At 38.0% G+C, this 288,358-nt stretch overlaps 3 protein-coding genes across 3 annotated transcripts; 1 reads left to right on the top strand and 2 right to left on the bottom strand.

Moving 5' to 3' along the window:
* Positions 1–87,528: 87,528 nt before the first annotated feature.
* Positions 87,529–189,318, bottom strand: CEP128 (centrosomal protein 128). Its single transcript, XM_054400582.1, has 23 exons — positions 189,166–189,318; positions 187,670–187,756; positions 184,187–184,313; positions 183,139–183,260; positions 180,699–180,790; positions 179,893–179,965; positions 176,418–176,534; positions 166,891–166,977; positions 165,354–165,428; positions 163,755–163,887; positions 161,813–161,973; positions 155,616–155,966; positions 152,187–152,837; positions 147,863–148,027; positions 144,257–144,433; positions 142,943–143,002; positions 141,108–141,300; positions 117,149–117,198; positions 110,707–110,730; positions 97,474–97,551; positions 95,347–95,460; positions 91,840–91,948; positions 87,529–87,635 (listed from the first exon to the last, which is right to left on the bottom strand). Exons 1-23 carry the CDS (start codon positions 189,310–189,312, stop codon positions 87,529–87,531), a joined length of 3,300 nt encoding a protein of 1,099 aa, XP_054256557.1. The 5' UTR covers positions 189,313–189,318.
* Positions 189,319–199,202: 9,884 nt separating this feature from the next.
* On the top strand, positions 199,203–252,921 carry TSHR (thyroid stimulating hormone receptor). Its single transcript, XM_054400244.1, has 10 exons — positions 199,203–199,372; positions 217,071–217,142; positions 225,615–225,689; positions 230,159–230,233; positions 231,452–231,526; positions 235,857–235,934; positions 236,962–237,030; positions 241,136–241,213; positions 249,837–250,025; positions 251,511–252,921. The coding sequence occupies exons 1-10, from the start codon at positions 199,203–199,205 to the stop codon at positions 252,919–252,921; spliced, it is 2,292 nt and encodes a 763-aa protein (XP_054256219.1).
* A 10,475-nt stretch (positions 252,922–263,396) lies between these two features.
* Positions 263,397–284,044, bottom strand: GTF2A1 (general transcription factor IIA subunit 1). Its single transcript, XM_054400080.1, has 9 exons — positions 284,015–284,044; positions 275,672–275,773; positions 273,772–273,976; positions 271,412–271,476; positions 270,053–270,128; positions 268,449–268,582; positions 267,288–267,605; positions 265,915–266,004; positions 263,397–264,014 (listed from the first exon to the last, which is right to left on the bottom strand). Exons 1-9 carry the CDS (start codon positions 284,042–284,044, stop codon positions 263,907–263,909), a joined length of 1,128 nt encoding a protein of 375 aa, XP_054256055.1. The 3' UTR covers positions 263,397–263,906.
* Between the last annotated feature and the right edge of the window lie 4,314 nt (positions 284,045–288,358).

The raw sequence follows: 288,358 nt of genomic DNA, 5'->3' as shown, positions 1-288,358 counted from the left end.
AAATAGGTCAAATTGACTTTATCTGTTGTCTAAGACCAATTCACCTCTATTAAAGATGAAAGAACTTGAATTTGCAAAACCTGGCTACTTTTCGCACCTGCCTCTTCCATTAACTCTACTGAAATAGCGAATTATTACATTTACTAAAATGGAATCAAAATGTGGTGTGAAACTCATCAAATGCAAATCTGAGAAAATGGTATTGTTCTTCATAAACAGCTGGAAACTAATTCCACAAATAATGGCTAATTAATTACTTCTGTACTAATGCTGTGAAGCAGTACTCTCCTAAAACAGAAGGTAAAGATTGACACAGAAGAATTGAAGGTCAAAGCTTTAAAGCAATGCAGGAGTCTATTAAGTCACATTTGGTTCTTCCTCACTTCTAGCTCCTGCCCTTAAATTTGTGACCAAAACAGATGATATTGCTTTCCTCACTCATATCAATTATTTTGTTTTATCTTTGCTGTTAAGAAAGCTATACCCATAATTTTCAGAGGCAAGAGATCAAATCTGTATAAATTGTGTTCTGCTTCTTTTATTTTAAATCCACATTGTGTTATCTAAGGAATCCACGTACAAAAGAAAGCACAAGTCTGCCCAGGGAGATAACCACACAACATTCAAAAAGCTAAATAGTGCAGTTGCCAACATACACTTATGCTGTGTTCACAGATTCTGATGCAAAGAGTTAAATTTTACAGTATGCATTGACTAAGGCCTTGTACACAGCAAAAGCAAAATACAGAAGAGTCATCACTTCCCATACTTTAGTATAGCAGCAGATGAAAAAAGGATGAGAGAAATGCACAAACAGGTCAGGCAGAGGTGACACCATGGCATTACAATTAGGTGCAAAGAGTAGATGGTTTGCAGTGCTAGCCTTTGAGCTCTGCAGCCATCTTCCTAGGTAGAAGCTACAGCTATCCTCCACCATAGGAGAGTTAAACCAGGAAATGTCTTGAGGGCAAAGACAAGAATCTTGGGTTTTAAGAAGTTTTGAAAAAAAGAAAAAATCCCAAGTGGTGATATGGTCCAAAAGCAACAGGAGAGAAAGACACAAATAGCAATGTTCTGGCCCCTATGCAAGGTTGGTTTTGTGAGTACAGTGGCAGAGAGAAGAAAGATAACTGGTTAATCTGGTAGACCCAATTGATAAGTTTTATTGGTGTAGCCAAATCTTTCAAAACCTATAAGAGCAAAGCAGTTAAGGAGCCACTGGACTCTGAATTGACATAAACCCATCACTGTTTTGGCAAAGACATTAGTTGTATCGGTTGCCATCTATGCTCAGGCAAAAAGACCTCAGCAGTGTTATGGCAGCTGCACATCCAGCAGAGAAGAATGAAATGCAGTGAAATGCAGGCAGGACAAATTGGCAGCCCTCAAGGGGCTGATTATAATCCACAGTGTGCAGGTTTGCAATATAAGCAGTACAGGACAGACCTTTTCAGTCTATTCTTGATGTAGTGTGCTCTCAAAGCTCTTGGGGTTTCCTGGAAACACTGCCTACATTTGTTCTCCATATAGGTAGCCTTTATATACATAGCTCCAGTTCTCAGCAGTAATGACTCCTTTCCCAAGAAGCATCTATGGAATCACATGTCAGCTTGACATCAGCTGAATTATTCATGCGTCAGCAGAATCATGTTTGCAAGTGCTGAGCCCAAGCAAGCGTCTCTGTGTAAACAGCTCTGCTTGCAGCTCTCCTATTTCTCTGTTTCTGTTATAAGACACACACTTCTCAGCAAGTACCAGTGTCCTCTTTATCTGGCCAAAGTCAAAGCTCTCCTATACATTTTATTATGAAAGCAAGCATGGCTGTTTTGTGGAAGGAAGATGTTTTTTCACATTTTACCTGTAGGAAACTGGAAAACATTTGAGATTTGTTTCCTCAAAGGCATGATTTTCACAGAAGGTACTAGTGTCTTTTCCTATCTCTCAAAAAAAAAAAACAAAAAACAACCAAATTTTCTTATTGCTACAACTCTCCATTCCACTCCAAAACGGCTTTTTAAACACATGCTTTTTCAGTTCTGTGCATTTTGATGTATTTTAGTACACCTGCAAAAACTGTGCACATATGAAAAAGTAAAAACCAACAAAATTTACAGGGCCAAGCATATTTGAATGCCCATCCTCTCATTAACTTACCAGGGAATTCTACTATCTGGCAAGTCAAAAGCTGTTTATATGCTTCTCTATTGGGCTGCCTCCTTTAGGATGCAAAAAAGGAACAACCTTAAAGCTAGAAATGAAAGCAAGCACATAAGAAATATGTCTACTTGACTGCATCAGCTCTTTCAGCCTTTCTCCGCAGGTGAATGTGGAAAAAGTGACAGAAGCAATGAAAAGATGCCCTTTGCTTGACATGATATAATAATGCCAAATCCAGGACAAGACAAAATAAACTCAGGACATCTATTTCTAGCCTCAGAAATAAAAAAATCCCAGTTCCAGATGTGTCCTTGTACCTTGCATGTTCGTTTATCACATGAGAGTAATGTATTCAATATATCAACAATGCTGTTCATTTGCATATTGGGACTTCATGGAACAGATCCTTCTAGAAGCACTCATAAAGCACATGGGGGACAGAAAGGTGATTGGAGACCTCAGCTGGAACACTGTGTCCAGCTGTGGAGCCATCAACACAAAGAAGGGCATGGGCCTCAGAGAGGGGGTCCAGAGGAGAGCCACAAAAATGAGGAGAGACTGTTTACAAGGACAAGTGGCACCAGGACAAGCTGCAGTGGTTTGAAACAAGAGAAAAGTAGACTTAGAGTGGACATTAGGAAGAAGTTCTTCACTGTGAGTGTGGTGGAACACTGGAACAGGTTACCCAGGGAGGTGGTGTAGGCTGCATCCCTGGACACACTCAAGGTCAGGCTTGATGGAGCTCGGAGTAACCTGATCTAGTTGGGGACGTCCCTGCCTGCTGCAGCGGGGTTTGGACTAGATGACCTCTAGAGGTCCCTTCCAAACCTGTGCATTCTACAATTCTATGATTCCATGATTTTGTGGTTACTACCCCTACTCCCTACTATCTCCCTGTTCTCCACACTCACATCAACTTCCAAAATGCACTTTGCTCCATTCTAAAGCATATCCTGCTTCAGCTGTACCCTTCATTCTCCTAAAGAGCTACTGTTGATCATGCTTCATCTACTGAGAGGTAATTTTGTGGACACACCAGGGAGCTTTCTCACTCTGGCTGATTTATTCACAGCCTTCCTCAGAACACTACAAAATAGCTGACAAAGTTCAACTATTTCCTGTTCTTGCACTTGCTCAGTCATATCCCATTGTGCCAAAATCAACATTATGGATAGACACAAATTTTGCTTATAGTTCTGTTGGCTCTCTCCAAGTCTGCTGTAGTCACTTCAGAGATTAACTACTGAGTTAATAATTTCCTTCACAAAATCATTGCACAATACTAGATTTGATTCTCACCACAGTAAAATCCTACTTCAATCTTGGTGATTCTATTTTCAGTGTCAACATTAGCACAAATAGGAGCTTTTGCATTTAAGATGGATGACCAAGAAGAAAAAGAAGAAAACTGCTTTCCATGAATTTTGTCATGCTTGGCACATTGCACGGCTGTGACTCCCCACATTTATGGGTTATGTTCTATTGCCTTTAAAAATATTTGAAAAATCACATCTAATTTTTGTGCACATTTATCTTAGGTCATAATACATTTAACTATTACCAGATTCTGTAGAAAAATAAATCCTCAGAAGAAACTCTGATGCTTGGTCATAAGAAAGAGAGAGAGAGGAAAAGAAATATGGCTAGCATTTTCTATGATGTTGAAGTTTTAAGTTCAGTTTTCTCAGTGGAATTAGGCAGACAGCTCTGCACACTGGGCTATCGTCTGCTGTGTAACTGCATTTCACCTTCACTCCATTCTGGATCTACAATACCTTCCTAACAAAATTATAGCCGAAAGCAGCAAAAGTCTGAAAAAGGCTTTGAATATAGCAAATCAATTTATCATAGATCACTGATTGCATTGGGTTGAAAGGAACCTGTAAAGGTCATCTAATCCAACCCCCCTGCAGTAAGCAGGGACATTGCCAAATAGATCAGGTTGCTCAAAGCCCCATCACACTCTCAAGTCATTTCTTCATCAGGGAACATTTGTTAACTTTAACAAAACGTATATATTATTTATAGATAATGCATCAAAATGAAGTGACTCCATCATTAATATTTATATTTGGGTATTCCAAATTCCAAAAATCATAACACACAAGGACATACATCATAACTCACATCTTCATCTTTTTGGTATGCCAAAAGGCTGTGTTGACAGACCTGGCTTTAATTCAACACATTTAGGTCTGCCATGCCTGTTAATTTTTATCTGCATTATTATTGACCATGAGACAAAGTTCACCATTCAGCCTTTTTAGAAACAAACTTTCAAAAGTACAAGATATTTTGAGAAGCAGAGGAAATAAATGAAGTGGCATAAAAGGTGCAGAAGCGTTTCACAGGTGCTCCAGATGGAAGAGAAGAAACTATAGTTCTGGCATACAAGGACTATGATGACCACAAAACAACTAGCTACTGAAGTGCTTCAGGCCCTTCTGAAGCTCTAGATATGTTCAAGGTAGATAACCTCTTTAAGCTCTCTCACTTCACATTTTCTGCAAAGTCATCACTGACAACTTCTTTGGATCCTTCCCTCAAGCCATTCTCTAACTTTCCTAAAGGCTATCCTCACCTGAGGATTGTCAAAGTTTTCTGATATCCCAAAAGCACTTCATATTGTCTTTTCCTTGAAAACTTCCATTTTCTACACAATTCACAAATACAAATTCCCATCATTATTTTCATACTATGCCCTCATTGTGTAGCACATCCATCTCACTTGCATGTTTTGCCTACTTTGCAAACCTTTTGCTTTTAGGTTAGGGAAAGTGTGTTGTTTTGGATCTTGGACAGTTTCAAAGTTAGAGTTGATATTTAGCAAGATAGAAATAACAGTCTGCATTTTTAGGATATTATTATGGCAAGAATGCACACAAAAGGTTAGAGCCTATTGCCCTGCATCTTAGCTCAAGTCTTCAGCTGCCATAGGTTTGCAGAAGCCAGAATCAGTCTCACCCAAGAACGTGGTAGAGTGGTTCACACTGAATTCCAGACAGGACTCCATCCTGGGGCAGAGAAGTGCCTTTCTCTGAGTGTTTCAGCAACTTCCTCTTCTGTCTGGAACTTCTGAAGCATCATAAAGAAGGAATGTAGAAGTGGCTGTGAAAACTGACTGAAGTTTTAACCTAAAACTGACTTTGTATGTCAATGCTAGCTATATTTGGTACTTTTCTTACAGCCTGGGTTATTTGAAGATGTGGCTACATGACACTTCAAGAACTGGAAACTCATTTTTATTTTAAATCTTCTGGGAATAAAGGTTAAAGTATGTTCCCTAAATGAGTGTCTAAGACTCAGAACACAATGAAAATCTCCCTCCTCTTTTTTTTTTTTTTTTTTTTTGGTATTGGAGTCAAGTGCTTTTTCAGGTGACCACAGTTTTTGCAGGTTGGATAGTTTGAGCTTTCAATAGTATACTCCACAGGCAATAAGTAAAACTTTTACATATGCTTTGATGAATAGTAGGCCTCCACACTGGAATGGTCCAAGTAGTCCAAAAATGCATTTTAGCATTGGCATGGGAAGCATGTACATATGTATTAAAACGCTGACAACAACTAACTACGTGTGTGTACATATTTATCTGGATATACTGATTTTTCTATAAGAAAGATGCCCATATACTGAGTAATTGATACTTAACTGATATATTTCTAATGGAGAAATATTACTGTTGCATCAAAAAATCCTAGAATTTTGGGAAAGCACAGTTTAGAAATATCTGTACATTGGCACTGTCATGAAATTATTGTTGCAGTCATAACTGGCCAGTTTTAGAAGCATGTTGCTAAGGTAGATAGATCTTTGATTTTACCAAATATTTTCACTGTTATGTCCCTAAATAAAATTATATTTTTCTGTAGAAGAAAAGGAATTATTAATTCTCAGGAATTAATCACACTGCAACACTTCAGTCATACAGTGAGCATTCAAACTGATCCAGTCTTTATAGGAGATGCTTTTAGGATGCTCAATGTAAAAGTATCGATGGTTGTACATGGCTATAACAGTACAGTAAAATACCAGCAGGACTTGGACACACAGTTAAGGAATGTTGTCATGGCATATCTATACACCATCATATATAGGAGGGTGAATGGCTCCCTTTACTCCACTTTGATATAGTGCAGACTATATGTTGCAGTTTAGTTCACATTTTGACTATAGTTATGGCTGTGTCCAATTTTGATTTTCTTAGAGTGTTAAAAGAAAAACAAAACAAGGTTATAACATGAGGAGGGCTATCAGTTATTTTCAATTCCCTGAGGCATTTATGACTTATTTCACAAGACAGAGAAACAACTTTCTGTATTGTATCTCAGAAAATTATTAATTCACCTAAGGATTCCAGTTGTCCAGCTGAAATTAATTTGAGTCACTAGTTACCATGGTCATTTTTCTCTGTAAAAGTGGAGATTATTGGACCATCTCACATGCTGGATTTTGATCTGCTGGCACTTCCTAGTCTATTTGTATAACAGTATTGAGCTTAGCTTCCTGACCTTTCTTTGAATAATATTTGCAAAAATACATAAATAACACCAAAAGGCTTGTGATAATGATAATTGTGGCAAATGCTACATGGAAAAGCAGCAGGAAATACTCGTTTCACCCGTCTGTTGCGTATCCCTCTAGCAGCCAGCTCAAGTGAGGTCATGCAATCTGCTGACCAGCTGGCATTCCTACATCAAGTTTCTTTTGAGAAGTACCATTTAGACTCATGCCAGCTGCTGCTGCTGTCGTTACTTTTTTTACAGTCATTGCAATTCTGCTTCCAAAGCAAGACTGTTTATTCAAAAATGCTTGACTTTGATCAAAATATAGAATTGTTCAACAAATACATTCATAAATTCAGAGTAGCATTGAAGAACTTCAAACTCCGAGAAATATCTAAGAACTTTTAAATACCATTACCAACACCACTGTTACCTGCTTGCCAAATTACATTGTTAAAGAACATGCCTGTTACTGGGATTATGTGAAAATGTATTTAATGTCTTAATGTAAACACATATTCATCTACACTGGCTCCAGTTTTAAATACACTCTTAAAAAACAGATTCCCTCTTGCAAATGGAACTGTTCTGTTTTACGTATAACCTTTATATTCTTCACTCACAGAATTATCCTAGTAGTGTGAAACTGAAAATACATTCCAATACACAAGGAGGGGAGAGCTTGCATATGGCTCACCTCGTCAGTGATACTTAAAAACATTCAGATAACTATATAAAAAAAAAAATTCTTTAGTCATCAAGACTCCAGGGCATTTCCCAGTATAATTCCATGTTACTATCAAAACCAGGCATACTTATTCTGCATATAAAAGAAATCGTTTTTTAATGATTATCGAATCTCAAAGAGAAAAGTTGGAAATGATGGCTCTCATTAGGACAACAAAAGCACTTCCACAAATCACTGAATGAGACTAATGTGATATTTGTAAGGAGTCTACCACTTTTATTACGTAAAACTCTGTGGAACGCACAAAGCTATGGCACTTAATAGCGATATTCATAGTAGTACAGCGCAAAGTAAGAAATTATCTTCATTACTGTTTTCATTAGCCAGCTGCCAAAGATTTCACTTTGATGCAATTATGCTGTATTCTGGTGGTGTATTCGTTTTATACATTCCTATCAAGTCAGTGATTCGTCAGTGATTAGTGAAACAGTATTTGTGTATTGTATCCATGTAGTAGGGGCAGGAGAAAAGGAAGTGAAATGCACTAAAGAGGCAGAATTCAAACCTGAATTAACATTCAGCTTTCAGACTGAAACAAAAGTTCTGGTTTGTGCTGGAAGCTAATCTCTGAGTAGGGTGTAATATCTTACCCAGGACTACCAAAGATCTCACTGACTATATCTTAACAAATTTTCAGCTCACAACTGCAAAAACCTTACAAACTCCTGATATTTTCACTCCCTTGATCTATCACACTTCTAATTCATAAAAACCAGCATCCTTCTAAGGTTTGGATTCAGTCAGAAAAAAACATCAAAGTGGGTTAGACCTGAACTGATTAAATAGAACTGAAATTCCATTCTTCCTCATTTTCCTGATTTGGAAATGCCTTCTTCCATATTCTGCTTGACCACCCTGCTCTTAACAAAGTCCCTGAGATATAAGAGCTGAGGTTACAACATCCTGTTTTGCATCCTAGAACATCCTTCAAAAGCTGCCATTGCTTTTCTACTTTCAGATGAAAATGCAGGCGTTTTCCTTCTCTCTCTCTTCCTCTGGAATATTTGAATTCTGTAGCTATCATATTGAAATTAGTAAAGTGTTTGTTTGGGGTAGTATGCAGAATGAAAGGCATTATAGAACATAACCTTCTATACTATTGCCTCATACTTCTCTGAACAGATAATACCATTGACACAAACGGCTGAACAAAAATATGTCATGAGAACTGAACATGTGTGGGTGCTGAAATATTTCAAGAATTGAATAATGCTTGCATTTCTGTTTAGTTTGACACATGACAATATGCCTTGATCACTTCAGGACTGATGGAGAAGATGAAAAAGCCATTTTAGAAGTAGATTTCTTATTCCAATTACTTCATCTTTTGTTTGAAGAGTGTGATCAAGTTCGGTATGATTTTTTTTCACTTATGGCAATGTATAATCCACAGAAATAGTACTCACAATTCAGTCCCATCCTTCTTCTCTTGTGGTCAAAGGTTAAGACTGGACTAGCCACTAATCAGCTGACAGATAGTATCAACCCTTCTCCATTTCCAGAAGAGGAAGAGAAAGAGAATAAGGGAAAGAGAGTTATGGACTGGAAAAGAAAATAAAACAGCTTTGAGGAAACAATAACAATAAAATTAAATATATAAGAATATATATAAAATCAATAATGAACCAAACCCCCAACTATTACCATCAATATGTACACTGTGAGCAGGCACTGGGAAAGTACCAGACTGGACTTAGTGGCACATGGGAACTGGATTTGGGAGCTATGGAACTGGATTCAGGAACAAACAGGTTGGATTGAAGGCAGAAAAACTGACAGAGTCCTCTTTGGACACCAGCTGCTGAAGAAAAGGTCTTGGCCCTCATCTTTATAATGAATATAATGTATACAGAATGGAACACCTTGTTGTTCAGTTTTGGCTCTTCTGTCCTGTCTGTTCCTCCTCACAGGTGCGATCTCTTGCTTTATGGCATTCCAATATGGTACACAAGATTTAGCAGTGACCTTGGGTTTTATAAGAGCAGGTATACCAGTTCAGCATACCAGTTCTTAGTAGCAACTACAAACGTCAAGCATTATCACTTCTAGAAGTAGACACTGTCTGAGAGAACATGTCATTAATTACTGAAAGTGCAGTTAATTAGAAGAGACTGAGCTGAAAAGTAAAATCACTGAACAGAAGCAGTTCTGTTCTAACTCAAACCAGGAAACCTGGAAATCCCAGCCTAAGCCATTCTATGAAATAATGACAGCAAATTTAAGCCTCTCTTTGGGAACAGCAATCTTCAAGAAATATTATTTTATTGTAACTTCTAATTGTGAATTTCAATTATATTTGTAATTGGAGAAGCCTGTGGGTTTTCTTAGGATGGGGAAATCTCTTGTGTTTCTAGTAGCCAAAAATCTTCAGACCTCTAGGAAATGTCCAGAATTCTTTTACTGTGCAGACTAGGGCCGGAATACGAAACTCCTCTGTGACTGAAGCCAGCAAGACTCGGCTCAGAACAGAGAACAGTTTACCAGTGTAAGTTGCACAGAGCTAGTCTCTCAATTTCAAAAAACTCCAGACAGAAGAAGATAAATATTTTGCTTGTGTTTATTTACGGCAGCTCTTGTCCATTCTGGTACAGACCATGGCCTTATGTGAGATGTGCATGGCTCCCTCTGCGCTCATGGCCTGGGAATTTTGGCTGCCTGCTGTCCTCCTCAGATAGCCTAAAAGGTGAGCCAAGGGCAGAAGATGTGGCTCTTATTCCCACTCATTGAAGACACTGAGCAGCTGCCAAAAGGGAACAGAAAAACAGCAGTTTACCTGCTGAAAGTGCAGCAATAATGTCTAGAGAACAATTGCTTGTGCATGTATTAGATTAAGGTCTCCATCCTCTCTACCCAAATAACAACCTGTTTTGTGGGATTTTTTTTTTTTTGCATTACTGTTCTACCTAAAGCTAACACACCACACTGTAACAATGACTTGTGCAAATTCACAATGATCTACCCAGAATGAAGGACTTCAGTGAAAATCTGGTATTTTTTCAAATATAATATTTATCTGAGCCACACTGACACCAATGTTGCCCTAGGTTTCTCGCAAACTCAAGAGTCCAAACAGTTGATATTCACAGAATCACAGAATGTTAGGGGTTCGAAGGGACCTCAAGAGATCACCTAGTCCAACCCCCCTGCCAGAGCAGGATCACCTATACCAGATCACACAGGAATGCATCCAGGCAGATATTCTAAGCAGTGTCATCAGCTGGCATCGTCTGAATCAGAGGGATGCATTGCTCTGAAGTCTAATTGTCCAGATACCTTTCAGGGATGTCCCATGAGAGGGAATATGGAAGTCATGGGAAACCTACTAGACACAGTAGTCCCAAGGTCCCCTGGATATCTGAAATTAAGGACTTTGACACTATTATGTTCAATTTTAATGACAATTCCCTGCAGTACAGGCAAATTTTAAGATTAAGGGAAATGTCTGGAAAATTATGTGAATTTCAGTTTCAGACCAAATATGTTTTGTCCTCGATAGGTAATTTGCTATAGTCTTAGCAGATTTTCCATATCTAAACATTACAAAAGCCATAAATGCTACAAGTATCTAAGAATCCACCTTCAGTTTGTCTGAGACTTTCATTTCCTAACACCTACAATACATCTGAAGGCTTTTTAATAAAAGTGGCAGCACTCTCTTTGTAGAAGTTACAGGAAAAGGCATATCACCTTGCTTGAGATATGTCCTGTAAAACCAGATGTTTTCTTCTTTGCAATGAAGCATGTAACAGAGACCAGGCAAGACAAGTTATAGAAATTTTCCTTTCTTATACAATTGAAGCTTGACATGGAGAATTATTACATGAACAAATAAGAGTTTAGAGCTTAGTAGAGAGATTTCAAAGAACTCAGGGAAATTGTCTATTCCATTCCTGAAGACAAGTGACTAAAACAAAATAACACATAATTCTTATGATCCAATTGGTAATGATTTTAAATTGCTTAAAAATGCATGGGTAAATCCCATTTTTAAACAAAGGTAACATTGTTTTTACAAAGTGTACTATGTCTTAATATGTCCATGCCCATTGCTGACGCCTTAAAAGCACTGATTACAATCCTTATATCTGACATTTCAGTAGATTTAACAAAATCTGTAAGAAAAATGTTTCTACTTAAGGGAAAATTTATCTCCAAGGAGATTTTGTTCATTAAGGCAGGGCATTATAAAATAGCAAATCTAACATCTTTTTTTTTCCTTCCATAGCCCTGGCTGTACAACAAGAATCCACAAAGGGACTCTGCCATGGGACAGAGGTGGTGGTAATACAAGCCTGCACTGCAGATCCTAAAAGGCTTTTTCAAAATTTCAAGGGGTGTTTTGGCCCCACAGTAGGGGCCCAAAAACCCTTTCAGCAAGGTGGCGAAGTTCAGGAGGGCTGCAGACCTGGAACACACAGCCCTACCCTGGAAAGGCTCCTGCAGCTACTAACCCAGAGCTCCAGACACTTCCTGGCAGCACTACATCTGGCCTCGTTCAGAATCCAGGTCAGGTTCAAATTCTCTGAAAGTTTGTTAAATCTGAGACATTTTGGACGAGGCATTTGAGACTCAACAAAAAAGGCATTTTTAAATTAAATTCTTTCACTGTGCAATTCACAACAAATACAACTTCAGAGCTAGCTCATTATGCAAACAGCCAAATGTTGAATTTTGGCTGCTTTCCGTACCTCAAGTCTATTGCCCTTTCTAAGCCGAGTATCAGTCTCTAGTGTACTAATTAAGCTTCTTTCTCTTAATACTTCTGTGAGTGTTATCATGTTATCTGATTTTTTTCAGTCATTAATAGATACTATTCGCCACAAAAGTCTCTAACACAAGAAATAATTACACTCATTTTGACAACAAAGGATAAAACACTAGCTGTAACTTAGACAGTTGGTACAGGACATCTGCAGATGCACCAAAACAGTCATCTGATTTCTGGAGTCCCCATTCCTATCAGCTATGCTGACTTAGAACCTCTGTTTCCATCTTTTCCCCCTTTCTGCATCGGTGCAGTCTCAACACAACATTTTTGTCTTTCAGCTGCATGTATTTAAATATGAGTCACTATCCCAAAAGAAGAACAAAGTGATTATACTTCCATGTGATTTGCAGAATGTTTATCTGCTTATAGATACATTAATGAAAATAATGTAGGAGCATACAAATAGAAAATAAAAGCTTTATTGTGGCTTCTTTGAAAGTCTGGAATGCATCTCAGAAGATGAAAAGGAAGCCAAGAAAAGTCTTTTCCCAGCTGATAAATGTTTGTTCTCTCAAGTTTTAAACCCAGAGCAGAGAAAGATAATGAAACAAGCCCACCACTAGTGTCTAAATCAGTTAGTTCCATTTTTATTTTACACATAAGAATACTCAAAAGACAATAATCCAAACAACTAAGTGTAAAGGTGCTTGCTTAATCAGCATATAAGTAAAAATAGCTAAGATTTATGAATGGTAAATGCTAAATTATTATTATTATGCCATAAATAGAATGTTTTGGGTTTTTTTTAATTTATTTTATCTGAATGTAGATTTTGATGCAGGATCACTTCCCTTAGAGCTGCTTTTGGGGATCAGAAAAATACAAACTACATTCTCAGACCATATTCTCTTTCCTTGCATTATACAATGTTTCCCCAGTACTTTCCAGACTCATTTCTTTGTGATCATGGCTTCAGTAATCCCATATGCCAGATAAGCAATATCTCCAAAACCTGGAGTAGGGGTCAAAAAAAAAAAAAAAAAAAAAAAAGCCAGTCCTGAGACAGTCCTAGAGTATTTCCTAGTAAGACAGAGATGGGGTGCCTAACATGGCTTTATAGGTACTTGCACTTCAGTAGTTTCAATACATCATTGTCATTTATGTAGAGTGGGGGATTGTAGGAAGCTTCAGTACCATCTCTCCTAGGTGGCCTTCATTTCTCTGCTTGCCTGTACTAGAGAGAGGACATTCAGAAGCAGAACCTTTTGTTCTAGGAGAGGAAGGTCTACAGCATGCCCTAATCATTTGTTTGTGGCATCACAACAGTATCCACAGCAACTAAATGTGATGTGATACAGAAAGGAATGTGACTTCAAGTGGCAGCAGCTGATGAAAGACTGAGGAGCGAAAATCCTGTTGTCCTGTAGATACCTTCAGTAATAGCGAATGTAGAAGGCAAACAAAATACACAGGTCTGAAATATGCACAGAAAGGGGTTGTTTTCTGGCAAGTGTCACTTCTGCCTCAGGTTACGCTTTAGTCACCACAACAAAACACTTTGAGGGATGAAGCAAGCCAAGATGGCAATAGAGCCTCCAAAACACCACTGTCAATCACTGTTTGACTATTTTAAAAGGCAGTGAGAACTCTAAGTAATAACACTGATTGTCTGCATTTTTCATTGTGTTTTCAGACTTCACTAATTATCTGTGTTGAATAAACAATACAGATGAGAAAACTAAGAATAAACCCAAAGTCTGGAGTGCAGTAAACAGCTTAGAAGTTGGCCCTAAGACTTTGGATTTGGGAAAGTTCTTTTCCCAAACCCACCACAGATTTGCCTTAAGAGTATGACAAAGACCTTTTTGTTGTGTCTCTACAATACCTAGCACAATGGAGCCCTGATCCATGACTGGAGCCTCTAGGCATTGCCACAGTACAAACAAATAACAATAGCTAGCAGCCAAAGATATTGCTGAGAATTGCTTAGCAGGCAAGCAAGCTTCTTATAGAAGTGTGTGTTCTGAGCATTTATTCAGTTCACGCAGCTCTGGGTTTCAGAACATGCTTTGTTGAAAAAAAAAGCAACAGTTGGAAACATCCCCTTGACCCTGAATCAGGGCCAGGAAGGTTGAAGATATTAGAGCCACTTCTCCTTGCATATTACAGCACTGAAGTGGTCTTCAAGGAAGTGAGTTTACTGTGTTTGACCAAGGAATGCTCTAAGAACGTCACAGCAGTTATGTAAAGCAACCATGCTTTGAGCAAACACATAGCACGAAAACTCTACAGGACACGTCTACCTATTGCTATGGTGCACAAATAGATACCACTGAAAATCTGCTGGGTTTAGGCATTGGGCTGTTACACTGGAAACTTGCACTTGATTCCTGGCTTTGACACAGATATTTGCATGCCTTTAGGCAATTCACTTCATATCTTTGTTTTCCTCCTCAAAACAAAAGGAAAACAAGAATACCTTTCCTGCAGCACAGGCATTGTTAAGACCCCCAAGCACTGTTAGACGGTTCAGATGCTGCTGAGATGAGGCCAAAATGATAGGTAGATACATAGACAAATCCTGCCCTGAACTTTGGGTTGAGAACTCACATTGAGGTTACACAGAAAATAATTCTCAGATTGCATTGCTTCTGCTGCATTTTTTTCTCCAAAATATGGATGAGTCTGGCTTTAAAAGTATTACATGATTTTGGTAATTCCCCAGCTCCATTGATTTTTACTATTCCTCAATAGTTAGGAAACAGTGTCCTTTTTAATGAATACAGATTGTGTGAAAGCTGAGCTACAGTCTTGACTTTTGAAAAATACAGCTGTCTTTCTGTGTCCAGGTCCATGCCCACAGGGAGAATATCCAACTGACTCTTTCCAGATCATTAGATATATTACACACCAAGACTAACACAAGGGGTTTTTTGTTAAATTGCATCAGCAGAGCCCCTTTCTGGAGTGCCTTTGATGCTGGGTGTAAGCCAGCACAGACAGGGTAGGGCTACACTCTGGTTCTCTCACTTCAGTTTTGCCAGTGTTTTTCATATGAAAAAAAAAATATTTCTCCTTGACATTTGATTTTACACCACAACTCTTGTTTATTTCTATCTAGAACTAAGTCTGCAGACAAAGTCAATATATTTTATCAGCTTTCAGGCACATAAGTCATTCTTTAAACCTCTTCTTTCACACTCTCACATTCATCTAACTCAGTGTTTTCTTACAGGCAAAAAAGACATTTTAGGAAAGTCATTCCCTGTTGCTGCAGTTGGCATCCACTGGGCCAAAAAAAGGTTGAAAATGTGGCAAACATCATTCTAGAACTGGAGAAACATAGAGGCACAAATAGGTCAAGCTGCCTAATGCTGCACAAACTCAGCTGTAGAATGAGGTAACAGAATCCATGCCCTAAGCACTATCTTTTACTATCTTGAGCAAGAAACTCCTCATGTGAAATTTATGAGCCTTGCTCATCATGTTTTCTCATACACCAAGAATTTCTTCGAAGCGCAGATTCATAGAATGGTTTAGGTTGGAAGGGACTTTAAAGATCATCTAGTTCCAGCTCCACTGCTGCGTAACTCAAGGCCTTGAATGCCTTCAGGGAGGGGGCATTGACAGCCTCCTTAGGCAACCTGTTCCAGTCTCTCACCACCCTCACTGTAAAGAATTTCTTCCTAATACCCACCCAGTCTAAATTTACCTTCCTCAAGCTTAAAGCTGTTCCTTCTTATAATACTACAAGATCTTATAAAAAGTCCCTTCCCAGCTTTCTTGTCAGTCCCCTTTGGGTATTGGAAAGCCTCTCTAAGGTCTCCCCAGAGCCTTCTTTTCTCCAGGCTGAACAGCCCCAGCTCTCTCAGCCTCTCCCCACAGTGGAGGTTCTCCAGGCCTGTGATCATCTTCATGGCCCACCTCTGGACCCCCTCCAGAAGCTTGATGTCCCTCTTATGCTGGGAGCACCACAACTGGAAGCAGCACTCCAGGCGATGTTTTACAGGAACAGAGTAAGGGGGCAGAATCCCTTCTCTCATCGTGCTGGTAGCACTTCCTTTGACGCAGCCCAGGACACGGTTGGCCTCCTGGGATGCATGCGCTTATTGCCATGAGTTGCAATGTTATAAATTGGGAGCTGCCCCTCTGGGTAGTAGAAATCTTTGACACTTATGCCTTTTGATAGCATTTCAGCCTCTCATACAAGATGGAGGATACAAAAAAAAAAAAAAAAAGGGGGGGGGAGGGGAAAGAAAGTAAGGATCCAACCAGTCTCTTCACCATGGAGTTGTGTTCCATATAGACACAGGGGTAACAACAGGGACACAGTGCAGACATTAATGATTTTTTTCCAAAGTCAGACCCAATTACAACTGTTTACAGAGTCCTTTCTCTTTCCCTCAGAGACTTTGGATGAATTCCCATCATTTCCGGGACCGGACCCAATTATGCCGCTGACCACAGCATTCTGACTGCTTAATGCAATTCCATGGCAAGGACAGGGAACTCCCAGAAACAAGAAATGGCTTGCTTTGCCCCACACTGTACTTGGAAACAGCACCCAGACCAATGTGTTATGCCAAATAACAATGCTTCAGAGTAGCCAAATAATTTGTGCAATTCTCCATTAAAACAGAGACTATTCCTTATATTTTCTTTCTGAAAAGCATTCTTTTTTTTCCAGGTAAAAATGTTGACAGTTTCCTCTTTGCTGAAATTTCAGAGCTCTGTAATCTTTGTTCTAGTATTTCCATGAACACAGTGTTAGAAGGCAATTAAAAGGTGGTGAGATGGGGGAAATGGGTGGTAAGGTTGAAGGGGGATATAGCAGGTTAAAAATTACAAAGTACTTGTACATAGCAGGGAAACCTTAAGTTTTTAGAAAAATCCCATGCTTTCCCAGATCTGACCTGTCTCTGCAAGTGTGCTTACTCATGGTGGCAAACAACAGTGTTCAAAATGCACTGCAGGATGATTTATTGATTTATTTCATACCATAACTTCAGGTTATATCAACACTCCAAGAAGTGCTATTTTACTTTTTTCCTTGGCTGATCTCCTCCTCAAAATTGTTACAAGCTATCCTGTCAGTTAGAAAGTACCACAAGTTATTAACAGCCAAGGAAAAAGACACAGGGCAGAATAAAAACTCTCCCTTGGGAAAAAAAAAAAAAAAAAAAAAAAAAAAAGGCATGTGTGAGTATGATGCAGTTCAGTAAGTACAGAGCAAACAGAGCATCATGTGACAGCTGCAGCCAGAATGCTCTGTAGAACAGATAGTATTTTAGGAGGGCTTAGTGAGAACAAAATGAAGTGATATTTGTAAGAAATAGCATTTCTTTCTTTTACAAACTCTGAAAAGAAGATACTTTGAGGGACTAGGGTTATGAAAAATCCAATCACTGGCTAAAATTACCCAAAGTATTTGCAAACTGTCAGGAGAGTAATTCTATATTCTGTGCAAATTATAAGAAGAAAAAGGCCTATAAGGACATAGAGAAGGAAGAAGCAGACAATATCTTTTCTTCTATGACTACATGCCAAAAAAGCTTTAAACTGCAACTGTAACATGCTTTATCTTCCGTTATTTCTTTTGGATTCCAAATCCTATTTTACTGACTCAGTACTCATCTCCTCCTGTTTTCACCCTCTCTCTAGCACTCAGAAACCAATATTCTTCACAGTTCTAGGTCTAGGCACCATAAAAGGATTCAATCAGCCCAGTCCAGGATTCAGAGATTAATTTCTTGGGAGACTAGGCCTTGAAATCCTAATGCTTAAATGAATAATATTTTTTTTCCCTCTAGAGATTAGGAAATCCTCTGAAGGACCCTGTTCCAACTAAACACTTAAGTAGGTGCTGTACTTTAAATATATGAATTTCCTCTGGTGAGTGGAACAAAGCAAATAGGCCTGAAAGTATACCTTCAGGCCACACAAGAAAACTGAAAGATGAGGCAGGAATAAGGTCCAATATTCTGATTCCTAACTGCATGTTAGAAATATTAATTCACTAACAATTTCTCAAATTACTTACCTAATAAGCAATGCTGAAAAGATTATATATACATGATAATCTTCTCTTGGCTCTTGAATGTAAATGGACTACACCTCACAGAAATCTGTAGTTTATATTAGAGAATAGAGATTTCATTTTCTCTGTCCTTGAAGGTTTCCAGTAGGCACAAGGTGATGCTCGTTTTTGTAATCAACACCGACAGCAGCACATCAAGGGTAATATTACTGTGATACTGAGTTGCTGTAGCCTAACACACAGTATTGCTCATCTGGGTACCACATGGGCTTGTGTACTCCAACATTACTCATCATGGGTCCATGTAATCTGTCACATGGAAACTGCTGGACATGGGAAAATATAGATGCCCCTTCTAGCAGCTGTAGGGAAACCGAACATTTCTCCACTGTACGCTTGTTCCTAGACTAGAATCGAGTTCTTTGTGTTGTAATGCTGCTCCTGAGGGACTGCCTGGGAGTGGTAAGTCTTATTTGTTTCTGCTTTCTCTACATCTTTATGCCTTTAATTTTCTTTTCTGCTTCTCTCTCTCTGTGCACCATTTCCTTCTTTTTCAATTCTTCTATTCCTTCACTCCTTTTTGCTTCAGTTAAAAGCAAAGAAACACACATCTCCTTTCTTTCAGTTGAGCCCTTGCATGCTTCTGTTGTGATTATCACTGTGTCTTTACAATTCTCTGTGACCAGAGGCTCTTATGGCTAAAACAACATCCATGTGTCTCCACAGCTGCAGGGCCAAGTACTTCAAGGAAATTTGACAGGGAATAACTAGCAAAGAGGAGATTCATATTTCTAACTCAAGGGCAACGGTCATTAGCTTATAGACTGATACTATCAGTGTAAACTCCTTTATATATCCTCTGGGTTTAGACAGTGTCATAAAATTACAGATTTAGTGTCATAAAATTACAGATACTTCTATTATTTATGCCTGTGTTTAAAGTTTCATATATGTATATATATACACATACATATATATACACACATATATGTAGTTTGGCCTAGGTCATTGCATTTAGGGATATTTACTGCTATCTTTATCTCCTGTTTATTCCTCTAGTGCTATTTTATCTGGTCTCTTTTCAGAAGAAACACTTTCCTATACTATGCTACTGCTTGTCTGCCTGCCTTCCCTCTCCTTGTAAATTTTGTAATCTATTTACAAATTCTGTAATCTATTTATTTTTTACAGCCAAACCCAACCACAGATTAGAGCTCTCTGAAGCAGATCTCCATGCATTTTGTGAAAACTCAATGGCTAGAGAGACTGAAGACTCTAATTAAGGGATATCTGAAGGAAACGTTACCCTGTATGCATCACAGCTTTCAGTTCTTGATGTGCCAGGGTGGTGCATCAAGGAACATAGTTTGCTGTCCCACATGTGAGGACCAAAGGCTAAAAAGACCCTGACATCTAATTTAGGTGCCTAAAATTATGCAGGGTAAGATCATATGTGATATTCATTGCATAATCTGTTTTGAAAACATTTATGGTGTGTTTTGACTTTCTTGGAATTTCATTCCTCTGGCTGCCATGGAGTTCAGCCATGAGTTTGCACTGTGTACATTGCACACACACAGAGCACAGAGTATTTGTAACTAAGCTTCAGGTGGTTATATCCCTTTCTATTTGTATTTCTGCTTTTCAGAAGCTTTCATGAATCTGTCAGGGGGCAATTTATGGGGCCAATAAAAGCCAAACTTTAGACTTTTAATGGCATTTCAGGTCACAGATATGACAATTTATTTAAATTACCAGTTCTCACGTTAATTCACTTTCATAAATGAAACCTTGAGGCAATGAAAGACCACAAAACCCAAATAGTGATACAATATGAGATAATGGCTCACCTCGTGTTCAAGTGAATATTAAGATACTCCATTTATTCCTCAAACTCTCATATACATGGTGGAACTTGTTTTTCATCTACACTGGAATTCGTCTTGTGTACGTTCTTCCTGGTAATGGGGAATCTGTGTTATTTGCACATTGCAAAACTTGTTCCACAGGTATGTTGTGAAATTTTATTGGGCATTTTACAGTTTGTGATTCATGTCATGTAAATGTTGTTCAGTTCAGCTTTGTGTTTCACTGATTTACGAGACCAGTATGAATGCGATTTGTTGCTTGATTTTCCTGGGATCCAAGAATATTACTGCTAAAAAAAAGTCAACTTCCTGTATACTTTCTGAGCCTGCAATAGATTTTAAGACACAAACAGCATCTCTGGGTCTTCCTTAGCATATAGTACAATAGCACTTAAGCCTGCTTGTCTTAATTTTAAGTGTTTATGCAATAGTTACTGCAAAAAGAGTTCTGACTTGGTTTTGTCATAAATTTGTATTTATTTATTTATCTGGGGGCACTGTCAATGAAGTCACTATCCTGTGTTTTTAATGAATAGTGACCACTGTATATGAGTTTAGCACAGCAAACTGACATGCACCATATCAGGCCAAGTGTATAGCCCAAAAATATGTATGGATCAAGATACTATCAAATTCAATTCATTAAGTGCTGTCAAAGATCCTCGATGAAAGGGAAAGCATCTGTTCACCTTCATGAATGTTTAAGCCCTGTGTCCATTTTCCCTCACCAGCCATCCCCAGGCCTCCCCTGCTCCCTTTCTGTTCTGTATTAGGTTTAGATGAGCTGGAGTTAATTCTCCTCAGATCATCTTTCTAGTGCTGTGTTTTGCAGTGCTGTAGCCCGGTGTTGATAACAACCCAGTGTTTTAGCTACTGCTGAACCATCACCCAGGCTATGCTTTTCCAACATTTCCCTGCTCCAAGAGCACACTGAGGGGTGGGCAGGATCTTGGGAGGGGACACAGCCAAACCAGCTGACCCAAACTGACCAAAGGGGTATTCCATGCCATATGACATCAGCTCTGATATATAAACTAAGTAAAAGAAGGAAGCGGGGTGATACTTGTCCATGGCATCTGTCCTCCAGAACCCTGCTTGCCGTGAGTAACCCACTACCAGCTGCTGATGGGAAGTAGAGAATAACATCTATGCTTGCTTTGGCTTCCACACGTGGCCTTTGCTTGTGCTTTGCATTATTAAAATCGCTTATATCTTATTACAGGCCCTTTGTTATACTTTCCCCTATCCCCTGTCAATCTAAGAAGAGGAGTGACAGAGTGGCTTTGGTGGGCATTTGGCCACCAGCCAGGGCCAAACCACCAGATATTCATAAGTGAAAAAAGTGGACATGTTTACTTACTAAAGAAAATTTAGATAATTTTGTAATTGAGGGTGAAATATCTCAGTAGGAGTTGTTAAACTGTCAGGAGTCACTACATGAGTTAATGGAACCTGTCTAAATCCTTTACTTGTCTTTGACAGGTTTCCCTCTCTGGAGATATTCAAAACCCATCTGGATGCACTCCTGTGTGATCTGGTATAGGTGATCCTGCTCTGGCAGGGGGTTGGACTAAATGATCTTTCAAGGTCCCTTGCAGCCCCTAACATTCTGTGATTCTGTGGTTCTGTGAGAGGTCTCTATCTCTGCATGTAAACCACGATGATATAAGATAAGACATGATGCCCTCTTCTCTCCTGCAGTCTCAAGAAATTCTTGGCTCTAGGTAAACTCTCTTAGCTTTATTTCAAAAATGCCACACCTCCATTATTTTATGCTACATTATTTCAGTATTGAATTATCACCCTTTTCAGTTTCATAAGCAACTAGACCACATAATTAATGTCATTACTTCTTTTCTCTACTTCATTTGAAGCACTGTGCTTGCAACAGCCATTTTACCATGCTCACTCCAATCACAGCCCACTATCGTTACTATCTAGACCACTTTGCAAATGCAAACCATTGCAAGTATTCTTCAGGTCTATAATGGCTTTTGCATTTGTTCAACCTAGCTGGAGCCAAACAAGAGCACCAAAATACTGCAGGAAATGCTTTCTTCATCATATATTTGGGCATATACCAAAACCCTAATTTTAGGAGCACCAAGCTGTTGGGAAAACCATGTAAGCTATTATGGTCTGCTTCATCAAAAACGAGCTTGTATTTCTTTGAGGATCACCTACTGCTGTGCTACTTGCAAAAAGTTAATCTACACGGGTTAAAAAAAAAAAATTAAGGTGTGTCTAAATTTTCTTCCTTTCCAAAAAACAAAATGTATTGGCATCACTGTAGGGGTGATCTTTGCCCAGCATTTAGAGAAGCACTGAGATCTGGACCTCAAATTAGGAAAGTGATCCCCACTCACCTGTGGAAGGGAGGGAAGAACAACCACTACCTGAAAGCACCAATTGGAAGGCATGTGCCTACCTATTCAACTACTTCAGAAAGCTAACTCTGAATGCAGAATTTTCTTTCCTTTCATCACCAGACTTTGGGTTTCCACTTCTAGGGAAGCAGTGGCTGTTAGCCATGCACTGTCTTAGGCTATGCCAGGTCACAGCAGGCAGAAAGCCATGCCTGGCGCTCTGAACCATGACTACTTCAAGTCAGTAGGTATTTGACTTGCACATACCTGAAATAATGTGTGCAGCTTTATAATCACCCTGCTCCAATAAGACTCAAGTGTGTTTATTCCTCCACATGCATACATTCCCACAGAAACCAACCTTTTTCTCAGTATGTAAATAAGATCTGCTGCCAATACCAAGAGATGCTCAGCAAGTCACTGGCAGAAAATCCTATTTATATACCACGTACTCACAGGATGAAGAGAAATCTAAGCAGATGAATTGCCACATTTTGTCAGGATCCCTTTACCAGATGCAAAAAAAAAATCATAGTCAGTACAAAAACTTCATATTTCTGTTTAAAATGATCCCTTGCATTTCAGTCATATTTGTAATTTGTGTTGTGCCTCCATTGTGAGGGCTTTCACTGGATAATATGGCTTACATATGCTAAGATGCAAGATTAAGCTGAAATTCAGATGGTTGAAGTATGAATACATCTAATTCTGTGTAGATTTTGGCCCAAGATGCACCAATTTTTCTCTTTTTTATTTTTCATTAATGACAATATAAAGGAAGGAGAACAAATCCTACTTTCAAAAACCAGTTCTTTAAGCAAGTTTACTTTTCATAGAATTATAGAATCATAGTATGGCTTATGTTGGAAGGGACCTGAGAGATCATCTATTTCAACCTCCTTGCCATGAGCCTCACAACTAGACTCAGCTGCTCAAGGCCCCATTCAGCCTGCCCAGAGAGAAAGCAACACTCCAGATAAGCAGTGTTTCATCTTAAAAACACCTACATGCTAAAACTCCTTAAAAGTAGAACAGTATCCACAAAAGCTTCCATCTAGGATGGAAACTGAAATCAAAACAAAATAAACCCCAAACAGCTACCTAGCTGATGGGAAGTGCTTTTGGGCAGCATAAGTAAGATCTGGATTCAGTCAATTTTCTGTCTGACTTCAGTCACTTGAATCTCAGCCTCACACACCCGCTTGTTTGTTCTAGTTGCAGAGATACTATTTTGTGGGTATTGTCTTGTTTTCACTGAAATGGACCATATTTTTCTGATATTAGCAAGAAATAAATATATTCAATGGCAATTATTCTGTCATTTCTTTGAATCGGATCATGTTTAAAGCAGAGACCTCAACAGAAAAGACTATTGTTTAGTTTCAACAGAAGAAACTATTGTTTAGTCAGCAAATGGATAATCATCTTCTAATTAATCAATTTGATCTTTAATCCAAAGAAGGTTTACTTTAGAATGGAAAAGTGTTGGGAAATAAAGTCCACTTCCTCCCTCTCTGAAGTTCTCTGTTTTTCTCAGACTGAACCAGAAATAATTAATTTTGGAAGTTCAGAAATGGTTGGTGAACCCTTGTGTCTTCCAGGGTTGTGTCTTCTGTTTTGTGTCTGCACTTCTGAGTTCCAGATAAATCTGGAAGAAAATGTGAATAATTGTTTCATAGCATTTTGGCAGGGACCTCTGGAAACCTCACAAAGAGCTTTCTCCAGTATCAAAGCTGATTTTAAAACAGCGCTGACTTCAGATATTTAATACATTCCTCTTCTCAGAAAGCCTAATGTTTCATGTGCAACAGGCAGGGTTAAAAAGCATCCTCATTAAAAAAATCATGACAAAGATACAAGAATCACAAAAAATCTGGGGAGATAACTCTGAGGCAACAATGTTACGTATGAATTGAGTTCAATATTGAGGACATTTAGATACAGAAATCAAACTTATGATGTGGTATTATTTCTGGTGTGAATAAACTAAACCACCTCTAAAACTATATACACACCCCCGCCCCACGCCCCCTCATGACCCCTGCCCCGTTAATGTATTGATCTAGCTGTCTCTAACATATATTTTCACACTCATAAGCTTTAATTGCTGTCACTCTAGGAATAAAGTCTCAGGAGGAATTCATGCTTTCACGTGTAAAAAGAGCTTTAAAAAAAGAAAAAAGAAAGAAAAAACCCAAGAAACTGTATCAAGGAGGTTATCTCCCAAGGTAAGATAGCATTTTTAGGTGAAAATAAGGGGGCTACACCTTCAAAGTGTGAGACAGTTATGTAGCAGTAAAAGTCATATATATTGGTGAGGCAGGAGGGATTCATGTCCTGCTATCTGCCTGCTGCCTACAGTGGCTATTCCTGGTTCCCTGGGATAAGGAATAAAGGCAGATTGATTCTAGCTCACTTTGCTCATTAATTTTCTAGCTGATGTAAGCAAATCGTTTACGGTCTCTGTGCCTCAGATTCCTGTGTGTATATTCAATATAATGATGTAAATTTTTCTATTTTTATAGATCTGAGAGCTTCCACATTGACATAAATGCTGGCATTCCACATGTTTTAAAAATCCATAAGCATGTGGGTTTTTACTGACCCCCATTATTCATTTTGGCAAATGAAGATCTAAATCTGCAAACTATATTTTGATATGTAGAGTGTCTTGAATTTGTCTTGATTTTAATATTCATTGCCTATCTGTTGTCACTGCTTCAGAACTAAAACAGCTGGTAAAATCATGGATCTGTTAGAAGACAGGGGGAGTTTGGTCTGGCCCAATGATTCGCAAACATCATGTTCTGGTAAGATCTGATTAGTTTTTCTCAAAATTTTTCCACTGCCTTCTTTCTGAGTATTTAAACACACATAGATTGATTTGACCCAGCTTCTTACAGGGTCCTAGATATTATGCAACAATGACACCAATCATTATCTAAGTCATGTCCTGTGCCACTGACCACTAATTCTTTCACTATATTTACACAAAAAAAAAAAAATTATCACAGAAAGCTTGAGCAGGAGAAAAGCATTTGCATATCCCTGGCAAAGGATACTACATGGCACTCCTTTGGTACAGTACCTCAATTCATTTCACATGGTCACTTCAAAGCAAGACTTTCCAAATGAAAATCACTGCAATGCTGCAAGATTTGACATACTGATCTCTAACCTTAGGTAATGCTGGGGAACAGAACTCCTATGGTTTTCTCACAAGGGTATGTACAAAAGTAAGAGCCCTCCTGAGCTGTACCTTAGAAAATTAGAAAACTTAAATCAGAATCACCTTTCATTGAAAACTAAGTGGATTCAAATTTTAAAGCTGTGCAAAGCAAAATTGTAAGGCATGTTTTCGGGAATGCAAGTGTCACCTAAGATTTCTGAGTTTCACATAGAAATGTTTGATCTGATGTTGTTTTCAGGAGAAGTATTAGAGAACCATGTTCACTTGATGAAATGTTAAAACGAATAAGCCTCTTGCTCTGAAGATGAGCAAACACAAAGCCATCTATGCCTTTTATAGCCCTTGGTAGAGCTATATGTACGTAACAAAATGCAGATGACTGACTTAAAAGCTTATCTCTTTATACCTATAACATGCCAAGGGTATATATGCCAATAAACAGACACTAAGGATCATGGAGGACATATCCTAAAATGCACCATGGAGGGGCTGCAGAGAGACCTTTAGGACCCTTATAATAATTAATCCACTAAGTGGATGCTATTACTAGAGCTTGCTGAAGAAAGCTACTGAAATTATTACTCATGCTGGAGGTTCACCTAACAATAATCTACTATGCACAGTGTTTGCAGAAAAGTCAGAGGTGCCTAGATAAAAAGAGGCAATTTAAAAACTCTCTACAAGTATTTAACTTTTTAATGTCTGCAGCAAAATGCCAAACATGCTATATAAACACAAAATCACACGTTTACAGATGTGAGCATACAAACAAACATCCCATCCAAGAACAAGCTATGCTGATTCACCCTTCTACTAGGGGAATGAGCATGCATGTGCTTTAGCCTTTTGCTGTGGGGAGGAAAAGAGAACTGCTCATCAAGAGTGGCCAGCAGGGCTTGAAAGAGGGCAGCCTGGTGTCCTAGGGCAGCCACAGAAAGCAGCTCTGCTCTCCCCTTCTGCAATCATATTGGCCAAGGGTCACTGTCCCTCTCAGACCAGTATGGTCTTTTCCTAAAGAGATGTAAGGGCAAAGGCCACTCTTCCAGTCCATTATCCTCTTTTCACTGGGACCGTTCTTATCTTTTTTCCTCATCCCAAAATGACTTACTGTCATTTCCCCTTTCCCAACAAAGGTCAAGTCAGGCTCTTCCCATAGGTGAGCCCTTAAGTGATGTAACAAGTCTCTGACAAGAAGCAACACACACTTCTGGTGAATCCTTCTATTTTGTTTTGCCTTAAACCCATATGGGACACCAGTGACAACACAGTGTAACGATCACTTTGACTATCTCAACTCTTTACAGTGAATTGCTGCCAAGACTTCCTTCACCTACTAGAAGAGATTAAATAAAGATAACATATACTAAAAATAAAAATAAATTTTAAAAAAGCATCTTGGATTCAGCTGCTTCGAAACTGTTGGCTGCAATCTGGCTGCAATTACTTTCAGTCACAGGCCAAGGCTCTAAAACTCAGGTGTGGAAGGAGGGTTACTGCAAGGGATTTCTGCAGGCTGCCTAATTGCCTGGGACAAGCAGTGGTAGCTGCCAAGTGCCTGCCTGACCTTCAGGTGTACAAAGCATGATCAGGAGGCACACTTGGTCAGAAGTAATATTGTGGGTACTTCTTGTGTCCACCGAACAGAATGGAGCTTGAGGGCTTCGTTCCCTGACCTCTATGCCAATATGCATGGGTGGCCTGAGCTGAAGCATCTCAGCTAAGTTGTATTTAATTTTTAATTTGTTTGAGTGGGTGGAGTATATGTGCATGCAAAACACTTTAGAACACTTTAAAGATGAAGAGGGTTGTTTCAGTGACTTAGTCAATAAACCTGGACTTGATTTTGGATTAAAATACAGATCTGCTTTCAAACACTACTTCCTCTGTCATTACACAAAGTATTGTTAAAGTATTACACACACACCCCCAAACAAAAGATAGAAAGCTTGAATTTTGTGATAATCATATGACTCCAGCAGCTTAGTGCCCTTGGCCCTGGTGTTTGTGAGTTGACCACCTCTGCATACTGATTTTTATGGGAGCTGTCTTCATGGCCAGCACTTGTTCCTTAATAAAATGGAATGTTTTCTCATTAGAGCATATTCTTTCAGAAAAACTGTGGGAGGAAAGATATTAACAGAGATTGTGCAAGCAATTGTCAGTAATATGCTAAATTAGTGAAATCATAGACCTCTTTGCCATTAATATGAATGGAGCTGGGATACCAGTCCAACTTTTTACTACATTTTTCCTTTTCCATCCTCTTAAAGCAAGAATCCATGTCAGAATATTCTTCTAGAGGCGTGCTAGACTTTATCATGGTGAAAGAGATCTAGAGAGCTATACAGACTGTATAAGCTGTGGCCATAACATAGTTCTGAGGTTCTTCACATTCACACTGTGGTTTTTATATGTATCCTGTTGACATGTGCTTGCTTGGTAAGCACCTAACAAATGTAAATAACAGAAGTCCCTACTTTTACTCACCATGAAGGTGGAACTTTGCAGCTGTTTAGTTGCACACAGCATAAGATAAGGGTTTCTGATCCAGCAGACACGCTGGAGGGAAGGGATGCCATCCAGAGGGACCTTGACAGGTTGGAGAAGTAGGCACAAGCCAACCTCATGAGGTTCAACAAGACCAAGCGCAGGATCCTGCATCTGGGTTGAGGCAATCCCAAGCACAAATGCAGGCTGGGCAGTGACTGGCTGGAGAGCAGCCCTGAGGAGAGGGACTTGGGGGTGCTGGTGGACGAGAAGCTCCACATGAGCTGTCAATGTGCACTTGCAGCCCAGAAAGCCAACCAGATCCTGGGCTGCATCAAGAGAAGTGCGGCCAGCAGGTCAAGGGAGGTGATTCTCCCCCTCTACTCAGCTCTGGTGAGACCCCACCTGGAGTACTGTGTCCAGTTCTGGAGCCCCTATTACAAGAGGGATATGGACATGCTGGAACGTGTCCAGAGAAGAGCCACCAGGATGATCAGAGGGCTGGAACATCTCTCCTATGAGGACAGACTGAAAGAGTTGGGGCTGTTCAGTCTGGAGAAGAGAAGGCTCCAAGGTGACCTTCTTGTGGCCTTCCAGTATCTGAAGGGGGCCTACAAGAAAGCTGGGGAGGGACTTTTTAGGATATCAGGTAGTGACAGGGCTAGGGGGAATGGAATAAAGCTGGAAGTGGGGAGATTCAGACTGGACGTGAGGAAGAAGTTCTTCACCATGAGAGTGGTGAGAGCCTGGAATGGGTTGTCCAGGGAGGTGGTTGAGGCCCCATCCCTGGAGGTGTTTAAGGCCAGGCTGGATGAGGCTCTGGGCAGCCTGATCCAGTGTGAGGTGTCCCTGCCCATGGCAGGGGGGTTGTAACTGGATGATCCTTGTGGTCCCTTCCAACCCTGACTGATTCTATGATTCTATGATCTATGAGCATATTGCATAGAATTAAAACAGCACTGAGTCTTTTCAGGTTAGCAGAACATACTGACCCCACCCCTTCCTGGTGCCTAAACTCCTACTAACACAGTAAGTGACACGAAAATGTTGGTAACCACAAGTGTCCAGGACTCTAAGCTTTGTATTTCATTTCAAGTTCACCAGAATCTCAGAGTTTCTTAGGTCTCAGAAATTCCTACATAGCAACTTTTTCTGTTGGTGGTGAAAGCAGAAAATGTGGTGTTTGCCCCATCTGCTGATTGTTTACAAGGTTATAAAAAAAAAGGAAGACAGAAAAATGACAGCAGACATGTCTGCCTTTCAGACCTCACCATCCAAGACTATTTTGGACCATTTGAGCTGTTCTTCCTATGCTGAGAATAGTTTTGAAGTTAGGACTTCTCCTAAACTATCCTGTTTGTGTTCTACACTAGAACTGTGATGTCTCAAGTAATTAGTACTCTTCCATTATGCAACTACAGCTGTGACTTTCTTGAATTATAAACTCTGTAAATAGTTTTGACGTTTTCTTCATAAACATATTTTCCTACCAGGTATGTGCTTTAGTAAATAATCAGTATTTTTATCTTCAAGATCTGCTGTGGCATACATCACTTTCTGTTCTGCTACTCAGTCACAAGCCAGAATTTGCATTAGAGCTCTTATGCTATAATTCTCTTCTGTACTAATTTATGTAATCACTTAATTATTTCCTTTTTTAACATATGCACTGGTTTGTTATAACAGAAATTGCCCCCCCCCCCAAAAACTATAGTGGGAAGCATTGTCATGAGACCCCATCTGGAGTACTCTGTCCACCTCTGGAGCACTCAACACAGGAAGGACATGGAATTGTTAGAGCAGGTCCAGAGGGGGGCCACAAAGATGATCACAGGGCTGGAGTACCTCTCCAGGCTGAGAGTTTGGGTTGTTCAGCCTGGAGAATAAAAGGCTCTGGGAAGACCTGACAGCAGCCTTCCAGCATTTGAAGGGGTCCTACAGGATAGTTGGAGAAGGACTTTTTACAAAGGCATGTAGTGATAGGATGAGGAGTAATGAAGAGTACAAACTCAAAGAAGCCAGATTTAGATTAGACATTAGGAATAAATTCTTAACCATGAGGGTGGTAAGGCACTGGAACACGTTGCCTAGAGTTGTGGAGGCTCCAGCCCTGGAAGTGTTCAAAGGCAGGTTGGCTGGGGCCTTGAGCAATCTGGTCTAGTAGGTGGTGAAACTAAATGATCTTTAAAACCCTTTCCAACCAAAACCACACTGTGATATGTACCATATTTGCTGTTCTTTTTACATGTGTCTGCATTCCAGCAGTATAAATGGTAAGAGAGTGCTGCTGTACCTACATTCAAGGAAAAGGCACAGGGGCTGCAGAAGACAGGTGCTGAAATAAGCACGTTCCTGTTTTTACAGGCAGCAGTCTGTGGTTAGAAAACAGGTCCAAGAGAGAAGGCAGAGTGGTTGCTCTCTCTCTCTTTCTGTCAGTGTCTGGGACACTATGCCAAGGAGCTTGGGTTCCTTCCAGGAGCAGGTTTTCCCCTCCATGCTCTCTGCTTGGAGATTGATCAGAAGTGGTCCAGAGTAGACCTGCAAAATGCTGCAGAGCAGGCAGCACCCAATTAACTTAAAATTGAACCTAACATAACTGCAGTAGACAACTGAATTCACTTATTTCACTGATTTCAACCCAAGAACGGTGAGTGAGTCCCACCAGTGCTTTTGCCAGGGTTGGACCCTTGAACTGCTCAAGGAAGACCTGGATACAGGGCTTGGGAAGAGTGGTATAGACAGTGGCTTTCAATTTTGCTAAACCTCTCTGGACTTACAGATGGATTTTAAGAGCCTCAGGGTTCCTCTGTGACAGTTTCCAGCTTCATTTCAGATAGTTGCAGCTGGGAACTCTGAAGCTGGCTAAATTTCCAGTGAAACCATTTCCTAATTTCCAGTGAAACCATTTCCTAGTTTTCAGCATAATTCACAGACAATGCACACAGTTATCAGGTTTCTTGTGGGCTTTTGTTTTCCTCCCCAATCTAAGAAAGTACTCTATCATTTCATGTTCCAAAAGATGCCTGAATGTTTGCAAGAAGAGAAAAGTATTCATCAGAACATGATGTAAGAACTTAAGCTTTTATTTCTTTGACTCAGAAAACAAGAATATAGCTCTGGCTTGTGCTCAAACCATAAATGTTTTTCTAAAGTTCTTATAGGACTTGAACCCAACACTTTCTTTGCAGCTGCTGACACCTACAGAAAACTACTCATAGCTCTGTAGGATATATTATTTGATCATATTTTATGATTTCTGGGTTGGCATACTGCCTTTTGGCTATTTTATGTTTTAAATAAATGGAAGTATAGGGAGCAAGGGAAGCAACACCAGGGATGTGAAATTTTTAAGAACTGGGGAACAGAGATACCAGGGTCCCAGTCTGGGTGGGCAGAGTGTGACAGATGAAGTTCCACCTTCCCAGAGACTATAAGACTGATATAGCACTTGGGCAATGTGGCAGGAAGCAGAACACCAAGACAGTCCTGGAAAACAGAGCGGTAAAAATAAAGACTGCATGGGAGACTGGGTTATGCTAAAGCCTTTAGGAACTGGCTACAGTCTAAATAGCTCAACACAATCAAACTGAACTGGTTCAAACACAGATCACAGAGCACAAAGCCACAAACAACAGTGCTTGATGCTGTGCAAATAGATGCAACTTGGGAACCAACAGAAATTAAGATAGAAAACAGTTCAGGCTTACCCAGTAGCTGTTGACAATTTCAACTATGAGTACATGGAGTTGTGTACATTATTTACATGCATGAGGTTTCTGCTCCGGTTTTATCTCAGTTGTAACCCACGCTAAGAGAGCACATGCCTTATATAACTGTTTGCCCTCACATTCCTAGCAAATTCCAAACCCCTGTTCAAGTCAAGGGCAATCTAGGCACAGGAGAAACACAGGCCTGGACCTATGTTTGTAAAATACGCAGGGATGCGTTGCTATCAAGTGCATTAATTCACCAAGTGGTAAGAGAGCAAGTAATGCAGAACATAGACTTCAATAATTTTCCTTTGTTCCTCTCAAAATCAAGTTTGCTATATTATATTGGCTTGCAATATACAGCAATAAAGGAGACCTCTGAGCCATTTCACACCAATACATTCTTTCTTCCCAGCTAAATCAGTCATTATGAGAATTTGTCTGTAGGATGGGTACTGATGTAGAAAGAGTCAAAAGTAATATCAAAGGAAGGGGAAAAACTGTCAGCTGTAGCATAGCTGATAAAGTTACATTCAGGAAACCTTTTCAGGTGCTTAGAAGAGCCAAGGATGTGCACTGACACATCTTAATACATAGCAGAGACCTAATTTATAGCCTAATCGAATCCAATGGAGTTATTCAGCTTAGTTTGGTCTAGGCACAATAGTATACCTCATGGAAAGCAGCATCTGGCTTCCTATGATAGGACTCCCACCATAACAAATAATTTAGTGAATGCCCACTGCTCCCAGAGGTGTTTAAATTACATAAGCGGATTAAAGCATATTTAAACCTGTTAGTGTGCCAGTCTTGAAACACTATTACAAACTGACAAAAAAAAATTCTACAAAAGTACAGTTTCTCTGATACCAGACTTCTGACTGCACCATTTCTTATTTTAGCACCCCATTTGTTACTTGGAGCACTGGCTACATCTAACAGGGAGAGTTTATGCTGGAAGGACTGAGCCAATGGCCAACAATAAGACAGCCAGAGGTCTTAAATGTTACTTTTCAACCCATTTATGTAATAGTCTTCATAAAGAGTGGGTAAGATTCTCAGATGATGCATAGATTGGCACTGACAACAGCTGAAGAGTTTCCAGTTCACACCATGTGAGAACATGTGGTCCATTTCTACTGCTAGTTTGAAGATACTTTGTTCTTCACTGAAGTTCAACAAATCTCTATTAAAATTATCACTAGGAATTGTTGCCTCACCACTGTAAATTTCAAAGCATTTATAAAGTAAAAAAAACATAAACCACGACGTCCTTCACAGAAAAGTGGCCCAAGGCATAAGCAGATCAGATGGCTTGATCTAGCAGAAATGAACCTCACATCTGAGGACAGACCTTGTGATAAAATTGTAATGACAATAATGACAATGCAACTATGCTTTTGTTACACTAGATTATTATCTCTAGCTAGATCCAAGATGTTTTTTTGTGTGTACCCCTCACAGGGGCTACAGGCTATATTATATCCAAGATTCTTTTGCCACAACCAGCAACTGTTGCATACTTCCCTCCTGCCCTAAATATGACTGGATTTAGAAGCTCATAAATGCTCTCCTAGGCTTCCAGTTTAGGCTTCTGTGACCAGATTCCCAGTCACCCTTTCTGCCTTGCTGACTTGTATTTCTTCATTATGTTGCTTAAATAACAAACTTCTTCCAAGTCTGAACCTTACCTCCAAAAGTGCTTTACAGCCTATGAGGGTTAATCCTGTCTCTGGCCAGACACATAAAGGAGATGCCAACAAAGAATGTCTGATACGAACAGCTTCCCTAAATGCATTTAATAAAAGGATTGGAAGAGAGAAAACTTTTCTGCAACGGAAAGTGGTGTTCTGGGATAGGACAATGTGAAGAAAAGTACAAATATGACAAAGGAAAACACAGTGAGGAAGGATGTAGTAGTTTCATAAAACATGCTATTGCCATTGGTTCTACTATAAAATAGGTAGAACAGCTCTTTTATTAGCACCTTCTCACTGACTTGGTTTTCTCCCATGGTGCTTTCCTGGAATCAACACAGAATCAGGAGAATCACAGACAGTGCTCAAAATGCTGATTCAGTTAGGGGTATTGCTGCACATTTCTAAATGTGTATTGACACCACTTATCCAGAGTTCAAGTTAACAACTCTTTCTGAGTCATATGGCCAAATAAAAATCCCGAAGAAAAACTGTATTGTTTCCAATCACTCTTTTTATGTTGTGGCCAGGTTTGGCAAGCTGGCAGAGAGCAAAAGTATCTGTGGGGAAGAAATTTCCAGGAAACTTTTTGAATATGTAACTCTAGTACCCTCAAGTTCACTACGGATAAAGATTAAGCGTATTGGTTTTCACTTCTGCACAGTTTTGCATCAAAAAAAAAAAAAAAGTTGTATTAAGAGAAGAGAATGCAAGAAATTTAACACAGTGAAGAAAATACTTTCCTCACCAGCATGTTCTTGGAATGTGCAATTTCATGTCTCACAGAGTAGGAAAATAATTTTGTGAGAACTAACATTAATAGAGCTCAGGGCTGTAAACATATCATGAGATTTCTAGAATTTAGAACAGGGTAAAATTTACATATGACTAAGGATGAAATCCTGATTTATATAAAATAGGAACAAGTATACTAAAGAAGGGGCATAAAACTGTAAGATGTGAAAGAGTAACCGGTTAAGAGGTCTACTGGACCTCCTAAGGCAGCTAATCAGGTCACAAGGTTGGCCCTCAGAGAGGATCCCTGACGGAACAAGTCCCCAAAGCAAGTATTCAAATGGAGAGAACTGAAGATCCTGTCTCTCACCCACACATCTTACCAGGCATTGCAACCATTGGTGTTTGCAAAGCCTTGTTACAGCCCATCTTTGCCTCCTATGGACACAAGCGGTAGTACTGCATTAGGACCAGGAGTTTTGCAAATTGTGTATCAAGAAATCCAAGTGATAGTGGCTTTCACCTCACAGCATTGCTTAGTCCTTTCTCTGTGAAACAATTTCTAAACTTCCTTACTGAAAAGCATATGTAAAATACTGAGAAGGAACAAAGGAGAAACTTTTCCTGATAGGTAACAACATGTCATTTGATATGTTGTTTCAGGCACACAGTGGAAAGTACTGTGAGAGCAGGAAGAAAACACTCATGCCACCAGCCTCTATAATTCTACACATTAAGAGGGAGTTAATAATATCGCATGCATTGTTGTTTCAGCAGATCACCAAAGATCAAGGATGAAATCCAGTTCTGTGTTCCAAAGAAGCCACAATACTGAACTGTGGACCAAAGGCACGGAGATGTGACATGGGTTCTGCCTTTCTCTGAAACCTCAGACATTCAGAACAAACTTGAAAGATCATTGTTTGAAATTTCACAATCGGTGGTATTGAGTAAGATGTAAAACTGCACAGAGTGGGGTGGGAGAAGACAGACAGCAATAACTCTTTATTCGTGCCTTTGTCACAGACCAGTGGACATACAAGGAAGAAAAGATGGGAAGATAATACTGAGCTGACAAGAAAGGTAAACATGTACCATGTAAAACTCTGAATCACTGATCATTCCAAGCAGAAAGGATTAAGGCAGAAGAGTTCATTTTTCTAATTCCACAGAAAGTAGCTACATTAGCAACAACCAAATATATCCATCAGCAGAAGTCTGGTGCCTTGAACTTCACATATTTCATCACCCTAACAATTCATCATGAACTCTGATATAATCTTATACTAGAGAGACTGAGAAATTAAGACATTTACTTCCTAATCCTTCTAGAAACTCAATTTTTGGGCTCTCACCTAGGCCTAGTTTAAAAAGATAAGATGCAAACTACAGATTTTTCCAGTTCCTCTTTAGATGTGAATTTTCATTCTGATACACTTTTGTTTGCTTGCTAAATGGAAATCCATCTATATATTCCCCAACAGCACACAGTTGAGTCTAATTTGTACAACTCTTCAACAGACGTTTTGTGAATGCTTTCAAGCATGAAATCTGCAGTGTGATTAAAATCTCTTGCTGCTGTTTAAAACAAACTTAAACCATAAAAACATACACCCACACAGACATGTTAGGATCCCCTCCAAAAGGCACCTGCAAGCTGCTTTTAAATGCAGTGTCATCCCCACCAAAATTCTGTGCGTACATATTAATTGAAGCACACCTAAGGTTGCCAGCACTGCTACTTACACATTGAGAAGCTTTCCTCTTACAACCCTTTTGAACACAAGATTTGGCATTTCTGCCTTTGTGAGAATAAAGCTGCATCATGCTAAGACTGCTACCACTTTGCATCTGTTCAACCACAGGTACTCATATGTGGTTAACAGCATATTCTGGGATAAAAAACAATCAAATGAAAAGTAGCTTACAAAACATTAACATCACTGTTCACCTGGATAGACACAGTCCTGGAAATGGGTATGAAAAAGGGCAAAATAGATCTTCTTATTTGGGCTTCCTGGTAACTACATATCTTGAAACAAATGTGTCCCCTATTAGAGCTCTGTGCTCAGCTCTTCTCACTGCACATGAGCCTGTTGCTCAACTACAGGAAAGATGTAAGAGGATGAAACCAGTCTGTATCACGCCTCTCCTCTTCTGTCAATGTACTACCCTATAACCCTTACACCCATTTATGCTTTCTGCCACACAGTCTTGGAAGTGAGCAAATATTTCCACAGACAAAGCCACTTTTATAGACCTTAATTTCTAAAATTGTTTGAAACAATCCTTGCAGCATCAGGAAGAGCTGATCTGTAGACTACCAGAAGCCACTGGTTACTGCATTTGCCTTACATACAGAGCACACTTGCAGTGGCAGTTTTGCAGCGCTATTCAGGTTTTCCCTTCCACGCCTGCAGCAGGATCCTGTTACCCATATACTTGTTTCCTGTAAATCTCATCATCCCAGGAGCATTGCATATGCTCTTGGCTATCATCAGACAACCCAGGGGACCCTTACCAGACATAAATTTCCTGACTCAAAGAATCATGAAAGCTTTTTTCTTTTTTTTTTTTTACTTCTATGTTATCTATATGTTATATCTGTCTATATACTTCAGTGTTTCTCAGGTTTATTTCTGACCTTAGGAAACCATTTTCCTAGATACTAACTTCAGTTTCACATAGCTTACTTGGGATTCACACACCTTTTGATCTAGTGAAATGTTCTTATGTTCTTGTTTGGATGTCATGCTTCAGGGCTGAATTCAGCTTAGAGTCTGCAGTATATATAAACCTGAGACTGGAGTGACCTATTTTGCTACATCTGTTTATCTTACTACCAAGGCTGAGTCATCCATGGCAGATTTACTATTAACCACACATCTTATGTTAGTGCCAAACAGCGTCTCTCAGAATTTGGGCTTTACTGTGCTGTGTGCTATGTAAGCAGATGGACAGCCCTTCTCCAGGAAGGATAACAAAGCAGTAATCAGTGTGCTCAAGTACTGTCCTTGTCTGTCTTCTGCCACTAACAGTGAAAAGCATTTCTGGTTCAGATAAGGAATCTCTTCTGTTTTCCCAGAAGCAAGTTCAGAAATTAGTCATGCCTGGAGGGCAGATTTTAGAACTGTTGTTGGTAAGGCAGTTTGATACAGGCCTCCACATAACAAGTACAAAAGGACCTCATGTGCAAGAAAAAGGTAAGAAAAAAACAAACTAACACCTACACTGAAAGCAGCTTTGCAGATAAAGAAGAGACATATGTGGTAAAGGTCCTTATACTCTTAAAATCCTTCTTTACAGATGTAGCTTTTAGGACATTACAAAGGATAAGTGACAATGATATTGCCATTAAGCTTAGGTTTCAGTATTTGCCTTGAGTTGTGTCTTTAAGACTTTGTTTCAAACTATACATGCTGTGCTTGTACTCTGCACAGTATGTTTAACTTTGAGGATTTTATACCAGAGAAATAATAGCTGAAATCAGAGCTCCTAAAACAAAGAAAGCCTTTGCAAACGTGATGTTTTCCAAGGGAAACAGCTACTGGAAAGAAGAATTAACTAAAGAACTAAATTAAGAGAGAGAATTCAGAGAAAAGATCAAATTTCTGTCCTGAATTTGGCATGCTACTTTATACTAAAAGTTTATTCATTCTTAACGAAGACTTCATGTTTTCCTAACCAATATTCTTACCAACTGCATCTAAAAAAATCCTTCCCTGACCCGTTCATACCAGGAACACATGTAAAGCTATGCTTTTTGTGCCAACATTGAAATTCATTTAATTTGGAGTCCATTAAAATACTTGTAGTCTGGCAAAATCATTGCAGATGTCCCTTCCAGAGAGCCAATGGTATCCTGGGATGCATCAAGAATGGTGTGTCCAGCAGCTCTAGGGAAGTTCTTCTACCTCTCTACTCTGCCCTGGTGAGACCACACCTGGAATACTGTGTCCAGTTTTGGGCTCCCCCGTTTGACAGAGACCTGCTGGAGAGAATCCAACGGAGAGCCACGAGGATGATTAGGGGACTTGAGCATCTCCCCTGTGAAGAGCGAGTGAGATCCCTGAGGCTATTTAGTCTGGAGAAGAGAAGACTGAGAGGGGATCTCATCAATGTGTATAAATATCTGAGGGGTGGGTGTCAAGTGGATGAGACCAGGCTCTTTTCGCTGGTGCGCAGTAATAAGACAAGGAGCAATGGGTTCAAACTTGAACACAGATGATTTCACCTCAACATGAGGAGAAACTTCTTTACAGTGAGGGTGACAGAGCACTGGAACAGGCTGCCCAGGGGGGTTGTGGAGTCTCCTTCTCTGGAGACTTTCAAAACCCACCTGGATGCATTCCTGTGTGGACTACCTTAAGTGATCCTGCTTTGGCAGGGGGGTTGGACCTGATGATCTCTTGAGATCCCTTCCAACCTCTAATATGCTGTGATACTGTGATTATGAAACTGGGAAAACCCAAAAGTAAGTGTCCTCATTCCTCTCTTGTGCATACAGCTTCCTTCTCACTGTCACACTACTGAGTGAGAGTAGGACAAATGAGGTGTGATTAAAAACAAAACAAAAAATATTAAGAAACAGCAAAAAAAATATGAGAGAGAAAGATAAAGTTTGTAACACGGAAGGACACATGTGGGAAACAGACACAGTAGAACCAGATGTTGATATATAACATCGTCTCATCATGATGCAACTCGCTAAACTTCACCAGAGGTTATGCAGCGTAGGAAGAGTTCTCATTTTCATTTGGAGAAAGATAAAGGTCATCACTCAAACTAGCTGCAGGAAACTTTCCTGTCTGTGTTTCTTTTGCCAAATCATCTTTAATATGGGGCCTGGCTCTGCTAGTGAGACCTGGATCTCGCTTAGGAGTGGGAACTGAAACTCTTGTCTTCTTTTTGGCTGTTTGGGATTTTTTGTTTTCACGCTAAGCCTTTCCCCATGTTTGTTAAAGTTCTTCAGGCACATAACGCTGCTGAGGAAACTGAGTAGACCCTATGCATGCAAGAAGATCAAAAAGGCTAAACTGAGGGCTAGACCAGCCTTATCCAGGACTAGTGGGAAATGTACTGGTGGGACAGGGCTCCCTCTGGATAGACAAAAAACCAGGGCAGACCAGATGCTTTAACAAGCGAGAACTTTCCCAGCTTTAACTTACTCCAGAGATTTTCACTGATTGTTCAAGGCAAACCTTCCTGTGACATAGTCCTCGCTACAGCAAACTTATTCACCTCCTCATAAGGTGTATCCTGAAAAGGTAATGGCAGCTCTATTTGCTATAGGATGCCTCGGTGCATTGATGCTTACATCTTCTTCAGCACATAAAGAAGAGAGGATCACATTGCATGTATTTTTAAAAGATGTTTCCAGTAGAATTTTACTTGAGGGTAGAAAGTTTCATAATGTTAATTGTGGAAAAGCAAAATTATTAAACAATTCTGCAGTGTGACTTTGGACAAATAATGAATTTAAAAGCATTAGACTGCATTAAACACCCAGTGATTCTGAACTCCAGAGTTTACCCTAGTCTGAAAAAGGCCAAGTATAAAGAGCTACAAAAATACCATCTTTGCTCTTTGTTTTCAACCTTTGGTCTTTTGTAAACACTTTAGAACAAGTTTTATTTTCTGTATCACACTGCAAAAAAAAAAAAAAAAGGAAAAAAAAAAGTGCTAGATGCAAACGCAATGAGTGAGCCACAGAGAACACAATTTAAAGAATTATGATGTTTCACAATTAAAATAATTTCCTGCCACTGTTTGGTAGATAAGTAGACCCACTCTCAGAACATTTTCAAATAAGAACCCAGATTTCTCGAGCCTATTCTTGCAAGCCTAGTGCAGGTGGCTTCAGTGGATGCTGGAAAACTAAATTTACCTTTACATATTTAGTGTAACGGCTCAGGTCCAGAAGTATTTCTAAGCAAGGCTAGGGAGATGTAAATTGAGGTACATTTTAACTTGTTCCCTGCAGTGTATCTAGAACATTCATCCCCTAAATAGGTGCATATTTCTGACCTAGCATTTCCAAACCAAACTAAGCCCCAACTGAAGACTTGAGTTCAGTGACACAGTAACATAGCACCTGCATGCCTAGGAGTATCAACAGGCTAACCTCTTATCTACCCTTGTGATCTTCTATTGATATATGAAGTGCAATCCTCTTACTGACACCCTTGTAGCATTAAAAGAATCCAAAGAAGAGGTCAGAAGACTTTAGAGAGCATTACTTAAATGACCTGTTCAACTTCATACATCCTCCTAGCACACTTCCAGATAAACTGTTAATTTAGATTCTGTTATCAGTTGTTCATAATATTTGTTATGAAGTACAGCAAGGACATCAAACTACACACAGGTAACCTTTGCCTACCTTAGGTTATATCAGACCTTCTTTAAAAGTCTTTAAAGACTTTTTTCTTTCAAACAGTGAAAAGCACCACTGCAAAATGAAAGGAAAGAGAAGGAAAAACTACTATGTAACTGCAGGGCTATTACCACCTGCATGATTAGGATCAGAAGCAGCTGAGGTCTCTCCCAGCTGATTACAGAAAGAATTCTTCCATTGGAGGAAGGTTGAAAATGCATTGATATCTCAGGAAGAAGACTTTTGCTCTCCTGTAGTGCAAGACAAGTCTCAAGGAAAATCTCTAGTCTTGAAGGGTGTGCTGTGTATTTGCTGACGATGTTGGGAATGGAAACTACACAGAAACAGGCTAACCAAGGTGTATCAAATAGATAACCAGGTGGTGTTTTTTCTAAGCTGTTAAACTTTCCATTCACTCTCAGTGTAAAAAAGAATTTATTTATTTTTTTAAAATCAGGTCAATGACAAAAGAAAAGTAAATAGTTTCTTTGAGAAAGTAGTATGTGTAAATCCTGCAGCCATTAGCAGCAAAACATGAGAAAAATGACATAATTCCTTGGAATTTCCAAGTGTATTTCATGACAAACTGCAGTAACATCGTCAGATTAGACAATGTGAAAGACTGCTGGAATGATAACATATTTAATGTATTTGTTTCTTCAACAGGGTTCTTGTATAACATTAAAAAGTAAAGTCTACCCTGATAAAACAAGTGTTGTCACTATCTGTCAAAATTACTTTTCTTCAAAACTTATGGTAACAACTAAGAAAAGCAGAGCCATCCTAATGAGGAACAAATTTGGGAGAGGCATCTCTTTCTTCTTTGGTGGCTCTATCAGTCAGAGGATTTTCTTTAAAAAGAAAGGAATTGCCTTGCTGGAGTCCAAGAAAGTGTGCTACTCCTCTACAATATTTTTATTTTCTTTCTTTCAGGTTAAAAATTAATAGATTACTACACAGAAGAGAAATCCTAACTTGAATACTCACACTACAGTAGCTATTTCTTGTTCAGGTATTAGCAATTAAAGCATTAATATTATTATTTTTTTTTTATTGTGGAGGAGTCACTGCATAGATAAGAAGAAAGATTATAAAGTTAACAAGCCCTGACAAAAGCCACAAGATTAAAGGCAGATTTCTTACTGAGCTTTCTAAATGGAAAGTGTCTGGGGTTATACAGCTATAGAGATTGGGGGTTTAGAGTTTTGATATTACATGTAACAATTTTCAAAATTATTCCACAATTAAGTATGAGTTACTACATAACAGATCTACTACATAACAGATCTAGTGACAAAAGTCATCATAATTACCAAGTACATTTTTTTCTGAATTAAGTCCATGAGAAACAGAAACAAAAGCAGTTCTGAGAGGGTAACTGGAGCTTAGTTGTAACAATAGAACAATAAAGTGTGTCCAAGAATAAACCCCAACCAGGAAAAAAAAAAAAAAGACGGAGAAACCAGATTAAAAATCCACATAACAATAATTGCCTATAGTATCATGAGCCAAATTAATCTCTGCAGTTTCATAAGCATTGAATTTGGTGTTAAGCAGGATTCTTATTTATGGGGAATTCAGACTATTGAAAAGAATAACAACACAGTACCACTTTCAATGAAAGCTAACATTATTCAAAAATCAAAGTGGGAGTTCAGAATGTTATCTGAATCATACAAGCTGTCTTCATCCAAATGTTCATTTTTGCTGGATTCAGACAGTAATCTGCTTCTTTTCATCATGGTGCACATGTACACATACTTGACTACTTGGCTGTTTACTATAGGAGCAACCACTCACCTAGAGGAGATTTTTATACTCAAGAATCCACATGCTTCTTAGACACAGTGATGCATGCAGAACAGAAATGTTTTCTGCATTATTTGGTGCTGTTTCACTGCTAAACTTCCAAAGTATTAGTCTATAAAGGTACATGGATATTTATCTCCATATATCTATGTGCACATATGCTTTTCTCTCTCTTCCACTTCTCAAAAAAGGTATAAGAGGATCACAGAATCACAGAATGTTACAAGCTGGAAGGGACCTCCAGAGATCCAAACCCCCTGCAAAATCACCTAGAGCAGGCTGCACAGGAATGCATCCAGGAAGGTTTTGAAAGTCTCCAGAAAAGGAGACTCCACAACCTCTGAGCAGCCTGTTCCAGTGCTCCATCACCCTCGCCATAAAGAATCATCTCCTCATTTTGAGGTGGAACCTCCTGTGTTCTAGCTTGTACCCATTTTTCCTTATCCTATCACTGAGCACCACTGTCACCTTCATCTTGACATCCACCTCTCAGGTATTTATAGGCATTGATAAGATCCCTTCTCAGCCTTCTCAGGAATAAACAGCCCCAGTTCTCTCAGTCTTTCTTCATAGGATAATGCTTCTGTTTTAATATGAAGTTCATCTGGATCTCAGAATACAGGAAGAACTACAAACATATAGATAGTTACAGGGCTTGGAAATGTGCAGGCACTCAGACTTTGTCTCTCTTGTGTTGGTACAATACCTCAGATAAGACCTGGCACTACTAGGCATTAAGTACTACTGCATATACACAAACACACAAATTTATCTGATAATCTACAGTTTTCAGTTTGAGTTACTTTTTTTTTTTTCACCTGTAGGGAGGGAAAAAAACAACAGTGCTAGAAATCCAGACATTACTGTATAATCACTGTTGGTTACAGAGGATATACAGTGGATAAAGCTGAAGACTAGAGACTTTTGCATTTAATGACATTGTTTCACAACAGCTTTTAAATTACCCTAGCCTTCTACGCAAAGCAACTTCACTCAGCATTTAGTCAAGGGCAGCTTTTAGATTAATGAAAGCAGGATCCATCCACACCAGGACTTCATCACTCTTGGTTAAAATCTTTGTCTTTAATTCCTCCCCTGCGCTAAGTGCAGATGGTGCACACACTAGCACCAACCTCCATATAACAGCAATCACAGTGTGCTGGGAGAGGAAGAACATAGCACCCACACTGTAGGGAGCTTTCAGTGGGGAACCCCATCATCTAAAAAGAATTATAGCCACTTTCACATGCACATAGGTCCATCTACATAGGTCAAAGAATTGGAAGACTAGCAAAGAGAAAACACAATGGCAAAAAAAGCCCTCACTCCCTTAGAGGAGATTCCCTGTTTGGATGTGCACAGGAAAATTACAGACAGGCCCTTTCAGCAGCAGCTTGTGTGCCCTGACTCAAACTCCCAATAAGCTGAATCCTCATGTCTTGCCTGGAAGCTTTCCCAGTCTGGAGACAGACATCCCTGTATCATGTGGTCCCTTTATTCCCACTAGTAAGTATGTTTCAGTCTCGGTGGAGTCAGTTTTTTCCTCAGAATTTCCACTCAGAGGAGCGAGAATGAGCTTCACAACCACCACAATACTCAACAATCATTTGTCCTGGCCAGCTGCAGTAAATCCTGCCCTATTCAGTCAGCTTACTGCTGGAATAAAACATCAGCTTCATTCTATCTCTTTCTTTGCTCCTCAAGTGTATAATTACAAGTCAACCACAGGTCATACTGTTACCATAACACTGAAGAACGGAAAGCTTGATAAGAGCCAGCAGAGTAACTCATGCTGATTTTAATGGCATTTGCCTCTAAACTTAACAACTATCACACTAGAAAAGTAGACACAGGCCACAAGGTTAAATCACAGGAGGAGGAAAGAGGAGAGTATCTGCTTCTCAAACATCATTTAGGAAGCTGTTTGCTTCCTAGCATTTCAGTCTCCATCAAAAGTGTGGAAGCAGCAGTACTGGTTACTTTAGAGAGCTGTGGAAATGCTTTATTCATTTATACTGATGATGCATTTGTGAGGCTCAGAAGGATAGCACTGATGAGTATTAAGTTCAGCAAGAGAATAAGGATTCATGCAGGATTTCCCCTTTCAGCTTTTCACTCAGGTGTGACATTAGCTGCTAAACCAGCAAAACAGTTACACTTAGTCTTTATTAAAAGCCTCAGTGTGGGTACTAGAATGTCTTTTTGGTGATCAGCAACTTCAAGACAGCTTTGACAGCCATAAGCAATGTTAAAATTATCAGGGAGAGGCTGCCATCTCTGCCATGTCATTGAAAAACACAAGAGAGGGACCCCTCAACCATCCAAAAACCAGTCAGGCAACTAGTATGTCAGCAAGAGAATGAATCACAGCCTATATGAGTTATTTGTGGCTATATGGGATTAATTCTTACCATGTGTACAAGAATTTTAAACCACAGTGGTGACTGAATTTTCCCAGCAACAGCTTTAAAAGCAGATAACAGCAAACTTCAGAAGTAAATTAGGGTCTAAAATGAATTGCTTCACTCAAGTTCATGCTTGGTGCTAGTGCATATGCACATGTTTGCAAATGAACAACCTAATCCTTTTTTATTGTCTGGGACTCCCTAGTGGCTCCTGAAACCAGTCTTTCATTTACACATTATATTCTTGGTATCCAGTATGGTTTTCAAGTTCTTGAGAAAAGTTTTCTACTTCAGTTCTCCACATTACATCACCTTCCAAACATTTAAAAATAATAATTTTAAAACTGGAAGTTGAAGGTGCAATATTTTTTTCTGGCCACAAGTAAAAATGGGAAAGCATTGGAAAATCATGCTTTTCACCAAGTCATGGAAAACAGATGAAGGTCAAATCAGAGCTATCATAGCTGGAAATTTTCAGATGTCCTGCAAAGGAATTACATGATCAAATGCTGTGGGGCTTGGCTGTTTTTTCACTCTGGAAAGAGATGTGACTAAACCTGAGCATACACATGAGCAGGAAAAGGAAATCTAGCTCTGCATTGATATTCAGTCATCTGTGGTGTGTTCAAATACTCTTGAGACTTCACTAGATATTTAAGCAGATCTAATGGAGCCCTGAAAGGATCCTACTTTCTAACTCCCTACTTCCACCTGCATAGTGTCATCCTATTCCTGTCTCTCCTCTGGAGCTTTGCCTATGTTTTATGTATTTCAGTCTATGGATTTCAAAAATTAATTAATGTGTGTGTGTTTTCACTTTCTCCTTTTGCTTAGGGTCCTTCTCATAAAGCCTCACCCTTTTTGTTCCTCTTCTTTTTACATACTGTGATTATTTCTTTTTTTAACACCTTCTGTGCTATAACCCTACTGCTGGTTACAAGAAACTCTTGTGTGCCAGTTTGACAGAGGGAAAACTAACACATAAATCTGAATTTCTGATGCTTAACCTCCCTACATATTTTATAACCCAATCTCTGTCTTCCTCTTCCCCCCTCTTGTTTATTAACACCTTTTATTGCACTAGAATAACCTTCACGACTACAAAAGACAGAGTTTGACATTATTTGTGTTTAGTAAACTTTCAGAACATTGTGCATCTTCTCTGGAGATAAGTATTTGATCTCTCCTAAGATTGGAGGCATGCAATTCCATACTATGCTTACTAAAAAAAAAAAAAATTACTTCATTTGTGTTGTCATACCAGCCGGCAAAGTAATTCTAAACAGACAGATAAAATTAACAGATGAACACCAAATGAATGTATCATGAACAAATTCTTGCTGATGCTGAAAAAAAACAAAATAAAACAAAACAACCACCAACTATCAAAACCTGTTAAGCCTGAACAAGGTGTGATACTCAAGTAATAACATTTGTCAGTGTCATTTCAATACTGCACAATTGGTTCAACCAGCTCAGGAAAACTGTGGGAAACAGGTCTGAGCAGCTGCAGTTATTGTGGACAATACATGGCACACAGCTGGTAATCTCCTGAAGGCAGGCTCCGTGAAGCACTAACTTAGCTCTGGTTGCCAAATTCCTATTAATCCAACAAATACAAAATAATAAAAAGAAAATCTCAACTTCAGTGCATACATTCATTCCAGACAGTTGTCACTTGACTGGAAGAACCACATCTAAATGTGCTCAGATACCATAAGGGTATCTGTTACAAGGCCCTCTAAAATGAGCAGTGCCTCTGGGGTACCACCACACAGGGAAATCAAATTCATTTCACAGCGTCAGAAACATCCCAGCTGCAGGACTGGGTTTATTTGTTTATTTTCACAACTCTCTCAAAAGAAAACCATGAAATTCTGTTTTGGAGGGAAATCTTTCTCAAGATCTAGTGACAAAAAGAAACCCTTCAGACTGTGTGTGGCCTCATTCTCAGCTGTGCCATTGTTCATTTGATGTAACTAAGGAGGAGGCTGAGGCTGAGGACCAGAGAAAGCCAATGCATTTCTCTCATCCTGGGGCTAGTTCTTTGCCAGCCCAGCCCTTCCATAGATGAAAGCACTCCAAGAACCATTCTAATCTATACCAGCTGTTTCACTGAAGCCTGATGGTCAGCAATGGTTGCAGCACAACCAAGCCAGGTTCCCTTCTCACTCTCCCCCACCATAATCTCCAAGCATAAGGTTATGAGAACTCATGATGTAAGAAGATGACAGGGGAGCTGAGTACAGAAACCATCACTCTACCAGGGAAACCTGACCACATCCCACCCTGCTATTCTCACAGTTGCAGTGAAAGGGAGTGAAAGGGAGGCCAGTCCCGAGTCTCTGTACATATCTGATGTATTTATTGCTACCTACAGCTCCAGCTCACACTGTTCTTCCTCAGAAGTCCAGAACTGGAACCCTCTGGGTTAACAAGAACATGTCTCATGAAAAGTTATCATAAATCATAGGACACCACTGTCCTCTAGGGATTTTAGTTGCTGAGGATTTCAGGATTTATGAGAGTCATGAGTTCACAGTATGACTTAAAATTTTAAACATCTGTGTGTTAGCTTAGCACAACTTAACCAATGTAAATGGTTGAATTTCTTTCTGCAAATATCAGGTACTCTGATTCTGCAAACCAGAGATCACTCTGGAAGTGAAGGACAGGGAGCAATGGGCAAAGCCATTCTCTGCTAGCCAGGTGCCAAGCTTTTATAAACCCAGTGACAGTAAAGCCATTGTTGCCTACTTACAGATCAGAGCATGAAAATCCACATAGTGTTCAGGATTTGTATCTCACTGTCCCTGCAAGCTACATCAAGTCAGCAGGGAAATGCCACCAAGGGCACTGAACTTTTAGTCAGAAAGAAATATTTCTGGGCAGAAAGTTTCTGAAGATGAAAGACACCATGACTCAGAGCAAAGCACAGTAGACCCTTGCATGCCAGTAAGCAATATATCATCAGAGGGTCACAACTGTTTCTTCTAAGAAGTGATCAAAAGTTGTGGACATTTTTTGCTGCCTGCTGCTGTACTGGCTATGCTGTTGGTCTTCAGCACAGCCTGACATCATTTTACTGACCTATGCAATAAAAGAACTTTGCTTTTTTAAAAAGCAGGGAAGTCCCAAACAACATAAGCTACAAGAAAATAGCACTTGTTCCTATTTGATAGTTTATATCTGTGGAAAAAAAACCTCACCTGTCTGAAATAGATAATTTGTGCTTACAGGAAACAAGAATTAAAACAGAAATTTTTGCTGCTGAAATAAAATTTTCACATGAAGCAGTATTTTGTGTCAGCATTTTCTGTGTTTTGCTCAAAAAAACCCCAAACCAACCCAAATGAAAACAACAAACAAACAAAAAAAACCCCTAAAACACACAAACCTAAAAATTTTCATAAAGCTTTCTGGTGAAAAATTTTTCATTATCAAACCTTCAGAAACCTGGCAAAATGCATACAAAATTCAAGCTTTTATTTTTCAACTCGTCTATTTTTGTTGTTAAAAAACACTTTCACAGAAAATGAAAAAATAACATCTCTTAAAATGACTGTTATTATGGAATTGGTCTGTTTATAAACTCCCTTAAGTGTAGTCTTCCCTACTCCTCTTCCTTTACAAAGTGAGAAAAGGATAAAGACAGAAATTTAAGAACAGGCAGCATTGCCATGTGTTAATTTTTTGGCAGAGTTAGGTTTGGAACCCCTATGCCCAGTATTGCTTCCCATATCACTCCTGCTCGTTCAGGGTGGTGCATGGGGAAGGAATTATTTGGTCCTTACGCACCAGTTCTGCACCTTAAGTACATGTTTTCATGAATATCTTACAGTCCAGCCTCTTTAGCTCAATTTTTCTTCTGCAACTCTTACTTTGCAACAGAAGTGGCACTTAAGAAAAGCCTCTGTTTTCACACATATTCACAAACCATTCCACTGTTTCCTAGCCAAACAATGTGTCAACGAGCTTTGTTCGTTGAATGATGTGAGAAAACATGCTGGCAAACACTGGGGAACAGCATAAGAACCTCCCTGGGCCCACTCCCAGGTCAGAATCCTGCAGCAGCAGCATGCAGCAGCTGCCCAGCATCCCATGGCATTTCCATTACCATATTTCTGGAGTGTTTAATATAAAGCTATAAGATGTATTTTGCTTTGTTATTATGATCATTGCCGGTGTAAACTCATCCAAATACTTGTCAGTGTATGTTATTCCCAGTGCCTTGCCTACAAGGTGCAGCAGCATTCCTGGAATTACATCTGCACAATCTCCACCAGATGGTTTTGAATCAGAGAAGGACTTTAAGCTCCATTACACGCAGGATAAAATGCGAGACTGCAGCTGAAAAACTACTGCTCTGCTTTCTCTAAACACCCTGAAAAAAAACTTGCACAAAACTTGAAAACTCTGACCGGGTTTCATACATGGTTTTGATTTTTAAGATGAGAAATGTAAGGTAACGTCACCCAGCAACTATTTTGGGTGTTTTCTGGATTTAGACACAAAGGAATGCATCCACTACTACTCTGTGTATGCAGGTGCTCCTTAGAGCAGCAAGATTCTGAACAGATTCCTAGGCTTCTATTTAGAAACCCTATGGGGGTGAGAGTTTCTGGCACCATTCATCTCATGCCCCGCCTCAAAGGTTAGGCTACGCTGCAACATTTCTTCTGACAGGTTCAGTTTACAAGTAGGAGAGGCAAGCCCAGATTTTCATATTTAAACATTGTTCATTCTGACGGAAGAATTACTGTCAGAGTCCAAAAATAAGTCAAACACCATATGATGGAGTATAAGACATCCCTCTGTAACTCTACGAGAAACAAAAAACGCTGGATGGCCAGATAGAGGAACTCAGTTTTTATTATCCATGGTCAGAGTGTAGAATCAAGTAGGAAGGTATGACAGTATGATGAAATACACTAACACTTGGATTGTTTCTTTCAGTAGCTGTGTATTAACTAATCAAAACCATACAGGTTGATTAGAAATGTATTGAAGATGGGATAGGTAATTTTTTAAATTTGTTTGTTTGGGGTTTGGTTGGTTGGTTTGTTTGCTTTGAGTAGTTTTAAAGAACAGTAGTTAAAGAAGAAAAAGAAACCATTCCTCATCAGCAATACCCTGAAGCAAATGAAGACCATAACTTCTGGCCAAGATCCCTACCTGTTAACACAAACTCTATTCATACATTTAAACCACCAAACTTTCTGCTTTAATTATTCTGATTTGTACCTTGGGCTGTGGCCAACCAGCATGTTGTACTGCTCAGAACCAGGAACTGGAGTGATTGCACACATATGTCTTTAAAATCCCAGCTTGCCCCTAGAGTGCATCAGAGCCAAAGATTCTTCTAATTAACACCTGTTACTAATGGTTGCAAAGGGTCATTCTGACATCTGAGGATGCCAGAGCGTTTTTTCTGCTTTAGTAGTTGCAAACTAAGGGGATTTTCCTATGTCATTCTTGCTGTGAGGTGGGGAGAGATCTTCCAATATATGGAAGAACTTAGGTAAAGGAAGCTTTAAGACAGAATGTCACAAAATACGTTTTGCAGTACTAGAAAAGTCAGGCTTATGATATAGTTTGCTCCACATAATGAACATAATTGTAAAACCTTTCAAATGATCCTGTCTTTGGCATGGGGAGACAGCAGAAGAACTTTTTCCCAAAGGTTATTCTTAGCAGAAAAAGATGAAAGGCTTTACTTTCCATTTAATTTAAATTAAATAGATAAGCCCACTTGATAAATAGATAAGCCCACTAGAATTGTGTTGTTTTCAGAAGAAGAGTGGAGTACCCTTTTCCCAAGCAACTCAGGTCTCCCAGTTGGCCCAGAACAAGCTTTTCACTTGCCTATGCTATGACACAACCAAGATGTGGACAAGAGTATTTTCACTTAACACTCTCAATGGCTCAAGTCCTCTTCTCATAGCATTCTTTCTGTGGGCTTTTAGTCTCCCATATCCCACCACTCAGAGCTTGGCAATATATCCTGAGTGATGGGCAAGGGAAGAGCAGGACCATCAGATGTCAACAGTCCATGGTATTCTCCAGGCTCCTAACGATTAATGGGTTTCAGGGACGCACCCATCTACCGACCTCCCTTCACCTTTGGCAATACTATTTAGAGTATCTCTAGGAGTTTTGAGCACTTCTTTCTTCTTAAGAAAAAAAAGAGTCTAGAAAATTAAACGAAAAAAATAAAGTGAAAACACTGCTATGTTCCTGTAGATTTATCTAATGAGTAACATTATCCATGTATATACAAAGTCATTCTGAGGCATAAATGTTTCAAAATCTGATCCAAGTCTGGTAAACCACTTTCAAAATCAGGAAATTCCAATGGAAAGGTTAGTTACATTTGCATCTGTATTATTTTCTGCTCTTGCTTCCATTTTTGGTAAAAATTTTAATATGATTTTATATAATCCTAGTCTCTTAGTCTATACTTCAAAATAAATAAAGGGTTTAAGCTTTCATTGGGTCTAAGACTAATTATGCCACTCAAGCAAGTAAAAGACCATGGAGAAAAACTCTGTTTGTTCAAGTTTAGAGTCTCTTTAAAAAGCTAAAGGGATACAAAAATGGTTTGTTGTACAAGGAAATCAAACACAAGTTTTGCAAAATGGCTGTGGTAAAGACCTCAGGTCTGGGAAGCTTCTGACTAAGAGCCTTTCATCTTAAAAGTCCATTTATAACATCGACATGTCTGCTCTTTTGAGCCAACCTCAGCACAGATGAACTTGAGCACAACAAAGAAAACAAACAAAACATTTTGAGGAAAATCAGAATGTAATGAACTACAAAAAGTAACTAGTCCTTATAGTACATCCAGAAACCTGTCAGAGCGGAACACCATCAGCTTACATCTTGCATCAGCAGGATGCATTTACAGTCTACAGACATAATTCTTAACATATTATCAACACTGATATGTATCAGAGTACTTACTGAACTTTAGATTTGACTCAAATACTATACAACATAAGAAAAAGGGAAAGAACAAGAAGTCAAAGGTGAGTGAGAAGAACAAAATTGCTGTACTTCAGTACATCTACTCCATGCTTACTGTTCAGAGCCATTTCCCTGCTACAGATGTATATGTGCCTGCACGCAAGAGGGCACATGACTGGTTTCTCCTGCTGCTATATATGTATCAACAGCCAAACCCTAAAGGAGACATATTCTTAAAACCACTAATAATGATTAAAACAATTTAAAAAAAAAAAAAGCTCCTAATGCTTTTCAAAGGATTACTAAAGCAGAAAAAAATAATAATTTGAACAAGTTTCTTGCATTTCATACCTCAGCTGGTAGGTGAATCAGCGTAGTGACAACTTCCATGTTTTTCTCCAGTATCAATTCTCACAGCTGCAAAAAGAAAACCACTCTTTCCTTCCACTAGTGAGATACTCCATTTTCTAATAAAAGGCATGCAAAGCTAAAGAATGAGGGTGATAAAATAAATACAACTTGAAAGATTAACAGCATTCAGCGGTTCTGCCAGAAGGGTGATTATCTGCTTAGTGCCACACCCCAGTGGAATGAGAATAAGGTGGGAAAGATCAAGCTCTACAAGATGAGCCCAGGTTCTTTCTCATAAGGCTTTCCTCCAAAAGATTTTAAACAACCCCCTTCACATACTAGGAGCAGTCTCAAATGAATTCACTCAGCAACAATTGTCAGCCTAAAGGAGCGAAGTCTTATTTATTCACAGAACACGTACAGCGTGGGAAGCTGAACTGAAAGTTTCCTCCACATCCTCTTGCTAGCAGACCTGCACCCTGCCCTGGAAGAATGCTGGATATTTTGAGAAACAAGAACAACCACATTTAGAAATATAAGGGATATATAGGCTTTCAGCATATTTCTTCACCACCAATTCTCAAAACTGAGCCGGAATGATCAACACGTGGCCTGGGTTGGTGCTTGCATCTTCTTTTCAGGGTCCTGGTGCTCTTTTCCCCTCCTTAAGGCAAGACACTGCATTAGATAGAAAAGGAGTCTGGTCCTTCTGCCTTTTCAGTCTGCTGACTCAGCTGTAGCTGTACTGTGAGCTTGAAAGACAGATTGCTACCAACCAGGAATCCACTATACTCACAGCTTGTTTCCCAACAATGTCAGATGATGGCTGAACTTGTGGCCACTGACAACCAGCATGCAGAACAGAATGACTTGTTAACAAGTTCACAGTTACTTATTTGGTATGTAGCTCCAAGCTACTCTTTCATTTGGAATAACTTTGATGGATTATGCATACAGCAGCTCGATACAATTTACTAGAATCTGATCACAAAACTATCTTTCCTTTGTGCTCTTTTTTCTAGTTATTGCATTAATTTTGCCATTTTCTTCCAAATTGTATTGTAAATCCTTCAGAGAAATGTCAGTAGAGTACTTGCAGTTTGTCCTATAATTTTTTCCCAGCATTTAATCAAATTGTCTTATTTGTATAATAAATGAACAACAACAAAAAAACCAAAATACACTGATGAGGGAAATGAGGAAGGAAATAACAAGACTTTTTGTGTCATAAAAGAGTAAAACTGAAAGGAATGGAATGGAATAAAATCAAATGCAAACTATTCACAAATGTGCACAGGTATTTTAAAGACCTCATAGCATGTTGTTTCCCTGCTGAAATTTGCTAGGCTATGAACTTCAGTGCAGCTGGGATTTTGGTGCCTATATGCCCTCTGGGGTCTTTTGGTAGTACAACAGCTTTATCTAACCAGCAATCAAGTGCACCAGGTGAGATAAAGTTTTCCATTCAGAAATAGCAAAGCTTGAGACGTTCCCAACTCCATCACCCATTTCTAGCCAGTGGTGTAGTATCCCCTCACTACTATTGACACAATTATTTGTGGTATCACGTTTTAAATTGAAATAGGGAACTGATTCTGCTTCAAAATAGCCCAACAAAAAAGAAGGGTGTTTTTAAGCACTTGATCCAGTTTGCCACATGGTCCCACACAGACTTGTGCCAGCAAAACAGAAAAGGAAGTGCCAGTGATAGTGAAAAAGTAGGGCACCGGGTGCTTTGGTTCCTGTCCCATAGGGCATAGCCTTCTAGAATGAACTGAGCTTTTTAGAAACTTATTTTAACATTTGGACAGTATTCAAGTTTCAGTGGGAGCAACCACTGAGCTTTTTTAAGCACCTGGAAGCAGCAGACGAATGATGCAACACATTTTCCTGATAGGTAGCCACAGACAAGACTAAATATTAGGGTTTTTTCTGCAGGGAGCTCGTCCAAAAAGACAGCAGCAAAACCCCTTTTGACTCATAGTCATTATACTAGATGCTTTATTCTTTATTTATTGTCTTCATTTGTTTCGGCAGCACCCCTTTTCCTCCGTTTAAGAGTTTCTATATTATAATAGGTCCACATGTATCTAATCAAAGATACGCTGTGTCAGAAGCTTTGGGGGTAAAATAACACCCTAGGGTCTTCTGCTTGTGAGAAGCAGTAGGTACTCTGTCCCTGAGTTTTAAGGCTGCACAACTGTCCTTTCTCTGCCTCTAACTCCTACATTATCAATGACCTTCTGTCTGCAGAACAGCAGGGTACATTAGTGTGGCACGTGAAATGAGGATAGTAAAAGAGATCACTCCATTTCATTCAGAACATTGTTTCAGTTCCTAATCTTTTCACTGGAAATTCGTGACACAGGAAAGCTTTTGCAAAGGTGAAAGGATTTCACACACAGGAAGCTTATCTTATCTCCACTGCTCTTCCAAACTTTGTACTTTATTCCATGAAGTATTGATTTTTTATTTATTTTTACATTACTGGAATAGATTCAAGAGACTCAAATTCTGAACACTAAAAGAGGTGAAGGTCTTATATTTTATCTGGGGAAATCTGGAACGTCCCAACATTTCACAGTACTCGCTTATCACTTTCATGAGGCCAGGGCCGTATTTAACAAACACAGAGCCTGCTATGAAATCATCATAGAGCAGATGATTACTTGCAAAGTTCAGGGCAAGGAAATTTGGAAATTAAACTGCATACATAATGTTCCATTGCTGTGTATTGTCAATTATTTTCTGTGTTTCCAATGGCTTGAAGATGGACAACTATATAAGCTTACAATATCAGGAGTAAACTAGAAACAGACAAACAAACTGACCAACCAAAACAATATCCCACCAAAAAAAAAAATACCAACTACAACCCATGAAAGTGCTTCTGAGATCTGAATTCAAATTGGGGAAAAAAAAAAAAAAAGAAAAAAGCAGAACTAGCTCACTGGCTTCATTACAAAATAAAAGGTATTTCACAACTGGCTAATAATTTTACTGTATCAATTAAAAATCCATATTCAAAAATGGATTCAATTATTCAATATTTAATTTTCATTCTAAAATTGAAAATAACAATTAAATCTTCAATATCCTCCATTCTACCTAAAGTACCTTTGTTTTAACTTCCATCTTCATTTCTCCACTACCCAGCATTGTGCAGAGGCAAAGATGGCCCAAGCAGCAAGGATTTAAAGATAATTCTGTGTATCAGAGACCTGTATCAAAGCTTCCTATTCATTCCTATACTGTAGTCTGTGCTCCCTAATCTTCATCAGGGCTCACAGCAAAGATCTTAACTTCACAATATTTACAATAGCACACAACCCCTCCTTGAAAGACATAAGAAACTAATAATAAGCAATCAGCAATTTCTATGCACCCCAAAGTTCTAAGAGCACTCAAAATAAAACAGGGAAGCACTAATCATGGTAAACTGTTTCTTGCCTAAAATTGCTTTGCTTTGATACTGGAAGATGGCAAACATGGCATCAAACTGTTTTCTGAATTTCCAGAAAGACCCAAGGAAGCCCTATGAGACCAATGAGGCAAACAACCCTATAGGCACATTAGAGGAAGTTATTCTATGTGATAACATCAATGGACATATGGATAAATGTAAACAGGGAAGAGTCAACAGGATTTGTTTCTCATTTGTTTTTAATGAAAATTTGTGCCTCATAAATTTATTTAAGTCACCTTAAGAAGCAATTGAGAACATGGACAAGGAGTATGCTTTTGATGTGGTCTACTGTATTTCCAAAAGGCTTTCAGTAATGTTCCTCATCCAAAGATTATTTTAAATAATCTGAACAACATGGGAACATCCTTGGGCAGATAAAGACCTGTTTAGAAAAGCAGAAACAGAGCCTAAGAATAAAAGGCCACTGGAGTGCCATAGCATTTTGTGTTGGAACCTGAGGTCCTCAATGTATTCATTGAATTAAAGGGGTGACAAAGAATGGCAGTGACACTATTGAAGACAATAAAGAGAGACAGTTTCAGTAAAGCTGCACGATAATGAGTTACTTGGCAAAAAATGGGAGATGAAATTCAGCTTAGATTAATATATATCGGGGAAAAAACTTGAACTTCATATGTAAAGTTTTGTTCTGGGCTGACTGTTACAAGGCAGGATTAAAATATTGAGGTTTCAGTAAATAGTTTGATGAAAACATAATCTCAATAATTTGTATTAGCCAAAGAGAGATCATACAATATTAGGAATCATGAGGACAGGATTATTCCACTGTATAACTCCCTGACACATTTGTATCATGAAAATTGCAGATGGGTCTTCCCCCAAAGAAATAAGGTAGAATTGAGAGAGATACCAAAAAAAGGACAAGTAGTATTAGCAGAGGTAGGGAGCACAAAACAGGAAAACTAACAAGCTAAGATCCTTCGGTCTGGAACAGGGACCACTTAATTTGAAAGATATTAGAGGCTGAAAGACAGAGCGGAACATAAAAGATTGTTCAGTCTCTCACCAACTAAAGAACAGGAAGCAAGATAATCAGGGCTAGATTCAAAACTAACAGAAGGAAATGCTTCTTGACTACCATGCTGTTCAATCTATGGAACTCCTGGTCATAGAAAGTTGTGGGTGCTAAAGGTCATGCAGATTCAGAAAGTGAATGAACAAAATTACAGGAAGAAAATCTATTAATGCGTTAAAGGGACGTGTGCTACATGATGCAAGCACTAAAACAAAAAGAGTTCAGGAAATAGACTAATGGAAAGTAGGTCTATTATGATAGCTGAAAGTGCTTTGGATGCAGTTTCTAAACCACCAGTGAAGGGAAACAACACAGAGTTCATTTGATACATTCCTCTCTGCGAGTCTTCTGCTGGACAGTTTTAACAGGCAGGCTGGTAAGCTGCATGGATCACTGGTCCAACAAGGAATGGCTGCTCACATGTTCTATAATTTCTGTAATTGATGTCTTTAACTCTTTGTCAGCTGAGAAAGCAGATGAAGCATGAATTGGCTAGTAAAGCAACCTTTGGTAGAACACCGTTTGAAATTTTTGGATGCCGTTATAAATGTCAGTCATTAATATTTTATTAGGCTGGGCACTCCTAGCACACAGAACAGTTAAGCTGAAAGGTTCGTATTGAATCTAATAATATCCACGAGGTAAAGGTGAAAGCACAGAAGCTAAGATTACTTTAGCAACCTAGCTGACTGCATTAGTAAGGAAAGCTGTTCCCTTGCTAAAAGACCTAAAAGTTCCAAATGTGGATGCATGATGGATACTTTTTCTCCTATTGCTAATAAAGACACTAACCTTTATTTTTACCTTTGGATAAAAGAATTAATATTTGGAAAAAGAATTAATAACTTTGCAAAGGCAGTACTGCACTGGAAAGGTTATGGCCTAGAAAGGCAGGTAGTTTACAGAGGCATGCTGAAGATTTTTGTCAGCATCCAAAGATGGTTGTTCATTAGGGAAGCCAAAAGAAACCCAGAAAAAAAGAACTCAAAGGAAATTGGCATCTTGCCTTTTAGATGGAAGGCATTCAAAAAGAAACTTCAGACAATGGCTCTAACACTTCCCCAATGATTTTTACCAGCCAAGTAACAATTTGCAGTCACAGCTCAAAACTGTGCCTGCAGCTCTAAAATGTAATTATGGAGCACTGGCTAACACTAAAGCAAAGATGACAACTGTATTTGCCTCTGCAGGACTGAATTCTGCAACAATGGAAGCAGACATTGCGGTCCAGATTCCAGGATCTTATGGACTCCTTTCCATGACAGGGTGCAAAACAATGAAAATTAAACACAATGTTCATAAGCAGGATGTGTTCTACCAACTACACAGTAAAAGCTATTTTCAGCTTCAGAGTTTTGTTTCAACTGTTATTTCAGCAGTGAGCTTAGGTAGTATATAAGGTAATGGACGTTGGCCTACAAATCACAGAAACCAACTGTAATTTCCCCACACAAAGAAAAGGAAGAGTGAAGACAGGTCTCCTGGCGCTTGCAGCTTAAAAACACTACAGCAGGAGAGCAAAAGGTGTAATACCATTGTTTTTTCCTGTAGAATACAAACAAATGCATCCACATTCTGCCACACTAATATTAGTCTCCTTAAATTTCTGATTTTTCAGTTTTGCTGTTACAAAGTTACTGAGAAAAAAAAAAAGCTTTATTTCTTTCTGCTGTTCAGCCTACAGTCTTGATTGTGAGAGAGTCAGCAAAATCTCAGATCCATTAGTAGCTCTATTGATACAAACTTGGTGTCTTTAAACATAACTTGCTCAGAAAAGGCCATTGGGCATGATGACAGCTTTAGTTCCCAAATTTGTGCTGAAAATTACATATGAACAGAGGAAGCATACCTTTAACCAGAGCTTATTAGGAACTATAACAGTTCCATAAACTTTTGGTGGATTTCCAGTAAAGAAAGAAAATGTAATTAAGCAAAAAGCTACAAATACAAGAAGTGAAACATACCTTATTTGCATATTTTAACCAATAAAAATTATGATAGTGAGAAAGGAATGATGCTTGCTTCTTAACTTATAACCTTTTCTTTAAATTCAGCATTGTTTTGGTAATGTTCATAAAGCAACCTGATTTCAACAGCAGTCTATAGCAATTATTTTAATAGCAAAGCTGGTAGAGTACTTGAATTTACAAAGCTGGATTGGGAATAGAAAATGTAAGTATGCACCAAAAACTGCAGTTTTCATCTTATTTTTTTCTCAGCTACAAAGTGTTGAACAGCTTTCTATTATTCCAGTTAAAAATCTCAAACTCATGACAGCTCTGTCAAGCTCTCTTTCCCTGGGGAAAAAAAAAAAAAAAGCTAACTCACTGAAGATCTAAAAAAAAAAGTCAGTTTTTTTTTCCCCAGTTTTTGTTAACTATATATTGGGTGAACTATGCACAAACTAAATCATGTTTGATGTTAGACACCAGCAGTGAAGTTTGAATGGATTTTGAATTCAACTTGAACAACGAAATTTTTCAAGGTTAAAGAAATACTGGGAGTCTTTCTTTTCTGTATTGATAGCTACAAAGTAAAGCTTTTAATTTTTTTCTATAAACATGAAGTAGTCTCATTCTTATGAACTGTAAAGTACAGTTTGGAGCTTTGAAAGAAGTGTTGACTGCTGCCTCAACAGTAACAACTGACAGTGTTTGCAAGGGCCATGTGTAGACTACAAACCTCTCCATTTATATATAGAATGGAGTGAGATATCTGACTTTCAATAAGATCCTGCACCAAAGATTCTTACAGAAAAAAATGTAACCATCACACAAGAAGGGTTTTTTTGAGAAATAAAAGGTTTGGAAGACAGGAAGCACCAGTATGAGTACATACAAAGTCTTCATTATGTATGAAGATCACTTGCCAAGCTCCACAGAGATCTGTGCCGATCAACACATTCATAACTTACCCAGAAAATTAAAACAATTATTTTACAGTTTGTTGTTAAAGTACTGCAACATGATCTTGGTGAACCTGCTTCAGTAGGAGGGCTGGACTAGATGATACACAGAGGCCACCCTTGCAACACCTACTGTTCTGTGACTCATCAGGATGGCGTAGGTGATCTTTGTCCAACAGATTCAGCTTGGACCATGTCCTCCTGCTGTTGCTGTTTTCCCTGGGCCATCTAGACTGTTCTCCAGCCTTTATCATTAGAGATTTCTTGTGGCAGTTTCCCAGTCATTATACTTTAGCCCTGTATTTTATCATTTATAGGTGCTGTCTGGGGCTAGTCTCCATTCCCTTTACCAGATCCTGGCTCACAAAGACAAACAGAACATCTCAGATATTTCCATGGCAATAAATACTAAACTTCTCTTTCCAAATCACATGCTAAGGGCCAAGATACATCCAGAAGTCCCAGGATTCCTACCTTTCAGATGATGTATGAAATAACAAAAGAGCATATCAAGTGCACGCTTCAAAGAGGCACAACTTCCCAGCTTCTGCTCCTCGCAAAAGAGAGAATGTCAGATGAGCACATTATCTTACCTTGCCCCCAAATCCTACTATGCCCATCCTTCAGCTGGTAGTCATAACCCCATTCACCTCAATTCATGAACTTTCTAATCGTTTCCCCTCTTAGTAAGCATGTGTAGATGCAATGTATTTTATTTGTAGGAGTAGATGGAAAGCATATGAGTTCTCTGTGTAATTCAGAAAACATTCCTACAAAACAAAAACTTACTTTGACAAATACTTTGAAGACATAACTTAATTTTTCCTTTAATTTCTAACAAGGGGTAGAGCCAAGATGAACTGAAATTGTGTGAATATCCTTTCTTGTTACAGATCAAGCCCCAGGGCTAATTCATGCCCCTTGAACTACCCACCTTGTGCAAAGCCAGCTCTCTGACAGGCTGGCTGCTCAGTGCAGACATGTATTGTTTGTCCTATTCAACTGTGTTCTGTGAAGCCAAACTTCTTGGAATGTCACTCAAACGTTGCCTGCCCTGAGGGAGCTCTGGTTTGCTCTCTACAAGGAACAGAACTGGCAGAATCCTCCATTAAAATTCTGTCTGGGAAAGAACTAATATCTCACTAGCACACAGTTTCTAATCTAAAATAATTTCAGGAAGAGCATGAATCTGAAAACAATCTGGCTTCACAGATTTCAATTTTCATTCTGAATGCTCTGGAATTCTGCTCTAGCACCAAAATCATTGATCTGTTTCACATCAAAACCAGGAAAACAAGACTTACCAAACATTACATTCCTCTAGACAGTCGCAGTGTTAGGATAATTAAGAAGTTTTGCACGTTGAAGTGCAATTCTGACCATTAAAGACCAGGTATTCTCAGTTGGTATAGTCTGAGTACAGGCAGGATGCTCTCACCATCTGTCAGGCTTTGAATGTCAGACTCATTTCCCAAATGCTTTGGGGCACTGGGAGGGTACTTCTGTGCCAAAGACTTAGCAAGAACTGTATTCTGTTGTTTATTTGGCTGGCTGATTTGCTTATTATTTCTCCTTTCAGATGACTGTTTCTGATTTAAACCATATGCAGCCATTTTTTCAACAACCTTCAGGTTCCTCCTCAAAACTAACTACTCCGTTATGCAAATGAAACCTGCCATTTATACTAAGATACAAATGTAAACCAGAATTTATAACAATACTCAGAATACCTCAAGCTGTAAATAAAAAATTAAAGTTTTGCTACTTTCATGTAAAGGCTTCTAAAGGCAACTAATTGTGCCAATTCTGCTACCTGAGTCAATCATCCTAATGAAGGAATCCTACTCCACTACAGATACTAACTCATTAGAGCTGTGAATTTTTTGGTAGGTTTTTATTTTATAAAAAAACAAACAAGCAAAAAAAAATAAACAAAACAGAACAAAAAAAAAACCACCAAGACTCAATACATGTATTAATATTATAGAGCAACTTGCAAGACCCAGAAATATGTAAAGAACACTTAAAATCCATGCATAGTAAAGTCTTTAAGATGGCCCAAATCTAGGTTATAGCATGAAATGTTGAATTTCATGTTACTGTTTTGGAACTTCCAAAACGTTGTCTGCGCTATCAAAGACAGAACCAGATGCACTAAGTTGTGCACGCAAGCACTGTCAGGATTCCATTCTTACTGGCTTTCATGAATCAAAACACTAGACATTGAAAGACTCCTCAAAAGTAAATGAAAATGGGATCTAGTCAAGATAAAGAAGGAGAATCCTAGTTGATTTTGCTTTCTGAAATCAGCAGTAGTTTTGCCATATACTTGACTGGGACAAGATTTCACCCATGATCTATAGATGTCATCCAGAAACTGAACTTTAATGTCTTGCCTTCCTTTTGATTACAGAGAGTGAACTTAGGTGATATCTCATTTCTATCTGATTTCACTGAAAAGTGGAAGTTATGCTTCTTCCCTAGATTTGTTAGGCTTCTTTCCTTTCTTTTCAAAAATCTTCTAGCATCCCAAAAGCAAACCAGTGGGTATTTAAAACGTCTGCCAACAGAAACACCTTAGTAAAGAAGTTACATAAAAGTACATGCTCAAGCACTGCTTAATCAGGTTGAATTAAACACATCAAGTTTTGTTCACTCAACTGGAAAACCAACACTTGGTCAGTTTGGCAACTGCTTTTGTTTAGGTGTCTGAACATAACATATAGACCTCTCCAGCACAGCAACGTTCAGTGTATGCCCAACCATCAACTGCTTGTTTAGATTAAGCTGACAAACTTTCAAAGGTATTTGGCATTTCCAAAGAAAATGTTAAAAAGAAAGAAATAAAATTTTCAGATTCTCAGCTGTGGAAACTGGTAGGCTCCTCCTATCCTATTTTTAATGTAATGTGTACCATTTAGGATGAACAATTCAATTAGTAAAAGTTGCACTTCTTTTACCAGCATCTCAATAGCTGTAGTTATGCCTTTCTCACTCATAAAGGAAACTCAGACAAGTTTTAAGTTAGCTTAGGAGACAGTCCTGCTTTGGAAATACAATTCTTGATGGGCTATATTCGGCATAAACTGAATGTCATGTCATGCAGGCTAGCAAAGCACTGTCCTTTTCTTTTGTTTAGAGTCTATCTGAAGAAGGCTAACTTGTTTTAGGAGCATGAGAGAAGGTATTTTAACATACACAACAGCAAAATTTTCATTTCCAGGGACAACTTCAGTGGTTTCTCATATAGCTTTCCATGAACAGCAAACTGTTTTGAACTATTAGTCACAAACTTGCATTATCACTTACCTGTTTGCCAGAAAACAAAATTATGTTTGCACTGTTTCTTTGTATCTCAACCTTAGGGTCCTTTAACCCTATAGGAAGACAAATCAGCATCTAATCATTCTTTTTCTCTTCCTAATGAAATCAGTATTTCTTCCTTAACTCATCTTAGTGTTCAGCATGCTCTATTTGGACTATGACTGAGATAAAGTTGTTTTGGATCATATGTTATATCTTAAGCCTCTTCCTCCTCTTTTCTCTTTATCTTATTCAACTCCAGTTTTCACTCGTATTTTTCTTAGCTCTGATACTCTTACTCTTCCTCCATCACTGATGATGTGAATCTTTTCCTATCTGTTGTCTCTTGTATCTGTCCTTGGAATTAGGACTTCTCACTTTGATATCATTGTTTCCAGCTCAAAAGTTCTCTCCTTAGAGATGCCAAATGATTATTATTTCCTTAGCATGCAGCTCAGCTACTAGATCTACTACACAAACACAAGATTACTTGTCTATGCAGAGCAGACATTGATCTTAGGTGACCAAGATGAATTTCTGCAGTGGCAACCCTGTCCTTCCACATTCTCTGTCTTCTCTCATTCAGCACCATTTTGCCACTCTGTGTTTGATGAATTCTGATTTCAGTCTCCTTAACCAATCTTTTGCTGTCATCTCTCCAACAGTTCTGCTGTTCACAAGTCTCTGACTCTTCTCATTCCTTCTGTTCCATTTCATACAGGTTCCCATATGCATTCCTCAGTGTTTGATAGCTTTACCCAGTTTGCTGGACTTCCATCCATCAATCCATCCACCCTTGCCATTATCAGTTCTTGCATACATTTTACAAGCAATGGCTTAAGGATGGCAGATTCCCTTGGTTTGGGCAGAAGCCCTTTCTTCTCTCCATACAGAGACCGAAAAGCAAATGAGACAGACTGTATTGAATAAGACAGGATGAGAATACATTCCAGCAAAAACCAGCGACAGCTATGCTTGAAAAGCTGCTTTTTAGCCTTATTTTTTAGGGTCAACTAAACTACAAGGCAGAAATCCCACAAATATATGGTACTGACCTTCTGTGTATTATTTGATCTGTCATAAGATCCAAATGATACTGTCTTATGCTGTAAAATAATTTGAAACTTTAATGGAAAATACTGGGCATAACTCTAGCTGCGATAATGGAAGCTGAATATGAATATGAAAGCAATAAAAGAGGTATGACCACAGAATTGCAACAAGCAGATAAGGAATATAAAAACTGATTTGTATTACAATCTCTACACAAGCACAGAGCATCAAACTTCTAATGTTCTTTATTTTCATTCAGATAATTTGCAGTACCACATACCTGTGAAGGTGAAAGCAATATTCAGTAAAAAGGTAGATATTGCCAACTACTTTAAATGAAGAACTGCTCACAAACAGGGCAGCTAAAGCTTCCAAAGTCACAAAGGCTTTGTGTACATTAGCAAACAATACAAGAGGATCTGCAGATCAACGCAGTTGGATCTAAGACTCCTACATCTCAGCTGTGTGCTTTTCAGGATTTCATGCCAGACCAGGTTCATTTTGGTCACCGAGGATGAAAGCAGTCATGAACATGGCTGGAAGCTACCTGAAGGCCCAGTTCTTGGTGCTGGTGTCTCTTAGGGGCTGCTGTGCACTTGGCATGCTGGAGTGAATCTTCTAATTTAATTTCCCCTGAATGGAACTTTGTTCTTACGCACCAAAATTGCTAACTAAACTAGTATTTAATACATTTTAATCTTTAGTAAATTGTACCTTGAGCAATGGAATTTTGATGTAAGTTGTGGTCAGATCCAACTTAAAAGAAAATGCCCAACATCTAGACTCTCAAACAGGCACACCTGGGAGAAAATACCAAAGGAATCATTTGCAATTATGACATTTATACTGAAATTCTGAGGCTTTTATTTTTAAAGATCAGTGTAAATTAGTTGGCTGTGCATCTGAGGTTTTTAAAGTGCCTATAACTTCCTTCACCTTAATAATCCACAGAAAAATAATGTTAGTAGTAATGCTGATTAGCATCTTGTTAAGTCCTCATCCTTTCGCTCTGATGCTCTTTTTCTTCACACACTCCAAAGCCTTCCATTTTTGAGAAGCATGGAATATTTATCCTTGCTCATTCACAGATGACAATCCACTTGGAGGCACATGAGGCAATTTATATGTCAATACTGGAAAAGTCAAAGTAACACTTAATAGCAATAGCTCCATTTATACAGTCCCTTGAGAAAGAAAGTTCAGTTGGAAGCAGTATGCAATCATCACAGTATTTTAAATTACTCACAATGTTGTGTAACCCCATTAGGTTACACTCTATTGGAAAATAAATGTTTTTATAAGGCACTATATTTTAGACAAAGGTGGATAAGAAAAGTCTTATGCAAGATAAAGATCATAACTGGAACTATCAGAGATTCTCTGCTTTTGTGTTTTTGAACCAGCATAAATTGGATTCTGTCTTGGAGCTTGTTTTTTGCCAGGCCATGTGCCAATGGAAAGTCTGATCAACTTAACTAAAAAATAAAAAAATAAAAAAGAAAGCTTTGTGTGGCTGTTAGTGATATTCACTGGCCATTTTTTAAGAAAGGTTTGTGAAATTTTGGGAGCTGAAAGGTAATAATTATTTTTTTAAAGTTCTAATTAAGATGTCAGACTGGGCAGTGGAATGTATTTAGAATCCCATGTAATTTGATTGTGTTGGCCTATTTACATAAATAGCTTTGGAAAGAGAAATAAACCAGTTACTTTAAATGTCCAAGAGGTCCAGGCTTCATTCCAGCATTTCAAGCAATAGCCTTTTGTAACTAACAGCCAGTCCAACAATAGACATCCAAGTGTCAAAGTCTGATATAAAAAATGATACAAGAGCCTGGATCACCGTCATTAACAGAATAAACAGTACATGGTGTTATTTAAGCACAAATGCTCAGCTTTTTTTTTCCCCCCTTTGAACTGCAGACCTTTGGAGACCAGCACTAAAGGAAATGAACACTCAAAGTTCGAAACATCTGAAGCTGAGACAGCGTCCTATACAAACCCCTGGGATTATTTGGGTTTGTTTAGTTAGTGTGATTTCCACTCAGGAGATGTACTAAATCTGTATGACAGACCCAGGATTTGGAACATGTTAATACTGTGCTCTGAGTAACCTGAAACTCTAAAATCCATAGCATTATTCTTGAAATTTCAAAATAGAATCTGACCCATTATTATATATACATCCAGTTTATCAGTTTGCATCATAATTAGCTTTACAATCCATTGCCTTTTCCTTTTATTAACAGGGAGCATCAAGGGAGGAATGGGTTAGAAAAGCATATTTGATTTCCAGAGGAAATAGTTTGATACTTCCTTGTCCTTATATCTATCACTGTAGGGTAAATTTAGGCCTGGACAGTTTTACCAAGAGCAGGCAGATGAGTTTCTTGGTAATTTATACCAACAGCACAGTTTCACTACTCTTGGAGCAGTGTTTCATCCTTGGTCGTTGGTTTTACCTTACCTGTTGCTTCTATGCAAAGGGCAGAATTTAAGTACTGCTGTAAGTTTTCCTTGCATCGTCCATCTCATGTGAGAATCACAGTTTCGCCAGCTTAGAAGGTGAACTGTGAAGACAGAACAGATGAAACAAAACTTTCTCTTTGTGCTGGGGGCACAGCAAACACAGTAGTGTTCTGTGGCACTTTGGCATCACAGCAAGGGCATGCTGCCTCCCCAGGTCCCCTTCCTGTTCCCAGGCTGTGCTGCAGATTCTGCTCTGAACTCCCAGGGTAGCAAGATACCAGATTTCTGTCATGCCAGGCAGCACAAAGGAGGGTGTTTGCTCATAGTGGGGCAGACCTCAGTGATTCTTTTTTAGCTGTTAAGTGGGGAGAGAAGATTTTCCCAGATGGAGGGTAAACGAAACTCAGAAACAATCTTGCATGTCTTTGCAGCTTAATGTAGCTCCTCTAACACATGATATTCATAGCTCTCATTAAAATCTGGGATTTCAGAGCTTAATGAAAGCCAAGTTATATTGAAATTTAACCTACAGTTCTTCCCCACGTTTCTTTGAAGATAATGGGGAGAATAAGACAATAGGATCTGAGAAAGTTTTTACAACCATTAATTCTGTGCTAGTACCTGTAGTACTATATTAACTTCTGCTTCATTAGTCAGGTTTAAAGCAAGAGGAACAGTGTTCCAGCACATAACCAGAAGAACCCCAGCGCCTTGGGGAGCTACAGTTCGCATGACAGCCATGTACAGGCACTCCCAGCCAGGGCAGGAGGCGAATTATGTGATCAACTTGCCTAGCATGTTATTTTATATAATTAAAATTGAAGCAGGATTGATGTTTCCTAATAGCTGTAACCAGTCACAGACTTCTGTCTTTTGAAGTATTTTTTTCCTTCTGTGACTTGTGCACTTTCTTTCAAGGTCTTCTTGTGTTGATTTACTCCCAATTCCCCTAACTAATATCTAATTCTCCACAGTGCTTGGCATGACTGTGCTCCCCAATTGCTCACTTACATGGACTTAAAATTAGCAATGCAAAATCTACAGAGGTAATTCAAGCCTCTCGACAATCCTCTTAAAAAAATCCAGAACTGGACAGTATTATCTTACATTTTCTGATTAAAAAGGTGCCAGCACACTCTTTCATTCTGCTTACCCTAATAACAAAGGCAACTTGTTGGACTATTTAATGTTATTCTTAGTGCAGATAAAGAATTTTACCTATAAATACGTTATGCAGATTAGTGCAGTCTTGCAGTTAAAACAGCTGGGACTGGGATTCTTTCTGGTTTAATCACAAGCTTGTAGCTTTTCATTGTCCAAGGCACTTTATACCTGGAAATTAAGACAAAAATTAAAGGTAGATATCAATCCTTACCTATCATGAGAACAAGATTTAATTAGGGGCTTGCCTGTAGTTAAGGGAGATAAGCTACAGAAACAGTATGAATACTAAAGCACTTTACAGAAGTAACAGCTCACTGAGGTTACTCTTCATGTGAGCAGCCAATTTTTATAAAATTATTCTTGTGCATAATACTGATTGTTTTATCAACCATCTTCATCATATCCACAGTATTTGGCATGTAGCATAAAAAAATATGATAAATAATAATTAAAACTTCACCAAACACACAATAGAGAGGACAAGCAAACACTAAACAGAGTAATGGAGCATTGAAAAGGAGGCTTTTACATCTCATCTCCTGTATAGCTTCCAGCATCCTGCTGGGACATTGTTTGGTACTGAAACAGATGGAAGAACAACCCCTCTTGAGTAAGCCACATCAGTCCTTCTGGCACCATGGAGGATACTGCTGTCAGCACTGACTTTAGTGAAGAACAGCTCCTCCCTGCCATACCCTGACTGCCTGTAGCATAGACACTGCTAGCAGTAGGCCAAGATACCAGTGGTCATAGGAATTGTTAGGGAAAAACACTCCTCTGTTCCACAAAGTAACAGATTTCCTCCAGAACTGATACGTTCAAAAAACACTTGGACTCTTCAAGATCAGACAAAGATGAAAACACTCCCAGAAAGGCAGAGATGAGAGCTGACTTAAGGGCTCATTTGTGTGCAGCAGTAGCTGGTATTCTGCAAACTAAATTTAGTGTATGATTGAACCAAATTGTGGAGGTATTGCAGGTATTTGATGTATGGTGGGTTGATGTACTTGCCTGCATACCGTAGGATCTCACAAAAGGGTAATTCCTTCCATGTTAGAGCATTCTGTTGAGACTCAATAAAGATTATATGGGTTTTGAAATCCAGTATAAAACAACAATCCAATTTGAAACAGCAATCTCTTATGTTTGATAAAAAGACAGTTGCAGTTGCCTACCTGGTTAGTCTAGGCTACTTGAGGGAATACTGTTCTTCCCCAGCTTTATTCAGAAACTCCATTTTGAAGAAAGCAGTTTTGCCAGGCCTCAGGTCTCTTCTCTCCATTCACTCCCTTGAAGAACCTAAACCAGTTTAGTCTTCTTTCTTTTATCAGCCAATCTTACCTCTTCAGGAGAAAAGCTCTGGTTCCTCAGAAAAAAAACGGTATTGTCTTGAGACTAGGATATATCTAATGGACAGATCCTCCATCAGAGTTCCTGGGATCTCCGGTTCACACGTTGTCTTCCAAGTGGCACAGAAAAAAAGCCAGAAGGGTCCAACCTCTCTGCAGTAACCAACAACTCCAATAAATCTTTCTTTCCAGTCAGGCATTAGAATAGGCTGCCCAGGGAGGTGGTGGAGTCAACATCCCTGGAGGTGATCAAAAAAACATGTACACATGACACTTCGGGACACAGTTTAATGACCATGGTGGTATTAGGATGATGGTTGGATTCAGTGACCTTAGAGGTCTTTTCCAACCAAAACAATGCCATAATTCTATGGGAAAAAGTCCTATCCGAGTGGGATCCTTGCAGCTGAAGTTCCTGTAGCACTATCAGGAAGCCACAGAGAAAAGAAACTACTTAAATGTTTTAATTTCTACATTCATGTCAGGAAAAAAAAAGGGGGGGTGGGGTGGGAAAGGCATTTTATGATGAAAGAAAGATCTTCAAAAGACAACTTCTCTTTTACTGTAGTAAGAATTAGGTCAATTGAATTAGAAACTTGCAGGAGGCATATTCAAAAGGATTACTATATCCATGGCTGTGTCGGTGTGAGCTGAAATTCCCCCCCACCGACAATAACCAGGCTAGCCCAGTCTGGAAGCAAATGAAAAGCTGTATTTACAAGCAGATGAAATGCAATGAATATGTACAAATATACAAAATTCACAACATTCATAAATATATATATAATCAACAGAAAAAGCACAATCGATCTCCCTTTGCTTCCCCCCAAGGGGACCCTCCCAAAGGGGCCTCCCTCTCCCAGGAGCTTCCCCCCCCAGACCCCCCTGGACAGAGAAGCAGAGTTGGTTAAGCAGAAAGTTGTTAACTTAGCTGCCAAGGTCAGTACGTGTTATCTTCAGCCAGAAGAGAAGAAGAAACAGCAGCCAGACAGCCCAGCAACTGCCCCCACTGCCGAACGCAGAATGTGCAGAATGCCTACTTTGTTTTGGGTAATAGTTCTTAAACATTTCTATCTATCCAATGGAAGTGTTTAGAACAATCATTATTTTGCTTTCTTACACCCAATAGTGACTTATTTACATTCTTTCACTTTCTCTGTTTTGAACTTTGCAAGGAAAAATTAAAAAGACAGTTTCAAACCATCACAGTCCACCCCTTCTAAACAATTCCATTGGCTGCTACTATTATTTATCTAATCTAAAATAATATCTACAACAATAGGTGAATAAAGATCATAGTCCATTCCGGCTATCTCAGATGTAGATGATTCAAAAGAGTCAAATCACAGGAAAAACAGCAAACAATTTGTTTCCTCGCAGATGGAGCGAAGGAAGGAACAGGGACTCTCAGGTGACTCAGGGCTCTGAGGGTTCGTGCACCGTAGATCTCATGGACTCTCCTCTTGGGCGCGATGCTGTATCTGCGCAACACTCTGAATTTAACCTCTCTCAGCCAAAGTTAGATTTCTTTGTGGAATGCACTGAAATTCACCATTTTCTTGCATCACCCAATAGGTGTGACCAGGACCTTCAGCAGAAACCACCCCTCGGACAGGTTTGGCCTCTCCTGAAGGAGAAAATACCCAAACAGTTTTGCCTAAGAGATTCTTTTCTCTGATAACAGGAACTCTATCACCTTCCTCCTTTCGCAACAAATCTGATTGGGCAGGTCCAGCTCGATTCACTGAACCTCTACTATTCACCAACCAGGTTGCTTGTGCTAAATGTTTCTCCCAGTTTTTCAAAGATCCACCCCCCATGGCTTTGAGAGTGGTTTTCAGCAAACCGTTGTAGCGTTCGATCTTCCCTGCAGCTGGTGCATAGTAGGGAATGTGGAATATCCACTCGATGCCATGCTCTTTGGCCCAGTTTTTTACAAGATTGTTCTTGAAATGAGTTCCATTGTCCGACTCAATCCTCTCTGGAGTTCCATGTCTCCACAGGATTTGTCTCTCCAGGCCAAGAATGGTGTTACGTGCAGTTGCATGAGGAACTGGATAAGTTTCCAGCCATCCAGTGCTCGCCTCTACCATAGTCAGCACATACTGCTTACCAGATCGAGAACGAGGTAGAGTGATGTAGTCAATCTGCCAGGCTTCACCATACTTGTACTTGGACCATCGGTCACCGTACCACAAGGGCTTGATCCGCTTTGCCTGCTTAATAGCAGCACAAATGTCACAGTCATGGATGACTTGTGTGATAGCATCCAGGGAAATGTCAATGGATCTGTCACGAGCCCATCGGTAGGTTGCATCTCTGCCTTGATGTCCTGATGAGTCATGGGCCCACCGAGCTAAGAACAGCTCACCTCGGTGTTTCCAGTCAAGATCAGGATCAGGATCAGAGTTTGTGTCCACCTGGGAAACTCTTGCAGCTAGATCTGCCTGATGGTTGTGTTGTTGTTCCTCTGTAGCTTTGCTCTTAGGAATGTGAGCATCGATGTGTCTCACTTTCACTGGGATTCTCTCAATGCGAGCAGCAATGTCTTGCCACAGATCTGCAGCCCAGATTGGCTTTCCTTTCCTCTGCCAGCCATTCTTCTTCCAGTCTTTCAGCCAACCCCACAAGGCATTGGCTACCATCCACGAGTCGGTGTAGAGATAAAGCTTTGGCCATCTCTCACGTTCAGCTATGTTAAGAGCTAGCTGGACAGCTTTTACCTCTGCAAATTGACTGGATTCTCCTTCTCCATCTCTCGCTTCTGCAACTCTGCGCGTTGGACTCCACACTGCAGATTTCCATCTCCGCTTGTTCCCAACCAGACGACAGGAACCGTCTGTGAACAAAGCATATCTCTTTTCATCATCAGACAGATCACTGTAAGGAGGAGCTTCCTCTGCACGAGTTACTCTCTCCTCTGGAGGTTTTGCACAGCTTGTGCCTTCTGGCCAGTTTGTGATCACCTCCACCAAACCAGGCCTTTCGAGATTTCCCATTCGAGCTCTCTGTGTTATTAGAGCCATCCACTTAGACCAGGTAGCATCTGTTGCATGATGTGGTGAAGAACCTTTGCCTTTGAACATCCAATTCAGAACTGGCAATCTAGGAGCTAGAAGAAGTTGTGACTCAGTTCCGATGACTTCAGAAGCAGCTTTCACTCCTTCATAAGCAGCTAAAATCTCTTTCTCTGTTGGAGTGTAGTTTGCCTCTGAGCCTCTGTAGCCACGACCCCAGAAACCAAGAGGACGTCCTCGTGTCTCCCCTGGAGCTCTTTGCCATAAGCACCAGGTTGGACCGTTGTCACTCGCGGCCGTGTACAGAATGTTCTTAATGTCTGGACCAGTTCGGACAGGTCCCAGACCCATCGCTTGGACTACCTCTCGCTTGATCTGGTCAAAGGCTGCTTGTTGCTCAGGACCCCATTGGAAACTGTTTCTCTTTCGAGTCACATCATAGAGAGGTTTCACAATCTGACTGTATCCAGGAATGTGCAGTCTCCAAAATCCCACTATGCCTAAGAAACGCAGAGTTTCTTTCTTGTTGATGGGATTTGCCATGGTGGAGACTCTGTTTATCACATCCATTGGGATGTGACGGCGACCATCTTGCCACCGCACTCCCAGAAACTGGATTTCTCTGGCAGGTCCTTTCACCTTGTCTCGCTTGATAGCGAAACCAGCTTGCAAGAGAATGTCAATGATTTTGTTACCTTTCTCAAAGACTTCTTCAGCAGTCTCACCCCAGACGATGATGTCATCGATGAACTGAATGTGTTCTGGAGCTCCACCTTTCTCCAAAGCATCATGGATCACTGCATGGCAGATGGTTGAACTGTGAATCCACCCCTGGGGCAAACGATTGAATGTGTACTGAATGCCTCTCCAGGTGAAAGCAAACTGAGGCCTGCATTCCTCTGCTATGGGAATAGAGAAGAAAGCATTAGCAATGTCTATGGTAGCATACCATTTGGCCTGCTTGGATTCCAGCTCATATTGGAGTTCCATCATGTCTGGCACAGCTGCACTCATGGGTGGAGTTACTTCATTCAAGGCACGGAAATCAACTGTCAGACGCCACTCTCCATTCTGCTTTCGCACAGGCCAGATTGGACTGTTGAAAGGTGAATGAGTTTTGCTGATGACCTTCTGACTCTCCAACTGACGAATCAAGTTTTGAATGGGCACCAAAGAGTCACGGTTGGTTCTGTATTGTCTGTGATGCACAGTTTGAGAAGCAACCGGCAGCTTTACATCCTCTATCTCATGTTGTCCCACAACTGCAGATTCATCTGAAAGCTCAGGTCTAATGGACAACTTCAATTTTCCTCCATCAATTTCTACAGTTGCTATTCCAAAAGCCCATTTGTAACCCTTAGGGTCTTTAAAACGCCCTTCTCTCAGAAAGTCAATTCCCAAAATACAAGGTGCATTAGGACCTGTTACAATAGTATGTTTCTTCCACTGCTTCCCAGTTAAACTTATATCAACCTCTATCTTAAACAACTCTTGAGATCCACCAGTGACTCCCTGAATAGTTATAGATTCTCCCTCTTGATAATTTGATGGTATTATGGTGCACTGAGCTCCTGTGTCAACCAAGGCCCTGTACTTCTGAAATTTTGAAGTGCCAGGCCACTGGATGTACACATCCCAATAGATTCTGTTATCTCCATTATCCCTTACCTCCCCCTGGCGGAAGGCAGGGCACCCCTAATGGTGGGGATTACCTCCACATGTACAGCCGGCACAATGTCCAGCACCAGAATTAGGATCACTGTTGGAGCTATCAGAGTTGTTCTGGGAAACTGAGGAAGCGACAGCTACCCTCCTGGTATTGCTACCTCGGGATCTGCCCCTCTGCAGCTCCCGTAACCTCTTGAAAAGATCAGAAGTTGGTTGACCATCCCATCTGTTCATGTTCTCACCAAACTGATCACGCAGAGTTATCCAGATACTGCCACGTGATTGCCTCTGCTGTCTGTTTTGGTTTGACCTATTCTGGAATGGCCTTCTTGGAGCACGTCTGTTTCTGACAGCTGAAACTTGTATCCATCTGGAGGAAGAGGAATCAGAATCATCCCCCTTCATCAAGTTGGATATGGAGGTTTTAAGTTCCTCCTTCAGCTCTTTCATGCAATTCTTCATTTCTCCAGACAAAGTTTCAATGGCTGAAACCAAAGAAGTACGTGCAAGACTATCCTCCAGCTGCCTCATTTGGTCAGTGAAATGGCCAACAGTAGGAGGTGCTCCACCATAATTTCTTGCCACAATCCTGCTTGCCAGAATAGTAGCATAATTAGGAGGAGCAAGCTTAATGAGCTTTTTGGCAAGGCCTGTTCCAACAGGAATTTCATCAGGATTCAGAGTCTTATGATCTCCATACATTATTTCTCTCACAGCAAACTCTCTCAGACGCTTGATTCCCTCAGCTATTGTGGTCCAAGGCTTAGGGTTCCATGGTAAATCATCTCTGCTGGGGTACCTCAGCGAGACTGCCAGTAGGAGGCGTGCCCACAGAGAAACTTTACCAATGCACTTGCCTAGGTGCCTGTCTATGCCTGTATCCTTTGAGAGCATCCCCAACTGAGAGGCCGACTTGTCGCCTACCACCAATGCTGGGGCTCCCATATCAAAACACCTGGCTAGCCAAGACAGGACTGGCTCATTATCTCCTCTGATGTAATCCTTCCTCACATGTCTAATTTCCTGTCTGGGTGCATTAGCTGACTGTATGTCATCCTCATCATCATCATCATCATCCTGAGGTTGCTGTCCCCATAATCCTATTTTAATCCTCCGTTGAATTTCTTTGAGTTCAGAGGCACTGCCAGCAGTTGCTAATCTACTAGGGTCTACATCCTGACCTACATTTCCATCATCCATGTGGGGTCTCAAGAGGTCTACCAGAGTTTTAAGGCTAACCCTCTCTTCCTCATCAGAAGGATCTTTCTTAAGAGAGGGACCCTGAGTAGAAGGACCCTCATCTCCATCTGCACCATCTCCTGCAGCATCTGCATCTCCTTTACGCTTTCTGGTTACAGTGGCCACCAAATTTACTGGCTTGGTTTTCACATTCACAGCAGAGTTGGAAGAGCAAGTAGCCTTATGTCTTTCTTGATACAGTGCTATCAGTAGCCATATGATTATTCCAAGAAGCAACAAAATTAAGGCAAGCACAAGATATCTAGGGTACCACTGGTTCCAAGAACCCTCTGTAGTTGTAAGAGGAGTAACAAACTCATATGTGTCTGCTAGCACATCCATAGTTGAGTTACCATAGCTTCTTAGCCCAATAAGACCACAACAGAATTCACCAACATTCAGTAACTTGTTCTTAACCCAAAGAAATGACTTATATGCCACATATCTCACAATCTTGTCTATCATGCAAGAAATGGCCCATCTGTAAACAATCACACTGATAATAGATGAAATAGAATGACTCAGAATCCAAAACAGCTTCATTTTGCTTCCTAATCTGAGCAGAAATAAATCAAACAAGCAATCGAGCCCCACGTTGGGCGCCAAAAATAAAAAGTGTGTCGGTGTGAGCTGAAATTCCCCCCCACCGACAATAACCAGGCTAGCCCAGTCTGGAAGCAAATGAAAAGCTGTATTTACAAGCAGATGAAATGCAATGAATATGTACAAATATACAAAATTCACAACATTCATAAATATATATATAATCAACAGAAAAAGCACAATCGATCTCCCTTTGCTTCCCCCCAAGGGGACCCTCCCAAAGGGGCCTCCCTCTCCCAGGAGCTTCCCCCCCCAGACCCCCCTGGACAGAGAAGCAGAGTTGGTTAAGCAGAAAGTTGTTAACTTAGCTGCCAAGGTCAGTGTGTTATCTTCAGCCAGAAGAGAAGAAGAAACAGCAGCCAGACAGCCCAGCAACTGCCCCCACTGCCGAACGCAGAATGTGCAGAATGCCTACTTTGTTTTGGGTAATAGTTCTTAAACATTTCTATCTATCCAATGGAAGTGTTTAGAACAATCAGTATTTTGCTTTCTTACACCCAATAGTGACTTATTTACATTCTTTCACTTTCTCTGTTTTGAACTTTGCAAGGAAAAATTAAAAAGACAGTTTCAAACCATCACAATGGCACATGGTTAAGTAGCAGAATTCATTGCTGAAGGATCTTATGGATGCTAGAAGGTTATACGGGTTCAAAAAGTGTCAGCACAAATTCATGCAAGCCAAGAGAAACCTGGAGAATACTATTAAATACAAGATTATCACCATAGGTTCAGGAACTCCATGAAACAAAAATTGTTACATACTAGGAAAATACCCTTAAAAAACAAACACAATATATTTACAACACTCTTAAGTACTGTTCCTGGATATCCAGAGACAGGATTCTAGATTAGATGAGTTTTGGGTTTGTTTTTTTTTTATGGTATCACTGCTCTCAAGGTTTATGTTCCCAAAAGAGTATTGAGAAGTTATTGCCTTACTTTGCATTCAGGTACTTTTTTTTTTTTTTTTCTAACAGAGTATTTGAACCTTGGGCAGTTTGCTCTGAGCTCTCTTCTTGCCAATAAAGGTATGATGGAAAATGGCTAAATCAGGGGTTACTGCCATCCAGTGCCAGCTGTACCCACAGCATCAAGATACTTGAGAGTGGCAGTGATGGAACATGTGGAATAGCTGAAATTGGATCAAAAAAAGGTTTCCTTTATGAATCTAACCAGAAAGATCCCAAATAAGCTGGAATATGTAACTTTCCCTGGATTGTTGAGAAGCTCTCATGTGCTGTTTCCTATTCATGAACTGCTTGTGTGTATGAAAACCTCTATAATTTCTGTGGACATCACTACAGGATGCTGTCAAGTATCAGCTCCTTTTCCAGCCTTACTGACCTTAGTTTTACAGATGAAATTAGAACCAACATGCTGACACAGATTTGGTTTGTGTGGCAAGGGGTGGCTTATGTGAGAAGCTGTCAGAAGCTTCCCTCATGACTTACAGAGCAAATGCCTGCTGACTCCAAGATGGATCTGCTACTGGACAAGGCCCAGTCCATCAGCGACAGTGGTAGTGCCTCATTGATAATATTTAAGAAAGGGGGGGGGGGGAAAGCTGTGCAACAACAGAAGCCAGAAGAGAGGTGTTAGAATATGTGAGAGAAACAACTCCACAGACACCAAGGTCAGTGAAAAAAAAATGGTTCTGAGAAGGGAAAAAGCTGTTTGCCATTAAAAAAACTGCAGATGACAAAACTATGTAAAAGACACACAAAACTCTTAACCTCAAAAAGGGAATAAGGAGTTGAGAAGAACTGAATTAAGAAAATAATTACAGGCTTTCAGTGAGTGATTTCTTATGATATAAAGAAACTGTACTTTGGCCATCTTGTGAGAAACCAGAAAAAGGAAATTTCTTTATATGTAATAATCCAACACATTTTGTTTTGCTTTGTATTTTGAAATATAATGCAAGGCCTTGCTTTTCCATGAAATGCTGCCATAGAAATGTTGCTTTGTGGCACTTTCCAGCAACATTGGATTTCCACAGTATTACAGAATTGTCAGGGTTGGGAAGGGACCTCAAGGATCACCTAGTTCCAACCCCCCTGCCATGGGCAGGAACGTTTTCCACTAGATCAGGTTGTCCAGAGCCACATCCAGCCTGGCCTTAAAAACATCCAGGGATGGGGCTTCCATCACCTCCCTGGGCATCCTGTTCCTGTGTCTCACCACCCTCATGGTGAAGAACTTCTTCCTAATGTCTAATTTAAATCTGCTCTCCTCTAGCTTGGATCTATTCCCCCCAGTCCTATCAATATCTGACATCCTAAAAAAGTCCCTCCCCAGCTTTCTTGAAGGCCCCCTTCAGATACTGGAAGGCCACAATATGGTCACCTCAGAGCCTTCTCTTCTCCAAACTGAACAACCTCAACCCTCTCAGCCTGTCCTCATAGCAGAGTAGCTCCAGCCCTCTGCTCATCCTCACAGCCCTTCTCTGGACATGTTCCAGCACATCCAGATCTTTCTTGTAATAGGGGTTCCAGAACTGTACACAGTACTCCAGGTGGGGTCTCACAAGAATGGTGCAGAGGAGGAGAATCACCTTTCTTCACCTGCTGGCCATGCTTGTCTTGATGCAACCCAGGATACAACTGGCCTTCTGAGCTGCAAACGTACACTGGAGGCTCATATTGAGCTTCTCATCCACCAGCACCCCAAGTCCTTTTCTTCAGGGCTGCTCTCAGTCACCTCCCAGCCTTTATCAGTGCCTAGAATTGCCTCAACCCAGATGCAGGACCCTGCACTTGGTCTTGCTGAACCTCATGAAGTTGGCATGGGCCCAGCTCTCCAGCCTGTCAAGGTCCCTCTGGATGGTATCTCTTCCCTCCAGCGTTTCAGCCACATCACACAACTTGTGTCATCGGAAAACTTGCTGAGGGTGCGCCATTAAATACTCTAATGGCTCAATCTCTTTGCATGCTTAACTGCATCCTGTCCCAGTGACTCCAGTGCTGTTTTTCATTTAAAGTAATAAAGAACTTACCCTGGAATCCAGATGCAGATAGACTCCACCCTGTGGGTGGACATGGTGAACCCTGCCTGACTCGTGCCTGTAATGCAGGCAATATATATGTAAGGTAGCAGTCTGGGTTCCTGGATGTTTACCTTTGGGGAGAGAATAATGATACCACAGAGTCCAGGTACTCTGTTGACTACAAGAGCAAGTTCATTTAGATAAAGGTATTCTGTCCAAAACTAAGTTCAGCTGAACGAATCTCATTCACGCTCTGTAAGAGGCAATAGGCACAACCAGTTTGTTCTGTTCAAGGACACCCCTGGAAACACTCAGTGATTTGTGGCCAATGTAAAGATCTAGCCCTACTGTGACACCATGTTGCCAGATTTATCTGGGGGGGAGCATAATGCTAAACAAATCTTTTACTTAAATAAGCATTTTAAACACACACTTTTGAAAAAAAAAAAACCTACCAATTCTTACTGCAAAACTAGTATCCTAGTTTTAATCCAAATTTTATAGCAGAAGAAATAGAACTAAGAAAAAAATGTGAGAACTGGCTGTTTTCTTTCAGACAAGTTGAAAGACAAAATCAGACAACATAAATCTCTATCACATCTCTATTTCTCACAAACAACAAAAAAAAGATCAATTACATAAAACAGGGCTTTACAAAAGTTTGGCAGTGTTAAGCAAATGAATACAGATGCTACGCATTGCTTGAAAAAATAATTTATTTTATTAGCTTCCAAAAATTACAACTTTTCATGTTACACTTTAACTTATGAGTGCAGCTAGCAACTTTGATCCTGCAAAGATACTACTTATGTCCTGAGATGCAATTAACACTTGCAACCTTGCTTTCAGGAATAGATTAGAAAAAAGGCGCAGGTCAGCAAAAATAATGAAGTTTGATATTTTTGTTACTGTCTTATTGACTAACATTTCATAATCTCGTTGTATGAAGTAGGTAAAAATGTTGACAATAAATTGACATACAAGCTTTCCAGGTAGAGTCTTATCCGAACTTAAAAATAACAGCAGATTCTGCGTCAAGCTGTCAGTTTGCAGCAACACAGTCATAGCACAAGAGCTTTCTTCTACTTTGTACTTTATCTCTCAACATGATCCCTTCAACATGAGGATGAACGGCTTTACTGTAAGTGTCACAGAGTACTCAAACAGGCTTCCCAGAGAGGCTGTGGAGTCTCCTTCTCTGGAGACTTTCAAGACCTGTTGCGTTTCTGTGAGACCTGCACTAGATTATATGGTCCTGCTCTGGCAGGGGAGTTGGACTTCAAGATCTCCAGAGGTCCTTTCCAACCACTAACATCCTGTGATCCTGTGATCTCAGCACTTAGTATGCTGCTTGGTACTTATGCTTTATACATAGAATTATAGAATCATTCAGGTTAGAAAAGATCCCTGGGATCATCAGGTCCATCAATTGGTCCTCCTATGATTCCATGATATTAGAGACAAGGCTTCTGCAAGCTTTAGTGTAGTCAGGATTTCCAAGCACAGAGGATTAATTTTGCTTTTGACCAGTAAAGTTTTACAGCACTTGAACATGTTTATTCATGTCTATGCCCATAAGAAAGATATGCAGTTACGTGAACAGGACTGCACAGGACGTCCACATAGTTATTAAAAGTCTGATCCCATCTTTAGATTTCAGAAATCAAGTTTGAAGGAAGCTGCATAGTTCTGGTTACTACAGCAATGTCAGCTTCAACATGCTACCTTCTCTGGTGCATCTTACATAAATGAAAGGTAGCAGCATGTTTATACAGACACACAGAATGAAACTCATGAGAAAGGATAAATAAGATGAAAATTTAACAAAGAAACAACAGACACAATTTTGGTTTTCCCACAGATCTCCCTAATACCCTGCTGAATGTTGATCTTATATGGCAGTGTTTAGGGAGAATTTTACACAAAGTCAGGAGCTGGACTTCTTGTTTAACTACTGGCAAAGGTCTTTCAAGGACTTTATGTCATGAAACAATGGAACAATGAAACAACACGTCCCTGGGAGTCTTTAAAATAAGACTGGATGAGGCACTTCGTGCCATGGTTTAGTTGATTAGATGGTGTTGGTGATAGGTTGGACTTGATGATCTCGAAGGGCTTTTCCAACCTGGTTAATTCTGTGATTATGTAATCGCCTGTTCAGTTATTTCGTGCATATCCCTATTACATTAGCAGGCACATCACAGTTTAGCAGTGCTAAACCAAACCTTCTGACTTGACGTAAGTATAGAAACATCCTGCATCTAAGTAATTCATTGAAATTCTGCACATTTTTTAAGGTCACTTTATAGCACACTGCAGTGACAATATCAACTGGGAAATGTGACATAATTTGTTCAGTCTCCCATGTATACTTGGGACAGAAACCTGGTCACTCTTAAGGTTTAGAATTTCCCAAACTAAACACTAGATCACAAGATTAATTTTGTTCCAGTTTTAGAATACTAAATATAAAAACCACTGTATTTTATTAAAATTCAATGAAAACAAAAGATCTGGAGGCAAATCACTCATCCAGCAACTAACTTAATCAGAAATGTTTGTAATGAGGTATCAGAATTAGCTGCTTTTAGTTATTGCCAAATTAAGTAGAAACTGGCAGCCTAAAATGGCAAAACATGTTCCAGCACGCAAACGTAACTTACATTTTTTTTTCTCTTATTAGCCAAGGAAAGAAAAAAAAATTAAAAATTCAGCATTTAGAAATTTCAGCTGTGAAACTGATTCACCTTCAAAAGCACTGCAATATACTGAATGTTCACTCTTACCTGCAGTCTAAATGTTTATATATTTGTCGTTGTCTTTTGGTAATGTAATGCCAAGGCTGAAATTTGAACACCTGATCTATTTGTTAAAACAAACTGCATCACCCAGAGCTCCATACACAGCACATCAGCTATTACCAAGAGAATTACTACAAGCCTGAGACTCAGTGCACAGTGTACATAGCAGAATTTCGCAAAGCTTGGGACATAATTAAGTCTAAATCAAAGTGTGCAAGGCTTTCACAATAAGAGACTACATTAAGTGCTATTGATGTCTGCTGATTAATATATTCAGAGGCTTCAAAGACAGTCTTTAAAAGACTGTCACTCAAGTGAAGTTTAATAAATTACTCACATTCTGGAAAAATGAGGCATTTCTTGATTTTGATACTTGATTTCTCCATTTTCACAGAGAATTTTTTTATCTACTAGATCTGAATAATTCCTCCCAATTTTTTAAACCTTGTGGATTAGTCTTTTTGTTAAAGAAGTTTAGACAGATCTCTAATCAATCAATGAACAACATGCTGACAGATTCACATCATATGGCTAGCGAGCCACATCTGGGATGTAGCTCACAATGATGTAGCTCACACTAATGAAGGTTTTTGCATTTTCTGTCTTTATGACTGCACTGGAGTCCAGTCCAGTGAAGACAAAACAAACAACTCCATGGTTTGTGATGGACTTACTGACATTTTTAGTCAAAACATGTAATTCTGTCACCTATATGTTTGCAGCTGTTTGGATGAAATTGTGTTGTCAGTGCTGTACCCAGCAGTGAAATCTCATTAAAAAACAGTGACCTCATTGAGCTCCATACACAAAATAGTTTATGCTACAGCGACAAACTGTTCTCCTGGCCAGCAATAAAACACAGCTCATCTTCATCGTCTTCCACACTAAGAACAAAACTGGGTCACTAGTAGCTTCTGTAAAGAGTCTAATGCCAGCATATAAATTGGGCTGGCTTCTCAGTTCAATGCTTGTTTAACAATGTGAGTGACACAGAAATCCACATTTGCAGAACGACATTGTCTGATCATCTTTAGCAAACGTTGGTGTCATTTCTCAGGAATATATTAGATGTCAGCAACTCTTTCTACCCAGGGCAATTTGATATTGACACATCAAAGAAACATACTTTGTAATATGAGGGGGTTTTAGGTTCTAGACTAAGTTAGGCAGGTCTCCTAAATTAGTTATAGCATCTTTTTCCTCTTGGAATTGGTAATGTTTCAGGGTTAGTGCAGCGAAGTCAATCCTTTGTTATTTTCTTCTAGAAACTGGTAGTAAAAGGAATAGTAGCACTTAGAAAATCTAGATAAACCAAGTAAGATACATTTATTTTTGTCTGTGAGAAAATCTTTAAAATTAGGCAGCATAGAATCATAGAATTGCTCTGACCTTATGTTAGTTGGTTTACCAAGTAGGTTTTACTTTAGTAAAGAAATAACAGAATTCATAAGAAAAGAGATTATAAGCAACTATCTTTGAAATTCATGTCACTCCCTGGGCATATCAACTACCAAAATTATTAAAGTGGAGTAAATTAAGAAATGATGGTATGTTTTCTGACACATTAGTACACTGTAGATGGTGGAGAAGAAAAGCAGTCTAAGATCAAAACAACTCTGGTCTGAAGACAGATGAAAATAACAGACAAACTCTGGAAGAATTACTGTACTTATTCAAACAAAACACTTAGTAAGTCCCTAAGTAAAGATAGCAGAATTATCCTAAAAGACATAGCTTTTATGTAGTTCTTCTATTTAAATGTAATACTTTAAGGAAAACATCCTAACAACCAGGTTCCAAAAATATTTCATTCCAAATAGCACCCAGGGGGTACCTAAACAAAATTATTAGAAATGTAAAAAAATATAATCACTGTACACTTTCTCAAGGCTCATGACATTACAGATTTTGCCACTATTAATGTAAGAGAAAACTAAACCTTGTTCTTACAGCATGAGAAATGGCAGATGTGCCACTTCAGCTCCAGAAACATGAGAACTATTGCTGTTAGCACAAATGACAAATGCTGGATATGGCTGTATTTTAAACACAGAAATGTCATTCAGTATTGTTGTCAACATTCCCAGAGGCATTACTTTATAGATTTCTGAAAGACTGAGGTTATCAGATTCTGCTCTGCTGTACTTCTGTATAAAGCACTAAAACATTCTTTGGATTTAAAACCTAATTTAGTTGTTTACACAGAAAAGCAAAACAATTCATATTCACAACAGCCTACATATGCTTACAAGAAAGAGTTGAGATGAGCTGTGCTGGAGCAGAAAATAGTTTAGTATGTAAAAAAACCCACAAAAAATTATCCAAGATGGAATCTTATTTAGGGACCACTTTTAATTAGTTGGAAATACTAACTCTAAAGCAGTTTTTAATTTAAGGTGAAAAGAACAAAAGTGTTATGAAATTTTAATTTAATCATGAGCTGGTTTCCATTCCTTCTACTACTTGTTTTCCTCTACATCTGCTTCTAAATTCCACAATTAGATGAAAACCACAGGAATTTGTGTGATGTCCTTCTGCACATCCATTTTTGACAAGGCTGCATCCTGAGATATTGGCCTGCAGCTCACTTTGGTATCAATTACTTGTGGGAAGACCAGTCTTAGAGGAATACATTACTAACACACTTGAAACACAGAGAATTTAACAGTCATGGTAAAATTTGACTGTAACAAGCAGTTTCACATAAATTTATGAATAAATTCTTCTGAGTGTTGTAGATATGAGAACATGTTCAGCTTTCATGCTAGTCATTTTTAGCCATAAAAATGGTATCAGTGTAACAGGAAAAAAACCTACTTGCTTACATTCAGGGTAATATTGTCATTTTCATTCATGAAAAATCCATCCAGTGCTGCACAGTGCAGAGACTATGTCTTGTAAGCCAGAGATGAATTGATATGCACATTTCATAGTTCAGAAGTGGATTTTAGAATATAATTTTCTTTGTTCTAAGACATTTTCATATATCCTCTGTATTTACTCTGGTGGGATATGTGGTTAAGGATTGAATCTCCAAGAAGTACTTTCACCATCACTGAAGAGTGGCTTCAAATACAAGAAAATTGGATGCAAATATAAGAAAATTGTTTTGGTTTACACTGTAAAATGTTTGGGTTTTTTTTTAATCCTCGACTAAGTGTTTCTCTTTTTTTTTTTTTTTTTATGTTTCTTGCTAGGATGACACAATTACATGATAAAACCAGATTATTTTCAATATTTAGTAAATGTAATCTCAAAAGTAAGTACAAAGAAGTACTCTTAAGTCTTCTGTAAAACATTAAGGAACTTTAGGGCATTAAATGTAAAGGTTATTCAAGTGCAGAAATAAAGGGCTACTGCATTTGAAAGCACAATATTGAACCACCTTATTTCAGGACAGCATTAAGAAAAACAATGCTTGATACTAGCTTGTAAAATCTGTATGTACTTAGTACATATATATATAAAGCTGCCTGATTTACGAAATGCTGAACAGAAAAACAAAAATAAAAAACAAAAAACACAAAGCAGCATTTTACATTATTGAAAACTACTGTTTTGGGCAAGGATTGAGGAAGAGGTCATTGAAAGGTTAAAGTATTCAAAAAGATCCGAATAGCAGAAGCAACAGCAATTGTTAAGATCTGAAATATACAAAATATTTTATTTTAAAATTATCTGGTTTTCTACTTTAAAAACAGAGACTGGTCAGAGGAATATTATTTCAGGCCAATATGGAAAAAATATTATTTCCTAAACCACAAAGGGACATTTTCACATAATGTCATGAACGGAACTTTAGCTTTCAGTAAAAAGGGAACAAAATTCAATTTGTAATATGAAACTCTATCAAAGGTGGAAGAGAGACAAATATTACATGCTATCTGGGCTGCCATGCCAAGAGAGTACATTTAAGAAAGAATTTCCTGGCTTTGGAGTCAATATGTCTACTCATTACAAATTCTTCTTTTTTTGTGGTTTGACTTCTTCCCTTCTGTTCCCCCAGCCCTTTCTGAAAAAATCTTAAAAGGATACAAAACTCTGCACTGAGCATATTTAAAGTCTTCAAGCCAAAATTACTCATCTGGTAGTCCTTTCTGTCCTGCATTGTACAATGCAGATTCAATACTTGATGTAACAACGAGAGAGTTCAGATTGCTTACCTGCCTAACACTATAAAGCAGTAGTGATACTGTTTTAAGAAAACATACTTGAGATTTTTAGAGTTAAAAATTGTATAAATACGTAAAATGGTAAGTGTGATCAATATCCAGATTTTCACAAATTCCTTAGGAAAAAGAGAAGCCATTATTTTTCTGTGTATTACTTCTCAGTTGGGACCATTAAAGCCCTATTTGTTTAACAACAGGAAGTATAACTCAAATATTGCTTCCACCTCAGTAAACTGAGTTGAGCATACATTTATCCATCTGCAATCCATCATTTACAACATGTTTTGAGAGCATGATTTATTGTTTTATAATATTTTTTTAAATGACCTTTCTATATTGTTAGCCATAATTTCAGGTACCATAAAGTCTGCAGTTTTTAATGTCTCACCAGATAAAGCAGCTAAAACATTTTATACACTGTATTTCCTGCTGTGCTCTGATGTCATCAGAATAGTAAATTACAAATATTGGATACACTTAAAGCAAGTTTAATTTATGGTAACTGTGGCTTGAGCTAAACACTGCTTAATTATATGCACACTCTTTTTGTAAGATCATGACTAACACAGACAGGTTTCTATTTGTCCAGTTCATGTTGGTTTTGTCTTGGTCCTGTCATTGCTGTTGAGATCAGAAGAGAGAGATGTGCTTGTTTTGCTTTCTTGACTTTCTGAATGAGCAGATGTGCCAGAAGCTCACAAAAAAGAAAAAACAAACCAGTGACAGCATTACATGTTGTTATACACACACAAAAGGTAAAGAAAACTTTTGTAACCAAATTATATTAAAAAAAATAAATTAAACTAATTTAAGTATATGGAAAATACGAATGAAAATTAAATATTTTTTTTTCCTCAATCCTTTGTCCAATTTTGATTTTTTCAGCAAGAAGTTCTGTTTGAAACAGGCTGAGTACAGAAGGGATTGTCACATAAATGTACTGTCCAGAGAACCCCCTGGAACTGCAGAGGATTTCTACAGAAATGTTCTTTTTAAAAAAAGCTCTTGTCTTCCAGTGGCACATAGTGACCTGCGAATCATATCTGAGACATCTACAATGCTAAAAAAAAGACATATTTAGTAAGCCTACTTCTTTGAAACACTGAAAGAAGCCTACAAAACAAGATGGTTTCAATGGTGTTCATGTTGTTACAGCACTCTGACAGATTTGGCAAATTTTTTAGGGCACATCAGTAGTCATTCAGCTAGAATCACTAGAGAAGGTAACGAAAACAGAACCATCAGGAATACTTCCATTTCTTTTGACAGTAGAAAATCCTGCTGTGATGTGTTGCTTGAGATGAGAGTAACACAGAACTGTGTCCAATTTGTTTAGAATAGAGATATTTGAACTTATACAACTGTGCAATATTGTATTTCCAAAACGTTTTAAAATCAATATAAGGCATGTCTCTTCAAATAGAGAATAAATAAATGATCATTAAACTCTGCTATTAAAATTTTCACATTTCAACGTGCTTTCTCAGATGGGTGAAATTCAGTTGCTGTTAAATGTCTTGCCAGAGGTCATCTGAGAATATTGTTCTGGTCAGAAAAATAACTCTAAACAGCTCATAACAAATATGTACTGAACCTGAAATTATGATTCAAATTTCCATCGCTTTTGAGGAAATTTGGTTTTGTTTAATATTTATAACTTCTTTCTCAAATGATTGATTCAAACTAAAGAACATAAAATTAAAAATGTGTCTGCACAACACTGGATAATGACTCTCATAACAAATATTAATATGAAGGTAATTTCTGATTTTTTTTTGTTGTTGTTGTCAATAATGTTGGTAAATGTTATTAAAAAAACCACAAATGTGAGAACAATTCCTGTAAAGATAAATAAGCTCAAACCAAAGATTAATATTACAGGTCTTTCAACAGGTCTTTCATTTCATAATATTTCAGGAACATAATAAATTAAGTTTAGGAGGACTGCAGAAACAAATACAAGAGACTAGCATAATCCCAAGAAACACTTTGGTGCAGAAGTTACATAAATGATCGAAGGAGTTCATTAGACTCACTCTTGCTGCTCTTTCACTCATTGGCACTAGGTGAATCATTAAGGGTGCATCACTACAGTTGTGAATGGAATCCCTATTGTTCAAGACTAAAAAAGACTGGAATTGAATTTACTATAAAGAAAACTGATGTGTTGTTGTAAAATATTCTACTGATTCCCTCTTTCTGCTTGCGTTTTCATTTCACTGACAGCAACAGCAATGGAATCTTCCTTAGTGGTACTTTTATCAAAAGGAACCATTCTTCTCACAAGTGCTAGAAATAAGTCAGACAAGATAATTAATTAAACATCTTCATTTTGCTGACACAAAACATATATATATACACATATATATATACATGTTTACACAAAACATGTGTAAGTATATGTATAAGTATATATTTTTATATATACTTATAAATATAATTTACACAGCAAGTAATACAGTGTTAATATATACTCAATTTCATAATGCTATGAATTGAGAAACTGACTTTAAGCAGTTTTTAATACTATATAATTCAGGCATGGTGAAGACTTTTCTTATACAAAAGAAATGTAAATTGCATTAAAAAAAAAATCATTCTACTAACATTTATTTTCCATTTAATTTTCCAAATTTTTTCTTTAAATAAGACAAAACAAACCACTCAGAAAAATCCTGAAGTAATGTACCAATAGCATGGAGTAAAATCAGCAAGTGACACAGACACAAAAAGGACATGGACCTGATGGAGGATGACCACAAAAATAATCAAGGGGCTGGAACATCTCCCCTAAGAGGACAGGCTGAAGGAACTGGGGTTCTTTAGCCTGGAGAAAAGAAGACTCCAGGAACACCTAATAATGGCCTTCCAGTACTTGAATGGAGCCTACAAAAAGGCTGGAAAGAGACCTTTTACGAAGGCCTGCAATGATAGGATGAGGGGCTATGGTTGTAAATTAGAGAAGAGTAGATTCAGGTTGGACATTAGAAGGAAGTTCTTGATCATTAGGATAGTGGAACACTGGAACAGGTTGTCCAGGGAGGTAAGTGAAGCCCCATCCTTGGAGGCATTCAAGGTGAGGCTCAATAGGGCTCTGGGCAACCTGATTTAATGGAGGATGTCCCTGCACACTGCAGCAGGCCCCTTTGAGATCCCTTCCAACACAAACCTTTTGATGATTCTGTGATTCATAGGATGACATGCTGTGTATATACCCTCACAGCAGGGTACACATATAATGCTGTCTTGCAGTATCATGAGGTTATAATGTCTTGATTTTTAATTAAGTTACATATTTATAAATGTCAACACAAATTTTAAGAACTTACAGAGAAGTATATACAGAGAGATTAACTAAAACAGCAATACACATTGCAGAAGTATTATGACAATAAGACCAACATTCAGGACAACTGGTTTTACTGAACCATGATATCATTCCCACTATATATCACACTGACACAAGACTGTTGTGTCTCACCAGAGCCAAAGGGTCAGAAAAGACTGTGATCCCAGCTACAGAAACTGGGAAAACTGGTGGCTATTTCCTTCTCCATAAAGTCACAGCTTATGATGCCCTGGAACATAAATTCCAAACAGCAACAGAAAGCCTGAAAGCTCTATCCAGGTTAAAATACTGAAGTCATGAAATTTACAAAGAGAAAGTCAGGACCCAACTCAGAAAGCCAATGCAAAGCATGTGGAACTCTAGGGACCTTTGTCATAAAAATTTAAGAAAAATGTTGTGATCATGAAAAACAATTTGTTTAACAGGTAGTAGTGACTTTTTAGACCAACAGTTTTGGTCTGGTAATAACACAGGCATCAAACTATGTCTAATGAATGCTTTCTTGTAAAAATTATTTTCTTAGTTCAGATATTTCTTTTCTAAGAAAATGGTTATAGAAATAAAAGCTTATTCCCAGAGCAATGGTTATAGACTTAAAAGCTCATTCCCAGAGCAATGGTTATGGAAAATAAAAGCTCGTTCCCAGAGCATCTTTAAAATAGTTTGTAATGGAAAAGCTGTTACAGTTGTGGAAATTACACCAGAAACATGAGGAATAGAGATAAAGGAGAATGTTAATGTTAATTACTTTTCCTTTTAGCTGCCAACTACACTGGTAATTTTTTGCTAAACATATATATAGAAACAGATTGCTTCCCTAATTTATTTTTTCATACTTCCTGTACCTCTTTCTTCAATCAGTTTTAAACTTAAACCAAATGATCCCCCTCACAGATAAATTAAATTATATCAAACATGTCTGCTCTCCTACCTAATGCTCTCTACAACTCATAAGAGACCCACACTAGGAAAGGAGCTACTAGTACTATTTATTGACTTTATAATCTCTAAGATTTCATGAACTTAAGAAAGGTGAAATGAGGAAATTTTAAATCACAAAGGCTTGCAAACTGCTCCAAACATTAAATAAAAAGAAGTCTGTATTTCTGTTTCTGAAAAAAGCGAGGAGACAAATGAATCACAGAAAATAGGTGATGACATTTATAGGTAGATGTATTAAAAGCTGCAGGAGGTCTGGGTGCAAAAATTGCACTGATAATTACATGAAAAGGTCCTTTATGTTAATACCACTGCAGTGGAATCAGCAAAATCAGTAATTAAGAACACCACCTTCATTCTATCAGAATCAAATAAAATCAAGGGCAGAAAAATATTTTATATCTGTGTCTCTGGTTTAGCTTCATAAAACCTCACTAATGGATTTTTATAGAACACAGGCTGTTTTCCCTTAAAAACTAACAGGAAAAAGTGAAACACTTCCACTGTTACTTTTTTGCTTAAAGAAAAAAAAAATAAAAATACTTCTTTACCATGTGGGCAAAAGAATAAAACTAAAACCACTCACAGCACGATTTTGGGATTTGGAAAATATTAAGTATGAAAATCAGCTTAATTTATGATGTGGAGAACACCTTCCTAGAAGACTTAAGCAAGAAAGAAAAAAGTAATTCCTGAACAAGGTTCTGAAAGAAGCTTCCTCAAATGCTGAAGACTTTGCAAATATTTCATCACAATTAACACTGTTATCACTACTGTTTTTCATTCAACACTTATTTAACTCCAGGATGCTTACTGTTCATAAATCCCAGCTGAAGCAGAGAGTAAATACCCAGAATAGGCTCATCAAACTGATGCTCACATCACGCGCACCTTATTTCTCTGGCAAGTGCTCAACATTGTTTTAAAACAACCTAGCAAGATCCATTCAGGTTAAGTGAAGATATTGTAATATTTTAGGAACATTCATGCTGCATCTTTAAATTTCAGGAACTGGAATCACAGAGTTGTTCAGACTAGAAGGGACTGCCCGAGGTCATCTAGTCCAATACGCCTGCAAAGTCCAGGCATACTGACTGTTTCTTTTCTATACCCCAATCAGGCTGAGCTGTACTTTGACTTGCAAGACTTTGACAGAGATGAGGTTAGGGAAAATAGTAAAGCAACTCTGAGTCAGGGGAAACTGTTCCTGAAGTACAGACGAGGTGGAGGCATTTACTCTTATGGTTTGTTCCCACTATTGTTATTCAATGTGTGCTGCAAAAAGATATTAAGCACAACCCGTGGACTCTGAAAGGAAAAGAAACCAATTATCTTTAACCTCATCAGATTAGCTCAGGACTTACTGGTGAGCAGTAATGTACTATTGCAGCACTCATTCTAAGACGCAAAGGTTTGAAAGTGCAATGAAGCCTGAAATAGGGCTTTCCATTACACAGAATGTGACTTACTGAATAGGTTCCCAATACATAAACTGGCTATATTGAAAAGAAATGGAAGGTGATATCCTTCTGAAGAGAAATATTCAGATATCCATGTGCTGATATACTAAAACCCCACAATCCTTAAAACCTTTTTTTAGCCACCCACGCAAAGGTGTACTTGTATTAAAGATTTAATATATCCTTTGTTTTACTGAGAGTAAAACTAGCTGTATCAGAGGTCTTGTGACCTTTCATGACCAGAAGTTGCATATGCACTAGGATATAAGGAAGAATTATTAAAAAAAAAAAATCACTATTGAAGTATAAGCAGAATTAGTGAATTCAATTTTCACTGTTAAACTGCTACAAAAGCACCAGAATAACTGGTTCAAGTGAAAAATCTTGTCAAGAATCCTTGGCTGAGAATATTTCTCTGACCCCTGAAAAGCTACAAAGTTTACACAAGTATGATTCGTTGTGCAGAGACTCAGAATCTAAGTGCAGCCCTTTCTATTGGTGTAGGGTTGATTGATTAAGAGACTATACTGTATATCCCAGTGAAAAAAATTTCACAGCTATCAGTGGGATGCAATGAAGTCTTTCCTAGACAAAGGCATCTATTCGGTGTACAGAGCTAAAACACAGGATGGCTCTTAAGATGGCTCTAGCGTTTTCTTGTTGAAAAATTGAGTGTATTACTCTCTCAAGTTAACCAGCTTTGAAAGACTGAAACTGTAGCTTTATTCTGTAAAACAATACTTACCACCAGAATCTGAGAGCAGTGAGCTGGACAAAAAGCTGTTTTGAGTTCGCCAACTAGAATAGGGAGTAGTCACTTCCATACCAGAAATTTCAGTATCCATTTTCACATCCTATAACAGGCAAATGAAAGTAAGTTTTATTTGTAAATATCAAGCAGCTGTAAACTTCAACAAAAACCATACAGCAGCACACATCTATATGGGTATATGCTAAGATTTCACATATGCTGGAAAACACTGATTTGAAATCTCAGTATTGCAGTTAGGATCAAATTAATTTGCTTATGAATTTCACATCCATTTCACATCTGAAAAAAATGCTGTGCCTTGAGAAAAGCATTGGGAGCACTGCAAGGTTTTGTCTTGCAAAAATGCTCTTTCTTGCTGATATCACACCCACATTTTAGGAGAAAGCAGAGCAGTGAAGTCAATGAACAATAAACTCCTCATCAATGAATATCCCATATTAACTCACAAAAGTTCCACAAGTAAGTAGTAATAAAAATTAAATCTGTTTTCTTTGCCACTGAGGAAACTGTAATTTCATTGATTTCTCATAGCAAAATACCTAAAGTCGCTTTTCCATTTTTCTGCCAAACCACTAAATAAAATCTGAAGTACATTGTTACTATTTATGGCTAGATCCATACAGCATAGCTTTTTAAGTGAGTGAAGTCATTTAGTCTATAAGCTAAAAAAAAAAAAATCTATTTCAAAAGGCCATTAGCACTGCAGCAAGTAGTCCCCTGTTGCAATACCTTTCAAAATAAGATTAAGAGCTTGACTTGGTATTCAAATTACTGAGTTTGTTGGTACAAGAAGATATAACAATGCACAAATGCATCAGTTCATAAACCACTCAATTTTGCTACTGAATTCTTATCATCAACAGCCTCAGGGAATTTTGTTAAAGCATTTTACAATTTATCATTCATGCTGATACCAAGATTTGAAAACTAAAAAAGAAACAAAACAAAAGTCAGCACTAATTCAGAGATACAATGAGCTTTTGTCCCACTACTGAAAAGAGATTTACTCCTATTAAGACAAATTGGAATTATAGCTATTAATCCCCTTATGTGCTAATGAGAGACTTAATACCTAAAGTAAAGCATACATAACACAATAAGAACTTTCAAAGAATAAAAAAAGTTTTTGTCTTTTCATTCTGTTTCCAAAAATCCTATTTTAGAAAACAAATCTTAAATAAGCAAAGTGCTTCTACCGGCATCTGCAATGCAAATTGGCTTTCTCTGTGCAGAAATCCTAACTTACAGAACGTGCCTGGTTTTATGTGCCTCATTTACAATTACATCTATATACCGTGTCTGACTAGATGGTCAGTTGTTTGTGGCAGAGAAACCGCCTCCTTTATTACTGGAAATCTTACATTTTAACACATACAAAGAGCAATTATGATTTTCCTGGGTTTCTGAACAACTGGTACTTTACAGTCATCTAACAAGAGCACAGAGAAGTGGGAAAATTGATTTGGAACAACAAAATCATAAGAAGAGAAGAACAATAACTGCTTTTAGGGGAACATGCAACTTTTGTTTCATTTTTGCTCCTTAAAATGAAAGGAGGACAGGGCATTAGATAATGCCTGTCCGAGATTAATGTTGGCAAATAAGCTGAAAGAAGTATATTAGGAGAAAGGCTAGAAAGATCATAACAGAGGAGAAATATTAACTCCACAAGTAAAATGTTATCTAATATAGACAATGCAAAGACTTTACAATTCCCTTTTTGAAAGATAAGTATTCTCTTAAAATGTACCAAATTTCTGCCTAGTTTGCATAGCAGAAGCCCTATGTTGTGTATGGAGCATGAATCAAAAGTGTCAGAAAGAATGAACTTTGATGTCCTCAAGCTTACATTTTTCCATGAATCAATTTTAGAGATTCCTGAATGACATACAGTAAAATAACAAAACCAACCAACCAAACAAAAAAAACTAACCACATTTGAGTTAGTTCCAAGGGAGGGTAAGAAAGGTAAGCATTAAAAAGGGGTTTTTTTAGACTAAGCTAGCCTGATCACTGAAATCAGATTAGTACCCTCTGTTACATGTTCTTGAACATTCTGTTCTCTTTGTAACAGCCATGGCAGCGGAAAGTACTGTATGTCACGGAAAAACCCAATTAGGTCTGACTAAATGGAAGCCATTAAATGCTCCCTGTTGTCTAAAGAAAGAGGAAATGTGTTGGAATCAGCTTTACACTGGATTCTGAATACAGTGTTCAAATCATGCGAGCTCTGTAAGCTCAGTCAGCTTAGTCCAATATTATATTCTACTGTCAGCTGATTGCATTCCACCTAGACTTCCCAATGTTTCCCAAATTTCAGTGCTTACTGAATTAGTAACTCTTGTGTGGAGGCAAGAGAATTTCAAGAAACTGAAGATCATCATTAGTAACAGACTTGCAGTGAACCTGCCCTGTTTCTTTCTTTCAGCTCTTTCTTATAAAAGAGCAAGATGGCTTTTTCAAATAGCTTAATACCACCTTCTTACAACAATTAAGAGAAAATACTTTTCATTTATTTTACCTTTTCCACTCTTTATAAAGACCTACTCACAAGTATGTGCTCATTTTACAGAGGGAAGACTGCTATGGAAGAGCTGGGGAACAGAAACAGCTTAAAGTTTTTTGATCCATGGTATATGATCCTAGATTTTGAGCTTAACTGCTTATAGACACTGGCAAGACTGGCTGCCAAAGAATCTTGATTTGTGTGATAAAGCAGCAGAAACACTAGCATAGTTCTTCAGTTCTGATCACTTATTTCAACCATGTCCATGAGAATTTCAGTTCTGCCCAAGTAAGCTACTGTCACAATGACATGCATTGAGAAGTGATACGACAATGAATGAGCTAATATGAAGGGGAAAAAAAAAAAAAAAAAAAGAGTATGAACAGTTGGAAAGGTGAACTTGTTTCTAAGCAAGTGCACTGGATTTATAGTGCAGGGAGTTAGGAAATTATTCTTAGCCCTGCTAATAGCCCACTGAGTGACCTTTAGCAAATCATTTCCATTCCCTTTTCTTGGATTTTGTTTACATGTGAAATAGACATCATACAGTACCTTTTGTAATGAATACATGTATCAGCTAATGAAAAATCACTATATACATTCTACAAATTAATCATCCTTTTAATGGAGGAAACAGGTTTATATATTTTTTTGCATGAAAGGACAAGGGGAAATTGTACACACAGATCAAAAAACTCCTGCAGACAGCAATTTGAGAAAGAAGGTAAACACTTCAAAATAGTAAGACACACTTTTCTGTGAAAATTCAAAGATTTTTCAAAAGTACTCATGTAAGTCTACAATGAAGACAACACTTCTGTCACCAGATTCTACATCAACCATGGCAGCTACATAAACCAAAAACATTCACAAGATTTTAGTCTGTGTTTGTACTAAGAGTTAATATACATCAAATAAGTTTACACTGCTGATTGAAAGTAATTGGGAGACAAAAGTGAAGTACATGCACATACCCTGAATTGTTGGACTCTTTGTTTTGAATCTTCCAGCTGTTTCTGCAGAGAGCTCACTATTTCTTTATACTTTGTATACCTCTCCTCAATCATCTCCCTTTGGCAGCGGGACTCCTAGAAATATATTGAAAGACCTAAATCACATTGTAATGTTAAAAGTAATTAATAAATGTTGGTTGGCTATTTTAAACAGAGCTACTACCAAGGATTTTCAATACAGCAAGAATCAATTAATTACTGCCTTTCAGTAGTTGAAATGCAGGAGCCTTACAAAAGCGTAATGTCCTCTAATGAAAAATATTGTTAAAATGAGAATAGTTTAAAATGTGAACAGCCTCAATCTTAACCAGTGAATGACTTCTTGTAACTCTTTCCAAAATTCAGTAATATCATATCTTCTAACAAAGAAATTCTGTAATTGTAAAAAATTAATTACAACAAAGAGCTTGAAGAAAGTAGGTGTTCCAAGGATACGTACTAAACAGTATTTTCAAATAAGAAAACATAAAGCTTCTCACAGAACTAATGATTGACTTGAATGAATACAGCTACCAGACAACTTCTGAGGCATTATCAAAGATTTACTTTCTCTTTCCTTCACTCTTCCTCTCAGAACATCGAGAGAAAAACTTGCTAGCAGTGAAAAGCAATGAATAGCTTTGAAATACTTCATTCATGCATACCACTTGAGAGTAAAACATGGTATCATACAAAAATGTATTATTTTAAAACACAAGAATTAATAAAACTCCAAACTGACATCATTCTTACAGCTAATGCATAAAGCTTATTAGTTCTCTTGAATCACAGAAGCAGCAGTCTGCTGTTTGTAGAGACTCATATTAAGAAAATAGGTTTTAAAAAACCGAGCATGAGGGAGCAGGACAGTGCGCTCAAATTATACCAAAGAATCCATCTCATGAATGAATGCTGGCCAAGTGATCACCACAGCAAACCAGAAGTGGCAGTGTGTCAGCGGTTGGATATGATGATCTTAGAGGTCTTTTCCAACCAAAATGATTCTATCATTTCACAGCAAAGTTAATCAAGAGAGTGCAAGAGCGAGGAGAAACCCGCATTCAAGCGTCTGCTTTGCCTAGCTGAGAGAAGAATTTTTCCTTTAGCAGAGCAAAACGTCAGAAACAGATGGCAAACTCTATCTGAGGTTCCCTGGAATCTGAAATTAAAATGATGTTATCTCAACCATATTTTTATTTTAAAAATCCAAACATTTCAATCAGCATTTGTGTTCCTAACTCTGTGGATGATGACAGCAATTATTAACACACACCCTCATGCAATAACACTTGGAGTAAACAATGTTCCAAACAAGTATGTTTTGCAATGTTTATGACTACCTCATATATTCTATATAGCAAATAAAATGCTAATCACTCTGCGTTCGTTGACCTGTGATTTAATATGATTTAAAATTCATATTGTGCAATGAGTTTCCAAATCCTTTTTTAGTAAACCATCAACTTCATGTGTGGAAAAAAATAATAATGCAATGGTTTAGCCACTGAAGATCTAATTTAAGGCTTATCATTCTTGACAACACTTCACCACTGTGGTGTCAGGTCAGTATGTCCAACTCTTTCCAAATAAACACTTCGATCTGATTGTGATAGTGGGAAAATAAGCGACAGTTGTTGGCATTGAGACAAAACAAACATACCAAAAGCTTAAAGCTTACCTACATTCACTCATTACTTTAAATATTGAAATAATTGGCATAATTTATTTCATTACAAAGTGTTTGCTTTTTAACAGGTAATAGCTGAACTAAATACTCAATACAAATCTGAAACAGTAATTAGGACTTGACCAATGATACCCAGTTACCAACATTTTTGCATACTCTATAGCACCTAAGCAGTGCTATAATAAGTAATATAGTAATTAAGTGCTATAATAAGTAATATAGTAATTAAGACTAAACTTGTCACCTCAAAAAAAATCTGTACAAACATGAAAGTGTATTTCTATATGTTTTTGTCTATATAATAAGTACGCATATAATTTTAAACATCTTATTAACCAATCTATCCATACATACATATGAAGAGAACATTAATCAACCAAAGTATTTCAGAACTACTGAAGGAGCATAAAAATCTTTCTCACTCCAAAATCTTTCAAATCTTCTAACAGGTTCAGTTTCTCAGGAACAGACTCCAGATGGTCTAAAGCTATTCGAGTACTCTAAAGAAGAGAACACAAGATAAACATAAAAACGTAAGCAGCTCTGTCAGCCATCTCAAACATTAAAAGCCTAATACATATCTGGAAATAGGTTTATAGATACATATGTTCCTGTAAATTAAACAGGTGAAGAGTAAACAGCCTGTTAAGGAAAAAGAACCAAATAAACAGGACACAACAGTTTCCTTATGGAAGGTAAACTAACTATTGTATCAAGGAGATTTGAATCCCCATGAATAGTCACCAGTTTCTTGAGCAGAAAAGTATAACTTTTTTTTTTCAATTACAAATACATGCAGTTAGCACTTAGTTAAATATAGAACAATCAAATATCATATGCTTGGTGTAGACATATGGAATGTACTGCTGAAAGATGAATTACCACTCCAGGGAGAATTTGGGCTGGACACAAGATGCCATATCTACGCCTGAGACACAAAAAATCTAGTTTATAGCAAAATGCAAAGAACTCAAGAAAATCAGTATCATGTTTTGAGTTTTTGTGCACAGGTGAAGTTGCTTGAACATGTGTAAACAGTAGTCATGCCCCACAAGCCAGACACCTCTGGAGCTTCTCAAAGGCTGCCCTTCCAGGTAAGGGGAAAGAAACTTGTGGGAGGATTTGATGTGTCGTTTCTAGAACAACAGGAAGAATAAGAAGCCTATAAAATGGGATAAAAGGATTGACCAGCAAGGAATGACAAATTTCAAGAAGCAGAAGAAGAACTGTCAAAGATGAAACAGTAGAACAAAGATCATTTAGTCATTTAGAAAGAAAATAAAGGCAGGGAAAATAAGGTGGAGATAATTCAGGCATGAGCCCAGACCAAAATGAGTATTTTTCCTTTCTTTTTATACTAACACATCAATTGCGTTAGATTTTTACAAAACGTACAGGAATTATACAAGACTAAATATATGAAGTTATATCTGAAAGACAGGTAAGTCACTTCCTGAAATGGTCAGTCCTGAGAACACACAGTACAAAAGAGTCCTTAACGCTGGAAAAAGTCTGGAAGGGCAGAAAGGTGCACAATTGTGCTGACTTCCAGTGAATAAAGTGGGGCCATCACTTTTGCAAAACTCAGTCTGAATGAATAAAGGTTATTTCAACAAGAAAACAGTGCTTTCTTCTTTCTCATCTGCTATGTGAGAAAGAAAGTTAGATTCACACTCAGCTAGCCATGTTTGGACCAAAACTAAAATTTATTGTATTATATTCATAAGAAGCCTTGTATTTTAACATGTAACTTGATCTGCATCGAGTGTTCCTCACTTGCAAAATTCACCTAAGAAGGTTTTGTAAGGAGAAAAAAAAAATTACTTTTCCTGTAACATATCTGGTTCTTTACCATAAAATAATTACAGAACTTGCAGCTATATATTAATAATGAATGTGTAAAATGGATTCTTCTTCATATATTCAGGACGTAATCAGGCAAGAGGCCTATACAGTGTGTTTAAAGCGTTTTTCACAGATTACATTGTAGAAATGTTTTTTATAGCTATAAAATACCTTTTATTTTCAAATGCTATTATACCTCCCCACCTGAAAGTAAAACTGCCTAGAGGCATACATCAATCTCTAATGTTTCCCTCTTTGTAAGAATCAACCATTTCATTTTTACCACAGTGAAGCAGTACTCATTCATATTTCATGCTTCATTTACGATGGCCTTATGTTCATCAAAGTACTGATTTTCCATTCCATTAATTTATGATGAGATGCAATGTTTGCTGCATCTACCCAGAGCAGCCCCTGGTACTGGTCTGCAGGTTAGGAAATCTATGAGAGAGAACAGATCTTAAGCAATCCAAACCTAACTATATGTGAAACGAAATACTGACTGCTGATTTTAGCAATCATCCTAGTATCACACAAATCTCTTGGACACATGCCCATAAATGTTTTTACTTCAAAAACTAAAAACACCCTTTAAGAAATAAAATCCTTCCTCATGGGAAGTAACCCCAAAATTGTAACACCCCTCAATCTCTCTTCATGGTCCATGTGATACTATTGATTCCCTCCCCTACTCATGGACTGCAACTCTGCACCCTGGGACACACAATTGTAAAAAGCAGTGTACCAAGGCATTAAGGCAACCCCCCCAATAAGGTACCTGGCTCCTGCCTCCCATGTTCTCTGGAGACAGCAAGGACAATTACCTCATGCAGTGGACAGACCACTGCACAAAGCAGAATACTGCAAATACTTGAGCTAGGTTGAAATTGAAAAGTACTCACAAGTCAATTATCTCAGACCTTACAAACAGCAATCCAAAATGAGCCTCTTGGAGCTCTCCTGGATCACAGTGGGCTGCATCCAGCACCTCCCCTGACTTGGGACATCTCTCAGGGCTGTCTGATGGTGAAGTCAACACAAGACCTGAGGAAGACCATCTCCCTGAGACTCAACTCCTGCCTACTGAGAAATGCTGAAGTACTGTGAATAATCACTCTAAACTCAAAGGAGGAAATTTTGGTTACAGGGTAGCCTCTTTTATCCACCTCTCTGCCTATTTAAGTATTTGACTTTACGTATTCACTTTTATGCCTGTGGGTGTCTCCATATTTCACTTGCCATTGTGTCTGTATGTTTTCCGTTTATGCATATACACATGTATCTCCTGTGTTGGAGATACCTGGTAGTAACTTAACTGTGATTCTTGTCATCCTCAAACACTGTTTTACTAAATCACTTGTTTTAAGTGCTGCTAAAATCAGTCCTTGATTTATTTCATTTTGCTAATAAATCTGGAATTGCTGATAAATCAAAACTGTCAAACACATTTATCTCTGACAGTCCAACACCAAATTAAACCATAAATATTTTAATTTTACAGTACATATTACCTAACACATTTTCCTAACATATTTTACTTATAAACTGCAGAAAAATAGACATTTGAGATGTCACACAAAGTTGAAACAAAGTTTCTAGGGACACAGGAAACATTTGATGCAGTGGTTCCTCAGTATGTTAGGAAGTATATTCAATTTACAGCAGGTTGTTTTTTTTTTTCAACCACATAAATTTTTGCCTTTTTCCCTATTTTAATAAAGGCCACCTGTGATCTGTTCTCAGCATAAAAGGAACTCAGGCCCTAAATGTAAGCCCATGCCTCAAGCCATCCAATTTTTTAATTCTTTCTCTAAATTCAATGACAAGACCCCACTCTCTGTAAATGGACTTAAGGAAGATGCTCATCATCTGTTCTCCCCAAGTATCTCCTAAATATATTCCCTCTGTTTCACATGGGTTTTGTGGAGAAAAAAAAAAATAGTCGTGAGTCTGCTAGACTTCATCAACTAACATAACCTTGAAAGCAGATCACCTTTGAGGTTATTACACATACTCAGTCCATGGTTTCTCAGTCTCACCCAGGATAATACTGGCTACTTGGACTTCTTTTTTAAATTCCTAAATTTTTTAAAATTCTTAAAATTTTAAACGTAACTGCATACACAAAATGATGGGCTCTAAGATAACCACTACTGCTCAGGAAGAAGATCATGGGGAAACAATACAAATTTCCAAGAATTTGCTAATTCAGTACTCAATATCAATCAGAAAAGCCAAATAAACACTAGATATAATCAGGAAAGGAAAAAAAGTCAGAGAAAATTATGAATCCACAATGTGCTTGCATCTTGACTACTGAGTACAGCTGTGGCCCTCTATTTCAGAACAGAAATGGGGAAAAAACAGGAGTCTTCCTCCAGGAAGACAGATGCTTGAGGGAAGAATTAACCAATTTGCATAATATCAGAAGTCACATAAAAATAGAAAATTCTGTATGGGTTTAAGTAGAAAGCCAGAAAAGTTCATGAATGAGAAAGACCATGGAAGGGTCCCACATTTGTAAAAACTACATCGATGTCTAGAAGTCTTCCAAGCTTTGAATTGCTGGAATCAGAATGAATGTATGGTAAATAAAATATACATTAGTCCTGTTCATATACTCTTCCCTAAGTATTTTTTGGTCTTAACCAGAACAGTTCCTTTTATGTTTTAAAATTCTCAGTCTTTTGAGGAGTTTAGTGAATTGAACAGGGTATCTCACACAGTAACATTTTCAGGGTCAGAAATGCATACCTTTTTCATAAAACCAATGAAAAGAACAGTAGTGATGTGCAAATAGAAAAAGAAAAAAGCCAAGTTTGCTAGAAGAAATTCAATAATGGTGGTGGCAACAGAAGAATATGTTGAAGAATGGAAGGGAAAGGTGATGAAAGAGCTCTTAGCTGGCTCACAGAATCAGCCTGGTAATTTAATGAAATGTACAGCAACATCCTCAGTGTAGATCAAATGCCACACTTGTATCATTAATGACTACACTCTATTCTATTAGAAGAGATGGATTTAGCTGCACAGATAAAATGCAAAAAAAAAGGATGTTAGAAGCACCTGACATAGAGGGTAATTAAGTACTGTTAACTTTTTTTCCCAGAAATCTGGGAAAGCTGTATGCCATAATGCATACAAATAATCCTAAAGACAGTAATCACATCTGTCTACCCATTGTTTAACAGGGAACAGAAGGTACTGATACAGTACACCGATGGTACCGATAAGAGGAAGAAACACCAATTGTCCTGATTGGAAGCAGCATTCTACTTAACAGCAGTCTCTTCCATTGAGTGAATGTTATAAGTTTTTCTGCATTTAAAATGAAGATTATTATGAAGATTATACTTTGAAAAGGTGTGTTCTGTGTTTTCACTGAGAATGATAAAACAAATTACTTGCTTTCCGCGACTTCATACAAACATTTGATGTTTAAACTGCATGTGAACAGTTAATCCTCCTATACTGATGTGTTCTTTGTGATAGTTTCACACTGTCTCAAGGGACAGATCTAAATCAAAATCAGATTCACACTTTATTTCTAGTCTCAAGGCTGCAATGCTAAATGCATGTAAATCAAAGTAGGTTTGTATACAGTGTGCCTACAGTTTGCTTTTATTGTTGATATATTAAAAACATATAAACCAGAAACCAAACTTGACTGACTTTCAAGTACATTGCTCCTTTCTTTTCTGAGGTAGGTAAAACCAAATGGCTATTTGTATTGCACAGATATTTCTGAAAATTAGAGCTGACTTAAATAGCAGTTAGCTAATCCCCAAAAGAACATCCATAAAAAGATTAAAAGGGAGTGTAATTTTAACTGGCTGCAATGCATGTCAGCAGGCGGTTACAATTCAGATGAAAGATGTAATGTTAAAGGTGACCTACAATGACTTATTTTTAAATGGCCTTACCATGTTGAATACTTAAATAGCAAGAAGAGAATGCAGACAGCATGTATAAAGGTATTCTTTGCTTTCCCTGTTAACATCAGTAAACCCATTCATTGTCAGCTTCTATCTCCAGTGCTAGACTGATACAACATACACTCTTCTTTTACAGAGTATGGTTCTACTTAAAAGGCATGAGGTTCTCTGGTGACTTTCACTTGGGAGGCAAATTCTGTGATAGCTAGGATGTTCTGTGATATAGTACATCATATGTATAGAGGGAACTTTAAGAGAAAATTAAAAAAAGATATTTTGTATTTTACATTGCATGTATACCATTGCTTTCATTATTTCAGCACACCAAGATAGGCAACACATATAATTATCAACTGTGTCCATTTCTGGTGTCCCCATCATAAGAAGGACAAAGAGATGTTGGAGTGAGTCCAGAGAAGTGCACAAAGATGATCCAAAGGCTGGAACACCTCCGCTGTGAGGATAGGCTGAGGGTGCTGGGGTTGTTCATCCTAAAGAAGACTCACTCCAGGGGGACTTTATAGCTGCCTTCCACACCTGAAGAGGTCCTATAGGAAGGCTAGAAAGGGGCTTTTCACAAGCATGTCTAGCAATAAAGATAAAGGAGAATGCTTTCAAGCTGAGAGAGAGTAGGCTTAGACTGGATCTTAGGAAGTTCTTCAGTATGAGGGTCATGACACTCTGGAACAGGTTACCCAGGGAGGCTGTGGATGCCTCCTCCCAAAGGGTGTTAAGTCCAGGCTGGATGAGACCATGAGCAGCTGAGTTTAGTTGGAAGTTTCCCTGCTCGTGGCAGGAAGGTTAGATTAGATGATCCCTGAGATCACTTCCAACCCAAGCCATTTTATGACTCTGTATTTACACAATGTGCAAGTATAATTGGCTTTATTTTTTTTTCCTAGACTACATTGTTTCATCACCATTTTAACTAGCAGATTTTTTTAAAAGCAAAAACTGAACTTATGCTAAAAAGAAAAAAAAACCCCAACAAACAGCAAAAACTTTGTTAATAATGCATTGCAAAAGTCAAACTAACCGAACTTTTAATTTAGACTCAAGATGTTTTTGCACAGGGCAAACCACATGGATGCTTCCTTTCCTGTTTGCCTATAACATCTCTGTGGTAACTACAGGAATTGTTTACATGGAAAAATATTAGGAAAGTATTTAATGAATTTTTAATTGTTTGATGCATACTAGCAGCTGGAAATGTGGAGGAGGCAGTGTGGTCTTTTGGCAAGCTCTCCGTGAATTATCAGTTAGTGCTCTGAATACCATTGGGGGTCCACAGGACTAGTTTTTGAGAATCTTTTCCTTTTTCTTCACTAAAACCTTGATCAAAGACATCCAGACAAAATTATTGGAAATGAAAAGAAATACAAGAGGCAGAGTGTGTAATATAAAGCAATGTTAGTGGGCACACATTCTTAAAAACTTCCTTGTCATACATTTACAGAAGCTATCCTCAATTTTCCGGAGTTTTGTAAGCTAAAAATCTTTACATGCAATTTGTGTTAATGTTTTCTATGCTATCAGTATTTCATCAAGCCTTCCAGAAAACATTACAAAAATTCAGTTAGCACAGCCTTTATGGGAAAGAAGAAATATCATTCAGTTTTACATTTGAGAAAAAGTGAAACAAAGGGAAGTTATTTAACTAAGGATTCACAGCAAGTCAGTTTCAGAGTAGGAAAATAAATTAGGAATAGATTTTTCTATTTTAATGACTAGATGTAACTGATGTCTATGTTTGTAAGGTTGATCAAACTTAAAACATTTAAATCTAAAATGAAGGACCTAGCAGCCCATTTGAAACATTTTAGCCAGCAGTTCACTGTCAAATAAAATTTTAACTTGTTTTATGATATATAAAACACCCCTCTCCCCAAGTATATTTCATATATCTATGCTTTACTTATCAAACTATAAGCATCCTATACTCTGTGATGGAACTCATAGATACACATTCCACAGAGGAATGGCCAACATTTCTAAAGAGAATTCTGTGGACAGAATACATAGGGTCTCTCTTTAAAATTGTATTTACATACATATAATACCATGGTGGTTGGTTTGTTTGTTTTTTTTTTTAAAGTCAAAATAATTCAACTGTATATTTCAACTCCTAGTTAAACTAAGAGAAATAACTTATCTAAAGAATTACAGTCTTTTGTAGAAAAGATTTATCCTGAGATTTTTACTTTCTCAGTGGAAAATGGAGAGGATTTTGCTTTATTAAAAGCTGGCAAAAATGTTCAATAATTGCAACGTGGAACATGTCTTTGCAGTATCTTTCTACTTAGAGAATGTAAGGCTTGCATTAGGGGGAGTGTTGCCAGCAGGTCAAAGGAGGTGATCCTCCTCCTCTTGTCAGCCCTGGTGAGACATATCTGAATTGCTAGGTCCAGCTCTGGGTTCCCCATACCAGAGGAACAGCAAAGGTCAATTAACATGAGAAAAGGCTGAAAAAGATGGGATTGTTTAGCCTGGAGAAGAGAAGATTCAGGGAGATCTCATCAAGATGTATAAATATCCGAAGCGAGAGCACAAAGAAGAGGAAGCTGGACTCGTTTCAGCAGTGCACAGTGACAAGAGGCAATGCACAAGCTGAAGCACAGGACATTCTGTCTGAGGTTCCAAGCACTGCCACAGGTTGCCCAGGGAGGTTGTGGAAAATCTCCAACTTTGGAAATATTCAAAAACCGTCCAAGGCAACCAGCTCTACGTGACTCTTCCTGAGTAAGGGGATCAGACCTGATGACCTCCAGAGGTCCCTTCTAAAATCAGCTGTCTTGTGATTCTGTAATGTATATTATCAATACCAGCACTGGAGAAACAATGAAGTTATGAGATCAAGTTGTTAGCTATGCACCATGATTAGTTGTCAATGAGTAAATATTGATTGCCAAACAAAGTAGTTCAATAAAGTTTCTAGAGTTACTTACATTTTGTAACTTGCCTCTTACAATCAATTTAGCAAGAAATTCTTCGTCCAATATTTGAAATATTCTTTAACAAAGATACAATAAGACATTCTTGATTATACTTACCTGCAACTATAGCATTTAAAGTCTCAATGCAAGAATATTTATTTTTAGAACAATATCTTATTCTATTTCTTACATTAATTTAGTAATTATTTTTCACAAAATAGGGAAGAACAATTTTAATAGAGAGTAACTTTAAAATAATGCTATATATCAGGTTTTCAGGGAAGGGGGATTAGAGTGGTGACATTAGAAATACATCTATCTATCTATGTTTCATTTCTGACCTTTGTGCAAGTACATAGCCTTAAACAAAATCCATAAATTGGAAAACCTCTGCAGAATCATATAAATCAATTTATTTCAGCATTTTGGTTCCCACTCTAACTCTCAGATTTAGACAGAAAGTGAGAAAGAAGCATGAATTGGAGAGAAAAGCAATTGATTAAAAAAAATCACAGCACAAAAATATCAACAAAATGGCAAAAAAACAGAGGTAGCTGTAATACCATAACACTAGAAGAAGTACAGCACCAAGTAGTAGGGGGCAGAAGATGGAGAAGTAGCAGGATATTCAGAAAGAGCAATAGATATGTAGGGGGGGAAAAATGACATCAAGAAAGAAGGGAAGAGGAAGGTGAGCCTCAGGAGAAAAGAAACAGGTGTCTGGCAAGCACCATCAGGCAGCGTAAGTTGCTTGGTGGGAGTGCACAGAGGAAGGACTATGGGAACCTTGGGAAAGTTCTCCACCCCTAGCAAAGGGAAGGGACACACTGGCTTGTCAGTGAATGGAAAGGAAAGGGCGAGGCAGGCAGGACAGAGGATCTCAGACTGCTGCTCCTCTCCCGGTCATTTTTATAAGATCAAAGAATGGCTGTATCCTGAGAGGATTAGAAGGACTTTGATGTAATGGTAGTTTTGGCAAGACACTAGAGAAGGGGAGAAGAAAGTATTAACCCTCAGATTCAAGATTTACTAAACACTCATAAACAAGCATAAAATAGTCACAAGAGCTAATAGCAAGATTTGCTCATTGAGATTTGCACATTGGGAGACCCACAGTGCACCCTAATATGGATAGTACCTGGCAGTCACATGATCTCCCCATGTAAAGCATTGGGCATTGTCACTCTTCCAATTTTTCTTTTATAATGGGTGATAAATCAGAAAACTGATGCAAATTTGAGCCTGCTACTACAGTAGAAGAATCCAATAGCTTCTACATTGTCAAGCATGTGTAGACAGAAATTTGTTTTACTGGTATTCAAAACCTTACCTTCATGAACATAAAATATGAGGTACAACAAAATGCATAAATGTTCATACTGAAAAAGAAATCCATATTAAATAACAATTTTGCAAAATACTAACAGCATTACCAGAGTTAACCTAAGGAAAAAGTTGAATCGTGTCCAGAAAAGTCTGATTAGGTTCTCTGTTAAAAGCAGTATGCTGTCTTATTGACCAAAGCATACAAAATGCATACATTCACTGGAATAGTTTCAGGACTTGATTTCAAACTACATCTCTTAGATTAGTACTACAAAGGCAGAGGAATCTGCCTTGCCACATATGCTCACAAAGAACATGATGTAGTTTACAGAAACCCACTAAAGTCATAAGCAGAGCATAATAGCAGCGTGCACCTACAAAATATACCTTGACCTCTTTATGAGAAAATTAGATTCCCAACACAGCTACATCAGAGAATGCAATACAGACTTTACCCAAGAAAACTGTATACATTCATCTATAAATAATGTAGAGCCAAATGCTGCATGCATGAAGCAATCTACACACAAGAATAAACTAAATCACCTTAGTTAGAGATAAATTACATTCATTCTGGAAAAACATCAGACTACATTAATTGATTACTAATCAGGAAAATTACTTGTTAATAGCTATGTCATAATTATATTCACTTTATTAAACAGTATTAAACAAAAAAAAAAAAACAACCAACCAAACAATAAAACAAGCCAGACAAAGCACGTAACACCTAGATACTCAAAATCTCAGTGTGTCTGTACTTGTTACTCCCCTAGCACTTCTCATGAGGAGAAAGGTTATTTCAGCTTCTTTTGTATTCACCAGTGAGTCTATTCAAGTATTTCTGTCCCTCCTTAACTTCCAACTTCTGCTCCTGTCCTGTGCACTCTGCTGCAGCAAGAAGTAGTATACTTATTTACTGAATCATACTGTAGAACTGATCTGATTGAAGAAAAAGAGACAAAAAATCCAAAAGATTTTGGGATGGGTACTATTTGTTCTCAGGTTCCTCACAGGGGTGACAAGATCTAAGTGTCATGTGCTGATGGATGATGGTAGTACAGCACTTTCCTTGGGGACCTAGTGAGTTGGCTAAGGAAAAAGATCTAAGAAGCTGTTTGGTACAGCAGATAGGATGAGTTGTGTGTATGAGATGGAGTTTCCAGCTCAAACAGACTGCTGAGAGAAGAGTCTGACAGGGCTCAGTGCTGATGCAAGGGACAGTGCGTCATCTGTTTGCTGCAACTCACAAAAAATTACTGAGTTTAATCAAGCTAGACTTGGAAGGTTTATTCACCTAGAGCTCTGAAAAGAATCTGCAAAGTTCCTGTCACATTTCTTTCCCTTCTCTTTTCTTTTTTCCCTTTTGCCTAAATCGCCTAGTTCATCACATGGCTACTACAACAGTTTTACTGAAAAGTGCAGGAGGCAGAAATGAGCAGACCCTCAAGAATGGGAGAATGGGCTACCAAATATATCTCTCAAAGTATATACACATACACAGTTTTCAAGTCATTGTGTAAAACAGTTTGTTTAGGTTAAAATTTTAATCTAAAGATTTTAAAAACGCATTTACAGTTAGATGTACATGGCTGTTGCTTAAAAGGTAGAAACATTTTAAGAAGTGGGTGCAAAAGGCTTCACACCTGTTTGTCTCAGCTCAACATTAAACTTCACCTATTCCTGTGCAGAGCGATTTCTTCCCAGTATTAGGCAGAATGGGGATTCTGTGGCAGAAAACGCAGATGAGATTTCTAATCTGGGCATCCCACGACCTCAGAGTTTGAAAAAAGCTCTGGAAAGTTGATGCCTTCCTACGCTTTTTGTACACAACTTAATTTCTTTCTCCAAGGATTCTGTTTGAATTTGAATTTAATACCTTGTATCTCTATTCCATTTCCATTCCCTATAACCTGAATCAAATCACAAAATATGTAATTGGTTGTACTTTTTAAATGTCACACTCTGAGCACTCAAGTAACAAACAATATGAAAATCATACAAATACATGAGTACCATAACAATTATGTACTCATTGTAAATGCTATGTAGACATATAGCTATATAGACATACACTCTATAAAGATTCTTAATGATCTCTTAAACAGCAAACCTTATTCATTCCTTTGCTCAAGGCCTTTTCTAGCATAGCTCATCCTGACACATTCAGATTATGAAAGAATTACTCTGTGTCTATTATTTTTTTTAAGATCAGCAATGAGCCTCAGAACCCAAACAGAGATAAAAAGGTCAAAACCACTTCTTAAAATATTCACTATCAGCTATCTGCTATATGAATTTGAGTATACTAAGCAATGTATGTAGCTAGAGCTCCACGGAATTTAGCTGTTACTAAAACTTTGCATTTCTAAAACGCAGACCTCAAAACTCTCAAAGTCAGATACCCATAAAATGAGGAATACAAAGTAATTAACAGTCTGTGAAAAATTTAGTTTATGTTATTTGCTTGGCATCACAGCAGAAGCTAAAGTAAAATGAGTACCTTGGGAGCATTTGACAGCCTTAGTGAAACCATACTTTTCTTGCCTGCAGTTTCAGGTCTTAACATTACACATCTTCTAATGTCAGCAATAACAAAAGTAGAAACCAATTTCAAACTTTAGGATTTAGCATCACAAATTTGTATTCAGGTGTTACCTCCCAACTTGCGTTAAGAAAGAAATTTGTATTTTACTGATTATTATAATCCTCTGCTTCTTCTATTTGAACAATAATTTACAAATCTTCCTTCTTGAAGTAGAGGAGATTAAAAGCACAAAGAGCAAAAGGCTCCAGAAAAAAAAAGAAGACAATTAAAAAGGATGCAATAATAATGTGCACAAGCAAATTAAAAAAAGATTATATTTGCAGTTGTGATATTGTTTCTTCACATGAAATGTTTTGCATGCCCGGTGAAAAGAAAGTACGAGTCTGACACATACTATTGTGTGGTGTCTGACTGGAAAGAAGCATGGTTCAGAGATGCTAGGGCAAGCCAAGACCCATCACAGCTATTCCACCTAACAGATTTATAAATTTGGGACTTTTGGATAATCCTGCTGCATTCATGGCATGTACACGCATGAATGCTTTTGTCCTTCCAACTTACTATCTTACAAATTATGTTAGTTGATCATTAAAATGGTATTCCTTCATGCTTTTAGTTGGAGTGTGGATGCAGGCAGATGAACTGATTCTAACTGCACCTCCTAGCATAAATGTGTAAAAAGCATACACAGTCACTGAAATGACCAGCTCTACCACATGGACCTAGACCACTAGAAGCATCATGAGCAGAAAAAAATAATATCCTTTGTGTGGTTCAAATCTACAGCATTTCTTTTCCCAGGGATGGAATGAGCATTCAACTGTACAGAAAAAGCTGCAACATTACATTACATTTCATACAACTGCTGCACAAATACTGTACTAAAAAACCTACACAGAAAGGTGAAGTGTAAAATTACCACATCTTCTCTTAAAATTAAAATGACAATTAAAAAACCTTAGAATTTAATATTATTTTTCAAATACATAAAAATATTATTTTTAATAATTTGGAAAATTATCAGCAATGTAATTGTGATTGGCTTGGAAATTAATTTCAGAAACTTACCACTTCCAAGGCCATAATACGTTCCTAAAAATAAAGTATAAGATGCCATTAGAAAATAAGGAATATAAAGGTAACATAAGTTGAACAATGATGAAAATGATTGATTTTGGTATTTTGCTGTTCATATGTATGGCATTTTGTATACAATCTCTCTGAATAAGAACCCCTATACTTAACTGGGCCTCTGACCCACTTAACACACTATCTCACTTAGAAATTCGTTCCAAAGAAACTCTCCAGAAACAAGCTAAGAAATAATTTGATGGGAAAAATGCTCTATGATATTTTTTCTTCAATTTTTATCATTAGATTTTCAAAACTATTGCATTTACTCTTACGTGTCCCACAGTTTGTTTTCTTTTTTTGATCATCTAGCATGTTTTGGGAGTTCATTTCACGTTAGCATCTGGTTTAGTTTTCTTTTAGGCATTTCCTTAGAAAACTAAAAAGTAAATTCCATATAATTATTCCAGTATCCAGAAATAGCTCTGAAGAATGCCTTATTAATAACAAGATGATGTTAGTCAATGTCTAATGTCAGACAAACATAAACTGCAGATAAAATAAACGTGTTTCAGCTTTAATCCGGCACAAAATACAGAGAACCCAGAACGTACAAATTTACTGTATTCATTTTAACATTGTTTCCATTTCAAAGTATCTTTAACAGAAACATAAAGCTAGTAAAATTAAGTACTATGATACTTTTAAGTAATCTGAGAGAAGAGGCGTTCAGGTGTTTATGCGAGCCCCCATTTAAAGTTCCTCACCACTGAGACATTACAGAAACTCTTGCCTTGGTCAAATACTACATTTTTGAAAGTACAGGCAGATCAGGCTAAGAATTCTTATACTTTTTCCTGTTGTATCCTTCCCTAACATGCAAAACTTATTGTAATAATCTGGATTTATTCCTGCAATATCTAAAACCAGACAAATCTGAACTGACTTCATGAGTTTGGAAGTAAATGGTCCAACAAAAATTTCTGAGACCAACCGAAGAATTTGGGAGTCAGAAACAGTTTCTGCCATTTGTAAGACTATAGAAATATTTTTCTTTTGTCTAAGACTAAGTGGAAATCAGTTACAAAGACTATTCTGGAGTTATAACTGTATCAATTTTTCTTTTTTAAAAATAATGGTTATGTTTACTAACTGAGCAGAGGTACACATTTATATAAACACACTATTTACATATTGTGTATTTACCTATTTGTGTGAAACCAGTGTCTCTTGGATTATTGAAGAACTTTCATTCTTATCTTTTGAAGAAAGACAGAGTTCACCCGAGTGAAATGCTTGAAGTTCATTCACATGTAAATTATATTACTTTTTACCACTTGCTTACGGTAGTTGCACCCTTGATTAAAATTCTAAACCACAGGCAGAAATTGAGACAATATACTTCAGTAAAAATAAGCAGGTGAAGTGAGGCTGGAACAAATAAAGAACCAAAAAAGCATCTGGAAAACACTAAATTGGTTTTGACGAGATACAAAGAACCAAGCAAGACTGTTCAGGAAAGTATGTGCATGGAAATATCTGAAGGGAAAATAGGAATGCACACATAAACAACTTTCATGGAAATCTAATACAGAATCAAAATACAACTGTTTAAAAAAAAACCTGCTAACATTTTGTCAGCAGTGGATGCCAGTAAACTAGCTGATGTTGGAACTGCATACACAGTGGTTTGAAACTCCCTGTACATAAACCATGATAAATAATTAACAGAATGTATGGAGAGAAGGGGAAAAAAAGCACTTCTCATCACTTGCAGATACAGGACTCTTTCAAAGAGACAGATTAAAAAATATATATATATAAATTTTAATATTTTATTTATTTATTTTTAAACAAAATGGAGGATGACCTTACCCCTATGAGCTAGAATCAAAATACTCAGATAAATTTCTCGGGTTTCATATGGATTTATTTCACCTTTGTTTTAGTTCCTTAACAGCAAAAATAGGATAATATGAGGTTCTGGAAAGCTGCATGTCTGTTTAGAAATGTTTGCTCAGTGGCCATGATAATGCATGGTAGTTGGAGATTCCAACTACAGCATTGCCTAAGAAAAAGCTTACTGAATTTCACTAAAACTTTTTCTTAGAAATGGCAGTGTATTAAGTACTAAGGTCTTTATTCTTTCTTGGAAGCAAGTCTGAGACACAGACTGAATATTTCAGCATGTTAGAACAAACATGGTAAAAATATTGCATGAAAAAGTCAGAAATATTTATTTTCAGATGATTGTTCCTTGAAAAAATTGCAGTGACTGTTACAAACACTAATATTTATTTAAAGATTCTGCAACAAAATCCAAACAAATTTGTGGTGGTATTTAAGAGCAATTCAGATATCAATTTCTTCAGTTAAAAAGGACTACTTTGGAAAAAAAGGTCTTAAAAGGTGAATTAGCAGGATGATTCCAATGGCATAATAAATAGTATTTTTAAAACGGCTTATGTATTAAATAAGGTGCATGACCTAGCAGCCTGATTCTCCAAATTGAATAAACTTTTACAATCTCAACACATAATTTTCTGAATGCTAGCATGTATTAGGAAATTTACCATGGATAATTTTTATATTATCAATCTCTTTATATTTGCATTTAATTATTAAATTTATATTAGCACACCACTAATTCCAAACCAAATGAGAATGGCTTGCAAATATTTTCCTAGAGAACATCCACACAGTTGAATATTGCAATTATCCTGCATAGTATATTCTTTTCAAGAACGCATTCTTTTTCTGCCATGTAATAGCTTTCATGAAAAAAAAAAGGAAGGTGAAGACTGTATAATCAGAGCCTTCTTTTTTCTTCCAATGCAGTAAGAAAAGATGTAAGCTTATACTCTTGGAGTGGCTATCAGAGATAATGCGGAAAGTGATGTAGACTCCTGGCAAGCTAAATATTGTACTATGATGAGCATGAGTGCATAAGTAACAGAGAGCAGCAGGTTTAGGGAAGTTTTCCTCCCCCTCTACTCTGCCCTGGTGAGACCATATCTGGAATACTGCATCCAGGTTTTGGGATCCCTAATTCAAGACACAGGGACCTGCTGGGGAGCGTCCAACACAGAGCTACAAAGATGATTGCAGGACTTGAACTCATCTCTCCTATGAAGACAGACTGAGAGACCTGGGGCTTTTTAGTCTTGAGAAGGCTGAGAGGAGATCTTATCAATGTCTATAAATATCTGAGGGGTGAAAGTCAAGATGAAGGTGATAGTCTGTTTTCAGTGGTGCCCAGTGATAGGACAAGGAACAACAGGTACCAGACAGAACACAGGAGGTTCCACCTCAGCGTAAAGAGACACTTCTTTATGGTGAGGGTGACGGAGCACTGGAACAGGCTGCCCAGAGAGGCTGTGAAGTCTCCTTCTGTGGAGGCTTTCAAAACCTGCCTGGATGCATTCCTGTGCAGCCTGCTTTGGCATGGGATTGGACTCGATCTCTAGACGTCCCTTCCAAATCTTAACATTCTGTGATATGTGCAATGACAAAATAGATAGTATCTAGAACATATGTAAACCCTCATTTATAACTATCAAAACTTTCACATTAATACAACTTTATGTATAACATAGAAACTCTCATAGTCAGAAGTATGCAACAACTTCAAAACGGAAGAATACAGCAATGTCATTCAAAGCATCATCCTTCTAGCTCCCAAAAAACTCTATATCAGAGAATCCCATCTATTACATACAGTTTCTATCTTGACACATAATATATAAGCCAGGAACAATCCTCATAAAACTGCTTTTTTCCTTTCCGTCCTTTGTTATTTTCAGCAGGTGGCATTGTAGAAGCACCAACTGTACATAATTCGAATTATTTTTAACAAAAGGTGCTCTTTGTCCCCCTAGAAAAATTAACAAACTAAAACCATAACAAAGCACACATCCTTAGTCTTGGGAATATCCTTTTTACTTGATGCAGAGGCATGGCAAAGAACCTCATGATATTCCCAGTCATAATTTGCCCACGGCAATACATTGATTTCTGACAGATTTCCTCAAGTCCCCAGGTTTTTTTAAGACTATGATCATCATTCACAGCTCAAGTAAGAAATAACTCCTTCAGGCATGATAACCTGACTGCTTCCAACTGTTTGTCCATAGTCCAAACGTACGCTTTTTCTGTCCACCTTGTTTCCTGGGTATTACATTTATGATCTGTTTAAACTGCAAACAAAATGCATCAAGGATCAACTTACTATTCATAATTCCCTGTATAGGATACTTCTCCAGAGAGGCCTCCAAGAACTGGAGACAACATATAACAACCAACATGACCTAACGTCTACCAAGAACTGAGCAGGATCAAATACCAGGTGAATCGTACCCAAGGTCTGTAGGCCTCAGGGGCAAAGAGAACTTTTATTTGCTAGCAGACCCTCGTTTGACAAAAAATTATCTTCTAGCAATCTACTTCAAGGAAAGCATTCACCCATTAACCAATTATATGCATGCTTTGCTGAACTGAGGCTCATATGAAACAAATGTTCCACATCACCTGCCTAAAAAAAGGATGCAAGTGTCAATTAAACTCAGGGAAATGCCATATGTGAAGAAAATCTCACTTTCTTCTTACTTGCTATGCTTTATAAATGGACATGCAACAGCTTTGGGAGCTTCAGATAACATGAACTGGCTTTCACAACTGTTTGCACAGAGTCATACATATTCAGCCACAGCAAGTTTTGAATACAATATAACTCGAACAGAGGATCCCAGGCTGAGAAAATTTTGAAACACAGTGGCTAAAATGAACGTATTATCTAGAAAAATAATTGATGTTTTTGCTGAGTACTTGACTGTAAAAGCATAGGCATCTTAAGGAGTAAAAAACTCTGACAGGCATTTAAATACAAGAATATCGTGCAGTCAGAGCAGCGCAAGTCACATGCTTGACCAGAACTACCAGTTAGGGAAGGGTATAAAGCTATTTGATCAGAAACTTGACAGACCATCAGAACTACTGGCAAGAACACATACACACACAAGACACTATCATGATGTAACCTTCTGCAGTATAAAATTAATCCTTATTCAATCAGAAGTAACATAATTAGAACAATTTGTCAACTATGGAGCTTCACATGAAAGCAGAGGCAGAATTGCTTCAGATGAAAGATCTTTTTACATTGATGTAACTAGATATGCACCTGTGTAAACTGCTTGCGCAGACAAGCTCTTGGCTTTGTTGAACTTGAGCTGCCAGAAAGCCAGGCCAAGATTTTTGTTTGAACAGGAAACAGCTGGATTGGTGTGTTGTGTAACTTTTGAGTCTTGCAACTTGTCTCTTCTTACTGGATCAAACTGTTCCTACACTAAGTCTTTGATACCTTTAGCCTTCAAAATGCCTTCTAATCATTACATGACAAGAGAAGGTTTATCTTCAAACTCCTATGGTCAAAACTCAAGTCAATGCAGAATTTAATTTTCCTGAAGAGCCTTATCTTCATTAATTCTCTCATTAGCATTCTGCTCCCAGCACACATATAAAACAGTTCTTTATTGATGCACTCCTTATATCATATCTAAGCTTTTTAAAATTACTATTCATGCTGCGTATTGTTTGCTGTAATTTGTTGTTAAAATTTTCTTCTTTCCCTTCTCTTTTCTGAAGAATATATACACGATACTCCCTAACAAACTCCTGAGCCACACAATTTAGACATACCAGCTTGATTTTGCTATCCTAGCCATTTTTGTTTCAATGGAGTATGTTTTCTTTGACTGTAATGCTTAAATACTATTCCAAAGCTGAGCCTAGGGTAAATCTTACTTTCTAAGCACAAATTTGAAGTGCTTAGCACAGGCAGCTTTACTGCTAGAGGCCATACAATGAGGATTTACTATGTTGTATCAAACCCTAGTATACGTTGACTCATTTCCCTTCTTCCTCAGGAAGGTGATTAGGGACATTTAATGTTCCAGAGATTCAAAAATCTTAAAATCTCTTACTTTCATTTTTATTGGGAGATACAGAAAAAAGCAACACAGTTCAGAAAACATATTCCAACTGGTGAAGTAGAATATAAAGCATCTTTTCAGTTCTGAATGAGGATTTGCAGTGCCCCTACTCACAGACAGTTTCAGTGAAGTCAGCAGTATAATATAATAGAGCAACTTCTGTATATAGCATGATATAAAAGCACCAATTTTTTTTTCAGTGATGGACTACATTTATAGACTCACAGAAGAATGCTGTCTGCTTTACTCTTCCCCAATATTCAATTATATTGGTGGGCAGAAACTCAGCACTAAGTATTCCTAGCTATCAGGTCTGTATTTGGTTGCATATATTTGCAAGGGAATATATTTAAGATCCAAGGGAGCACAAATAATCATAATGTTGTAAAACAATTTAGAGTTTTAAGGGTGATAAAAAGTGTAGCTAGTTAATTAAATACAAAGTATACCTGGAGAGCAACCATTTCTTCCTCTCTTCTGAGAGTCTTCTCTAGCAGCTCTGCAAAATAAAAAACAGACCTTGTAAATTCAACTTCCTATCTTGCGGCTGACAGAAAAACTATTGTATAAAACAATCACTGAGCTTTCTGGTTTACAGATTTCACAACATTCCTTTTCTGTTGATTAAGCTAATTGATTAAATGTGTCAGTGATATGATTGTTTCCAAGTACAAGCTGTTGAGGCAACGGAAAAACAGCTATGGAAAGACAGTCTGAGGCGGTCTGAGGCGGGGCGGGGAGGAAGCATTCAAATTCAGAGAAAAACTTGTCTGTGCTTAAATCAGTCCTTTGGTGCATTTTTGGAATTCAATGAAAAAAAAAATAAAATGAAAGACATTAATTCTGAAAACTGATTAAAACAGAAGCAGATCAAAGCCATGCCACTGCATATGACTCTAGGTTACTTTTTTAACAACCAAGTAAAAACCCCCAGGGAAATGAGTGCAGTCAGTTTTGACTGTTACCAAAATAATTGCCACCTCACACTAAAATGGAACAATTCTGATAATGAAAATAGCCAGTTCACTGTAACAAACATATTAGAAAAGTGTTTTTACAGTCGTTACACCATAAAATCCAAGTATCTTGTATTCGCTCAGAACCATTGTACGCATTGTCATATGCATGCACATATGTAACATTACAATAGAAGTTAATTTGTTTAAGGTTTGTGGGATATTTCATGAGCTGCTTTTATATTTTATTTAATTGAGACATATTTATGCTCAAAATTATGTTTTTGATCAGGTGCATCATATTTAGAATTCAGGGAAACTCTAAATTTATAACCTCAGGGAAAGAAGGAAAAACAAATGCACATGCTGCAAGCTTATAACTGTATTAACTATCAAAAATTCACTCGTGAGTTTTGCACGACAAAAGCACTGCTTTAACTAAGCCAAAGACCAACTCCGAATCAAGATATGTTCCAGTTTGCTTGCAATTAGGAGAGTTATGAGATTAGGAAATTGCCTTGACAATCTCACAGGACTGAGTTCTGACTGCTAATTCCATCGGCATCCAAGTACAGAACAGCTAACTAAAAGTATTTGTGTATATTTCCTTAAGAAATAAAGACTAGTCATAACTGCACACTTCAAAGATTAAATGATTTACAATAAAAGCTACCTAAAATATTCTACCGACATGAACTCAAATCTTTTCCTTTATTTCTCTAATCTTTCACTGTTCATTCTCCTTTCCCTTGTTATGAAGCCTCCATGTGAGTGCCCTAATCCATTGCCTCTTTTTTTGTAACTCATTTTCCATTTCTAACTGCATGCAGCTTATTTGAGATTTATTTTCAGGAGCTAGTCCTTTTAAAGTAATGTTAACGTATACAAAATTTTAGTTGTATCTTTCACAAGCAGAGAAATTGCCTTGCTGTTTTTAATTCCTAGTTTCCACGAAGGTTCTTTTCAAATTCTTTTTTAAAATTAATAAAAAGATTGTTTCTTTACTTTCTTTTGGCATATTCAAGCTTTTCTGGATTATTCTTTGGTATGCTTTCTAGTAGAGTGAATTAACTGCCATATAAATTACTGTAGCTAAATGTGCTGCCATCAACATTAGTTAGTGAAAGTATTTGACTTTGGGAAGTGGCTGCCCCGTATGTTTTCCTTGGGTATATTCCAGTATTGTAACCAAGTTGGTAAAAAATAGTATTGTAACACTAGCTTTCAAAAAAAAAAAAAAAAAAGAGTTTAGGAGGAAGGAATAAGTCTGTGAGAAAAGGATGGGAAATGACAGATCTTTCTCTATGTTCCATTTGACTAAAAAGAGATCCTTATATTGCACATTGGTTTACCTTAATTCTGATGCAACATTTCGAGATTTTGATGTACAGATGTGATTGTTATTACAAGGCTCTTTTCAAAGGCTTTTTATGAGCATAACGTAAATTGAGCTAATTTCTGCTGGCAGTCTCTAAAAAGAAAGTTCTACGTCTGAAATTACAGATAGCTACAATCCATTTATACTTAATTGTAGCACTACCTAAATTGGCTGTTCTGCAGGATGCTTCATAAAGCTCTGTCACCAGACAGGGAGGTTGGTATTGAAGTGGTGTTATTTAACAGACAACATATACCTACTTTGCAGAGTTGTCCTTTATGACAATATATTTAAAAAACATGTTTTCCATTGAAAGTGATGATCCCACTTAGTACTCCATCTGAAATAGCATGTTTTCTTTAAAGCTAAAGCAAAACCAAGAAAATTAAAGCAATACATATTAAACAGCTATATAAAAAGTCTCATAAAAATACAGCATATTGTACCATTCTTTAGAACACTGCAAATCATGACAGAATATAATTAATTTAGTTTATCTGGAAAGTGCTGATGATTTGTTTTATAATTAGTAAAACATTTTCCATATTTTAAGTTCATGCGTAAACATGCTTAATACATTTAGTCCCAGAAAATAATATTACAATAAATTTAAGATGGAGAATGTGCTGCGTCTGTAACACAGCAAAGATGGTCACTACCCCTAGTGGAGGTTCCTCTTGGTCATCCTGTGAACAGCCTCTGCATTTCTCTAATCATAATGTTCCTTCCTAAAAGAAGTTATGATATTGGTTGGACTTGGTGATCCCGAGGGTCTTTTCCAATCTGAATATTTCTTTGATTCTGTGAAGTTGCACAGTGGCTTGACTTTCTACATTTGCGAACAATCCTGCTATGATCTTCTTTCAGGGCCTAATGCAGCCACAGAGTTCTTGCTTCTTTGAAACCACCATATCATTATTCTCATGGGGTACAGAACACATCAGTTTATAGATTGCCTAGAAGAATCAGCATTAGTGAAAAAGCATTACAAAGGCAACCGCAGGCATTACAGTTCTTCCCAAATGATGAATAATACATGGGGGAAAAGACAACAAGACAAATCTCTTTTAAAAATACATACATTCATGAATATATTCCTTTTACTATTTTTAGCTTGATGCAAAGGTGGTACTCCTTTAATAGACTGTAAGCCAAAACTGTTTTTAAAAAAATCAATTAAAAAAAATAAATCATGTTTCAGTTGTTTAATACCCCTAAAAATCAACACTAAGTCCAAGAAACTGTCTCCAAAATTAGGGATCATACTTTCATGTAATTTTGTAAAGATAATTGATTTACAATGGCTGAACTTCAAATCATCTGAAGTTTCTACTTCATTTATTTATGTGTCAATGAACACCAATTAAGTGTCCCTGCAGTTATACCGCAGCAGCGTAACCTTATCGGATCAAACTTCCAGGAAATATTCAGGTTATGATTTCAAATATTCCATAAAAATCATTATCTTTTGCAGTTTACCTGACACTGAAGCAACATAGTATGTTTCAAAATATTACAAACATTAAGCTGGAGATGAAGATTTTATACTACATCATAACAGTCAGGTAAGTGAGAAAAGAAAGCATGCAGTTATTCAGACATCTTTTTTTCATACCCATCCCTCAGCTTTAATTTTCACTGCTGGTGAAAAGTATCAGAAAAAAGATTTAAAAGCAGGTATTTATTGATTGGCATGAGTAAAATAGAGCTGTGCTTTCTTATATATCCCAGCTGAGTCACTAATGTGCCAGCTAACAGCCAATAAGTAACTCTAGAATGTTAAAGTGCAGTTCTGCTGCTGGTAATAACAAAGCTGTGAAATAGGACATTGACTTTATATTACCTGGAATAAGAAACTTCACAAGAATTTGAATTACATATCAAAGATTTATTTCAACAAAACCTGAACAGCCTTCATTCATTGGTAAGTGGGTACTAGATTTTAAAGGCTGCATGATCTCCTATTTTAAGAAACTGAAGGCAGTGATAGACTACATTCTGCTTCACATTCTCTGTAAAAATTTAAGTACCAGGGAAAAGTTAACTAACTGGATCAATACTAGGTTTGTACGTTCACCACTGAGAATTTACATTTGGTACCTGTTAATTCACAACTTGTTTTAGCAAAGGGAAACACACAAACACAGGGCTGTACACAAAAATCAGTGCTTACATCCACATATACAGTTACACAGTCAAAAATCCTAAAATGTAATTCAGATTCCTCTGAATTTGACATTTGCACTTCTATTCAGTTCTGCATACACCGCCAATATGCAGTAAACTATCCAAGGTGCAAGGTGTCAGCAGATCTGACTCAAGGTTCTCAACTCTCCGAAGCAGTTGCAGGAAACTATACAGCGAGTCCTATCACACACAAAATACTGTTACTATGTGGCATTAAAACAAAAAATCCAGGTTACTAAAAGAATGGCCATTTAGAGAAAAGTGTCAACATGTTTTTTGCATCATCAAGCTAAGAACGGTTCTTCTCGAAAACATAAGTTAGGGCTTTCAGTCATATACTAGTAAAACTATTTTTGCTTTCTCAAAGTTTGCGACCCTATAAATTTAGGTTTTACATTACACAAACATAAGTCAAACTCTTGAGAAATCACTTCATTAGACATATTTCACCCTTACATCTGTTTTGATCAAAAATTGCAGTGTATTTATTTCAAGTCTTTCCTATCATTCTCACTTCAAATATGTATCCCATGGCTTTCAATCATCATTTGGATAAGTTTCCCACAAAGCTGCTGAACGGATACTGCAGCATTCCTGTAGATACACAAGGCAGCCAAGCAAGTTTCCATTAAGTCTGAAGGAATTTTCAAGCAGCTGAATAAACTAGTCCCTCTCAGCTAGAAATTCCTTATCTTGCACATGTCTACACAGCAAAGCTTAATCACATATTATAACAAAAGTTTTTCCCTTCATACAATGAAGCTGAAATGAAAGTTCTGTTTGGGGGAGGAGGGGATTAGAAGTTTCTAACTGAACCAGCTTAAGCAAAATGTTTCAGAACAGATATATGCATGGCTAGTAGAGACAGAGCAACACAGCTTCACGCTGTACCTGTGTCAGCATGATTCTGGAGAATGGCCTCACCATGAAAACAGTCATGGTTCAGAAACACTCAGTACTAAAAAACATTTCAATGAGGTTGGACTTTGTACGGTCAGGCCAGAAAACCCACCCTGGCATTAAAGCAACTGAGATGTAAAACAGTACTGGGACTTGGCTTCAAAGTCCTCTAATTGAAACAGTACTTGTCATGCACGTAAGCCATTAAGAACATATCTATATAAACAAGTTATAATATTAAAAAAGTTCTAGAGAAATAGATATTTCTTAGAACCTTAATTTTTGCTACTGCAGAACAAGGTCCATAAATCACAAGCATTTCAGCATCCTAATCAAGATTTTTAAAAAAAAATCTGAAGTCAAATGTGATACTGTTTGGCTCAAATGCAAAATACAGTATCTCCAAGACACAAAATATTTCTACTCTGCTAGTTTCATCCCCACTGCAGTCAGAGGTTTAATGAAGATAAGCTACTAGAAATCTCTAAAATTTTGGTTTGTGTTCTTGGTTTTCTGGGGGGTTTTTTGTTTGTTTTTAATTGTATTGACAGTTAATAGAATCATAGAATGGTAGGGGTTGGAAGGCACCTCTGGAGATCATCTAGTCCAACTCCTCTGCTAATGCAGGTTCACCTACATCAAGTTGCACAGGAATGCGTCCAGCTGGGTTTTGAATACCTCCAGAGAAGGAGGCTCCACAATCTCTCTGGGCAGCCTGGTCCAGGGGCTCTGTCACCATCAAAGTAGTTTCTCCATAAGATAAAGTGAAATGTCCTTTGTTCTAGTGTGTACACAATGCCCCTTGTCCCACTGTCTTCTTTTCTGCCAGGCTTCCTGAGAAATCGTCATGAATTATATACAACCTTCCTGACAGCTCCTTGCACAGATTTGAGAATCAACCAGTAAGGTAGCAAAAATTGTTGTAGAAGAAAAGCACAAATAATGATTTATAGGTCTGAAACATTAATGACAGATGGGGAAAGAGGGCACAAATCTCTGATGCCAACCTAGCTATGTTTCGTCTAAGAAAAGTCAGATGGAAACCACAGATTTCAACAGCAGCTAACTGGCTCATGCATGTTTACAGTAGCACATAGCCAGTAATGACTGGTCAATTTCCTGACAATTCACAAGTAGAACTGGTGACTAAACTAATTAAGTATAGTTGAAGATATACCATTAGCCCCCAAGCTTGCACACTGAGGAACAGACTTTTAGCTACTTGTTTTCATTTAATAGTTTCCACAGTCAAACTCAGTGGTCACTGCATTTTTTTTTATTTTGCAGTTTCTGCTAGACACAAAAAAACTCAAGTGATTTTTAATAATGATTATAGCTTTCTAGTTCATTAGCAAACTGCTTTATTAAAGTTGAGCATATTCCACTATATTTAAAGATTACAATTCAGTTGCCACCTGTCAATGCACTGCTCATCACTGCCAAGGCTGAAACAGCTGTTTACCTGTATCCAAATCAATAGTTTTCTCATCCACCTGAAAAAGACCTCCAAACTCAAAGAGGAATTCCTTTTGTGCCATATTCTTTGCCTTTATAAATGCTATTTATATTCTTTCACTTTCTCTGTTGGAACTTTGCAAAGAAAAATTAAAAAAGACAGTTTCAAACCATCACAATTAGCTACTGTAGTCTTCAGTAAGTAACATCATCGAGATTCCAAAAGAATACACTTCACATAACTTTTTAAAATGAGTCGTTCTTCTGGTACTTTTTAGGTATACAGTTTTATTTTTGCTGTGAACCTTCAAAGCATATTCTTAAACCTATAGTGGTGCATTTGTTTGCATTAACCTGAACCCACGATCCCAACAGATAACAGAAAAAAAGGCATCTGAAGCTGAGAAAGAAGGAAACAGTGAACAGATTCCCTAAGAGACTTATTATTATGCAGAAAATGGAACATACTGCATTTTCCTTCTGTTCCCTGAGGTTTGGCAGCACAACTTTCAAACATTCACATCTCCAGTGCTGGTCTAGTCTGTACCTCCTTATATGCTAAGACTCTAATTGCTTTTGTGAAAAGAAAAAGTTACTATATAGAAGGATAATGCAATCATTTAGGGGGCAAGAGGGACTACAGAGAGGTGCAACTTAAGAGTCTCAGGTAATTTTCTAATCAAGCCACACTCATGCTCATGACTTCAAGGAATTAGCGATGTCTTACTGGGTCACGTCTAAAAATCACATAGCCTACCTCATGCTTTGGACAGTAAGCACAAGTGGATATTAAGACAGAAGGATTAAAAGGGAAAAGAAAGGTTATGTTATTTATTCCAATGGCAGCTACCAACAATGAGCATCTGAGAAAATTCTTACAAACTGCATTTGAACAATACATAATCTATCTGACCTCCATGAACTTGACTATTTCTTCATTGAACCTATTGTTTTGGATGCCAGGATATTTTGCAACAATTAATTTCTACCATTGGAGCATGTACCGAGTACCGAGTGAAAATAAAAAGCTTCCTTTTGTTTTAACCATGATGCCTGGACTGTCAGACTTTAGGTATATAAATCTTGCCTCTAATTTACTTCCTTCAATAATTCTTATGTTTCATATTGTTATTTCTCTTTAATACTTCCTTTTCTTGTTGATTCATATTTCACGCAGATATACAGAAGTGAATTATCCCCCACATTTCAATTAGAAAATCTCTTCCAACTTTTCATTGTCCCAAGAAGCTATCCTAATTCTCATCAGTTCTATAACTCCTGTGAACTTAACATTACCTGACCTATCACAGTGCCTGCCTTACACTGAATTCAAAAGGACAAGACTAGATATATATTTAAGAATACAAAATATAATGCTGAGTGGCTATATCCCTTTCTACAGTCCACATAAGGCTTGTGCTGAAATAGTTTGTCTGAATATGAGATTAAATACATGCAGAAAACTATACTACAAGATTACCACACAAAAATTTATAGGTTCCAATATGCTGCTCATGCATTTTTAAAAAGAGACATTTATCAAAAGAGGAAGAATTGATTTTCGAATGCTTACAAAAGACTTATTAGTTCTATTCCAGGCCCTGTCACTTATGTTAGTATCTCCCTGGGAAATACTCTGTGCTTCCTTTAAAAACGTCTAAAGAAAATATTTCCCTACTTTCACAGCGATGGTATGATGCTTAAAGCGCACTGAAATCCACAAAAGTTATTCTTACAAATGCAAAAGGTGATAACAGCACAGAACTTCAGTATGTCTGTTGATCATTATACAGAGTGCCAGACATTCAGAAGAGGAATTGTCTGTATGTCAGTGTAAATCTTTATGGAGGTTGGTCATCTAGAGCTACAAACGTCTTCTATTAACAGCCGCCACTGTCATAAATTCAGAGATGGCATCCCGCGTATCTTTTGTTCTCTGAAGCAGCATCCAAATAGCAAGCTGAATTCTGGCCAGAACAGAATCAAAGGTCTCCTCTAGAATCTAGGGAGATGGTACATAAAAACCAACACTGCTGGGTCAGCAGCATGTAGCTATTAACTCACAGAAGCACTGGGAAATTGATGAACTGTAGAGCTACAGAAAATCTGTCTGCAAAATGTTATTTGCTCAACTCTACACACATTTATATCTCTCTAGGGAAAAGTCAGCATACCTGTATTTCAGTTTTTGGCAGCCTCATTAATCAGTCAGCATGTCCTGATCCGAAGCAGCCACTTTTCCTTAGTAGGAAGTATTAAATCTCCTGTGTGAGAGGGGGTCCTTGCAATACAGACTTTAATATGAGTCATCTGCTGTAGGATGACTCCACCATAGTTTCTCTTATTTGAAGCCCTTACTAAACCATGACACTACTGACAGAAAAAATCCACTATGGGCCAAATTCTCTTTATGCTTCTAGTAAATGATTTCTTAAAATTTTATTTTCATATCTCTATTTCACAATGTAATAATATTTTTTTAAATTCCTTGTCTGAAAGCAAGAACTACAGATATCAAGACTGGTACAGTGAAAAAAAAATCTGTACGAAAACATGGGAGAATTGATCTAGCAAAGCAAAAGCCTATCTGAAAGGCATGGCTTCTGCCATGAAAATTTAAATGGGGCACACCAGCTATCAAGAATGCAGGTGCCAAAATTTAATTTTCTCAGTTAGTTTTAATGAATATCATGATTGGTTGTTTTGAACACTGCTTGGAATTTCAAGATGTTGTCATTTCATGATTACAAATTAAATATCTGCTTATCAAAACTACATCCATAAGTCTGCAGTAACCAGAAGGTTGCTGTGAATCCTCAAACCAATTATTTATACAATACCAAAAAAAAAACCCCAAACCTGAACATTAGTAATTGTGAGCTACTCTTATTTTGTAACATTCTTTATGTCCTGTGTAAAATTATATCTGTCAACAGTCATCATAGCAATCTTCATAAAGATGTCAATGATTAAATAAACCAGAAACCTACATTGTCAATATCATTTCCCCCCAACCCCTCCATTTAATGTGCTTGAGTTAAGGCTGAAAAACTGATAGAATATAGCAGGAAAACCTTGTTCTGCCTATGCCCTCCACCTCTGTGAGCTAAGGAACACTGTCCTGTAACTACACTTCAGCACTCTTCAAGTCATTGTATCTTTTGATCTACATCATCTACTCATAGGTAAAAAGAAATGTTTTTAAGTGCAAGACAAACTATCTTTATGACAAACAAAATTCTTAGTACTATTAAATGTAGTAATTATTATTTGAATTTTAGTACCAGAGAAAGCAGTTTAAAACTTCATCTTGCTTACTATCAGATACATATGCCAAAGAGAACCTGTTAACACACATACATGTGCTATTTAAAAGAAACACTTGATTTGGAGTATGTTGCAATGCTTGGTTTGGGGCTATTATTTACTGAAATATGTATCAAAACAAAGATTCCAACTCATCTTCCATACTGTCCTTAGATTGGCATGGCTTGACTACAATCACAAAAGGCTCTTTTCAGTTTGAAGTACGCAAACATTCTTATAAGGAATTAATAAGATTAAATCCCTTAAAAATAAATATAATTAAGATAATTGAGATCCACTGAATTTAGAAATTATTTTGACACTCACGAAACTCAAAGTGAACATAAGTCATAATTAAAATGTTGAGTTGAATCAAATCACAGAATGACATAGGCTGGAAAGGATCTCAGAGATCATCTATTCCAGCCTCCCCACCATGGGCAGGGAGACCTCTCGCTAGACTCACCTACTCAAGGACTCATCCCACCTGGCCTTGAACACCCACAGTGAGGAGGCATCCACCACCTCCCTGGGCAACCTATTCTAGTCTCACCACCCTTGTACTTCCCAAGATCCAGTCTAAACCTGCTCTCCCTCAGCTTAAAACCATTCCCTCCTGTCCCATTGCTAGACACACACATGTAAAGTCCCTCTCCAGCCTTACTGTAGGAAACGACCTGCTTCACTGTTTTGGGGTTTTTTTTGCAACCATCTACTCAATAAATTGCAGTTAGGGGATGAAATGCACAAAGTAATTGGCTCAAATAATTGAAGAAAAACATACTGTGACCAGAACATATTGTGCTGAAAAAGAGCCCTTTGACCACTACCTGGGTTACTTGTATAGGACAAAACCAGTAATAGTAATCAGCAGGTTTTGGTCCTTTTGGGCTCTGTGGCCTTTTAAAAAGATAATGCTTTTTGGGGTCAGCACGCATTTCAGTCTGATCTCACTCATTATTTCTACCGCTGCAAAGGTTTAAAAGGGACATTTTCATTGTTTAAGTGTGCTAGCTGAAGATGCCATAAATCCAGTTATATAACAGTTATTAGAAACACTATTGACATCTCTAAGATAGTCTGTTAAGTACCTGCTGTTCTTTTACAAGTTTGCATGAATGTGAATTTGAAAGCATGCAAGAAGCAGAAATATGAAAATTCAGTCAAGACAAACTACAGAACTCAAAGAAAGACTGTATCCTTCACTTGGATTTGGTACTATGGTGAAGTGCATCAAACACAATGATTTCAAGCTCCTCTTTGAATCGGTGTAGCCACTCTTCTTAAAATCACAGATAAAATATGTTCCTAGTATAAACAAATCTTGAGAACAGATTTTTTATTTTTTTATTTAGAAAATCTAATCCACAATAGTAGTGAATAAAACCTTCAAATTTTACGAGAGTCTGAGAAGCCAGCAAACTTTTACTCTAGCAGTCTAACAATACATTTATAGTACAGTAAATCACAGAATCACAGAATCTTAGGGTTGGAAGGGGACCTCGAAAGATCATCTAGTCCAGCCTCCCTGCCAGAGCATGACCACCTAGAGCAGGTCACACAACACCTCCAGGTGAGTTTTCAATGTCTCCAGCAAAGGAGTCTCCACAATCTCTCTGGGCAGCCTGTCCCAGTGCTCTGTCACCCTCATAGTGAAAATGTTTCTCGTTATGTTAATGCAGAACCTCCTATGCACCAGCTTGCACCCGTTGCCCCTTGTCTTACCATCAGACATCACTGAGAAGAGCCTGGCTCCATCCTCCCAACACTCACCCTTCACATATTTATAAGTATTAATGAGGTCACCCCTCAAGTCTCCAATCTAAAGAGACCCAGCTCCCTTGGTCTTTCCTCATCAGGGAGATGTTCCCTTAATCATCTTTGTGGCTCTGCACTAGCTTCTTTCAAGAAATTCTTCACTTAAAGGAGCTAGCTTTAATTAAGCTAGAGTACTAATGACTGTGGAATTACTTCACATTCTGTGGAATTACAGAAACTAGTACAGCCCCAGATGAAATGGTGCTAGGACTGAGTACTCCAGCTCCACCAGATGTAGTCAGATCACATCATAGATCGCATTTGCTTAAAGGCATGGACCTTGTACCTCCATAAGGGTCAATTTCATTGATTAACATGAGAACAGAGTATAGTGCCAAAAATTCCAGGTAGTCCTATGTGGCGAATAGTGAGTAAATATGTTTACAGGAGGGTCCAATGAGGAGTAGACATGAAACATGAGAAGGAGTAAGCAGTACAGTGGATGTGAAACAGAAGGAAAACTTTAGCCTTTTGTCTGCAGTGATATTAAATGGCTCCACTGAATGGGAAGCTGCAGTCTGACCCACAAACTCCTGATTATATTGCATTGATATGTGAGAGCTGTAATCACATCTCTGTGGCACAAATCTACCCAAGCTAACCGGCCAATGGCTTTTTCTCCCATAGTTTTGATAAGAAACCCTATTAAAGAAAAAAACAAGTCTATTAAAGAAAAAACAACAGCAACCAACAAGTCAGCATCATATAAAACTAAATATAGTAAGAAATGTTCTCAAAGGGAGGTCTTTGAAATAGCTGACATTTTAAACAGAAAATAGAGTTGAGCATTCTGTTTTGCCATTGCATATGATCCATAATTGTTACAATTCTCTCCTGAATAGAGAAACATTTCCTTTCTGATGATGAATAAAATCTCCCAGGAGTACACAGAAAGAAATTGAAACTTAATTTGTTTTCATTCACGAAGTGCAAGCTTGAAAAGATAATTTGTCATTTCTTGTTCGAGAAAATTATGTTGATACATTTATGGGCATAGCAGCTACATAAAAATTACGGTATGGCATATATAAATGCAACACAGGAAATTGAATGTCACTTTATTCAGTGAGTTCTCTGTCTTAATATCTTAGGTTTTTCTTTTTTTTTTTTTTAATGTTTATCATCTCAACCATATTTATGCATATCAGCAAATTTCCTTTTAGCGGTATCTGAAAGGCAGCTACATATTTTAATGCAAAAACACACAAAACCAATCTTGGACCTAAGCTAAAAAGTTATTTTTTTAAAGCAGTTAGTACAAATCATTTGAAGTAACTGGGCTAACTGAAGGAGGTAAAGAGGTTCTTAGCTGCAAACCAGAAAGCTTTTCTACCTGAGGACTTCTTTGGAGCTTATTAGTGTGTTTCCTAATTGGGCTGTCTGAAAATTAGAGATGAACAATCCATTTGCAATGTTTGCAGCAAAGGACAGCAGATAAGATAGGAAGATGAAAGATATTGGCCCTAAAATTAAAATTTCCCTACCAGTCTCTGAAAAAAGGGATCTTATAGCAACTTGGGCATTTTAATAAACTGTCAGAAGAGTAAAGCATGCAAAAATGTTATAACTCTGTGGGATTCAGTCCTTGATAAATTCTATAAGAAAGCTTCTACAAGCTGGCCACATGTATCAGCAAGACCCAAATAACTTCTAAGAAAATATATACTTCAACCAAGCATGCAGACACACAGAGGTTGGTGCATCTCACTGCAAAACAGAGAACTTCCCCAAATTTGCAGAAGTTCCTTCTTTCCTTTCCTCTGTTAGAAGCCACTATAGAATGCAACTAGCTGTTACATAACATCCCATCTCCCCACATGTGCTTTAAAGGAAGGTGCAAGAAACCACAAGCTGAAGAAAGCCACAATAGTAACTCTAATTCCTAATTTTCTGAACTGTAGTTAGGCTGAGATTTTTCCTTGGTGGGACAATCCTATTATTATACTGTCCCATGGCAATTGATGATATACAAATGAGACTTACCACCTTAGCTGGCAAGCACTTTTGCTTGGTATCTAACACCCTATTATGAAAATTCTGATATCATGGCACACTTCTTATTCTCTCCATACAGCCATGTGCAAAAAACTACAGTGTAACAATTCTACCATTTTTTTCAGAGAAAAATATTTAATACATAGTATTGAGGAAAAAATCTATACTTTAAATGAGTAATATTGAGGGACACTATATTCAACATTTCATTTAAGCATTGCTTCTTATGCACGAGGGATATAAACATAAACTGATTTTTCCCCCCAATTTAGCAAACTGAATAGCAACACCAGAGCTTTATTATTCTCTTGTGTAGAGGAGTATATGCCATTTTGAACTGACACTTGACATTTTATTTCTGATCAATCTAATTCCTAGAGGCTAAACAGAAGAAAATCAGACTTACACTGCTGTTTTCACTGAGTAAAAAGGTAAGAGGGCGTTAAGTCTCAGAACGGAGATTACACAGCAAAATTAATATCCAGTATGAGCAGTACAATAAACATATTATAAAATGTTATTACACACACATTACAAATCTTATTACAAGGTAGACAGGAGCTGTAAATTAGTTACGTTTATTATGGAATTTCTTAGCCAGTTCTCCCAACACTATATAATTTCTACAGGTAGAAATATTCGATTACCATTTTGTAAAGAAATGGTAGAAATGTAAAGAAATGGTAGAAATGTAAATTTTGTAAAGAAATCAGTCAGAATCCCACAAACATGCCACGGTACATGAAGAACACATTGTATATGCTATGCACCTAATACTTGTACCTATTTACAGTGTAGTTACGTATCTTCAGCCTTAACAAAGTGCTAGGAAAGAACTGAAGTCTGCAAAGCTGATGAAGTGTTCAATAAAATTGTTATGATATATGAAGTATACTGGAAAACAGAAATCAAGAAATTGCTTTTAATAGCTGGGACATCATCTCCTACAGTAGGAATGAATTCTCAGTGGTGTCAGGAATGAAAAGTTACCAAGCAAAGAGTAAACGTTCCTCACTGGATTTGACCTGTAAGGGGTCATAGGTTAAAATACTCATTGATCTACTCATGCAGAAAACTAGTCTCAGAATGAATGCTCAATCTTAAAAATTTGTATTATTAATGCAAGATCTTTATATGCTTTAGCAATCTTAAATAATGGCTAAATTTATCATCCCTTTTGTTTTTCACGTTGCATAAGACAAAACACAATGACAGTAAATAAAACTCCTGAGCCTATAAGTGAAGGTTTAAGACCTATCTCTAATATTTTCCATTGTGAAAATATGGTGCTAAACATTTTTTAGAAAACAAGAAAAAAGCCAAAATGAAAAGTTGGGTGTGCTTTTCAGGAACTGTTTCAAGCCTTTTACCCAAAACTTTACAATCTTTTTTGTGGATTCTGTAATTTTTTCCCATTTGTTGAGTATAATTTCACTTTTCTGCAACATTAGACTTTTTCGCTGCCAGCATATTTATTTCAGGTCTTTTTGTCAACAAAAAGACGAGATTTTTTTTTCCTGTATAGTAATCTACAGAATTAAAAATTAAAATAAAACCACTGTGCTTTCCCCTAAGAAATCAGCCAAAATTCACCTTTTGTGTTATTTGCAAACTGAATAAGTAACTGTTCATGATACTGCCTCTTAGACATTGTCCCACCTCAAGGTGTAGATAAGAGAAATATATTAAACCTCAACCTTCTTGAAAGTCACAGTAATTCTTAACTTGAAGTAATGGGACTGCGGTTTGGGGTTGGTTTTTTTAATATAAGGAACAACACACACATTTTCTATGACTCAGATATTGTGTCTGTCCAGCAAGAAAACATTTAAATCAGAAATGTTTGAGAACAGTGCTTAAAAACCTGCAGCTGGCATTCTTTATGAAACAAGCAAAAGTATGCAAATCATGCCCAAAACAGTTATGACCTTATCCTAAAGGCATAATATATCCAGACAAGAAAAATACTGTGACTCTCTTTGCCCACAATAAAGAAGATTTAAATGTAAGTGGCCATTATTACAAGCAGATTTTTATAAACTAGAGATTTTTTTATTTGGATAAAACTTTTTATTTGGAAGAAAAAACTTTGTACCTTATTATTCTAATCACTGACACTATATGAATTACACAGTTAATTTGATTACCTTGCTTGACTCAAAAGGCAAAAATCCTTTAAAAATGTTTGTACTTACAAAATCTGTAAAGCATTTAAAAGTACCAACCACAGTTCCCATTTTGTAAAATAAAAACCAAGGAGTAAAACCAAAACAGTAAAGGAAACAAAAGCTGAATTTCAGATCCAGCCAGCTGTTACCTTGAAGATGCTAATCAGAGTAGTATGTTCATTAAATTGATTAGAAACTATCAATTTATCATATTTAAACCACTAGAAAGAAAACAAGGATAACAGATGAGTTAATCACTTAGTTAATTTAATGTTTATTTGGCAAAAATACCAGCTGCTTGTCCTTTCTTCAAGAATTCACTTGTAATGTCCATTCAGTAATTAAAATCATGTTCTTGTAAGCAGTCTACATTAAGAGCTAGTTTAACTGAGAACCAAAGCTGTTCTCAAAGTGAAAATGTTTTGGCAGTGAAATAGAATTTAAATTTAAGTTCTCTAAATACACAGCATCATTAGCACTCACTTTAGGAAGAAGAAAAGTTTCAAAGAGCATTGCCAGCTGAAAGGATATAAAGGCTATTAAAATATCAATGTACTACACTGAAATGCATATTCTAATACAGCCTGACAAAGCCTAGGCAAAACCAATATTAGCTCCATTTTTAAAAAACAGTTAATATATAATATAGCAATATCAAGATTTCAAACACTTTAATTTCAAGACCTCTGATATTAAAAATCTTAGATAGAAAGTTTCTTTTCATGTCTGCTCAAATTTCCAACATGATTCATCTGTATTTTAGACTAAAAAGACTTTTGACTATGGCAATCACTGGGAGAACCATGGAGTCCTTGGTTCAGTTTCATTTCCAGTAAAACAGCACATTATTTAATTAAACAGGTATCTTATCAAATATTAGTTTTCTGGGAAAGCTAATTCTACCTCATGAAGACTGTGTGACCAACAGCATGTTTTTGCTATGTACTTCTCACTAAATACTAAATTCAAGACACAAGCCTGAAAGTACCACACGTGAAAGTTAGGGCTTTTTTTGTTTGATTGTTTGTTTTTAATAGTTGTAAATCAGTTACACTGATTTAGTATGGAAAAATTATGTAACCTGAAAGTGGCATAACACCTTCCATGTGTCAAGGAGTCCTGACCAAGCTACAGAGATGCTTACAAGATTCCCTTTATTATGTAGTATTAAAGCATTGCTAAGGTATAACTGATTATTTACACTCCTATGCCTTCATTTCAACTGTTGTAAAAAAAAAAAAAAAAAAACACAAACAATCCAAAACCCATTAGTTCTTAGAACAAGAGCTTTTCAGCTTGGTTTAAAGAAAAATATCATAATTCAAAAGAGGAAGAAAATACTAAATAAGAGATTCTAATTACTTAATACATATTAAATCCTCATACTCTGGATGACTTCTGATAATTTTGATTTAGTTTCCAGTATGTGTAGGTAAATCATGACGAAAAACTAACAAATTTAGTCTTTTATTATTAGTGTGCACTATGAAATTCAGTACTTTTTGAAGGACACATCAAGCTTTCTAAACTATAAATCTCTACATAAGTTTCAGATAAGCATTTAAAGTATGTGATTAAGAAGAAAAAAAACTAACATCAGAGTCCTAAAAACACATCTTTCAACAGTTTGATTCTATTTCTTACCTTTTCTTTTTCACAATGGCAGCCATATTTTTATGAATGCATAAAAAGATAATGGCAAACAAAAACAGTTGCATAAAATGCTAGTTATGGTGATATATCCAGTTTTCCAATTAAAAGGAAAATCAAAACCACAAGGTAAGATTTCCAAATGACTTGGGCTTATCTCCATTCCTCTAAGACTCTGAATGCAGGTTCATTTTTGGCAAAGTTTAAAATAACTTAGAAGTCCTCCCTCCTCCTTCCCCCATCACATTAAAAAAACCCAAACATCATTTAAAGGGCAAGAACACTATTAAGAAGAAATTAGTTCTATGAATAGTGATTACATTTCAACTTTATGCATTTTGAAGCTCATCATCAAAAACAAGTATTATGGAGAGTTTCTCTGAAATCCTTCAGCTACCTTTTTTCATGTATGCTTAAAAAGAATTTTCTCTACTTGATGTTCCCATTCACTGTTCAGTAAGAGATGACCTTAAAATACTTTGTGATGTTTCTTGCTGCCACAGCAAGGACTGTGCCACCATATGACAACACTATGAGGTGACATATTAAAAAGAAACAGGAAAGAAGGAAACAAAGCTGGAAGGATAGAACTAAGGAGTAAACTAATATTGAACAGTGTATGTACTTCAGTAGTACATTAAACATAATAACTTCATAATTAAAAAATTTTGCAATATTTTGATTTTCACTGTTTCCTTATTTTCTACTTTCCTTCTCAGTTTAAGCAGCAGGGAATTTCTCAATTGTACTGCATCGACTCTGTATTTTGAACTTCTACAGGTTCTGGAAGATAAAATTTTGTCAAAGTCTTGACCAATTCTCAAATCTACTTTAATACAACAGGTTCTTTGAATCTGCATCTTCCACAACAGTTCAATGACAAATAATCCTGACTGAACATAAAGAAAATGATCCTCCAAAATTAAAATAAATGGATGTCTTGTTTCAGAGATCACTCACCAGAATCTATCACGGCTCAGGTCTAGGATCATTACCTTCTGAAGCCTTACCTTCTTGAGCCTTACTTAGTAGTATAACTTACATTAGAACAATTCTTACAATGTAATACATCATAGAATGGGTTGGTTTAGAAGAGACCACCAAGGATACCTAGTCCAACCCCTGCCTTCAGTGAGCAGGGACATCCTCCATTAGAGCCCTGTCGTGCCTCACTTTGAATATCTCCAAGGATGGGCGTCAACTACCTCCCTGGGCAACCTGTTCCAGTGTCCACTACCCTAATGGTAAAGAACTTCTCCCTAACATCCAACCTAAATCTACTCTTCTCTAATTTAAAATTATTGCCCCTCATCCTGGCACTATAGGCCTTTGTAAACAGCCCCTTTACAGCCTTCTTGTAGACCCCTTCAGGTACTGGAAGGCTTCTCTTAAGTCTCCTTGGAGTCTTCTCCAGGCTCAACAACCCCAGCTCCCTCAAGTGTGATTAAGTATAGACACTGAGAAGTGGTGCAGTACATGGCTTGCATCATCTGAGACTTTATGTAAAACTGTGTTTGCAGAATACTGTATCTTTGAGTTAAGTTAAATCAGTGTAAGGTCTGTATATCAGAAGGATGCATTGCTCTTCTCATATCACTGTAATCTAACATCCCTTTATAAAAAAGGAATGGATTTGGCATTGACTAATACATCAGGTCTTATTTTGCTAAACATTTCTTTGTTGACTACCCGTGTCTTCTCTGAAGTAGTCCTGTATTATCCTGCAACAAAAGCACACGTTACACCTCACTGATATACCACACCATGTTTATCTTCCATACATGTCAATACATTAAAGAAAGATTTTCTTGGAAGAGCTATGTTCCTGAATCTATAATGTTTGAGCTCTGTATTCATTTCAAGAGTGTAAGTAAGCATTAATGCAACAGAGAAATACGTACTTTTATAGAGAAAGTAAACATTAAAGCCTCTAATATCTTTCATCTATCTAAAACTACATACTCCTAATATCTTCAATTAAAGAGTTATGACAAAATTACCATACTTGTAATATTTTTAAAGGGTTTAAGCATTAACAAACAAAAGAAGATTGTTAAAACTTAATGTTGCTTTTTCTTTTAATCAGCTACTCTAACAGTACTATATACTACAGCCCATCTTAACACATCACCAGAGAGCTGTGAAACTTCTGCCACTCCATGAACAATTCTAAAACTTTATGCTGCATTTTTCTTCTTTCACTATTCCCTTTCATGAATCTCTGTTAACTTACCTGTATTTGTTAGATTTGTATCACATAAACAACCAGGTTATGGCCTCAGGTAGGACTGTGACATTAACACTTCTACAGAAGTTTGTAATGAGGTTCCAAAAGCCTACAGTATCCTATATATTTACAAATGCTTTGGTGAAGAAAAAGGGAAAATACAGAAATTACACAGATGTTTTAGTAGGTATATTTAAGATCACAAAACTTCCTGAAATCTGTTCGTCAATAAAGCAGCATCCTGCCTACTTTTGGTATGTCCACCATAAATCTCTATTTTTATTCTTCACACCCCTCTCAAAAAAAAACCAACAAAACAATAAGATATAGTATCAGATCTGTTGAAGCAAAACCAAACAAATAGGTATCTTGAGAATACAATTTCTCCATCTTGTTCTTATAATATGTGATTTCTGCAAACTAAGAGTCTAAAACTACTTCAAGAATTTAAGTACTTCAGACAAGTGGTTTATGTTGGTGGGGAGAGTCAGCCATATCCATGGATACTCTGAGAATATTCCATCTAAAACTTGCATCATTTCAAATGCAGTAGAAAATTTTTGTCTGTTTGCACCAAATTGGACTGAAAAATCTGTTTTATTAAGTAATATTGTCAAAAATAAGAAAAATAAAAAAGAGTAAAGGACCATTTCATCAATTAGAATAAATTCATTCTGTCTTCCTTTATGCCTGCACCTGGGTTTTGCCCATAATTTCATGACCAAGTGTCTTAGTGTTCTGTAAGTACTTCTACTTTTTATAAGTAACAAAAGCTAACCACCATTCCATCCTCCTACTTTCAATTCTCTATTATTTTGATAAATTGCTGTCTCCTTTTGGCTTAATGCTTTTTTTTTAAATGCTACTAGCTGTGTTTTGTTTTAGGAAAGTATGAGCTGAGGTCAATGGCATGTGCTTCAACAAGGCTAAGTGTTGGGTCCTGCACTTGGGTCACAACAGCCTTATGCACTGCTACAAACTTGGAGAAGTGTAGCTGGAAAGTTGTCTGGCAGAAAGGGACCTGGGGTTTCTAATCAAAAGGCAGATGACTATGAGCCAGCAGTGGCCAAGAAAAGCCAATGGTATTCTGGCTTGTATCAGAAATAGTGTGACCAGAAGGAGTAGGGAAGTGATTTTTCTCCTGTATTCAGCAATGGTGAGGGCACACCTCAAGTCCTGTGTTCATTTTGGGCACCTCAGTACAAGAAAGACATTGAGTTGCTGGAGCTCTTTTGTGTTACACAGAAAATTTTGCCTATGTAACTGTTACTTTACATTGGACTGAGTGATCTTGAGGATCTCTTCCAAGAAGATATATTCTGTGATTCTTTATTATTACCTTCTCCTACCCAGCATTCTCTTCCAGAAGCAGATGAAAGAGAACAGAATTTACTAAGAATTACTGAAACTGTAATATGTGAAGTAACAAAAAAGAACTGACCATATTTGTAGGGAACAAAGGAACGGCCTTCATAAATGGAATCTATGAGATTACATACTGGTTTTTGTCCTCAGTAAATAGCATCACTCTTGATCACTCTTTTCAGCTTAATAATTTCCCACAACCTTGGCTGAAGTTTGAAATTTAAATGCAGGCTGTGAATTTTTCCACAAAGCCTAAATCAAATGAGGTACAAGAGAATTAAATACTAAATTAGACATGATTTATGTCCTATGTGTTTAATTTTTTTTTAAGGCAAATAAGGCCTCAGGGTGATCCTCTCAGCAGATAATTATTTAAATATAGGAACACTAAAAACACTATTAGTATTATATCAGGGTCTTGGCGCTATCATTTTAAACAACTGAAGAACAACAATAGAAAAATTCAAGCTTGAAAGATCAAAGCATGTTCTGTTTCAAAGTTCTTTGTATGTGGAAGAAGAAAATCTTGACAGGATCTTACTATTCCTGTAAAGCAAATTATCTGCTTTGTTCGATAAAATATTTAAAGGTATGCTACGGCTACTGTTATTTTGCTACTATTTGTGTTACAATATTTTAAAAACATTATCAATAATGCTTAAGTCAGCTATGAGGAGCTATAACTACATGTCCTTAAAAGTTGACCCTCATCTAATCTCAGTATGTATCAATCTAAATAAAAAATGACTACTAACAAAATTAAAGAGAATACTTTGTCTGACAAAATATAACAGCCCATCATTATCAGTATTGTGGTCTGAATAGAGGCCAGAATCCCTTCATTTTTTTCAGTCTTTACTGCTAAGACTGGTCCTCAGGAATCCCAGTCCCTTGAGGTAAGAGAGAAAGTCTGGAGGAAAGACTCTCCCATAGTCAAGGAGGATTGGGTTAGAGATCATCTGACAAGACGGACACCCACAAATCCATGGCCCCCTATGGGATGCACCCACTACTACTGAGGGAGCCAGCTAAGATTACTGCTAAACCACTCTCCATCATTTTTGAAAGGTCATGGAGAACAGGAGAGGTGTGTGAGGACTGGAAGAAAGACAATGTCACTCCAATCTTCAAAAAGGACGATGACCAGCACCCAGAAAACTACAGGCCAGTCAGCCTCATCTCCATTCCCAGAAAGCTCATTCTAACAGTCATCTCTAAGTGTGTGAACTGCTGGTCATGTTTATTTTGATGCAGCCCAAAGCACAATTGGCTTTCTGGGCTGCAAGTGCATGGTGCTGGCTCATATCCATCTTTTCATCCTCGGTACCCCCAGGGTCCTTCTCCTTGCAGGGCTCTTCTCAATCCCGTAATCCTCCAATTTATATTGATACCAGGGGTTGCCCCAACCCAGAACTTTACATTTGGCATGGCTGAACCTCATGAGGTTCAAATGGGCCCGCTTCTTGGCTTGTCTGGATCCCTCTGGATGGCATCTTGTCCCTCAGGCATGTTAACCACATCACTCAGCTGGACGTCATTGGCAAATTTGCTGAGAGTGCACTTGATCCCACTGCTTACGTCATGTTTATTGTCTTTGATGAAGACATTAAACATCACTGGTCCCAGTACAGACCCAAGAGACACCATCTGGATATTGGAGTCATTGACCAGTAATCACTGGACCACAGTGACCAGTAATCACTAACCACTCCTTATACACATTCCTTATACACCAAAATGTTCATCCATCAAAATCTTAGCTCCATGTTGTGTCAAAGACAGGCATTGATAACTTTATTCTGGTTTTGCCCAGATCCATCAAATATGGATCAGTATTGAGTGTCCATTTTCGAAGTAATTTTCCATGCACTTAAAAAAACCTCTTGGAAATTAAAGGAAGTTTCTGTCAGTAGAAAAAAAAAAATCAGTTTTTAAGGACAAAAATAAAAAGATATGGTGCTGGTTTTACAACAAAAATAGTTTTCATTGAAATAACCTGTTCAATTAAGGTGAAAAGTAACACAGTATAAGTGAGCTTATACACAGATGAAAAGCAGAATAATGGAAGACTGAGATCTTCCTGTCTACCTGAGACTCTAGAATAATAAGGTTATGATGAAAGCATATTTCTCTGCTCCTGAAAGCATTCTGCTCAAAGTCAGTCTTCAAGAAACTATAAAATGCCTACAAGGACCTGAGTTGAGATGAAGAATAGCTCTTGGCTGGGGACAGCGAGGTCCATTCTTAACAGAACTGACATTGCTCGGGAAAATCTGACTAGTATTTTCCCTTCATGACAAGCACAGATAGTATGGATGCTAGTACCAAGCCTGGCATTCAGCACTCCAGAGGAAGAATTACATGCCACGAGAGAGAGAGAGAAAACTAGGCTCACAATGTATTCCATATATGATATCATTCATTTCAATTAGAACCAAAGTTTGTCTTGCTTTATTTTGCAATACAATAGAAGGGATGAGAAGAAAATGTGTCCAAGTTCTTTGTACATACGATTTATGCAAAAGAGAGTAACTGTACAGTACTTGGGATTGCTCTGGGCTCCTTGGGTTTTGGGGGCTTTTTTGTTTGTTTTGGGTTTTGTTTGTTTGTTTGTTGTTGTTGGGTTTTTTTTGTTTAGCAGATAAAAGAAACATTGCCAGTGCTGTCTCAGAGACCTGTATAATTCCTCTTTCCCCAAGTTGTGGAACGTCTCAGATAGTACACTTGAAAAGTAACTTCTTTATCCACTGTGTATTGCATACTCATATGTATTATTCAACCATTGGACTGGGCTGAAAAGCAGTTGATTACATTTGCTTTTTCGTCAGAAAGGAAAAACAAAGAACTTCATTTTTCACTTGGTTATCAACAGCACCTTTCCAAATTAGAGTTTGTAATAACTACATGATAAAATACATATGAAAGTACCACAGGAATTAAGTAGCAGAATGTTAAAATTCTTTCTACCTTTTATTAACAAAAGTGGAACCAGCCACCACATACCTCTTTTTTCTCTGTGAACTTCTTCCAGAAGTTTTTCTTGCTTTTTTATCTGTTTAGAGAGAGATTGATGTTCAGCCTCCTTCATCTGTGTAAAGTGCTTGAGCTGTTCTCGGCTCTGCAGTAACTTACATCGCAGATTTTTTTCCTTATTTGCTCTCTCCTTTACTTCCTCACACAGCCACTGAAGTTTAGTCTACATTAAAAAAAAAAAAGAAAAAAAAGGGGGATGGCAACAAAAAGTAAAGAATTCTAATGCCAATAATAGGACATAAACGTTATGTGATTAAATTACCTTTAGAGTCACAGATTACTCATTTGTACCTACTACTGAATAACAAATAATAAAATGGGATGTATTAAGAAGACATATGTTGACCTTCAAAGAGTCTCAAAAGACAGATAAAAGACAGATATATTTACACTGATAACTGTATGTGAAGAAGTAATATACAGAATTTTTTAAGTGAGGGTTTTTTTTGGTGTCTTTTTTTTTTTTTAATCAGGAGCCTGAATTTGCTAGGATAGGTTTGGAAATTCTCATTGGATTAGAGTGTATCTAGACAACAAGAGATACCCTTCCTTTCAGAATACTTTGACTCCCTAGTCTAAGTTGATAGAATTTAAAGCATTTGACCTTTCTGGTCAACAGAATAAGGTTCATGAAGAAAAAAAAAAAAAAACAAAACCCGAAAAACCAGGATCTCATAAGTATGGCAGGTCATGGTCAATATAATAAATCTAGAAGTGGTAGAAGAGAATACTTTCACACCACGTATTCAAAACAAAAGAAAAAAAAAAGGATTTTTAAGTAGTCATTTATTCTAGACTCCCTTCTAGTAACTAAGGACACTTAGGTGAGAAATGTATGCAAATGACCTATGTGAAAGGTATTTTTAATACCATAATAGTGTCACTTTTTTAAATGAAGACATACTTCCTACATAACATCTCTTGTTTGATTCTAATGGGTCTTATCTACAGCAGCAGCCTTTCTTTTTTTAACAAGTCTTACACAAACCATACATCATGCAAACAGTTGCAGTTTTTCCTTAAGTCAATTCTGCTGTGGCATTGACCTTTTTACATAAAGGTTAAAAAAAAAAAAGCCGACCAAGAAAACACAAAACCATGTTTCCTCCAAATCGAAGTAGATCATGATAAAGTGTAGAAAGCTATACCTTTTTAAAAGATATTGGATAAGAACAGTGTTTGTGGGCAAGTTGTGGGAGCAAAAGGAAAGCTGCAAAATGAAAGGCAAGGGTTCTAAGGATCATCTCCATGAATAATTGCGTTAAAGATGTCCCTTCCCATGGCAGGAGGGGTAGACTAGATGATCTTTCTAATCTAGACCATTCTATGACTATGATTCTATGTGTGCACCCACATTACAGGATTCAAAAGCTTCAAACAAAGAGGAAACGAAAACAGTTCAAAGAATCCAATTTAATAGCCTTTAGGCTTAATAAATAACAATCCGATTTAAAATAACAAGCTCCTGCGTTGTTATAACCTTGTAAGAGAAACGTTACCTACTGACTACATTCTCACGTTTCTCTTGTCTGAGAATAACTGGACCATATCTAAAGGCTAACACTGCAGTTACTTCAGTGCATTTTTTGTAAAGACAGGATTGCTATTTATTTTGCTATAAGAGGCAGCAAAATTTGGAAAACCACACCATCGGTTGAAATAACAGTCTAGAAATATCAGAATTATTGCCAAAGGAATGTTTTTCTATGTTTCCCTCTTCTCTTTTTCAAACACACTTTCATTGAATGAATAGAAATGTTTGTTATTAACTTATTCATTACAATTTCAGGAGGTTTGATTATTACCTTTGTTTCTGCTATCCAGCGATGAGGATCATTCAGCACCATTGGTGAAAGTGATATTGCCTATGGAATAGTAGAAGAGATATAAATAGGTATAAAAGTCAGAATGAGGCATAGAAAGGAGAAAGTCTTTCCTCCGTACTGGAAATTTATCAAATAAATCTTCTTTGCTAACTTGAAAATCATATTTGCAAGTGGTTTAATAGAACTATTTAACCATAAATTTGCTTGGAAGCAAATTATGCAAACTCAGAAATTTTGTTTAAAGACACAGCTTATGTTGCAACAATATTAATCTGCATTCTGAATGTGTAGTTTTCCCTTAAGAAGCACAACAATGATGCATTTTGAGTATAGTCAGAACATGTTTGAATCTAGGTATGTATTTTCAGCTTGAAACTGCATGTCCTGTTTTGAATATAATGCAATCAGACAATTTAAAAATTACTTTCATAAGAGAAGGCCAGCTTCAAAGTCATTCAACAGATTTTTCCCTTCCATTCTGCAGAACAGTGGCTGCCCATAAACCAGAAGTAGCAGAACTGTTGTTAATCAAACTGTAAGAACGCTAACAGTTCAGTGACAGATAGATGTCCAACATGACAAACATCTTCAAGAAGTAAAAAAAGACAACCCCCCCCAAATTCTTTAAATTATGTTTCACGATGATTGTCTTATTTTTTAATGGGGAACACAACTCTCTTGCTTTGAATATTTGATAGGCATAAGAATTGTGAATGCTCAGGAAAAAAACTAATGGAAGACAAGGGATGTGGGAGAAGTAAAAAAAAAATGAAAAAAGTTACAGCAAGCTACAATTTTCCTGAAACTCTGAGACTGAGTGTTCTGCATACAATGACCTGCTTCACAGAACAACAGGTTATAAAGTCTTTTCACTTCCAGCATTTACTTATCTACTTAATAAAACAAAGCACCTAAATGAACTTTTAATAAAATAGCCTTTTAGGTCTTACTTGGAGACTTCCCACCTCTAAGGCAGTGGCCTAGGAAAAACTACCTTAAAATTATGGCTGATATAAGGTCCTTTCATACATGTGAAAAAAAAATATATTTCTCACCAAAAAAAAATGGCAAAAGAATGCAATAATGATTAACACATGAGGAGATCTTCATAGTACCCAATTCTAACACCCACTAATGTACATCTGTACCAGTTAAATAAACATCCATAATCCTATTGTGCGTAAGTTATCTACACCAGTTAAGTGATAGGTGACAATAATGTATACAAATACTGCTACAAATACTCATTAAGAAAATAACAAGATACACATCATACTTAAAACCTAGAATTACTTTGAATTTCTCCATGGAGTCCCGAGAAAAAATTTCACAAGCAGCATCAATTTCACTCCCTATCATGGAAAGAATGGATTCCTGCTCCATTTCTAAGTGATGCAGCTGATCCTTAAACCTGAGTCTGGCTTCATCCATCCTCCTCAAATGAACTTCTTCATTGCTGATTTGTTTATCCTGCAATGAGAGAAGAAAAAGAAAACAAAGAAAAATAACATACATTATTAGCAATACATCTTTCAATCTTATCATCACACTTCACTCATACTGAGTTCAGTTCCTTCCCAGGTAAAATACTACCTTCTACTAATACGCAAGTTTCTCTCTTGATTCTCCTTATTTTCCTGTCAATCATTTATTAGAAATATTTTTTTTCTACAAGTAGAAACTGACTCCATAACAAATACTCTCCTTATTATTGAACCAGTTATAGGCATCTAATCTCTGCACCACAAAAAGAGAACCCTGAAGGAAACCTGCTTGTTAGTCAATGTGTTCTCAAAAGAAAGTATTCAAAGAATATCTCATAGAACAGTGACTGGCACTGAGGAAAGCATTTTATATTATCATCCAATGTCAGAAAGATTACTAAATATGTTACATAACTTTTTAAAATTCAGATTCTCTCCCTTTATATCTATCTATGATTGAGCCATCATGTGAAACTGAATGCTCCAGCAGTTTTGTTATACAATATATTAATTAAAATACATAATTCAACACAACATAATTTTAAGAAAAGCAAGAAAAGTAATTCTGAACATTTATGAATTATGTACCTCTGCAATGACAAGGTTTAATGATTTACATTGTATATATTGGTAATCTTCACACATTGCTCTCGTGAGATACCACTGTGGAGCTCAGTAATTTGTAACATTCAAGTTCTGTGAATGGGATGCATACGGAATCATAGAATCATTTAGGTTGGAAAAGACCCAAGATCATCAAGTCCAACCATTAACCTACCATTGCCAAGTCAACCATTAAACCTGTGGCCCTAGGTGCCACATCTACTCATCCTTTAAATAACTCAGCTAGTTTCCTGGGCAGCCTTTTCTAATGCTTCACAACCCTTTCGGTGAAGTTTTCTACTATCCAATTTAAAACCCCACCCTGGCGCAACTTGAGACCATTTCCTCCCGTCCCATCTCTTGTTACTTGAAAGAAAAGACCAATACCCACCTCACTACAACCTCTTTTAAAGTGTGTGTGAGTATATATATGTATAGTTGTTATATCTATTAACAAAATAGGTATTTTTTTTTTAATATTTGTGACTTTCAAATGTGAAAAAGCCATAGCTGATAAGCAACCTGATTTAACACAAAAATATCTGAGCTGGACAGTAGCAATTTCAAACTCAAGGAATCACAAGAATTTTTAACATGCACAGGTTCTAGCATTTCTGCATTACCCACATAGGAAATGAAATAGCAGTTCTGATCCAGATCAGTATTCTGAAGGTAGTGATTGCATTATATATGCTTCCAGTGTCAGTATGGTATACTATCTCAACTGGGGAAAGAAGGGATTGAGAGCAACCCTGCAGAGAAAGACTTAGGGATACTGGGGAATGAAAAGCTGGATGTGAGCTAGCAGCACACACTCACAGCCCAGAAAGCCATCTGTATTGTGCACTGTGTCAAAAGAAGCATGGCCAGTAGGTCAAGTGGGCAGGATACTCCCTATCTACTCCACTCTAACGAGACCCAACTCTGGAGTCCTCAGCACAAGACAGACATGGACCTGTGGGAACAAGTCCAGAGGAAGGCCACAAAAATGATCTGAGGGATGGAACACCTCTCCCATGAGCACAGGGTGAGACAATTGGGGTTGTTCACCCTGGACAAAGAAAGGATCCAGGAAGAACTTATTGTGGCCTTTCAACACTTAAAGGGGTCTTATAAGAAAGATGGGGTCAATCTTTTTACCAGGGCCTGTTGTGATAGGAAAAGGCATAATGGTTTTAAAGTAAAGAAGGGTAGATTTAAACTTGACAAGTAAAGCATTTTTTACAATGAGAGTAGTAAAACACTGGCACAGGTTGCCCAGAGAGGTGGTAGAAGCTCCACCACCGGAAACATTCGAGGTCAGGTTAGACAGGGCACTGAGCAACCTGATCTAGTTAAAGATGTCCCTGCTCATCGCAGCAAGGTTGGACTAGATGACCTTTAAAGGTCCCTTTCAATTCAAGCCATTCTATGATTAATCACTCAACAGTCCATCATAAGTCAAAGTTCACTCCCAAAGACCATGGCTAAAAGAGAATATATAACTCAATATATTTTCCTTTTTTTTTTTTTAATCTGATTTGCTTCTCAGTGTGCCAATACTCCTAAATGTTATACATTCAAAGCCTACAGGAGAAATTGTATCACTAATGACACAGAAAAAAAAAAGAAACTCAATTCCAAGCTATCTATAATGCTTATGCTACTTTGACTTGGTATTTGTTCTAAGGAAAGAACTATACTACAAGTATAAAAAGTGTAGAGTATGAAAAGAGGTAATTCTTGAACACAATACGCTTCTGCAATGCAACATTTGACAGCTAGCATCAGATTTCAAAAGAGACAATATTATCATTTCCCCCATCTTAACATCCACAATAAAACCACAATAGTAAATATTCTGTTAGCTTAACGACTAACACAATCAAGTGGAACTCTACCCCTGTATTTGCCTTCAAAGGCTGAGATCACAGGACTGTGCTTAAAAGCTTCACTGTTTTTCAGTTTAGAGATAAAAGATTATCTAAGAGCTGTAACTTTGCATTATTAGGCAAGTTTACAACTAACTGCAGAAGGTTATGTATACTCCTAAAAATACATCTCCTTAATAATAGATATCATAATGCTAAAATCCCAATCTAGAAAGAAAACAAACACATTTTCAATTTTCATTTGGAGAAAGTAAAAGTTCATCTACCACGGTGCTGCAGGAAGAGAAAAATAAAAACATAAAGCCAGTACAATGTAAAATACCTTCATGATAAGAAAACCATGACAAACACAATGCTGTGAAACCAATCACAGGAAAAAAGTAAAACTCAGGAAAGCAAAATAAAGTTCTTCAGCAACTCTATATTTATCCCTATGTTTTTGAAAAGAACAGCTGACAACTCTCTAGAAATACACCAGTACAAAAAAATTAGATGTGAATATCTTTAAAAACTTGCCTTCCTTTAATAGTCAAGTAGAAAATAATTTGAGTTAGTTAGAATTTCTACTACAGTGCTTATGTTCTTTATTTACTTCAAATTAGCTCTAAATTATTCACTGCAACTTTAAGAAAATGTGAAGAAAACTAGAAATGTTTAGTTAAAAATTTGTTAGTTACCTGTATTAGAAACAGAGCAGGAAACAGGACTTCTGTTTCTATTAAACAGCATTAGCAAATCTTTGGAGGGATACAGCTCATGACTCAGCCAAAGAACTTCTGCCTTCTTTGATTTATATAGAAACTGCATACTGCAGCATGTCTGTGTATATTCTTCAATGTATTTTTGTATTGTAAGTTTATCATCTATTTCTGTAATTCATCGTTTATTTTTGGTATTTGTGAGCAAAGAGACCAATCATTGTTAAAACTCAGTAAGTTTACCTTTTTCTCAAGTTCTTGCTTTGCAAACTCACACTTCCGTCTGAGTTTTATATTTTCTTCTTCATTTTGGGTTAATTCTTCTGTCAATTTATCACACTCAATTTTTATCTTCTCCAGTTGTCTACTTTGAGCCTTGACTTTGTTCTTCTCTTCTACAAGTTCAACCTGATGGTAATTGAAAAAAAAAAAAATTTCAAAGTCACCATATAGTTATCTTAAACATTCCCAGAGTGTGGAGTTTTGAATCCATGGAACACTATTATGGAAATATAATTCTACTTAAGTTTTACATTTAAGTTATATTAAGTGCCATCACTTATCTGAACATGGAAAACATGTATTACATAGCTGTAAAAATATAAGTGTTTTTAAAACAGTAAATAGAAGTCTGCATTTCAACTCTGCTACACACATCAGCTTACATCATCCTAGGAAGATGAGCATTTATGCAGCTTTTCAATTATTGAAACAAATTGGAATCAGAAAGTCTAAAACTATCATTTCATTTCAAGACCAAATACTAAATTTACATCTGCAAGGCAGTAACAGAAAGATTTGATATTTTTTAATTTCTAGAATTGCGTGGGTTTAATGGTATTCATGAGAACACTGCAGAGAAAAATGAAGAAAACATTTCTGGTCCTTGAGAGCCCGAAATAGGTGACTTAAAGCACATTGGTTTCAGGCAAGAAAGATAAGCAACTGAAATGGACAGATTTAAGAAATTCTCTAGAACATTTAGAAAATCAAACAAACAAACAAAAACCAAAATCCATCCAAACAAACAAAACAACACCCAACCAAAAAAAGAAAACCCAAGCCAAAACAAAAAGGACACACATATTACTTAAAACCAGCTTCATATTCAATGAATTGTGGATGCAGTTACAGACAAAAATAAACCTACAAAGTAAATTCTTTCCTGAGGAAAAGCAAAAATTCTATTCTCCGAATTACACTATAAATATAACTTTTATGGAGTAGAAGAGAAGTTTTACGAGTTAATTTCAACACCAGTGCTAACAGAGTACAAAAGCTCCTCTGAAGGACAATTCCGAGAAAGAACTTTGGTGTCCTAAGTCCACAAAGACTTACGGACACAGAGAAAAGCCTACAATGCCTAAAGTATTTTCTGTGAATATGCTTACAAAAACAACTTTCCAAATCCTACTACAGTTAATTGAATTATAATGTCTATGCAGATGGAGACAATCCAAGAACCTAATTCCTCATTTGTATTACTTCTGAGACACAGTGAAGAAAGTTAATTTTTATTAATTTTCACTATGGACAAAGCAAATTTGACTATAATTGAACCCATTTTCCACATCTGATAATCTTCAGGAATAAAAAGAACTTCACCCATTTGGTATATGTATAGAAAACAATTTAAAAAGAAATGTAGAAATATACATACATCATACACATATATATATATATATATACACACATGCACAATTTCATATGTATAAATACATGTCTATGCAATCACATATTTAAGATTAATACTTGAAAGTGCTGTCAGGCATGAGGTCAATGTATTTTATTAAAAGAACAACTATGTTTTTAAAGTAAATGAGAGCACACAGGAAAATCAGGGGAGAGATTCAGAGCTTCTGAAAACACAGCTGATTGGGAAACACTAAGCAAACCACTTAAATTCCTATTCTGAGTTATCTGTCACTTTAAATAATGGACGGGGGGGACAGGCAGCATTATTACAGATACATTTTTTGGGATCCTTCTTCAGGAAGTTCTAGTAGAAATAGAAATATAGTCTGAAGCACCAGAATCTCAGTACTGCGACAGTAAGATCCTTCTCAGCACAAATGTCTCATACAAAATTCTATGTTCTTCTTCAGTTCTGTTGAAACATAAAATGTTGCTATGGCATACCCCCTACTATTCAAAGAAATCCTTAACTACCATGTAACTTTTCAAACCAGTGCAACACTACAGAAAGCCAGACAAGAGTGAAGCAGAAAGTATCGTACAGATGAGGCGAGGAAAGAGTGGTAAGGCAAGGATCAAGTCAGTTCTTTTTGCAATCTCTGCAGCAGTTGGTTCCACAAACACAGGATACACTTGATTTCTTGAAAGTAACTCAGATTTCCTCCTAATTAATTTTAAGAGTTTGGGTATTGATAAATTGGTTAAATTTACCTTTAATCCTCAAGTCTCTCCCACCTGACCTTTATTTTTAAGACTTTAACAACCTTTGGATGGGGTTACATAAATTCTTTCCCAAAAGAAGTTACAACGGTTGGATGAGGCTGAGGCATAAACTAGGTCAAGATTATTGTTGTAACAGTAAAGGACAACAACTATTGTGAACAAAAAACCTTACCAGTCTGAAGAAAAAGAATAATAGGCAAAACCCCATCCTTTCTGTCATATTTCCCTAAATTCTACCCTAAATCCAAAATATTTAAAGACTATTTTATACAATGCATGCTAAGATTACCTTAATTTGGAAAAAAAAAATACGTCCATAAAAGTGAAATCCAATTGCAATGTAATGATGAGTTCAGACAAAAAGTAATCCAACCAACTGCACAATGACATGTTCTCACCAGATCTTCCTACAGATGGATGCGATTATCTATTCTGCTGCATTTCAATCTCTGAATCCAGACCATGTTAGACTTTGCATTTTGAGTACTTCCACAGTAAGCTGCCTAACTAAATACCTTACACAATTAATCTCCCTCAAGTCCTCTGCTCTGTTTCAAAGAAAACTCTAAAAAAAAAAAAACCCAGGTAATATAAATTAAGTATTCTGGGAAAGTCATAAATGAAAGAAGGAAGTGAATTTTTTAAATATTCCATTTAGGTGTAATAAGCAAGGTCCCTACTGTAAGACTGATCTTTCTCTAGAAGAACACATAGTCACAATCAGCTCATGTTTTGATTACTACCATCCAGAATACACTTTCCTTCTCTTCACTTAATATTATATGTAGTTTTAATTTCAGTCTCAAAGAAAACACATGTATTTGGACAGATCATTTAAATGAGCTAGTGCTAGACTCATCATAAATTAAGTCTAAACTTAATGTTAAGCACTGCTGTCAAAATATTTTCATTTTAATGATGATTTCATTAACTTTTTAGTGATATCTTCATTAAAAGCATTCTGCATTACCAAGTTTTAAAGAATTATTGTTAGTGAGGGTTGAAAGTAGATGATGCTTGAGGTCCCTTCCAACCCTAACAATTCTATGATTCTATGATATTAAAAAACTAAGCAGGCTTTTCTAAGTAATGTTAATTCATAACTGCAAAAAACATGGAAAATACACATTTTTACCTAGTTGTGGATTTGAGAGAAAAGAAAGGAAATAAACGTGTTTATGTTACTTATGATGAAGCACATCATGAATCACTTTGATTACAGATTTTATAGCTTTTTAATTGGCAGAATTTTGACATGAGCAAATTTTTAATCTGGTGGGATTGACGTGGAAAGCATACTTATAGTGCTTTAGAACTGCACGCAAAATAGGCTGGTAATTCATAACCTATCTGGAAAACTACTGCCTCCATTAATATGAACATACAAATTATTATTCTTATTAAGACATACAAATCACACTTACATATCTATTTAATCATGTAATCAAAATTGTTTTAATAAATATGCAATGCATAGCTTATACTACTGTTGACAGTAAATGGCAGTTTAGACCACCTTCACATTTCAGTTTTATTCAGACCGCTTAAAGCTACTGAAATCCTTTTCTTTCCAATAGTCTTGAATCAGGAGCAAACTATGTGAAGACATTAGCTCATTTCTTCAGGAACAAAATGCCATCTTTCATCATTTACTATATGAAACTCATCACTTTTCTGAGAAATTGTGCAGAAATTAGAAATTCTAATGAACTCTGAAATAGAAAGAGCTATCTAAATTAACCTTAGCAAGTGTTATACATGATCACTATTCACATTCTGGAAGTATTTCCAGATTTCTGCATCATGCAATGTAAACATTTTCAAAAATGCATCATCCCTGAAATACTGCATGTTTAATTCTTTAACAGGGCCACGACAATAACTGTAAAAATCACAGCTGAAGAGGGGATTAAATCATATTAAACTATTATAGCTTCACAATCTAATTACAGACATACCTAATTCACTACTTTTCAATTAAGAAAATCTTTTGACCTTAAAACTATTACTGTTACATTTTTTAACCCTCAACTTTAAACTCTTATGATGATCTGCAATAAAATGTGTGTTAGGTATTTTAATGGTTTACTACTTTCATCACTCGATAGGGAAAAAAAAGTCTGACATAGGAATTCTGCAGAATAAGTACCTTTAGCATTCTAATCTGAGCCTCTGCATCATCCTTTTCTTGTTTAAGGAGTTTCATGAGCTCTTCAACATTTCGTTCATGTTTGATCTTAGTATTTTGTAACTCTGATCTAAGATCTGCCAACTCCTGTTGGTGAACTTCTCTTTCCATCTTTAGCTGCCTATTAGCTGTAGTCATATCTTCATGATTGGATTCCTGTTTTTTCTGTAGCTCTGAGATACTCTTATGCAATTCCTTTTTGACTTTCTCCTCTTCTGCTATTCTGTTTGTTAGCTCCACACGTACGGAGCTTAAGTTTTTTACATCTGCTTGCATTTCTAAGAGTCTTTCTTGGTCTTTTTTATGGATCAAGTTACTAGTAGCAAGTTCTGTCTCCAAGTGTTCCTTTTCAGTTTGCAATTGATTTTGTAGAAAGACTTGCTTTTTCAACTCATTCTCCAATTTGTTTACAGTCCCTTGAACTTCTTTGATCTCTTCTTCAAGAGATGCCTGGTGAGACTTCATTTCATCCAGTTGTACCTCTTTGCAGCGAAGGAGTTCTTCCTGCTGGGTTCTCTTTGTAAGTACATCATTCAGCTCTTTCCGCAAGTTTTCTATTTGGTGTATAGCAGAAAGAAGTTGACTTCTGAGGTCATCTTTTTCTTTGAGAGCCTAGAAAAGAAGAAAAAGAAATCCAGTGCAAATTAAAATAATTGAAGAAAATTGTTGGGAGGATGTCCTTAGGCACTAGGAATATCAATGAGCACACTTTGTTCTGTGCTAAGACTAATTTTTTGCTTGTTATGAACTCAGTTCAAATCTATTCAGAGCTTCTTTAAATTATCTGTGATCGCAGATGTCAAATGTACACTTGCTCTTAAATGATTTAGCCTCCTAATCCTTTGTTTCTTTCACCCTCTTTGCAGACTAAAATTTGGTTTATTTGCTGGTTCCTCCAAAGAGCCAGATGGAAGAAAGGAGGCAACAGTCACACAGCCGAAAACCAGGAAGACTAATGGTCACACATACACACACACACCCCCTTACCTATAAATCCAATTAACAGGCTGACTTGCTTTGCTTATTTTTTTATAATATTACAGATTAAATATACCAACTTAAATTCTTTTTGAAGCTGTACACGCTAGATGAATGAATAGCAGTTAAAACCCTAGTTCACCCATGTATCAAAGACAAGTCATGTAGACTTCATCTTCAAAGTAAAAATTATCCACATTTAATAAAAATGCCACTGTTTTCTTAAGGAGAAGAAGGGTTGAGTTGGCCTTTTTTTCCCCCAACATTGATATATTTCAGTTATAAAAAAATAATCCTGGAAAAATGTGCTAAATGTCAGGAAAAATTCGCACTGCAAGTACATGTGTGTTAATAAATACTACACCTCATTAAACTCACATTACACATGCCATTCCCGATTCTTTCTTATCTCAAGTTACAACTGAATTTCTTAACAGTCTCTTTAAATTTAGAAGGAATTTACAAAACATCTATCACAAATCATACACAATTTCTACAGGTCAAAAAAGGAATGATGAAGAGGGACAACTCAAGGTTTTCCTAATGTATCACACAACTTTATTCTTTAAACAGGCAAAGATTAATTTCATACTGAATTTTACTGCCTATTTCCACTAATTGCACTCGCAGTACACAATTCTCATAGATATAATAAAATTGCTTGAAATAACCAAGAACAAAAAGGTAATAATTGTAAACAGTGTACAGTTTAAAAATAACAAACCAATTTGTAATTACATGAAAAATAAGCAATTCAAAATAAAATACAGAAATAATAAATCAAGGATATAGGTTAATGATCAGCAGGGTTTCTTTAGGAGAAAAAAGATTAAAAGTCTTTCTATATTCCATATTTAGAAGAAAATACATTCCAGAAAACACAGATGTTAGAGATTCCACTGTCAACCAATATCAAGGATAAGCACATAGGCCAGACTTTAAAATTATCCTAATAACTCCAAAACAATTAAATATAAACAGTCTTTCTGTAGCCCACCCTGTCTGCAAATAATTGGAATATCTCATAAAATTGCAAGCTATGAATGGCAAATTTCAAAATTCATTTGTATCAATTTTTTGAAGTCTTATGACAGAAAGCAAAGACAACAGAGTGACATGTATTTTTTACAAAGTTTTCTCTCAAATGTTAATTATCTGTATATTTCAAAGCTGGTTAAATTATGTTAATCTAGTTCCCTAAAGCTTATTACAAATATTGCATCAAGGTTGATTATATCCTCATACGGAAACTGTCTATAACATTTTATTGAGAACGTGAAATACTGCTTGCAATTTTTTCCTTGAGATTTCCTCTCATTCTTCTCCTTTTCATGGTAAAGAGTCTCAGGTCTCTCAGTCTCTCCTCTTCACAGAGATGTCCCAGTCCCCAGATCATCCTCAGAACCCTCTGTTGGCTCTCTCAAGCAGTTCCCTGTCCCTCTTAAATGGGAGAATTTAGAACTGGACACTATTCCAGGTGCAACCTCACCAGGGCAGTGTCGAGCTGTTGACCACACTCGTCTTAATGCACCCCAGAATACCAATGGCCTTCGCAGCTGGCTCATGGTGAACTTGTCCACCAACACTCCCAGGTTGTTCTCAGCAGAGGTGCTTCCCAGCAGGTCAACCTCTAACCTGTACTGAAGCATGGAGTTACTCGTCTCCCAGTGCAGGACTCTACACTTAACCTTGTTGAATTTCATGAGGTTTCCTTCTGCCCAGCTCTCCAGTCTATCTAGGCCTTGTTGAATGGCAGCACAGCCTTCTGGTGTGTCAGCTACTCCTACCAGTTTTGTATCATGAAACTTGCTGAGAGTACACTCCATCCCTTCATCCAGGTCACTGATGAAGATATTGAACTAGACTGGACACAGTACCGACCCCTGGGGAATACCATAAGCCACAGGCCTCCATCTAGACACTGCGTTGTTGATCACAACCCTCTGAACTCTATCATTCAGTCAGTTCTCAATCCACCTCACTGTCCACTCATCTACCCAAGTTTCCTAAGCTTACCTATGAGGTTGTTATTGGAGACTGCGTGTTAAGAGTGTAACTTGAACACAGGTTGTTACTTAACATAATTTAAAAATTTTCACAAAAAGCCCTATCACATTATTTCCTTTAAAATTAACATCTTATTTTCAGTTAACTGAAAAGATAAGTTAAAAGCAACATTCATATAGAAACTTTCTTCCAAGAAGAAAGCTTTGAGTGAAGAGAAGAAATATAGGATAAGAAGAGAATGTGGAACTCTGTAAGAGCTAAAAAACATGGTCACCAATTAGCTGTTTTGTGGTTCATCAGAAAATTTGGTCCAGAACTTGAGGCAGAAGGAGGTTTAATTTACACTTTGTATAAGCAAACTGCTTATCTTAATTTCTAAAACAAATGGAAAGGGTACAACATTACCTGACTGTTCTTGTCCATCAGTTGTTTGATAGTTTCATTTTGTTTTTCTACCTCACGATCCAGTTTCTTACATTTCAGCTTCCACTGGCGGATGGTTTCCTGTGCTTTCACTTTCAAATCTTCTCTTTTTTTCTCAGTCTCCAGCCTGAGTGCTTCTGAATGCTTGAATTCAGTGAGATATCGTTCTGCTTCCTTGGTACTCTCTTCAACCTGTTGAGCTAACTCAGCAGACTGCAGTTCAGTTTGCCTACGTCCATCCTCACAAGCCTTGTAGCAACTCTGTATTTCCTTTAGCTGGTCCAGCATTTTTTGCTGCTGCTTCTCCTTGTTTTCCAGGTCCGATGTTAACACCTGGAATTATCAAAGCAAAATATGAAAATTCTAACAGTAAAGATACAGAAGACCTTATCAAACAACATACAGTGATGTTAAATCACACTTCTATCGAAATTGTAAATAACATAAAAAGATCTCCTTGTCTACCAGGGAAAGCCATGTTAGCTCTGAGAATCTTCCCCTCTGCAATGGTAAAGAATTTCAACTGAAGATACACATATTTACACCACCACATAATTTACTTTGTGCATTTGTTCCTTTTCTTATTTCTTATTTCTTATTTCTTATTTATTTCTTAGTCTTATTCTTTTTTATATTTTGAGAATGAATCATTGATCATGATCTTCATATGCTACATACTACACTTGAAACATGGAGTAAAGCAAATAGTAAGATGTAAGGAGATTAATATAAACAGATGAGAAGAAAAAGAAAATTGGCAAAGAAAGAATAGCAATCACCACAACAAACGTAATCCACACTGTAGGTGCTAGTCGTTACCTAGTCTTCTGCTGGTTGGTTTTATGGAAGCAACATGGCAAATAAGGGTATTTTAGAAAGCACTGATGAACACAGAGATTATGGTAGTTTGGTAGATATTTCTAGAACAAAGCGCAAAAATGCTTGAAAATGTAGCATGCATGTTAAAGCCAACATTAGCTGCCCTTTCAACACTGAATGAAATTGAAACCACACATATAAAAGTAACAAACTCTGCCTATCTTGCATCTGATTATATTTCACAGGACATTCTCATAAAACCAAGAAACATTCTCCATATACCTTCTGCAAGGGCATATTTAGAAATCAGTCACGGAAGCTTCATTAGAAAAGTTGAATTTTATTAAGATAGTCACATAATTTCACATTAGTATTTTATATTTTGAGCCTGCTTTCGTACATTCAGTATCTTCGTCAATGACAGAAAATTTAATAGGCCTGCTGCTCTGTAGTCTCCAAGATATTATCAGGCTTCAAGGGATGGAAATACTTGAAACAATTACATTTCAGAACAACTGAAACAAATTGGAGATGGAGTCTGAAATATACAGTATGATTCGGAAGGGACATGGGAAAAATATTTTTGTCTAGGAAAGAATAAGTGACTGTATAGATGTACATAAAAGGATTATTTAGACAAAAGTCCTTCCAGATGATTGGGGGTGAGGGTGGCTTGGGTTTGGTTTGGGCTTGTTGGGTGTGGGATTTTTGGCTTGGTTTTGTTGTTGCTGTTGTTGTTCTTGTAGTTGTTGTTTATCTTTCTGGGTTTGTTGGTTGCTTTTTTTTTTTTTTCCCCTTATCCCTTCCCAGCCAGGCTGCTATGTCCTGGGAAGCAATAAATGGCACCAGTTTTTTCAGGATAGGATTTGCTGTCCTGGTAAGACTGAATGTGCACTCTAACACGCAACAGATCATGGTACTGTCAGAAAATATGGACAGGAAAGACTGATGCCAAAGACAAGAACCATCAGTCCAGCTTGCTACTTGTACCCATGGTGCAAAACAGGATTAGGATTATATGCTGGATGTTAAGTTGCTCATCTGTAGGATGAATATCCCTGCTCTAGACACAACTCAGATATAGAAAATAAAACAGGTAAACAAATTATGGAATAGTTGAGGGTAAATCGTACAAAGGTGGCAGAATGAAAGCAGGAAAGTCTTCTCTAGCTTTACACTTCTTTATATAAGAAAAACTCTAGATATATTCTGCTTGCCTGTTACTTAGCCGTGTATTTTCAAGCTCATCAGGCAAAACAGCCAGGCCTACCCTTGTCAAAAGTCTTGATTCATAAAAGAAAATAAACAACCAAAAAACCCTCAGAAGCTACAATTAGCAAAATTTTAATCAAAATATCTCAATTTCAGATGAAAACAGAGATTATAATACTTCTTTAAAGGTAGAGATTTAAATTCTGAATGTAGCAGAAGTTAAAACTAAAAACACAGTCAGATAACACATTTTACCTTTCCACAGATTTTATAAACTGGGTTATAATTTCTTTCAGTCTTGTGATTACACATGTTACTGTCACTTCCCATTTCACGTCTTTCTGAAAACATGATAGAGATGTCAGCCTAAATTGATGTAATGTTCAACTCTGCATCACAAAAAAGTTATTTATGTGCAATTCCTGCAGAGAACACACTTCATTAATGTAACTACAGTTCCCACAGACTTCTTAATAAAATATGAGTTTAAACTTAAACACGGAAAGTAATGTTCAATCAAATGTAAACATTCATTGCACTGTGTAGAAGCAAATCTTAATTGCCAGTGCATTAGTTCACAGTAAAACGGAAAAAAAAAAAGGGAACATTTGTTTTAGAAGTTTACCTTGAAGCACAACTAATCTATCGACACAAGCTACTTGCATGGGGAGGAAAAATTCATTTTGACATGGATGTACCAGTTTAAATTCACATTTATGTGTTTTATTTTTACTATTTGTGAAAATAAGATAGATCTTTGCTAATAGTTTGCACTTTGCTCCACAAAGTTAAGCAAGCACATTCCCAAAATGGTTGAAGTCAGCTAGAAAACTGTAGCACAGCATATCAACATTTCATGCAGCTTTCCTTGTGAAGCAAGAGGATAGAGAAACAGCGGGGCATCAGACTTTGTTTTTATAATATCATAACAGGGGTCCCAAATGTCCATTTTGTGGAACTGCATTCTGAGCAGATAGTAGCAGATAAAACAGATAAAGCTCCACTATGTAAGTAACACTACTACATATTTTTAATGCCTAATTTTGATATTATGAGAATCAAGATTGTTTCGATAGTAAGAAATAATTGTGCAAATTACTCCTGTCACTGGAAGAACATCGTACTTGGCAGTGGTGCACTGTGAAAGTATGACCTTGCAGTTTCATAACATAATGGTGATCTTATAAACGTAAGCTTTTAATTTCTTCCTAAACAATCTTTACACTTAAAAATGACTGATAATTAAGCTAGACATATAGCTTCACATTTTTCAATTTCAGCATATTTTCAAAACTGAAAAGAATACAGGAAGCCACATTTTACCCCACCACACTATTTACCTGAGTCACTTAAAGTGAATCTATAGGTATTTTTCTCCCTCCTTTTTTCTGTCCTGTATCTCAAGAACACAGTCACCAGATCCTATTGCTATGTAATCATACTGCTCATTATTGATACTGTTTTCAACAATGCTATCCAAATCATGCTATCCAAATTATTTCTCTTGAATGTAAAACTCAAATATTAATTTATTCATCACAAGCTGATCTGCATGTTTTACCAATCATATTTTACTAACCATCATGAATTATTAGTCCATAAGGTTTAAATTTTTCATTCAAGCTTAAATTCTGTGAACTGAACAATCAAAGATGCATACATTCAATCAGTTAATAAGTGTATTCATTCAGTAAAAGTTACACTGCACAAAATCAGTTTCTTAAAGTGATGCCTCCTCCATATTTTTCCAAGCTTGAACTTGCTCTGACAGGCAATGGTTTATGTCAATGTAAGATACTTCTAAAACCTTTTTCCCCACCACTGCAGGTTGATATGCGATTTAGACAGAAAATCTACTTAGAGATCTTAGATAGGAAATCTACTATTCAAAGTGAATAGTATCTGTCCATTTTAAATATATCTGTATCACTGTTTCAGCATTTGAACTCCACTGACATGGCAATATGGGTTTGTCTGTATAGGATAACATTTCTCATATTTTAAAGGAATATTTCTTTAAATTTAGAAAAGTGCTACTTACTGATTTTCAGATATAATAATTGGCTTATACGATTAAAATAATTGGCTAACAATTTCATCTTTAGTGGGTGAAAAATCCATGAAATTAATTATAATGACAATAACATCTTCATCACTCTTCATAAGACTGAAATACTTATATTAGAAAAGAATTCTCATTTTAAAGAAAAAAAATCACTAAGTTGCCCTCAAAAAATCTGAAACATTTTAAACAAACTGCCTGCTGTTACATTCTACTGGACTTTAAGACTACTTTGACCTAATTAGAATGAGAAATAATTAGTAAATCAAACAATTTCACAAACATAATAGACTAAAAATGTTTACAGAAAAACTAGGGTATTGCATCTTTGTAATTTGTGTACTTTGTTTATTTCTTAGCCATAACAGTCAGCAATAACAGCTCCATATATATATAGTTCCATGCAGAAAAACACCATAAGATCTTATAGAAGCATCCTCAGGTAAATTACAGCATCTGAAATCAAAATTTTCTCTATGAAATTTAGTAATTAAGATGGAACTAAATTCTACACATGAGTTTAAGAATGTGATTATAATCTTTTTTATCCTCTCCATTTTACATCATACTGTGCATTTATGGCAAGTGTCAGAGACTAAATATATATGACTCAAAATGATGAAAACAATGACATTTAAATAAATCAAAAGAAATTTCTAACATCACATGTACACCAGAGGCAAATGCAGTTACATCCTCCCTACTAGCCAAAATTACACTCAAGTCAAACATGACTGGTCAATTCCAACCACGAATCAGACTATCTGATATGAGCAGCTGTTAGAGCAAGCTTGACAAAATGCATTGTTAGTACAAAAGTTTAGAAATTCACATCCTTGCGTTCCTTGATGTCCCATTAAAAGAAAATAAACTAGCTATTTTCCTGTTCAGCCTCTGTAGGAAAATGGTAGTGGGAAGCAGATAAGAAGTACAAAGTATTTTCTGTTGAGGTAATCAGGGAAGTCAAAGATTTGTACCTCAGATCAATGACAATGACCCCAGCTGAGCACTCTTCCATCAGTATTTTCACAGAGGAGGAAATTAGTATTAGAAGATCATTCTGATCCTCAAAAAGCATGTTCTACATGAAAAAGTTTTTAAAAGTTGGGTTTATACACATTTTTTTCCCTTTAACTCCTGCCATCAAAGTGATTAGAATTTCTCATACTCCCACACAGCAAAAAAACCATCATGCTTCCAGATAGTCTGGAGCTGTATTGTTCAGCCAGAACACACATTCTGATGGGCATCCGGAAATCAGTTCTGCTTGTTTTACAGAACCACTCTAGGTCTTTTTAACCCTGTTCAATGATAAGCTTTCACAAAGCATGAAGGAACTTATTTTGAGACTTTAATTTTTTCCAAATGTCATTTAATCTCTTAGCTGATTTAAATCAGCACAGAATTTGATAAGGGAAAGAAGTAAACTGAACAGTATAGTCCTGTAAATAGATGCGAAAAATTTTTTTAAAAAACCCAAAACGATAAATTCTGCTTTTGTATTTCCCAAGTGATACAAGATCCTTACAAAGAAATATTCATTAGAAGAATAAATACAAGCACCTTGGATTACCCCAATCCAATAACAACAAATATTAGGTACTTGACTACTGAAATCTCACACAGGAGTTTGAAAACGTCCTCATTTCTCTCGACAGTTACTGTTCAGGGATCTTCCTACCAATGAAAAACCTAGACAAGATCCAAACATACAGAAATCTCCTATCTTAAAAAGGCTATTTCCACCTTATATCTCATTTCATGTTGAAGGTAAAAGACTCCTAATTAAAACTCCAGTGTCAGAGATTGTTGTTATTAGTATGCGCTTACCATAAATAAGAATACTGGTATGTATTTTATAATCATTATGATATTGCATCTGAGCACTAAGGGGAAAAAAAAAAGAGCAGTTATGATCTGGTTTTATTACTCTACTATCTCATAGAACAAGGGATCCCAGTTTGTTTAAAGTTAAACTTCATTTCTGAAGCATGATGGAAGAGAGAATCAGAAAGTAAATTTTACACTGCCATATCATCTACCTTAAAAGTATGTGAAATTATGAAAAAAGACAATTACAACTTACCTCTATATGCATAACAAGCTGTGCTTTCTCCCTGTCCTTTTGTTCTACACATCTCTTCAATTCTTCTACTTCTGACATTACAGCATTATGACTAAGTTTTGCTTTAAGTTCCAAAATATGCTTCTCCAGTTCTTGCTTCTCTCTCTCATATCTTTCAGCTACTATAAAATAGTGAGAACAGAACAACAGGTCCAGTATAAACAGACTTATGGTAAATTACTTTTTTCTCATTTCTCTTTCAACAATTTTATTCTCTACTTGAGACTGTTCTAAAACTCTCTACGAAAACTGGCTATACCTTTTACTGAAGGTGACAGCATTTGTGTTTCTGCAGTCATTTTATAGGGGTTTTCCCTTCTTATTCCCTCTTTCCTCCCGCCTCAAAAAAAACCAACCAACTGAACACCAAAACCCAATAAAGACAGAAGAAACACTGGGGAAATTCTGGTGTTACCGGAACTCAGCCTCAGATTGCAAGGTCAAGCCTCAGGTTGCAAGATTATATAACCAGAGTAATATGTCCTGATTTGGAAGTCATATTATCTGTAAGTTTTATGTCTGAATCCTACAACTACAATAGAAGTTCTTTAGAGTAAGCTGTAAATTTCCCAACCAGAAATTCAAGTTTTTAGTCATAAACAACTTCTAGAGGCAAAGAAAATCTTTATTTGTATTCTTCCCACACATCTTTGAAGAAACAGAAGTAACACAATAACAAGAATGACAAGAGAATAAATAATATCTCCAGTAGATCTTTTTCTTCATATTTTCACAATAGCACTGATTTATAATCAAAATAAATGGAAAAATAAACAAGTTTTCATTAACATCAAAGGAATATTGTTTAAAATAAATACACTTTTAAGCAGATACATTAATATGACTGGAAAAAAACACTATTAAACAATATTTTGTGTATTTTTTAAGCTAAGACATGTACAAAATATAGCCATTTTTCAGTTTTCTGTAAGCAATTTGCAAAACGGAGTCAGAGTTCTATTTTAGTAAGCCAGAAAATTCAGTAGCTGAAGTATGAAAATATAAAAATAAATCATTAACCAAACTAATTCAACACTCAGAGACACTGAACTTTGAGTCACTATTCTGCTATTATCTTGAGGGACACGTTTCAGTGTTAGCAAGGAGAAAGATAAAGACTTTCTCCCATGCCTTTTCGATTATGTTTGAAAAGTTGAAATACAGAGAGCTAACTAAAAATTCACCAAAGGCCTTGCTAAAGCAGTAACATTTTATGCTATTACATCTTGAAGTCATTTCAAATATATTTTTTCTAAATATTACTGTTCCATCTCCAAAATTCTAACATACTGCAAACAGACAGTCTAACTGCATCATCCTGGATGTGTTTGGATGTTGTACCTGGGGATATGGTTTAGGGATGAACCTTGTAGAGTAGGATTATCAGTTGGACTTGGTGATCCCAAGTGTCTTTTCCAACCTGAATGTTCTATGATTCTGTGATAGTAGAAAGTTTTCTTAAACTCTCTGGAACATATTATTACCCCTTTGAAAATCTACCAGAAATTCATCAGTCTTAGTAACTTATGCTACAATCTTCCTTATGGCAGAACTTAAACTGCAAATAAACCAAAACCTAACATCTCAGAAAAGTTATTTTAAAATACTGCAAATGTCTTTTTGTTCTCAAAAACAGTATCCATTTCACTGAACAATATTCACTGTAACAATATTTATTTGTTTTCACCATGCACATCTTGATATTTTATCCTAATATTGCTCTTTATTAGCATTTATATTTATTAGTTAACATTCAGGTGTCAGAACTTACTAACTTAAAGCAGGGGAGTTAAATAGCAGATTTTGTTGAAACAGTAGAAGAATAAGACTAAAACTCAAAGACAGGATTAATGTCCAGCCTAACTAATTTGCAGGCCTCTAGTGCAAAAAATGACAATTATACCTGTTCTAATTCTCCTGTCATCATCTTGTACATCCTGGTAGCTATGGCAGCGTGCAGCAACATGTGAAATTTGCTGCTGCAACTCTACACGGTCTTCTTCTACTCTCAAAAGTTGGGAACGAAGATCTTCAATCTAAAATGCACGTACAAGTAGCAAATGCTTAATGAGAAACAGAACAAAAGAGTAAATAGCAATCTTTTATTCAACAATAAAGACTACACACAAGAAATATTTATAAATAAATCTCAAGAGCACTGCAGATGGTAAACAAAAAGATAAATTACTTCCTAATTACAGGCCATAAAGTAATTATTCAAAACTAAAGGAAACATTTTAGTTATGTTGACCGCAGATAAGCATTCATTTCTCTGGATGAAACAAATGCTGCCATTTTATATGTTGAAACTGTTTTATATACTGCGAAAATCCTATATAAATATAATAACCAATATATTTTATTTAAATTCTGCTCATTAAAAAGACAATGTACTTATTCTAAAGAAACATAAGGGTTTTTTTACATTTTTTCCTTTCTATTATGTACAGTCTAGCACTCAGGGATGACTTTTACACAGGAAAATAAAGAAAATATGGCATGCAGTAATTGAATTGAAAGAAAATAGCTCTAACTCATTACCTGTAGGTGGTATAGCACTTTATTCCATGCACAATGTTAGATTCAAAACAGTTTCAAACTTGTGGCAAATACACAAAAAAACTAATGCTAACAGATAAGTAAGTATGCCTACTGCTCCATCCCTATATAGAATCATAGAATGGTCTGAGTTGGTAGGGACTGACATAGATAATCTAGTCCAAACCCCCTGCAGTAAGCAGGGACATCCCCAACTATACCAGGTTGCCCAGAGCCTTGTCAAGCCTGACCTTGAATACTTCCAGGGATGGGGCCCTCAATTACCTCCTTGGGCAACCTGTTCCAGTGTTCCACCACCTTCAGGGTAAAGAACTTGTTCCTCCAATCTAAATCTACTCCTCTTTCATTTAAAATCATTGTCCCTCATCCTATCTCTACAGGCCTTTTTGTAAACGGTTCCTCTCCAGCCTTCCTTGAAGGCCCCCTTCGGGTACTGGAAAGCTGCTATTATGCGTTTATATATATATATTTCAGTCTTCTTCCCCTCAGAAAGGACACATTTCAAAAGCTATAATGCAAGATGCTGTAATTTGTAGATTTAAGTATTATTTAAAGTTTTTCAGATACTTGGTTTCTATATATTATTGTCACATTGTTATACACAAAACACTTCAAGGTCACCAGATAATTACTAATATAGAAGTTGTTCTAAAGCATACTATGAAGGACACCTAAAAATAATGTGTTTATGTACTGTAAAAGTGCCATAACTATTACCACTACTTTAATTATATATGAACATAAATACATAAAATTTTGGAAAGCAGAAAAAGTATGACGACAGATTGGTCCACATATTTTAGACTCAAACTTGTCTTTCTGTATCTCATTTTTCCCTTAGAAAACAGTATTATCAGAGTATTGCACAGGAAGATTAAGCAAAGAGACTTGGACATAACCTGACATGAAAATTTCAGGGTTTTCATCAAACCAAAGCAGTTACCTGATGCAAAAGAGCTTCTCTACTGCGTTCAGATTCATTCAACTTTTTCTGGGACTGCTCCAATTCCTTCTCAAGCTTTCATTACAGAAGATGATAAAGAAAGAAAAGCAATGTATGCATCATAGTACAAAAGTATATTTTAACTATTTAATTCTGGCACTAATTAATAGATAGAAGTATCTATTTAAAAGGAGGTATAATATATACAATATTCTTATTTGTCCAAAATTTTTGAGCAAACTTTGATTTGTACTAAATCCCTGCCATATTTAATGAAATAAGAATTTAACTTACATTCTATAATTTTTGTACACTACTCTATGATGCAAAGTGGTATATAGTATTCAAGACGAAACAGCACAAAAGCAAATATTTACTGAGTTACAAAAAGGAAAACTCTTTTTTAAAGCTTCAAAAACATTGTTTCTGGATTTCAAACATAATTTCAAACTCAAAATAAAATTAACAATGACTTAACATATGAAGTCACCTTTGTTACACAGTTTATTTGTAAAAGTGTTAGAGAGGACAAACATTGGTAGAACAGTAATTGCTACATTCTGTGAGCTTTTCCATGTTGTACAAGAAAACATATTAGAATTGTTCTGGGAACACGACAACTGAAAAATCTCAATGCCCAGCATTCCATACAATTCCAATTTTTCCTAGAAATATAATATTAAGGAAATTAAAAACAAATGTTTAATCAGAAATAGTCAAACCAATGACCATTAAAAACAAAACAAAACAACAAACAAATGCTAAGAAGTATTTTATGACGTTGACCATAAATAGTTCAAAGATCACTGATCCACATGGAAATAAATACAGGTTTTAACAGCAGAAATTGTTATTGTAGAGATAGCTATCCCAAAGAGGATGTTGAGATGCTGGCAAAGGGGCAAAGTAAACAGGATGAGCATTAATGGACTGGAGAGAGAAAAGTAACATAAAACACTGAATAGTCTAGCATAAAGGGTTATAACTTTGAAAGTACTGACAAAAACGCTAAACTATGTAAGAGGAAAAAATCTAGAAAAAAAGTGTAACATAGCCCTAGCATTCTCTCAGAACAGAAATATATGAAAACTTGTTTTCTTTGACAGGAAGAAAGCATTATGGCAACAGATAGTTCCATAAGAGTAACTAATAATAATCATGGTGCAAAATAACTAGCATGCATTATTTGCAAGGATGAAGAAAAGCTGCATCTTTGAGCTGTTGAAAATAAGCAACAGTAGACTATGAATAAATTCAGAGACAAATCAGAGAAAGAAATCAAGCATAATCCTCAATTTATAAACTTGGCCACCTATCAGAATGGAAGAGTTGTCAGAAGTAAAGAGCTTTGAATATAGCTATGCAGAACTTTTATCTTTCCTTCACATGGTCTCTGATGAAAAAAAAAAGTACAACCCACTCTTATCTTAAAGAAAGTTACCTTGCTTGTATCTCTGAAAAAGGAAGCATATACTGTATCATATGACATTATACACTTACTTAACACCAAACAAGAAAGGGGAAAATTTAGTCTTACTTGGTTCTTTTCACATTGATATTTCGTAAGTTTATTTTTCATGAGTTCTTCTGTTTCATCTGCTTTAGCATCTTGCTTCCTTAAAGCCTTTAGAGGGAAAAAAAACGGTGAACTTGAAGACTTATTTGAAAATTAAAGAATCTGCAGGTATATTTAATAAAGAAGATCTAGACAAATGCTTTCTTTCCATGCCTAATATTTCCACATGGAGCATTGTTATGAAAAAAAATATAAGTCCGTGTATACATAAACATATCCACACAGAGAGCAGGGCCAAGTACAAAGTCAAAACTAGCACTAACACCCTTCCAATGTATACAACTCCAGACGCTTAAGGTTGACCCCAAACACTTTGAAAGGAAGGTCTATGAGGCTCCAGAGACAAGATGTTAATATATCAGTTGAAAATAATATGTTCTTTAATGTAAAATATCTGTGATATGAAATACCATACACTGGAGTAAGAAAAACACCAGCATAAGTTTGTGAAGGAAGCCAAAAAAGGGAAGAAGTTATTTTTATCAGAATCTGGACAGATGTTTAGAATTACAGTATTAGCACAGAATTGTTACTGACAGGGATGTGAATTACTTTGAAAATATAAAACAAATCCATGGGGACTTTCCCTGTCTCCCCTGAAACTGAAGTATCTAAAAACACTTAGGTACATTTTCTAAAAGATCTTACAAAATTGCTCTGAATAACAATTCCAAAATCTTTTCTCTCTGCAAACCAACATCATCTGCAGAACATAGCTAATTGCTGGTGAAGGAACACATTAGACATCACAGGCATTAGTGACACACAATTTGCAACATACACAACCCAAGACTGGGTATCTCAAGCCATAACAATGTCATTGGCTCACCTTAAACATCACCTAGAAATACTTGCTGAGCAAGCTCACTAGCCATAGCGATAGAATTTGAGTAGATGAAAGCATAGCCTGTCCAGAAAGAAACGTCTTTTTCCCAGTCTGTTCTTCCTGAGCAGATCTTTTATTTCAGATTTTAAAAGGAGTATTTCCTTAAACAAATATCTTTGAAATTTGTAATTTCAGTAAGTTTTGGAATATCTTCTCCTTACTGTATACTGGGGAATGATTTCACAGAATCACACAACAGCTTGAGTTGGAAGGAATATTAAAGACCATCTAGTTCCAATGCCCCTGCTACCAGCAAGGGCAAGTTGCTCAAGGCCCCATTCAACCTGGCTTTGAACACATCCAGGGTTGGAGCCTCCACAACTTCTCAGAGCAACCTGTTCCAGCGTTTCACCACTCTTATGGTGAAGAATTTCATTGTATGAAAACAGAAGGCAAGTTATTCATCAGCCTCAGCGAAGCCAGGCGTTCAGTTTTAAAGTTTTGCTTTAAAATGTAGCCTTGTGAAGAAAATTAATGGATTTATATACTTATCACAGTCTTACATCTTTACTTCAGGAAATATAAGGGTTTCAGTATAGTTTGGTCTACTCTCTTGCTTCAACAGTTTACACTAAAATCTGAGACTGTAGAAGATATTTATTATAACCTTTCCACTGAAAATATTATGCCATATCAAGAATTATGCTTTTAGTCTGATTCATAACCAGATATTCTAAGACTGTAACATATTTAAGATGCTTCTCTAAGCACTCAAACCAGATTCAAATCTATTATTCAAGTCAACACTGCATATAGACCTGACACACTCCCATTTTACCCAAAAAGGCTCTAGGGGCAACTCCCAAAAAGCTGCATGAACAAAGAAAGAAATAAAATCAAAGATGATCACCAGTTCAGGTAATGTCATTGTTGCACAACTGGTTTGGTTGGTTGGGGTTTTCTAAATGACTAGAAGTACCAGTTCAGAACAGTCTACTAAGAATATAGGATGTGTACTAACTCAAATCGAGCTTCTAATTTTTACTAGCAAAATCAGAAGTTCTATTATATACAGCCAACTGTATGCCAACATTATTTTTAGCACTAAATGTATATTTTAGCACCAAAACTGTATGTTTTTATGTGCAGGCTTTGCTAGAGATATCAGCATCATAAGGAAAATATTAAAGGTGGACTGGAATTAGAAATGCAAGGAAAATTCTCAAAGATTTCCCTACTGAGAGCAAAAAGTAACTTTCTGCATAAGTAGTACATCCTAATTCCCAGAAGAAGCCACAGAAATTATGATTCCATTTCAACTTATCAGCATCACTGAGTGATATTTAGCAATAACTTAATTAAAAGTCTTTCCTATCATTCATACTAAAAAGTTGTGGATATTGTTTATCTGGACTTCCATAAAACCTTGGACACTGTTCCTCACAGCATTCTCATGAAAAAAACTGTCTGCCCTAGGCCTGGATGGGTGTTTGGCTGGACCAAACACTGGTTAGATGGCCAGGCCCAGAGGGTGGCAGTGAATGGAATTAAATCCATTTCACAGCCAGTCACAAAGTGGTGACTGAGCACTCCAGGGCTCAGTGCTGGGGCCACTCCTGTTTAATATCTTTATCAATGATCTCAACAAGAAGATTGAGAGCACTTTCATTAAGTTTGAAGATGACACCAGCTTAAGTGGAAAAGTGGGATTGTTGATCTGCTGCAGAGTAGGAAGGCTCTTCAGAGGGATGTGGACAGGCTGGATTGATGGGTTCAACAAACCCAAACATAAAAAGATTCAGATTAAGTTCTTTGATTTAATTTGTCTCCAAAGAATGGATTGAAGAAGTCAAATGTCAAAAATGGGACCTGAGAAGGGGATCCTGAAGACAACAGTTCCCACACATGTTCCTCCAAAATGGCTCTCAAGCAGCTGGCCCAGAGAGCTCTGCCTGGCAATGCTGTAGCACCGAAGGATGGAAACAGGCCTACAGACATTAGTATTCCCCCATAAAAAGCTTGAAATATTTGAAAGTATTAATGTCCAGAAGGGCCAGGAAGAGGCAGACAAGGAGGTTAATGAGGTCTTGAAGGGGGCAGGCATGGAGGAGTCCACAAGGGAACACAGAATGTTCATGTCTTCACAGCATGGTTTCAGGAGGGACCATCAAAATGTTACACTGCTTGCGTAGGTGGCCAGAAATGGGCTCTTTAACAGGAGAGATGCACTTTTGATTTGACCTAGAAGAGTAATTCTTGACAGGTCTTTTTAAAATGTTCATGAGCATAAGACAGTAGTAGAATAGTAACACACCTGGTATACCCCAGCTCAACACATCTCATCCACATATAGTGTATCAAAATCCAAAACTTCAGATAGAAGTGCCCTGCTAAACAGATATTTTTTTTTTCTTATATAAGAGGGAAACTATGCAGAGGCCTCCGTAACAACAGTTCTTAATCTTTCCAATTTATGAAAATCTTCCAATACCATATCATGACTTTTACTGCAATTCAAGCCTATTAACTTTTCTTGGGGTTTGGGGTTTGTTTGTTTTTTGTTTTTAAATAAAACCAGATTATTTAAATGTAATGCACTGACCACAAACTGAAATTCACTCTTTCAAAGTGAGACAGATCATTTAATTATATTCATACTAGTAGAAATACACAAGCAGACCAAATTCATGCTAGAGTTTAAAATAAAGCAAAAATGTACCACATCCTAGTCTGGAGACTGAGAAAAGATCTTACTAATGTTTACAAATATATGAGTGGTGGGTGTCAACAAGAGGCCAGTCTCTTTTCAGTAATTCCCTGTGACAGCACAAGGGGCAATGGATACAGACACAGGAAGTTCCACCTCAACACAAGGAAAACCAACTTTACTGTGAGGGTTACGGAGCACTGGAACGGGATTCCCAGAGAGGTGGTGGAGTCTCCTTCTCTATAGACTTTCAAGACCCATCTGGATGCATTCCTGTGTAACCTGACCTAGGTGATCCTGCTTTCGCAAAGGGTTTGGACTGGACGATCTCCAGAGGTTCCTTCCAACCTCTACCATTCTATAATTCTATGACCCTAATGTGAATGAAAGTTCTAACTAGCTACATTAGCATCTAGCACAGGTCTGAGTATGCTACATAAACATAACAGCCAGGCATTTAAACACAGACTGTCTGGATATTTCAGTGGCAGATATGTATGAGACTTGCTTATGTTCCAGGACAGAGTCAGATTCAAACCACCATCAAAACAGAAACCATTAGCCACAGGTGGCATATCACAGAGCCAAGGAGCAAGCATCAACAATGCATTAAAACATCCAAATGGCTCAGAGCACAGATCAAGTCTGTATTTGTCTAAAAAGATCAGAGATAAAGACATGCAAAAAGAAATTTTTCCATAATGCTTTTGGCCATCAGTCTATCCCACTCTGTTAGAAAGTCCACCAGCTCCTTGCACTTCACAGCACATGCAATGGGAGGAAAACAGAATCTAAGTATCCAGTTGCACAAAGAAAGTTATCCTAGCCTGTCCAGGTTATTAGCTTAAGATGTAACCACAGTCTTTGCCTTACCAAAAAGTCAGTGAGTTCAAAACCTTCTATACAAACGATTCTGTTCACCTGAAGCATGAACACTCAGACTCATTTCACCAAAATCCAGGCAGCCAAGCACAGGAATTAGTAAAGCCATTCAGGGCATCTAAGGCCTATTAGAGCTGTTTAAAGCCCATTTTTAAGCATTTTACTTGATTTTGTTTTAGGAAATGGATGCATAAATGCAAAGGCACAACATGATGGTGTCTTCATGTTCAAAACAAAGCACTGAAAAAATGTCAAACTATATTTAGTTTACACATCTATTTTGTTAAAGCAACCTATATACATGTCAACAGCACTAGAAACAACAAATAAGTCGATCTTCCTCCTCAAAAACACTTGATCAGGAATACAGAAGAAAGTGAAGATGTATGATTTGCATGAATTTGTTTGCCAATTGCCATTTTCTAATTTGCAGTAATTGCTCTTTAAACACACCAATACAGATTAGAAGATGCATTAAAAAGTAGAAAAAATAATTTTTATCCACATAGCACATGCAGACTAGAAAGTCAAAATAGTAATGCAAATTTAGATGTTAAAGATGCAAACTTTGATATGTCAGGCTTTCTTAATGCTCAGTATACAACTAGATATCATCTTGGTTAATAATGTATAGCAGTAGTGCAATACCAATAAGAAGTCTGCACATCATGCCAAAGACTGACAGAAAGATAAGACAGACAAGAGAACGATTCAAACAAATGTATTGCTATGTTCAGTTAGACCCTGAAAAAAATATATCATTAATAATTGAGATTTAGAAAGAATATTCTCTTAAGACAGTAAAATACTGACAAGTAGTGGTCAGTTATGGGCACTGCACTCTCCAAAAAGTAAATTACATTGTAGGCTTTGCTGCTACTTAAACTGCTTGCTTAAAATACAGGAGATAAGGGAAAAAATCATAAAAAATGGTGTAAAAATATTGATTTTTTTAACAACTTTGCTCTGAGATCTTTAAAGCCAGATGAAATTTTATTTATACCACAGAAAGATAAAAAGTACCCTAGCAAAATACAATTATATTGATGCAAGTAATGAACAAATGGACAAGTCTAGTACTAATACTGAAAATCAACCACAAGGTTGAAATTAACCTTTTTTAACTATTCACATTCACAAATTTTAAATATTTCTTAACCATATATTGCATTATTTATCACAAGATCACAGGATGTTAGGGGTTGGAAGGGACCTCTGGAAATATTTGAGTCCAACTCCCCTGCCAGAGCAAGACCATAGAATCTAGCGTATGTCACACAGGAACACATCCAGACAGGTCTTGAAAGTCTCCAAAGACGGAGACTCCACAACCTCTCTGAAGAGCCTGTACTATTGTTCCACGACCCTTACAATGAAGAAGTTCCTCCTCATGTTGAGGTGGAACTTCCTGTGCTGTAGTTGCCCCTTGTCCTATCACAGGGTGCAAGTGAGAAGAGGCTGTCTCTTCCCTTCTTGACACCCAGCTCTCATATATTTATACACATTTATTAGATCCCCACTCAGTCTTCTCCTCTCCAGACTAAAAAGTCCTGGGTCTCTCAGCCTTTCCTCATAAGGCACATGCTCTAGTCCCTTAATTATCCTTGTAACCCTCCGTTGGACTCCCTCAATTAGAACTCTGTCCCTCTTGAAGTGGGGAGCCCAGAAGTAGATGCAACATTCTACGTGGGGCCTCACTAGGGCAGAGTAGAGCAGGAGAAGAACCTCGCTCGATCTGCTGGACACACTCTTCTTGAGGCACTGCAGGATACCACTGGCCTTCTTGGCCACAAGGGCACATGGATAACTTGTTATCCACCAGGACTCCCAGGTCCTTCTCCACAGGGCTGTTCTCAAGCAGATCACCTCCTAACCTGTCCTGGTCCTTCCCAAGTACAGGACCCTGCACTTATCCTTGTTGAACCTCATTAGGTTCCTCTTTGCTCAGCTCCCCAGTCTGTCCAAGTTTCACTGAATGGCCACGCAGCCTTCAGGTGTATCAGCCAAGCCTCCCAGTTTTGTATGGCCAGCAAACTTGCTGAGCAGACACTCTGTCCCCTCATCAATATCATTGATAAAAATGCTGAACAGGACTGGACCCAGCACTGATCCCTGGGGGACTCCACTAGTTACAGGTCTCCAGCTGGACTTGGCACCATTGATCACCAGTCTTTGGACTCTAGTAACCAGTTCCTAGTCCATCTCACTGTCTGTTCTTCTATCCCACACCTCTTGAGCTTACTTACAAAGATGTTGTTATGGGACACAGTGTCAAAAGCCTTGCTAAGGTCAAGGAAGACTACATCCACTGGTCTCCCTCCATTTACCCATTCAGTTATGACATCATAGAGCGCAACCCAATTAGTAAAGCATGATTTCCTCTTGGTAAACCCATGCTGACTACTCTTGATAACCTCCTTCTCTTCCAAGTGCCTAGAGATGACCTCCAGAATGAGCCATTCCATCATTTTCTATTCTACTTTGTTTGCCATACTGAATCTATTCATCTGTAACACCATACACAAAGAAAAAAAATGGAAAACAACAAAAAAAAATGAAGCTCAAAATTCCAATCTGCTGCACCCAATTCTCAGACTGTTTTGTGTTGGCATTTTTTCCTGTTCATTTTTACTTTGAGATTAGATCGGTTCTAAACTTTTTCCCTCCTTAGATATCCTCATATTCCTATTTCTTCTATAATTTATATTCCATAACGTAATTTTCTTCACAAAGTTTTTCCACACAGCAGCCTCTAAAGCAAACAGTACACAGAGATGCAGTGTGTACAGGATCCAGATAATCTGTGCTCTAAAAAAAAAAAATGTTTTTTCAAAACATAGGGTACAAGGCGGTCCAATTTGCCAATGTGAGAGACAAAGAAACTCAGGAACTGTTCAAGAAATCACACCATTTTATACCTAGAGAAGGACAAACTGACATGGAAGTTCAATGGGGAAGGAAAATGGGACAGATGGAATGAAGCTTGTAATAAGGGCCTGAGACCTAAGGCCCTTAGCAATATTGGAATTTAAACACTTCTGGCATGTAGGAAGCTGAAATTCCATCACAAAGATATTCTCAAAGCTGTTAAGACAGCTATGAAAGAAGTAGTAGGACAAGACTACTTGTTTGTTGCTACTGGCAATGTATTGAAAGTCAGTGTTTCAAGGGTGATAATGTCTCCATGTTCTTCTGTGATCTATCAAAGAAAAATTGCCTAATGTCTACTGAAAGAAGCTTCCTTCTATAGTTGTCATCTGGCACCACCAGGTTCTATTTCACATGTTAAAGGTTAGAAGTTCTTGACAAATCCATAAATAATTGCAAGAGTGGTAACTATGTTTTATTAGAATTTTGAAATACAGTGACAAGACTCCAGTCCAAGAAATCCAAAGTCATGACTGAGATAAGCCACCCAGAAGGGTGATTTGGAGGTATGAGCCCCTGCTTGAGAGTTAAGATAATCATAAGAAATGTGATTCTCCTCCACATAGAAGTAGCTATGAATGTATAGCATGTGGAATAAGCCTGTTCCAGTCAGCACTGGCTCAGAATCTCAGCTTGGGAAAATTCCTAATTGCAAAAGTTTTCTAAGCAGACCAATAAGTGTTGAGCTTTCCTGTAAACTAAGAATGAGGACAATATTTCAAAATTTTGAGTAGTAGCGCCAAAACAAAGTGGCTAATCAGGAAAAATAATTTACAAAGATATAGATGGAACAATATAGAATTTGCAGGAGAAAGGATTAAAAAGTCAACAGCTGGGTGGCTTAGGTGAATGGAATGTTGGGGATGTACTTAGTATTTCATATTCATTTTGTGAATATGAAACTTCAAAAGAAGAGCTACTAGGAAAAAAGGTGTCCAGCCTGAGGGCTCACAATCCCATTGCCAATCATATGAAATGCATATGACTTCATTCGAAATGCATTTGACTTCATTCAACTGAATTCAGGTTTTCCTTCTAAGGAAGCCATGGCTGTATCAATGTATCTTTACAGATGCAAGCCATTATCCCTTCAAAAGGATGAAAAAAATCTTGTTCCCATCCACAGATAACACTGCCAAATGGCATACTTAAGGCACAACCAAAGAATCAAGAAATGGACACAGGCATATAAAAGAGCAATTAAAACTGCAATAAAACACTCTAGCTCTTTTCACTTACCACAACATCAACAGTGGGAAAAATGAAAGAGTAATCCTTTCTGAAATACCACCATAAGCACTATAAGCTTTTCGATAAACATAACTTTTTACTTTTGGTCTGTATCAAAAGAGCATCTTATCTTCTTAAATATGAACTCTTTGAAGAGTCTTTAGTCTTACATGAAATACAAAGTGTTAATCTAAGGATTCTCAGTGTCACTGGACAGCATAAAACAACTGTTTTAATATTAAAAGTGAAAAAAAGAAGAGCACACTTCTACTCAACTGTAGTATAGTTAGATGCATAGTTAGATGACATTAGAGGTAACATTACAAACCTTACCTTAAAGGAAGTGAAATATGAAGCTACATTAAGACATATATTTTCTAAATAACAGGTAAAATCAGAAAAAAAAGGTGCATTTTTCACACATTTCCTAAAGCAACCATATAAAAAAGCTACTAGCTGTCTCCAATTTTAATTTACATTTGTATTTGTCTCCTAAATGAAATTGTTTGCAAAGCAATGAAAAGATGTGTGGGCACTACACTGCATTTGATTGCTCGTTGAAATAAACTCATAATAAACTGCTCACTGCAACCGAAGTTTATGTCTTAGGAAGCAAAGTGTTGTAATTAAGACAAGCTAGCTAATGGCTTGCTTCTCTATGTTTGATGTCTGAGGGAGGCCAAAGGGAGTGGGTTCTTTTAAAGAACATTTGTGCCCATTAGCAAAAAGGTCTAAACATAGACAAGACAGTATCATGAAGAACTGTAGTTAACTGGTCACCAAAACAAGCAATTCTGGACTAACTAAGACTGTGCCAAAGATATAAGCACTTTTACCAGTCTGACACAGGTACAGGCTCATAAATACAACACATTCCTAACTTAGTCTAGAATAAAGAAGTTTTTCTTTGCTTACCTCTTGCAGCTGAAGAGACATATGTCCCAGTTGGTCCTGGCGCCTTTCTACAAGCTGTCTTTCAGCACGCATCTCTTGTTCTATTTCCTGTAATCTTCTCTCTACCCGTTCTGATACCTTCAAAAAGAAAGAACACCTTGCAGGAAATTAGTGCATCTTTTACCACATATTAAGATAACAATGACATAAAGAGGTAAATAGAGTATGGGGCAGGAAGAATCACAGAATTGTTTGGAAAAGACCTCTAAGACCATCAAATCCAACAGTCGAACTAACACCGTTATGGCCATTAAACCATGTCGCAAAGCGGTTTGCACATTTTTTGAACACCTCTAGGGATGGCAACTCCACCACCACCCTGAGCAACCTATTCCAATGTCTGACCACTATTTCCATAAAAAAAATTTTGGTAACATCTGATCTAAATCTCCCCTAGTGCAACTCAAGGCCATTTCCTCTCATTCTATCACTTGCTACTAGGGAGAAGAGACCAACACCCGCTTCTTATTTCAACCCCTAAGGTCTCCTCCTCTCAGCCTATTCTCCTCCAGATTAAGCAACCACAGTTCCCTCAGCTGCTCCTCATAAGTCTTGTTCTCCAGTCCCTTTACCAGCTTTGCTGCCCTTCTCTGCAAACACTCCAGCAACTCCTTCTTGTAGCAAGGGGCACAACTTTTATTTTATTAAATAAGATTTAGAATGGTATAGAAAATAACTGGATCTACAGCAATGAGTATTCCAGAAGTAGTCAAGTGGGTAACTGACCTACAAATGTGCAATATCCTCTTTTAGAGAAAAATACACATGTACCTAAAGTGGTCATTCTACTCAAGAGGTAAATATCTCTATATCAAGGTTGGTGGAGCCTAACCTGAAGCTGCAATACAAAAATCTTAGCTTCTCTGCCACAGGCCAAATTAACCTCCCCAGAGAAATTTCCTTTACTTTTCCAGTCTAAACCAGACCGATGCATGCCTGGTCCATACTCTGAAATCTGGAAAAGTAAACAGGAGCTAAGTAGATGAGAATGACTGTAATAGCACTAAATAATTACGCCACTTTAAGACTTTCTCAATATTTTGTGACTCCATGTACAAACTAATCCAAATAACACTAGCTATCCTTCAAAACAATCTGGATTATACACACAATAATTCAGCATTAAACTACAATGCCAATGTTGCTTTTATTTTTGCATTTCAAGCTGCTAGCAGACAGCACCCTCTTGTGGGCAGCAAACCAAATCTGTATTGTTAAAAGCAGAGGGGAACAAGTGAAGTGGAACAAGTTCTCATCTGTATTTTCACCATTAAGTACACTTCTACCAGCACTAGGCACAGATAGAAAATTTCAAGATGAGCAACAGCAGTATAGCAACAAAAACATAAATAAGGACACATTTGTATTCTAGACTTCACAAGTATATCAGGTTTAAAGAATGAAACAATCTTTTTCTTTACAACAGAATACATCAATTTGCATAGCCAGATAAACAGTCATCTTACAATCTGGAATTTTCTATTTTCTCTAAAAACCATCAAGAAACCCTCAAAAAGCACACTGTGTCAAAACACACTCTTGCATTTGATTTATGAAAGCTCTGCAGTCATAATCCAGAATAACTAATTACTAGAAAGTAATGTATAAAAATTAAGGACTGCATCACAACATTTGTATTTGTTTTGACAACTGCTGCTTAATGTTACTTCTAATAACTCCAGATGACAGAAACAATGATACTGTGTAACAGAAACAAATAGTAATACTGTCAGTTGTTAGTGATTTTAAGAACACTTCAGACATCTAAGTTTCTTAGCTGATCTAGACCAGATTATTTCAAAACATTTTACACTAATGCCTTCCTCCCTCATATTGTAAACTGAAGCTTCACATTCCCATTGCTGGTAACTAACATGCAGCCTAAGTTGGTGACACATACCAGTGCTCCTATGTTACATTCGTGTCCTAACAGTGCTTAGAAATAAGTCTTCCTGGAATGCAGTAAACTTACCTTCCTCATTCTGAAAAATTCAGCATCATCACACCATGACAAATCAGGTTGCTCATCATCACATTTAGCAAATCTTATGTCATTTATGCTACAGGAGCAAAATTCTCAACACAGGTCCCTCCACATCTGAGTCAGTCTTCTAATGTATTTCTATGTTGGAACCTGTCAACAGTTCCCCCCAGTCAAGAAGGATGGAAAAAAACAGCATCCTGCTTTTTGAACTTCTCTCCCATTTTTCAGCTTTCCACTGTCACTACTAATGTACAAGCCCTGATGACTGAAATCTAATTCTACAAATATTTGTTGCTTTTCCTGCTATGACCTATTTTATCATCAATGCAGACTTGAAAAAAAAGGTATTAAAATCACAAAAATAGCGAACAGGTTCTTTTAAAAATATTATTAAACTTTTCCCGCTCATAGCAAGTGATAATGTGTGATAAACATTTTCACAAGTCACCTGTGCTATGCCAAAAATCGCTATATCATATCTTCAGGACAGTTCCTTATCTGACAATAATCCTGGTTCTCTGAGGAATCATAACCATATTAACTGCATGTGAGACCCATTTCACATCTAGAGTCAACAACTTACAGAAGTATAATCATTAAGTCTGTTAGTGCCAGCGGTGGTCTGTGACAACAATATTGTTATCAGAGACAAACACACCACTAAAGCACTTGACAGAGCATTTAGTACCAACTCATGATGAATAACCTATGGGAAAACAAGGACACATACTTGCTTTGAAGAGTCAGCATTGCTACTGTTACCCCACTGATACTTTCATAAAGCATAATCCAGATCTTACGCATCCAGAAGTGCCTACAGGACTTTCTATTCTGTTCCTACATCAATACACTTACTTCTGACTCGACAGCAGATCTCTTTCAAATTTAAGTGACATAGGATGAACTTAAGTCTGCTTTCAGCATATGAAAGACAAAAGAAACCATCATATCTGTTCTGCCTCCTTTTGTTTCATTTGTCACAAAGAGGTCAGAGAAGAGTGCAGCCCAAAGAGACGCCTCCCATTATGCTGCACAGATGATAAAGAATTGAAAAGGAAAGAGTGGGAGAAAGAGGAAACAATATTATTCACCATCTTCAGATAGCAAAGCTTGTATCTTACAAAAGGTATCTTCCATAAGTGTGATAGTGTTCAAACCAATGTTCAGAGTTAAAAAGCAGAAAGCAGCTTTCTCCAGGACTACGAATTTTGAAACACAAAATTTCACTAGATAGACACTTGTAATTTTAAACAAGTAAAAATATATCTATTTATGAAATATAAAACTTATCTTGCTGATTTCATTAAAACAATCTACAGTAGCCTAAATAAGATCATGTTCAGATATGTATACTTATATGCAGTACTGATGTAAACAGTCACATTAAACTAGAAACTCACATCCTGCTGAAATTACTAACATAAATCATCTTTTCATGTTAGCCACACTCACCATTTCTTGTCTTTGGGATTCAGTGAGTTTTTCAGACAACTCTTCTAGAGTCTTTCTTAATTCAGCATCAGTCCTTCATGGAAAAATATAGGTAAAACAATCTTCTACAGTTCAAAAAGAAAATTATCACAGTTGATACTTAAAGCAGTAACAATCTCCTGAAGTTTTATGCTAATTCCACTTACTCTATAGCCTCTAAGTTCCTACCATTATTAGAGACCAGCCTCAAGTGGAAAAATCATGATAAAAAGCCTTTCCATTTTCAAGTGAAGATAATACAGCATCCAGTTTGAGAGGCTAGGTATCAGGTCAACAAGTACAAAATTATGAACATGTCTACACAGTCCTTTTGAACAGTACTAGTTCCTACTAAGAATTAGCAGACTAATTGTTGCTATTGCTGTTAGACAAAGTATCACATGTTGAGACAAGTACATACTTTAGAAGAACATTATGGCCTGCATAAAAGCTTGCCCTCAAGAGACTCCAATACTAGGAAAATATAAAGAGCAAAGCTGTTGTAAAAAGATTTCCCAAGCCCTTGTTATTTTATCTATCCATAAAAAAAAAAGGAAGAAAGGCCAGATGTACTAAGCAAATCAGAATTGCTGGGTGTCATTTACATTTATACACAAGAGGACATGGAGCAAGCAGTTCATAACACTGCTTTCATATCTACATGTTGTGCAATCCCCACTCTCCCCAATTTTTTTTTTAACAAAAAAAGCAAAGGAGTTTAAGAATTATTTTAAAGCATAACAATTATTTTCCATACTATTCTTCACATAGTTATAATCTGTTTATACCGATTTCTTCTTGAAAGCTCCCGACTGATGTCATCTCCTAGGCGAACTTGTTCACTACTGAGATCTCGAAGAGATTGATGTAAAGAATGCAGCTGTAAATTAAAGTACACAGATTGAGAAAATATATATACACATACAAACACAGGTTTTTAATACAAAGTAGGCAAAAATAACCTACAAAGGCTGAGAGAGTTGGGATTATTCAGCCTGGAGAGAAGGCAGCTCTAACAGTGGCCTTCCAGTATGTGAAGTGAGCCTGCAAGAAAGCTGGGGAGGGACTATTTACAAAGGCATTTAGCACTGCCCACAAGGGGCAATGGTTTCAAACCAGAGAGGGGTAGATTTAGATTGGACATTAGGAAAAAAAAATGTCACAGAATGGGTTGTCAGGCACTGGAACAGGCTGCCCAGGGAGGTGGTAGAGGCCCCATGCATGGAGACATTCAAGGTCAGGCTGACTCGTTTGGGGATGTTCCTGACTACTGCAGGAGGGTTGGACTAGATGACCTCTAGAGGTCCCTTACCACCCAGTGCACTGTATGATTCAGACAGGCACTACCACCTCCCATGGTGCAACTAACCAGACATTTCCACCTGACTCAATGGACTTTGAAAGAATCATAGAATCATCCAGGCCAGAAAGGACCTCTGAGATCATGCACGGGGTTGTTGTGGCCCAGGCGCAGGACCTGACGCTCGGTCTTGTTGAAGTTCATACAGTTGACCTCAGCCCATCAGTCCAACGTATCCAACTCCCTCTGTAGAGCCTTCCTACTCTCAAGCAGACCAACACTCCCACCTAATTTCGTGTCATCTGGAAACTTACTGAGGGTGCATTTGATCCCCTCATCCAAGTCATTGATAAAGAAACTGAACAGGACTTGTCCCAGTACTGAACCCTGGGGAACACCACTTGTGACTGGCCACCAGGTGGATTTAACTCCATTGACCTCTACTCACTAGGCCCAACCATCCAGCCAATGCTTTACCCAGCAGAGAAACAGCATATTTTCAGAACGTATCAGCCCAAGAAGGACAGGGACTCAAATGTGTTAAAAGCCCACTCAGCTGCAAAACTACCTTAGCTAGAAACAGTTAGAATAGGAATAAAGGGACTGTAATTACAGAAAGAAGACAACACAGCTTTGTTAAGCAGTACTGCTTTATCTCTGCCCTAGTTTCTACCTATGCTCATAATCAATGACTACTTCTACTTCACCATTCCTCAAAGCACTATACTGTTCTTACAAAATAGTTAATGACTGAGTAAACCCGTATTCCCTCACTGAAACCAGCAGCTATCATCAAAACCAGGAGAGAAGAAACAAAAAAAAAAGCTATTTTCTTGCATGGTTGCATAACATAGGAATTTTGTATGCATTACAGGAACTCCCTTGAATAAAAATTTTAAGATATTGATAGAATATTTAGAAGTAGTCTATGATAGTTCTAAGCTTTTTCGGAAGCTTAGGAAGAATAATAATTCCATATAACACTTTCCTTTCAAGGATTATGTTCCACACTAACCTTGGGGGAGGAAGGAATGGAGAGAGAATCAGACTGAAAGGACAATGAAACAGGGCTAAATAGAAGGAATTTACAAGTCTGTAACACTCAGACTTCCCAAAAAGTCAACTGAGAGAATGTATTGTGGTTAAGTTTAAAATTAATTACTTGGAAGTTGAGACTGATTATTTCATAAAGTCAACAGAAATGCTTTACAATCAGAAGCTTTAATATTAGTCAGAATACATTTCTCCTGGACAAATTAGTCCAGAGGGATTCACTCAAGCAGATCTAGCCACTCTGAAAGAGCAAAAAACAGATACTGAATTTTCCCCTCAATCTGTAGGACAGAAAGCCTATAATCTTTTTCTTTTTTTTTCTAAACACTCTGCAAATAGACACAAGTTGAGACATATGAAAATTAGCAGTGCCATACACATCCTTTCTGCCTGAAGTATGGGGTCAAATTACTCTATTCAGAGGTCAGACGTAGAATTAAAATGGAGAACTAGCAGCCTCAAAATCAATCCAGGCTACACTGAAGTAAACTGGAAAAGGACTAAGATCCTGTAGCATTACCTAAAGCAGAGAAATTCCCTTTATAGCCACACTGGCTACATAGATGAATGACAATCACATATTCGGAATTTATTTTTCGTCCTCATGCGTGGCCTAAAAAGCGCAGATTTATTTTCATACATTCTTTTTGACATCCCTACCATCTTGCCTCTTTTTCTTCTGCGCATGAAACTTCACAACACTGATAAAACAGGTGACTGCCTAATAAAGAATGGCACATAACACTGAAAGCACACGTCACAGCTCAAATTTTCTTAGCTGCATCATCAGAACAACTTCATCTGATGTAAGAGTGAAGAGTCTTGTGATCACATATTGTTTATTTGGAGAAGCAACTCCCATTAGCACTCTGTACCTGGTCCAAATTATCTGTCTCACTGACAAACCGAACACTTGCAGATCTAGACCTTCGATGTTTACTGCCCTGTGAGTCTCCATAATCCCTGAGAGGAGAAGTAGGCAGGAAGTGGCGGTTCCCTTTATGAGATAAGAGATAAAAAAATAAGTAGGCAGAAAAAACTTCGCATGGGAAAGTTTTCGTTTTGCTTCACAAAACAACTGTTTCATCTTGCCAATATCTCTATGGGTCACATTACAGACAAAACAATTACTAAGGTAGTTCTCAGGATTATTTTTCAGTGTAAACATTTCTGGAATACACATGTATAATAGGTAAGAAAGAGGTTTACTTTGTTCCTCCAAGGAATAGGCAGGTTTTTCCTCAAATTGTATTTGCCCAAGTGCCAGCTTCTATTCCACCTGGATCTATTATAGCTTCAAATTACAGTGCTTCACAGCTTTTATGCTAGTAAAATGAAAATTTAGAGCTTTCTACTAAAATACATTAAATGATACTTCTGGGAGGAATTAATAGACTTTTTCCTAAAAATATAATAAATTTTCAGAGATGTACAATAAAAAAAACAAACACTTAAAAACACTTCCTTTTTTGTACGTCATATATTGGCTCAGTTTTCCCTTTTCCAATGAGGCTTACATAATTTCATCCATACATCCAGAGTCTTACGCATTTAAAATATTAATATTCATTTTTGCTGTGAAGCAAGCTTCAAAGCTTGAATGTCTTATGGAATTAGCTTTAACTTTTATGTACCTACAAATCATGCAATGGATAAAGAGGTTTCCCTACTGAAAGAATCAGTGTTTCATTTAGATCCCTCAGGATAAACGCAGAAAAGACTGTAAGAGAAAGCTACAAGAATTTACCACAAAACAACTGCATAACTTAATGTAGATCTCTCTAATTTCTAAAGTGAATTTTTTTAAATAATCAGTAATGACTTTTCATGCCACTATCTTTACATATTTTCCTTTTTAATTTCCTCTTTCCACACAACAGCTATGACATAATTTAAGTATACTTAAGCACCTTAAGTATTTACCTGATACAACTTCTCCATCCAGATCACTAGGATATAAGCTTGAGAGAGAAGCACTTCTCATTCCAGAGTTTCGAGTTAATCGCTGGCTCCTTAACTGACCTATAGATTGTTCCAGTGTTTCTTTTAACTGCAATTAGAGACATAAGCACAGGTTGATTAAAAAACCCATGCATATAAACATATAAAACATTATTTTTCTGAAAGTCATTAAGAGAATCAAAACTATTTTTAAACCAAGTATAGCAAATAATTAATAACAGCTTTTCTTCAATATCTCTTAAGTCGTATTCCCATAACTGTAGCAAAACATGTTTCCAATATTGGCAGCTTCAAATATCAAATTTCTTAAAACAGTGGTGCAAAGTATGTCTACTACAAAAGTATGTCTACTACAACTTGGGGAAAAAAGGGCTATTTGCTAGCAATGCTCAAAAAAAAGCACTGCAAAATCCAGAGAATAACTTAGAAAAAATTAATTGGAATTTTTCTAGCAGCTCTATCTGGATCCATTTGACACACAGCTACCAATTTCAGTAAGCAGCTTTACATCTAGCCCTACTTGTAGTAGTTACACTCCCAGAAAAAGGTAGCCAATCCCCACATAAGAGTTCAGAACTAACTATATTCATTTTTCAAACCTGCATCTTATTTTCTAAGATTGCATTCACTAACTTTGGTTCTTACCCACTTGCTTCTGTCACACCTCTTTTTACAATCCATAAAACGTCAATTACTAAAGGTTCACCTTTCCTCTCCCTAACAGAAATTTGTACACAATGGTTAAATTGCTGCTTTATTGTTGCAGAATTACACACGCTGTGTTGGATCTCCCTCTGGGCAGCACTCTTTTCAGAAACCATAAAACACTACTTTAAATCTTTTCTGAATCTTACAATGTTTGTTTAGTTGTTTGGGGTTTTTTTAAAGTATTATGCTTTCATTATATGATACTATTTCAACAACTTTGTTATCACTAAAACAGTCAAACAAAAATCTGCAGGTTTTTCTGCCTTCTTTAAAAGACTGAGTTTACTCAGGGGGAAAAGACACAACAATTCATATATGTAACAAGAGATCACTTTGTATTCTAAAAGCAAAATCTTAATATATAAAATCATGAAAATGCCAGAGATCAAAGAAAGAGCATCAATAACTCAATTTTCAAATCTAACTTGACTCTGTCAAAGACTTACCTTGCATCTTTAATAGGGCAATTAAAACCTCTGAATGAAGTTACAGGTGCTCAGTTTGCATGTTTTAAATTTACAGCACTCATTTTCATCCTTTCTACATGAAAACAGACAGCTGGATTTTTAAATTATTTTAATTTTTCTAACAAAGAGCCATGACAGTGTCCAGAATTAACAATCTTATTCTTCAGTCTCTTTCTTCAGAATGGAACAATGGCCAAAAAAGTTGTTCAAAAATTTTGATTTACAATTTACATTATCCACATCATTATGTTTGTGTTCTCCTAAAAAAATGCCTTAAAAGGATGAAGAAAGCCTACTGAGAGTAGGACAGAGATAATAAAAACAAATTGGATTAGAATAACCTAAATATTTAACAATTTGAATTCCATTCCTTGGCATCTCATCTATAAGCTATTTAAATCCCATCAAACAAAAAAAAAAAAAAAAAAAAAATCACCACTGAAACACAAAACCTCTTTCATCATTCTCTCTCTTTCAAAGGCTAATTACTTTTAAACCTCTCCAAAACCTCACACGAGCCAAAAAGAAAACCATGCCAAAACCTTTCCCTAAAATTCTTCCTCCCTCTCTCTCCTTCCTCCTCACCCCAAAGAGCAGAACAGAACCTTTTCTCTACTCTTCCTGTCCTCCAAAGACACAATGACATCACAGATCAACAGTGAAGTCAGCAGGAAAATAACATTGCTCTGGAATACAGAGCACATACGGAAAGTACAACGTTCCCACCACAGGGAATTAACAACAACACTGAAAGCTCTGAGCAGCAAACCTTCCTTACCCTGTAAAGTTATGGAGCTAGTTTTGCACTGATTCACAGGCAAATACTTGGGCACTGCAAAGGAAGGCAGTGGGACATATTTATAAATTAGAAGAGAAAATTGCTCCTCAGCACCCCAACAATCAATTCATAAATGTAAATATGTTATACAATGATCTGAAGAAAGTTGATCTCTTAATGGAAAGAGAATTCAAGTTAGATACTAAAATACTCAGTGTAATTGACAGAACCTAAATACTTATCTCATTTGGAGTAAAATACTCTTAGATAAACAACCTTGGTACTAAATCTAATATGGTAGAAATGTTTGGCTGACTACGATTGTGAAAAAAATCCCAATATATCATCATCCAAATAAGAAATGTATTCAAGTTTTTCTTAAATAATTACAGAAGAAAAAGAGGTTCACTGTATCCGGATTCCAGCTGCTTCTTCCCACATACGAAATACATACAATATCCTCAGAAAGGGAAGAGAAACTCAGAAAAACATGCTATCTTTACTAGTAAGATTGATTTTACTCTATTATTTAAAGCTTAAGCAGGAGATGGTTAGAATCTCTAGATATCTCCTCCACTTGAACCAAGAATCAGAACTAAATTTGAGTGACATCTCATTTACCTTGGTATTTCTTAATAGAAAATTGTTCCAGAATAACAATGATGAACTACATTTTTTATCAGCACTTATCAAAACCAGATAACGCTAAACAGTTCCAATGCCTGCTAGAAATTCGACACATTCTGTACCTAAATAGAGCTTATAGGCACAAAGAGCATTCAGACAGAAGAAAAATCATGAGGCATGTAACATCCTAGATCACTTCCATGCAGAGGTTGTGCATACCAATATAGAAAGCATGCTATCTGAACAAAACAAAACTCCTTTTCTACATATTTGCTTTTTCTCTCTTTCTCTCTACCCTTACACGCAAAATATTCCTACTTCATATACGTCTGTTTCAAGGAAGCACCTGCTGCAGTTTGTATGTAACCAAGTCAGACTTCTCTTGCCCTACCAGCACCTACTTGTTTTAGTTTGTCTGGAGTCATGATTTCAAACTTTCAAAAGTTTGATATTTATAAGAATTTCAGCCTTGTAATTTGGAGTATTTGTTCAACAGACTCATAGGTTATTATAGAATAGCAGGAAAAAACCTTATGCCAGTATGATCACAATTTCAGTCCCTGCTGTAGTTTTTCATCATTTATTCCACAAAAGGCGTGTTAGCTAATACTGTTTCTTTCACTTAAGCATCTTGTACTTGGCATAGCATCATAACACAACAATGTTTTTGGTGCTTAAAAACCAGAAAAGTAACAAAGCTACAAAACTTGCCAGGTGTTCATTATATAACATATTACTATTTAGATTGCTCAAATAAGAAAAGTTTCTATCTACCTAACCCTTGACACACTATTACTAGCAAGTTTTTAGCTATGAACACTATTGGCAGAAAAGATTTAAGTAGATGAACTGAAAGTTGCTCACAGTTGCTATTTCTTCAGTTTGGTCCTTGTTGTGTTCTCTGTATTGTCCTAGTAAACGGTCAATGTGTCTTAGATTTCTGTTGGTATCCTTAAAAGAAAGTTTGAGGAAGAAAAGTTAAAACAGAAACCTCTTCTAATCAAACATTACTGTTGTCTTTATTATTCTTGGTTTATAAGAGTAAACTGATAATACAAATGCTTTTTAAAGGGTCTAAGCAATCAAAATCCTATTCAAGTAACCAGAATCTGAAAATGTACAGCATAGCTACAGGGAAGATTTAAAAAAAAACAAACAAACAAAACCACAAAAAACAAAACAAAGCACAGAAGCATGCTTTCATTTACACTACAACAGTAATGCCTCAGCTTCAAATAAAAAGTTTAGTTTCAGCAACCCTGGAGAAAAACTTTTTTAATCCAAAGACCTTAACATTACCTGTCTGCAAAACAGAATTAAGTTAAATGAGAAATACATTTTTACATTAGGTAAGGTCTCTGCTGAAGAGCTGGATCAGATGGCAGATCTGCTGAAAAGCAGTCTACAAAAACCAATTAGCCTAAAATCAGAATTTCAGAAAAGCACCTAGGTAGTTAGACAGAAATAGAACTTCCTTTTAAAAACACACAGATTACCTTCTTACTAACTAGTCTCTTTTCTTGCTTGGCAATTACTGCCCAGCTAAGAAGTGTTTGAGTTTAAATTCATCATTCTATATAGATTTCTCTCTTCTCACATATTAAATAGAAAAAAAAAAATCAATATTGAGAACCAAATGATACCTCAATACAAGTGATAATACATAAGCCCACCCACTTTTAAGTATCAGAACTGTCAACTAAAGAATTGGAATGACTCCTCATGCAATATTTGGTGCCAAGATAGCTAAACAGCTCCTACTACTTGCAAAACAGATTCAGACAATTCCTTCACTACTCCACTAAAAAAAGCAGGAATTCGATGAACATTTTCTCCTGCTCCAGTATGGATCTCTTACAAGTATACAAATACTGCTTCTCACTGTGCTGTTCCACATCTAAAAAAAAAGTGAATTGTAGAAAGATCTCCCATGAGGGAACTGACTGCCTACGTATTATTTACTTTATTCGAAATGGGGAAATTTTACACACTTCAACAAAGTTGGGGTTGGAACATGCTGCTACAAAACTGAATGCCTCTTCTGAGAGCCTGACAAAGTTTATCTGACATTTTAAAGTTTGCTCATTTTCTAAATACTTCATTTCATAAATAGTTCATAGAAACACCATTGTTTCTAACAACATTCTGAAACAGTCTGAAATAGTGGCTACATAAAAGCTAACAAACCACATAACTTGTAGCTCAGAGGTAATATGATCAACTTTCCAAAATCTTGGTTTGCACAGAAAGCTACATTTTCCATCAACACAGTATTTTCCACAACTTCAGAAGTTAAAATTTTTACCCTAGTTCCAAAAATGCATACTATAAACACTTTAAAACCATATTTTGTAAACAACCTGTAAAGTGCTTGCTAAAGTATGGATCTTCTCTGTAACTTCTTCAGCACCATAGTTCCGAGTTCTGTTGCGAGATGCTCTCAAAGGTGGTGGCCTTCCTGTTCGTCCCCTAAGATAGTTGTCTGAATCACTGGATGTATCTGCCATTAGTATCTTGAAACCTAGGCAGGAAGACCAGAAAAAACAATGAGTGCTAAGTCCTGATAGTAACTGAACAGTCTCAGACTTGCACAATATTCTCAAAGCAATTTCATAGACTCAGACTACATCTACATCAGCCTTTCCAGTTCAGCTCAGCATGATACACTTTTGAAGCAGATCTTCCAGCTGTTCCTCAGTTATGTTTGTTCACACCATGAAACAGTGCCAAGATGCAACAGGCAGAGACCATTGGGAGAAAACTAAATCAAGAGATGCACTCTCATTACTCCTAAGTGTCCAGTACCCAGGATAAGACCACAAGCCAAAGCCAATTTTCTCCTAAAACATACATTGGAAACATTAGGGTTTTACAAATTGCTCTCGTCTGCAGAACAATTACCTTTTACCTCATGCTACTTGCTAAGCTATATTCAGATTGGCTGGGGCCAGTTAAGACAAATCACCCCAAGTAACTATCTCTGTGAAGCAAGTTTAACAACCAGTACCTTAATGACTCAAGGAGAATCAGAGATACTATGGAAGAAGGCATATGCAGTGTTCTGAAAAGGAAACAAAACAGTGGACATGAAGTTACAGACTAATCCATTTAATTTAAATATGTGGAAGAAATGAAAACAGACTATTTTACATTTACAACAAAAGATCTGTTCTCAAAGGAAAAAAACCAAGGTATCCACTGATATCAAATAAATCAATTTAGTAATGAGCAACCAAATCTGTTAAACAGGGAAGCAGCAGAGGTCACTTAAAAAATAAAAATACCAACCTTGGACACCCATAGTATTCAGAAAAGTAAGCTAAAAAAGGTGAACTAAATTAACCTTCGTTAAAATTGAAAGGAAAATAGGTATCAGAACTCATATGGCAGTTAAGAAATTGAGTGTAAAATTGGAAGTGGTATCAAGCGAGAACCTAGAGTGAATCCACTGTATACTTTCATTAAATGACCTGATAATTTAATACACTGTTTAGTAAGTTTGAAACTGATGTTATTTGCCCAAATGGACAAACGCAGGAAGAAAAACAGAAGTTGGAAGGAGAAAGAAAATAAAAAAAAGAAAGCTAAAAAACTTCAGCATTTCAAGTTGAAAATATATCAGCAATATCATGTTCTAGAAAGAGAAAGGTAACAGTATGCAAGATGTAAAAACAAGGGTAATTTTGTAAATTATGAAATATTATTTTATTTAATATTAACAACATAATTCAGATTACTATGTTGATGCTGGGACAACTCACTGATTCAAAAATTACTTGTGGCAGAAGATACATGGGCTGTGAGGAAAGAATTGAGGATTGTTGAGTATTCAGAAAGGCAAGGCAGAAAAGGGAAAATAGGATAGCAAGCATTAGACATTGGAAAAGACATTATTAAAACCTACCAGCTATGATTAGTATAGTAAAGCCACACAGTAACTGATTATAATTACAACTCTGAAAAGGTAGGTTAGATAAACATTTTTTCTTAAACTCTTACACACTCCAGGAGTCTGTCTAAAGGTCACAGAATCACCATCATAAGATCTGTATTAACAGCATCTCTTGGGAGAGACTGAACTTACTTTGGGGCAAGAGTAAATAAGACCAGCAGAGTCTACAACTCCCTGTGATCCCGTAGTAAACACACCAAACCAAAAAAAAAAAAAAAAAAACACCACAGTAAAAGTGTCATTTTTCCAGTCGTTAGAGCTGGTTTCCCAAAGAAATCACAGATGGCATTCAATTCTTATACTGTATTTTATATAGTGCCAGGCTGAATTTCCTGAGTCTTACATTTAACTTTTAAAAGACTGCAAAAATCTGTGTTCCTCAGACATTTCAAACCTGAGAGTAAATCAACATACTCAGTCTCTGCTCAAGTACACCAATATTCCATGCATTTTCTGAAGTGATGAATTCATGTCATCTTCCCTCCCTTCATGTCACTAAAGCACATTTTTACTGCCAGTATCAGAATTCATTATTCCAGTGTCTATCGCCTTAATCAACTGAAATGAAGTCTAAATGAGTCTGAGAAAGCATAAACAGCGCTGGGAAAGAGGAAATATGGGATATTTTCAAAGACAGAGAAGAATAAAAGAACTAAAATACAAGTAGAAATAACAACATGGAAAAATACTTGTTTTCACCATCACTCTGGGAAAAAAAAAAAAGTCTTACTCTGTCCTGCGCAATACTACATCAAGCTGTATTTTTTCACTTGATCTTCACTAGAACCTCACACAGACATCAGCAGGATCCATATTCCAGCACACATACCACAGGTATCACTGATAAGCATGAAATGAGACTTCTCTCAAATAAGTTTGACACTCTGTTCTAGAGTAATTTTTAATTCCTTCTATAGCTGTGGTGTCAGTTTTCTAGGCTAAAACATCTCCTTCCAATCTTACCAAGCACAACAAGCAGCACAATCATTTAAAAGCCAAGAAACAACTTATATAATGATCAATTTCCTCTACACTTAGCAAATGCTTTCAGTTTCAAAGCATTTCATGAAAATACAAATAAAGACAATAAGTAAAGGGCAGGCCCTATTAATGGCCATACCGATAATTATACACAAGATCAGCTTTTCTAGGGATCAGAAACTCAACCCTGACATGAATCCACAGGAGTCTAGTCTCCACGTATTCATGGACTTTTGTACCAGCACATTTTGCCTGTTACCCTTCTTTATGTCATAATGCATTTAATGATCATAGCAAATTGTTGATGGTTTGTATTTGTCATGCATTATCTCAGCCAGACAGTCATAGTAAAAGTTGTTCTGGCAACTTAAGACTCTTCAGAAGTCAATGCATTCTCAGGTTCACAGGAAGGAAATTCTCTTTTCACCCCAAAAGCAGATGGAAAAGTATATGTTTGATTTACCCTGTATGTAGAATACTGCACAAAATGTCCCATGAGATCTAGAAAATTAAGCTTACATGACACAATTCACAAGTCAAAGAGCTCCAAGAGAAAGACTGGACTTAACTCTTAATTCCACCATGTCCCTTTTCTTTCTAGAAGCTGAGAGCCCAAATATAATATTACTTATGACATCATCAGTTTCGTATTAGTAAAAGAGGGCTTTTAAGGATTCCTGAGAAATTAAGAATGAGACATGTAAATGCATTCAAATGTTAGAAAGCTTTTTATCTCATTTCCAGATGAAATGTCATAAGCCAGCAGAATTCCATAGGTTATTGCATCTCAGCTGATGGCAACGGGAATTGAATTCTTTAAAACACCTCAAACTCTTTTTAAGAGTGGGCCTCCAAACACGGGCCTGCACGTACCTCTAGTTAACAAAGTATGGCAACTTGTGATGTCTGGAATGAGACACTGATAGAAATTAATGACAAATAGCAGTTGACTTATCTGTTGAGAATATGATTCCACTAATCCTCAACTACTGAAAAGTTAGGACACTGAAGAAAACAAAAGGGAAATGAAGATTTAAGCAGAAAATACTTACGGGTTTATTTTCAGCTGTCCAAAGCACTAGGGAAAGGCAAGGTAAATATAATGTCCTGCTGTGTCTATAATTTTCTTTTCTGTTTGAAGAAAAAAAGCAACGTTCTTCTTTGATATCATGAGCAATGTAAGAGGAACTGTAAGTACCTTTAAGATGAAGAGTTTTGTTACTTATAAAGCAACATCCTGATTTTTAAAGGAAGTACAGAAGTTCCACTTTAGATTGTAAAAAAATATAAAGTAGAAATTTGCACAGAACATTCTGTATACACATTTGCCTATTAACTGAAACAAATATAGCCTATTATCACCTTTTCCAAAAACCTTGACTGATTTCAGCAACTTTATAGTGAGAACCCCTTGTCTTTCATTGATTTTCAGTCCACCCAGATTATAACCTTTCTTGCACCGACTAAAAACACCCATAATTATTTTCCTCCCTCGTAGAAAACAGGGCATTTCAGTTTTCACTGAGAATTCTCTTGTTAAGAGATGTGCAGGGTAAAGCAAACATGAAGCACAGCTGTCAGTTTCAACAGCAAGTTCTCCAGTTCAAATAACCAAAAGATGAACTCAGCATACACAACCTGATAGCTTCTTAAGTGTTTTATTTGTTTAGCTTCACGCAGACTAATCTATCACTAGGTAACTAACTTAGTGATAAAGGCATGTTTGAAGCCACACAGTTAAGGCTGAGCATGACCCTTCCTTCAGTTTCTGAATCACAAATTTTCAAAATGCCAGTAAAGTGATGCAGCACGGTGACATTTTACAGTCATTCTCGGAAGCACCAATATAATATTTTATTGTCAACTTATGCACTTTTCAGCATCACAACACAGAAAAGGGTTTCTTCACATTGTTGATATAAGGCCTGCTAACGCCTTCGGCAAATCCTGCTCCCATATCGACCTTCACAAACTCTGAAAGCCTCTTGGATCTTTTGTCCCGGGGGCTGCGAGGCAAGGTAAGAACGGCTCTGGGCACGCCGACAGCGGGGCCTCCGCCAGGCCCGTGGGCTGCCCCGGCTCCCACTGGCTCATCAGTAACCCCGCCGCCGCATCTCTCGGCCGTCTCACCGCCCGGCGCCGCTCACCTCAGCGCCCGCTTTCCCCCGGCGCTCTGCGCCCAGCCAGTCCCGAGCAGCAGCCGGAGCCCCCTTCCGCACGGCACTCTGGTAGCAGCGCCCGACTCTTGCCTTTCCCCCGCCCCAAGCCCTCACCGGCCAGCATCTGCAGGAGGACACCCCACCTCTCCGAGGCGAAGTCGACCCCTACCCGGGCACGCCCAGCTGCCCTGAGCACCTCCTCACCTCGCCGCTATGGCAACTTGAACTAGCCGCCCTGTCGCTGGCTGCCAGAGCAACCTTCCGGGCGCCAGGCCCCCCCGCAAGGCTTTGTGGGACCGACAGTTCATAAGCAGCGGCCCGCCGTGGGACAGGAAGAGAGTTGGACTCCAAGTCCCAGGAGAGGTTGCGGCGATGACGTTCGCAGAGGCGCGCAGCAGGCGGCGGCCGTAGCGGTAGCGGAAGAGTAGACCCCGCCCTGCGGGGAAGCCGTTGGTGATTTGGAGGCCGCGAGAGATGGGCGTGGGTCGCGGCGGGGAGTAGTAGTGGTTTATGAAAGTTGTTAAAAAGTAACAAAATACACGTTGGTGGTGACAAACACTACTGCTCAATAAACCCGAAGAGCAGAAACAAAAGCTGTTGCCCTGTCAAAGTGGGTGTGTATATTTCGCTCATGATCCGCTGTGTGTTACTTCAAAGAGTCGTTTTCTACAAGCGGGACATCTCCATTCCTGTCTCTTGTTTCTTTAAGCCAGGCAATGTATATTCCTGTTCATGAGTGTTGTATCTGTTACTCTTACGTGCAATAAAAACAACCAGATATTAAAGATTTCTGCACTGACTGGCCTTGAAAAAGGAAAAGCAATAAAGAGTGCTGTGAGCGATCACAAGAAACATTGCCTGGGCCTCTGGAATTTAGGCAGAACTTGGAACAGTCCTACAATCACCAGAATACTTGTCAGGAAATCACCTGTAGGTGTGCACTAAAGCCCAGGGTAAACACACGGGTCACCATTTTTAATATAGGCATGTCTGTACTGCCGCCAGGATCCACTCCTGCAAGTGACTATTGACCTTTGAGCACAGCTAATAAAGAATGGCTGACAATCCATCCTGTCTGTCATCGTTTCTATCCTGCAGGACCATTTCATTTACCCATCCATTCATTTACCATCCTTCTAATGCAGGAGGCTTGTTTCCATGCCATATAATTACAACACGCTTCAGGAGTGAGCCAGGGTCTCTACACCAGCAGCATCCATCAACAGCTCAAGCAGTGGGCAGTCACAATGTCTGGACAGGAACATGAAAAAATGCCTTGCTGGACCCTTTGACCCAGCACACTGTATTCAGCAGTGACATCAGGAGATGCAATTTATAGACAGCGTGTGAACTTTACTTTACTTTCTAAAATGTAGGGCTTAAAGATTCATCATTTACTGGGCTTGGAAAATGAGTTCTTTTATGAACAGATGTATGCGCAGCACAAGAAGGAGAAGCACTGTGGAATAAATTATTTGTTACCAAAGATCTGGAGCCCTAGAGCTGTCATGCTGGTTGAATGGTGCAGGGGTGGATACCTTGGCCAGAGCAGAGTCCTGACAGAGTGAAAGAGCTGAGTGTGATCACAGACTTGTAGACAGCAAATTCTTGAACATACCAGAAAATACAACATAAATAACATCATCTTGCTTAAAGCATAACTTTTCAGAGTGAAGCCAGTGCCCATGGAAACACCATGTGGTTAGCAGCAGTCCTTTTGTTTTCTCAACTTTTTTGGTTGATGTTTCTAGCTTAGATCATGCAAGCCAAGTCTTGAAGCCCAGGATGCAGTTCACCCAGACCTGGAACTCTTCCCAGGTTGAAGTTGCATGTTCTGTCCTGTTTCCTTCAATGTTATCATACCTTGAATAAGAGGAGTCCCTTGTTTCTCTCATTCAGGTTTTAAGCCCAGAAACCATATATTAAGCAGTCCTTATTTAATTTGAAATCATCTCAGAACATCCACAATTTCAATATCATCCCAGCCATATTTTTGATCTGTGAACTCCTGTAGTTGACATTAGAAATATTTGGGAAGAAATTTATTTGTTTCATTAACACTTTCTGGACTGCTGCTGTTGACACAAAGCAGCTGACATGCCAAAGGTTCTAATGCCAATAACTACATGCATGCTTTTCTTTCTACTAAATAAAAGGTAATCCAAAATACTTTGCCCTCAGTGAAAGAGCAATGAAACAAATTGTCCTTCTAGTTTGAGAGCTTAAAACACAATTGCTACAGAATAGCTAATGCAGAGTAGCTTGTTAGTAAAGGTAGGCATAAGGATACCTTCAGTACACCAAATTATTATGGCTTGGTTTATAAATATATATAACTCAAATCTTGGGGGCACTTATCTGTCCCCCGGTAAAACTATTATTCCTTTGCTTAGTCCACATGTGGTGATACATAAAAAATAATACTGAAGTTGGAATAAAATCAGAGGAAGATTACATACAAGAGGTTGCAACAAGCCACCACAGCACTACTGTCATTAAAGAGGGGATACACATCTCTAGGCTCTTCCTGCTAAGCAGATGTCATTGAATGAGTTGAATCTGCTGCTATTATTTGTACCATGCTGCAGTCATGCCAGTTTCAAAATGAAAGCGCTAACTGGAGCAAAGAGTTACAGGGCTTGAGGTTCAGAGTGCAACATGGGAGGTTTCCTCTTCCAGTTGATGCTTCTGGGTTCCAGGTTCTTGGGTGTTGGCTCTTCTCTGCAGGCATGGCAGCAGAACAGGTGGGAGTCAGGTAGCTACTGGTTTTGGTTTTCTGGTTTATGCTTGAGGGTTTTTTTCTCCTGTATTTCACTGTTCTTCTGCAAATAGGCTAAGCTAAGGTAATCATACATTGTAGTTTTAGATTATTAGTTAAGATAACTAATAAGCTAAGGTAATTATGCATTGTGACTATGATATATTAAACTCTTACCTCTTTATCTCAACACTGAATTTTGTGTTACTTTTCCCCTCGCTTTTGTGTTGGGGGAGCAGGCACGTTAGCCCTTGCATAAAACCATTATGCTAGGCCATGTCATAAAAAGTAAGGACTCCTCTATTGTGCTCCAAATTATATTAGGTCATCAATATTTGTTGTGAGAAAAAGGGAGTTTAAGCTGGAAGAGGATGTGTCTCAAAGGTGATAAACTGCCTCTGAACAGTGTCAGGCAATGTTGTTTCCTGCATGAAACAACTATGGCTTGTACACACTGCCTCGAAATCAGGTGTAGAATAGAATGATGACATCTAAGAAACTTGGTTTAAAACACAAAGATTCCTTTGGTGACACATTTGTTTTGCTAAATGTCTATGACATGCCTCTGTGTCTTTGCCAAACCCAAAAGAAACTGAGATTTTAATGTCCCATTGCTAATACAGCATACAGTGTCCCCAGGACAAGCTGGACACTTTGGCAGTAGTAACTAGAAAACCAAAGAAAAGAATTTTGATATCTTAGGAAAACCCTGTAGGCAGATGTCTCAATTTTGTAATAGTGATCTGCTTGCAGCTTCCTTTTTATTTAGTCAAATCGGTATGGACACCAAAAGGTGGTGGTGGGTAGTGGCTTTTAGAGCTGCAGGGTGAGTTACAGATATGAGCAGTGTGCCAAAAGGACATGACTGAGTGGATCACAGGACATCCAGCATTCCCAAGGGAATTCCATGCAATGCAGTGTGAGGTTGTCTGTGGCACTCTATGGTAGGTGCTTTCAGCTTGTTCCCTCACTGTGATAACTCTAACAATATCCTAAACAGGATAAATGTACATGATAGAATTCCTCACTTGCACAAGATCTAAGCACTAACATATGTCTGCAAGATCAGGATTTGTATTGTATTTCTTTATGAGCACAGTATTATTTCAGCACCTTAAAAGGATATTTTAAAGGCATTAATTCTGTTTAGGAAACACATACTAATGAACTGACTTAAATTACTTTTAAAGAGTTATTTCAAAATAACTCATAACGTTTGGACAACTCTGATCTAACTGGAAGGGAACTTTTGGTTCAAGAAAAATTGTGATCTGAATTTTTATTGTAAGTAGACTACTTTTTAAAGCTTCCTTCTCCTAAGGTTACAAATATTTTTACTGACATTTTTCTTGTGTACCAACACAGGCACAAAATCTATATGCAGCAGAAAACATTTGCCTTTAGTTGGAAAAAAAAATGAGGCAAAGCATTAAAGAACTTTCTTTACTGTTTCCCTGAATTAATAAAGTCTCTTTTTTTCTCACACTACTTTTAAATATTTGTTTTTTCGAAAGAGTATATCTCGCTTAAGTAGAAACTCAATTAAATGAGTATTAACCAGATTTGTTAATCTTCAGTGTGGGAACGTCTGTGCCGTGTCCATTGTGAACCTCTGTCACTAACAGTGACCAGAGTAGGTTGCTACTTCAAGTGGTAATAGTTCCACCTCGTTACTCTCAAGGTTAGATTTCTTTTTCTCCATTTTTTCTTTGGTGAAAGGTTTTTTCTTCTCTGATGACATCGAAAATGTTACACTTCGTTTTGCTGTCTTACGTGACTTTCAAAATCACTGCTCGGAATTTTCAGTAATTTTGAACTGCTTTACATTTAATGTACAACTGTTTTATAGTTAGTGAACTTTTAGCCGGTGTAAAATCTTGTTTTAACTTCACTGCTTTTACAGGTGAGTTAGTATTACATTTACACAGCTCCCTTCTTCCTCCCTTTTGCAAAGATGCTAGAAGTAAGTAGTCGCGCTGCCGCCTTTGACAACGGCTCGGCGAGCTCGTCCCGCTGCCCGCGCCGGAGCTGGAGTCCAGCTCCGTACCCAACGGCTCTCGCCCGCCGCCCTCCCCGCCGTGGCTCGGCTGGGCTGGGAACGGACTATCTCGTTCCCGAAATCCCGGCCCCCCTCGGCAGGTCGGGTGGCGAGGTCTGGGCTCGGCGCTGCGGCATTGTCCCACCTCGGTGAGCACCTGGACATAGGCGCTGCCGGGAGGACGGGCTAGGGGGTCCCCGCAAGAGGAGTGCCGAGGAACAGAGGAGACAGGTCCGTATGGGGCGGGGGGCGGCAGCGAAGTATGGTCGGCAGGGTGGCCGCAGGGCAGGGGCGAGGAGACGGAGCCTGCCTGAAGGAGAGGGAGCGCAGTGTTTGCTGAGACGTTTCCTGGCTCCGCTTAGGAAGGAGGCGGCGTTTTTCAGCCAAGGTGCCGCCTTTCTCGAGCAACTTCTCCCGGCAGAGCAGCGTCGTTTGCCCCTCCAGCTCGGGTCTCCACCCTTGTTTTATAAAGGAGAAGCGAGAGGCAGAGCGGGAGAGTGTGACAGAAGATGCTGTGCCTCCCGGTAGCCTTCCAGCTGCTATTGGTGCTGGCGCTATGCAGTCAGGGCAGAGAGAGGTGCCCTTCAGCCTTCTGCGAGTGTTCTGACTGGGATAACTACAAAATCACTTGCCGGGACATACACTTCATTCCCAGCCTTCCGGAGGGCACCCAGACTCTGTGAGTACAGGGAGATGCTTTAGGGCAGGCACTAGCAGGCTGTGAGCATTCATTTTGCAAGCAGGAGATGCTCTGAGCATTTAATGCCCTGTGAGATGAGGGAGGGAAGTGATAAGGAGAAGGGAGTGCTGTGTTTTACCTGGACAGTACAGCAGAGCGAGAGTGGCAATGTGCGGGCCCTGTGTGGGTCAGGGAGACATAGGAAAAGCGACTCTCAAAATGTAGAGATGCATATAGAGGTATGAAGAGATGATTATATGTCGTGCCTTAAAAGTTCTGGGTAGTATAAGAGAAAGTCATTGGGCTGTTTGTGGAAAAAGTAGGTGGAGGGTTGGACTCTGTGTGGCATGTGTGTAGGGAGTGAGGGGAAGGGAGCACAGATCAAATGTGGTTTTGTAATTTAAAAAAGAAGAGAAATTGGACATGCCACCTTGCGAGCAGTTCCATGAAAGCTTCTATGCACTTTCAGCTTCTTTGCCAAAGCCCAACAAAAAAGAATCCATGGAAACTGAGAATCCCAATAAACCGTCTGGGAGACGAAGTACTTCAGATGAACAAAGTGTGGAGTATGGGACAGAGCAGCAAATTTGAATCTTGCCAAAGTGATAAAGCAGTTCAAGCACCTAAATCTAAGTATTTAGTTCCATTACAGGCTCAATAGAATATTTCGTCTGCATTCCTGCTACTAGTCCAGAAGAGGATCTTACGTCACATCTGTCAGCCCCATAGAGATAAATCAGATAAATAACTCCAGGGAAACTGAAATGGTACCAGTGAGCTGTTACAAGCAGCTGAATCACTCCTGGCTTTTACTTTGTTTCATAAAACAAGGGAAGGTTAACTTGAAAGTAGGTACCTTCTGATGAAATAAACACGCTTCAACTCAGTTGATTTAACTGCAAGACAAGATGATAGGAGGTTGATTGGTTTGTCTTGATAATGATTCTTAGAACTTTATTTGAAAATATGAGTGATGAAGTTATTTGAATGAACTTCTCAAGATGTTTCAACACCTGAAGCAAAGGCTTAGCAAATTGATTGCTCACCTAAAATGATGGAGAAAAAAATATTTTTTTCCATTACTTACGCATGACTGCAGTATTTCCATTGATAAAATTTTAAATTATACAGGTTTTGGCTGTTACACTCTTGTATATGCAGTTTATTTAGTTTGAAATTGCAGTAATGTTATTTTATGTAACATGTAGTATGTTCTTTGAAATCTACCATGATAAGATAGAAAATAAAGCAGTTTCAGTTTACAGAAGAAATCTTTGTACAGGCACTTAAAATAGTTAATAGAAATAGTGAGATCACATAATGGAATTGTATACTTTCCTTGAAAAATGCTAGTTTGGTGGTTGAGAAGTACCTCTGTATACAACTTCATCAGCAAAGCACTTTGGCTGATGGAGTTCTATTGTATTAAAGACCTGTTGTAAAGGGGGGGGGTCAAAGATCATAAGCCACTGTTTTGAAAAGACAAAAACACCCACTGAATATAGTTAACAAAACCAATTAATAAATATTTTTGTTTATCTTGGGTATATTTTAATCATCTGTACCAACTGAGGTGACCACTGCAAAATTCTCAACAGCTTTTTTCATCCAAGGAAAAAAAAAAAGGGTTTTTTTAACTTTAGTTTTGCAGTTTTCTGTCTGGATAAGATTTGTATATTTTTCTTCTATGTTATTATCTCAAGTGTTGAAGGCTGGTGGATTGTATTTAATTCTTTGCTCTTGGCAAATGACTTAATCTTCTTTCCCTCCATATGTGAAATGGGAGTCATAACAGTTACTTGAATCTGTTTTTCATAGAGAGAGCTTTCATATGCTTCAGGCTACTTGCACGTGGAGTATAAAATAACACAAAGAGGTTTCCTGAGAGATTGTGAAGTGTGTGCTCCTGCTTCTGTCATGTTTTGCATCCTTCTGCCTTGCAAATGGTCACAGTACTGAATTAAAGACAAAAGATTCCAAAATATTTTTAGTATCTGCTAATTTCATAGTATCTGTTAATATCACTAACCACAAATGAACACTTAATTGAAGTGCATAGCTGTGCATATCTGCACATGAGATGTTGAAACCCACTGCAATTTTCCCCAAATCCAACAACTTTGTAACTCTGCTTCTTGCTCGTTATGCTTGAACCTCAGGATTGCTGATTTTAACATTTTCTCACGTGGCTATTCAGTTTTGCAGGCCTTGTAAAGCTAAAAGACTGGTGAATCTAGTAATACTTTGCCAGCTTTTGGAGATGATGAGCTCTTTTCAGTGCACAGGATTTTGAAACTCCAAGTTTCATTTCAATTATTCAGATGGGACTGTTCTGATTTCTCTACCCTGCTTTAGGAGAGTGGTGTAAGCTTTTTTAAACAAGCTGTGCTTATAAGACATTGCAAAAAATGTTTGCTTCCATACTCTTTTAGTGGAAAAGTGTCATGACTTTCAGCCAGGAAAGTGTGTTAGTGCAGCTGCTTATTCAGAATACCTGAGTGCAGAGATATTTTTCTTGGAGATCCTTGTGGGGTTTTTTTTGTTTGTTTTTTTTTGTTTTTTTTTTTTTTGGGTACAAATAACTTTTTTTTTCCTATGGAATAAACAAAACAAAGAAAAAGAGTTTGTGTGTTATAGACAAATGTTGTCTTGTTTCCTGAAGTTAAGAATTATATATTCATATTTATGTTAGTATGGAAGGAATACAGTTTGAAATGGTATTGATATATAGTACTATAAAAATATGAAATTAGGCATAAATAATTTCATCACACTGATCACAGAGCAGGTTGCTGAGAACTGCATCCAGGCTGATTTTTAATATGTCCAGAGGAAGAGACTCCACAACCTCTTTGGGCAGCCTGGTCCAGTGCTCTATCACCCTCATAGTAAAGACATTTTTCCTTATGTTCAGATAAAACTTCCTATATTCCAGTTTGTGCCTGTTGACCCTTGTCCTGTTGCTGGGCACCACTGAAAAGAGCCTGGCCCCATCCTCTTGGCACCCGTCCTTTAGATATTTGTAAGCATTGGTAAGAACCCTTCTCGGTATTTTCTTCTCCAGGTGAAAGAGCCCCAGGTCTCTCAGCCTTTCCTCATAAAAGTTGCTCCAATCTCCTAATCATCTTTGTATGATTAGTCTTACCCTCCTCTGGACTTTCTCCATTAGTGCCTTGTCCCACTTGAAATGAGGAGGCAGAATGGGCAGAATATTTCAGATGAGTCCTCACTAGGGTGGAGTAGAGGGGAAATGGAATTTCCACGACTTGCTCTTAATGTGTCCCAAGGGACCATTTGCCTTATTATCCACAAGACCACCCTACTGGCTCATGATGAATTTGTCCACCAGGACTTCCAAGTCATCCTCTGCAGAGTTACTTTTCCATAGGTTAATGCCTACATGAGGCTATTCCTCCTCTCCATCCTGGTCAGTGATGAATATATTGAACAAGACTGGACCCAGTACTGACCCCTGGGGAACACCACATTTTTAAAATACTTAATGAGAAGTTTAGAGCATTCTGAGTTCACAGAAGCTACAAGTAAAGCTGCAAGAGATGTCTCTAGTTTATATTGAAAATTACTTAAGCTGATTTAAAATATTTTCCTCAAAATCTTAAAATGAGGAATAGTCTGAAATTCAGAGATATTTTGACTTCAAGTAATTTTATCATGACCCTTTTATGGACTTCATTACTTCAGAATTAAATATAGAGCCATATAAATACATCTTCATAACTAACATAAGCACATAATTATTATCCTTATTATAATGATAAAGTACCAAGAGTCTAAAAGAGCAGGAAAAACACTGACATGGTAAAACAAACAACTGAAGGAAGCTATTATGGCATCACTCAGAAAATAGAAGTCATGGCCAAATGAGGAAACTTGAAGTAATACAGTATAAAAATATTTTGAAGAGAAACTTGTAATATAAAAACTCAGTATGCTCTTTAAAACACAAAAGAAGGTAAGTCTGGAGAGCTTCTATCAGACTGGAGCTTGTTTGAAACAAATTGAAAAACTGAATAGAATTAAATTCCCTGAGCCAGAAAATACTTATGTAAGAGTTCCAATGACATTAAAATCTAACATTGCTGCATTACCTACTGTAGTATGTAACTTGCCATTTAACTCAGCCATAGTGACAGAGGAATAGAAGGTCACAAGTGCATCATAGTTCTTTTTTTTTAAGTGCTTTAGGGAATACCTTGGGAACTAAATCCTAGTAGATCATTCTTCCTTGGAAGACTGAAAAATTGGAAGAAATCAATCTGGTTTTCATAAATGGAAAGCTTACCTCACAAATATATATTCTTGTTCTTTGAAGGAGTCAGAAATATGTGAATACATTGATTTTTGAACTCACATTTTCAGAAAAAGTCAGCAATGACCTTAGGAAAGGCTTGAGACAAATTAGCTGTTAGGTATTGAAGAGAAAGCTGGCTTATTGATTGACAAAAGGTTTAAGCAAGGAGAAAAAAAGTTGGTAATGAACTCTTAATTTTCAGAATACAGGGAAGTCACCAAAGGACTTTTACTTGGAACTATCACACCAAGCACTCTTGGTGTAGGCTGCTCCTTGTTTAGACTGTTTCTAGTTTCTTTTAGTCTAGGTGTTGCAGTAAGCTGCATGTAGGTATGCTGTCATCTTGATTGGTGAGCTGCCATCAAGACATGCCATTTCTATATCCTGTTATATCTCCTCAATAGCCTGCCACCAGCTATTACTGACAACTGAAAAGACAATCTTACTGTTCCTTTTTGGTGGGTCTAATTGCCCTTAGAATGAGCAGGAATTACACAGATCAGTTGCAGGGAGACTAAAACCTGTAGTTTACTGCTTTTGCTTCATAAAGGTTTATAATGCAGCTTCTTGCTTGCATCTTTAGAAACTGGCCTCATAAGATTTCAGTAAGATGTAATCTTAATTATATTGCAAAAAATACTTGGGTCGTGAGTGTCATTTAACTGCAGCTAAAAGAACATGTTTGCTTTCTAACAATGATTTAACTCCATAAATCACTGTTTGTGAACAGTCACGTGGTAAAATATGTTATAATTAAATACGAGCTGCTTGATTCGTTTTCCTTTCTTAGTAAGTTGTAGAGGCATAGATTGTAAGGCCAAGAGGGCTCATGGGAACATTTAGTCTGCATTAGGGATGACAAAACCCGTAAAACCTCCCAAAAGCATGGTTAATTAGCACTCATTCTCTCTTTTTTGTTTTTTTCCATTTTTTGGGGTAGAAAGACCATATATTGGTTTAAAACTAATACTAAAAGTATTATCGTATTATAAACAATCCCATACAACTGTTAACAATTTCTTCAAATGCTCAGTCATCCTTGCTTTTTGTCTGTGCTTGTGGCTACTGCTGTGTGGTACAAAGTAGGTAAGTGTATTTAAGTATTGAATTTATGCACTTTGGATTTCTATTCTGAAGTGAATCTCCACTCTGTGCATTGACTCCAAGAAGCTCAGGTTTGTAAACTATACATAAGAAAAGTGCCCACTGCTGGCTCATATTCAGCTGTCAGTCAACACTACCAGGTTCCTTTCTCACAAACAGCTTTCCAGCCATTCTTCAAGCCTGTAGATGGGTGTCACACTTGCCAGTTCCAGTCAGGTGGGACCTCGCCAATTAGCCAGGACTGCTGATAAACAATTGGTGAGCACTTCTGCCAGCTCCCTCAGTAACCCTGGGTATATGTCATCCAGACTTGTATATGTCTAAGTTGTGCAGCAAGTTGCTAACCATCTGCTCTTGGACTGTGGGGCTTCACCATACCTTTTTTCCAGCTCAGAGGGCTGGTTATCTAGCAAACAACGGTCTTACTACTAAAGGCTAAGTCAAAGAAGCTATTGAGTACCTCAGCCTTTTCATCATCATTGACCACTGTGTTCCCCTCTGCATCCAAAAAAAGTCAGAGATTCCCCTTAGTCCTCGTTTTGTTGCTAATATATTTGTAGAAGCTTTCCTTCTTGTCTTTAACAACTGAAGCCTGATTTATTTCCAGTTGGGCTTTGGCCTTTCTGATTTTCTTCCTGTGTAGCATCACAACAACTTTGTAGTCCTTCTGCGTGGCCTGTCCGTTCTTATAAAGACCATAAATTCTCAATTTTTCTCTGAGTTGCATTCAAATCTCTCTCTTCAGCCAGGCCAGCCTTCTTCCATGCCAACTCATCTTTCTGCACATGGGGACAGCCTGTTTCTGCACCGTTAAGTCTTCCTTCTTGAAGAATGTGCAGTCTTCCTGGACTCCTTGGCCTGTATAATTTTTGTGATCACTGTGCCCTAGATGGCCTCCAAGTCCTCTGTTTACAAACAGCAGGTCCAGCAGGGTGCCTTCCCTAGCTGGCTCTCTCACCAGCTCTATCCAGAAGTTATCCTCCACACATGCTAGGAACCTTCAGGACTGCTGCTTCTCTGCCCTTCTGTTTCCAGTAGACATTGGGAAATCTAAAGCCTCTACGTGAACAAGTGATCATGAGACTTTTCCCAGGTGCCTAAGGAATATTTTATCCATCTCTTCATCCTGATTGGGTGGTCTATAATAGAATTCCAGCAGGATATCTGGTATGTAGGCTGATTCTTACCCCTAAACACCTATCATCACCATCATTAAACTCAAGACAATCAAAACAGTCCCTGACATACAGGGATACCCCACTGCCTCTCCTTCCTTGCCTACCCCTTCTGAAGAGTTTGCAGTGTTTATTGCAGCACTCCAGTCACATGAAACTTACCACCACATTTCTGTTATATCATAGTTTCCCCAATGCACAGTGGCTTTCAGCTCCTCACGTTTGTTTCCCACGCTGCATATGTTAGCGTAAATGTGCTTCGGTTGGTCTAATGGTCCCACCACCTTCTTGCAGGGAGAAGTCCTAACTCCTACCTGACTGATCTCAGGTGCTCCCATGGTTAACCATCAATAAACCTTGCGTCATTGCTGCTGTGTGGGTTTCCATTCCTTACCTCCACTGAAATAACAGACTTCAAGACCTCACTAGCACACCTTCATTCAAATACTGGTGTGCTGCTCTCAGGCTTACGTCTAGCAAGCCCAGTTTTGTGCTATTTGCCTTTCAAATCTAGTTTAAGCCTCTTTCAGTGAGCCCTGCTAGCTCCTCTGCTAGAGTCTTTTTCTTCCTTTGAGACAGGTGTATCATCCCCTAATATTCTCCTAACACTCAACAATGAGGGGATTCATGATCTAAATGCTCTTGTTCTCATCCATAATCAACTACTTTCATGTCGTTCCTGAAATACATTTTGTTGTTAAAAGCTTTCAGAGATGAAGTATTCACAAGCTCCTCTCAGCAGCCTTTTACACTGCTTCACTCTCTTCCTGATATTTTTCTTTGGGTTCTTTTCAAATAATCCACAATTTTTATGAGATGTGCTGTTCCAAAATACATCAATATCAGTGCTAACTTGTTATTACAAGTCATATCGGTGTTGTAGATGTAAAATGGCACATGGGGGTGTCAGGAAGATATGTGGGGTTTTTTGTTTTGTTGTTTTGTTTTGCTTTGTTTTTTGGTTGGTTGGTTAGGGTTTTTGGTGGGTTTTTTTCTGGAAAAAAAAGAAACTATTTCTAGCTGATGAAGAATGGAATTATCAAAAATTGTGTCAATTCAACAGATTTAATTGAGGCATAGAAATGAAATGAGTTTTCATCTAAATAAAAAATAATGCTTATATTAGGGTCCAATAGTTACATTAGGAACATAAGGATAGCCATGCTGATTGACAGGGCCTAGTTTACCAAGTACTCTGTGTCTGAGAGGGATCACACTGGAAGGGTAGGAACAGGCTATGTATTATGTGATACTCCCTTAATACTTTCCCAGCTTCTCATCTTTTTCACTTGAAGGAATTTCCTGAGTCTGTTCATTAACATGTTCCCCCAACCCTATTTAATTCTCAGTGGATCTTTTTTGCAGTTGCACATCCATTTTTGCCTAGACCTTATATCAGCCTTTTGTATACGCAATGTCTTCTGACAAGGAATTTCACAGGTCTGCTTCTTCTTGCATGAAGCAACACTTCCCTTTTGGGTTTGGTGGTTTTGCGTGTTGTTGTTTTTTTTTTTTTAACCTCCTGAACCTGTCTTCCTCTAGCTTCTTATATATTTTGTCCCTCCTGATTTTGGAGGAGTAAACAGTCAATCCCATGTTGTCCCTGCCCTTCCTGATGTGTTTCCATACATCCATTCCTCAGCCAGAGTGAAGGGTCCCAGGCTACTTAGTACCTTCTGTGGAAACCATTCCCTACCTTTGATCATCCTTATTGCTTTCTTTATATTTCTTGCATTTCGAGATAAATATTCTACTGCAAGTGACAATACTGTGCCCTACAAGACATTCAAGGTACAGACAAACCTTACATTTGTAAAGTGACAACAGTGTGTTATCTATTCCTTTCCCAGTACTTTCTGATGTTGAGGATGACCCTGCTTACTGCAAGAGAGGCTGGACTAGATGACCTCTAGAGGTCCCTTCCAACCCAAGCCATTCTATGATTATTCATATTTCACTCATTGCCTATATTGCTGTCAGTTGTGGACTGAACCCCTATAGCTGTGGGCTTTGTATAAGGATAGGACATAGATGGTTCTTGTCTCCAAAAGTAATGCAGTACTGAAGATAGCTACAAACAAACATGGACATCTGTAAGGCAGCAGAAAGGTGTATGTTTACAGGTATAGTATATGCACATTTCTGGAATAAAGTTGTAGGTTTTTTTCCTAAGATAGAGCTCTGCCACTATTGTAATTTATGAATTAAAGACATTTAATCTCAGCAAATACGTAACCAAAATTACTGTTTGTGTGTGTTTTCAGTATAATTTAAAGGAGTTTTGAAGTAACTTCTCATGTAGTTTTCTTTCTAAAAGTCATTTGGTGAGTCTTAACAGTATTGTGATGAACATTTCTTTGTATTTCTCCATCTGTTTTTAGTGTTTATCATGCATACAAAGGAAATAAAAATGGTTTCAAGAGATCTTTTGGAATTTTAAAGTATCTCTGACTGCTTATAAAGGCATCTGAACTTTTTTAAAGCTTGTTTCCTTTCTTTCATCTCAGACTTTCTTTGTCTCACAAAACCAGTTGCTACTTTTTTTCAAATGCAACAGCAGGAAGTGTATATTTGAAGTGTAAAAAAAACTATTAACTAAACATGCAGTTCTATAATCCCTGCTCTTTAAATGGACGTGGCCCAACTGGCCTGTAGTGCAAACAGGGCCTACTGAAACATTTTCACAGGCTGGGAGAATGGCCTCTGTACTTCAACAACTTTTTTTAATCCATGTGTCTGGCTCATGCATAAATCAATAAAAATAATGAAAAAAAAAGGTGAAAAATGCTCTAATCAGATGTAAATGGAAAGAAAGGCTAGGTAGAAAAAAAGACATCATTTTTGGTAGGAAGGGTTAAGATGCTCCTCTTGTAGATCTACGGTGCCAATTTTTCTTCCTGACTACCAGAATTATGAATTTGCAATTAATATAGATATTCACATTCAGAATTGTATCAGGAGAATGCCTTTTATTCTCAGCTACACAAATTTCAAAATTGCCATCAAGACTATCTCAGCATCAGATGAATGCATGCAGTCATGTTAAGATATGACAGAACACTGTAATGGAGAGAACTTTTGAATAAGTCTTCAAATTATTATTTTCTTTGTAACTGAATTTGCCCACCAGGAAGAAATAGAATTAATTTTCTAATAGCTGTGTTAAGCTCTAGACTTTCTTTTTTTGTTTGTTTGTTTACTCTACTGTTTTGATAGACTTCCCCTTTTCCCATACTGATCAATCCTTGTGGAAGAAGGGAAAGAATTTTACCACTCAAGAGGTTCTGCAGGAAAATTACATTTCATATAGTCCTAGTTTACATTACCATTTGTGGAAACTCTCTAATGAAATAAGTAAGGAGAAAACTGCATTTCTAAACAAGAAATCCTTTAAAGTATTTTGGTGGGCATTTCCTTTCTGACTAATGGGTTTGAGTTGAAATCAGTTTACTTCATCAGTTCCAGGGGATAAGTGTATGTACTAACTCTTTGGAGTGTCCTGGAGCATGAAAACTTAACAATTATTGTACTGGGTTGTAAAGAAAGCTCCATGTCACCCATGTCCTGAACACTGACCAAAAGCAGATACTCAGGGCACAGGGTATGAATAGTCTTATATACAGAGATTGAATTAGAAGAGTCAAAGCTCTGCTGGAGCTGAAACTAGCAAGAGATGTGAAGGGTAACAAGAAGGACTTCTGTAAGTGGATGATCAGCAAAAGGGAAACCAAGAAAACTGAGATCCCCCTGCTCAGGAGGGCAAGCAACCTAGGGACAAAAGACATGGAAAAGGCCTCAATGCTTTCTTTGCTTCTTTGCACTTGTTTCTTCTTCTCCTTCTAGGTCTCTTAACCTAGTAGCACATCCTGAGGAAATGGAATGTCACCTGTAGAAGAAGATATATTAAAGTACTGAAGTATACTACATATTAAGAAATCTATGGGAGCAGACAGGATGCACCTAAAAGGGTGATGAGGAAGCTGGCCAATGTCATCATGAGACCACTCTTTCATCTTTGAAGGTCATAGTGATCAAGGAATCTTGATGATGTCTGAAAAAAAGGCAAACATCATGCACATCTTCCACTAAGGCCAAAAGGAAATACATGCTGGTGGCTGCTATGTAGTTATTTTTTTGTATGTAAGTCATTCTGTACCTTTGAACATCCTATTTCACATGCTATATGTATGACCAGGGGCAGAACAATTTTCTTTATTTTTTTCTATATTTCTATCTTAGTAATTTCTAGCATTCAGTTTACCTTTCTGCCCTCTGCTGAGCAGCTGGCAGGAATCTCAGGCACTTAGAAGTCCTCTGATTAGGAACAACAGTAGCCAGTAATTACAGCCTGTTCTTTCCCTCTTTCCCTTTAACAAGTGAATCTCTTCTGACTGCTGTTTTCTGAAATTTCACAGTCTCATTTGGACTTTCTTTCTGCCATTTATATACTCTTGGCTTAATGTTTCAGAAACACAGCTCTTCTCTGTCATACTTGGAGTACATTCTCCTCCAGTGCAGTTGGAGCCATTTGGTAGAGTAGCTGGCAGAAAGACCACATACTGACAGGTAGATCTGCCACAAAGAGTTAACCAGAATAAACCATTGTGATCCTTAAAGAACGCTTAGATGTGAGCTGAGACTGGGAAGACTTTTGAATTGATCATACTAAAAGTATGCCAATGTTTTTAGGAAAGTAGTATTTTTATTAGTAGTTGTCGGGGAAAAAAAGAGAGAAAAAAAAGGCATGAGATATTTTTTCACCAATGGAACTGTCTTTTGGATCCCAGGGCTAAAAGGCAAAACCGGGAGAGAAATCTGCACTATTTCTACAGAAAATAGAATATTGTAATGCTGAAGACATTAAACAGAAATCTAGGAATCCAGGCAAAGGCATAAACCAAAGAAAACATAGGAGTAAGGGGCATAAGAGGATAGAGAAAAGACAATTTATTTATGATTTATCTTACTACCTTTGGCTGAAAGATATCCTTAAAAGAGTTCTCATATTGTACTCTCTCTTCCATGAGTTATACAGTTAACATACTAGATTCTAGTGTCAAGTTTCAGTTCAGTTACCTTTACTGGCTCTTCAATCTCTGTATTTAACTGTCTCCTTATCTGTGAGACAAAACAGCTCAAACTTTCTTCTAAAAGACTGCCATTTAAAATGTTGCTTTTTCATTAAATAGGGTTATACTGAAGATAATTATTGTGTGCTTTGGTACTTCTGTTTTTATTGCAAAACAAGTTTAAAATACTTCAGTAAAATGACTCTGTAATGTTTTCTTTAGATCCAGACAGATCACATTTATTTTCTTGAGATCCTGAGAGAATTAGTCTTATTTTAGAATGTATCAACAGCTCATCATCTATGTTGAGATTTAAATTGTAATGAATTTACTTACCATAGTGCTAGCAGTCACACTTGGGTTTTGCAAAATACTGGATTGACTTGGATAAAGTATTAGAGCACTGACTGTATTACAAAATCTTAAAGAGAAGCTGTTGACATAAAATGGGCTTTTTTTCAGACGGGATAATTTTTAATTATTGAGTAAAACAAGATTGTTTTCTACTTTCTAAAGTTTTGGCTACCTTTTAACAGATACCTAAGAGTGGGAAACAAGCTGCATTACTATTAGCAGCTTCACTACTAAATTTGCTAGGCTTTTTTGAGGCTTTTTAATGTGTTTCCTGTGAACTCGAGGATGTGTAATGGCTAAGCCAAGCAGGATACAAAAGCATGTTCGAAGGTTTTGAGGAACTGGGATTGTATTTCATGCTATCCATCCCTTGACAGATCAGCATTTAGTAGTAGTCTCACTGTGCTACTTGTGAAATTATTCTGTCACAGCTGGTGATGAAGACAGATATATTTTGTTGTTTTTTTTTTAACCTACTACCGAAAATGTTCCAGTTTTACAAAAATAATCACCTTTTAAAGACTATTTTGAGGTTCTGTAAAACCATGCTATGGAAAAATATAATATTTTATTTAACATATCTATGTTAACATCCTGTATGAGTCAGATTTGTGAGTTTCTTAGCCAATACCAACAGAAAACACATTATTAGCTCTTTGCAGAATATTCTGTAGACAACTGCTTAGTAGTTACAGTATTTTGTAATATTTAAACCTTTTCTTTCCTTTTACAGTTATACTAGTAAACTCTGTTTCTCAATTCAGGGGAAGGTTGTTGCATGCTTCTGAAGTGTAATGAGTTGGAAATTCAATGTCAAAAGAAAACAATGTAATGAAAACTGACTGCAGTAGCAATTCAAAATTCAGTAGACTGTAACACTTAAAGAATCAGTCTGTCAAACAATGTAAAAATCCTTGCTTAAAATAGTGTAAAACGGTTTTTGCTATCAAGTTGATCAAAATTAGTAATTTCCACAGACAAGGAAGAGATAAAAATTAGTTTGTAATGCCATATCACCGTTGTCTTTTGTGACAACGTGCAGTATCTCACTTCAGTAAAACTCTTCTTAGCATCTGCAAAAGAACATTTAAATGGCGTGCTTTCTGAAATCTATTAAATAATGTAGCAACCTACTGATTTGCTGCTAAATGGAAGGTAACATTCAGAAGAGCCAGTATCTCCTCAGAATCCAGCAAGAAGCAGGAGGTGATCACAAATTCAGCAAGAATAAGCTCCCACATTATGGATTGGTGTTTTCTGTTTGCTATATATCAGCAAGTAGCCAACCTGAATTCTTGCCTGTCAGTTTGACATTGTCCATATGCACCTCAGTACATAGGAAAAGGATATGCTAGAGCCAAGAGCTTACTTTCAGCACAGAATTGTCCCAAATGCTGACCTGCACATTTTTATTTTGAAAGGCTCTAGTATTTCTTTAATTTGTCAGGGCTGGGCCAGTTTTGACCTATATTTTATGTTATTCTTTTGGACTGTATGTAGCTATGTAGTTCATCTAGTAAATTCAGAAGTATTTTTTTACTCTAAGAGTCACTTTGCTATGTGAGTCTTTCCCTCTCCTATCAAGTTGGTAATACTAGCATTAGACACTAGGTGGTAATCATCTTCTGGTAAGCTCCGTATGAGTTTCACTATGCCTTTTACAGCTAATTTTTGCACCACTGAAAGACTATGATGCATTTATTTCATAATAATAATATTTTTAAAACATGATAGCTTAAGATTTGGTTAGTTTGTGTGGGGTTTAGTCATACTGAAGAAAATTAGAAGTTAGTGTGTTAATAATTTACCTAAGAGAAGACAGTATTCTAAATTTGTATATGGCAATGTTCTTCAGTAGGCTGTTGTGCACTGAAACGATCATGTGTAAAAGTATGATTCTCTGGGGCAAAATCTACTGTATATAACAAATGAGATTTTAAACTAAGTACTACATACTTGGTACATCTTTCTTCCCAGAGCAGATTTAGGAAATCTAATGTAGCATGACTAATTAATCTATTAGGCACTGGAATAAACAATGTAAATGAACAGTTTAATATTCATAATTAGGCAATTTTACAGTACAGTATGTATTTTCTCATGGAAGGGGTTCATTGGTTAAAAAACAGGGGTTGTTTTTTGTTGAGGAATTCAGGTGTGTGAAGTTTAGAAGTATTAAGAAAACATTCACTGTTGTTATATTATGCAGAGCAATCATTCGAGTTGCCTGTCAGAGTATTTGGAAAGAGGATGTCTGCTTCCATGAAATGACATGATCAAGGACCTTCTCACAGGGAGGTGATAAACAAAACATACAGAGATACAGACAGATAGTAATGACAAGAAAACAGCCTGGCCAGTCACACTAACTAATGGGCTATCATGAACTGGAGGCATGACTTCAAAGAAGCACCAACCTGGACTTTGCAACTGATAAGGATGCAGATGTGGGGATCCTGGGTATTGGGATGGGGGATTCATTGTAATACATTGTGCAGGGAATGGATAAATAGAGAACCATAAAAGGCATCAGCTACATGTGAAATGGCACTGGTCAATAGGTTTGACTGTGCCCTGTGCCTGATCACTGTAGTTTGTGCTATCTTCTTAGTAAATCCTCATAACATTATCTATTATCAATAGTCACAGTTGCAGCTATGTTATATTTTGCTGAGACATAACATTTACATATCATATGAAATCACATTTTTATATGGTATGAGCCTTAATGAAAAGAAAGTATAGATTAAATTAGAGGAAGGGGAGGAACACAGCAAATAAAAGGATCAGTTTATTGGACTGCAAGGCTGCTGCTGCTAAGATGGTGAAAAGCCAAAAATAAAAGGAATAAAAGGAAGTCTCTCACAAGTAATCCTTAGTTTATCTGTTTTGAAATATTTAACACCTAGCACCTGTACATTTCATAGGATTGATTAAGAATGTGTGGGGATAATGTTCTTTGGCACTGAACCTTGCAAGGCTTATGGAGCTACCTGTGCCCAGTTGCTTGCAAATGTCAGTACAGAGGAGTGCCTGTGAAGGATCCTGCCAAAGCTGTATCTCCCAGTCTCCCACCTGCAGCTGCGACCAGTAAAGTATGCCCCATGAAGAGAATATGAGTAAGACAAAAATGCAGTGACGCTATCCTGGAATACTCTCCCAGTAACTGTTTGTAGTTCATGAACTTCCTGAGCCTGAAAATTTTTATTTTATATGCCCAGATGTGTTTTTATTCCATGAATCTGTCCAGTCACTTTAGAATCCAGTATATGTGCAATTTCCTAGGGTACTGACCCATCTCAGAAAAGGCTGGAAGGAACGTGTTTCATTTTTCTGTCACCCAGGTTCCTAGCCAGTTTACCAATGCAAATCACTGTTGATCTAATTTCATATTAATATGCTTGCCTGTATGTGAGGGAAAGCTAAGTGAACACCCAAACTGTCCAGCCACTTCCGCCAACATCTAGCAGCGAAAAAAGGTTTGACTATGCCAGTTAAATCTACCATCAGAGTCCTCATGCAGTTGATCCCATCTCTTACTCTAGAGCTAAACATTTGTCTTTGTTTACCACTCTGGTCTGCACTATTTTTTTCTAGTTGGGCAACTCAGGTGATAGGCACAGCTGTTTAGCCTGATTGGTGCTTGTTATAATAACCAGAGAATGAAGGGGAGAAGCAGTCGTGATCAGTGTTGTTCAAAGAGGTGCTCCCTCCCACCAATCTCTCACAGATGACTGACAGGCAGGACACCTTTCTGCTGGTACCCTGTCTTGATGAATAGAGTCTTATGCCTGGGAAACAAATCAACCCCGAAGAACCTCACAACAGACCACAAACTCTTGAGAGGCTAAATGTAGTTGTAAAAGTATTTTTTTTAAAGATCAGTGCTTTCTAAAGTAAGGTATTAGATCATAACTTACATACTTCTTCTTGCTACTTTAAGGACATTTGCAGTGCAACAGGATTCATCAGCAATGAGAAAGAAAGCTTTCAAGTGATTTACCAAGGAAGCCACAGAACAATCGAAATATTTTGTCTTTAGACCACATCTACATCTATAAGCTCTCACTCTTAATAGTTTTTTTGCTAGGTAGTGTATACTGTCAGTGGTAGTTATCAGATGAATAGGTGTGACTGAAGTGGATGTATATCTCTCCTACATTTTCCTCTGGATTTTTTTTTTTTTGCTTTAATTCAAGACATTAATAGAAATAAAATAAACAAACATATGTCAGCAGAGGCTTCTGAGATTTAATTATGGCTTGCCTAACATTAAAATAGAGGGTTGTTACCTGGATAGTCAAGAACTATAATCTGTATAGTTAGTAGTGCTTTATGTTTAAAAGTAAAGCTCTTATTATTCTAAAGCTGTTATTATTCTAATCTTGATTTATTAGTGTAATATTTCTGTGAAATTATTTTATTTTTATTTTTACCTTGTGCCATCATTTGACCCCAGCTGACAGCTATGCACCACACAGCTACTCACTCACACCTCCATGCATTAGGATGAATTATTTGAAGAGTAAAGTGAGAAAACTCATAAGCTGAGATAAAGACAGTTTGATAAGTAAAGTAAAAGCCATGCAGGCAAGCAAAGCAAAACAAGGAATTAAATCAGTTACCATCAACAAGCAGGTGTTCAGCCATCTCTAGGAAAGGAGTGCTCCAATAAGTGTAATGGTTACTTGGGAAGACAAATGGCATCACTCTGAACATCCTCCACTTCCTCATTCCCCCTTTTTATATACTAACTCCCCATGACATCACATGGTATGGAACATCCCTTTGGTCAGCTGTGGTCAGCTGGTCCTGGCTGCGTCTCCTTTCAACTCCTTGTACACTCACAGCCTTCCAGCTAGTGGGGTAGTATAATAAGAGTAGGCACCAGCCACCCCAAAAAGTTTCTTGGTGCATTTATCACAGAATCATGGAATGTTAGGGGTTGGAAGGGACCTCAAAAGATCATCTAGACCAACTGCCCTGCCAGAGCAGGATTACCTATACCAGATCACACAGGAACACATCCAGGCAGGTTTTTAATATCTCCAGAGAGGGAGACTACACAACCCCCCTGGACAGCCTGTTCCAGTGTTCCATCACCCTCTGTGAAAAAATTTTTCCTCATGTTTACATAGGACTTCCTGTGCCTCAACTTCCACCCATTGCCTGAGGAGCACATTAACACAGTTGGTAAGCTTGTAATCTTTATATGCAGTCAGAAAGGGCTACAATAAAGTTAGTCTGTTTAAATTACTTTCAATTTTCATCCATCATAGACTGTTCTGGTTCAGAATTTTCTCATTATGTCTTCTTTTCACTCTGAAGAATTACTGTCCTACAGCCTTCTACACTCCACTGGTGCCTGATGGTCCCCAACCATTAATGATCCACAGACTCACATTTGTGAAACAGAGACCAAAGAACTGGTTTGTTTTCTTTTTTGTGAAGTTTTAAATTTCTTCAGAGTTGCTCGAAGAGACAATTCAGAGTTTAGATTGAGGGAGGACACCAGGCAAAGCAAATCACGTAAGGAAACTGAGATAGAAATGAGGCAAATACGGAAACATTGTCAGAAAGGCATGTAATAGAAATATTGGAGCAGAACTGGAATTGTGTTGGACTTTCTAATCTTAAATTGTATTCACAAAAAGATACTAACTGCCAAATTTTTGTTTCTCTAGGAGGTTTATGGAGACTCATCTAAGAACAATTCCAAGTGATGCTTTTTCCAATCTCCCCAACATCTCTAGTATGTAAGTTCTGTTTCTGATATTATTTAATTCTTCCATGAAAAAAAAAATTACTTTTCTTCTCCAAAATTCTGTCTTTGTGTAAAAAATCTTCAGAAATGAAAACATTTTTGCACCTTTGTTACCTCACCACTTACATTTTAGAACCACAGGTTTATAACTGGCTCTAGGAAGGCATTTTTGGACAGTAGCATACCTTGATTGAAGTAGATGTGATAAATAAGGCTATAAAACTTTTTTGGTTTTTTTTCTTATGCAGTTTGCAAAATATGAGAATTGGTTTCAACCATAACAAATGAACATATTCTATTGCTCATCCTAGCTAAGTTTTTTCCAGTTCCCAGCATGATTTCAAACTCATTTCATTGGAGATCCTGTGGCATTTCTAGACTAGTGATGACTTTGACCAAAACATTAGTGTTTGTGTGATGTGAGAGGGATTTACAATGTGTCACTTCCTTTGTATGTAAACACATGGATACAATTCCTAAATGCACAGCTGTCCTCTACCTATGTGCCTCATGTCAGCATTTGTCCCATTGAAAGTAGCTAGCTACCCTGCACTGCACTGTTCCTTGATGTTAACAGACTTGAAATGAAGTTGTCCCACTTTTATTTCTTCTTGGTGATTGACCCATAATATATCATCCTGTGCACGGCTACTCAATGCAAAGAGCTCCTCTGCCATCTCCCAGTTCACTGCCTAGAATCAGTGAGTCATAAAAATTAGAAGGGACCTCAGGAAACATCCAGTCCACCACCTGCTTAAAGTTGGGCCAACTGTAAGGTCCAGCCAGACTGCTCAAGGCTTTATCCAATCTGATTCTCAACTTCATCTGTGTCCATTGGTAACTAAACAAACCACCTCATTTAGGAAGTCCCACGATTCTTATTCGGCCTTTCATTACTAATGTAGCAATGTTACCTTTGGCATTCCTTGCAAGTCTCAACTCCAGCTGAGCTTTGGCTGAATGGCTGAGATGGACTACTACTTAAAAATTCATGAAATGAATCTTTGGGGAAACATGGAGGTCTGCCTCATCTTATAGTTTCATCCAGATGTATTGAAGTAATTACTTTATAAAATCCTTATAAACAATGTTTCTTGAATATCTGCAGCCTCATTTACCATTTCAGTTTAATCAGATAGATAATATATTGGAGGGATATTCCTCATACGATGTACAATATCGTATATAAACCTGATAAATATTGTTCAAAGCAGTTCATTAAATGTAGGATGCTAACTCTTCTTCAGCTTTCAGTGACACACAATCCATTGCCTAGATGCTTTTCAGATTTTAAAATTCTTGAATTGTAGTATTTATGAATTTGTAAAAGCATAGGTGTTTATCTGAAGAATTCATTGAACCTTTCTCTAAAAGATGTTTAGCCTCCAAAAAACTTATGGAGGCTTAAAAGCCAAGGTGTATTCACACTGCCTGTCTGTAGATCACTTAGCACCCTCTTAGGCTGGCACTTTACCATCTAGTGTTTCCCCATGGGCATCAGGAGTTAGTGAACAGTCTTTTGTTTATAATGGTTAGTAGTAAAGTGATAACAGATAACCACTCTGTTACTTGCATGCTTTGATCACGTTTTAATTGAAGAGGAAAGTCAAAATTGCAAAGACTTTATGGCTTTGATGAGATGTATAGGTGCTTTTAAACATCTTAAGATAGTATGGTGTCATCAATGTCAGTTTATTTGGTACCAGAGAAGACAAATGTCAGTATCTTTCCCCAGTTGAGTAGCTGAATATGGAGTTTTACCTTCCCTCTGCTCCACGCTTATGTGCAGGAAAATAGCACGGATAGAATTGAATATAGCAGTAACCTACCTAAAATCATGATGTGACAGCATTGCACTCTCCTGTTGTACAATACCTTCTGGATTACCACATTTCTTTTTCTCTTATTAATTTTTAAAAAGCCTTTGAAGAATAGAGAGTGGTTTAAATCTGAATACTGCCAATGTCCTCCTGGCTTATAGCTTTACTACCACTACAAATAATGAAATCTTTGCTTTCTTGATGCAATCTTTAAGGAACCAGTACCTGAACTTTAACTACAGCTCTTGTGTGTATATCTTGGCCTCTAATGTACTACATGTCTCATTTGCCTCTCTTAGCCCATAATTTCCATCAGCAATGAAAACTACCATTCCTTGCTTTGTAAACTCATCTAGAAAATGTTCTGAAGCGTGATAGAGACTGTGTTTATTGTTCCAAATACAGCACTTCATTTTGTTCTATGGTTTCTACTATATAATTTACACAAATAAACTTATTTTCCCTCTGTACTGAATAGAAAATGTAGTTGTCCTCTTTACGAACCTTGTTTAAACAAAAATTTTAAAGCTCCTGTTTGTCTTAAATGAATGCATGTCTATGCACTCTTGATAGTCAGAAGTAGAGATTGTTTTTGCTGCTTTGCCACAGGAATGAAACAAAAGGCATTACAACAAAATGCTCAAGTGTAAAGCTAATTCCTGTCAGAAATGCATCAGTGCACCGGGAAAAAAAAATTAAAAGAGGCTTTAAAAGGTATTCAGGATGCAAGAGAACTTTCTGGTTTACATCCTTAAAGTTGTAAATACATTAAATCTTTGTAGAAGGCTTTTGCCTGATTTCCTACTGATTTAGGGCAGGTTGAACACTCAGTATTTATGAAGTCAAGGGTATAGAATAGAATAGAATAGAATAGAATCAAGAAGGTTGGAAGAGACCTCAAGGATCATCGAGTCCAACCTGTCACCCTACACCTCATGCCTATCTAAACCATGGCACCAAGTGCCACGTCCAATCCCCTCTTGAACACCTCCAGGGATGGCGACTCCACCACCTCCCTGGGCAGCCCATTCCAATGGCCAACCACTCTCTCTGTGAAGAACTTTCTCCTCACCTCCAGCCTAAACCTCCCCTGGCGCAGCTTGAGACTGTGTCCTCTTGTTCTGGTGCTGGTTGCCTGGGAGAAGAGACCAAACCCCTCCTGGCTACAACCTCCCTTCAGGTAGTTGTAGACAGCAATGAGGTCTCCCCTGAGCCTCCTCTTCTCCAGGCTAAACAGTCCCAGCTCCCTCAGCCTCTCCTCATAGGGCTTGTGCTCAAGGCCTCTCCCCAGCCTCGTTGCCCTTCTCTGGACATGCTCCAGCAATTCAACATCTTTCCTAAACTGAGGGGCCCAGAACTGGACACAGTACTCAAGGTGTGGCCTAACCAGTGCTGTGTACAGGGGTACAATGACCTCCCTGCTCCTGCTGGCCAAACTATGCCTGATGCAGGCCAGGATGCCATTGGCTCTCTTGGCCACCTGGGCACACTGCTGGCTCATGTTCAGGTGGCTGTCAACCAGTACCCCCAGGTCCCTTTCCACCTGGCTGCTCTCCAGCCACTCTGACCCCAGCCTGTAGCTCTGCATGGGGTTGTTGTGGCCAAAGTGCAGCACCCGGCACTTGGACTTGTTGAATGCCATCCTGTTGGACTCTGCCCATCTGTCCAGCCTGTCAAGGTCCCTCTGCAGAGCCCTTCTACCTTCTAACAGATCAACACCTGCTCCCAGCTTGGTGTCATCTGCAAATTTACTGATGATGGACTCAATCCCCTCATCCAGATCATCAATAAAGATATTGAACAGGATGGGGCCCAGCACTGATCCCTGGGGGACACCACCAGTGACAGGCTGCCAGCTGGATGTGGCACCATTCACCATCACTCTCTGGGCTCGGCCCTCCAGCCAGTTCCTAACCCAGCACAGAGTGCTGCTGTCCAAGCCACAAGCTGCCAGTTTGGCCAGGAGTTTGCTGTGGGGGACAGTGTCAAAGGCCTTGCTGAAGTCCAGGTAGACTACATCCACAGCCTTTCCCACGTCCACCAGGCTGGTCACCTGAGCATAGAAGGAGATCAGGTTGGTGAGGCAGGACCTGCCCTTCCTAAATCCATGTTGGCTGGGCCTGATTCCTTGGCTATCCTTCAGGTATGCAGTGATTGCCCCCAAGACAATCTGCTCCATGATTTTCCCTGGCACTGAGGTCAGGCTGACAGGCCTGTAGTTCCCAGGTTCTTCTGTCCGTCCCTTCTTGTGGATGGGTCTCACATTGGCCAGTTTCCAGTCTTCTGGGACCTCTCCAGTGAGCCAGGACTGGTGGAAAATGATGGACAGAGGCTTGGCCAGCTCATCTGCCAGCTCTTTCAGCACCCTAGGATGAATCCCATCAGGTCCCATGGACTTGTGAATATCCAAGTGACTCAACAAGTCTCGAACTAATTCCACATGGATTTCAGGAGTACAACACTGCTCCTTGACCCCATCAACCAGCTCAGGAGGCCAGTTATCCTGAAGTCCTCCTGCCTTACTGTTGAAAATGGAGGCAAAGAAGGTATTTAGAATCTCAGCCTTCTCCTCATCCTTAGTTACAATGTTACCCTCCACGTCCAATAAAGAGTGGAGGTTCCTCTTGCCCCTCTTTTTAGCATTAATATATTTATAAAAATGCTTTTTGTTGTCTTTCACAGAAGCGGCCAGTTTAATTTCTAACTGTGCTTTTGCCTCTCTAATTTTTCTTCTACATGATCTAGCAACATCCTTAAACATATCACTAGTTGCCTCCCCCCCTTTCCAAAGGCGATAAACCCTCTTTTTTTCCCTTAAATCCTTCAGGAGCTCCTTGCTCATCCAGGCCGGTCGTCTTCCCTGCCGGCTCGTCTTACGGCATGTGGGAACTGCCAGTCCCTGTGCCTTTAGGACCTCCTGTTTGAAGTAGGTCCAACCATCCTGGACCACTTTCTTCTTAAGGGCTGTTACCCAGGGAACTTTCCGAATAAGTTGCCTGAACAACCTGAAATTTGCCCTCCGAAAGTCCAAAGTGAGGGTTCTGTTACTGCTCCTCCCTATCTCCCTGCATATTGAAAACTCCACTATCTCATGGTCGCTGCACCCTAGACAGCCTCCAACCATCACATCTCCCACCAGCCCTTCTCTATTTGAGAACAGCAGATCAAGCAGAGCCTTGCCCCTGGTAGGTTCACCTAAGAGCTGCATCAGGAAGTTGTCATCCATGCACTCTAGGAACCTTCTGGACTGTCTCCTCTCTGCTGAATTAAGTTCCCAGCAGATGTCTGGTAGGTTAAAGTCCCCCACAAGGACAAGGTCTGATGATCTTGAGACAGCTTCCATCTGCTTATAGAATATCTCATCGGCCTCCTCATCCTGGTTGGGTGGTCTATAACAGACTCCAACCAGGATGTCAGTTTTGTGTGGCCTCCCTCTGATTTTAACCCATAAGCATTCAATCCTTTCATCTGCAACCTCGAGTTCTGAGGCATCAAAAGATTCCCTAATATACAGGGCCACCCCTCCTCCTCTTCTCCCTTGCCTGTCTCTCCTAAAGAGCTTATAACCCCCCAGTGCAGTACTCCAATTGTGAGAATCGTCCCACCACGTTTCTGTAATGGCAACTACATCATAGTCTTCCTGGTGAACCAAGAGTTCCAGTTCCTCTTGTTTGTTGCCCATACTGCGTGCATTGGTGTACATGCACTTCAGCTGGGCTGCTGATTTCACCAGTTTGTGTGGTCCTCCCTCCTTTCCAGGGAGACTGGTTTCCACACCCACCCCCTTCAGACCTAGTTTAAAGCCCTCCCAATGAGTCCTGCCAACCCCAGTGCCAGCACCCTCTTACCCTTTCTAGATAAATTCAACCCATCTTGGTCCAGCAGGTCAGGTGCAGTAAGAGTTGCCCCGTGATCAAAGAAGCCAAAATTCCGCTGCTGGCACCATCTCCTAAGCCAACTGTTGATGGTGTGGGTTTTCCTGTTCCTCTCAGTGTACACCACAGCTGCTGAGGGAACTGAGCAGAACACCACTTGAGCTCCTGCCCCGTCAATTGATTTCCCAAGGGCCTTAATTTCCTTTTTAATCTTCCTGGTGCTGCTCTTTTCAATTTCTTCACTTCCAGCCTGAATTACCAGCAATGGGTAATAGCCAGAGGGCTGGATTAGTTTAGGTAACCTCTGGGTGATGTCCTTCACCCGGGCCCCAGGTAGGCAGCACACCTCCCTATGGGATGGGTCAGGACGGCATATGGGTCCCTCTGTTCCCCTCAAGAGAGAGTCTCCAATAACTATAGCCTTTCTCTTTTTCTTTGTAGCACTGGTCCTTAAGGTTTGGGGGGGCTGCTTCGTCTTTGGTATCTCCTTGATCGGTTCCTCTACAATACTCTCATCCACATTGCCCTCAGCCTGCAGAGTCTCATAGTTATTGCTCAAGGGCAGCGGGGGAGGGGAAGAGGGTCGGGGTGCATTCCCTTTGCTTCCCCTGACAGGGACCCGTATCCACCCTCCACTGCTCCCCTCAACTGGAGAGGGTTTCAAAGCCTGTTCCCACATATCCAACTCCCTTTCACATTCTCGTATGGTCCTGAGCCTTGCTACCTCCACTTTCAGCTCAGCCACTTCATCCTTCAGCTCAGCTACCAAATTTATGAGACAATTCACCTGGTCACACCTGACACAGGTGTCTTCTTCACCCTCCACACCAAGTGCCAGGCTTGAACACTCACTGCAGCCAGAAGCCTGAACACCAGCATGCTTGCAGAGAAACTCAGTCTGAGAACCTACTGCATGTTTAACATCCTTTGTCCGAGTTGCTACCATGGTAGGTACCTGCAGACAAGAGATCTTAAGATCAGAGATTTTATTGAGGGTTGTGTTGTTTTTTGTTTTTTTTTTTTTTTTTCCCCTGTACCCTGTCAGCTGACCTGGCACGTGCAACCAGGCAAGAAGCCTAGGTAGGGTAGAAACAAATAGCTTTGTAAAAGCTATATTACTGCAGAAGGAGAATCTATTGTTCATGTAATCTCTACTATTTACTTTTCTGGTATCTTTTCAAACACTTGAATACATCTCCAAAGCAGCCAATAAAAAGTACAACTCATGTTTGATGAGTTAAAGTTCATTCAGGTAATGTTTTTGGGCTTCAGTCTGGAGAGCACATAATTTCCTTGGAACAGTTAGTGGTATTAGTCATTTGTTGGTTATTAGACGGGCCACAAAGTATTCTTTCCAACTTCTTAAAACTTTTTAAATGTGTTTAAGTATCCATTAAAAGACATAAATATTTCTGTTCTTTAAAATTTCAACAAAAATAATTTGGTTCATAATTGGTTATATTAAAAAGCTTTCCTTAGTTAAATGATCATATTTTAATTTGTTATTTACTACTATTACTCTTAATACTGTCATAGGAAAAATGGAAATAATGTTAAAAATCTGTTTTAAGGAACAATCTAATTCAAATTGATGTAGATCACCCATTGGCTCTTTTTAAGTTAAGTATGACTCTAGGTCTTTGTAGGTCTACTTTCCTCCTTTGCAGGAGGAAAGACATATTATATAGTCCCTTTATTATTACATTTTATTTGCTTTTGACATCTAAAATTGATGTCAGTTGAATTTTGTGCATTTCAAATAGTGATCAACTTGGCCAGGGTATGTGTTAGTAACTTTGATCAAGAAAATAAAAATATAGTACTTATATATTGATAGTAATATCATCATAATAACTAACATAAACTGCATACAAAACATTAAAATTATTTTAAAATATCTACAGATTCAAAATAGTATTAAAAAATACGATTGAACTGTAAATAAAACACAGCATTCAGCATTAATAACATTTAAAACCAAGAGCTATTTTGAAGGACAGACTCAGATATTTTAACCCAAAATAGTAGCAATTCAATTACTCTGAAAATCTGCACTAGTCAGTGGTATTGCAACTTTATTGACACTTCAAAACCTTTAAGAGTAGTTCCAGTATTATCATTTTGCTAATGATGGTGGAGAAACTCTACAGAGCTATTTTCTCATCTTGTTCAGTGGATCACTGGCTGTACAAATGCACCTCAGTCTAAACATTTCTTAAGCTTGCTATCTCGTTTTGCTTCTGGGCTACACTGATACACCATTTATAACATTCACTGTATGGTTAGATAAATTCATGTTAGAGCACCTTCTTTTCCTCAACAATATCAGAGAATCAGTCACCCTGATGATCTGCAACAGAGTGATGGTCCAAGGACCATCTTTATTTCTTTCCTTCCTTTTTAGTTCTTTAGTGTAAATAAATAGTCCAATTGTTCTGAAGGGTAGATCTCAGAGAATTCCAAGGTGATCTTAAGTGAGGAAAAGGAAAGAAATATGATTGTGAAATGTAAATGTTTCATTTTGCTGCTTAATAGCTCTGCTGTGTGCGGGTTTTTTGTTTAACTGTATTCTGTAGTATAGTGTACATCTAAAATATCAGTCAAAACCCTCTTAAAAGTTCCTCCCTCAGAGAGTGTCTGTGTGTTTGGCAGCATTGTGGCAGTTCAACGAGGAAAAAGTTGAGAGGAAAATTAAAGTGACATGATGGGCACTAGCCATGGCTTGTCAAGTTCTGAGACTTGTTTCTTTTTCTGTTTGCTGATGTTTAGCTACATCTCCATAGATGAAACACTTCAGTGTCTGGAGGCCCATTCCTTCAGCAGTTTGAATAAAGTCACTCATATGTAAGTACTGCAATTAAATGAGTACAATGATAAATTTGGAGATATGTGAATATAACATACATGTTGATAAGTTTAAGTTGTCATTCTTGTTTCTTTTGTAGATAGATATTCCTTTTCTCATTTCCTTTCCCTGTAATGCAGTCAGTTTCTCTTTTGACGTGTGCTTTCTTTCCCTACATCTCTGACATTTCTCTGGATCTCTGATGACTGACCGTGTTCTCCCCTGGGACTGACAGACAGAGTGTCTACATTTATCCTGTATCAGGGGCTAAAATGTCAGTTACTCTATCACACAATGACCCCTCCCCAGCATCAAAGGGGAATCAGGAAATGGAGAGAAGAGCTATGGGTTGAAATGAAAAGAGATTTAAAGAGATAGTCAAATTAATACCAACGTCAATACAACATACATAAAGGTATACTCAAGACTAACAAAAGTGCTGCCGTCACAATATCCAGGAAGGCAGTCCTGAAAAGCAGGAGAGAGAAGAGAGGCAGGATAAGGATAAGCCCAAGAAGGAAAGTCTCCTCACCTCAGCAAATTTTCTTCTTTATGCTGAGTGTGATGTTGATGGTATGGGATACACCTGTGAGCCAACTCTAGCCAGCTGTCCTGGCTAACTCGTAACTGCTAAGAGCCTGTAGCTTATGGCTGGCCTGTGATTCTACCCAAGTAAAACCAGGACACAGAGCCATAAGCAGAGTCCAGTATCCTTAGATCTAGTTCAGTCCAGTAATATGCTCCTGTAATAGTCCTGAAGTGGTTTCAGAGAAAGGCTTTGATGTGAGAGGACTACTTATTCATAGATTTATAGAATGATTTAGGTTGGAAGTGACCTAAAAGATTATCTAGTTCCAACCCCACTGCCATGGGCAGGGACACCTTTCACTAGACCAGGTCGTTCAAAGCCTTATGCAGCCTGGCCTTGAACACCTTCAAGGAGGGGGCATTCATGACCTCCCTGAGCAACCTACTCCAGTGTCTCACCACCTTCACTGTAATGAATTTTTTCCTAATATCCAGTCTAAATCTACACTCCTCAATCTTAAAGCTGTTCCCTCTCATGCTATCACTACAAGCCATGAAGCTCCAGCACACAAAGAGCTACCTCTACCACTCAGAAGTGCTTACCAGGTTTTAAAAACTGTTTGGAAATAAGGCATGTGTATTATTTAATTGGAGAATATACAGGCACCTGTCAAATTAGGCTGTTGCACATAAGCTGTAAAAGAAAGTTACCTACAAATTAGAACTTTTACTGAATGGCTTCAACAACTCCTCTGACTTGTTAACTCTTATCATTGTTGGGTTTGACTTACTTTGCAAAGAATAAAATTATTCAACGATAGATGTATAACTTGTCCTATGCATTTGTTTAATGTTCTCCATTTGTATAGTATTTTCCAAGTATTAGTGCTAAAATAATATTGGGTAAAGTTTATCATAAGCTATTTTAAGGGAGGTTGATGTTACTCAAACATATTTGAAATAAGTCTTTTCATAGAGTTTTATTTTCACAGGTTGTTTTTTATGGACTTTTCATACAGTGCAGTTTTATGTAAATAATCTTTTTACCCTAATTTAAAATTATACACACAGGTTAATTTTAAAAACATTTGTTTTTAAACATAAGAACTTCTTAGGAGAAAATCTAGTGTTTGTGTCAGGGAGGAACTAACTGGTTTAGCTTGAGTCAAGTGTCATGTGAGTAGGCATCCTGCATTCACCATCATCCCTGTATGCCAAGTCTGTTAGTGTGCTTCAGCTTTGATCTTCAGTGTTCCATTTTCTTGGTACTTACTCAGTTCATGTGTTTCTGTCCTGAGTTTCTGTTCCTTCCAGACCTCATCTCTCTTTAAGCATAGGTCATATTTTTATGAACCTATGCCTGTTGAGTGCCAAGCAACTTCTGGAAACTAAGGATACTGATCACCTGCTGCGTTTTAATGGGCCAGATGTCATTTTGATTGTAATTAATGGCAGAATTCCCAGCCTAGGAAGATGAAGATCAGGGCCAAGACTTTGTGTTTTGTTTTGGATTTTTTCCGCAATTGTGTTAAATTGGTTTTACAATGGTTTCTTTTTCCTTTTTTAAGTATGCCTGTGAGACAACATTTACAAATTCAGGACTGTCTCTCCTATACAATAGCATAAGTATTTATTTTTTTCCAGATATAATTGTGAAAGTGTGTGATTAGAAGCCAATGTTTGTGTGTAGTTGTCTTACTAGTAGACCTGCAGCTTAATAGCATTACAGTAAAAATAAAAAGCTTTTGAAATTAGGTCATTGTTTCTCAGGAAAAGATTCGTGTGGAAGGTACCCCAGAAATACTCTTGTTCTTTTCCTTTTCTCTGTATCTCTGCTCATTTTCCTCTAATCTCTCCCTACTCCTTTTTCCTTCTCACTCCAAAAGCTCTTTCCTCTTATACAAACACATGAAAAGCCTTATCAGCATTTGGGAACAGGGCCAAAGGTTACGGTTCAAGTGGCTTCCCTTCGTATGTGCAACGTCATGTGGATAGCTCATGGGGGACTGCTCTCCAGCTCTGCAATGAGCTGCAGTGGGTTGGAGCTAAGGGCCTGGGCAGCTCTACTGTTTACAGCTCTACCAGTTTACAGGCCAGGGCTGCACTTAGACATCTTATAGAATCAGTCAGGGTTGGAAGGGACCACAAGGATCATCTAGTTCCAAACCCCCTGCCATGGGCAGGGGCACCTCACACTACATCAGGCTGTCCAGAGCCTCATCCAGCCTGGCCTTAAACACCTCCAGGGATGGGGCCCCAACCATCTCCCTGGACAACCCATTCCAGGCTCTCACCACTCTCATGGGGAAGAACTTCTTCCTCACGTCCATTCTGAATCTCCCCACTTCCAGCTTTATTCCATTCCCCCTAGTCCTATCACTACCTGATATCCTAAAAAGTCCCTCCCCAGCTTTCTTGTAGGTCCCCTTCAGATACTGGAATGTCACAATAAGGTCACCTTGGAGCCTTCTCTTCTCCAGACTGAACAGCCCCAACTCTCTCAGTCTGTCCTCATAGGAGAGGTGCTCCAGCCCTCTGATCATCCTGGTGGCCCTTCTCTGGACACGTTCCAGCATGTCCATATCCCTCTTGTAATAGGGGCTCCAGAACTGGACACAGTACTCCAGGTGGGGTCTCACCAGAGCTGAGTAGAGGGGGAGAATCACCTCCCTTGACCTGCTGGCCTGATCTTGCAGAGCTAAGTCTTTGGATACAGTCAAGAGTCACAGAAAGGAGAGGTCATTTGATCACAGTATCTAAGAAGCCACTCCAGTACGAGACTGCAGACATTTAGGGGGGCTACTGTATACCTGCAGTGAATTTTAGGATGCTGGGACAAGTGCTGTGCAGAAAAATCGTGCTAGAAGCTGTAGTCTGGAGGTAGGGAATTGATTGTCAGGAGTTCAAGCCAGTTTTCCGGTGCTAGTGGTGCAAAGGCTTAGCAGTTGCATACAGATGAAATAACATGCATAATCTGGCTGTAGGGGAACAACAAAACATGGAAGTATATATATATATATATATGTGTGTGTGTGTGTGTGAGAGAGAAACCAAGGAGGCTATGGACAAAGTAACTCTAAGAAGGCAGAATAATGTCCCAAGCTATTACATGAAAAAAAAGAAGGATGATTTAAAACATTTCTGTTTTCTGAGTGCTAGAAGTGAAATTTAAAAATCAAGTTGTCATCTGGGTAGAAATATTTAAAGATATAAATGTGTATAGAGGATGCAAGGAATGAAGGCTATGTTATATTTTGCATCAGTTTAATGCAAAAAGATACATTATTCTCTATCTATACAGCTGAACATGGCTATATAGCAAAATGGTGTGTCCATTTCAAGTCACAGAGTGGAGTTAATTGAAGTGACCTGAGCTATCTTTTTGAACCATTGATGAGTACTGTAAAAGAGACATGGAAAAAAAAACCAACAACACAAAAAAACCCCCACAACAAAATACTGTTAAAGACATGAAGGAAGTAACCAGGAAAATAAGGAGGATATAAAATTCTAAGGTAAATAGATGGTTGTAAGCTAATAGGGTAATTATATATCAGTACTGAAAGTTTTGCTGAACTACTTCTTTTTACTCAACTTTGCAGACACAAAAATCTCGCCATGTTCAAAGAAATAGCCATTACCACAGGCTGTTACTTTTGATTTTAGGAACATTCAGATAAAAGATCCATAATAAAATTTCAGATGCTTCTTCCTTCCTTACTTAAAGTAGCCAATCTACAGGACAGCATCTATGCAGATCATCACTGTAAGACTGCTCAGAGTGCACAGCAGTCTTGAGTTAGTGCTGGCCAGTACTAAACATCATTGCAGGAATTATGTTCCTAAAATTTCATTCTAACATTGCTGATTTCTGTTATGATAAATAACTAAATATTAATAATGAATTATTAATGTGGCAATGTTCTTCCCTTTTTTACAGTGAAATTCGAAATGTTAGAAACTTGGATTACATAGATCCAGATGCCTTTAAGAACCTCCCACTTTTGAAATACCTGTAAGTATTTAGCACTTGTGACCTGTAGAGATGACTCCTTGGACTATAGCAGTTCTGTTTCTTCGCATTTCTTTTGGGAACAGATTGCAACATTTCCCCTTGTTGCTTTATTTTAATGAAAAGAAGCCAGCAAGGTTTGGGGTTGGAACTTTGACTGCTTCTGCAAGAAAGAAAAACATGTCCACAAATTCATCAGTAATTTTGCCATTCTTCTTATCTGTTAAATGACTTGAATATATTAATATTTCCTTGGCAAAATTCCATAGTGAGCTTTCTTCTTATGATAAGTGATGCCTGACTATATTTGTGTAGAGAACAGAAGGGAAAGGGACACAACAAAAATATACACTTTTATATTTTATAGAGGGTTTTAAAGCATACCTGTCAGCCAAATGTGACAAGCCCATCTACAGATACCTGATTTCATATGAATGCTATAGCAGAAAAAAATCCAGAAGAATTTCCCTGTGATCCCATGCAGTTTCTAAAGAGCAGCACAGGGTAACCAACTATGACATTTGGAAATTATAACAGGAAAGAGAGCTGAGAAAGAGAATACCTTCTCTGATTTTGTTTGGAAGACACTAGAAAAGGCTCTGTATGTTTATGTGTGTGTGTGTGTGTGTGTGTGTGTGGAAGAGGGGGAGAAAGGGGGTAGCAGTGAGAAGGGAAGATTTTTCCAGATTTGTCCTACAGATCTGAAAGGAATAAGGAGAAAGTAGTCAAAACAATTTCATTTCAGAAGAACAGTTTTAAAAATTGAGAACCATTTTCTCAAGTTATTTACACTCTATAGTTCAGAAATAAGGGCCATTAAGTGTATTTACATTTGAAGACAGTTTCCCTTTCTATGGCTATTTGAACAGCTCAGCCTCAAGACAGAGGATTGTCTGAACCAGCTTAATCTCAACAAGTGAATCCAGAGGTGTTTTCTTTTTTTCTCCCTATCCACCTCACAGGATACTTCCCTCTGCAGATCTGATTGTCTGTCTTATTACTCTGTTTTCCTATTTTTCACATTGTATAATTTATCATAAACATGGTATTTTGACTTTAATTGTTATTGCATGCTTATATTTTGGATAGTTGATTTTAAATCAATTGATTGACAATAGAGAGGACGAAATAACCATCCTGTATTATTGAAAGCTTTAAACACACAGTTTGTTGTTCAGTGACCCAGGACATGTCATTCTTTCTATTTCTTCTCTCTTTCAGTGGTATTTCTAATACCGGACTCAAAGCATTTCCAGACCTCACCAAAATCCACTCATGTGATGTGAACTTTTTGCTGTAAGTATCACACAGCTAGTTAGAATACTGCCATCCTCAGATCCCAAGAAAACCTAGAGTGAAGATCTGGTTTGGGGAATATCAAATAAGTCTGACAACACACTTTTCTTCAAGCTGTATTTCAATGATCATTACTGTGAGATCTGGAAAATGCCAGGTCACCTAGCGCTATACATTTGACCTGCATGAAAGACATGGACACACAAGCACATTTCTCTTTAATTACACAAAGCATGTGATACACAACTTCTACAGACCTTGTGCTTTTGTTTGTGTCATGGGTCAAATTAGTCTGACATCAGAACAGTGGGACACACAGTAGGACCTGATCTGACATAGAGCCTGCTAACATGAAGTCATCCTGTCAATGTTCTTGTAACAAATTTGTGCTTGCATGGTGACCAACTATTGCACATTTTCTGATACTGCTCCTCACTGAGTTTCTATATTGTTGAATCATAATCCCCATTGGCTATGTGCTGCCCTTTTTTTTTTTACTCCACCCTGACAGAAGCCTCAAGAGCAGAACAGCTGGGTAACCTTGAGAGCAATTAGTTATCATAACACCTTTAAAGCATTCAGTGTTGAGATCATGTTTTTTTAGGAAGACTTACTTTATTCAAAATATGTTGCTTCATACAATTAATGTTTTAATAAAGAAAACAGGGGAGAGAAAAAAGCTTGAATAGCAAATTGCCAAAGTTGAACTTTTAAGTCACTAGATCAGGAGCACCTTGGTTTCATGACCGCTCTAGCAGGGAGGTCAGCTCAGGCTGGCACAGTGTGTCTTTCAGAAAGGAGATTACATATCTCCTTCCTGTCAGTCACCCTTTACTAATAGTACTTGAATGAGATGCATGCTCTTTTAGATTGACAGAACAAACTTCTATGGACACACATTTTGTCTCATGCCCTTGCCCAGTCTTACCAGTAGAGTCCCATTTCAAGTACAAGGCTGGAATACTACTGAAGGACCACAGCACAAGGGCTGACAACTCCCTCCTTTTAAGCTAAACTTCCCAGGTGGAGCAACCTCTTGTTAACTAAATCCTCAGCTGGAAGGAGTTTTCCCACTAGCAAGGCCTATTAATTTTGCTGGTTTTGTTCACATGAGGCACACAACACTAAGACTTTCTTCCTTTTCCGTACCTTGAAACCCATTTACTTCCCCTCCTATATTGTTTTTAAATTTTATTTTTATTTTAACACACCTTGAAAAAAATTTCAGAACCATTTCTTGGAGAGATTAGGAAGGCAAATGGCAGTGGCTGTGTGGTGGTAGTGGTGCATCTCCCATTATTACCCTTAAAGGTATTTCAGAAACAAAGAGTTCTGCTGTATAAAATGCAGGTTTCTTGGTACTCAGAAAGCAAAGATGACATCCATCTTTGTCTCTTAACCTGCAATTTAAGTTAAGATTCTGGCTTGTAATCAAGATACGGAAGAAAAGATGCTGAGATACACATTTGCAGGCTGACACAAGGCAGAAGTATCTTAGCCACTGTTTAATCACAGAGAAGTGTTAACAATCCTATATTGTAGCAGTGTGCAGCTGGAAGAGGCTTGACTGCTGGATGGACTACATAAAAGGCTACTAAAAATGAGAAGGTTTCAACTAGAAAGTGACTTGCAAGGATGTGATTGTTTTAAAGCTGCTAAGGGGCATTCTTAGTCAAGAATGGCAGGCATTCATGGTCTGCTATTGGCAAGGCAAACCTGGAAGAAATACTGGTTGTTTTGCTAGAGTCTAGACCTGTAGTGAGCAATGAGGTCTTTCCTTCCAAAGATCTACTGAGACTGCAGGTAAGCCCTGTGCTAATTTATGTTCCATAGCCTGGAGATGCTATGTTTGCCTTGGCTGGAGGCCTCCAAGACTGAAACCTGCGTCAGCCAGAGCTCTGAGCAGGATACACCTACATCTGAAGAGTTATTAGGGACTTCTTCAAAGATCCCAAGGGTTTTAGCTTAAATTAAGCTTGACTACTTTGTAAATTAAATGCCACATTGCTAAGTAGAGAGAAACAAGAACTGAACAGGCTAGATGAAACAGAAACAGTTTATACAACCATCTGTGTATTTGCTTACAACCAACTCAGTGACTTAGGAAGTGGCAGATAGCAAGTTATTTTAATTCTACCCCAATTTTTTTTGATAAAGATCACTAACAGAAAATAAATATGGGGTTTATATGCTAAAGATTTTAGAAAGAGTAGAGCTGCACTTTCAAGGGAGGCACTTCTGAACATTGCTAGACAATGAAAGATAGTCTTTTTGTTTCTTTCATCAACAACAAAGTGCTCCTGAAGAACAATTGCTTTCTAAATGATTAACAGTATATGGCTGGAGACAAAAGCATTCATTGTGTATTAGTGTGGGGTTAAATTAACAAATATTAAATTATAAAAATATAGTTATTTTTATTTTCCCCAAAAAAACCCACCCCAAAACTATGTACAAAACTGATAAAAATTATTTACAGGTTCTATTGGGTCGCGAATTCTTCCAGGATGCTTACGGCAATTTTTGACACAATTTAGAGAGTTCAGAAACTGGAAAAGGCTATGACACAAATAGCTTCACCCACTTACAAACCAAAGGCCGACCAATAACCCTTAAGGAGATATGAGAAAGCCGGGTTTACTCACAAAAATCGGAGTAGGAATTGGGAGACGATCCCTAGCTCGCTCTCTCTGCTGACAGGCTCCAGTAACTGTCCGTTTGTGATCCATTTCGAGGCTCAGGCTTTATAGGATCGGTCCCCGGGAAAAGCGGTTTGGCAGGCAGGTCCCAGGCAGGCAGGGTCACGGCTTTGCTGGCAGGCTCCCGAGCAGGAGCGGTCCCAGGCTGGCGGTGGCAGGCAGGTCCCAGGCAGGCAGGGTCATGGCTTTGCTGGCAGGCTCCCGAGCAGGAGCGGTCCCAGGCTGGCGGTGGCAGGCAGGTCCCACGGCTGGGGGCCGGTCTGGGGAGAAGTGAGCAGGAGTGGCAAGGGATGAGCGCCCAAAATGGCTGAGCCGAAATGAGGGGGCCCCGAAACACGGGTGAGCCGTGTGAGAGTGGCAGAAAAACTGAGAGCCCTGACTGCTTTCTGCTCACCCTTTTATATATTACTAGACAACCTGTTGAAGCCAAAATGTGAAATATCCCCCTTATCACGTTTCCAAATCCCAGAGGGCTTCTCCCCACACCGGTAAATTCCTGTGGGACCTCCACCCGGCAGGGACAGTAGGTGATTATTACCTCTGCTGATAGACAATGAGGGAAGGTGGGGGGATTTGGAGCACCCTGCAACGATTGTTACCACTATTGGCCTCTCAGGTCAAGCAACTAACAAATAAACATTTGCTTAGAAAAGTGAACCAATCTGAAAAATGTTAAACCAAAATAACTTGTGGTGGAAACCACTTGTTGGTGAAAACTACTTGGAAAGAAAATGCTTGCAGTATAGTTCAGTATTAGTACATACATACCACAGCAAAGGAATAAAATTGTTCCTCTCACATGGGCAATTGTTAGGACTTGGCTCATAGACGTTATGGTCTGTCCTTACTAGACCACATCTGGTTCACAAACTGAAGAAAATGAAAGTTTGCATAATATTTTGGTTTCTAGGCTCTAATATGATTCAGGAAAAAGAAAAAAAGACAATCAGACAATTTGCCTTTTGCTTATACTAGCCTTTTCCTCTACTATGGTTTACTCATAGTAAATAGTTTTCCTTTGTCCCTTTTATCACAATAAATTTTTGGTCTGAAGATTCACAGTATTTATTAAGACTGGAAAGTAGGAGTAAGAAAGTATTTAAGAAATGACAGGTAGTGAAACACTCTTGGACAAGAGTTGAAATGAATCATTAGATTAGATCATAAAATAAGGTTTTTTCACCTGTGCTAGATGCAGTTTGAAGTGAAATGCCTCATCCTGAATAGTGTATCACCTGTTGTCTTATCTGAGCTTAGCTAGAGAGGAGGATCTCAGCTCTAAAGTCATTTGGGCTAGCTCATTTTGACACTGCAACATTACTTTGCTAATTCTCTGGCTTATGAAACAAGGGACCTCTTGTATGCTGTTACCCACTACCATCATCACACAGGCTGGCACACTTTTTTCTAGGGCTATAAGAACTCATCTACTTCACAAGCTCACTTCCTGGATGCTGGAACATGCTCAGTTCTTAATCACTCCACATGCATCTTCCAGCCTTAGCTACAACACAACAAGTTGTTTTACACTTTTATTTATTATCAAGGCAGAGAACAATTAATAATAAAACTGTTCTGGAGAAGCTCTTTTGGGCAGATGTTTGATTGTGATATTTTGTCTCCTTTTTCAGTGAAATTGCAGACAATCCTTTCATGACTTCAGTGCCTGCAAATGCTTTCCATGGGCTTTGTAATGAATCTCTAACTCTGTAAGTTCTTCCAGGTTAAGTCACAAGGCAATTACCTCTTTCAAATATATAGTAGAATGCTTAAAAAAAACCCCAAAACACCGAAACACTAAAATCCTTATCCTATTCTCCAGCAGTTTGTAACAGAGAAGACACCACAGCTAGTATCCATAATGTAATTCACATTAATTCTTTACTTGAAAAGTGATTTGAATTAAGCCTGCTGCTTTTCTCTAAACTGGCTTGACCAATGTTTGGGTTTTGGTGGGTTTTTGTTTGGTTGGTTTGTTTCGGTTTTGCTTTTGTATGATCCTAAGCCAGTGAATGGTTACACTGGAGAAAATCAAAGGGAAAAGTTTGCAGAGTTCTCCTGTAAAACTACAGCATGGCTAGAGGTGTGTCTAACTTTTTTGCAACCTACATGGCAAATACCATGGAAACTAATAGGTGGCAAATATCAGGAGACTCATTGTTGCAGGAAAATTGTTAAATAAAATTTATTTATACAATTATGCTCAGTGTGAATCACAAGAAAGGGCTGAGGGGAGTGAAAATGACTGTGGAGAATTACAACCTGATTTAGGGGAAAGAGCACTAGCATGCAAGAGAACAAATTCTAAAGAAATTTTTAAAAATCCGACTTTTACTCTAGGTGGGAAAAAGAATCTAATTCTAAAAATTCAGGCAGACCTAATAGTAAACTCACACTCACTTGCCTAGGTATCAGATTCTTTACCCTCCCTTTATCAGTCCTTTTGTTTCCTTGTTGTTATAGTTAAGTGTTTTAGTATAGTCCTATTTCTGCTGTAAAAAGAAGTAAAAGATGGCAAACCTGCAACATTTGGTATTCTTGATTCTGCTGTACTCCAGAGTGCTGCTGGGCGTTTGTCTGACCTTGCACTACAATTGCTTGTTCTTCCAGAAATTAGAATTAACCCATTCCCTGTTCATAAGTATAGTGTTGCCAAGAAAAATTACAAATGTTAGGTATTCAAGTATCAAAAAACCCACAAAACAAGATAATTTTATATTTATTATTTGTTTGCAGCAAACTCTACAATAATGGTTTTACCAGCATCCAAAGCCATGCTTTTAATGGGACAAATCTGGATGCTATGTAAGTAGCAGATCATTCTCTTCTTTCAGGAAAAAAAAAAAAAAATCTACAGTTGTTGGAGGCTCTCAAATACATAACTTACTGTAATAATTTTTAAGGACCAAAGAGAGGATATTCATTTCAGACAGATGTATAAATATCAGCATTTAATGTGTTTTGCAGTGTGGTTTCATTTGGTATGTATATTTATTGCTCAGAAATAAAATAAGGGCAGGTAATTCTGGTGTGAATTTTGTTCTGGTTTAAAACTACAACAGTCTTTTGGTTGGTGAGATTTCTAAGACAATTTAGAAAATAATTATGCTGGTTTACTTACAGGACAGTTTGTTTTAGTAAGTGTATCACTGATAATGGCAGCAGCCCTTTCACAGAAATTTTGTCTGCAAAAACAGAGAGTGATGTAAGATGTTAGAAGCAGTTCTGAGAGACAAGCACCTCAAAAGCATAAAGCAATCATTTCAGCTTTCCCTTCACCTTCTTACTATACTTTGTGGAAAACAAATACTTAGTGAGTGAATATCCTTATTGCACCATGCCCAAAACCATCTGCTTCAATCATTAACACAGAAGAAATCTCAATTCCAGAGGCTTCATTCCCATTGACAGAGCTTATTCAGGTCCTCAGAGGCTGTCAAATCTCATGAGCAGGTCTTATTTTACTCATATTAGTTCAGTTACTTTGAACTTTTGTATGAGAAAGGAAGTTTTTTTCATTGTGGCAATGCTTCTTCTAGTGTCCACAGCATTTGCAAGATGTAAAATATGGTAAAACGAATCCAGTGTCCTGACCAAATCCCTCTAGACCTTATATGGAATACTTAAAACCTTTCTAAGCCTTAGCCAATATATAAACTGTGTTGACTCTTCTGTTTCTTACATTTTGATGAAACAGAGATTGTAGATGGCTTTTGTAAGAATTTTTGGTTTTGCTTCCTCATAGTACAAGTACTATTGCTTTCTGTCCTCTGGAATTTTCACTATTTTTACAGAATCAAGTGAAAAAGTAGTTGTAGAATATCTGGAGTTAAGCAAATTAAAAAAAAAAAAACACAACACAAAACGACAACAGAACTAAAACAAGGCTTACCTTCAGAGCTTTATCTACCAACAGTAAAAATGGTTTATTACAACAAACAGTTTTCTCATAATTAAACGACATGACATTTACTTGGAGCAAAGCACTACTCCAGATTTACAAGGTAAACTAGGGAGCTGCACATCAGCAGTAAAGCCTTTATCTGTTTGATAAACTACACTGAAATGTCCAAACTAATTTTCTGAAGTAGTTTGGTTACCATTTGCCAAGATAAGGTATAATTTTGCTAATTAAATGCAACCTTGGATTCGCTGATTCTAGAAGTAGTATTAATTTAATGCAAAAGGCAAACATTTCATTTTCTGTATTCTGACATTTCTAATTTGAACTCATTTTTATCTGCCATTGTACAGTAAAGTACCTGTTTTCCTCTGGATCTGATATAAAGTCCTTTGGACTTGATAAAACTAGGAGCAACATCAAACTAAGCGAAAAAGAGTGAGGGAAATAAATTGTAATGGGTTTTGAATTACGACCTCAAGGAGAAACACAAGTAAAAAGGGAAACCAGTAACTCATTTTTGACAAATCATTCAAAGATTCCATGTCCCATCTATAAATCCAAAGACATTTTTGAATTCTGAGAGGCTACTGTCTACCATGCACAGTGTGCCTTTCTACCTCTTTTGCTATATTAAAAGACCTATGTAATTCGAGGAGGTCAAAGGGTTATGTGTATCTGATTGCCTTCCATCAACTTTCCAAAGCTACTATTAGTCTAGTGTCCCCACTGAGTACAGATATTCTACTTCATCCATATGATTTCTAAGGCTTCCAACATTTGCTTGGACACCTGGGTACCATTGTTGTGATTTTCTTTTCTGCAGGGTATTTAAATTACATTCTATACCATTTAGCTGTCAGTAACAACAGAATTAAAGGCATCGTCAGAAGGAGCTATACTGGCTATACATGAAGTTTCTTTGTCAAATTAGTATTTACCAAAGTCTTATTCTTTCAATTTAAAAGAGTTACCCATCAAAAAGGCTTAAACAACTGAAATCAATTAGCATCAGGAAATTGTACATTCTGATGGTTCTGACTCATGTAAGTGAAAACTGGCAGCTAACACTTCAGTCCCTCCTTGGTGATGCACGACTATTAACTTCCAGAAAGTCTCCTGCTGGCTATTTCTATTTGTAAGTTTGGAGGTTTTTATCACATATGTAAACTATTGTATTTCAGGTTTATCACTCACCATGGTGTTCAGATATCAGGGGGAAACTTCAAAATTGGACAAGCAATTATCTGGTTATATAATAATGCCTAGCTACTAAAGCAAACAAGTTTTAGGTCAGGTAGGTTTTTGTGTCCTTCAAAACCACAACCTAGAAGTTGAAGTCTTGGAAATTCTTAGCTCTTGTTCTGTTTTTAATTTTTGTATCAGATTTGCAGACAAAATCATGAAGAACTAAAGCTCACAAAGCTCACAACAAAAGTGACTAAGTTTTCACTAAGTTCCTGTAAAATACAAATGTCAGGTGATGCTAGAATCTTTCTAAAGAATGAAAGCTTATTTCAAATGATAGCTGAGAAGATGAATTAAGCTATTTTCCTCTGCAGGAAATGAGGCTTTAGACATGGGTAATATCCAAAGAGTAACATTGCCAGAAGTGTTACTCTGGTTTGGCTCCCTAAGAGTGTGTTGTGTAACCCTGCCAAAGTGCATTCATTTCTCATGTTTCACTGTGGTGATCAATATAAGCTTAAATCCACTGAATGCTGTGGAAAATTTACTTGATTTTTTTTTTTCCACACCAAGAAACAGTTGCTCTCACGTTATCGTTTTTACAACTAAACTCCAGTTCAGCTATCTGAATTTGAAAGGCTCTTGGGGCACAAAGATAGTGGCCTTCTGCACTCTTCTGAGCCAGTTCAATTATCTCCAAAGCGATCTTAATTTGTGTTTTTGTTACAGACCTTACAATTAGCAAAGATTTGACCTTTGCATCTTTGCCACTAACAGCCACAACAGGCACTGTTCACAGAAACTTTGTGAAGACTCTCTGAAATCTGTTGTGATGATTTTTCTATTGTTTTTTCTGCCTTCCTAGATACATCACGAGCTATCTTTAAATGTTTGTAATGGTTATAGTATCAAATACCCCTCTCTGCCTGTATCAATAGTATCGAATTCTTTTTCCTTTTAATTTAATTTTATTTTTCCTTTCAATTTAATTTCTTTAACAGGCCTGGTCTGGGCATCTTATAATTTCTGTGCCAACTGCACTGTGAAATTTGATAAAATTCTTTTTAAGATAATTTTGTTCACATTCTAAGCAATGTCACCTGGCTTCACTAGGGCAATAGGATGCCTGTTGGTCTGCTGATCCTGCAGGTTTTTTAACTTACTTATTCTTTTTCTTCCTACAACTGCAATCTCCTTCCACAAACCCCATAAAGTCTATTAGCTCATGACTTTAGATTTGACTTTTTTTTTATATGTATGTTTTATATTATTTTTTTCCTTCAGATTTGTCCTTCTCTCTCCTGCTCTTACTCTTCATATAACAGATCTTCATTCTTAACTATTAACTTGTATATGGAAACTTGGCTATGGAAATTTTAAAGCATTTAAAACTTGTATTATCTAACTCAAAAGGAGGAGGGAATTCTTTTCATGTTTGTTCTTAATGTGTTCCTGTAAGTATCATGTAATTCTCTATACCTCACTGTAATGAAAGCAGACAAATCTACCTCACCTCATACTCACACATAATTACCTGAAGATAGTGTGTACATGCAGCTTTGTGTGTATGACATAAAAAGAAAGGAAAATTAATTCTCCTATTTTTTTTATTATTATTTGTTCAGGGCTTTAATTTGTTTTCGAAATGGCAAATGTGTATTTTTCTTTCTTGGCTACACAGAAAATTAAGTAACTTATTATGCTTCAATACATTGCTGTGTCAGGATGGCCCTTCTGTAAATCTGTTTAGGAAGGTAAACTGAAGATCTTTAACCTATGGATAACTATTTCCAAATCACTCTGTTATGTTTGTTTCTGCAGCTATCTACATAAGAACAAATTCCTGGAAATTATCAATGATGATGCATTTCTGGGAGTGCACAGTGGACCAACTCTACTGTGAGTAGGAAAAAATGAAGTAGAGAAAGCTTTAAAAATAATACTATTTTAGGTTGCACTATATTCCATTATTCCATTACTATGATTATTAGCAACAGGGATGGTAAAATAAATGTTTGCAAAAAGAGTATCAGCAACAAAAGCTGTGCTTTAGGGAACTGATTTAAGTAATGCTTGCATCTTATAAATTCTGTTCCTAACAATTTTTATTCTGGACAATTCTGTATTACACTCTGTGTTATGACTGTGCAATTGTAGTACAATTCTGCTGCAAATTAAGAACTGTATAAGCATGCATGTAAAGGAAATTGAAACAGAGATCAAAAAATAATTTTAGACAGAATAAAGTTACTTCTGGTCTTGTCGTCTTTGTCATGTAATATGGCTTCAAGTCTGGTTTTATACTCCTAGAAAGAACTCTTCTCTAAAATTAAAAATTATAACACAGAATGAAACAAAAATCATTAAGAAGTTCAGGAACATTGAAGAACCATATTCCCTGACTCAAATAATTTAGCATGTAATGTAGTGCATAGGACTTACCACAGGGAGAAGTGACATTCTGAAAGTAGGATGCCTTCCTCCACTGCAAAAGTGATTGTGCTGGCAGTGCCCATTCCATGTTCAAATCAGTTTTGCTTTCTGCTCTTCAGGAAAACAGCATATTTATATTAGAATAATGGTGTATTGGTCATAGGAGGAATCCTGGTAGCTAGGTATAACAACAAAAAGGTGCAGAAGGCATTCATTCTTCTCCCAGATCTTTCCAACTCCAGAAAATCAGACTGGCTACCAGGAACATAGCACCCTACAGTAGAATCCGTATTGGTCACTAGCACTTTAAGCAATGAAGAGTTGTGCCCCTGCTGTGCAAAGCTGCAAAAGATATTTCACGTCAAGGGAGAGAACTAGAAAGCTAATAGTAAGGACACGCATGGCTTGAAATAAAGACAGTTCAATAACTTTTTTTAAAGTAGGGAAAAAAAACCACCAACAGACAAACCAAACCAACCACCCACCAACAAAAAAACAAAAAGTGAAACACCAAACCAACCAAACAAAAAAAGCCCCAAACAAATAAAACCAAAACAAACCCAAAGCCAAGCCAAACCAAAACAAAAACCACCACAAGGAGGGGGCGGGGAGGGAGGCAAACCAAACCCAATTAAAAACAAGTGATGCAATAAAAAATGATTGCTCACCAATATCTGACTGATACCCAGCCAGTTCTTGAGCAATGAAAGCCCTGGCAATCTTCCACCCAGGTTTTACTGATGACCATGATGTGATATAGAATCATAGAATCTGTTTGGTTGGAGAAAACCTTTATCATCATCAACTCCAACCATTATCTAACTTCCAAGTCTGATGCTAAACCATGTCTCTTAGCACCACATCTACATGTCTTTTAAACACCTCCAGGGACAGGGATTTAATGACCTAGGAAATCCTAGGAGAGCCTATTCAATCATCTTTACTCTTCAATAGAGAAATTTCTTCTAATATCTAATCTAAACCTCCCCTAGTACAACTTGAGGCCATTCCCTCTCATTCTATCATTTGTTGCTAGGGAGAAGAGACCAATCTCACCTTGCTATAACCTTCTTTCAGGGAGTTGTAGAGAGTGATAAGGTCTCCTCTCAGCCTCCTTTTCTCCAGACTAAACAACCACAGTTCCTGCAGCTGCTGCTCAGAAGATCAGTTCTCCAGATCCTTCACCAGCTTTGTTGCCCTTCTCTGGACATGCTGCAGCACTTCAATGTCTCTCTTGTTGTGAAGGCCCCAAACCTGAACACAGTATTCAAGTGCTAAGTACAGGGGCCCAATCACTTCCCTAGTCCTGCTGGCAATGCTATTCCTGATAGAGGCCAAGATGCTGTTGGCCTGCACACACTGCTGGCTTGTGTTCACACCCAGGTCTTCCTCTGCTGTGCAGCTTCCCAGTCACTCAGGTCCAAGCCTGTAGCATCACATGGGTTGTTGTGACCAAGGTGCAAGACCCAGCGTTTGACTTGTTGTATCTCATAGAACTGTCCTCAGCCCATCGATCCAGCCTGTCCAGGACCTTCTGTAAAGCTTTTCTACCCCTGAGCAGATCAACACTCCCTCCCCAGCTTAGCATCATCTGCAAAGTTGCTGAGGTTGCCCTCAATCCCCTCATCTAGGTGACTGATGAAAGTATCAATGAGAACTGGCCCAGATACTGAGCTCTGGGGAACACCACTAGTGACTGGATGATAACTGGATTTAACTCTGTTCACCATCATCCTTTGGGCCTGGCCATCCAGCCAGTTTTTTACCCAGTGAAGTGTCCACACATCCAACCCATGAGCAGTCAGTTTCTCCAGGAGGAGGACAGTGTCAAATGCTTTACCAACTTCCAGGTAAACAACGTCCACAGCCTTTCCCTCATCCACTAAGCAGGTCACTTTGTCATAGATGGAAATCAGGTTTGTCAAGCAGTAGCTGTCTTTCATGAACTGTCATGCATGGGGCCTGATCACAGACTGGTTGCCTTGGACGTGCTGCATAATGGCACTCAGGGTGATGTGCTCCATGAGCTTCCTTGGCACCAAGGTCAGACTGACAGACCTGTAGTTTCCCAGATCCCCTTCCAGCCCTTCTTGTAGATGGGCATCCCATTTTACCAATCTCCAGTCAGCTGGGACCACTCTGGTTAGTCAGGACTGCTGATAAATAATTGAAAGTGGCTTGGTGAGCACTTCTGCCAGCTCCCTCAGTACCCTTGGGTGTATGGGTATATGCCATCCAGTCGTATAGATTTGTGTGTCTAAATGGTGCAGTGAGTTGCTAGTCATCTCCTCTTAGATTATGGGGGCTTCATTCTGCTCCTTATCCCTATCTTCCAGCTCAGAGGGCTAGGTAGCCAGGGAACAATTGGTCTTACTACTAGAGATTGAGGCAAAGAAGCTATTTGGTACCTCAGCCTTTTCTTCATCCTTGACCACTATGCTTCCCCCTGCATCTAATAAAGGTTAAAGATTCCACTTAGTCATCTTTTTGTTGCTAATATATTTGTAGAAGCTTTTCTTATTATCTTTAACAGCTGAAGCCAGGTTTACTTAAGTCTTCCTTCTTGAAGAATGTGCAGCCTTCCTGGATTTCTTGGCCCTTCAGAATTGCCTCCCAAGGGACTCTCTTGACCAGTCTCCAAAACAGGCGAAAATTTCCCTTCTGGAAGCCCAAGGTAGCAGTTCTGTGACCCCACTCTACTTCTCCAACAATCAAGAACTCTATCATTTTATGATTTCTGTGCCCCAAGCCATTACATTACCCACAAGTCCTTCTCTGCGCACAAACATATGGTCTGGAATATCCCTTTGGCCAGTTAGGGTCAGCTGTCCTGGCTGTATCCACTACCAGCTTCTTGCATACACTCAGCCTATTCACAGGTGGGCTGGTGTGAGAATCAGAAAAGGCCTTGACTTTGTGTAAACAACACAGAATCATAGAATCACAGAAACATTCAGGTTGGAAAAGACCCTCAGGATCACGATGTCCAAATGATAACCCTACTCTACAAGGTTCACCCTTAAACCAAATTGCCAAGCACCACATCCAAACAACCTTTAAACACATCCAGGGTTGGTGAATCAACCACCTCCCTGGCCAGCACATTCCAATGCCTGACTGCTCTTTCTGTGAAAGAGTAACAATGAAAATATTCCTGTGTCATCCACACTGCTTTCAGCACAAACCCCAAGCCATAGCCCCATACTCTGAATCATTGAATAGAGCATAATGATAATACGCTGCTCTTCACCTGAAAAATTAAGGCTTTGCTAGGATTCATAAACTCACATGACCTAATTTATTAAATGCACAAACAAGAGCTGCTACCTAGAGCACAAGTTCAGGAAAGAAATAGAATCAGGCTCATTATATAATATGCTTTTGCAAAACATACAGTCCTAAATCACCAATTTAGGGCCGGGCCTTACCTTAGGAGATTCTGTCACCAGGTACAAGCAAGTCTTCGAGCAATATGCTGGTAATCAAACACTACAAATTCATAGATTTAAAGAATCTTTCAGCAAATAGAAATAATATGTACTCTAAGCCCATCAGTTACATATTTAGTGCTTTTGCAAGTGTTGCAGTATTGCAGTACTCAGAAATCTATACATGAGTAGGTTTCCGTTCCCAATGGTACTGTGATGCATTTGGTCTCATTTTCTCAATTATCTGTCCTTTAAATTCTCGTTGTTACTTGATTTCAGACTGCAATTTCATGTTTCCAGCTGTGAAAAAGACTACTGACAGAAGCTACTATCCCATATATCTAGTTCTGAACTTCTGACTTAAAGAATTAGACCAAAAAATGACAACCTGGCGGGGGGGAGGGGAAATCTGAGCTGCTAAATATGTGTTTAATACTTGCATATACAGCTGGTTCAGAAAGCAGCATCTCTTCAATCACAAACTGTGTTTTATTCCCACATTCATCTGAAGCTCTCTGCTGTCTCTGCAACATTCAATCTAACATGTTAAGTTCCATGTAAGGTAAAGCTACAGCCTAGAAATGCCACAGAAGATTTATAAGAAAGTATGTGAGGAAAAAACAAAACAGTTAACAAGCCACAATGTTAAGATTGGTTGAATGCACTTTGGTTGCTGTTACACTCTACAGTGTAGAGCTCTACACTGTTGCTGAGGGACCACATCCAGTGCCTGAGCAAGCTCTAGACAATGACTAATTACATAATGAAGTCTGGCCTGGATCTAGGCTAGAAGTGAATTTTGCTAGCAGGTTACTATAATTCTATATATCTGAAGTTTCCCACAAGTAGTATGGCTACCTGCTTTCCGTATCATCCTTTGTGGGCATTTCTCAAAGGTCTTGTGGAAGTCGTGAGAGACTCTGAGCAGATCTCAATCACAGAACCTGTTTTCACAGAATCTCTTTACATGCTGTCTTCCTTCAGGTGTATCATGTTATTTTGTGGCTCATCTGCTACCTTCCTGCAAGGGACTAATTTGGAGCTTATACACCTCTTTTACCAATTCAACCACCTCCTCGAGCTGCTTCAGAACATTTTGGTAAAAAACATCCAATCCTTATCATTCATTTTATCAGTTTCCTGTATAATCCCTTTTACAGACTCTGATTTGAGACAGAGCCTCTTGAAAATTTTGACTTCTTGCCCATTTTCTGTGTTTCTTTAAGTGTGTCAACTATAGGTCAGTAGTAGTAGGACACTCTCCTGTGCAGTGTAAATGTTGCTGTGTTTAAACAATATCTTAGGTATCCATATTACTAGTTTCTTGCCTTACATCCTTGGATGCCCAAAAACTTATATCACAAAAGTGAATAATCATTCCCAATCACTTTCTTTCCAATATGCATGACATCTGTAGTCTCTTGCTGCTTCCAGTCCTAGCTCTTTCCAATAGAAAAGTCCTTATCTGCTCCTTATTACTCTAAGTAAAAGCAATTTGATACTTTCAGTCATCCCTGCTGTAGCTTTCTGTGCTCTTACTGTAAACTGCATATGGTGCTTCTGGAACTGCATTTAGTATTTAAGATGCAGTTATATTAGATTTATAAAGTGAAGGTTTTCTATTCTCAGTGTATTTTGTAACAGTTCTTAGTATTCTATTTGTTTTTAACCTTACTAAACAGCACTGATATTCCCAAAGTGCTAGGTAAACTAAACCCCATTATCATCCATGTACAGTCAACATTGAATCATGTCAGTTATTTTACTGCTCAGACACTTGGTATCACAGGATCCTTCTGTTTATTTAGACCAATCACCTTTAGCTTTCACTACCCTGTATTATTTTATGCCAGAAACAAGCTTTCCTGAAGCTGCTCTCAGTCTCTTTCTACATTGTTTATGAACATTTCAGCAGCACCAGCACTGCCTAGTGTCTGTGGGCCACTTCTGCAGTGATGTATATATTCAGATACCAGTTCATTTTCCATTCTTCCTCTAGCACGAAAACCTGTTTCCAGGCTTCTCTTCCACTCTTTTGTTGTTTTAATTAATCCAGGAGAGACATTCTTCTCTTCACATTACAGGTTAGTTACCTCAGCAGCCATTGATGATACCTGACTTTGCTGAGGCTTTTCAGAAACCCCAATTCATTGCACGAACAGGATCCTTTTTCTCCAAATGCTTGTGCCAGAACATCCTCAAAGAACTATCAAGAGTTTGTGAAGTGTCATTTCCCTTTCAAAAAGGCTTGCAGCTCCCACTACACAGTCTTTAACCATGTTCCCTTCCTGCAGGTAGCTGCCACCATGAGGACTTGGTGGAGACCCATGGGGGTTGCTGAAAGGCCAGCCTTGTCTTGGTAAGATCTAGTTGAAGATCTAGTTTACCAAGATGTTTTGCTTGAGAGGAAGAGCTCTCAAAACTGAGGAAATTCATGAAAAGAAAAAAGAAGAAGGCCACTAAGTTGATTAAGGAACTGGAGTATTTATCATAGCAGGGTGGGCTGATACAGATGGAAATGTTTGGTCTGGAGAAGAGTCAAGAGATTCTTATCAGTCTGTATGAGTACTCGGAGGCAGGCAGGGAATCAGGAAAATGGAGCCAGGGTCTCCTCAGTGGTGTCCAGAGACAGGACATGGGGCAAAAGGCACCAACTGAAATATGTGAGAGTCCATTTCAACAAAAGAAGAAACTTCTTTACTGTGGAGGGTGGTTGAATGCTGAAACATTGCCTAGTAAGGTTATGGAGTCTCCAGTTTGGAGATGCTGAGAGGTAAATAGGACACAGCTCTAAGCAACCTGGCTCCAGGTGACATGGAGAACGGAGGTCACACTGGATGATCTAGAAGATTAACTATTCTGTGATTCTTTAAAAGATAAAATTATAGCAGGCAGTATTCAGACTCTTCTAAGAGACAAGTGGGGGCTTGGTAGAAATATATACTGTCAAAAAGGACTCCAGAAGAACAAAACAAGAAGTTGATGTGGATGAAATCAACTAGTTCTGACATATTCAAATATGTATCACAGCAAAGAAGCTATTAGAAGCAAAAAAACTTTCATACAGAAAGAGGAGGCAATTTCTGATGCAATTTTAAAAGGAATATAAGCACATTTTTTTAAAAAATAAAAAAAAAAAAGAAAAAAGGCAGAGCAAACCCCAAATGTTTTAGAACAATTTTTTTAATCCTGAAATTAGTAATAATCTTTTTTAGGTGCAAGAAACCAGTGAGTAGGTGAGACTTTTAGAGGGATAAGAATAATACTCTTGGGAAACAATGCATAGAAAAAAGTGGAATTGTTTATTATATATTATTAGGGTGATTGTGATGAAAGTGCTCAAACAATGCTCCTGCACTAGAATTTTTTTTACAGGTTTGCTTCTTTGCAGAATACAACTCTGAAAAAACATCTTGAATTCAAGTGTCAGTAGGAGAGGCTTTGGGACAAAACAAAAACATTAGTGGAAAGCACAAACAGGACCAGATGACATTCACCTGCTAGTTCTAAAGGAAATCCACCTGCCCCACAAACTGTGCAATGCACCTGCTGAGGTGGACTAAGTATCAGATAAATAGAAAGCAGCAAACATAATAATACCTTTTCTGAGAGTTTCAGGGTGGAGAAAATTTAAATTTCAGTTTATGAATAACATTGGTTTAGGGATTATGAGTCTAAAGAGGTCTAAAGCCAAATACCTCTACCTTTAAAGAATTTTTTAAACTTTGGTTTTGTATCTGCTTGGCTTTAAGGTTGTAACTTTAAAAGTCTTCGTACTTCTTATAATTCATATTCTGCACTATGAGACAATGAATGACAAGAGATTTAAAATACAGAGAAAATCACAGGAAGAATTCTTACTGTATCAAAGTGATAAGCTACTCTGTGGTAAAGGACCTGGTGGACTAGTTCACCATAAGACAGCAATGTGCCCTTGTAGCCAAGAAGGCCAATGGTATTCTAGGGTGCATTAAGATGAGTGTGTCCAGCAGGTTGAGGGAGGTTCTTCTCCCACTCTGCTCTGATGAGGCTGCATTTGGAGTGTTGCATCCAGTTTTGGGCTCCCCAGTTCAAGAGGGACAGAGAACCACTGGAGAGAATTCAACAGAGGGCCACAAAGATGATTAGGGGACTGGAGCATCTCTCTCATGAGGAGAGGCTGAGAGACCTGTGGTTCTTTGGAAAAGAGAAGACTGAGAGGGGATTTTATAAATGGATATAAATACCTAAAGGATGAAGGTCATGGAAATGGGACTGAGATCCTTTCAGTGTTGGCCAGTGATAGCACAAGGGAAAATGGCTACAAAGTAGAACACAGGAGGTTTCACTTGAACTTAAGGAAAAACATCTTTACTCTTGAGGGCAATGGAGCACTGTGGAGTGAGGTTGTGGAGTCTCCTCTGGAGACTTTCAAAACTTGCCTGGATGTCCCCTTCTGTGCAATCTGCTCTAGGCAAGCCTACGTTCTCAGGGAGGTCATATGAGATGATCTCCAGAGGTCCCTTCCAACCTACCATTCTGTGATATGAAATCCCCAGCTCCTCTGGATTTTATTTTTGCTTTAGCATTATATGGAAGTCCCTACCTACTGTGAGAATCTGAAGAAATTCTGATTCAGTCACTGAATATTTTGACATTTGCCTTTTTCTTCCTTTACCGAGGGATGTCTCCAGAACAGCAATTGCCAAACTTCCAGCCAAAGGACTGGAAAGCCTTAAAGAATTAATGGCCAAAAATACGTGGACTTTAAAGAAATTACCAGCTGCAAAGATATTTCTTCAGCTAATGCGAGCTGACCTATCATATCCAAGTCACTGCTGTGCTTTCAAGAGCTGGAAGAAAAGCAGCGAGTGAGTTTCACTAACTTGAAATCAGTTTTAAAGTATCTATTTGTGTCTATTCTTTCTAGGTATAATGGACATTTGAAACAGAAATTACAATTGCAACTAACAGAAGAAAGAAATTTTCATATAACGATTTGCAAGGCCTTTTACAACAGCAGGTTTATGGCCTCACATCTCCTGTTTTCTAACTGAAAAAAAATTATTCTGTAATAACTTTATAGACAAATTACTTCAAATTCCATTTTGGCAGGATTTCCAGCCCCTAGTCAGAACAGGTGTGGAGAGCTTTTGGAAAGAAAACAAATATATTTAAAGATGTCTTGATACCCAGTTCACCTGTGGTGGGGAGAGGGTGGCAGGGCAGGAAAAGAGGATCACTTACTGTGATTAGCAGCAGAATTTTACTTCAGAATGCAAATCCATTGCACATTTCTCCTAAGTTTAATAATGTTTAGAGAATTCTTATGCAGGCCAGTCCCTGACTTAGGAAGATAAGCCCCAGCTTCAGTATTGCAGAATTTGTATTTGGAATGCCTAATATATTAAAAAAAGGCTACAAGAATTCTATGAATTACTGACTAATAGGCTCAACAAAGGAACAACACTGATAGTTACAACAGACTGGGAAAATGAGGACAAAGTGAAACAGAGAAATGGAGAGATTCAAAACCTGGACAGGAAGAATATGCAGAAAGAGCACTGCACAATCTGATGACTGAAAGAAACAAGTATTTGCATGTCTGTTAATAGAGATAAAAATTATCAGACTGAACAGTATTAATCTCAAATTGTATGCAATGTTGAATTCTATGCACCTGGAAATGAGAAAAACTGAAAGTTATGTGACAGTGGATCACAGTGCTAAAAAAATTTATGCCAAATTGCAATTTTTTTCCAAGTGAAAATATGAACAGTTTTCAGCTACAAATACAAGTGAATCGTATAATGATTTTTAGCATCCCACCCACTACACTGCTAGTTAGCTGTAAAGCACCTACAGCAAATACACAGAATAGAAATTAAAATTATGTAAGTTCTGGGAGAAATTGATTTGTGAGCAAAACCAAAAAGTAATACTGTGTGTATTATCCAAGATATATAAGCAGCAGGTGAAAGTCTTGTTAGCTACTATGAATGTAGATCCCACAAAGGGAGAGGGATTATGGAAGCCAAAAAAGCGAAATTACTACTGGGGATAGCTGACAGCAACAGAGAAAGGGAAAATTTTGTTTGGTTTTTTTTGTGGTTGTTGGTGGTGTTTTGTTTGTTTTTTTGTGGTTGTTGTTGGTGTTTCTTTTTTTTTTTTAAACAAAAGTCCAGAAACACTCAAGCTTATTGCTTACTACAAGTTCTGTTAACAGAAATTTACCTGATTACATTTTTGTAAGCTGTGTTTTCCTTCACGGTGATCTGAAGGGTTCCCTTTGGTTACTCACTGTAATCCAGGCAGACCACAAATGCCAGCAGTGACTTCCACCTCTACTCTTTCAGAATCCTGGAGTACCTGACATGCAACGAGAGCAGCAGTTACAGCTTTCGTAAGAGAAGATCAGCCCAAAATCTCAGAGGTCCGTTTTACAAAGATTATGCGGAAGAATACACAGACCAAACTGACACTGGGTATGACAAAGATGACAAGTTCACAGATTTTCAAGAAAATTCCCATTACTACCTTTTTTTGGAAGAGCATGAAGAAGAAAATCTTGGGTTTGGCCAAGAGCTCAAGAATCCTCAAATGGAAGGCATCCAGACCTTTGACAGTCATTATGACTATTCTGTCTGTGGAGGCAACGAAGATGTAATATGCACTCCAGAGCCTGATGAGTTTAATCCCTGTGAGGATATAATGGGGTATCAATTTCTGAGGATTGTGGTGTGGTTTGTGAACCTGCTGGCCATCCTAGGTAACATTTTTGTCCTTTTCATCCTTCTCACCAGCCATTATAAACTGACCGTGCCACGCTTTCTGATGTGTAACTTGGCCTTTGCTGATTTTTGCATGGGGCTGTACCTCCTTCTTATTGCTTCAGTGGATCTCTACACCAGGTCAGAGTACTATAACCACGCAATAGAGTGGCAGACTGGGCCTGGTTGCAACACAGCTGGCTTTTTCACAGTCTTTGCTAGTGAGCTGTCTGTGTACACTCTGACTGTGATCACCCTGGAGCGCTGGTACGCCATCACTTTTGCTATGCGCCCAGATCGAAAGATTCGCCTCCGGCATGCCTCGCTGATCATGCTGGGAGGGTGGCTCTCATGCTTCCTTCTTGCTCTTTTGCCACTTGTTGGTGTCAGCAGCTATGGCAAAGTCAGCATCTGCTTGCCTATGGACACTGAAACACTGGTAGCCGAAGCCTACGTTGTCTTCGTTTTAATATGCAACATTGTTGCTTTTGTCATCATTTGTGCTTGCTACATCAAAATTTACCTAACTGTGAGAAACCCTCAGTATAAGTCAGGGGACAAAGACACCAAAATTGCTAAGCGGATGGCAGTGTTGATTTTCACTGACTTCCTGTGCATGGCTCCTATTTCCTTCCATGCTTTATCTGCCATTATGAACAAGCCACTGATAACTGTCACCAATTCCAAGATTTTACTGGTACTCTTCTACCCACTCAATTCTTGTGCAAACCCCTTTCTTTATGCTATTTTCACCAAGGCTTTCCGAAGAGATGTGTTTATCTTGCTAAGCAAATTTGGCATATGTGAGCATCAGGCTCAAGTCTACAGAGGTCAGACAATCTCAGCTAAAAACAGCAGCAGCTCTTACGGACAGAGAATCAGTCGAGGGATAGGTCAGATTCTTACAAGCATTCAAGAGCCAGCCAATGATTACCTTCCTGCTATAGCAATGCAGAACCAGATTCTCATGGAAGGACGCAAGCAAACTGAGCTATAAAAGCGTCACAGCCACCATCTAGTCAAGAAGCGGTTCTACAAAGACTGAATCAAGTGAGAAGATAGTATATTCTTCATATCCTTTCTCCCTAGCTTATCCCTTATAATGTGTGAAAGTACCTTCAGAGTGGTCTTCTTTTAGACATGTCACTCATTTGAACCTCTGTCTCACACTCAGTGCAGGTCAAAAGCTACTGTCGTGATAACAATGGAAGTAGATGTGAATGCCCTATCTAAACAAGAAAATTAATATATATAAACTCATTAATTATGAAATATACCCTCATCTAAAAGACTTAAGGAAACAGGAGACAAAACACAAAACATGGGGGTATGACCGCAAAAAGGACATAAAGTTCTACAATTAAAATTAGATTTAAAAAAATAAAGGTTGAAGTTCTCAACTGCCAACTGCCTATGTATCAAGAGGTTCTATTGCTTTTCTAACAGCAATTTTTTAAAACTCCCACCAGGGCCTAAAATGGATCAGATTCCTTCTGTTTCTGCCATCCTGAGCTAAAACAAAGGTAGTCTTCTGTTTGCAGCTCTTGGTTTAGTTAAGCGAGGTGGAAAAAGCAGCCTCCTCATATTGTCTTTATTGTGGTAAAAGTAAAATGGCATTGACCTCATGGCCATTCATGACTTGCAAACACTAGGGCATGTGTCTTTGTGTGCTGCAAAAATTCCCTTACTATCATTCTCTCACTCTTTGATAAACTTACTTAGGAGATGGCTTAGTTTGGATTTCTCTTCAAGGTCAGTCAAATTAGTGATGTTTGGATTTTTTGATGGCTGAAACTTATGATTGTACTAAATTTTTTCTGAATTATCCATTCTTACCTGGCTCCAGTACTGTTTAATTTGAGCACATTTATTATGTTGAACACCCTGTAACTACTGCTTTCTCACCACTACTGTTATTCTCACTTCCCCCTCTCTTACAGGGATAGGGCTTTCCTTTCAGCAGTTGCTGTTAAGGTGCCTCAGATGTACACTTAAAGGAAACAGATCATACCTTCAGGTTACTTCATGCACTTCAGTTACTGAACAAAATGCTAACCATTAGTTCATCCAATATGCCTTAAGAAAGCCTCTCCACCTTGTAGTGAGATCTGTTCTCTGGCTTATATAATGTCTGCAGTACAACTACATAAACCATACAGTTAAATTCTGGTGGGCCACAGCCTTTCTGTAGCTTAGACACACATTCTCCACACTGTGCTTAAGGAAATTCAAGATCAGACACAAGGAACAATTTGTTCTTCTACTTCAGAGAAGCACTAAACCATTTTACTATACCTGCTGCTAGATGGGGACAGAGCATAAAAATGAATCAGAACCTAGCTCTCTGCATCTCCTGCAGACATCAGGACACGAGGTAGGATCTGCTCTGCACACCAGTGTGTATGGCCTGAGTGCCTGATTAGCGAAGCAGTAGCAGACCTGTTCTCAGCCAACTGTAGCGACTAGCTCTGTAGGGCTGCTACTAAAATTGCCATTGATCATTTCACTCATCTACTGGAAAGGCTCACCATGAGAATGGAGAATATTGGTTGAATCTTTGCCTTCAGGTGAATTGTAAAGTTCATTTGTAATACCTGTATGGTTTTTAATGGAATTATAGCCGTTGAGGAACTGTAATTACATTGAACAGACAATAGTCAATTTTTTTATAATGTGTGTTAGTAGTACCAAAAAAAAAAAAAAAAAAAAAAAGCAACAGTAGAGCTACTCAAAGTGCTAGCTGCTACATCTGTAAATTGCGTGACTGCAAATGCCATGTACATACTTCAATTCAAACTCAATTTGATTCCACACTCCCGATTATAAACAAAGGCTGCTTCAGTGGGCCAAAACAAAAGCCTACATGCACCAACCCTGTCAGACACTCTCAGAAAAAACAAACAAACAAGCAAACAAACAAACAAACAGATTCTGTCACTGTTAATCACATTAAAAATATCCAATATTGCATTATAGACTAATTTAGCTGCTTATTTTGGGAAAGAGGCATGCTTTCATTTTTGGTTGCTTCTCAGCAAACTTGGAAAACAAAGCCACTGAAAAACATAAAAATAGTAATTTATAACCTCCTCTTCTGTGATCTTGACTCCCCCATTGTTAATCAGAAACATAAAGGTAGCTTCTTCAGTGTGCAGATCAGCAAAATTTTCTGCTCTTTCAACAGCTACATTTGGAATACCCTGGCTGTGTCTAAGAGTTCCATGCAATAGGTGTTAATGCTGAGATGCAACCCACTCCTCTAGGTTCTGTCATGCTTCTGATACTGGATTAATAATGGGAGAAAAAGTTTCCTGAGTGCTTTTATTTAGTATTTCATAAGCAAGTAAGATGTTGAGCAGTTAAGACAATCAAGTTCTAATGGACAAACTGTACATTATGCTACAGACTTCACAGATACTAGAGTACCAGTGGAGAAGAATATCCGAACCTGAGTCATGTTCTTCTTTACAGAAGAAAGGCTAAATCAACATTTATTTTAAATATACTTCTAAAAGTATGGATCACTTATTTCAAACCTCTTTTTACCTTAAAACAAACCACAGTATTGGTACTATGGGAAGTAGTAGGACATTGGAAATATGTGGTATGTTGGACTGATTGCAGTATGCTTTTTAACTGATACAGCTGTTGGCTGTTAGTAATAGAGGACAGACAGATTTACACATTATTGACTTTTTTTATCCATTCAAAGGCTTCTGTGATATTGGCTTTATGAATAAAGTTTGGTATTTCTGGTTTATGTCTTGCATATTCCTTCTTGTACTTAACTTGATAAAAAGTATTTTTAAAGCTATTGGAAACTTCCAGGCAATAGACTTTAAATTTGCCAAACATTTTCTTGTAAATGTATCCTATAGATTATCTCTTACATTTCTGCTCTGATCAAACCTTTCAGCCATTTTTGGGTTTGCACATAACTCTTATGCAATATTAGATCTTTTAAATCTCTCTTAGCAAATGGTATTATTTCTGGCATTCAGTACATATATTCTCTAGAATACTTTAGTAATAACACAGAGCAATTTTGTTCTTTCTAAGCCTACTGTATGTGTGACAGCCACAGTGACTAAAGTACTGCCAGAGTATTTTGGTTTATTCACATACACAAAACGCACTTTTGTTTCCTCTCTTGCTAGACAACTTAAATATTAATGTTCATAGTATAGTCTTTGGAAAATCTGTACCAAAAAAAAAAAAAAAAAAAGCTCCTAAACAAGTGAAGCTTGATTTCGGCAGACATTCTACACTTATGGGTAAAAATTAATTAAGCCCTCCCTTCCAGGCTGTTAGGCAGGCTGATGTATAACAGCTGTTTTTCTAACACGTCAGGCATTCTCACTTTAAAACCACTCAGTAATCAAATGGTTTCTAGGTTGTAGTTAAAATTGGACAGGGTGAGGTACAAAATTAGTTGGATATCATGCCTTTCATTATGCATTCCTCTCCTCCTTGGTTAGTCTCTGAAAACATGTAACATTATACTACACTTTCATGTAGGCTTTCTGGGCTAAGGAACAAGGTGTTGAAGGGCCATCATCATGCCCTGGAACAGAAAATGGTTAAGAGGTCTTAGTGATGCACAGCAAGAGATTCTGACAGCATCATCAACTTAGAATTCACACAGGTTCTACAATGCATCTGCATAAAGCTGAAATACTTTTGATCTATCTAACCACTTCCACCTGACCAGACATTTTTCTGCAACTAGAAACCATGATGTGAAAGGGAACAAATGGAGGCTCTATGAGGTTATGACCCTGAAAATACTAGGTAACTATTCCAAAACACGGACAAGTCTCATTAGCTGTGGCACAGGACTCTGACCTCATTGGGGTCATCCTGAATTTAGTCTTTCCAAGATCTTAATTTATGCAGGATTAATGTAAATCAACTTGAATCTTACACTGCTTTTGGGGTAGGAGCTTTCTGTGCTATCCGGATTATATGCAATGCCAAGCCTTGCATGTGTGGTCATCTGAAGTCATACCCCTACTGTTGCACATCTGCACAGTTCAGTTGAAGCTCATGAAGATTCATCAATTAGTTAATTAGAGGACAAGGAACACATTAATTTTGATTCTCAGCTATTCACTACGTAGCCATGATGATGAGTATCCTCTTTCTTTCAAGTCTATTGTGAATATCAACTTCACAGCACATCTAAAAGCTCACTAAACAGTCATTACAGTGATTGAAGTGCTGGATGGTTCCTTGCACACATCTCAGACCTACCCTTGCTGCCAGGATGAGTCTCCCTGTTTCAAATATTGATAGCCAGCTTGACTATCAAACCCAGGCTGCCTGTCTTAGAGCTGAATAGCTTCAGCTGAGATGACAGCAGCTTTTCTTTCAAAAGCAAAGAAAAATAACAGCACTCCCTGTCCTCTGCGAAGGTAAAGCTGCAACACATCAAATCCAAACAGTAACATGAGCTTTTACAAAAAAACTTCTCACTGCAAATTCCGAAGCACTGTCTGAATGTCTGTCTTCTCCATAGCTTGTTGCTGACTGGCATACACACAACAGCACTGAAATACCAAGCAGCATGAAGGCTGCGTTTGTGCTGCATGGACAGCGCTAGTTTCAGTCTGCCTGTAGTGACAGAAGTCTCCAAACGCAATGTGGATTACTGCTGCTGCCTAGAGGGAGCTGTGGAAACAGATCAGTTCTGTTTTAACCAGCTAGCGATTTCAAATTAAACCCAGCAATACTACACCAGAAGCAGATTTTGATAAAAGGTAATTGAGAGGGGGCAGCTGACACCCTGACAGACGCACCTACCCAATGAAAATAAATAAATAAATTTAAAAGCTGTTTTTTTTATTCCTTACACATGCTTCTCTTTTAGCTACCAAGTATGTTAGCGCTGTTTTTTAAAAAGGCTGGCTACTTTCTAAATGTTCTTATCCTCCATGTCCCTCATTTTCTTTCCAGATTTTCCTCATGCCTCCTTTCTCTACAAAGAAAGACACCCCAAGGTTTGTTTGATGAAGTACTTCACATTTCCCACATATTATCTAAAATTATTTAAGCTACATGGCAACACATACATAGCAGCCTCAGGGAGAAATTACAAAGCTGTTTAAGGGTATGACAATAACTTAGGGCAGAAAACGCAAGCCAAAATATATTCTGAATGAACATTTACAGCAACTTTATCTGCTAGAGAACTGCTCTACTTTCCCTCTGCCCCCTCCCAAAACCAACGTGATGTATGCAGAAGTATCAGTGATGTGACTGTACTTCATCTTTACCTAATCCATTTTTAACATTGGTGTCATTGCACATATTGGGCCATTTGTCAACTCTCTGCAAACACAGAGAATTTTACTACAGGCTGCTTTGATGTTTTAAGAATAAAGCTACTTATTACAGACAAATTCAATTCTCAGTATGTCAGAAATATTGTTCCCAGCACTAAGACTCTGTTAAAAACTTGAACAAAGAAAGCTCAGAAGGAAAGAGGTTCCATCCTGCAACAATTCAAGTTTCTGGGTAAAGAAAAAAAGGCAGCCCAGGACAGAACAAAGTCTACAAGCAGAATTTCCACAGGGTGAATTCTGTGCTATGCCCTTTTTAGAAATGCTGTAATTCCCAGAACACAATACCTGTTGAATCCAAGCAGCCCACCTATAGTCAACCAGTTGTTGGTCCTCTGTAGAGCAGAGCAATGATTTCAAGAGGGCAGAAAGCTCTGTATGAACTCCTTGGACACTGGTGGAGCCCTGTCTACAGGGACCTTGCTGCAGGATTCCTAGGGAAATAAGCCTCTGGAAAAATGAAGTCAGGTGGTCTATCAGAAAAAAAAACCTGTCTTCCTTATTGCACTAGTTCAAATCATCTGCTCCACCACCAGGTACCTGGGATTTTTCTTTATCTTGGCATTCCATCCTTCCAGTTCTATCTTGTGTCTGTCATGTGTAAAGCAGCATCCCAACTCTGTTGAGACTCAAACACATCTTCTGTTCCAGACATCTAGAGGGCTTGTCTGCAGTGCAGTTCTGCTTCATTTGGTACCTCTAGCAACAGAAAAACATTTCTACCTTGACTAAATCACAGGTCCACATGTAACATGTTTTTTGTGTTACAAGATTATTATTTTTAAAAATTTAATTATAGTCTTTATTTTGGATGTTACTGAAATATCCAAATTAAACACTTGATGTTTTCAATTTCAGTCTCACTTACAGAACTGAACTAAAAACGAAAACAAAAGCTAGGAAGTGTAAATCAAATACACCTAGCTATATATTTTTTTAAAAAATTCTTAAAATCAGTATGGAAGTCTGGCCTTCAGATTAAAATTTGAATTTTTTGTAACAGTGTGATAATGTGAAGAGTAAAGTCTGCAATCCAAACTGAAAAAGTAGGCGACAGTGAAGTTACCTGTGTGTGATGAAAACAAATTCTCAATCTTCAGTGGTATTATTACCAGGAGTTATTAAGCCTCATATATTAAACCAATGTGCATGCAAGGTAGTAAATGAAATGGCAAACATTTTTAAATAACATCTTTAATTAAAGTTTTTGCAAAGGCAAAATATTAAACTTAAAATAGGTCTTAGTACATCAAAATACTAAGTTCTCTAATCGTATTCCAAGCATGGCCTTTGAAACATAATATCCTGTATATCACAGAGGAGCAACCTTGATCTGCAATTGTACAGAATGAATTTTACAAACATAATAAATATATTTACCCCCTTACACATAACAGTATATGTACAACAGCAGTTGACAATAGTAGCTCAGAACAGCAAAAAAGGATATTCCCCCACTCCATAATCTATTGGTACCCTATGCACTCTGGAATATGTCTCGTTGGATGACTGTACATATAGCTAACCCAAGGTAGTTCTTCCTGGTAAAAAAAACAAAGCTCCTTTTGTTCCACCATGTCTAATCCACCAAATAATAATTAGTAGGTACACTCTATGAGCTGCTTGAAAAAAAGCAGACAACAGGGAAACCAACGGATTGTTTTTTACACATTTCCCAACCAATCACAGCAATGGGAAAACAAGACTTCAAATGCCAGACACCAATACATAACAATACGCAGGTTAGTTCATCTTGTTTAGTCATGAATCTCAACTCCTGAAAGGAACTCGAATTTCAGTTGGGGGTGCATGGATGGGGCAGCACACAGTAAACCCCACAATGCTGCACAAGACAGTGTGGTACCAATCTAGTGTGTGTTATCCATTGTTCACTTCCTGGACCTCTTATTGCAGTCTTTTAGGAAGCTTTTCTTTGGGATAAATTTGGAGGAGGATTTATTGTTTCTTTCAAAGAAGCTTTTACAAACTGAAGAGATTGGATCAAAATGAACTTTAGATAACAATGTCTCTAACTCCTTCACTGGAATTAAGAAATTCTACTCTGGTAGTGTTATGTGGTGACATAATTACTGCTAACTGTCAAGTGGTAGAATCACTTTCACAGACTCAATGAAATTAACTTTAACACTCCTAATTGTGCAGCAGAAATAGAGATAACATTTATTAAAAAGAGCTGTTACATGACACATGTTCTTTGCTCTTTTCTAGAAACCGTGCTTTGGAATCATGCATCATATTCTTGGAAACAAACTCGGACCACAATTATCACTTGAAATCCTGTTTAGGAAATTGAATGATGTTCAAATGTAACTTGTGAATACAATGCAGTAAACCAAGGAGTATGAAGCCTCAAAGAAATCTGTTGCTAACTAGCAACTGAGGGGGAATAAAAACCTGTCTTATTTAAACAGCCCAATATAAAGTTCCTTGTTTGACTAAATTCTGTATCTCCTTAACAGAAAACGTATTTCAATTTGTTTTCGACTTAGATGTTTTTAAATGATTGCACACACTAAAACCCAACAGAATTAGACACAAAAAGTTGCTTTTCTGATTGAAGCATTGCAGGAAAATTACTCTCTCAGGAATAAAAAATAATAGTAATTAAAAAAGGTATTATCATCCTGGTAAAACATGTATTCTGCAAACTGAAAAGGCACAAGACTCCTCATTTTGCCAGGTCGCTCTACAAGTTTCCATCAGCATTTGTGGTTATAATGAAGAAGTTATCTTTCCCCATTTTTTCCATCACAAAAAGGTGCTCTATTATCTGTGCAAATTTTAACATAAGCCCTCTTGAAATAATTTGTTTCCATAATACTGAACTATTTAAATGGGGAAAAAAAACAAACCAAAACAAACTACCCTCAAGCAGAAAAAAAACCTGCTTCCAAGGGGGAAAAAAATGAATTTATCAACTATGAACACGGGAATCCCTTGCCCTCTGAAAGGAATGGTTTCTTTGGAACCTCATGAAATGGTCTGTTCAGTTATATTGCTAAAACCATGATTAAAAATTCAAGTACAATAATAAAATTAAGCAAACTACATTCTTACAGCAAGCTGCTACAATAAAATGAAATTAAAACATGCTTTTTGATTTTAAAAAAAGGAACACTTGATTTAGCAATAAGAGCACAGTTTGGTGTGTTCGTGTTTGACTGGCTTTCTGAAAACTTCACAGGTGTTTATATCTGAAGACAAAACTTCTTATCTGAAAAGCATACCATACAATTAGCTTGCAAGAGACTGTGCATGTTCAGAAAGCATCTAACATCCTTCAGAACAGGCTAAGCTTAAGTTACATTTGAAGTTCTGCTATCCCTTAAAAATAAATAAAAAGGCTATGCATTTCTAGTATACGTATGAGGGTGTAAGAAAAAAAAATAATCACTAAAATGTATGAAAATAAAGTGTTGTAGAAGTAATCTGGGTTCCAGGAGTATAAACAGGAATCAACAGCTAAAGGGATTTTTTTTTCCCCTTTTATTGGTTTGGCTGTGCAGCGTCATGGGAACTTTTCTGAAGTCCACTACTTAAGACTTATGGTAACTGATATGGAATAGGTGAAGGAAGGAACGAGTTGGTATATTATTGATTTTTTTGCAATTGTACATAAACGTGTCAACAGTGGTAAAAAAATTTGAAGTAAAATATCTGCTTTGTTCAGAGGAAAGCAAACACCAATTGGTTTGAGGTACCTTGAAGTCCCAAGTCAAAAAATGCACTCTAAATGACAATTCCATTACTTAAGAATGAATTAGAAGAAACATCAATTAGCTTTTCATAAAGCTTATACATGTAGATGACTGACTTACAAGCATATGGCTCCGGACACAGCACAGCCTGCAGGCAGTTTTAGTCTGTTTCAATGAGCACAGGTATGCAAAATCACAGGAAAAAAAAAAAAACAAAAAACAACCCTCTTCACAATGTGTTCTGAGTTTTCTACGTACTACTGAGAATGCACTTGGAGGCAAGTAAATCAGAGAACGAAAATCAGAACAGTCGTTATACACTGATAAAATATACCTGTGATGTTAAATAATGTTTAATTCTAAAGAAAAAAAAAGTCACAAATGATGGTTCTGATGTCTGCTTCTGACAGTCCTTCCCAATTTAGTTAAAATTTTCTTCATCACATTTCCAAGCACCCAATGAAAAAAAACAATTTTTTGAAATGGTGAGCCACATGAACATTCCTTCCTCAGTTTCTGCAGTATCATGTCCATTCCCTTCTCCTCGTTCAAAAGTAATTCTGTTTCCAACCTTGCTGCTTTTCACACACACAAAAAAAAACAAACAAAAAAAACCACCCAAACAAAAACCCACCACAAAAATACCCTCTGGAAAAGGCAAGTGAAAAAGTGATTACACTAGGCTTAGTGCATCCAACAGCTTAATGTTCTCTTACCAAGACGTTCTCAAGATACTCTAACAAAATTTGTGTTCTCAAAGCTGTGCAGCTCTTTTCTTGAAATTACATGCCACTTGGAAACTTTAGAGAGGTTAACTGCTGCAATTAAGTTAAATGGTTACATTTTTTAGTAAAGCAGATCTTTGATTAACAGAGTTGCAGCCAGGATGTTAGAGTCTTCAGTCATTTTCTATATTAAAATGTAGTCATTCTTGTGGTCTGTTGAATTATTCGTTGATGTCTGGACTACATACGTAGTAAGCTGGTGAAGGAATGCATCTATTATATCATTACCCACACATTTGATTCAAAATGTCTCCAAAGCCTTTTTTTTTTTTAATTTAAACAAAACAAAATATCAATAAAAACTGTATTAATCATTTCAGTTCAGTGATGCTGAGCTACCACCAAACAGCAAGAATATAATTAACAAGTTAAGCAGTCTGACTTGTAGGGGAGGGAGCTACAGGTGCTTAGAATTTAAAAAATACAGCCCTAAATAAAAAGTATCATCACTTACATGAAACTAAAATAATTGGGAAATATAAATGATCATTTTACCATTTTGTAACTTCTAGGAACAACAAACCTGTTTATGAGGAACTGAACTGAAAACAACAAATAGATATAATAATTAAAGAGCATATGAGAATTAAAAATATTTTCCTTATACAAGTTATTCAAAATTTAACACCTTAATTCTTACCCTTCTGTACAAAGCCTGCACGCAGTTTAAGTAACATTCTGACCATCCTCACTACCCAAAGGAAGTGTTCAAAGCAAAGATTTGTACACACAATAAGCATTTTCAGATTAATAATCTATCAAAGGGAAGAGTTCCTTCAATCAGTGGAAGAAGTTTTTTTTTAAAATCTTAAGGGAAGAAGGGGAGAGGGGGAACAAAGCCTTACATGCTAAATACCAGCTGTAGGTACCTGTATGTTTAATTGATAATTAAGGTATTCCTAACACACAAAACCAGCCCCCAGACAATGCTATAGCTGCTACAGTCCATGGCTTGCTCATCTGAAGTAGTGTCTTGTTGCCACATTTTATCTTTGTTCCAATATATTTGTTTACTGTTTATTTCTGGTGTGCAGATACACGTTTTGATTGGAGTATACGTCCAAGTCTCAACCTTTCCTGCTTTTGATTTTTTTTTTCCTTTTACAGGGAGTTTTTTTTGTTTCGTCTTTTAAAACTTCACCATTCTGCATCCCCAATGGCTTTGGAAAATACATAATCTCTTCCGTTAAGATTCATGATGCCATCTTTGAGATGAAATTTCCATTTGTTTTTACTTCTATGAATCTAAAAACAGATTAAAAAGTTGAACTAATATTACTCTGCATCAGAAATGTGTAGTAACCCATAAGTAAATTTTAAGGGCAAGAAAAAACCAAAATAACTATTAGACATACATTACCAGATTACTGTAAATATTTTGATCATCCATTCTGCATTTAGTTATCCAAAACAAAGTACACATATAGCAGTTTTCATCTTTTAAAGGAGGGACAGCAACTGTCACAAAACCATGCAAGCACAGCAATATTCTAAAATCCAAAGCACACAGCACATTTTCAGAGGTTGTTAGAAAGGGGGAAGAGAGATACATCTGTCTGATTAAATGTATCAGATGTAATTTGATTAAAATGTCTTTGATTATGACAGCCACAAAGCTAGTGCTGGTCTCTTCTCACAAGTAATAAGTGACAGAACAAGAAGGAACGGCCTCAAGCTGCGACTGGGTAGGTTTAGGCTGGACATTAGGAAAATGTTTTTTGTGGAAAGAGTGGTCAGGCATTGGAATGGGCTGCCCAGGGAGGGGGTTGAGTCACCAACCCTGGATGTATTTAAAGGTTGTTTGGATGTGGTGCTTAGGGATATGGTTTAGGGGTGAACCTTGTAGAGTTGTTATCGGTTGGGCTTAGTGATCCCGAGGGTCTTTTCCAACCTGGATGTTTCTATGATTCTTTAACTCCACTTGAAAGACAGAAATCCCCATTTCAACCTCTGTTAACAGAAGACTACCATTTTAAACCATCCCTGAAAGGGTCAAACGTAAGCTTTATTAATTGCACCTCTTGTCTAAATTCCATTCTGCATGAAAACTAGTTTGATTGTGTTATGCATAGATAGACAGCAGGCCTATTTAACTTTCTACTTCCAATACTGCAGTTTGCCTCCAGGTTTCTCTAAGTTAAATTTTGGTTAAAAGGCAGGCAAACTATTTTTAAGATTTTCAGTCTAAAAACCTCTATGGTACCAAATGTTGATACAGAATGTACAAAGGTTGATGTGGAATATATATACGAGCCTTAACATTCCACAAATTCTCCTCAATGGTGAGTCACTGCATGTGATTTACACTCCAACTCTCATTGTAAAGGGTCAAGTGATAAAAGTAACCTCTCCAGTATTGGGGATGATGGTGTGAAGCTGGTCTTCCCAGCTTCAACTGGCCCTGTTAAGGCTTTGTTTAAAAGAAATTTGTAAGATTGAGATGGAAGATAAGTTCAGGTATTTGCAACAACCCAAGAAATACTAGGACAAAAAAATAAATAAAAAGACAACACTCACTCTATTCTTGCTTTCTGGGGATTCCATATTATGGAAGCCTGTGGCATAATGGACTTTCAGGTTATTTTCTTGTTGATACAAGATAAGACTAAGAATAAAGCAACTTTTACTCATACTCTCTTCATGAAATATTTTATGCCCATTCCCAAGCAAATACTACCTGACTACAGGAAGCAGGTTGACCACTGTGGTGAAGGAGATTGGAGAAGATGCACAGACAAGAAATAGTTAAGTATCGGAAGACTTCAGTTATCCTGTGCCTACTGAGTAAACAATGTGCAGCACTGAGGCTGTTTTAGATACTATATTGTCAAGTCCTACTTCATGAAGAAGTCAGGAACTTACTCACAATAGTCCACTTATCCTGAGACCAGAGGTCTGACCTTTTAGTAAAGGTCACAAAAAGACACAACAAAGAAAAAGAGCTTTACTCGTGCCCAAGTTTAGTACAAATGTGCCACAGAAACCTTTTTTATAAATAAAAAATAGCTAATTCTTGTGTTACCGTTCACATTATAATCTTTACAGATCTACCTGTACTAAACAATCACAAAGATAACATTTAAAAGTTATGACTTGGTAAGAACAAAGAAAGTACAATCATTGGATCCTGTTCTGTAGAGATTACCTTATCATACTGGCACACAACGACATTTTCTGTATCAAACAGTTCTTGTCCTTCCTCATCACTCACATCATCTTCACTGTTAAGAGGCTCCTGAAAGAAACACATGCAAAAAGTTACATTGTGAGATGAGAGATGTTACCATGATTACTCACATAAGGCTACAATCTTGTCTATGAACTACAGATCCATAATGTAAGGGGAGTATTAGGCTTTCCAGCAGAGGGCTGACAGACACACACTTCCCTCCTGCCCTCCATCCTGACAAGATGTCCTTTATTGGTTGTAGTCCGGAATTTCAGTGTCCAGGACGGATTCTGGGCACTACAGCCTTTTATCACCACAACCATTCCTGCTTCTTTAATCATAGAATGGTTTGGACTGGAAGGGAGCTCCAGAGGTCAGCTAGTCTAACTCCCCTGCAGTGAGCAGGGACATCCTCCATTAGATCAGGTTGCTCAAAGCCCTCTTGAGCCTGACTTTGAATACCTCCATGGATGCAGCCTCAGCTACCTCCCTGGGCAACCTGTTCCAGTGTTCAATTACCCTCATGGTAAAGAACTTCCTCTGGTTGCAATCCATCTTTATAAAAAAACCCTATCATTACAAAGATTTTCAATTTTCTAAAGCATCTAAGCAGTGGAAAGGTGATGTTAGTCACACCCTACGTGCCATTAAAAATAGAAAATTCCACAAATGATTCATGTTTGATGCACCACAAACAGCAACAGTTTTTACGCATCGAGTTTTTACAAGAGGGGAAACAGATGCTGTAAGATGATCTTGCACAGACACAAAATAATTTCTCCAGTCCCTGAAAAATATTTTTTTTTAAACTCTTTTAGCTAACACTCTGTTCCACCAGAAATTATTTTTGTTTCCTTTTTTTAAGCTCATGTAAATTAACATCTTAGAAGCTAAATCAATCCTGAATCAATGCAAAACAAGTTTTCTGTAGTTTTATGTAGATTGCCTCAGTGAACTAAACAAATGCTTTCCTTTTTGTCAATCTTCCTAACACCTTGCTTTGGTATGCACTCAGTCCCAAGTCAAGTTCACTATTTCTCTTTGCTTATGAAGGTTTCATAATTTCATGGCTGGCCTCTTCATATCATTAATATGATTGCTAAAGTTTTTAAAGGGGCATTCATGACAACTGTGCTGTGCCCCCCACCTTCCTCAGCTGCATTTCAAGATGCTTTACTAGTACACAGTTTCCATAACTTCAATATAGGAAACAAGGAACCTGAAGCACAATCTATAGTCTCAAAATTATCAGAATATAGCATTATTGAAGCATACTCATTTTCTTTCAAATATTGTGGAAAAAAAACTCCACAACATGCTTCAGTCTTCTGAAATGATGTTCATTTTACCTCTTCAACTTGGCCATCTTCACCCCCATCTTTTTCTTTGTCTTCCTCTTCATCATCATCATAGTCTTCCTCCTCATCTTCCTCTTCTTCAGATGAGGTATCTCCTGCTCCATCAACTTGGAGAACGAGCGGTGCCTGTGGTTGTGCCTGCTGTTGTGGTTGCTGCTGACCAGCTGCAGGAATCTGTGCTTGTGCTGGTGTAGGGGCAGCCACTGTTGTAGGTATGACTTGCGTTTTATTTCCTGTAAACAGGATCTGCTGAGGCTGAATAATCACTCCTGTCTGCTGGGAAATCCCTCCAGGGATAGGAGCCAAAACCTAATGGAATACCATTGCAAGTACATATTATTGCTGCTAACATAATAAGCTACCACATCACTTACAGAAAACAACTAAAACACATCAATCTGACTTGCACTAATTAGAGAAGCTAGTCACAAATATTCCACCTATACAAGATACACAATTTAATCTTCAATAACATACGTTCTCTCACTACTCAATGTTTATTTTCTGCGTTTTGCATTGCTAAATCTAAGAAAAACTACTCTTTCCAGTCTCAAATGCTAGCACTATTGCCACATCTGAGTTTCAAGCACAGCAGAGGAATGTTTAAATTCAAGTAAAAAGATTACTTTTAAACCTTCTCTGTAATACCCTTAACTTTAAAACTCTCTACAAATTGTTACTCATGATTAAACTGCAGAACTCTGATGAAACGCTATGTTCAATGCCTACACAGTCTGGACACACAGTTGATCCTGCAGCTGAACAAAAACTCTTGTTAAACTGTGTTCACTACTAAAGTAACCAAGGAGGTTGTATGTGTTTGTTTTAGGTATTTTCTTCTGTATGTTATGTGACATAAAATCATTTTAACCAATAAAAACACTGCTAAAGGCACAAATACTAGGATTATGCACATAACATAACTGTCATCAGGGGATACGTGGAAGAAATTTTAAACTGCAAGAAGAAAAATTCCATTTAAATTTTTTCAGTCTTAAAAAACACACTTAAGTATTTATTCTCAATATACCATTTCTGACTCTGTGTTCTTTTCCAATTGTCTCAAAAATTATAAGCCTCTTCAGAAATTACTACGATGTTGGCTTTTTTTTTTTTGTTTTCAGGTGTGCCTATTCACAACTTTTTCTTTACCTGCTGTATAACAGGTGCTTGTACTCCACCAGGCTGCATTTGTGGTATGACCTGCTGCTGTAGAACAACTGGCTGCTGTGGTTGAATGATATACTGAGCTCCATTTGCAGTTCTAACTACTTGGAGGATCTGGCCTGTAATAAAATAAGTATCAAGTTAACCAAATGTAGAAATTCACTTTTTAAATTACCTTAGTTTGGAAGCTTTTTTTCCTGGAAGAACACTAATGACTACTGAAGAAGGGCATTTATGTTTCACTTTTGCCACTGAAAAGACACTGTGCTAGAGCAGCTGCATCAGAAAAAACTAACGGGGCCGTTTACCATCTAAATACAGTTGTGAGGCATACAACCCAAACCCAAATTTGCAAATGCAAGCCAAAGTCTCATCCCTTAACACAGCACAGTATTTTAAACATTAGCTTCTATTTATGAACATACCTCTTGTTTTAAGGATAGATTTTACAGACAGAAAGACAAATGAACATATACCAAAATAAGGTATTTGACGTTGGAAAGATTTGAATTTTTTTCTAACAGCAACACATATAAATTTTATTTCAACTCTATATCCACTAAACATTCAAATGGCTAAAGCAGGAAGGTTAACTCCCAGGTGATTCTGAACAGACCAGATGAGTTACTCTGTCAAAACCAGAAGAAAATGAGTGTTTTGAGATCTTCTTTTACTGTTCAGGTGGAACAGACCTGACAAAATCAAGCTTATAAAAATCAACATAATACAAAAGTATGTGAAGGATCAGGTATGCTATTCAAAAAGTAAGATTTAATTATACTCTAATCTTAGAATCCAATCTTAGAATCCAATCTTAGAATCAGCCAGGTTGGAAGAGACCTCCAAGATCATCCAGTCCAACCTATCACCTAGCCCTATCCAATCAACTAGACTATGGCACTAAGTGCCTCATCCAGGCTTCTCTTGAACATCTCCAGGGATGATGACTCCACCACCTTGCTGGGCAGCACATTCCAATGGGCAATCACTCTCTCTGTGAAGAACTTCCTCCTAACATCCAGCCTAGACCTCCCCTGGCACAGTTTGAGGCTGTCCCCTTGTTCTGCTGCTGGTTGCCTGGAAGAAGAGACCAACCCCCAACTGGCTACTCTACATACACAGCATGGCAGTATTTAAAAATGACAAATCTAAAATAAAATTCACGTTACTAGCAAAATTTAAAATTCCACTTCATGTGCTCAGCAGGTAGGAGAAACCTTAAAATAGTTCTCGTTCTGAAGTCACAGATGAAGTGATCTTGCTCTTTTATAACCAGTCTATTCTCTGTGCTCAGATCACACATTACTGAGTTCAGAAATAGGCAAAGGTGAGAGATACCAACACCTGTCTTCTTGTTTCATATGCTTCTTTAAAAAGTCACAAAAATTTGCAAGAAATCTAACCTGTGACATCACTGTTAGGTCAGAACCACAAGGTTTATTAAGACTAGTGAAGAGATTGCACTACCTTGTAAGGATGAATTCTGAAGTTCTGCTTTTTAACAATATATAGCAGAAAGCAAACCCCAGAACGTCTCCCTCCCAAGCACTCTCAACACCATTATTTAACCTCAGTCCTAAAACACTTACCTGAATTTGTAAGTATCTGCTGAACAGGAGTAACTCCAGCAGGGAGAGCCAATGTAGCTGCAGTGGCTGCAGCACTCTGAGATACAAGAAAAACTTTTTAACCAGACATTATTGACAGTGTTTCATCTCAGAACATACTGCCTGAAAATATGTAACTTTTCACTGCCATTTACAATGTTTGCACGTAAGTTTCTGCAGCTACTGGAAATGCAGGCATTAATCAATTGTACATTACACTGCATATAAAAATTGGATGTGTTTACAGGTCATTTAGATGTGGTGCTTGGGGATTTGGTTTAGGGGTAAACTTTGTAGAGCAGGGTCAATAGTTGGACTTAACCCCAGGGGTCTTTTCCAACCTGAATGATTTTATGATTCTATACAGTCCATCTACATGTTTGACACTAGCATAGCTTTAGAAGAATTGGCATACTCAGTTTTGCAATACTCATCAACAAGATCTAACTCAGCAAGAAAAAGAAGTTCAACTGTTGGACTTGGGAAGTAACAAACTGTATTGAACTGTAAGAAAAAGGTAGATGTCAATGTGCTCTTGGCCTCTGGGTAAATCATGTTATTTGAGTAATGAAGTTCAGGTTTTTTTCTATAGTAAAGTTGGAAGCAAAGGCTAAGCAAGCTGCTGCAGCTTTGATTCATCATGAAATTTGTTTCATGTGCTTTCTACCATAGAAGTGGTAAGAATGTAACGAATTCTGGATTTAATGCACATATTTAACTTGTATTAGCTGTTCTCATTGTGTGGCAAGCTTTTTTCCCTCCTTTTTTAAGCAAGCCAGTGCATTTAAAAGCAAACTAAGTGATCCAAAAATAATCTCTCAAGATAAAAACTGCAAGAAAAGGCTAAATGACCAGACTCAGTTTTAAATGCCATTACAAAAATAGCGAATCACATTAATGTGACCAGAACAGATCAATGTGAATTGCTAAATAATCTCTCGTTTGGTACATTTAAGTTTCAGAGTAGTTAATGTTTTTTCCTGCATCTAGCAAATACAGCATGTTTGCATCAGTTAACAATGTTGTGATGGTATATGATGAGCACATCAACATGCAGACTTGTAACAGCAGTACTCCAATTTCTGCTTCAAAAGAGTTTTGGTTGAACACATTTAAAGAAGAGGATCAAGGTAAGTCCTCCATTTGTTATCAAACTGAAGTCCTGAATTACTGTTCCTAGATTGTCAGCACAGCAACAAAGCTCAAAGATGGCAGACAGCTTTACCAGAGTGTCCTAAACTACTTTTAAGCATCTGATGACTAACGCTAGAATTGTGTTTACTATTTAATCAAAGCAACTTCCATAATGACAGTGATGCATGTATAAACTGCTTTTCTTACCATGCCTGATGCATTCATGTGCGGTATCAGCTTGGAATCTGGCACAATAACCTGCTGCTGTGGTGCTAGAAACAAAAAAATACCATTTCATAAAAACTATGCAGTCTGCTCAAAATAACATGCAGGCCAGAATAACTTAGAAAAATCACCCACACATCAACTGAGCTTTTTAGCAAACTACTGAGCAGTCGCTGGTCTTGTTAAGTTCTGTTCTCAAAACAACACACAACAGCAGCTCTGAGAGGCAGTATGGCTTTTTCAGCTTTACATATCTTATTTCAAAGGCTTCAGTTACCTACTCTGACCCCAGGTAAAGGTATTAATAAAATGTTGATACAGTTGATGTTTTGTATCCAAATTCTCTGACAACATCAAGTGACAGTGGTTAACTCAAGATAGACTTAGGCAGCAATTCTTGCAAGATGAGGAGTATGTTAACAGGATGGAGCAGTTAGTTTGTGTTCAGTCTAGTTAGTGTAGCTGTTAGTATGTGGTCATGATCTTCACTGTCTTTCTATCACAGCAACATGAGTAGATGAAGTATGATCAATCACTTGTCCCAAACAAAAGAATGGTTTTGCTGTGCTGAAAGAAGTAACTGAACTATGAAAACAACCTGTTGATCACCTAGAATTGCAGAAGTGTCCAAGTCTATGGAACTAGCAGGTTACCAGTGCTAGTATCACTGACAGCAAACTGGAAAATGACAAAGCCATTTGAAAAAACTAATCATTGACAAGGTATTCTACATCCAATCCTATAACCATTGACACTTAAGGATAATTGAGTTTCTGCGAAAGATTCTGGGGAGGGAAACCCCACAACCTTGCAGCATAATCTGAGGTCATCTCTCACGCTTTCAGGGAACCTAGAGAGGGCAAAAGAGCCCAAGGAAACCTGCCAAGACCATACAGAGAACAGCAGGAATCACCATGCTGATCATTCTGATCTCTCTCTCAGACTTAGCAACATCACCCCCATGGAACAGAGAAGTCAAGTAATTCATAACACTGTGTTTAAAGTGCTTTGATACCCCAATTTCATTCAGCCGTCACACTGTCATTTGGTCACAAGCCACAACACTAGGCAACAGTACCTCAGTTTTACATCAGTGTACTACTATACACAGCATTCCACCATGAGACACAAAGGGAAAGACATGGAACTCATATTGGCAGAGGGAAAGCCAGTCAGCAGTGCTACAGCTGTTCAGCTAAGAAGCCACTACAGGCTTTGGTGAGTAGACTTTCCAGGCTCTGCTGATAGTCACTTAACCTGAGTCACCCAGATCATTTGAAGCCACTTGTATTTAGGGGTCATAATCTCAAACTGAATTTTATCACAATGGTTGAAACTGGTTATGTCCAGACAAAATACCAAGTAATATAATAAACAAAACAAAACACAACACCCAGTGAGTTCTTGTCATACTAGTTCTTTTGTTTTGAATATATGGCAGTTGGATTTTTGCAGGGTGTTTTGGGGTTTTATTGTGGAAAGTGAAGGGGGAAAAAAAAAAAAAAATCAACTCACAGCTATCTTTTGTGCCTATAACAACATACATTCTGATCCAGAAAATCTGAGAAAAAGACTACCAGATATAAACATGCCATCATCTTAACAGCACATTAAAAACTCAACTTGAGCATTTAACAGGCAGCAGATTTGTTTAAATGGCATACATACAACAGAATCCATTAGTATTTATCTTAGTTTTCAAATAAAATTGTAACTGGTGAAAATGTTTCCTTTAAATTATTAATGAAGAATACACAAGGCAATAATCACAAGAAGCAAACTGTTATAGACAGCTAAAATATACTTTGGACATCCACAACTACAGAACGTTCATTCTTTGAAGACTACAAAAATACCCAGCCATTATGCTTTTTGCTTGAAACTTCCTGTAACATGAAAAATCACCTCCTGTATATACTCAGACTGTTATACAAGTATTTTTCACATCCTAGCATCCACATATGCTAAATAACAGTATTTTTTTTAATTTGCTCCTAATGATGTTACTACCTACTGACTGCATATTGGCTTGAAATTACAGAGTCATGAATTTTTAATAAAATCTGAAAAAGTCATGTATTCTGAAACATAAGTTACATAGTAGAAGACTATGAGAAGAATTCAGTCATTTCAAAATCTTCTGAATATGACTAACACAAATATCATGGCACTTTCTACCAAAACAGCTCTTTTGACCCATTAAACAGAAGCAAGCAGAGACACAGTTTAACATGGACACAAAGTTATCCATCAGATAAACATCCCACTCTAGATTTAGAATAGGCTAAGGAGTTGGTCTAACTTGAGGTTTTTTGCCAGAGAGATTAGACAGCATGTCTCACCTTGCTGAGATGCTGGGATAAGGACTTGTTGTGGCTGAGACTGTTGCTGCACAGTCTGCTGTGGCTGAGGTTGTGTGTGATGGTGGTGGTGATGATGCTGCTGTTGTTGCTGCTGCTGCTGCTGTTGCACCTGCAACAAAAGCTGCTGCTCTTCTGAATGGAAACCATCTACAGCCTTGGACTGCATCAGCTTGTTCTCCCACAGCTAGTTTGGAAAAGGAAAAAGAAATCCGTGTATGAATTTTACTCAGTAACATTTGTAACAATATAAAGACAGTACTCCAAAATTGAATTTGTTTTCACTGTTCATCTTGTACAGTGTACTTCACCCAAAAAAACCTTAGGAAGACACAGACTGAATAGGTAACTCCACAAAGGTAACATTTTCAGAAGAAGAATTAAATATGCCTTAAAGAACTGAGTCTAAGCTTAAGCTTTAACGTTCTATTTTCCAAGTATGTAAGGCTCAATTCTAACAGAAGCATGAAGAAATAACTGGTAACTTTAAATCAGCTTTCGAGTTTCCACTTCTCTATATTTTCCTTCTTTCTCATGCCTTTAATCACAAAAATAATTCTTTATTACAGCTTTCCTCCAGCCATTTCTACTTGGAACTCCTCAATAAAAGTTGCTTGAAGACTACTGCCTCACAACACACTTCAACAGAAACTATCAGTATACCTAAGATAATTCCTCTGTACATTTACACAGCTTCTCCACCCCTTCAGTTCTTGATGTCAGCTGAAATATCTCCAAAGAAAAGCCATAGACGCAAAAAAAGAAAAGTAGCTCTTGAACAAAGACAGCATCTTAAGTATTCTGCGACACACCAAGAGCTAAAAAAGATAACAGGTATCCAGGACTCCCAGTTCTAAGTTCCACTTAGTGCTCCCCATAGCCTTCCTCTTCAATACTTCATTTTCTTTCTTGCCCCTTTTCACATTCAATCTTTTCTGACATCGTTTGCAGATGTGTCTGTGAGACAAACACCACAGTGCTTTTCTTGTAGCACTCACCCAATGAGGCAGGTCATGGTTTAGTGGAAAAAGACTTTCTGTCTAGATAAACTCCGCAATTCCTTTCTCACTCCACCCATTTATTAACACTTAGAATACTGAGAGTGCAAAATGTCCTGTTTTCTGAAGAAGTCCTTGTGCAAGAGTTGAGATAAGCAGACACCCACTTTTCCTGTTTCCTTTCAGGTTATTTTTTTTCCTTTTTTTTTTTTCCTGTTTTGTTTTTCCCTGCCTTTCCTCTTTCCTTTTGAAGGGCTTCTTTCATTCAGGAAGAATTTGAATAAAGCCATAGGAGACCCATTACAGCTCAGGTCAAATAACCCACCATTCTTTTGGAACCTTGGTAACAGTTCAACCCCACTGTATGTAAATCAGTTCTGAATTCAAGAACTTCAAGAAAAAGGCAATGCACACAGTGCAACTTTGCAATTGGTGCAAAATCAATACCTCTGCAAACCATAAATGATACATGCAAAAATCTGACGATTCATCTGATGATGGAACTCCTTTTCTTCAGAGAGACAAAAATGAGGTAGAGAGAGCATTTTATTTTTCCTGCAGAGAAACCTTAAGAACTGTCTGCCTCTAAAATAAATATTTTTCCATTTGTTTTTTAAAGACAGCTTCAGTTACCAAAATAACACTATGAATTTGGATGCCTGCTCTTAATTTATGTCAAGATTGACACGCCAGATTAGAGAAAGTAAAGAAGGTGAGCAGATCTCTCCATACAGCAAATGCAATTGAAATTATATGGGTCTACAGAAACACAGATTAATACAGTGCTTAGCTAACTAAAAATTTAGCATTTTTACTGTATACAACAGTAAGCAGATCAAAAAAACCAGCTGCTGTATTGGTCTATTAAACCTGTTGCAACTTACTGTTTTGAGTTCCATAAGAACTTGTTCATCCACTCCTTCATCCAGAAAAACTTCTCTGACATCATTGATGACATCTTCAATTACAGACCTGTACAATTTAGGCTGTGGAAAAAAACACAACAAACTAGTCAGCCTTTTTTTGAAAGACATTTATCATTTTAACCTATCATTTCCTCCCCAAAAAAACCCTCTGAGTAGTGCGTTACAAGAATACACTGCATATTTCCAAGTAACTAAAAAACCCAGGGAGGTATAAATCAGCAAGGACAGCTCAAATGAGGTGAAAAAGGGAGTGTTTGCTATCTTTTGTGACATAACTATGGTACAAAAGTTTTCAAGCCATAAGGAGTACAATTCACAACACAGAGAAGGAGGTTGTTTTACATTCAGTACATGTTCCCCTTTGCCACTGTACATACTGCATATGAAAAATATTTGGATGTGTGCAAAATCACAGAACATTCAGGTTGTAAAAGACCCTCAGGATCACCAAGTCCAACCGATAACCCTACCCTACAAGGTTCACACTTAAACCACATCCCTAAGCATCATATCCAAACGATCTTTAAACACATACAGGGCTGGTGACTCAACCACTTCCCTGGGGAGCCCATTCCAGTGCCTGACCATTCTTTCCATGGAAAACTTTCTCCTAATGTCCAGCCTAAACCTACCCAATCACAGCTTTGTCTTTTTCAAACTAAATAGCCCCAGCTCTTTCAGTCACTCTTCCTCAGATTTATTCTCCAGGCCCTTCACCAGCTTGTTGGCCTCCTCTGCACTCGCTCCATCACCTCAACGTCTCTCATGTATTGAGGTACACAAAACTGAACACACTTCACAGAGGCGTGGCCTCACCAGAGCCGAGTACAAGGGGACAACTCACTTCCCTACTCCTGCTGGACACAGCATTTCTAATACAAGACAGGATGCCATTGGCTTTCTTGGCCACCTGGGCACACTACTTGCTCATATTCAGCTGCTTGTTGATTAGAACACCCCCCTTTCTGCTACATAGCTTTCCCCTCACACTTCCCTAAGCCTGTAGCATGGCTTGGGGTTGCTGTGACCGAAGTGCAGGACCTGGCATTTGGCCTTGTGGAAGCTCATCCTGTTAATGTTGGCCCCTGATCCAATCTGTCCAAGTTCCTCTGTAGAGCCTCCCTCCCCTGGTGCACTACCACCTAACTTGGTGTCATCTGCAAACTTACTGATGACACACTCTGTATCTTCAAGGTTATCAATAAAGATGTTAAACAGAAGTGGTCCCAACACTGAGCCCTGAGGACTACCACTTGTAACTGGCTGCCAGCTGGATTTAACTCCACTGACCACTACTCTTTGGGCCTGTTCACCCAGCCAGTGCTTTATCCAGCAGAGCCTGTGCTCATCCAAGCCACGAGCAGCCAGTTTGTGGGAAACAGTGTCAAAGGCTTTTCAAAAGTCTAGGTAGAAAATATCCACAGCCTTTCCCTCATCCAACAGTCAGGTCATCTCATCATAGAAGGAGATCAGGTTGGTCAGGCAGGACCTGCCCTTCATAAACCCATGCTGACTGGGCCTGATCCCCTGCTTGTTCTCTATACGGTGTGTAATAGTGCTTGAGATGACCTGCTCCATGACCTTCCCTGGTACTGAGGTCAGACTGACAGGTCTACAGTTTCCTGGATCCTTCGTTTTTTCCAGATAGGTGTTACATTTGCTACCCTCTAGTCCCTTGGGACCTCCCCAGTGAGCCATGACTTCAGGTATCTAAATAATGGAAAGTGGCTTGGTGAGCAATGTTCATGTCAAAGAACATTAAAAGTCTGGAAGTATATTGTTAAACATAGAGAAAAGAAACCTGTTACTGCTTGCTAGATTAACAAGCATCAAATATGGCTCAGAATGATCTCAAGCTGAAAAATTATGAGGGCTCAAAAAATTCCCTGGAAGCATTCCTATGAATCCCTGATCTTCCTTACACATCTGTTTACAGAAAACACTGAAGACAGGATATTAGGCTAGACAGGCTTCTGTCTTCAATTAGCACTTCTGGTTTTACATTAGACATTTTTAAGGGGGAAATACTAAAAACCCATTACTATTCTATTACATTGATTTCATGTCTAAACTGTCAATTGACTTTAGGGTGGAAAAGGAAGTTGTGTAGTCCCCATCCCTGGAGATACTCAAAAGCCATCGGGACACGGTCCTGGGCAACTGGCTCTAGGTGGCCCTGCTCGTGCAGACAAGTTGCAAGACAACCTTCAGAGGATCCTTTCAATGTCAACCATTTTGTGAATTTTAAAATGCAGGTACAATTTAAAAAATATAATGAAAATACTTAGCTCTATCAGTCAAAACACAAGATTTAATTCATAGGAGGACAGGGTAGTTGTACTGCTGTATGTTTTAAACAGTAAAGCTGGGACCTCTCTACATACACATGAACCTCAATACTATTTTGGTTGGGTTTAATTACCTGTGCTCTCTAATTGCAAGGTAGCATGATGAGCTCTAAATTAGGACTGATCAGGATGTAGACTGTGAAGCCTATATATTTCAGTGACCAAGTCTGTTCCTTGGGATGAAGAGGACCATTTCTAAACTGAAGTAAAGTACGTACAACTTTCTGTAAAGCTGACATCTTCATTTACCCCATTCCATAATATCCTTAGGCAATAAATCCTAAATGCCACATCAGGTATGTTGTATATCTACAAAACAATCGTTCTGGACTCATGCAGTGGGTTTTTGGCACACCAGTTGCTTAATGCACCCCAGCAGTGTTAAATCTGTTACAGATATGCTAAAGATTGTATTGCACACATTACAGAATTGTTATGCCTATGTTAAGGAATAACAAAGGGGGAATAGCAGCACATGATTTACTAGACCAGGAAAGAAAAAAAAAAAAACACCACCACCACAAAAGGAAATTGAATATCTTTGCTTTTAAATGTTAAAAAGCTCAAACAAAACCCAAACAAAAACCCAAATCAAAACAAATAAAAACCCCACAACAATGACAAAAAACCCCCCACCAAAACCCTAAACACGAACAAAAACAAAAAAAAAAAAAAAAGAAATTAATTGATATTACAAAGAATCTATTTGCAAGCCTGGAACTAACAACTAAGCAGTTTGATGATTGCTTAGTAAATCATCCCTAGTGTTCAAAATAAACTCCACATAGGGGCATACTCAAGCACTTTTTTTACAAAAACCCCCAAACAACAACAAAAAGAAGAAAATAAAAGCAAAAAAGTGCCAACAAAACCCAGCACACCATTATGTGTTATTGACTACTACATGTCAATATTTTGGCAAACAGTATGCTATCAGCACCCTTGGGTATTTTGGGTTGGTGGTTTTTTACATTTTACTTTTCACATTTAAAACATACTGATGCAAATCAAGTAGATGAAGACTAGAATTCATCCATTTGTTACTTGTCTCTCAAAAAAAGTAATTTCTGGCCTCAAGTAATGAGGTACATTTGCCACCCTTGAAAATTACATTTACAGCACCTACATCCAAAACCTCTCCAAAAGACTACTTGCACATTTGTTCTTTGAAAACAACACTGCATGCTTGTGTATCCAAACATTAAAAAAAAACAAACGTGGTTATAGAAACATTTGAAACAGACTTTTCAAAGACGGACTACTCTTGAGCACTAATTTTAAATCTTCATAGTGACTAAGAAATACCAAGCATCATTAATAGGATTATTTTTCCACTTAGATACAATTCACAGCAGATGGCAAAAGATGTTCTACTTAGTATCAGTAAGTTCTATTATTTCTATAATTAAGCAAATTGTATAAAGCTTATACAATTCAACTAGCACATATTCTGTGTATTGTTCCTTCCTGTATTTAGAAGCATCTGTTTCTTAATGCCAAAACCACATTCTACAAATACACGTGCTTAACCTCAAGCAGTTATTTTACTTAGTCAAGAGAGCTACCTGTATGTCTGAAGTTACAATCAAAATTCCTGAAGTATAGAAACTTGAGTTTTCACCTTAAATCTTCCTCTCAGATAGTCTGCTAGGTCCATTTTTCTAATAAAGCAGATTTTACACAAACAGTCCCTAATAATGTCCCTCAGCAGTTGCCTTATTGTGTCTCCACAGTCAGGCATTTCTGTAAGGTCTACTCACAAAGCCTCTTCAGTCTATAAAGCCCTAGAAAAAATACCAACATTTAGAAGCAAGGGGAAAAAAATTTTCATCAGGATCTGATTTTTGATTTGTCAAAAGAGCAGAAAGGCAGGTTAAGAGCATAGATGTTCACCTCTGCCATTGACATAGTGTTCTTCTGTGCAACTTCCAACAGCCGAAGTAAGCAGAATGCCCCCTCCCAAAGACAACAGCACCACAGAGGGGCACATAAGCCTACAGCAATGCAGGTTACACAACCCACAAGCACTTTGTAGGCATATACATCCCTCTGCATAAGCCAAATCTGAAGGTAGGCCAAAAATTTTGGACACTGTTCTGGTCTAATCATATCTTAATGTATGGCACACCCACGGCTGTAGGACACCCACGGCTGTAGGACTTTTAGAAAGAACAAGGTATCTGCACACTTACAATGAACAGCATGTCTGATCTTACCTACAGTCAGAAAAATCCTGTCCAGTTGAAAACATTCTCTTGTGAACACTGATACTGCACATTCAGCCCAAGTGGATGCAATGCCTTCCACGGAGCAAGCAGCAACACCTTCAAGAGCCATCCACAGTGGAATTTTTAAGAATATCACAAAATGCTCTTTCTCTACCTCAACTAAGGCAAATCCAGTAAAACTACAAAACAGCCTTAAAGCCTTGGTCTTTAAAAGGAAGCACGGTGTTATTGTTTTAGATATACACTCAGTGTTGGCTTTAAGCATTGTTTATATGATGCTCACGCTGTTTATACAAACCATCTAAGGCTAGAATTGAATGACAAAGTTATTTTCATACACCACTTACTCAAAAAATAAACATGAGAATACAATTACTGACCAGGTCTATAGATGGGATAGCAAGTGAGTTAAGCTTTCCAATAAATTTCTGCATTCAGAGAAAGCAATGGGAACAAAATGGCAATTTTAAAGATTGCTGTTAAAATAACCATGCTTTCATCTGGTTTATATTAAAGTGCCTCACTCATAAGGAGTACATTGCTGTAAACTTCAAGTGCTTTTAAGAGCAAAACACTCAAATCACTCTTCAATAAACACTATTCCAAACACTATAAAGACAACAATTAAAATTCCTGGTTTATTAGATACAACCACAAACATAGAGAAGATTTGGAATCTAGTACTTCCCCTCCAGGAACATAAGGAAACATTTATAATTTCACTTTCTCTATGTATCTTGCAAAGAAACTCAACTGCCACGCACATGCACACACTCCAAATCTGAGGAGCAACCAGGATGCTATTTTAAGAAATGCCCCATGCCTTTGGGGGCTTGCACTTCCTACATTCCTTCAGTTTCAAAGGTACAAAAACTGCATCTTTGTTAATTCTGCAGTTATCCCCAAAATGTCACTATCTTTCTCCCATCTGTGGAGTTACAACTGGAAGCTGGCTGTATGACAGCTAGAGTAAAGGTAAATAGTTTTGGTCATGGTTACATCAAAGATGCGTGTAAAAAGAAGTAACACATATAATCTACATTATAAGCATTAGAACTTGAGGTTTTTTAGTGTTTTGGTGGACTTTTACAAAAGATTACCTTTATCACCTACAAAATCTTATGCTGCATATAACTGTTAACATCTTTCGTTTTTCCTTTACTAGGAAGAACAGATTTCTAGCAATTCAGATTCAAACACATGCTGATATGATGCTGTTGTACACATTAAGCTCAAAGTCTAAAGTTATCATCTGGTTGCAGTATTTCAAAATGTTCCTATTCATGTTGAGTAACCCTAGGGTAAGCATCACAATCCTTGCTATTGAATGAGACTTGAATTTGACAAAGTTGACCATGTATTATTGCAAGGTTTTACTACTTAACTGAAAATTAGCCTATAGCATACTTGCTTTAAGCAAGCTCATTTTAAGACAGCTTTTGCTATTCCAAATGTAATGTTCAAACCCAGACACCTTCCAAGAGAACTTTACAGAAGTTAGGCCAGTACAGAAACTGAATCAAGAGAAAGCAAGTGTTAGTAAACTGTTGAATAAAAGATATTTACAAGTAGTCTAGAGATTTATATATGTATTTTGCTATTTGGTACTAACCTGGTTAAAAAAAAAAAACACAACCAAAAAACCCAGAAAAAAGAAGCAAAGCCTCTAATTTACTATATAGAAACAGATCGTATTCTTGCAATCAGAAAATAAAGCCACAAGTTTATAACCAGAGAACTAAGAGATTCAGATCACACGCATTCCATATGCATCCTTATGGAGCGACTGCCCAGTATGTAATGGATGATGACTTTCCTAAAATCTTCTAATACAAAACCTGACAAAATATCAAAGCCAGGATAATTTGCATTTTTTTCTGCAGCGTTCTGTAGACTACTAAATATCGTAATTACACCAAATATTAGTGAGACATCTAAAACCTTTGTTCTGCCTGTACCTTTTACTACACTAAAATAATTTTACACTTCAGCCACCAGGAACACACAAAAATCACTACTATCTGTGGCCCATGACCCATAGATAAAACTTTAATATTAACATTACTTCTAGGGCAACATCTGTAGTTAGACCATGGCAAAGTGCCATAAAGTACTACATCACTCCTTGATATACTGGGTAAGAATCGTTTAAAACTCTTATTTTCCCCATCCAGCAGAGAAGCTACTTCAAAGAGCTTACAGATGCACAGAACCGTGCACTAGCTGTAGCTGGGCACAAAAAAAAAAAAATTAAAAAAAGTTAAACCGTTTGAAATGTAGAAGAGGATAAAAACTGTGCAACGCGTAAATGCAATGAAAAATCCAACTGCATCGGCTAGGAGACACCCCCGCCAGCAGAAAGCACCACCGCTCCGCAGGTCGGTGGCGACGGGGACAAGCAGCGCGGACGGAAAGGAAACCGGACAAAAAAGGAACCGGACGAAAGCCCGGTCAGGATCCGAGAGACAAGCCGCCTGTCTCCCAGCCTCCGCCACGGACGCATGCACCTCCCAGCCCGCGCTCCGCGGCTCGCTCCCTATTTAAAGGCTGATGTGGTGTTTAAATGGAGAGGCGGTGACGTGGGGCTGGAAAGCACCTTCCCATCCTAGCAGAGTCTATATTAGAGAGCGGCAATAGCTCTATATAAACAGGGCAGCCACAGGGAGGAGGAACACAAGGAGCAGGGAGGCAGAAAGGCAGAGGGAAGCCATGATGGATCTCAGAGCCACAAACAAGGGGGCCGAGCCCGCCGCCGGGACGCCGGGTTTGTCTCCTCCAGCGCTTCGGGGCGGGGGTCGCGGCCGGGGGGCGCGCAAGGGGGAAAGGACCTGAGAAGAGAGCGGCGGCCGTGGGGGGCTCGATGGCTGCGCAGGTTTGTGTGACTGCTTGTTGCAAACCCCTGTGAGTACAACTGCAGCAACGAGCCACCCGCCAAGGTGCAGAAAGCACGAGAAGGGAACGGGGGTAGAAGGATGGTTTGTCTTTTTTTTTTTTCTCTCGTTTTTTGGGGGGTTTGGTTTCTTTTTTTTTTTTTTTTTCGTTTTCTCCCTTTGTTTTCAAAATAAACGCTGCCTTGCTGCTATCCGGAGAGAAGTTGAGGGCTTTCGCCCGGCGTAGCCGATTCGGCTGAGCAGGGATAAGTGCTTTTCAACCATCGTCTCCTTCTTATAAAGCAATGTAAAATGGCTTCACGGGAGCCCAGCCAGGCTTCTCTACCACCGACACCACAAAACCGAAACTCGGGCGCTGCTTCCCCTCGCCCCGGGACGGCGGCGGGGCAGGCGGCAGCGCCCGCACTCCCCCTTCGCTCGCTCCGGCTCTCGCCCCTTCCCCGGGCGGCAGCACCCCCTCCCCACCAGCCCTCCCCTTCCCAGCGGGCACCTAGCCCGCCAGCGGCAGCGCGGCCCTAGCCACCCCGCGGGGCTCCTCTGGCCGCCGCCCCGCGCCCCCTCTCCCACCGCCCCACTCCCCCGCCACCCCCGGCTCCGCTCTCTTCCCGCCGCCGAGGCGGTCGGCGCCGGGCGCCGCAAGTTGGCTCCCCGCCGCGGGGGTGAGGCTGCCCTGCGCCCCGTGCCTCTCCTTCCCGCCAGGGGGAGGGGGCCGGGACCGCTCAAGGCGGGCGGCGGGAGGGAAAGGGAGTGCGGGGGAGGGGGCGGCGGGCCCCGCCAGCCCCCTCCACCCGCGCTGCCCCCGGGGCCCCCCTCGCCCCCCGACCCGGTCCTTACCACGGGGTTTGTGTTAGTCGAGCTCGCCATGTCCCGAGCCCCCCGGGACGCCCCCAACCACGGGGGGGGAAGAAAGGGGGGGGGGAAGTCGCCCCTAAAACAATAAACCTGCCCGGCTGCGTCCCCCCAGAGCCCGCGCGTCCCGCCCCGGCTCACGGGCAGCCCCGCGGCCTGGCCCGGCCTCGCTCGCCGGCCTTGGGGCTGCAGCCGCCGCCGCCAGCCGCCCGCTCTGCCCGCTTCGCCCCTTTATATAGCAAGAGCCGAGCAGCTGCGCGAGCGGCCAGGGCGAGAGGGGGACACGGGCGGGGGGGAGCTGCGAGGCACCGCGAGAGTCGTGCGCGAGATCGCCCCGGGTCGGACGCTGTCACGTGAAGCGCCCGCCCCGCCGCCATGACACCTACTGAGGCGGAAGTAGCTGCGCAAGGTTGGATGACTGACTCCAACACGGCCCGGCCTATCGAGGCGGAAGTTTCTGCGTATTCCTGGCTGGCGGCGCCTGACGTCACGGCGCCCGCGAGGCGGGTATATGTGGGGGCCTCCTAGGCCCGTCGGCGCCAGGCTGTCCTCGTGCCCGCGCTGGGCGGCGGGACGAGGTCGGAACACGGGATCGCAGGCGGTCGCGGCAGCCTATGCGGCGGAGACAGCTGGGACCGAGCTGTCCGTGCAGCTGGTCACGATCAGCCCCAAGCTCTTGGCAACATTAACGCACCTCAGCTCAGCCCTCGGGATCTGCTTGTTCCATGCCAATCGAAAACTCCATCAGCCTACTTCAGCGAGCAGAAATGGTTCTTCCTGGTCTCCAAGAAGGGGTGGGGTGGGGGGGTCTCTTGGGCCCTGCCGAGCCCAGTAAACACTGGTGCCTTCTCTTACGGGTGGTTAAACAAAGGCCTCATGGGCCAAGGGGTCGCTGCTGTAGGTCCCAGAACACGTGTGGGCTCTGTGCCACCACCTAGACTGTTAACTTGAGTCCAAAGCTGATCCAGAAGAGAAAGGGAAGCAGCAAAATGTAAGAAACACTGCTGTCCTCCATCAGGGTCCTGCTACAGTAACATACAGCTCCTCGGCAATACGTGAAATTGCAGCTTTTAGAAGTTCCTGACAATTGCTGGCAATAGGATCTCCTGGCTGTGCAGGAAGTTGTCAGAGCTATGCCACCTGGCTTAATTCAAGTTTTCCCTGCTTTATTGCCTTCTCTTCCATTCTTTATCCTTTCTTACAGCAAACCTGGAAAGGTACATAATACAGGAAAATCTAAACCATGAGTATTTTTCCATTAAAATTAACCACTCCACTTTCACTTAGCATAACTAAGAAACTCAGCTCATCCCTTGAATCTCTGCTGGCAAGTTGCCTGTGTAAGTCCTACTCAAGCATCAGTGAAAAATAATACTGAATTCTGACTCGGCATACACAAGGCATAGCAAGATAAATCTCTTCAACGAAGTACTGTACTGCAGAGTATGTTTGTTATGTTACCATATGCTGATGTTCTGCCTTTTAACTAGCCCAAGTAACAAGTCCAGGAACTCTTGACTAGTAAGTTTGATGGGAAAAGGTTCCTTAGTGGGTACAGAAGACCTTCCCATCCCATTCTTCTTAAGTAGTTAATTTCTACAGTAATGAACACAGCCTTTCTGGAGTGCAGTTTTTGTATAGGGACATAACTGGTTTACAGTGGGCCATCTGATGATGGTGTATACTGCTGGAGCCCCAGATGAAAAATAGCATGAATTACAAAGTTTCAGTGTTCTCAACTGTTAAACTGCACATTTTCACTGGAGTTTTCCACAGGCATTATCTTGGCCAATGGAACTAAAGAGTGTCTGCTCGCTCAAAAGCCATAACCATTCATGGTCTGAGTGAACTCTGGGGACTGATTGACTTCCAATGCCTCCAATAAGAAGTTAGCAATCCCTTGTAGATAGTTTATACTTCACTATGAAGTGAAACTGCTGAACTGGATAGCTACAGTTTCCTTCCCTGGAAACCACCTTGCTGTTTTTTGGAGTGGCATGATGAATAATTAAAAACAAAACAAAAAAAAGCCCCCCCAAAAAAACCACCAAAAAACCCCTCAGACAACTAAAGGTGGGCCTGATGGGAGTAATGGCTCAGTCTGATGTCATGCTCTTTTCTGTAGTTCAGCAGACTGTCTTTGCAAAAGGTAAGACCTGTGTGCATAGCCCTATCCCAGTTTCTCAGGCACCAATATCAAGTTGCAGCGCAGCACTGCAAACACCCTGAGTGCCTCTAAAGATTATTGTTGTGCACAAGATCGAACCCTCATGAGAAATGCCCCCTTGAATCAGACTAATGGCCCTTCTAATTCAGCTGCTGCTTGAGGAGAGCAAGTGAATTAGCCACTTGCTGGAGTCCGTTCACCTTGGTTTTGCCCAGCATCACAGCTGCTTGCTGTGTTGATGTGATTCCACTTCATTTAGGATTTTATTAGACTGGAAAAATATACATATTTATGTATAATGCAGTAATAACACTGATAATCTGGATAACATCAGTAGGCATAAGCTGCATAACAGCATTAACTGTTCTCCTCAGCAGAGCAAGTGAATTACTGCTTCTTGCTAAGTTAATATAAAGGTTCCAAGATGTGGTGATGCTGTTAGTTCAACTCCTTTGTTGTCCATCAGAAAAATGCATCTTTTAGAGGAGAGACTTTTACACTTGTGAGTAGGAAGTTTTTCGGGGGGGAAGTAAGAAATAAATTTTCTTCAGTATGATTTTTGGGTTGATTGCATTTCAGTTCTAAAGTTCTTGGCAACTACTAATGCATTGTTCTTCATAGCACATCTTTCAAGAAAATATTCTGCAAAGGGTAAGTTATGTACAAGTATTTGCTAATGAGGGGAGAGATGGGGCACACCTGAATCTAGAAACTCAAAGGTGCTAAGTACCTGTGACTGAGGATGAAAACAACTGACTAGCAATTCAGCTGAAAATAAGAACTACAAAATCTTGGTGCTGTGCCAAAACCTATTAAATTTTAGTTGTGATCTTCAGGTTTTATGTGTTTTTGTGTTTTGTTGGGGTTTTTTTCCTTTTTTTTTTAACGGAGGGGCTTTAGTTAATGTGAAAATGGTAACAAAAAGTTAGTAATCTGAAGCTACTCTTTTGCCTCTCAAAAGCAGACCATGAGTGTGTCTTATCTACACCCAGGAAAAATAGTACTGTGTCACCATGAGTGTGCCTTCACTTTTCTTTGAAAACATTTCTGATCATAAAGCAAAGCACAGAGTATGAGGTGTTGCTGACACAGTGGTTTATAATTTCTTAGTTCTTAAAACAGAAAACCTTGTTGTGGTCCTGTCAACTGGTTCCCACCTACTACTCTTCACCCCACCACCTCCTGACAGGGTGGTGGATAAGCAAGGAAAACCAAAATTGTTTGTAACTGCATTGCAGGAGGTAACATAGATGACAGAATGAGGCTTACCTTTAGCACACCTTTCAGATCTGTCATCATGAGTCTTGTCCACATTACCAATCTGCTATTGTAGTTGTTCTCCCACTGTGAACATAACGACAGCACACAATTTTCACCCGGTGTATTACACTCTTCCCTTAAAAACAAGCTAAGCCACTGAACACTTTTCAGAATGCTGTGGCAACATAGTATTACTGTCAAGTCAAGAAAGTAAATTTTCTGACCCAATCTCTAAAATTACAGTTTTCCAGAAGAATGAGGAGATACACATTTAACTTTAAATTGCAACAGCATGTGTTAAAAGGATGAAACAGAAACATACACAGAACCAACTCAGTCTGGAAAGCGTTAACAGAGGAAAAAGCTGCTTGAAGTTAGCTTGCATATTGCGAGTTTTTCTCACTCTCACTGCTTCCACTGACTGTACCAAAGATTAAATACCTTAAATAAAATTTGAGATAATGTGGGTTTGATTTTTTCCCCCCAAGTATCCCTACAGAGCTTTAAAAAATAATAAGTGGCCCAAGCTGCAATCCAAAAGCTTGGACCTAGGCAGAAATAAACAACAGGCACATCATACTAAAGCTTTCTGAATGCAGCCAGCCCTCAGAAGTCAGAGACGTTGACACATAATGAAGCTTACGTGATGTTAATTTCAGATGATTTTCAAGTATTGTAGAAACATTCTTTAAATAAAAGGTATTACATATATTTAGATAGAGAGTGCACACATGAAAGAGACATATTTTCCTGCTAAGAGCCTGCTCACCGCGATCTAGTAGCTGGAAACAGAAGTCCATAAAACATATCCCTCTTGCCTTCAGCATCAGATTTCCCCCAGAGAAACGTTAAGCAAGGTAGAAATAGAATGAAATAACTTGCATGGTCCTTATTCCAAGGCA

This window comes from Indicator indicator, chromosome 4, assembly GCF_027791375.1.
Source record: "Indicator indicator isolate 239-I01 chromosome 4, UM_Iind_1.1, whole genome shotgun sequence".
In the NCBI taxonomy this organism is placed as follows: Eukaryota; Metazoa; Chordata; class Aves; order Piciformes; family Indicatoridae; genus Indicator; species Indicator indicator.
This window is presented reverse-complemented; position numbering and strand designations above follow the sequence as displayed.

Bases quoted from the DNA above. Each gene is read 5' to 3' on its own strand.
- CEP128 (XM_054400582.1), bottom strand. From the start codon at position 189,312: ATGGCAGATACATCCAGTGATTCAGACAACTATCTTAGGGGACGAACA. The intron at 176,535-179,892 runs GTGAGTGTGGCT...TTCTTTTTGAAG, and splicing joins AATCCCAAAGACAAGAAATG to GTATCAGAACGGGTAGAGAG. The intron at 165,429-166,890 runs GTAAGACTAAAT...CTGTAATGAAAG, and splicing joins ATCAATGTGAAAAGAACCAA to CTTGAGAAGGAATTGGAGCA.
- TSHR (XM_054400244.1), top strand. From the start codon at position 199,203: ATGCTGTGCCTCCCGGTAGCCTTCCAGCTGCTATTGGTGCTGGCGCTA. The intron at 235,935-236,961 runs GTAAGTTCTTCC...ATTTGTTTGCAG, and splicing joins TGTAATGAATCTCTAACTCT to CAAACTCTACAATAATGGTT. The intron at 241,214-249,836 runs GTGAGTAGGAAA...TCCTTTACCGAG, and splicing joins CACAGTGGACCAACTCTACT to GGATGTCTCCAGAACAGCAA.
- GTF2A1 (XM_054400080.1), bottom strand. From the start codon at position 284,044: ATGGCGAGCTCGACTAACACAAACCCCGTG. The intron at 270,129-271,411 runs GTAAGAAAAGCA...CTTGTATCTCAG, and splicing joins ACATGAATGCATCAGGCATG to AGTGCTGCAGCCACTGCAGC. The intron at 268,583-270,052 runs GTAAGTGTTTTA...ATTTTATTACAG, and splicing joins GCAGATACTTACAAATTCAG to GCCAGATCCTCCAAGTAGTT.